Here is a 243,793-nt window from a genome sequence, read left to right on the forward strand (position 1 = left end):
GGAGCATAACAGGGACTGCGGGTGGGAGAGGATTGAGCAACAGCTGCCAGCCGAAAATCTGATCTAGGGTAATGTAATCAACTTGGATTTGTGAAGTCCATTTGGTTTACAACAAGGGATAGAACTCACAGAGCCCATTACGCCCTAGTTCAGAAATATGCTCCCTGCCGGATGGGAATCGAGCATTCCAGCGAGAACTGCTTCACCCAGTGTGTACCTGACATGTACCTGATTATTCGGGGAGTTTCTGAGATGAGTCAGAGCAGGCAGCACATCCCCCAAAGTGGATGCTGAGCCCCCATTCCAGCCCCTACTATGCAATCACACTAAGAAAGTATAGGGATGATGCAACGAATTCCAACAGGATGGGGTAGGAGCAGGAAAGGAAAACACTCAAAACCCCCCAAATCTTTTCTAAGTCACTATAACAACTGGAGGGTTTAAACTGAAATTCCTAACTGTGGGAAGATGGCCAAGCCAGGAGACAGCATAATTACAGGAGATAAGATTTAGAGGAGTATAAATGAGAAACAGGGCCCCAAAGCTACAGATTTGACAGGAAATAAAGATGACACATACACAGTGACATTTCTTTGATCAAGAATATATATCAGGACTAAAGTATGTATATTTATAATGAGCTATATTCATATATATTTAAATTTATATAAATATATCAATACGAGCACATGCTCAATAGCTCTAATCCAACATCCTACTATGTGCCAGGCACTGAGTTAGACATTGAGAATAGAATGCATTTCTCAACCTTAGCACTATTGACATCTGGGGCTGGATAATTCTTTGTTGTGGGGGCTGTCATAAGCATTGCAGAATATTTAGCATCATCCCTGGTCTCTACCCACTAAGTGACAATAGTAAGCCATCCCCCACCAGGTAGGACAACCAAAAATGTCTCCAGACATTGCTAAATGCCTCCTGGGGGGAGAATGGAGAAATTGTTCCTGGTTGAGAATCCTGGGAATAGTGCAATAATTAAGACAGAATTATCAAAGTTCAACGTATGTGCTCTTGTATTAAACTATCTGTTTTTTGGATCCTGGCACTGCCATGTTTTGACTGTGTAACCTTGGGAAAGTTATTTAATATATGTCTAACTTCAGTATCTTCATCCATGAATGGAAATAAGAAGAGAGAATTCTCTGCAGAATTACTGTAAGGTTTAATGAGAAGTATGTAAAATATTTGACACTGTACCGGACCCAGACTAGAAATGCAATAAATGATAGCTGCTATTTCCAAGGAGCTCACAGTATAATGCACAGCAATAATACCAAGTACACAATTATTTTGATAGGCTTTCCTAGCATTGTATTCAATATTTCTCCCAGATTGCCAAAATCCCATTCCACATCAGATTCATACAGATGATTTCCCCCACCATGTCCCATATCCACTGTCATGAATTACACTTGAGACTTTGTACCAAGCCTCTAGTCTTAATCATCCTTTTCCAATGCATCCTCCATCTTGCTTTCAGAGTTTATTTCCTGACGGTATGTTTCCTTCACTAAAACCTTCAATGGTTCTGCATTGCTTTCGTGGCATTCAAAGTCTTCCACAATTTGGATTCACCATTCTTTTCCAGTCTGCCTGTCCCTCCAGAGGTAGTTCAACTGCAACCTCCTCCCAAAAGTTTTCCCAGATCTTCCCAGGTAGAATTTACTTCTTCATCAGTCACACTTCCCTTTTGTGCCAGTTTGGATATATTTATTATGTCCCCAGAAAAGCCATATTCTTTAATGCAATCTTGTGGGGGCAGACTGATCAGTCTGTTGATTAGGGTGCAACCTCAGATTGAATTATTTCCATGGAGGTGTGGACCCCACCCATTCAGGGTGGGTCTTAATTAGATCACTGGAGTCCTTTGAAGGGAGCTCACACAGAGAGCAAAGAGGACAAACACCCCAAGAGAAGCTGAGAGAGACATTTTGGAGACAGCTGTTGAAAGCTGATGTTTGGAGACGCTAGGAGATGCAGACAGAAGGATGTCTGGAGATGCTAAGCTATGAGATGAAGCCCAGATTTTTCCCCAGAGAAGCTGAGGACCCCCAGGTGCTTAGAGAGAAATGTCCTGGGAAAAAGAAGCAAGGATGCACAGAAGCTGAGAGAGAAGAGCTAAGACAGATGCCCAGAGACATTTTGGAGAAAGCCATTTTGAAACACAACCCAGGAGCAAAGGACCAGCAGATGCCAGCCATGTGCATTCCCAGCCAAAAGATGTTCCAGATGCCATCGACCTTTCTTCAGTGAAGGTATCCTCTAGTTGATGCCTTGGTTTGCACACTTTTATGGCCTTAGGACTATAAATTTGTAACCAAATAAGTCCTCTTTTTAAAAGCTGATCCATTTCTGCTATTTTGCATAATGGCAGCATTAGCAAATCAGAACACCTTGTATGTCCATGCATCTGTAAATTAACTTCTAACAACCTGCTTTGTTTAAAATTTCTTCATGCATTTATGTCTCCGATAGTGTGAGAGTTCCTAGGGAATAGAGACCAATCTTTAATTTTTAATTTCAATGCCCTGTCTGCCATGGTATAGTAATTACGTACTACACACAAAAGAAAATAAATAGAATTTGAACACAAGGAAAAATGGAATCTAGACAAGACCAGACCAGGATAGACACCATTTTGTAAGCCAGTGGTTCTCAACCTATTAGAATCATAACTTCATCAGCATCTCTTGAGGAAAGAAACTCCAAGCATCAGTAATGTATTTTTTTTAATTCCCTAGGTGGCTTCAATTGCAGAGAACTACAGTTATAAGTACTATCTGAGAATAGTTTCCCCACCTGGGATGGCCAATTTTCATTTGTTGAACCAAATCCAATTAATTGGTAGTGGCTTCCTGGAGCACTGTCTTGAGAAGGATTTTGAGGCCCCCTTGGGTCTTAGCAGAAGAGAGTATGGTGATTGATCGGCACTATCTGCCAAGCACAGGTCATCAGGGAGCCGCAGAAGTCACGCCACTAACTGACCTCTCTGTTATTGATGCCTTAATGAGAAAGAACTGGATGGACCTAATGATTATCATTTAAAGATGGATAGATGGATGACAGCTAGATGACAGATACATAGATGATAGAGACATATATACATAGGCCTAGACATATATGTTATATACAATAATAGCTACCATTTTCAGAGTGTCAGCTAATGTTAAGCACTCTGCTAAAACATTAGCAATATTACTGAACAACACCAAGGTGGGGTCTCGTTTCAGAGTGTGTACAATCTAGGGGGAAGGCAGGTAGTCATAAAACAATCACACAAATAGATAATTTAAAAGCAAGAAAGAAAATTAGAGGTTACTCAATAAACCTCTAAAAGAGGGGGTATTGACCTAGTTTGGAGGCCCAGGGAAGGCTGCCCTGAGGAGGTGACGTTTGAGCTGAGGTCTGGGTGGTGAGTATCATTTAGCCAGGAGAAGAGCTGAGGAAAGGGTTTTTAAGGCTAGAGACCAACATTTGGGAAAGAATTGGAGTTCAGGCTTCCAAACATAAAGCTGTGTGCTCTTGGCAAATTACTTCAATGTTGTTAGACTTGTCCGTAGAAAGTAGACTAGTAAATCACAGTGCATGGGACTGTTTTGAGGCTCTAACCAGATACTTCATGTTACATATGTAGAACTGCGTGTAACGCCATGAAGCAGGGAGGAGTTAGTTGTTCCACAGTGAAAAGTATGAGAACTTTGGAGCCAGAGAGACATGGGTTTAGACTTCAACTCTGTTATTGTATTAGTTAGGGTTTCCTAGGGAAACAGAACCAACAAGAGATATCTGTGAATATAAGATTTTATAAAAGTGTCTTATGCAACTGTGGGGATGCACAAGTCCAAATTCTGCAGGAAGACAGCAAACTGGCAACTCTGATGAAATTGTTGGATGAACTCCTCAGGAGACACTGGTGAGTCAAAAAAAGAGAAGGTTCTCTCTCTTTCTCCCTTAAAAGTCTTCAACTGATTGGATTAAATCCAGCTGATTGAATTCTCTCATTGCGGAAGCCATGTCCTTTGTTGATATAATCAGTCACAGGTGCAGTCAATTGACTAATGATTTAATAAATCAGCCTTCTGGTTTATTAACCAGTCACAAATGTCCTTGCAGTAATGGTTAGGCCAGTGCTTGCTTGACCAGTCACCTGGACACCATCACCTGGCCAAGTTGACACATGAACCTAACCATCACAGCTATTTATTAGCTGTGTAGTCAATCAAATAATGTCTCCTCTCTGAGCCCTGGTTTCCAATCTATAATAAAGACAGTAATTAATTGTAATAAGAAGACCACATGATAAGAGCCTGGGTTCTGGAATCAGACTGACGAGTTCAAATTCTGACTCTACCACTCTCCAGCTGTGGGACTTGAGCAAAGTAACCTCCCCATGTCTCAGTTTCCGCAACTGTAAAACGGGGATAATTATTGGGTCATTTGTGAAGATTAGATGCACACAAAGGGCTTAACACAGAACCTCTCACAAAGAAAGTATTTGGGAAATACTGACTCGCCTGGTAATTTCTGACTGGCGGACTTTACTTTGTATTATGATTCCAATAGAGCGTTATTGACTCATAGGAGTTAACTCTGATTATAGTGAATGAAAGCCACAAAAGGCCTTGAGCTTTCGAGGACTTTCAAGCTAAGAGATCCACAGCAGAGCTGCCCCAGAGGTTTCCACCATGACCAAACAGACCTCGTGTCCCTGGCCCTGGCTGACCACTGGACATCCTGAGATTCACTTTCCACAAAGCCAGGGACCCACACAGCACCTACACACTCAATGAGCTGAAGCCAGCCTCCCTCCCCAGGGCCCTAGCTCTGATTTTGGTGGCCAGGAGGGTGAAGTGAGAGGAGCCCTGGAGTTAGATGTCACTGTTTATTAAAACAGGGCAAGGGGGAAAAAGTTGCAAGAGAGCAAGTTTGCACTTTCCCCAACTCTTCAAGACCTGAGCACAGCTCAGAATAGCAAGAAAATCAAGAAACTCAGAGTATTTCCATCCCAGCAAGAGTTGCATATTTTGGCACTCAATAAATAAGTGCTTATTAAATTCCTGAATAAATGAATGAATGGAGAGGATGAAGGAATAAAAATAACATGACCCTGTGTTAGCATTTTACATAGATTCTCCTATTTGGTCCTCAAAACAATTCTCAAGGTTGTGACTATCAGCCCCATTTTGCAGATGAGAAAACTATGTTTCACAAAGCAAGTGGCAGAGCTCTCTGACTTTAAGGCTTCGCTTTGAAAAACAAGATCAGCATTTCTCACCACATTCCTCAGGGATATAATCAGCTATCAACAAAGGGCTAAGAGTCAAACTCCAGGGTTGTAAATGGCAGCTTCAACTATGGAAGCAGGTTTCTCTCCCACAGAACTGCTCAGTTTTAATATCAAAGTGCACACTGAGAATCTGCAAATAGGGATATTATGTATCATAAGACCTCAGAACCTGTTCTTCATTGAACATCTTACAGGACAAGTCTTAAGTGGGAAATATTTTGGGAAATGTCCTGTATTATACAACCTCTCTGATTTATGAATGAAAGGACGGAAGGAAGGAAGGAAGGAATGAACTGAATGATATCTGGCAAATAAAGCCTGGATTTTAGCTCTGGAATATGGGGCCTGGCCTATTATCACAGTCAGCTGGGGCAGATGGGGAGACACCCAGCATGAGTGCCCAAATGGCCAGGGAGAGCAGAAGCAACAGGTACGAGAGGCAAGAGGGTTAGAGACTGTCCGTGCCTGCAACTGGCAATAGGAGAGGATGGCGAGATGCATGGTGGGGGGGGGGGGGTGCATTCTGACAGAACCCATGGCAATTCTAAGCGGAGGTTTCCTCAAAACAGCAGCAGACAGAAAATGGCAGGGTGGTGGTGTCCGCTGTCCTGGACCCATTCTCCAAAAGTGGCTCTTTTTCAACACTGTTTTAGAAGCTAACTTGTTTTTTTATTATTATTAAAAGACATTAAATCAAGAGGTGTGGCTAGTCAGATGGTGAGACTCGAGAGAAGGTAGTCAACTCACTGCCCTCCAAAGACCCCCAGGCCCACCGCCAGCTCCTCTCCCTGCAACGTTGGATATGGTCTTGCTCCTGAGCAGGGAGCTTCAGAAAAGGAAGAGAGAGGAAGTGTCAAAAGCAAAGTGCTATGAAGGGAATGGGGAGTAAATCGATTATTGGGATGTTGTATTTTACCCGTGAAGATGCTTTCAGTGGCAAATAATAGGAAAAAAGTTCCAAACGGCTTAAACACTAAGGAGGAGTCTGCAGGAGGGGCATTAACTGGGTTGGTTAGTTCAGTGGCTCAACGAGATCATGAAGGACCCACGTTACTTCCAGCCTCCCACGATGCCAAGCTCTCAGCATGTTCCCCTCAAACTTGCATCCTTTATGTTCCCAAAATGGCGGCTGCGATTCTAGGCATGATTAGTGTCCAGCAGTAGTTGCAGCTGGACACCCAGAACTCCCTTCTGAAAATAAGGAAAGTCTTTCCCAGAACCCCCTGAGCAGATGTCCACATGTGTCTCATTGGCCAAAACTGTTACACACACTCATGCCTAAACCAATCACTGTAAAGTGGAAGGGCCCATGATGATCGGCTTAGACCAATCAGGTGCCACTGCCTGAGCCTGAGGCTGGTGCTGCTTAAAGGTTATAGAGTTCTGTTAGCAAGGAAGAGGGTGTGAGGCCACAGGATAATGGCAACCAACAGGGTCTGCTGGAGTTTGGAACAAAGCTGATACCCAGTGATAGGAAAAGGGGCACAAAGCAGGAACTGATACACCGGGGATCAGAAGCCAAGATCAAAGGAGCCCACTGTCATGGTTAAATTAAGGGGACATAAGTGCTAGAAGAGTTATCTAAGAGGACCGTATCAACCATAGTCTACAGACACACCTGCCATGCCTTGGGTAAGAGAGGAGTGGCAGAAGGGGTGCTAGGCTGGTGGCATGGATTGGAAACTTAATCAGCTGCCACCCTGGGTTGTCATCTGGAAGCAAAGGGCAAACCCCACTCTCCACCCCCAGGTGAACACAGAGACCATTTCCCATAATGTCAAAATACTCATGCCCCAGTGCCACCATGTCCACTTACTAGATTGATGGCACTTGGCAAGTTACCTCTGAGTCTTGATCTCTTCATGTGAAAAACAGAAGTGATAAAAATGCCTATCTCCTCAAAGCTTCACAAGAATTATAGGAGATCATGTAGGGCCAGGCACACAGATAAATATGTGGTTATGTGAATAATCATTCCTGTTCTAGAAAAGGCTCTGACTGCCTCGGACTGAGCAAAGGAGACTGAGCATAACAAAATGGAAGACTCCAAACAGGGCAGTCAACAACTCAATTAAAGGAATCGCACAGGGTTCATTTCTAATCAACATGAACATCCTTTGCTTTGGTGAGCTCAGAATCCAAAACAGACCACCCCTTTCTAGCTATCTTCCAGGCTTTCTCTCCACTCATATTATTTTTTTTTCCAGAAACAGAACTACTTGCTATGCTATTCCATGCTAAAGCAGTAATAACTCTCCAGCATGTCAGCTCTTGGGCTAAAAGTTATGGTTTTTCATATCTGCTCCAAAGAAAACGCCATCCAGAAATATGATCACAATATTCCAAAGGGAATGTGTAGTCATTTTTCACATCTCTCGGATGCATGTGATATTGTCTTCCAATTTGTACCACTGAAAATCCAGCTTTTAAAGTAATGATGGCCTTTGGTGGCAGGACCCCTGTGACTACACTCTGACTTTAGTTGCCAGAGCAAAGCGTTTCCCACTTCGCTCTGCTTTTAACGTGCTCTGCAGCTTTGACCAAGTTGCTACCCCTCTCTGGGCTCACTTTCTTCATCCCAGAAACCAGGGATCAGACTAGTCTATTCCTCGGATTCCTTCAAGTAACCACCATTTAGTAAGCACCTATGCTGTGCTAGGGATTTATATCTCTAATTGTCATTACAAACTGAGAGAACTGAGTCTCAGTGAGGGGAAGGGAGAGGTCAAATCCCAGTCTGTGTGACAAAGCACTGCCTCTTAAATATTTTACCATACTGTCTGGAGATGCTTGCTCTTTTTACCATTTCTTTAAGGTTTTTAATAAGCCACTTATTTCTGATCTCTTGTGGATCTGAGACCATGTCACAGGGTTTGGTACCACGTATGAATTCAGGCAGCTCCCCACAAGGGGCCGGGTGGGAGGATGGTTGTCCCGAGAGGGTGGAGAGTAGAGGCTGAACCTGAAGCTGCTGGAGCCCTGCAGCCTCTCTCTTCACCCCACTTTCGTGACAGGCAGTGGTTTTTCAGTTGTGTCCTCTCCCCACCCAGTCATTAGGAGCAACCCAAGCCCCTCTGAGAACGGCGGGTGAGAAGGGCACGGCCCCTCCCCAGGCCCACTTCCTTTCATGGCTCCACAAAGACTCTCTCCGACATAGGTCATTACAGGGGATTAGGCCTCAGAGTTCAGGGGTCCCTGAGGCTGGGTCACCTCCTCAAGGCCCTCCTCTCTGGCCTTTCCCAAGCTTGGGGGACCACCGCATTCTCCCCTCCTGGCCTGACCCTCAACAACAAAGGGTTTGATGAGGGGGGATGGGGAGATGATATGTAAAGGAGGGAAAATGCCCATTCTCAACTCAGACAAAAGATGAGATTAAATAGTTCAGGGGAAGGCCCCTCCAAGGAGCTAAGGGGGCCTCTGTGAAATTAATATACTTCCCATGGCCTGCTGAGAAAGCTGCCCCTTCTCTAAATCCATATTCATGAGAATGTCAGCCCAGGAAATGTGCTTAATATCAGGAAGAGAAAGGGCTCCAGGGAAGAATTGATCTAAGAGCTTTGTATTTCTCAAATCATCCGTGGGGCTTTGCTTGGGGCACAGGTACTCAGCAAAAGACACTGACTGAACCATTTTTAACATCCTTGAGAATGGGTGCAATAATCTGGGAACCTGGATTCTAGCTTTGTGAGTGGTCACCAGAGCAGAAACTCTACCACTTGGTGGCTGTGTGACTTTCAGCAAGTTACTTAACCTCACTGAGGCGCGTGATCTTCGTTTGCATCTCTTGCCCAGTTGTTGGAGTGAATAACAATGAGATAAGGTGTGACTTAACTGGTACCTAAACTGCTTGTTTCTTCCCTCCGTCTCTCCCTCCTTTCTTTCCTCCCTTCCTTCCTTCTTTCTTCCAATAGAACACACATTTCAGTAATTGCTCAGAGCGAGTTATCTAGCCAAATGGAGAGGTTGCAGAAGTATTGCACCACCTCCACATTGTCCAGTGGTGAGACAATTTTAATTGTGTGATAAAAGCACGGGAATTTATGCTCAGGGGAAGGAATCCAAACATACACTTAAGTATTAGTTACCTTCCCCCTAAATGCTTTGGAGGATGCTTCTGGAGCTCTCCTAATTAGTCTCCAAGTCTCCAATTCACTAAGTCATTATTCAAAAGATCCCTGCATGCTACCAGGGTAGAGCTGGGACCAGGACTCAACACCTGGTTCCAGGTCCCAGCTCTTTCAACGTGGGCCTGACAGCCAAGAAGCAGAAGGTCATGGCCATGATTTGAAAGTCTGCTATTTAATTCACACCCAAACAGGAACTGTCCTCCCTTATTATTTTATTTTTCTGTCTCAAAAGAAGAAACAGATAAAGATTTTAAAAGTAAGATCATTTGGGTGATAACACAAGTCTATAGAGCTGCAACATTCAGCTGTCAAAAATAGCTGCATGGAAACATCGACCCAGAGAGAAAATGTCAGTGGGGGAGGGATACATCAGCCCATACCTCACCCTTTTTGAAATTAAACCATACAGAAACCTGAGTGGGCTGCTCAGACTGTAGACCAAAGACAGATGCTTAAAAAAAAAAAAAATTCATGCACAGCTGACTTTGTGTTGGTGATTATGCCTCAAAAGGCAGCATGGAGAGATGCTGGGCATGAAATCAAGAAGAAACCTCTGCAGCTCTCAGCTGAGAGACTGTGTTGTCCTTTGTCTCACCAGGACGTGCATTTCTTCCTGTGTAAGATACGGTGAGGTCCCAGTGCCCTAGTATGGGAGAAGGTGTTTCAAAAAATACAGAGCTGTGCTGTCCAATCTGATAGCCACCAGTTGTGGTGCTGACTAAATTTAAATTTAAATGAATTAAAACTAAACACAACTTAAAATTCAGTTCCTCAGCCGCACTAGCCACATTTAAATGCTCAGTAGCCACGTGTGGCTAGTGCCTACTGGAACAGACAGTGCCGAAAGAGAACATTTCATCACTGCAGAAAGTTCTGTTGGGCAGCACTGATCTATAAGGACAGATATCACAGCAGCTGATCTGGGAGAAGAACGGGTGGCGGGAGAGATTTTACTTTGTGAATTTCTGCATTGTCTGTCTATTTTGCCTCATGCACATATGTCTTATTCATAATTTTGAAAATAAAGAACAGAGGGGAGTGATTGCCATTAAGGACAGGTTAGGGGTTACCTAACCTGGATGATCCCAAAAGGATTCAGCATAGACTTCCGGGGCATTGGCAATGGAATATTTGGGGCAAGGATAAGATTGATTTTCCCATTCTTAATTCCATATCCAAAAGAACGGATATAATTACACGTGTGGTCACTTTAAAATTGTTCATAACAGTGATATTTGTTGAATGCACTGTTTGTGTGTGTGCTTTATTTGGCAATACATTTTAATAAGGCTTTTTTATGAATAAATTATGCAGCTGCCCATCTCAGTAAGGATGTGCTGCCCATAGCATTATTAAATCACCCCAAGTTTGGAACATTAGGAAGGGAGCTCAGCCCTCATTTTCCACCTCCTCTCTTGTAGCTGCCTGAATAACTGCCCACCCAGGTTTGCTTGTCACATCCTCACAGCCTAAATCCAAACAGGGAGGCTCATGAGAAACCAGAAAAAGGGAGCAGGTATGGTGATAGCACTTTTCTAGGGGGCAATATGGTGATATATATCCCCCAATTTTTTAATGTACGTATGCTTTGATAAACCTGTTTTAGTTGAATCTTTACCTTTAAAAATAACTGTACAAAGTTTTACCTAGAAGATTGTCAATCACCTAAATGTCCCAAACTGACAAATGAGTTAAGTTCTGACATATCCTGACAGCCAAATAATTGCAAACAGCTAGTAAAAATCATTTTGTAGGTCAAGAGTGGATGTGAAAATCCAGTCATGCTATAATATTGAGAAGGAAATTATGTAAACCAGAATAGTACATACAGTGTGATTGCTTTATGGTCAATAAAAATTCGTATTAAAAATACCTTTGCTAATATTTGTAGATCCTTCCTCCTCTAGGAGCTGGAGCTTAATTACATTCCCCTGGAATGTGGGCTGGACATGGTGACTCACTTCTAAGGACTAGAGTATGGAGGGGGAGAATCAGTTAACTTTCCAGGGGAGAAACCTGGCAGACACCACCTTGACCAAGTGATCAAGAGGAAGTCGTGTTGACAGCATGTACCCCCTGATGGGAGGTGAGGAGAAGGGCACTTCACCTCTGTGGAATCCTTCCCCAAAACTCTTAACACCAGTCTCATCATAAGAACATTAGGTAAACCCAACCTGAGGCACAGTCTATAAATTACCTGACTACAGCTCCTCAAATCTGTCAAGGTAACGAAAAACAAGAGAAGACTGAGGAGGAGACTAAGGAGACACAACAACTAAATGCAAGGTAGTAACATGGATTAGATCCCGGAACAGAAAAGGACATTAGTGAGAAAACTGTTGCAATCCAAATAAAGACGGTAGTTTAGTTGGTCAATAGTATTGTATTACTCTAAGTTCTTCGTTTGACAAGTATACTATGATTGTGTTAAGATGTTAACATTAGGGAAAGCTGGGTGAAGGGTATATGGGAATTTTCCATACTATCATTGCAACTTTTCTGTAAACCTAAAATTACTGCCATATAAAAAATTCTTTAAACTGCCTTTGCAGTTGTTTCTGGATACTGTATTTTTGTACTGTTAAATTTTTATTCTCTAAACTTTCTAGAATGGATATGCATTATTTTTGTAATCAGATAAGCCAGAAGTGAATTGGGACCTTCTCCCCTTCCACTCTTCAAAGTGCTATGTGGGTGCTGGCAGGTGTCTACAGGACAATTGTACAAAGCGAGTCAATTTGGTTATTTTATGAATTGGACAGCTGACTGCAGATGTTAGAGCCTTTCCCTGGTATTTTACAATTACAGACCTATGAGACAATATCTCAGTGATGTAAAGTGGGATTCCAGAGCTATATTCCTTGACTATGTAGAAGAATCAGACTGAAGTAGGAGCTGATGAGGCTGGCATGCCAAGGAAAGGAGAGAGAACGGATGAGGAGAGCAAGTCCTGGGGATGTGCCACTTATGTCTGACCTGAATACATACTGCCCTCCAGTCAGCGGTGTGAGCCATCCCCAAAACTTCCCTTTTGGCCTAAAATTGTTGGAGCTGGGTTTCTGTCACTTGCAACCCAAAGAGTTGTGTCCTGACTTTTACAAAGGGAAACCCCCCTACCTAATTCAAACACACAGGAAGCCTCCAAAGGCACACTTGCCTCATCTTTAACTGGACCAATTCCAGAGTGAAATCAGGTTAGGTTATCAATAGTGATGAGTTGAATTAAACCAAAATGAATTGGATTGGATTATACTGAACTGAATTGAAAAATTACATATGAGTTCAATACAAGAGGAATTAAATTATTTGATTTTTTTTTCCAACTGTCATGACCTCTCTTTGAATTATTGTGAGGGCCTGAGACTTAAAAGGTCTTGGCTACTATGTTATCCCCAGTGTCTTCCATGGTGCTTGGCACATTATTGGAACTCAATGGTGAGAAAATGAATGCATGTATTTTCTTTTCTCTATCCATCACTTGCTAGAAATATATATTGCATCCAATTGTATGGGATGCAAGAATTCTGCATCCCATGGCTTAGTAAACTTAAGAAACAGAATGCTTGAGAGCTTATTCTGGAACTTTATGGAAACTGTCCATCAGCTGTATATGTGAAGTGGGTGTAGTACACTCCCTGCAACCTCTTCCCCATCTGAGGGAATATTAAAGTCCCAAATGACTCTTTTAATGAAAATTGAATGATGCAATGGCTATTCAACTTTTTCAAAAAGATGCTATCTCCATGTTGCCGATGGCAGCCATTAGGAAAAAACAAAAATGCTCTGGATTCATTCATTGGAATCACTGAGACAGAGAAAAGCAGGAAGAATGAACTACAGATGGTGCAAAGGATCAATTAAATACATGTGAGAAAAACATCAGTTCTTATACCCCAGGGGAATATTTTAGGAAAGATCCTTTCTGAAAAGTGGAGAACCCCTTATCAGAGCCCCTTAGCCTCTGTGTTTTATTCCTTTAGCTTAGCTCTTCATGATTCCCCCTACCACTATGATGGTTAGGTTCACGTGTCACCTTGGCCAGGTGATGGTGCCCAGGTGTCTGATCAAGCAAGCACTGGCCTAACTGTTACTGCAAGGACAGTAACGGTTAATAAACCAGAAGGATGGTCAACTGATTGCATCTGTGACTGATTACATCAACAAAGGGTGTGCCTTCCGCAATGAGAGAATTCAGTCAGCAGGATTTAATCCAATCAGCTGAAGACTTTTAAGGGAGAAGAGAGAGAACTTTCACTTCTTCTTCAGCCAGCCAGCCTTTCCTGGCGAGTTCATCAAAGACCTTCATCGGAGTTGCCAGCTTGCTGCCTGCCCTATGAAACTTGGACTTGTGCATCCTGCCCTACAGAATTTGGACTCGCGCACCCCCACAGTTGCATGAGACACTTTTATAAAATCTCATATTTACAGATATCTCCTGTTGGTTCTGTTTCCCTAGAGAGCCCTAACTAATACAACCACCATGAAAAACACGCACTGGTCACCAACTATGTGCCAAACATCGTTTTCTCAGGCAAATCACCCAACAAGACTTGTTTCTCAGATGTGAAAACTGAGGTAGTGAAGGACTAAACTTGTCTATGCTCAGATTGTCAGGGATGGAGTTGGGATTTGAACTCAGGAACTACAATATACTGACTCTCAATGATAAATTTAAGAAACTCTATAGCAATGACTCTTCATAATCAAAATCTCCCATAAAACTATAAGCTTCTAGAGGACACGGACTATGTTTAATTAACTGCATACTTTCCAACATCTCAATCCGGTGCATAGCATGTATTCAGTGAGTGGCTGAGAGATGAGAGCCACTTATCTGTATACAGCATTTATAGATGATGGAACTCAGAGCTGCAAAAATACTGTTTGCTGCTGAATCTTCAGGTCCCAGAACTGTATCTACAAATTATTTGATAAGTTCCCAAAAGAGAGTGAATGAAGAGGTTCACTGAGTCTTCATGTCCTTGATCGTGAGGGTACTTCAGTTAACACACAAAACCTAGAGTGAAAGACACAGATGGACAGGTGCCTGCTGGATTGGGCCATATATGACTAACCAAAGTAAACCCAAAAGCCAATACCCTATCCCTCACATTTCTTTTTAGCTAAAAAAAATTTAAAAAAAATTTGTGTGCTATCAATAATCACCGTTTTGCTTGTTTTCCCCTCAAGCTACAAGAAAGTTAGAACTTTGCATTATTTTTTTTATTTACTATATATTTCCCACCTACTGAAACAAAAAAAACTAAGGTCTGAGGTATCAGAATAGGTGACATAAGGACAAAGGATCTTTAAAAATAAAATCAGAGAAGACTTGAGATGATATAGAGAAAGGAGGCTGACAATACTGTTGGCCTCTCTGTCAAACCTAAAAATAAACCTGATGTGGTTATACCCCCTCTGTAGATGTTATTTGGCATTTGCATATTTCTTGTGGCTCTTATAACCTTCTACTGTTAAGGTGTAGTCAGGGAACTTCTCCGCTCTCCTCTGCAAGATCAGAAGGCCTGCAGGGATGGGACAGGGTCTTGCTTGTCTCTGCATCCCCTACCATGCAGCCCTTGGCTTTGTCCATATACGGTACCCAAGAATTTGAGGGCCTTTAGACTCCTCTTGTAAATCTCCACATTCCTGCAACCTAGCTTAGAGCCTGGCACACAGGAGGCACTTAGCAAATATCTGTTGGCTTGATGGATTGAATTGAACTGAATTGTCAATATTTTATCTGTACTTCAGACTCCTCCCCACTCTATTCCTTCAAACTACATCATGAAACCCAAGCCCAGTCCACTACACATGCCACTGCCTTGGCTACAAGTCTAATGCCAGTCAGTGTTGGCTTTGAAATTTCCACCACAACCCTGAAAGACAGGTATCACTTTCTCCTTTCGGAATATCAAGATATTGAGGCATAAGGGGTTGAAATTTTTTATTCCAAGGCCATCCAGATACCAAGTGACAGGACCATGGTTAAAATGATGGCCTGTATAGATGCAGAGGCTGCATGGTTCCCATTTTGCCTCACTGCTTTCTCATTTCCAGACATACAAATATACATATGTGCAAAAACATAACACACACAAGCCTACAAGAAAAATGAGCACATAAGACACACATGTCTAGCATCGATACCAGTCACAATGTCCTGTGCTCCTTCATTCATTAAATTCATTCAGCAAATATTTATTGAGCACCACCCTGTGCCCAAACCATCCTCGGTGCTGTGAAATTATGGAGGAAGACAGAGCAGGAGGGACAAGCTTTTTCTGAAAAGGGGCAGGGAGTAAATATTTTAGACTCTGCAGGACACATGATCTCGGTCACAACTACTCAGCTCTGCCCTTGCAGAGCCAAAGCAGCCACTGACAACAGGTAAACTGGTGGGTGTGACTATCTTCCAATAAAACTTTATTTACAAAAACAGGCAGGCTGGGTTTGGCTCACAGTGGTTTGCCAACCTCTAAGGTAGACAATAAATATGGAAATAAATGGAGTGACAGAAGTATTAGAGGTCAAGAAAAGTTCTATGAAGAAAATACAGCAGGACAATACAGTGGACAGTGGCTTGGGAATGAGGGGCAGTTTAAGAGAGGGCAGCAGAGCAGGAGGTGACATCCGAGGTGAGACCAGAATTCTGATGGGCCAACCAGGTCAGGGTTCTGAGAAAGAGCTTTCCAAGTAGCAGGAAGAGCTAGAGGGAAAAGACTAAGACAAGGAATGTTCGAAGAACAGAAAGAAAACCTGCATGTCTGGGAGAAGAAGAGCAGTGGGAGATCAAGTCACAGGGCTGGACAGGACCAGCTCACATCGGGCCCTAAGGGCACATGAGGAAGCGGGTTCTTCTTCCAAGAGTAACAGAAAGCAATCGGGGGATTTTTAGTAGCACTGTGACATGCCTTAATCTACAATGGTGAAAAAAAATTTATTCCAGTCACTGTATGGTGAATGGACACTAGAGATTTCGGAGGAAAATCAGGAGGTGACTTAAACTAGGGTGGTATCAGGGGAGGGAGTAGAGGCAGTTGGATTCAGGATAGATTTTGGAAGTGGTGGAGCCACCGGGGGTTGCTGGAGTAGTGGATAAAGGGATACGGAAAATGGAGGATTCCAGCATGTGTTCATTTTGTTTAATATATTGACACAGAACAATCCCTGGGCAGTGAAGAGAATCTATTCAAGTCACCAGGAGTGGAGAAGACAGAAAGCCCTACTGCTCTGAGAACTCTGAAGGTTGACCTTAGTTGACGTAGCAAGGTGAGTCAGTTCGGGGCAATCTAATAAGTGACCACTGCACAGTCTGCCAGGTAACGCCTATTGTTATCACACAGGTTTTTGAAACATGAAAACCAGGCAAATAGGAAGTATTCTAAGACTGCTCCAATGTCATATCACCAAAATAGCAGAATGTGAGGAAACAAAAATGCATGGCCCAGCTCAGCTGGGGCTGTGACCTAGTGGCAAACGCTCGGACATTCTAGAATGCATTTCTCCACCAAAACTACCTCCCCTGGCTCCAAAGGACAACATGTTCAGAAGATCTTAAAGGTGTTTGTGAGGAATGTGGACATAAGACATTTCCTGGGGGAGGGAGGGGGGAGACAAGGGACATGGGGTGAGAAGACAACCTGGGGCTCTCTGAGGAAATCAGTCGTCGCGCTAACGATCTAACGGCTGAAGCCCAGGCTGATCCCCCTGCAAGAAGCTTCAAGACTGTCATTCAGGCACACATGTACTTTCTATTCACATTATCAGAAATGCTGTCGGGCACACAGTAAGAGTTATGTAATAGGAAGCAATACTTTCCGGCCATTTCTCCATCCCCCTGTTATATAATAATTATGCCAAGATGAAGTGGCCAACGTCTAAGCCACAGAGGAGATGCAACCCTGTCAAGTAAATTGATACTTTACACTTCCTTTTCTTTTTTTTAGTAAGTACTCCCCACGCCTTTCGCTCCCCCTCCCTCGTGCCTGGCCAACATGCCAGTTTCCAGGTTGATTTTTTTTTCTCATTAGGTGGACCTGTTCCATTCATGAAAAAGGAGGAAAGGTTATTTTAATTCATTCATTCATTTACTCATGAAGCCAACAACAATTATATAAGAGCCTACCACATAAGAGATTCTGCAATATGGCAGAACGAGAATAAGCTTCACACATTGGATTTGCATCTAGTAGCTAAGTGATCTGGGACAAGAGGCTTAAATTTTGGACTTCATCTGTGAAATGGGCTAAAAATCCAACCTTGTGAGGATCTTGTGACGATTAGAGATGATGAGGCAAACACTTCTTCATAGCTATTATTCTTCTTAATAATGTTATGCATTTGGTATCAAGATTACCAAAATGAAAAAGAGTCCTGCTTTTAGATAGTACAGATCAAGTGGAGAAGACACATACATTAAAAAGGAAAGCAATAATTGTCATTTGGTGCAAAATATGCATTACTACAAGTAAGAATAGAGGGCCCTGGGAAACTTGAGTAGGAGAATTAACCCAACATGGTCTCCTTCATATCAAGTGGCAGCATTTCATGGCATGTGTGCAATTGTCGGGCCCCCAAAATAAGAAATATGCAGTCTTAGAGCTGAATTAAGACAGGGATGTGACCTCAGTTTAGTGGAGCATTTGGTACAGTATGCACAAATTGTGAATCCCAGGAATGCAAGGCTGCTGTAAAACTTAAAAATTAATCAAGGCAATTCACCATATGAACAGAATAAAGGAGAAAACATATAACCAACACAATTGATGCAGGAAAAGTACTTAAAGCAAAACTTATTCATGATGAAAACAAACTAGGAGTTGTATGGTATGTGAATATATTTCAATAAAATTACATAAAAAACAAACAAAACAAAACAAACTAGGAATAGAGGGGAAATTCCTCAGGAGATAAAGAACAACGGCAAAAAAAAAAACAAAAAACCCTACTCTAACATCATACTTAAAAATGAAAGACTTTACCCCTAAATTTAGGAGTAGGGCAATGATGGCGACTCTCACTATTTCTATCCAACACTGTACTAGAGGTCATCATCAGTGCAAGGCAAGGCAATAAAAGGCAAACATTTTGGATAGGGGGAACTAAAATTGTCTATTTACTGATGATGTGATCATATGTGAAGAAAATTTTAAGGAATCTACCAAAAAAAGCTACTGGAACTAATAAGTGAGTTTAGCAAGGTCACAGGACAAAAGGTCAATATAAAAAGCTTGAATTGTACTTCTATACAACAGCACAAACAACTTCAGGAGAAGTTTTTATAAGTACTGCTTCAATAGTATAATCATAAAATACACAGAGATAAAATACATGCAAGACCTATACACTGAAATCTGTAAAACACTGCTGATAAACATTAAAGAAAAGTTAAATAAATAAAAAGATATCCTATGTTCACGGAAAGTTTCAGTAGTGATAAAATGACCATTCTCCTCAAATTGGATAGCAGATTAGCACAATTCCCATCAAAATCCTAGCAGGTTTTTTTGTTTGTAGAAATTGGCAAGCTAATTCTAAAATTTATATAGAAACACAAGGAACCTAGAAAAGAAAAAGCAATATTGAGAAAGAAGAACACAACTGGAGAATTGCAATACTTGGGGTCAAGAGCTATTAAAAAGTTACAGTAATTAAGACAGTGTGGTCATCAGAATCAGGATAGACTAGCAATCAGTGGAAAAGAATAGGGAGTCAAGAAATGGGCCCCTGTACAACTAACTGCTCAATTGGTTTTTGACCAAGTTTCCATGGTAATCCAATGGTAAAAGGATAGTCTTGTCAATAGACGGTGCTAGAACGACCGGAAAGAAAATGGCCCTTAATATTTATTGCACACTATTCACAAAAATTAACTCAAAATGCATTATAAACCTTAATGTAACAGCTGAAACTATAAAACTTCCAGAAGAACACATAGGAGAAAATCTTTGTAGTATTGGGGTAGGCAAAGATTTCTTAGATAAGACAAAAAAAAAAATGAAACAAAGAAAAATCAATAAATTAGACTCCTCAAAAATGTTAAACTTCTGCTTTTCAAACACACCATTGAAAAAATGAAAAGGTAAAACCAGAAAAAAAAATATTCACAACACATATATTTAACAACGGATTTGTATTCAGAATATATAAAGAACTTTACCACTCAGTAAGAAGAAGAGCCAAATAAATAATAGGCAAAACATTTGAACAGGGACTTCACAGAAAAAATAATAATAATAAGTCAAATGACCAATAAATACATGAAAAAATGCTCAAATATCCTAGCCATCATGGAAATGCAAATTAAAATCACCATGAGGTACAATTATACATCCATTAGACTATCTAGAATTAACAAGACCGACAATACTAAGTGCTGGCAAGAATGTGAATTCTCACTCATTGCTGGTGAGAATGTAAAACTATACAACTATTTGGAGAACTGTTTGGCACTTTCTTAAATATAAACTTACCATATGACCCACTCTTTTCCCAAGAGAAAGGAAACCATGTCCACACAAAAACTTGCACATGAGTGTTCACATCAGCTTTATTTATAAGACACAAAAACTGCAAAAACCCAAATGTCCATCAGTGGGCAAATGAATCAACACACAGCAACATAATGGAATGAACTAAAAATGGAACAATCTCCAAAACTTTATCCTTGGTGAAAAAAGTCAAACACAAAAGAAAAAGTACTCCATGATTTTATTAATATGAAAACACTCACAAAGATAAACCCAACCTATAGTGACAGAAAACAGATCAGTGACTGCCCGGCCAGGATTGACTAGGAAGGGGCACAAGGAAAACTTCTGCAGTGACAAAAGTTTTCTGTTTCTTGATTTTCATGGTGATTACAGGGCACATATATCTTTCAAAACTCTTCAGACTTTACACTTAAAATAGCTGTACTTTTATTGTATGGAAATTGTTCTTCATCAAATGTTATTTAAAAGACTTTTTAAAGAGGTGAAGGGAAGGAACTTTGGCTTGGTGGGGCATTTACCACAGGACACACAAATTTCCAATCCAATGGATTCAGGGAGAATTGAAAGATCATGACAGAAGTCGTAAAGTGGTTGATGTTCTACCACAAAAGAAACCCTCTAAACGGTTCCCATGACTTTGAACCAAGACATTAAATCAAGCCCTGTGATGTCTGCAATGAACCAGAATCCTGGCACACACAGATGACACCCTCAAAAGAGACATGGGAGAGTTTCATGAAGGGACTGTTTACAAAGGTGAGAGGGCTGGAGAAGTAAGATATTACCAAGGTCCTAGTAAGTTGCTGGCATGATCTCCTAGTGCGGGAACAGCAAACTTTTCAGACTAAAATTCACATCTGCTTTCACATCTCTGGGGCACGATCCAGAAGGAAACACTCTCCCTTTCTGCCTTATTTGCAAAACCAAATTATTCCAAGACACAAAAATGTTGGAGAAGGAGCACTCCTTGTCATCTGCAAGAGGGAGCCACTCTTAATTGGGGTCCTCCCAGCCTTTGATACGTGCCTGGGTTCACTCTTGTTGATCACCCTTGGTCTGCATTTCCCTTCAGGCCAAGTATTAATATGATGACGAACGTAAAAGTGTCTTCCCTGGTTACAGTGTAATTGGGCCTTCAGTAAAAATTATGACGGGAGTGTTTGGTACTAATAATGAAGAAGGGAGGAAGAAAATCAAATTTCTCCAGTATACACTATATGTTAGACTCTACTCATCTTTCCAGTCTCAGCTCAAGCTTCACTCAGTATCTTTTCTAAACTTCCTCCTCTCTCATCTGCAGTTACTTCTTCCTTGCATTTGCCCTTGATGTTCTAGGTAAACCCAACAAGACAACTGTGAGATGTGGTTAAACTTACGTGTTGAGAAAAATACAATACATGTGCACAGTATTTCCTCTATTCTAGATGCTATCAAATTTGGGTGTGGGTTGATAAACACTCTAATATTAATAATAATGTTATATTGGTGTATCCTGGTTTCAGAAGCATTAAAATATGCAGGAAATCCATCTGTGATAGAAGAGAGGAAATAAAGCCTCATGATTTCCAGTTTAGAAAAATAATATATTTAAGCATATTAAAAACAAAAGTATAATGAAATACGAGAAAATGTTAATGGTGTTTATCTCTGGATTATTTATATTTTTGATACTTCACAGAATTTTCTCTAAGGAATAGGAACTACCCCTTCCTTCAAGATGCTCAGAGCTTGGTAGAGGAAGACAGACGCATAAACCGATATTAAGAAGTATTGCAATATGTGATAGTGTCTGTAGAATTCAAAGAGTTGTCAGTGGTTAATTCTACTGGAGGTAGGGAGGCTTCAGGAAAGGTTTCATCAAGGAGCAATGCTTGAGTTGAGCCTTAAAAGGTGAGCTAAAAGTAGACAAGCCTCCAAGAGAGGAAAAAGCACCCAAATGGAAGGAGCAGCATAAATAGAACTATGTCTTTCTCTGGGAACCACAAACTCTCTAGAGTTTGTACATTAGCCACATTGAGTACTCATGTGGTATGGTCTTTTTACAGGGTTTGAAAGATCTTCTTCCCCATAACACAAAGATATTTCAGAATTCAGGGCCCATGTGGTCTAAAATTCAAACACATAGAACAGCTCACAGCCTAAAGCAGTACTCAGAAAACCAGTGGAATGAGTGAATGAAAGAAAGGGAGGGAGGGAGGGAGGAAGGAAGACCAAGATCCATGTCTTCTGGCCAACCATTGTCTGTATGCCCTCCCTCTATCTTCTGTTTTTAAGAAAATCTTTCCTGGGAGAGTTGTCATTAACTACTATACTTCAGTGTCCATGCGTTTAGTTGAATGCCTGAGAGACTCTTGAAATTTTAGAGGGGGTAGGAAGCAGAAGAGCTGAACTTTTCTTTCCTCTCTGCTGCTTACTAGCCTTGTGATCTCAGATAAATGGCTTTGAATTCTCAGAATCTTGAGTGTTTTTTCTTCATCTGTAAAATAGAGATAATTGTATCTTCCCTGACCTTACAGAGTTGAGAGAATCACATTAGCTAATGTGTTAAGGTCATTTATTATATCTAAAATTCTATACAGCTACAAGGGATTATCACTTTATAAATCAAGGGGAAGCTACAAAAGATCAATAATTTGCCCAAGGGCACAGGGAATGGCAAATGAGACTCTCCATCCAAGTCCTCAACTCTGCCCAGCATAGTACCTAGGGCTCTCTGTTGGGGTGGAAAAGGGTAAAAGAGGGGTAGGGAAGATGATGAACAGTCAAAAGGTTCAGAATCTCACTGCTCTGCCTTATCTCCCAACTTCTGTCTGATCTGTGCTCCCCTGCAGCTGACTTTAGAGCCATGCCATCCAGATTGACAACCAAGTAGTCACGGAGCACCTCCTCTTCCAGGATAACGAGGCTCATATCTGGGAGAACAGCCAGGCCAGGCTTGAGAGGCCAAAGCCACTGCAGGTTTGCATGGCTCATCCACCCTTCATTCTGGTTACCTGTTCCTTCACATTTCAGGACGTGAGCATTCATCTTTTTGGGTCCTTCAACTCTCAATGCCCTCGGCTCACCCCAGGCCTTATATTATGGCACAGGGACAAGAGGTACAGACAAAAGTTGTCTCTGGTGTTGATGTTGTGTAAAGAGGATGATTAATGAATGTCACACATGGCAGCTCAGCTTCTGACTTACCTAAGTTCACCGAAGATGCTGGCTATGCTATTTTTCATGAGCCACCCTTCCCACCCCTTTCCCCACCAGTGCTTTTAATAATAGCTTCAGCTTTGAAAGTCTGTTTTTGAAAGGAAGGGAGGGAAAACATTTGTAGTCATCAGCCAAATCACCCCAGTGTCTCTGACAAGGCTACATGCTTCATTCTCTGATTACAGCTGCTTTGACTGAATTGAAATCCATTCACTCATTCAACACATAGTTATGTGTATCTTCTCTAGGTGCTTTGGATAACATCAGTAAGTAAAACAGGCAAAAATCTCTGCCCTGGTAGAACTTATATTCTAGAAATGGAAGACAGATACTCATAAGTAAATTATAAAGTATGCTAGAAAGCGATAACTGCTATGGGAAAAAAAAAGTAGAGCAGAGAACAGGGGATAAATACTCGAGTAACAGAGCAGTTGTGATTTTAGTTAGAGCAGTCAAAGCAAACCTTATTGATAAGATGATGCTTGAGCAAAACTTGAAAGAAGTAAGTGGCTTAGCCAATTGGTTTGTTTTACTTCCTTGGCTGCTAAAACAAATGCCACACAATGGGTTGGCTTAACAACAGGTATTTATTGGCTCACAGTTTCAGAGGCTAGAAGAGTTGTTTCCTTCCCAGGGTCCATATCTTCTGGCTGGCCAGCAATTTGGGGGGTTCGTTGGCTTTTCCATCACATGACAACGCACACAGCAGCATCTTCTTTGTCTTCCGGGTTCCTTTGACATCCAGCTTCTTGCTCCTCCCGTGGCTTCTTTTTCTATGACTTTTTCTATAAGGATGAAGACCCATCCTGATTCACCTGGCCACACCTTAACTAAAACTAACCTTATCAAAACTTCCTATTTGCAATGGGTTCATACCCACAGGAATGGGACAAGGTTACGAACATGTTTTTTCTGAGCTATGTAATTCAATCTGCCACCTGGATATCTGAGGGAAGAATGTCCTGGAGATTAGGAATGGCTACAGGCAAAATCCCAGTGACAGAAGCATGTTGGAGAACAGCAAAAGAGCTAGTGCAGCAGGAGAAGACTAAGGGCTAAGAAGAGGTGAAGCAAGTCAGAGAGGAAAGTGGGACTTGGCTTCCATTTGTGTTAACGGACTGGGCAGGGGAGCAGGGACACTATTTCTGAAGCTATTGCTGTCACGCAGGGGAGAAATTATGGTGACTCTGGCCAGAATATTCCCAGTGGAACGCTGAGAAATAGCCAAACTCCTCATACACCATATTTCATAGAATCTAAGATGCCACCAATTGGAAGACACGTTCCTAATTTGGAGATATGAAAAGGTGACATACTCTGTATCTTTAGTATCGAGGTGACTTGGTATTTTGAAGTAGAGTCAAAGGGTTTCCCAGCAGAAGTGGGAATGAAAGAGAGGGAGGAATCAAGATTTGGGGCCTGAGCAGCTGGAGGGATGGAGCTGCCCCTGGCCAGGGTGGGGCTGACCGTAGCAGGAGCAGGGTAGGAGGAATGGGCAGGGCACAGAGCAGAAGTGCAGTCTGGGATATGTTAATTTTGAGATGTCTACCAGAAACACAAGTGAGGATGCCCTGTAGCTAAGTGAACACACAAGTTCAGGAAAGAAATTTAGACTATAGATATGAATCTGAGAGTCATGGGATATAAACACTATCTGAGGCCAAATGACTGAATGGGCTTACCAAGGGTGGGGAGTGTGGAGAGAGACAGAGAAGCTGGGAATAGAGCCCTGGGGCCTTCCAGTACAAGAGGTCTGGGAGGAAAAAAAAGAAACCAGCAAAAGAAACTAAGAAGTAACTCGGGAAGTAAGATGAAATAACAGAAATAATTGAAAATTCCCAAGTGTTCTAGATGGGTTTGGAGCAGCGGGGAAGAAATCTGCTTATTTGCTTCTAAAATAGATACATCAAAAATGGCTCATGTCTATGCTGACGACCAGTGGTGAATAGCCAGAATGAGGTGAAGGCGGAAATGACTATACCAAAGAGATGGTAAGAGCAACGGAATTAGAGTAGAAAAATAAGGGACACCTCGTTAATTATTACACAGTTTACATTTTTAATATATTTCTTCACCAGCCACCTTGTTGTAGGAAAGATTTAAGGTGGTTTGTGGGAAATCAGCTTGTTTGCATAGAATATGTTTAACTTCACGAAGCAATTTCACCTCCAGTTCTAGTATTTTCCCTATCACTTGCTCAGCATTTGTTGGCAACATTCATTAACTGATTCATCCATGTCACACTTACTGACAACACTGTGAGTCAATGTTCCAGTGCTGAGCACGGAGGGTCGACTTCAAGAGATGTGGTCCCAATACCCTTTTCAAGCCTAGGAGCCAGTCCAGACACAAGACTAAGCGTTTGACAAACTAATTTGCCAGGCATTCACAAAGCCACTGAGTTAGCTGTTTTTAAATCCACAAAATAGAGAAAAGAAACCCAAGGCACACCGCCAATAGGTAGCCAGGCCAGCAGGCTCCAAAACCTCAGATGCTAAGTCAAGGCCCACACAGCCCCTGGTCTCATTCGCTCCTTTCTGGAGCAGGCAGAGAAAGTAGGAAACCAGTTTTCATATCTTTTATGGAAACTGAACTACATGGCCATGTTGGGAAGTGAGTACAATTGTCATCCTGGTCATGGATGAGGAAGCAGAGGCTCCAGGGAGGCCACGTGTTCCCCGGGGCACAGCCAGGAAGAGACTCGGCTGGGAGTCAAGCCCAAGTGTCCAGATCGTTTGTGGCCAGCAGTGGGTTGGGTGCTTGGGGGAAGCTCCAGACAGATAAACGGTAAAGGGCTTGACTCAAAAACAAGAGAAACTATCGCCCAAGAAAGGAGGCCATGGAGGGGGCAGGAAACAGCTGGGAGGAGACAAGGCTCCAAACTTGCAAGGGAGCAGGCTTTGGGGACAGATAGGGAGGAGCATGGGAATCCCACAGGGGCAGAGGGGGTCCCCTAGCCACACACACACTGCTGCCAAGAGAGGAGCTGCGGAAAGAACCTACAGTCCTGGCTATTGGGGTGACCAGCCATCCAGGCTGGCCCAGTGATTGCCAGCATGGAGGACTTTCGGTGTCGAGACCTGGAAAGTCCTGGGAAAGTCCAGATGAGTTGGTCACTCTCTTTAGAATCCCAGCCCTGTCACTTTCCAGCCATGTGAACCCTCGGCGAATTACCTCCCTCTCCTGGCCCTCATCACCGCTAAATAGAGTGTGAGAATGTGACTCTGGCAGCTTTATCACGAGATCTGAAGTGAAATAAGTGAAAAGCTCCTAACATACCATCTGGCACTTAGAAGACATCCGACAAATGGCAGCTATTATTATTACTCTGATGTTATGAAAATGAGATTTTCAACTGTATTTTTCTTGCCTTCTTGCAGCTGCATTGCTTCCTTCAGCGTCCTCGCGGGAATGATTTTCCTGGGAGCTGGGTTTGGAGCCAGCTGTTATGGATCTTACTAAATCTTACTACCTACCACCAAGTTTAAGACGGAGGCAACTCTCTACAAGAAGCAAGGGGAAACCCAGCTGTGGGCTCCTCTGTCCTTTGCCTGCTTCTTGAAATTTTCTGTAACTTCCAAGATAAGACAGATCTTGGATAAACTGTTACCCTGGGGATAACGGTGAAGCCAACCAAGTATCCTCCTGGCAGCCCAAATGGCAGGTACTCAGGGTTCCTAACCTGCCCTTGTTTACTCCAGACTGTGCCCCAGCCCCGTGGCTGCATGCCCAGAGCTCACATCACATCCCACCAGAGACTGAAAAGGGTCTTTGGCTAATCTGTTAACATTGCAGTTACCGACCCCCAACATATACACGCTCTCTAGTGTATCCCCTCTCTGAACATCAGTTTTATTTCCAGGACTATTTGATAAAATAAATATTTTTGATCAATATTTGATTTTCTTTCCAGGACTATTAATCCACAGCTCAAATTAACAGAAAACTTAGACCCTATACAGAAAACCACTCTCTCTCCCTCTCTAGGTAAAGTCCTTACTTTTAAGCTCTGCGTTACGCTGCCAGCCATTTGCTCTTTGGACATCGATGGTCATTACGTTTATTACCATGTGCCAGTCTCCCAAACTCAACTGAACTCTTAGAAGGCCGGGGCTTTGTGTCATCCAGAGAGACAGAGGCTAGTACACCAGCCGAATGGGTGTGAGGTTTCTTTTGGGGGTGAGGAATAAATGTTCTAAAATTGATTGTGGTACACTGACATCTCTGTCAATGTACTATAAACCATTGCATTGTACATTTCAAATGGGTGAATTGTATAATGTATAAATTATCTCTCAGTAAAGTTGCTTGCAAAAATGAATACAACTGCCTACATTTGAATCCCAACTTCACCACTTACTGTGTGATCTGGAGCAAGTTACAAAATTTCTCTGTGCCTCAGTTTCTTCATCTGTAAAAGAGAGTTAAAGCCATACCCACCTCAAAGGGATCTTGTAAGGATTCAATTGGTGATTATTTTTAAAGTAATTAGAATAGTTCCTGGAACTGTTGAAGCAGTCGTTAAGGGCAGTTATTTATATTTCATTGCTGCATCCCCAGCACCTGGTTAAGTGCCTGGTGCACAGTGAGTAAACAGTGACAATTTATTTAATATGCAACTCTACAATTACACAGAAATCCAAATGTGGGCCAGTTTAGCTGACTTGCCTGAACAAATAGAAAATTACTGGACTAATGACTTGGGTTTGAGTTCTGCCCACCACCCGATGGCAGGGAGACCCTGAACAAATCACTTTCCCACTTTACCAGCTCCCTCATCTGGCAAATTAGACCGACAATTCCTTGTCTATCAAGCTCAGAGGGTGGTTTCACAGATGAAATGAGCTAATGTACATGCATGCCCTTGAAAAACTATAAAATAATTTGCAAATTTAAGTCCCTTCCAGAAATCAGTTTTGCCCCTTGGGTGGCCCTTGATGTTCTCTCCCTGCAAAGTCCTATTACTCCCTGACTCCTTGACACTTTCATTATTGCAGGAGCATGTGTCAAATATCAGAAATGAGGGAGGGTCTGCCCTAGAGAAAGAGGAAAGACGGAACCGGGCCCTGGGCACCAGCTGGGTCCTGCCGAGCCATGCCCTGGTTGGCTGTGACCTGTGCTGTTCCTTTACGCTTTGCCCCTTTGTCGCTCATAAGTGAGTAAATTCAGGCAGCAGCTGCCAGGCTCAGCACCAGGAGCCTCCAGGGCGGTAGTCCCTGAAATTCCCCGGATGGGAAGATGCAATCCAGTGGGCCCAGCCACCCCGAAGTCCTAATTCAAAAGCCTCTACTGCCATCTACCGACACCCCAAGAATTCCGGTTGGCAAAAAACCAAGAAGGGACTTTAAAAAGCCTTAGTAGATCTCCCCAGGCACAAAAACCTTGGCAATGAAAAAGACCCTAGAGACCAACCAGTCAACCCACTCATCTTCCAGAAAAGGAAACTGAGGCCTCAACAGATAAAGGGGCTGGTCTGAGGTCACACTTTCCTGAAAGCCACCATAGCCACCCTCGCAGCTTTGATCTGGAAAGAGGAACTATCCACAAAGCTGGCTCACAAGAAGGAGCTTCTTCCAGGCACCCCATTCTTTTCTGTTTTCTGTTCTACCGTCTCCCTTTTGCACCAAAAACCAGACAGGATCTGCACTGTTTTCTTCTCCATCTAGAACCCAAATACCTCGTGCTGTCCAACAACCCCTTTCAGGGAGAAAATGCTAAACCATCCATTCAAAGGGAGCTACTTTTTTTAGGAACATGGAGGACAGGGCAGATCCTATTTAGTAGATAGTCTTAACAACCTCGTATGATAGACAAGGAAACTAAGGCTCAGGGTCTTTAGGAATTTGCTTGTGGCAGTGGTTTCAAAAGTGCCTACACACTGGAGTCACCTGGGAATCTTTCAAAACCTCCAAGCCCAGGCCACACCCCAGACCTATTAAATCAGAACCTCTGGGGTGAAACACAGGCATCTCTTGTTTTTAAAGCTCCCTCAGGTGATTCCACTGTACAGCCAGGTTTCAGAGCCACTGATTTATGGTCATCCGTATTCAGCTCTTTGTAGCACTCTCCAAAGGTTTTTGCCATTGTCACTAACTATACTACTAATAACATTTTTAATGACTCCTGCTTTATTTCAGTCAATGCATTTTAAAAAAGAAAACTGTTACTTTCAAAATTGGGGGGAAAAAAAACAATATCACCACTAACAAAATAGGATTCAGCCCTACAAAAGAAATATACTTCAATCCAAAAAATTAAAGACATACATATTGAGGTCCAAAACGAAATTATCTCATTTTCCAATTTCAGAGAACTGTTGCCTACATAGCAAATAAGGTTTCCCCACTGCTCCTGACAAAGCTGGGAGAAATGTGACAAAAATACACTTTGGAGGAGTATTTGTATTCACTTGGTGCCTCTATAGGTGTACACACCACTTTCTCTCCAGCCCCGCTACTGAGCTTGGGGAGAAAACTCCGATCAGGATCCTCTGTGTTGTAAGAGGGACTGAGTCCTGGGCCCAGGGACTGTGGGTTCTCAGTCAAATTTCAACAGCATCCTGCCCGGGGGTTTTACCCAACAGCTGGGCACCCTTACTCTTTAGTAGGAGCAACAGACATTCCTTGGCCTTGTTCTGGCCCTGTCTCCATTGGCTGGCCCACCTGTTGGAGTGGAACCGTCAGCTCCTTTGCCCCTCAGCCTGCAAACCAAATCCAGGGCCCCCGTTTCCTGCAGGTGAGTGTCAGCAGGCGCCTGCTCAGAACACAGCTGCTGGCAAAGGAGAGCAGCAGCTGTGCAGCTGGCTCTGCCCGCGCCCAGCAGCTCCTCCTGGGTCCCGCTGACCCTGTCCTCATTTAACAAAGAGGGGGCTAATTAGCAATTACTCAGGAAGACACACTTTGTATCTCTTTTTTAAATATTTGAGAATCGGCCTATTCAACAGCCAACTGAGTAAGCTGGTTTTCCAAGTTTTTTGATCATCACTTCTATCCCTTTAAAAGAAAAACCTTTAATTACCTAATTAATACATGTTAAGAGCAGAAAAGCAAAACGAAGAAAATGAAAGGCAATCCCATTGTCCCACCACCTACAGAAAACTACTATTAACCCTCATGTGAAAATCCTTCTCTCTTCATTGGATACCTTATTTTGCATTCTATACAGATGAGTTCATACAAAACATGCTACTTTGCATCATTTGTTTCACAGAGTAATATAAAATGACCATCTTAATATCATTAAATGGTCCTGTATATCATTTGGAATGAATGCAGAATATTCCATTTTTTTTCTATTTTAAGCAATACTGCAGCAAATATTCTTGTAACCAAACCTGTGCTCACACCCATGATTATTTCCTTTACAATAATTGTGTAAAAGCAAAAATGATGCTCCAAGATGTCCATTAACAAAGCCTACACAGGCAAGGCTGAAGTCCCAGGGTCTTCATTTGCACCTCGTCACCACAGGTGCCAGTCCTTCTTAGGTTCCAGTACTGGCTGCACCACTCCCTCCGCACACCCCACATCCCCGCACAATTTAGGGGCCTCATCCCACTCCATACATCCCCTTACTCTCCGCCCTCCAGTCATCTGCTCTTCTTTCACTTACTAGAGCCTTCCAGCTTCTTTTTGGCTTCTCCCGTTTTTCACCTCCTGGGTCTATCATCCTTTGGGTTCTAGATTAAACATTGCCTCCTCAGAAAGACCTTCTCATTATCACTTGGTTTCTCAGCACCATATCTGTCGCTTTGTGAGCACTAAGCACAATTTGCAACGAAACTATTTGTTTCTGTATGTTTTTGGCTTCCTCCTCCCCACACCACCCAGGTGTAAACTTTATGAGGGCAGACACCCTGCCTGCCTTTCACATCCATTACCAGCAACCAGTGGAATGCCTGCACTTTATAGAAACTCTCCACATATCTCCGGAACAAATAAATGATAAATAAGTAAATGGAATTTCACTTTCTGAGTATTTTCACAAGGCAATATGGTGAAAGCTGCATTGCACTTAAAATCAAACTATTTGACTTCTGCCACTTAGTTGGAGATTTTGGATAGCTCCTTTTCTATCTGTGAAATGGAGATGATAACACTGTTATAACACATTTCCCAGGACTGTTTGAGTACCAAAACAGTCAAAAGCAGTAATGCAAATACTACAATAGTGTCAAAAATGACCACATCTTGAATGTGGGTAGGAAATTGTAAGCCAATCCCCATTAAAAAAAAAAAAAAAACTTTTCCTTATCTTTCCAGGAAGCAGCCAGCATACATTCTATTTGCTGAAACTGAAGGAATAAATCTCCAGCCAACCCCGAAAGCCCAGGCACAGAGATGTTAAATGGGTGAATGTTTTCTAGACCCTTGCTCCTTCTCTTCACAACCATCCTTTCCAGGGAAAGTCAAACAACATTGTCCAGAAACTTCTCATCAGGATGCTGATTCTTTAATATAAGGGTTAAAACATGCCAAGCTATCCCTTTAAACATCGCTCTTAACACAATAAATATACCATCCTTAAAGAAAAGCGTCTACTCCTGCAGAACTTCTTTTTCCCTTATTAATTCACTCTTAAGGATCTACAAATTTGACCTGAGAAGCCAGGAACAGATTGAGACAAGATGAAGAAAGCAAGAGAACTAGGGGTTGAGTATCCTAAACGCCAACACCCATTTTATAGATGTGAAAACAAAGGCAAATGACAGCCAGTCAATGGTGGAGTAGAGATGCCCACCCAGGGCCGCCTGCTTTCAAACCTAAATCCCTTCTACCATCGCCAAGTGTCCTTTGTGTGCCTGAATATAAGATTCACCTTGGAAGCCAGATTTTTGTGTAGCGTATTTTATGATAAACTGAACTCCAAACAAGAACCACCGAGGAGCCACCTGAAGTCAGAAGAACCAAGCTGAGCAGGATTTTGCCCTGACAGAGACCAGATGTGGTTGAATGTGGCTTATTGCTCTGTCAACAGTCTTACATGTCACGATTGGAAAGAACTCTAGTCTGGATGCCAGGAGATCTGGGTTTTATTCCCGCCATCTCTGTTCACCAGCCAAAAAGTCATGGTCACACCGTGTGATTGTAAAAACCTTGTGACTGACACCCCCCTTATCCAGTGAATGGGCAGATGAGTAATAAAATAAAGACATGCATAAAAAAATAATAAATAGTGAGCTGGGAATATGAGGAAAAATACACCTACATAAACTATAGACAATAGTTAACAGCACTACTTTAATAATCTTTCATCCATTGTAACGAAAGTAACCACTGTTAAAAAATAGTAGAAGTATAAAAATGTGCTATCATCAATTGTAACAAATTCTCCAGACCAATGCAAGGGTTGGTGGTGGAGCAGTGTATGGTAATCCTGTATTTTATGCATGATTGTTCTGTAAACCCACAACTTCTAGAACAACAACAACAAAAAATGTCATGGTCACATCACTCAGTTGATCTGAGCCTCAGTTTCCCAAAGTATGTGCTGGAATAACACAACCTGCCCTGCCAAGTTCAAAAGGTTCGTAACAACAAATGAAACAATGCAACAACAGACAACAGACAAACATTAGAGATCTTATGAGTACTTTTATGGATCTATCAACTGTGAATTGATCTAACACTCCCAGGTACATCAAAGAATTTTAAACAGGGAAAGAAAGTCTGAAGCCAACTTCAGAAATAGAGAAACTGACTTCCAGAGAAGTTAGGAGACTTGCTCAAAGTTTCACAGTGAGTTGGGAGCCTGGGTAGGGCTTGAAGCCAGGGTTGCGATTAAGAGTGCAATATTCCTTTTATAAAACCACCTTTCAAGTAAAGAACATCCTAAATGTGTTCACAAAAACCTGTGGAGTGCAATTCACTTCAGTTCACTTTATTTCAGTTCAATAAAAACAAGCTGAACATTTGCAACTTACAAAGGCTTCTTCAATCATCGAGTTCCTGCTCTGATTTTTGTCTTAAGTGAGACATCTTTCAACTTTGAGGATTTCTTTATTTTATTTCCTTACCTAATAAGAGCTGGCTGAAATGAGTAGGGAAAAACATAAAGAAACTTGGAGCTGGAATCTTTCACATCCTGTGCACACTTCACACCAGATTCCAGGTAAAATATTCTCCTGAATCTGACCTGAAGTGGTTTGGTCAACTGATCACATCCTAGGAATCTGGAGATGTGCCAGCACCGGGTGAATGAGTTACAGAGTCACAGAGCAGTGCCTCTCCGTCACATGAAAGTCACTTCCAGCTTGGAACGGATTGCAAATTCCTGCCTCCTGAGTGGTGTTTCAGATGTCTGGGAGCTGGTCTGTCCGTGGGCGATCACCAAAGCGGCCAAAGGAAGTCGGGAGGAGGGGGGACGGGGGTGGGGGCAGGGACATTCCAGCAGTCCTGCTGGAGACCCACAATCACAGAAAACGAGAAACTTCTGGGGTGCCATCAAGCCTCAACTTAATGCTTTTGATCAAAAATATCAAGTTTCAATTTGCCCTTGTTTTGAGGCACTCAAAGCAATGTCATGCAACAGCACAGGGACTCTCCCGCCACCACCTGGAGATTTTCCAAACTGTTCACGCTGCACAAACGAGGATGACAGGGTTTCGTGTATATATGTCGGAACCTCTGATGCTTGCTGCAGGACAAGCACAATGCTGAGTGTTTTGCACACTTAGATGCCCGGACACATGTAATCCTCACAAACTCAGGAGGGCAGTACTATTCCACTGTCTTGCAGGCAAGGAACCGGGGCTCAGGATGGTTCAGTAATTTGTACAAGGTCAACAACTAGTAAATGACAGTGAGGGGACTTAGACCAGGTCTGTTGGACTCCAGAGCTCAAGCACTAAGCAAGCCAATACCTATGAGTCTTCCCATCCTGCCTCGGGGCAGAGCAGCCTCCAAACCAACAGGGTGCACTTATGGAGCTGATCTCCCTTTGGTTGTTTCCAGAGCCGGTGTATATTCCCCACTCACCCACTCTGAGGTTCAACAGCCTCAACATACAGGAGAATCGTCCTTGTGTCAAAATGTTGCATCACCCTAAATCCCTCCCCTCTGCACCCACCCCCAGTCCTCCCTACTTCCCAAACCCTCCTCTGAGAAGTCGCTCGCAGACCCCCATCCCCAGGGAAAAGGTGCCCTCAGATCGCAAAGGGATTTTTGTCTAACTTCCATCCTCCTAACTGAGGTTTAAGCAAACTGTCGCTTGCTGTATACCAAGTAAAAGTGGACGGTTGTCCTCTATTTCATGTTGCCCTTGTGGTTACAATAAGTGCCTACATCTGGCAGTGTAAAATATGACTAATATTTTTCCTAAAATCTTAGGGCTGGAGGGGGCTTGGAAGTTTTATTTTTTCCTTTCTCCTGTCTTCAGACAGGTCCCTCTAAATTGAAATAGGCAGAAGCTTACTGTGAGATCCGTAGGAAGAGTAATATTAGCCCCACTTCACATATAAGGACAGTGAGGCAGAGTGACTGACCAGAGGCCCGTCGGGCAGACTGGGGCTAAGACAGTAAGTGAGGCGGGAACTGGGGAGCTCCGTCTCCCCATGCAGCCCTTTTCCACAGCATCTACGCAGCATCACCAAGCATAAGCTACAGACTTTACAAAGGCACACGGCATTTGAGGACATGATCTTCCTCTAGGCACCCGGTTTCATTTGCCTGCCCTTTTCTGCACTGTGCTAGGGAGGTGGAGGCAGAATGATGTGTTCACCGACTCCAGGACCTCGGCCAAGGCTTCGGGAACTGATGGCCGGCTCCGTGGCAGACGGGCGTCGGGCACCCTCTAGGGGCAGGCCGCAGCCTTGCAGCTAGATCTCTAAAGACCGTCCTAGCTCTGCCTGGTCCCCACTTTCTCTGGGGTCCCCACAACACTCTGTAGCAGAAGGAGTAAGAGGCGGACCACCAGTTGTGTGACCATGGGCAAATTACCTCAGTGGGGTGAGCCCATGTTTCCCCATCTCTATAGTGGGGTAATAATAACTTTGTCCCGGGTTCAATGGTGGCCCCCCAAAAGACACATGCACCTCCTGACCCCAGGAGACGTGAGTGCGATCTTATTTGGAACAAAAGATTTTTTCAATGTGTAATTAAATTAAGGATCTTGAGGTGAGAACATCTTGAATTATTCAAGTGGGTCCTAAATTCAATGACAACTGTCCTTAAATAAGAGACACGGGCAGAAGAGAAGGCCGTACGAAGTGAAAACAAAGACGTCAGTGATTCAGCCGCAGCCAAGGAACACCCAGAACCCCCAGAAGCTGGGACAGGCGGGAAAGGATTCTCCTCTAGAGCCTTCAGACACCTGGATTTCAGACTCCGGCTTCCAGAACTGTGAGAGAATAAACTTCTGTTGTTTTCAGACACCAGGTTTGCAGCACCTTGTGCCAGCAGCCCCATGAAACTATTTCACGGAATGTGAAGCATGAATCATAATATTGTTGACACTTTTCTTGCCCATGCTGTGGTCAAAATAAACTTAAGTCCCTCCTCATTTGGCCCGTTCCTCCTGGAGACACCAACACCGCCAAAGAGTCAGAATAAAGTTTTTGTTTTATGCTTGGCTTTGAGGTTGTCTGCTTATTTGTTGGGGGACTGGGTATATGCCTAGTTTGGGTGCATATTTTTCAAAATAATGGCCCCAAATTTGAGTCAAGTAAATCTGGATGGCGCCTAAGGAGAGTGTTTTGAAAACATTTTCAGGATGATTCCTAAACACAAACAGGACTGATATTCAACCAGTACATACTCACCAGTGTCCTTTCTGATTGGCTTGGGATTGGGTCACTAGGGTTAACTATTCTGACCATTACCCCGAACACAAACACTGGCCTCCCATTTCCACTGACCCTAAAAGACTCACTGCAACACCCTTATAGACCTAGAACAGGCACCTGAGAGAAGCTAGTCCACTGGGGGCTCCACCGTGTTTGGGGAAGCCAGGTTTTCATGCCCTTGCCTCAGAGATCACACATGGTAGCCAGGAATGACAGGAAATAGCTAATAACATCGGACCCTGGTAGTCCAACCTTCTTCACATTGAGCTGCTCTTTTTGATCTGCTTTATAAACTGGAAATGTGTTCTGACTGATTTCATAAAATAGATTTTAATTTTAATTTCATTTAATTAAAAATTAATTTTTAATTTTAATTTTACTGATATGACACACTTATCTTCTCGGCAGGAAATCAAGGTCCAAAGAGGTTAAATGATGAGCCCAGGTCCCCACAGTGAGGGTCTGGCAGCCAAGACCAGAACCTGGGGCTCCGGACCACCCACCAGGGCCCATGTGCTCCACCAGCAGAGCCTGCGTCCTCGCCCCCGGCCGAGGCTTCTGGGAGCACTGACACCTGCTCAGCGCCTCTCTGCAGGTGCCGCAGCCTCTGCCCCGCTCAGGGTCTGTACCTGGGATGGAGAAGGTGCCAGACAGCGCCATCAGCCTCTCCCTGGGGTGGACACGGTCATTATCTACACCAAGGCAGCCCAGTTCCCAGACCACTGCTGTGGGAGACCCTCCCTGCTAATCCGATCTTCCTCTCCACCATCCCTTTTCCTTTCCTGAGTGCCGACGCCCAGCCTTTATCTCAGATGAGGAAATGTCCAGCGCAGAGGCCGTTATGGTATTTCTTGGAACACAACTGGAAAAAAAAAAAACAACAACAACAACATTTTCACAGAGAAGAAAACCAGGAGGAGAAGGCACTGAGAACCACCGCACTGGTTCTCAGAGCAAGCCCTCATCTGCTGCGACCCAGCGCTGGACCCAGAGGCTGGTGTCAGCCTCGCAGCTGGTCAGCAAGGCAGCCGGGAAACGACCCGAGCCAGGAGGGACTGGACACTCGCGAGGGCCTGTGCTGCAGCCAGAAGACAATGACGTCGGAAAACACAAGCACCACACAGAGCCGACATCGAGGGATTGACCAATACGCTTGGCTCAGATTAGAAATGTTGGTGCACGGTCTCCCCTCGAGGAAACCCCAGTGCAGAGAGGAGTACAATATGTATGTTTAAAAAACCAGGCAGAAAATAAGAAAGGTATTCAAAGATCTACATGGTCAATAAATGCCAGATAAATAGTAGGATCAATAATTACAAGAGGAGTTCAAAGGGGATGTTGAAACAGGAAGGGTTAGCAAGACTTGGCTTAATAACACCTACCATTTCTTTATCGTTTACCTACCATATGCCAGAATTTGAGCATTTTACTTTCAACACACAAGGTCTGTATAAGTATCTCCACCTCACAGAAGGGAAACTGGAACCTGAGAGAGCAGGTGACCTCCCAGGTAACTTAGAGTGCGACCCGAGGTTCTGTCTAACTCCTTCCCGGGCCATTCCCTGAGCTTCCAGCGCCATGGAGGATGGGCAGGATGTAGATAAAGGCAAAAGGCAGGGGACATCACTCCAGGCAGGAGAAAGAAGCATAAGAACAATGGTGGCAGGAAAATCAAAAGCATAGCCAAGGCCATTAAGAGAGAGATTTAGCTATGACGGAAGTTTCTGGAATGGATAATACTTCCTGAGTACTTACTGTACTAGGTGAAGTTCTAAGAGCTTTAGATATGTCTTCTCATTCAACTCTCAAAACAAAGCTTTGAGGAGTGTGGTGTTATCACCTCCAATGTAGGAATGAGTAACTCAAGGCACAGACAGGGTAAGTAACTTGTCCAAGATCACACAGCTGAGAAGAGGCAGAGGTAGAAGTTGAACACTGCCTACAATGAAAGCCCATGTTCTTAATCACCACATTATACTTAAAGGAGTTCGTCATGGACAAGCTGGAAAAGCTCAATCCAGGGTAGGCTGTGCCTTGAATGTCAGGTGTTTGTGCTTGATCTTTCTGCAGAAAAACAAATGGAATTGTAATGAAATAACGGTCCTTGGGAAAACAAAGCCAGGCTCAGCAGCTCCTTAGCCCTTGCATCCTCTGCCTCTTGCCATCACCTGCTTCCACCGCAATCAGGTGATCAAGGCAGAGATCCTCATGGCTGGAGGGGGGGGAGACGATGGACTGGAAAGAGGTGAGGGAACAGAGCAGTTGCTATATTGGAGACAAAATCTGAAATTAAAAAGGCAGAACATCAGGGGGGATTTCCGGGAGACTGGAAAGTAGGGGTGGACACGAGAACAGTGGTGAAGAAAGAAGAAAAAGGGTCTGATGCATGATTAGAGAAAGGTAGTTACTATTAAGGGTCGTGGCTGAGTTTAACCTACAGCATACGCATGTTCTGAACCCAGGAATGGGCTAACGGTCCTTGTAAGGAGAATCGGGCAGAAAGCCTGAAGCTGATTGTTTCAATGATCACTACCCCAGAAAGTGAAGGACAGTCTGTGTATGCCTTTTGCCTCCTTTGTGACTTTAGGAGAGAAGCTGGAGCCTGTTACAGGCACGTGCACCAAGGAGAAAGTCAGCAAGCCTTAAGTCTCCAGACTCATACGCAGAAATCTACATGCGTTTGTCCTGCCTATGACAGGGATATTTCGTGAATACATTAACTTTGATTCCACCCAGCTCCCCAAAATTAAAAAAAATAAAACAGAGTTAGGAGGGTATAAGAGCAAAGAACAAACATCTGCTTAAGGTTGACTCTTTTTCCCAAGTAGCACACCGAGGGCTCTCCCTGGGCTGTTCTCTGGAATCCTTGCACTCTCGCTGGGACACGGTTTTTACTCCTCCAAATTACAGAAGAGGAAATGAGCGCCACACAACTGAAGAGGAGTAAGTTTGAAATTGGACACAAAGGTGTAACAAGGCCGTGCCCTCTCCTTGTCGCCGGGACGGGAGGACAGGTACATCCCTCCATTCCACAGGTGAGGAAATCCAGGTCCCGAGGTGCCCTGAGGGTCCGTGGCAGAGCCAGGTCCAAATCCCAGGCTCACTGGCTCTGGTTCTTTTGTGTTTTGCCTTTTGTGATGTCCTTTGAGTACTCTTGGATTTCCCTCGTTAGATGGCAAATTCCTTAAGGAACAGGACTGGGTCTTTCCATCTTTATATCCCCCCGGTGCCCCCTGAGGACATGGGAAGCAGCATCCGTGGTTTGCCGAATGCACTGACTGTGATAACTGGTCTCTTTGCTGCCAGCATCTCACTCCATCTGTCACGATGCCCCCAAAGGTTGTGCTACAGCAACCATCCTCTTTCTCATTCAGTGCAGTCCCTTTCCTCCTCTAAGGCCCAGCTCAAATGCCATCTGCTCGAAGCCTTCTGCCTTCTCGCCGTGGTGGTCCCCCATCTCTACCCACCCCCTGCTTCCGTGCAAGGACCTCTGCACTCGTGTGTCTCCTTAGTGGCATTAGCCAGTCCTTGAGGACCAGCAGCAGTTATCCTGGTAAACACCGATGAGCAAGCAAATACAGGAACGCCAGAATGGGTGGATGCATTAGTCAATAAGTAAATAAATGCACAGATACATGAAAGGATGGAGAGATGAAATATGTGGATCCAAGGGTGGTGCAGTGGAAAACGCTGTTATCTACCTGTCAGAGCATTACTCCTGACTTGCTGTGTGACCTAGGAAAAGCCACTTCTCCTCTCTGGGCCTCTTTTACACTCATGTTTAAAAAGAATCAGTTAGGCTAGAATTGCCGCAATTCCCCACTCTCCAATTCTGTGAATGAAACGCTCACCCTTGGACAAACCCCGATAACAGATGCTTTGTGTCTCCTCCCCTAGAAGCAAGAATCCTCACCCATCATCTTATCTAAAGCGAACCTTCTCTGCCTCCTCTCCCGCAGGGGCTTTGCTATCATGCCAGGGACCTCCTCAGGCTGCCTGGGAACAAAAGGGAGGATCTGTCTTATCCTGGCCCCAGCAGCGTGGTCACTCTCTCGTGTGCCATCCGCCCTTTGGAAACCTGAATGGACTTGGCCTCTGATAGTCCTCCCATCTGAGGAGGGCCCAGAAAGCAGCTGCAGCTTTCTTAGAAAGATCGTGCTATCACCACTGACACCGAGGCAACTCCCGGCCTGGGACCCTTCCGCTAAGTTCAACTTTGGGTCAAGCCAGGGGCCCCTTGCAGCTCAGGGGCACGGGAGCCACAAGGAAGAAATTCAGGGATGTTGCCAGACACTGACAACAGTTCCCAGCTGTTCCCGGCCGCCTCCTGCCATTGAAGTAGCTTGGAGTGGGGGGGTCTTCAGGCCGGCGCAGCAGAAGGCGGGTCAAACCAGGGGCTGGGCCTCCGGAGCAGAGTGGAGGACAGGAGGCTCTTTGTTCCCACCCATGGACCTGAGACCCCTGGAGGAGCCCGCCCCTCCCTGGACCACCCTCAGGGACCTCGACAGCAGATGACTCAATGCTGCTAGCCTCGTGTAGTGACTTCAGAACCTGCGAGTCCAGCCTGCCTGCAGCGTGAGGCCTTGCTCTGCCATTCCTCGTGGAGGTCATGCTGTGAAACTCTCTTATCCAAAAGTGGTTCCAGAACAGATCTCCCTGCAGTGGCATCAAAACAAGACCTCCCTTAGAAAGAATTTGGCTCAAGATGCTCCCCTCCCCTCCTGCACTCTGTGGCCAGCTCCTACTCATCCCCCAAGTCTCCACTTCCATGTCCCACTGCAGCGGCACCTGCCCTCCACAATCTAGACTATGTCCCCCGAGCACTTCCATCCATTTTCCCCACTCTTTTGCCTTCTTGGAACTCACCACAACTTGTATTTAGCACGTGTGCGTGACTGTGTAGTAATGTCTGCCCCGCAGTGCTTCAATCTCATGATGGTGAGGCCGTGTCTTTTTTCACAATCATCTACCAAGAACCCACACATCAGCTGGTACACAGTAGGCAATCAACAGTTGTTGAAGAGATGACTGGTTTCATGTGTGAATGAATGATATAATATAACAGAGTATTATCACCAGAAACCTAAAAGAGAAAACCTTACATTTATTAAGAGCTGGGAACCCCATCATTTACAGAATCTTAATTGTTTCTCTATGTTCACATAAAAGAAATACAGAGACAAAAAAGACACAATGCTTTGCCCTCAAGGAGCACACAGGCTACTGGGAAACAGACCTACATAATCTGCATGTCATGAACACTGGACTCGGAGATGTACCACTCTTTGCCCCCATCACAGAGCCTGTGAGCGGCAGAGCTGGGATCCAGGTCTCCAGAACCCTCGTACACAGGGTTTTCCCCTCGTTCTCCCTCCCACCCCTCTGGGCTTGGCCTGCCTGGGTGATTCTTGCATCTGAAAGTAGACGGGTCCAGGGGTCTGCAGCCCACACCACCAGCCAGGTGAGACCCCAGTGAGCCCGGCAGGTCATCTTGCTCCTGACCCTGTTTCCCTGCTCCCCATTCCAAGCCGCGTGTCGGATCACGCTGAGAAGGAGGTTCGGGCGCCACTGGGCCTCTAAGCTGGCGCTCCCCATCTTTCCTGGCTCAAGGGCTCATACAGGGCTGTGCTGAGAAGCCACCCGGCTGACTTAGGAACTGCTCCCTCCAGGCCAAGCCAGTGTGAGGACGGCGCCTGCCCTGGGGGGCACGGGCTTCGGATCACAGAGCCCACTCTGTCGCCGGCTGGGTTATTTGGGGCAAGTTGCTCTACCCTTTGAACCTTACTTTTCAGATCTAAAAAAAATAGATTGTTATGATTGTTGCAACGACTAAATGAGATAAATCACGCAATGCATCTGGCACCGGAGAGGCGTTCCTTGTGTAGGTTCCCACCGCCATCCCCTCTGGTTTTCCAACTTCGCTTCCCTCTCTCATCCTGAATTCTTCCCTCATTCTGTTATCTTCTGACCAGTCCTCCCAGCACTGAGGTCATTTGGATTCTGAGCATCTCTTCCAGGGAGCAAGTGTCTCCCCACAGTGATCAGCACACAGGAGACCCTGAAAAAGGTGCAATTAACTTTCTGAGAGAGGAAGTTAATGATCTCTGGACCGTAGAGGAGATAATGTTGGACCAATCCTTGGGAAGCAGTGGAGGAATGTGGGAAGGCCTCGGAGGCAGGCAGGAGGGAGCAGGGAGTGTCTGGGGCATCCCCACCCAGCAGGGAAGCAGAGGCACCCGTGTCTCGTGGGGCCTCCCTGCAGGGCTGAGGGGCGTCCTGAGCCCATGCGGGAGGGCGGGGGGAGGTGAGCATGGGAGTGAAGTGAACAGATTGCTGTTTCAGCCACATCCCATTCTGGCAACGGAGAGAGTGGAGAGGAGAGAGGAGGAAATAGAGACCAGGAGGCTCATGGGATTTTTGAGGCAACCCCAGGCATGATCTGATAAGGGCCCAGGCTAGGGCAAAAGACAGTGAGGATGGAGAGGAGGGACTGGGTCAGGACCCACCTAAAACCTAACATGGGATTTGGCCACGGATCAACCCATCTGGCCACTGACGTCTGTGGGAGATGACAGGAAGAGAGCGTACAAAAGCCTCTGAGGTTTGGAGGCCGGTTTTCCAGTGCCACCAGTAACTGAGATTTGGAACGTGAGACAGACACACAATGGGGAGAGACGATGGGCTGGGTTTCTGGCCTGCAGCGCTGTGGTCCCCGTGAGCATCCAGGTGACACACAGAAGGGACGCAAGCGAGGGCTTGGGGTGGATGGGGACGTCTGGACTGGATGTATGGTTTGGGGAGGGATTCGGCACATAGCGGGTGGGCAGAATTTATGGGAATGGATGACAGCACCATGGGGACAGGGTCTCCATAATAAAAAAGAGCTGAAACACCAGCATTTCGGAGGCGCTTAGAGACAGAGAAGACAGCTGAGGAGGGAGGAGGGCCCGGGGGAGTGGAGAACCAGAGAAAAGTGGGAGGGCCTGGCTGGGGGGAAAAGGGGAGAGAGAACCAAAAAGAAAGCAGCTACCTGTGGTGGTTACACAAACCCAGACACCTGCTACAACTCAGAGAACCATCCACCATGAAAAGCCAATTTTACCATGAGAGAATTTAAAAAGTAAAACTAATAAAATGCAAAAAGAAGTCGTCGCTTGTGATCCTACCCACCAACAGAGGAAATCAGTGTTAGTGATTTGACTTATTTTCTTCTAATCTTTGTCCCCCTATGCATTTTTTCGATGGAATTGTACGTACAAGTAACGAGCACAAATGGAATCCTCCTGATTTACACTACATTGTTTTGAAATACCATGTTTTGAAATTAATCAAATGATGCCAACACTGGAAGGGAAGGAGGGAGGGAGGAAAGAGGGAGGAAGGCATGGATACTGTTGAAACCAACAGAGGGGAAAGATGGTACGAGCCTGAGAAGAGGAGACGGTTTCCTTCAAATTCAGTTTAATTATTACCTAAAACTTAGAAGCACACAATTGTTTAGAAGGCTCTTTCCCTGTTTTTTCAAAGAAGGAAAAAGAAAAATCCAGCTTGCTTTTTTCCTTTTTTTTTCCCCCTGGGAAGTGGGGAGATGGCCTGTCAAGTCACAGTCCAAAGTCCTCTTACATGTGGCAACAGCGCCATCTGCTGGGCATTGAGGATATCGCCGTGGAGGGCAAGCTTCTAAGGGGAGGTTGCTAGGGCTGTCAAACCCACAAACCCAGCAGGTACAGGTATGTGGAGCCCCTCAGCCCAGACTCGTGTAGCAACCTGCCCCAGGCGTACCTTCACCCCTTCCCTCCCCATTAAGAACCCCACCACCTGCATGGTCACAAAGAACTAAGCATCCAGCATCTTTCCAGGGAATGTAAGAGTCCAACCACTGAGAACAAAGGGGCTCAGTGTCATTGAAGACGCCTTGTGCACAAAAGGCCGATTGGTATGTAACAAGCACTGGCAGGGAAATAGGGGGTCCCAAGTGTCAGACTCAGCCCCACCACTAACATGGTGAGACTGAGGGACCTCCAAACAAGATCATGGGCTTTGCCACTGGGTATCTGAGGATCACCCACAGCCGTGTTTCCCTATCCAGTCTTGAGAATTAAGTTGAATTTTTTTTTTTTAATCCTTAGACTGCCTGGCTCCTCTGCCAATTTCTTAATGCGTTCTAGACGCTGAGTAATAAAAGATGTGTGAATAATTATCCTCAACCCTTTTCTTTGCCCAGAGAGTATCTCATGGTAAAGGAAGTGTTACCAGGCTAAGCCCATCATGGAAGATGATGGATATCTTCATCTCAGAGCCCCCTGAGGGTTCTCTGGAGTGAGAGACTCTTCCTCACCCCTCAGATCCTACCACCCCTGAGACCACCACATGCTCACACACAAGATGGAGCCAGGGAGCACTGCCACATGTAGGCCTCTGGCTTTAGCTCCAAGATGGGGCATGCTGTGTTCTCTCTCTTCACATCCATTGCCCGCTGAGGGTCTGGCTGATGTACGAGGCTGCCACACCCTTAAACAAGAATGAGTTTAAATCCCCAAACCCCCAGGATTGGTGTCATATATGCACCAAGAGTACTATGGTTCTTGGGGCAAAACCGCAGCCAAGTAAACAGGTGTGTGCTAACAGCTGCCTCCAGTGAGGCAGGACAGGGCAGGAGCAACTTCGCCAAACAAGCCGCTGACAAACACAAAGGCAAGGCTGGGAGAAGAGGGAGACAAGGAGCCTCCACTACCCATCGATCTAAAGGCAGGTCCCAGCCCAGACTGCCCATGTGTGGGTCATGAACATGATTTCATACTCCTTTACCAGAATGTTCACATGGTAGAGATTTCTAGAAAAGGGAAAAAGTTAGTTAAATTTCCTACTTAATGGAGAGGTAAGCAAAAATGCTAGTTAGTATAATTCTCGGCATGAAAGCTCACTCTCTCTAAGAAGCCCAGTTCTCTGGCTTTATGACTCCACTCAGGAAAACCGAGTCAGTTTTTTGATGTTTTATGCTTCCTCCTCACTATACAAAAGGTTACTTACTGCCTACCCTGGCCAGGCAGGACCATACAGTCAGTAAGAATAGACTCGGGTTCTGTCCTCCTGGAGCTCACACCCATGGGAGGTGGCCACGTTGGGAAAAGCACAGGCTCTGGTATCAGAGAGCTGGGGGTCCTGTCTGCCACTTCCTGCCCAGAGAGCTGGGCAGCTTAGCAAGCCTCCCTGCACCACATTTTCCTCACCTGTGAAACAGGGCGGATAATAGGACTGACCTCAGAAGGCACAGGAAAGAGCTTAAAGCCGCGCCAGATAGCACTTAGGAAATTTATTATCTGGCAAGCCCTAATGGTCTTTATTGCAAAGTAAGAACTATGCCAAACAGTGCAGAATATAGATTTTTAAAGGGTAGGAGATTGCCCTGATACTGCACTGTTCCAGTTTGCTAATGCTGCCAGAATGCAAAACACCAGAAATGGATTGACTTTTACAAAGGAGGTATATTTGGTTACAAAGTTACAATCTTAAGACCATTAAGTGTCCAAGGTAAGGTATTAACAAGAGGGCACCTTCACTGAAGGATGGCCGATGGCATCCGAAAAACTCTGTTAGCTCAGAAGGCATATGACTGGCATCTCCTTGCTCCCAGGTTGCATTTCAACATGGCATTCTCCAAAATGTCAGTGTCAGCGTCCAACGGCCATCTTCAAAACGTATCTCTCAGCTGCAGCTAGCTGTGAGCTCCTTCTAGCTGAGCTTTTACAGGGCTCCAGTGAACTAATCAAGGCCCACACTGAATGTGTGTGGCCACACCTCCATGGAAATTTCTAATCAGTTTATTACCTACAGTCGGGTGGGTCACATCTCCATGGAAACAACCTAATCCAAAGGTTCCTAATCAACACTAATAAGTCTGCCTCCACAAGACTGCATCAAAGATAATGGTGTTTAGGGGCCATAATACATCCAAACTGGCACATGCACTTACTCAAGATATCACCTGGTTATTGCAGTTGACTAAATAATGGCCCACGCAGGCCATCCATGTCATAATCCCGGAACCTGCAGGTATGGTTCAGTTAGAGGTCTCGGGATGGGGAGATGATCCTGGACCATCCAGGTGGGCCCAAAGTAGTCACAAGAGGGAGGACTAGAGGGAGGCAGAAGATCAGAATCAGTAGTAGAAGAGGCAATGAAGGTAGCAAGAGATTGGAAGGATGCAGCTGGGAGCCAAGAAATGCAGGTGGCCTAGAAGCTGGAAGGGGCAAGGGACCGAATCCCGTGGAGCCTCCAAAAGGAACCAGCCCTGCCGTCACCTTTATTATAGCCCCTTAAGACTCATTTTGGACTTCTGACCTCCAGAACTATAAAAGGATGTCTGTCTTATTATAAGCCACTCTGTTTATGGTAATTTCTTACAGCAGCAATAGAAATCTAATACAGATTTGAATAGGAACATAAGCCTATTTCCTTATAAAGTCTCTTTTGAAAGGCAACATGATAGAATGGAATAGCACTGGGCCTGGAGTTCGCATTTGTCTCTACAAATTACTCTGTGCCTATGGGTAAGTTACTTAACCTCTCTGAACCTCATTGTTCAACCTCTAAAATGAAGATTAACATATTTATTGCAAACGTTGGATGTAAAAGTACAAAGTAGACACTCAACAGTTGTATTACTCTTTCCTTCAAAAACACATTGAGAATCCTCCCATCTCCCCCAAAGTACTGATGAAAAGTTCCAGATTTTCTGAACTTTGGTTAGCAGTGCTCACTTGTACACAGGCTGCCATCTGTAAGTTACGTGACTTTTCCTTGCTGTTAGATCAAGCGACCTGGACTTTTCCTTGCTGTTAGATACCATATATTTGTCAGAGATAATATTGCAGATTCTGTTACCACATTCTACAGACACCTGAGCTCCATCCAACTACGCAAGTCCCCGGCCCCACCCCACAACCACTCGTGGAACTCAAAGACTGAGTCTACCTTCTGTCCTAGACCACCTTATCATCACCACCACCCCACCCTATTCTGGAATAAGGCCAGAGGCTCCCTGCCCATGGGAAACAGCCTTGATTCTCTTATCACCACCAATAATCATGGTGGCTGCATATGGTGACTGGAGGACACTGCTCTAGAAACCCCACACAAAAGGATGGGGCTTTCGTCCCTCTCGATCTTTCCCTGGGAGGCTGCTCTGGTAAGAAGAAGTCAAGTTCAAGCTCTGTTAACATACTGGAATTATGCAGTATGGTCAGTACTAGCAACAGCAACAAAAAAGGTTTCATTCTTGGATGACATGTTTAAGATGTTTTAGATGTTTCATTCTTAGACAAGAGAAAGTCTTATTTTCATCACACCCCTCCTGCTCCATCTCTGCTCCCACTCTACCTACTGTTTTCTCTTTATTAGAGAATTTGTGGGTTTACAAAACAGACATGCATAAAATAAGGGATTCCCATACATCACCCCACCAACTACAACTTGCGTTGGTGTGGAACATTTGCTACAATTTATGATAGTACATTTTTCATAGCAATGTTACAAATTACTCAGTTAACACAAGATAATAACTATAATAACAATAAATCCGCTGTAGTCAGCTGTTACAATCCTCCCTTATCTTTGTTCATTCCTCAAGCTTGAGGGATTTTCTACCTACTATTTTAATATGAGTGTCCTCAGTGTAAATTTTTGACACATCAGAAGCATGCAGGAGATTAAATTGTGACTATTAGGATAATACCTGGCTTTAAACCTTTCAACAATGTCCCTCTGCCCTCTGAATAAATAAAAATCCAAAACTCCTGCCATGGCCTGCAGAGGCTCTGCACAATCTGATCCCTTCCTAGTTCTCCAATCTCATTTCATGCCACTCTCCCCCAGTGGTGACCCTCCAATCTTGCTAGCCTTTTTCCAAAAGGCCTCCTAAAAAAAAATGCCCATCTCTTTCCCACAACAGTGCTTTTTGTACGCTGTTCCCTCTGTTTAGAATGCCCTTTCCCCATTTTTGGCATGGCCAGCTCCTTCTCATATTTGAGATCTTGGCTTATCTGATAGCTCCTCAGGAAATTTTCTTTAATCTCCTAATCTAGGGCAGTCTCCCAGGTTTCCACAATGGTAAAAATTGTCTTCATTGTCCATCTCCGGGACCAGCATATAGCTTAGCACATGACACACAGTTGGCAATAAGTATTTGTTGAATGAAAGAATGAATGAATAAGTGAACCAGATCTTATCTTTTTCTTCTCCCCTACACATGTAGTTCTTCTCTGGTTGTTTTGCAAATGCCAATCTTCTCTCCCACTAAAACCCAGGCCGGGTAAGCACAGTAGGTTTCTTCTGTCTCCTGCCCAGGATGCAGAGCGGTGCTTGTATGTAACACTCAAAAAAATGATGAACAGATGAATCATTAAGTGAATGTGCAAATGGGCACTTACTCAAAATTCGCTGGAGAGACCTGAATTAGGCTGACTGCGTGTATAAAGAAAGCGCCACATCCTCACAACAGCCAACATGTGTTCTGCGTTTGTCAGTGTCACTTTTCTCTGTTCGGCTCCCTCATGCCGTCGTCACCCAGCGGCCTGCTAATGGGATCATAAAGGAAGGGAGTCGGGGTCCTGGGCTTTCTCAGCGTCATCAGCTCAAAGCCCTTTTAATACAAGTTCCTCATGAGATTAGGGGTGGAGAGAGGAGAAAGGGTGATGAATGGGCCAAAGGCAAGGAAACGCAGCTACCTGGCTTTGTTCTTATCTTAGGAAGAGCCGGCAGTGGACACACTGGGTCATGACAAACTATGAAACTCAAGAATGTCTCTTGATAAACGTTTGCTGGATAAATGAATGAACACTTCTGTTGCTCATTAGCTTCTAAGTGAACAAGGTCAAAGGTTGGCATTAACCCTAGGCTTGTGGGGTAAGATTTTCTTCATGACCTGGAAGGAATTATTACCAAGGGCCATCAGGTCAGTGAGTTCACAGAGCTAACGAAGACAGGGTCACGGGTCTGAAGTCCCCCGGAGACTAATCTACAGGCAAAGGAAAAATCTGCTTCCCAGCCACACTCAGTGCTGTAACGTTGGGCAAATATCTCACAGATTCATGCCATTTGTCCAGGAATGGAAGGTGGAATGCGGATGTTTGAGCACAAACCCCTCATCAGAGGCATCGAATTTTTTACAGATTATCCTGATGTCGATGATAGCTAGCATCTATGGAGTAGTTGCTCTGTGCCAGGCAGTGTGCTCAGATCTTTACACAGATTTTCTCGCTTAATCTTTTTGTGCAGGTATAATCATCAATTTACAAAAAAGATCAGCACTGTGCCTTCACATCCACACTCACTAGTGCCATCTAATCGCATCCACTGCAGGTCTGCGAGGTAGATTTATTCTGTTTCTTTTACAGATGAGAAAGGAGAGGCTGTCAGAGACTCACTGGGTCATCCAGGATCCCCCAGCTGGGGAGTAACAAAGCCTGATCTCACATCCAGATGTTCCAAAAGCCAGCCCCATTCTCTTAACCGCGGCACCAGGAACACTGCTTTTTCTTGAGAAGCAGATGAATAGTAGGGTATTTACAGCTAATGGGCAATGAGTTCAAAATCAGTGAAAGCAGGGCATTTGATTCTTGCAAAAAATTGCCACCAAAGAGGTGCCCAGGCCCAGCCCCAGAAAGGCAGTAGCAACCTGCAGAGGAAGAGGCAGGCCACTGAGCCACATGAGGGCATTTTTACAGGTCCCAGCTTCACCGTTGACTAATCATGGATGGCTGAGCCAGCTACCTGTTGACATATCTAAGCCTAGTTAGGCGCTAAGTGCTTTGAATGCATCTACTGATTTAATCCTAATGACTGTTGGAAGCAGGCATTAGCCGACCCATTCCATGGATGAGAAAACTGAAACACAAAGAGGCTCTGCAGCTTGTCCAAGGGACCCAGCTAGAAAGTGGTGGAGTTGGGACTTCAATCTGGGTAATCCAGCTACAGTGCTTGTGCTCTTAAGAGTCATAGCATGCTGCCGGGGATAGCAATAAAAACAATATTAATAGTAATAAAAATAATAATAATACCTACCTCACAGGCTTCGGGAGATCTAATGAATGTAAAGAACAAGGCAAAGTGTCTGGCCAGTAGTACTTATTCGATACATGGTGTATTTTATCATTACATAAATTTCCCACCCTGGGAGATTCATTCTCATTTTTCTTTAGGAATATCCTGATTTAGCTGCAGCTGGATGACACAGACTGATGTTCCAGGATGGCCCACAGACATGTCACAACAAGCCCTACGAAGGTTCCAGTCCACGAGGCTGAGCACAGGACAGGTCGGACTCACTAGCGATGGGGGCTAGTTCAGATTCTCATCAGCCACCGGAAGACAAAGCACAGCCACTAGAAATCGAGAGCAAGTTGCACTCTGAAATACAAGTCTACAGCTAGGTGCCATCAGCTAGCAAGACCTGACTTACTGGACTGGTCCCAGGGCCAAGGTTGTCAGTTCTAGAGAGGAAGATCCTACCAGGGCCAAGGCAGGCCTGAAAAATAGATATATTATGAAAATAAGGACTTGAGCAGAGAGGATGGTGGCTCAGGTTGGGATGATGTTTCATCAAAGTTACCAGATAACTGGACAAATGATGGGGACCAGAGGGGCAGCCCAAGTGGGACCCAAAGTTCCGATTCACTCAGCTCAAGGGTTTCTTAAAACTCTCCTGCCTTGGGTAGAGCAGGGGTCCCAGGAGCTGGGCATGGGGCTAGGCAGAGATGAGAAGGAGATGTTCTGCTGGCACTAGAAGATGTTCACTAAGGCTGGGAACCAGGCAGGGCGTGGCCCATTCAGACTGAGCCCGCGTCAGGGATGTCATGGTGGAGATTCTTACATCTGGTGAAAGGTTGGACCAAACGACCTTTCGTGTATCTTCCAACTCTGCAACTCCATGATTGCGATGTCCTCATTCCCTCGTGCCCCCACCCATCCTTCCCCATCTCCAGGATCATCCTGGGTTTTCAATAGGCTAAACAGCAGCATCTTGGTACTACTTACATGCTAGCATTTTCATTGCAAATATGGACACAGCACAATTCTCCGAAATCTGAACCTGGCAGAGATGCCTCCGAGAACAATCTCCCTGTAAAGGCAAAGCTGATCCTGAAATCTGTGATTCCACAGTCATGCGGCTGTTTTGGGAGGTGATGTGATGGGCTGAGGGGAGGTGGGGAGCCCCGAGACTGGCGCCAAGTCTCTCAAGGAGCAGGGATGGGATGGCCCCAGCTGTCAATGGAGCTTTGTCGCCCGAGTGGAGCGAGGGGAACGCCCTGTCTCAGGAATGCTACCTCCAGAGCCCTGAAGACAGCCACTCTTAGCCATTATGAAACCCCAAACACTCTGGGTGTGGTGGGGTTTTTTAAAAGTATATTCTGCTGCCTCTGAGGAGCCTTGGAAATGTGGAGAGCGTACCACCCAAGCCATTAAATGCCCAGACAGCTGGGGACAGAGGCAAGAACAAGGAGCCAATGAGCTTGAGGCAGCGCGTCTCGGAGAAATAAACATGTGGTGAAGGTGTTTCCGTGGCCAGTAAATACTGTCTTTCAAGGGGGCTCAGAAGGAGACCAAACAGCCTCCCCTTACCACCCCCCCGATAAAAGAGTGACACTGTGCATGTAAGGAGCTAGCAGCCAGACACAGAAGCCAGATTTCCCAGCCACCCTTAATTTATAGGCCATAAATGATGGAGCCCATGATCTATTGCCCTGACGCAGGGGGGATTTATTCTGACTAACAGCACACACAGAGACCACTGATATAACTAATGGCCTTGGGTGGAGAAAGGTCGGGTTCTCGCTAAATGCTAAGTAAAGACGTTTGGAACAGACAGTTATATTACTAAGAGAGGGTTCCAAACACATCACGGGAAGCAGTGCACGCTGTCCATCCCAGATGAGGTCAGGCTGCCAGGGAGGGAAGCCTGGTGCGCTGCAAGCAGGGAGAGCCAGCCTGCAGCAGCTGGCAAAAGCCCTCGATCACTAACAACCTTTCCAGTCTACATCTTTTCAAAGTGTCCTCTTACCACTTAGCCCAGCTTGTGCCCCATCAGAATCTGCTCTCAGGAAAAGGTTTGTTCCCCTCCTGCACACTGAGCTACTAAACTGAAAGTTCCAAGAGGGCCTAGAAGCTGTCTGAACCAAGATCTCCGTGCCCTGTCACAGAGTAGAGGCTCAACAAATCTTTATTCAGTGAATCAAAGACACAGAAACAGCCCATTTTGATCCATCCATCCAGTGTTTTCCAATGGTTGAGACTTAGTACAAAAAGAGAACATATTTCATGTTCAGCACCTGGCAGGCAACAGAGAATTTAAAAATGTTTTATTTCCACTGTATATATATTTTATTGTTGTCATCTACATACAGTGATCAATACTGATTTTCCACTGGTGGCAGTAGTGATATAAAATTTTGTTTTTGACCATTTTTCTTCATACAAAACAAAAGAGTCAATTTAAATTAAAAATATTAAGTAAATAATAGTGCAGGTTTATAAAAGTATGGCAAAAATCTTAAAGGTGGTTCAAGAATGACTACAGCTGGGGAAATAATGCATTACATAAGCATTTATTGATTAGAGACAGTTCTAGGTTAGTAAGGCCCAAGGCAAAAGGCATCCATAAGGTAAATTATATTTTTCCAAAATTCTTCTTTGTTCACTTATTGAAATTTTCTGTCTTTATTCTCACTTATATTGATTATCATGACTATAATCTTATTATTTGTTATGTTTTCAATTAGCACTATACTTGTGCCTTTTATTTATATTATTCATAATGTGCTATGTAAACAAGTTTGAGTGTGAGTGCTGTGAGCTGGTAGAAACCAATGACTGTAAATATGTGAAAAGGGAGACGCTCAGCTCTAAATGGTTAATTTTACCTGTGAGTTCACTGATCAAAAAAGTCAGTCTCTTAATACATTCACAGGAGTTGTAGCTTTGAAATAGCAGCTCTTCCTAAAAAGTTAAGTTTTTATCTGTTTCAGTGGATTCTGTAGATAAAACCCAAAAACTTTCTCCCTAAAAATGTCTGAAAATCCATGCATCTTGTGTTAAATCATACACACAAACTGCATGGGTGTTCACACACAGCAGTAAAGTGTTCTCCATCCTCTTTAAAGCAGCTATTAAAACCACAATCCATGAAGTAAATGTGAACACTCTTGAAATGAATGGATAGGTAGAAGCTCTAAGCAGAGAAACAGAATCTATAGAAAAACAACCAAATAGAAATTTTAGGACTAAATAACGTATCTGAAATTAAAAAGCCACTGAATGGAATTAGTAACAGAATAAAGATGACAGAGGAGAGTCAGTAATCTCAAAGACAGATAGATAGAAATTAGACCGCTATTGAAAAATAGTCACATAGCCCAAAATAAAGCAGGAAAAGGGGAAAGAAAAGTAAAAATAGAGGGGAAGTTAAGAAAATAAATAAAATATTGGACCTAAATTCAACCATATCAATATTACATTAAATGTAAATGATCTAAACACATCAATTTAAAGAAAGAGATTCAACCTCCACTTCTGACTAAGATAGGGTAACAGGGGCTGAACTTTCATTCCCACATGAAACAACAACAACAAAAACCCAAAGAAAATATACAATATAAAGGTTTTCAAAAAACTGGACTTCAGGAAAAGAAAGACATTGAACCCAGAGAGATATGGAACAAATTATGTGAGCTGGGTAATTACTGAGCGTGTTGCCTTGAGAGAGTTTGCAGGCCACAACACAGGAAGGAGAAACCAAGACAGAGCTCAGTGTGTTCCCTGAGTTGAGGAATTAGAGCTAAAAGGAATTGGAGACAAAGGCAACTAGAGTTTGCAGAACAAAATACCAGATAGGAGAAAGCTGAACAAAGAGAAAATTCCAGAGATTTTCCTTGAGTATTGAGCTAATCAGTTCTTGCATATGAGGAGTCTACCCAAGCTTGGGGCAGGGGAAAATATCCAAAAAGTTTACAGGTAATTGGAATCCCTAAAGTAAAGGTAGAGGGTACAGAAAAAATATTTGATGAAATAATGGTCCAAAAATTTCCAAATTTCTTGAAATATATAAACCCACAGATCCAAGAATCTCAACACCCCAAGTTCAAGTACTGAAAGAAAACCGTCAACCTAGAATTCTAAACCCAGGTAAAGCAACTTTCAAAACCTAAGACAAAATAGACTCTTTTTCAGACATAAGAAAGCTGAATGAGTTCATCACCAGCAGAACATCACTAAAAGAAATGGGAAAAGAAACATTCTGGCAGAGGAATATGGTACCAGAAGGAGATATGGATCTTTACAGTTAATGAAGAGTCCCAGAAAATGGTAACTACATGTGTGCTGTTTGAAACTGTTACGGACCCCAGAGAAGCCATGATCTTTTGATCCAATCTTGCTGGGTGGAACCTTTGATTGAATGTTTCCATGGAGATGTTACTCACCCAACTGTGGGTGAGACCTTTGAGTGAATTATTTCCATGGAAATGTGGATCCGCCCATTCGGGGTGGGTCTTAATTTGACCACTGTGGTCCTTTAAAAGAGCTCATGGAAACAAGGAGCTCAGAGAAGTTGAGAGACACATTTTGGAGAGAAGCAAAGATATGTAATCCAGAGTTTGCCCAGGAGAAGCTAAGAGCTGACATAGATGCAGACACTTGGAGACACTAAGAGATACAGACACATGGATGTTTGGGGATGCTAAGCTAGGAGATGAAGCCCAACACTTGCCCGTGAGAAGATAAGAGAGGACTCCCAGATACTTACAGAGAAACACCCCAGGAGAATTAAGCATAGAGCTGAGAGAAGCTAAGACAGACAGACACCTAGAGACATTTTGGAGAAAGCCATTTTAGAAATGCAACACAGGAGCAAAGGACCAGCAGACACCAGCCATGAACCTTCTCAGCTGACACAGGTGTTCCAGACGCCATTGGCCTTTCTTCAGTGAAGATATCCTCTTGTTGATGCCTTAGTTTGGACACTTTTATGGCCTTAGAACTGTAAATTTGTAACCTAAAAAATCCCCTTTATAAAAGCCAATCCATTTCTGGTATTTTGCGTAACGGCAGCTTTAGCAAACTGGAACAAGATGAATAAATACATATCTTTCTACTTATCATTTAAATCTCTTTAAACACACTCTAAGTCTGTTTAAATGAAAACAATAACAATGTAATGTTGGTTTCACAACATATGTATAAGAAAAATGTATGACTAAAATAGCGTAAGGCTAGATGAAGAGATAGTAAATATACTATGATATACTATATATAAGAATTTTAATATACTATATATAAGAGTCTTATACTTTACATGAAGTGACATATCACTTGAATCCTAAAGCAACCTCTAAAATAACAAAATAAAGAGTTATAGCAAATAATCCAGCAAAGGAGATATAATGGAATCATAAAAATACTCAATGCAGAAAAAGGAAGGAAAAACAACAAATGAGACAATTGGAAAACTGATAGCAAGATGCGAGACTTAAAGATAACCATACTGATAATCACATTAAGTGTAAATGATCTAAATATCAAAATTAAAAGGCAGAGGTTGTTAAAATGAAGAAAAAAGCAAGGACCAAATATGTGCTGCCTGCAAAATATATACTTTGAATATAAAGCAAAAAAATGGGTTAAAAATAAAAGGGTGGGAAAAGATTTAGCATGATAATACATTAATCAAACAAAGTTCAACCTCTTATTTGCTCAGATGTGGCCTCTTTCTCTCAGCCAACTCTGCAAATAAACTCACTACCTTCCCCCCTACATGGGACATGAGTCTCAGGGGTGTAAGTCTCCCTGACAATGTGGGACATGACTCCCAAGGATGAGCCTGATCCTGGCATCATGAGATTGACAATGCCGTCTTGATCAAAAGAGGAAAAAGAAATTAAACAAAATAAAGTTTCAGTGGCTGAGAGATTTGAAATAGAATTGAGAGGTCATTCTGGAGGTTATTCTTTTGCATTATATAGATACTCCTTTTTAGTTTCTAGTGTATTAGAATAGCTAGAAGGAATTACCTGAATCTGTTGAACTGTAATCCAGTAGATTTGATTCTTGATGATAATCATATTAACTACTCAACTTTCATTGTGTCACCATGTGATAGTGAAAACTGGGTGAACAGCACTCCCTCTAACCAGTGTATGGGCAGATGAGTAATAAAATAATAACAAAAAATATATAAATAATAGGAGGGATAAGAGGTATGGGATAATTTTTGTGTTCCTTTTTATTTCTTTTTTATTTTTTAATATTTTATATATTTTTTCTTTCTTTGGGAGTAATGCAAATGTTGGAAAATTGATGGTGGTGATGAATGCACAACTATACGATGATACTGTGTGCCATTGATTGTATACTTTGAATGGATTCCATGGTGTGGGAGTATATCTCAATAAAATTGCATTAAAAAATACCTGCAGAGAGAGAACCTAAGATGGTGGCTAGGTGAGACAGGGCAAAAAAACACCTCCGTGAAAAAGACTAGGATAAAAATCAGAAAGTGACCCAGAACACCGGTTCCAGCAATGCATCAGCCAGACAAGGTCTGCTAAATCCACAGGGACCGTGCATTTGGTGAAACCAGGAGTCTACATTCTGAAACGAGTGAGTGAGCCAGCTGAAAGTCCAGCGACTGCGCTGCAGTGCGGGAAAATGATGGGTTGGCATTTGGAGACGGATTGGTTCTCTTAAAAAAAAAAAATACCCGGGATCAGCCGCAGATACGACAGGGAGAACCGCACAGAGAAGCACAGCAGGAGCAGGCTGGGCCAACACCTCAGTGTCTAGCATGGAGGATAGCCCTTCCCACACCCACTGCTGATCGTCTCGGGGCCAGGGAAGCAGAGGGGAGCCAAAAGGAGAAAGAAACTGTGCCCCTTGCAGCCATCTCCCCAGCGGGCTGGGGACACTCCTGCCCGGGGCCGGACCCACAGCCCAGAGCTGCGCCAAGAAACCCAGTGCAACAGGGAGTCTTTCCCGCAGCACCGTGCACATGCCACAGTATCAGCCATGGACAGTGCCTTTAGTGCACCCACAGCTAATCGTCCCAGAGCTGGGAAGGCAGAGCTGTGCAAAAAGGGGGAAGTTAACATGTCCCATTCAGCCATCTTTACCACAGGCTGGGAAAGCCCCTGCATGGCCTGGCGGCCCAGGGCTTCCCTGGCAGGCCGGCGCACACTTGTGATGTGGCACAACATTCCCTCAGCAGAGGTCCTGGAAGAGCACAGCTGAGAAGGGCAACCCGCTCGGAAATACCAGGGACCCTGCGCCAATACCAAGGACTCCTGTGTCAGCGGCAGAGACAACCTGTGGCAAGACTGAAATGAAGGCTTAGGCTCTTGCAACAGCCTTAAATCTCTGGGAACACCTGGGGGGTTTGATTATTAAAGCTGCCCTGCCTCCCTAACCACTCAGACACATGCACACATTCAGGGCAGACAGCACCAACAACACACCCAAATTTAGTGCACCAATTGAACCCCACAAGAATCAGATCCCCACACACCACAAAGACAAAGCTGGGGAGAACTGACTTGAGGGGAATAGGTGACTCACAGACTCCATCTGCTGGTTAGTTAGAGAAAGTGTACACCACCAAGCTGTAGTTCTGACAAATTAGAGATCAAGTAAAGCAAATGCAAAGAGGCCAAAAACAACAGAAAATCTTAAAGCATATGATAAAACCAGACGATATGGAGAACCTGAATCCAAACACCCAAATCAAAGGATCAGAAGAGACAAAGTACTTGGCGCAATTAATCAAAGAACTAAAGTCAAATAACAAGAGCATGGCACAGGATATAAAGGACATGAAAAAGAGCATGGCACAGGATATAAAGGACATAAAGAAGACCCTAGAAGAGCAAAAAGAAGAAATTGCAAGAGTAAATAAAAAAACAGAAGATCTTATGGAAATAAAAGAAACTGTTGGCCAAATTAAAAAGACTCTGGATACTCATTATACAAGATAAGAGGAAGCTGAACAATGACTCAGTGTCCTCGAGGACCACAGAATGGAAAATGAAAGAACAAAAGAAAGAATGGGGAAAAAAATTGAAAAAGTTGAAATTGATCTCAGGGATATGATAGATAAAATGAAACGTCCAAACTTAAGACTCATTGGTGTCCCAGAAGGGGAAGAGAAGGGTAAAGGTCTAGAAAGAGTATTCAAAGAAATTCTTGGGGAAAACATCCCAAACCTTCTACACAATATAAATACACAAAGCATAAATGCCCAGCCAACTCCAAATAGAATAAATCCAAATAAAGCCACTCCAGGACATATTCTGATCAGACTCTCAAATACTAAAGAGAAGGAGCAAGTTCTGAAAGCAGCAAGAGAAAAGCAATTCACCACATACAAAGGAAACAACATAAGACTAAGTAGTGACTACTCAGCGGCCACTATGGAGGCGAGAAGGCAGTGGCATGACATATTTAAAATCCTGAGAGAAAAAAATTTCCAACCAAGGATACTTTATCCAGCAAAACTCTCCTTCAAATTTGAGGAAGAGCTTAAATTTTTCACAAACAAATGCTGAGAGATTTTGCTAATAAAAGACCTGCCCTACTTTAGATACTAAAGGGAGCCCTACCAATAGAGAAACAAAGAAAGGAGAGAGAGATATAGAGATTTTAACAGACATATATAGAACATTACATCCCAGGTCACCGGGACACACATTCTTCTCTAGTGATCACAGATCTTTCTCCAGAATGGACCGTATGCTATGCTGCGACATAAAACAAGACTCAATAAATTTAAAAACAAAAAATTGAATTTGTTCAAAGCACATTCACTGACCACAATGGAATACAAATAGAAGTCAATAACCGTCAGAGACTTGGAGAATTCACAAACACCTGGAGGGTAAAAATGAGGGGGAGATGAAAACATTCCTGGATAATCAAAAGCTGAGGGACTTCATCACCAGTAGATCAGTCCTATAAGAAATGCTAAAGGGAGTTGAGCAGGCTGAAAGGAAGGGACACTAAACAACTGACTGAAACTACATGAAGAAATAAAGATTTCCAGTAAAGATCACATGGTAAATATAAATACCAATACTACTGTATTTTTAATTTGTAACTCCACTATTTACTTCCTACAGGATCTAAAATACATAAACTGTAATGATAAATCAGTGGTTTTAGACTCAATGTAAAATACGTAATTTTTGACAAGAACTATATAAAGGTGGGGGAATGATGGAGTATAGGAACATAGTTTATGTGTCCCATTGAAGTTAAGTTGGTATCAAAGAAAAACAAGATTGTTATAGATTTAAGAGGTTAAATTTAAGCCCCACGGTAAACACAAAGAAAGTATCAGAGAATATGACAAAGCGATGAATAGTAGAGTATGGGTTAAAAGAAGTGGGGGAAGGGGCAACGAGGAGTCAAGAAATCAGTGTAGAGTTTCTGTTTGGGGTGAAGGGAAATTTCTAGCAATGGATGGTAGGAAGGTGACAGCATTGCAACATTCTAAATGTAATTAATCCCATTAATGGAATGCTAGGGAGGGGGTGGAATGGGAAGATTTAGGCTATATATATGTTTCCACAATTAAAAAAAAAAGTCTAAATGGATGACAATTAAATGCCAAGGACAATCCTGGATGGGATCTGAGGATGGAGGAGAGGAGGCTCAAGGGGACACAGATGGGACACATACACACACACAAAAAGGAAATATAGAATGTAAGCTTTGTATCAATGTTGAATTTCTTGAACTTCTTAGCTGAGCTTAATGGGATGACATAAAAGAGTGTTCTTGTTCATGGGAAATGTATATGTGAATTATATTGTTTGTTCAAAGATGTGTGCAGCTTGCTCTCATATGTTCAGAGGACAGAGCAATAGATGATAGAAGATAGATAGGAAGGGAGGGAGGAAGGGAGAGAGGGAGGGAAAGAAAGAAATGGTGGTGTGACAGGATGTTAAAGGTGGTGGATTGGGGTATCGGGGGAGGGGGTCGGGGTATGCTGGAGTTCTGTGTATGGGGTTTGTATTGTTTTTTCAACTGTTCCTGTAAGTTTGAATTTATTTCAAAATAAAATTAAAAAAAAAAAATACCTGCAGAGATTTAAAAGTTCTTTCCTGAAAATAGAAAAAAAAAAACAAAAAACAGGAAGGTCTGAAATCAATGATGTCAGCTTCCATCTTAAGAAATTAAATAAAGGAAACAGCAACTCAAACCTATTATAAACAGAAGAAAGGAAAAAATAAACGTAAGACAAAAAAAAACAATGAAACAGATAACAAAAAACAATAGAGAAAAGCAATGAGGCCAAAGCTGGTTCTTTGAGAAGATCAATAAAATTAAACCTCCAGCAAGACTGATGAAGGAAAAGAGAGAAAACAGGAATATCCAGTATCAGGAATGAGGCAGATGACATCACTACAGATTCTATGGATATTAAGGAAAATAAGACAATATGAAAAAGAACTTCATGGAATAAATTCAACAATGTAGATAAGGAATCAGCAAATTGGTTTTTTTAATTCAGTTTTATTGAAATACATTCACATATCATACAATCATCCATGGTGTACAATCAACTGTTCACCGTACCATCATATAGTTGCGCATTCATCACCCCGATCTATTTTTTGAACATTTTCTTTATACCAGAAACAGTAAAAATAAGAATAAAAAATAAAAGTAAAAAAAGAACACCCAAATCATCCCCCCACTCTATTTTTCATTTAGTTTTTGTTCCCATTTTTCTGCTCATCCATCCATACACTGGATAAAGGGAGTGTGATCCACAAGGCTTTAACAATCACACTGTCACCCCTTGTAAGCTACACCATTATACAGTCTTCAAGAGTAAAGTCTACCAGGTTGCAGTTTGATAGTTTCAAGTATTTACTTCTAGCTATTCCAGTACATTAAAACCTAAAAAGGGTTATCTCTATAGTGTGTAAGAATGTCCACCAGAGTGACCTCTTGACTCCATTTGGAATCTCTCAGCCACTGAAACTTTGTTTCATTTCACATCCCCCTTTTGGTCAAGAAGGTGTTCTCAATCCCAGGATGTCAGGTGCAGATTCATCCCTGGGAGTCATATCCCACGTTGCCAGGGAGACTTACACCCCTGTGAGTAAGGACCCATGTTGGGGGAATGGGGGGGTGGTGCAGTGACTTCACCTGCCAAGTTGGGTTAGCTAGAGAGAGAGGGCCACATCTGAGCAACAGAGAGGCACTCAGGGGGAGACTCTTAGGCACAATTATAAGCAGGTTTAGCCTCTCCTTTGCAGTGACAAGCTCTATTAGGGCAAGCCCCAAGAAAGAGGGCTCAGTATACTAAACCTCTAGTTCTCAATCCTCAATGTTTGTGAGAACATCAGCAACAATCCAGGTGAGGAAGTCCAACACTTCTGTATTTTCCCCCAGCAGCAAATTGTTTTTTAAAGGATGAGATGGGAAATATTTCAGGCTTTTGCAGGCCATACACTCTCTGTCTTAACTCTTCCAATGTGGCACAAAAGTAGCCATGGACTTTATGTAAACAAAGGGGTGTGACTCTATTCCAATCAAACTTTATTTACAAAAACAGGTCAACTCCTAACTTAGATGGCATGGATGAATTCCTTGAAAGATAGAAACTATTAAGGAATCGACTCTGTAGATAAAAACCTTCCCACAAAGAAAACTCCAGGCCCACACGGTTTCACTGGCATACTCACAAAACATATAAGGAAGGAGTAATATCAATTCTATGAACTGTCTTCCAGAAAGTAGAAAAGTAAAGAATACTTGCAAACTAATTTATTGAGGCCAGCACTGAACTGATACCAAATCCAGAAAAAGACATTACAAAAAAAGAAATCTATACACCAGTATCTCTCATGAACAAAGATGCACAAAATGCTCAACAAAATATTAGCAAAATGAATCAAGCAATAAATAAAAAGGATAATATATCACAACCAAGTGGGTTTTATCCCCAATATGTAAAACTGGCTCAACCTTTGAAAAAATTAATCCACGTAAGTCACCATATTAGGAGAAATAGAAGGAAAATCAGTGATAATCTCAGTAAGTGCAGAAAACGCATTTGGCAAAATTTGACTTCCATTCATGATTCAAACTCTCAGCAAACTGGCAATAGAAGGGAACATCCTTAACCTGAAAAAAGGCATCTACCAAAAACACACAGCTAATATCACTTTCATTTAATGGTGAAAGATTGAATGCTTTCCCCCTAAATCAGAAACAAGGCAAGGATGCCCACTCTTATCCTCCCATTTGAAATCATAATGGAAAAGTTCGACCGTTTCTTATAAAGTTAAACATATACTTACCATCTGACCCATTAATCCCACTCCAAGGTAGTTACCCATAAGAAATGAAAACCCATATTCACACAAAAAACCTGTATGCAAATGTTTATAGAAGCTTTATTTATATTTACCCAAAACTGGAAACAACCCTTGTGCCCTACAAGTGGTGAATAGATAAACAAGCTGTGGTACATCCTTATAATGGAATATTCAGAAAAATGAAGTGAACTGTTGATACTTGCAGAAATAAGGGTGAACCTCAATGCACTGCATCATGTTCAGTGAAAGAAGCCAAACACAAATGACTATATACCATAGGGTTCCATCTATATTACATTCTGGAAAAGGCAAAACTAGAGGGACAGAGAACAGATCAGTGGATTCCAAGAATTAGAGGTGTTGGGAAAGTCTGCCTACAAAGGGAAAGCACAGGTGAAGGAGCTGGTCTGAAGCTTAACCGTGATGGTAGTTACACAGCTCTATGCACTTGTCAAAACTCAAAGAACTGTACACCAGAAAGAGCCATTTTTACTGTACGTAAGTTTAAAAATCAATTTTAAAAAACAAACAGAAAAAAAGTGTATTAGTGACAAAAGTCTAGGTTATACGGCAGAAACAAACCCTCAAATTGCTCATGTTGCAGCTGAACTCTGAGTCAGGTGGCCTGAATCTAAGGTCTCTCTAGCAGGGGAAAGAGACGAGAAAAGGATTACATGGGGTGGTTTTAAGGACGGGTCTGGACGTGACTCGCATCATTTCTTCCCACTCGCCTTGTTCGGAACATCCTGACACGGTCCCAAACAAGCTGCAAGGGAGCCGGGGAACCCTAGAGGAACACGGACATCTGTCACCACCACCAGTCTCGGCCACAGCAGGCAACTGCCATTCAGCGTGACGAAGACCGTGAGACGGGAGCAAAAAGTGTGGGGCATTCTGGGAACGTGCAGAAGGGGCACTTAAGCAGTCTGAGAAAGTATTTAGAGTATCAGCTATATTTCTGGTCCCCCAAAACCACAAAATGTGGGCCAGGATCAGACCCACTTGTTTCACCTGCACACGGAGGAGTCAGAACAGAAAGGGAGGGGCTAGAGAAGCAGGCAACCCCAGCACAAGGCCATCTATGTCTAACAGGGGCCGAAAGCATCCATGAAAGAGCATTTTAGAACAACACTGGCAATACAGAATGAATACAGTGTGATGGGAAAGCACCAAAGTCATAGTGTCAGTGGCTCAGGTTCTAGTCCCAGCTGTGACACTTACAGTTTATGAATCTCTGGGAAGTTCATGTATCCTCTGGGAAGGCAGTTTTCTCCCCTGTAAAAGACAGATCCTTTACTCAGCCCTTTCATGTTCAAGTCTTTTTACGTATTATTTTATCTGCTCTTCACAGCAACCCTCTAAAGCATAGATCTTATTGTTTCCATTTACAGTTGAAAACACTCTGTCTCAGAGAAGTTATAGAATGTGCTTGAGACAGCAGACCTAGAAAGTGGGAACCGGCCAGCATGGAAAACCGGGTCAGCCAAACACCAAAGCCTATGATTTTCCTAACAGATAAACCTGACACTGTCAGAGGGCTGCGGTGAAAACAAATAAGATTGTGCTGGTGGCTGTGCTTTATAGGCAAAAAACACAAATCACATGTAAAGATCAATCACTATTATTGTTATCAACACCCAAGATTATGGTGTGGGTATTTACAGTGCTCTATACCAGAACATGACACACAAGTTTCTTTTGTGCCTAAATTCTTGTTCAATAGAGTACATTTTAAAGACCAATAACTTGATTGTTTCCTGAGAACTGAAATAAATAACCACACTTCCATACCCATACATAGATCATGTATGAATTCCCTTATAAGAATTCCACACAACAAAACATTAACGCTAGTCTGTATTTATGCAGACATATGCCTCACTACACATTACTGCACACATGTACAGATGTTATATACATTTGCAACAGTGCTGCCGGAAACGCACACAAACACACAAGGACAATCACAGACTTCTAATAGTAACGCCAGCTTAGATTCACTTATTACTTTACAGTTTTCAAAGCAATTTCATATCCATCATCTCATTGGAGGGTCTCAATTGTCCTACCCTGCAGGCAGGCTAGAAATCATCATGACAAAGCAGAGCAGGAAGTGTGGGTTCTAGAGTAAGAAAGATTTGGTCTTGCATCCTAGGCCCATCTGCTGCAGAAGCAGACTCGCAGGCATAATGGCGACCAAATGCGGTGAGGGAGTGGGAAACTGAAATCGGTGCTGAGAAGTCCAGCCTCGGCGCCCAGGCAAGGAATATTGTCCGAAGAGGTGAGGTGTGGACTGTCTCTAAAAGTGACCGACATACGATTTGTTCAAACACCACAATTGCATGGAAATTTGAATAGGAGGTGAGATACAGTAGGTTAGTATGGGCTGGAGTGAAATAGTGACACATCCCAGAGTAATTTGGGCAGATAATAAAAAATATATTTACAGCCTCCCCCTCCCCAGCCCCAAGGATCTGGGGGAAGGTGCGGATGTGTTGGACATCCTCACCTGACTGGTGTTGATGTTGTCACAAACATTGGGACTGGCGGTTTGATGTGCTGAGCCCTCGAGCATGGGACTTGCCCTTATGAAGCTCATTACTGCAAAGGAGAGGCTAAACTTGCATATAATTGTGTCTAAGAGTCTCCCCCTGAGTATCTCTTTGTTGCCCAGATGTGGCCCTCTCTCTCTCTCTAACTGAGCCACCTCGGCAGTGAACTCACTGCCCTCCCCTCTACATGGGACCTGACTCCCAGGGGTGTAAATCTCCCTGGCAATGCAGGATATGACTCCCCGGGAAGAATTTGGACCTGGTATCGTGGGATTGAGAATATCTTCTTGACCAAAAGGGGGATGCAAAATGAAACGAAATCAAGTTTCAGTGGCTGAGAGATTTCAAATGGAGTCGAGAGGTCACTGGTGGACATTTTTATGCACTATACAGATAACACCTCTTAGGTTTTTATGTATTGGAATAGCTAGAAGTAAATACCTGAAACTATCAAACTCCAACCCAGTAGTCTGGACTCCTGAAGACGATGTATAACAATGTAGCTTACAAGTGGTGACAGTGTGACTGTGAAAACCTTATGGATCACACTCTCTTTCTGTAGTGTATGGATGGATGAGTAGAAAAATGGGGACAAAAACTAAATGAAAAATAGAGTGGGATGGGGGGGATGATTTGGATGTTCTTTTTTATTTTTATTTTTTATTCTTATTTTGATTCTTTCTGATGTAAGGAAAATGTTCAGAGATAGATTGTCGTGATGAACACATAACTATGTTATCATACTGTGGACAGTGGATTGTATACCATGGATGACTGTATGGTGTGTGAATGTATTTCAATAAAACTGAATTTAATGAAAAGGAAAAAAAGAGTGACCAACATAAAGAGCAGTGGATCCCAGGCCATCAGGGCCACTCTCCTTGGTTCCTCTTCCTCCTCTTGGGTCCTAAGCCTGGATCCCTTCCTTGGTTCTACCCATTTTTCTTACCCACCCCAACCCCCAAGCTCTCCTTTGGTGATTTCACTCACTACATTTTTTTTTTCATTATTGAGTTCCATTTTGGAAATGGCCTCTCTCCTTTGCATCAGTCCCAGATTTCCAACCACGTGCCTCAATGCCCACCATCACTGGCAATTCAACATGCAGACAACGGGTTTCACTCTCTCCCCTTGGCATCACTCCAGATCATTTTCCTGATTTCCTTAGTTCAGTTAAAGAGTCCACCATCTCCCCATCATCAGGCTCAAGCTGCTAAGTCTATTGACTCATTCCTCTGTCCTCCATACACCACATTCTTTTGTAGTTCTTCTCAAACGCATCCCTAATTTCAGTTATTTTACCACTGTCTATGTTAAAGCCTCAATATTTCTCACCTGTATTAAGTATCCCACTGTATCGGCTGGGCTCTTTTTCTGGAAGTGGCAGAAATTCCAATTTAACTACCTTTAATACAGAAGATAATTTGCTGACAACGTGTAAACTGAAAAGCAAGTTTCGGGCAAGACTGCATCCAGGGCTTACTGTTACCAAATAATGCTCTCCATGTCTCTGCTCTAATTCTCTGGGTTGATCTCACTCTCAGTCAAGCTCTCCTCATGTAATGGCAAACACAGCTTTGGGCTTACACTTTACCAACTCACAATCCCCCTGGTAAGAGGATGCCTCACCAATGGTTCCAGCAAACATTCTGCGAAGACTGAACAATGTGCCGTATGTACCCCCATTGCCAGACCTAGTCCACAGAACCCACCCCCCAAGGCAGGGGTTAGATCAGCCCCACCCAAATCACACAGACTAAGAATGGGAGGGGAGGTTCCCCGAAGCCAAAGGGAGGAACTATTACCCCAAAATGGAAACAGCTGCTAATCAGCAAAAAAAGTAAAACAAATGGCAGCTGCCCAGCACTCCACTTCAATTCACTCTATTCGCTGTCAGCAAATTAATCTTTTTTTTTTTTTGGTTAAGAATGTGTTTTATTTTATTTTTTTAAATAATTCAATTTTATTGAGATATATTCATATACCACGCAGTCATACAAAGCATACAATCTTTACAGTACCACCATATAGTTGTGAGTCCATCAGCAAAATTAATTTTTGAACATTTTCATTACCACACACACAAAAGTAATAAGAATAAAATTTAAAGTGAAAACGAATAATTAAAATAAAAAAAGAACACTGGGTGTTTTTTCCTTTTTTGTCCCCGTTTTTCTACTCATCCATCCATACACTGGACAAAAGGGAGTGTGATCCATGTGGCTTTCCCAATCACATTGTCACCCCTCATAAGCTACATTTTTATACAATCGCCTTCAAGATTCAAGGGTTCTGGGTTGTAGTTGGATAGTTTCAGGTATTTACTGCTAGCCATTCCAATTCATTAAAACCTGAAAGGGTTACCTACATTGTGCGTAAGAGTGCCCACCAGAGTGACCTCTCGGCTCCTTTTGGAATCTCTCAGCCACTGAAGCTTATTTAATTTCCTTTCACATCCCCCTTTTGGTAGGGAATTAATCTTTTTTTTTTAATCTTCATTTTATTGAGATATATTCACATACCAAGCAGTCATACAAAACAAATCGTACATTCGATTGTTCACAGTACCATTACATAGTTGTACATTCATCACCTAAATCAATCCCTGACATCTTCATTAGCACACACACAAAAATAGCAAGAATAATAATTAAAGTGAAAAAGAGCAATTGAAGTAAAAAAGAACACTGCGTACCTTTGTCTGTTTGTTTGTTTCTTTCTTTCCCCCATTTTTCTACTCATCCATCCATAAACTAGACAAAGTGGAGTGTGGTCCTTATGGCTTTCCCAATCCCATTGTCACCCCTCATAAGCTACATTTTTATACAATTGTCTTCGAGATTCATGGGTTCTGGGTTGTAGTTTGATAGTTTCAGGTATCCACCACCAGCTACCCCAATTCTTTAGAACCTAAAAAGGGTTTTCTAAATTGTAGGTAAGAGTGCCCTCCAGAGTGACCTCTTGGCTCCTTTTGGAATCTCTCTGCCACTGAAGCTTATTTCATTTCCTTTCACATCCCCCTTTTGGTCAGGAAGATGTTCTCCGTCCCACGATGCCAGGTCTACATTCCTCCCCAGGAGTCATATTCCACGTTGCCAGGGAGATTCACTCCCCTGGGTGTCTGATCCCACGTAGGGGGGAGGGCAGTGATTTCACCTTTCAAGTTGGCTTAGCTAGAGAGAGAGGGCCATATCTGAGCAACAAAGAGGCATTCGGGAGGAGGCTCTTAGGCACAATTATAGGGAGGCCTAGCCTCTCCTTTGCAGCAACCATCCTCCCAAGGGTAAAACCTATGGTAGAGGGCTCAACCCTTCAAACCACTAGTCCCCTATGTCTGTGGTCATGTTAGCAACCATCGAATTCTCCACAGGCTCCTCAAGGGGGCTCTACATATTTTTTTCCTTGTTGTTTTTTTTTTTTTAAATCAACTGTATGAAAAAAAAATTAAAAAAAAAAAAAACATACAATAAAAGAACATTTCAAAGAGACCATAACAAGGGAGTAAGAAAAAGACAACTAACCTAAGATAACTGCTTTACTTCCAACATGTTCCTACTTTACTGCAAGAAAGCTACCTAATATAGCAACATTTCTGTGAACTTGTTCCTACTATATCCATTGGAAATTAACAGACCATAGTCATTCCTGGGCATCCCCAGAACGTTAAACAGCTTATCTGTTCTTCTTGGATTATTGTTCCCCCTTCCTTAATTGCTCTCTATTGCTAGTTCCCCTACATTCTACATTATAAACCATTTGTTTTACATTTTTCAAAGTTCACATTAGTGGTAGCATATAATATTTCTCTTTTTGTGCCTGGCTTATTTCGCTCAGCATTATGTCTTCAAGGTTCATTCATGTTGTCATATGTTTCACGAGATCGTTCCTTCTTACTGCCGTGTAGTATTCCATCGTGTGTATATACCACATTTTATTTATCCACTCATCTGTTGAAGGCCTTTTGGGTTGTTTCCATCTCTTGGCAATTGTGAATAATGCTGCTATGAACATTGGCGTGCAGATATCTGTTCATGTCACTGCTTTCCGACCTTCCGGGTATATACCGAGAAGTGCAATCGCTGGATCGAATGGTAACTCTATATCTAGTTTTCTAAGGAACTGCCAGACTGACTTCCAGAGTGGCTGAACCATTATACAGTCCCACCAACAATGAATAAGAGTTCCAATTCTCCACATCCCCTCCAGCATTTGTAGTTTCCTGTTTGTTTAATAGCAGCCATTCTAATCGGTGTGAGATGGTATCTCATTGTGGTCTTAATTTGCATCTCTCTAATAGCTAGTGAAGCTGAACATTTTTTCATGTGTTTCTTGGCCACTTGTATTTCCTCTTCAGAGAACTGCCTTTTCATATCTTTTGCCCATTTTATAATTGGGCTGTCTGTACTATTGTCATTGAGTTGTAGGATTTCTTTATAGATGCAAGATATCAGTCTTTTGTCAGATACATGGTTTCCAAAAATTTTTTCCCATTGAGTTGGCTGCTTCTTTACCTTTTTGAGAAATTCCTTTGAGGTGCAGAAACTTCTAAGCTTGAGGAGCTCCCATTTATCTATTTTTTCTTTTGTTGCTTGTGCTTTGGGTGTAAAGTTTAGGAAGTGGCCGCCTAATACAAGGTCTTGAAGATGTTTTCCTACATTATCTTCTAGGAGTTTTATGGTACTTTCTTTTATATTGAGATCTTTGGTCCATTTTGAGTTAATTTTTGTGTAGGGTGTGAGGTACGGGTCCTCTTTCATTCTTTTGGATATGGATATCCAACTCTCCAAGCCCCACTTGTTGAAAAGACCATTATGACTCAGTTCAGTGACTTTGGGGGCCTTATCAAAGATCAGTCGGCCATAGATCTGGGGGTCTATCTCCAAATTCTCAATTCGATTCCATTGATCTATATGTCTATCTTTGTGCCAGTACCATGCTGTTTTGACAACTGTGGCTTTATAATAAGCTTCAAAGTCAGGGAGTGTAAGTCCTCCCACTTCGTTTTTCTTTTTTAGCAATTCGAGGCATCTTCCTTTCCAAATAAATTTGATAACTAGCTTTCCCAAGTCTGCAAAGTAGGTTGTTGGAATTTTGATTGGGATTGCATTGAATCTGTAGATGAGTTTGGGTAGAATTGACATCTTAGTGACATTTAGCCTTCCTATCCATGAACATGGAATATTTTTCCATCTTTTAAGGTCCCCTTCTATTTCTTTTAGTAGACTTATGTAGTTTTCTTTGTATAGGTCTTTTACATCTTTGGTTAAGTTAATTCCTAGGTACTTGATTTTTTTAGTTGCTATTGAAAATGGTATCTTTTTCTTGAGTGTCTCTTCAGTTTGTTCATTTCTAGCATATAGAAACATTACTGACTTATGTGCATTAATCTTGTATCCCGCTACTTTGCTAAATTTGTTTATTAGCTCTAGTAGCTGTATCGTCGATTTCTCAGGGTTTTCTAGATATAAGATCATATCATCTGCAAACAATGACAGTTTTACTTCTTCTTTTCCAATTTGGATGCCTTTTATTTCTTTGTCTTGCCGGATTGCCCTGGCTATCACTTCCAGCACAATGTTGAATAACAGTGGTGACAGCGGGCATCCTTGTCTTGTTCCTGATCTTAGAGGGAAGGCTTTTAGTCTCTCACCATTGAGTACTATGCTGGCTGTGGGTTTTTCATATATGCTCTTTATCATATTGAGGAAGTTTCCTTCAATTCCTACCTTTTGAAGTGTTTTTATCAAAAACGGATGTTGGATTTTGTCAAATGCTTTTTCAGCATCTATTGAAATGATCATTTGATTTTTCCGTTTCGAATTTTTAATGTGTTGTAATACATTGATTGATTTTCTTATGTTGAACCATCCTTGCATGCCTGGAATGAACCCCACTTGGTCATGGTGTATGATCTTTTAATGTGTCTTTGGATTTGATTTGCAAGTCTTTTGTTGAGGATTTTTGCATCTATATTCATTAGGGAGGTTGGCCACTAGTTTTCCTTTTTTGTAGCATCTTTGCCTGGTTTTGGTATTAGATTGATGTTAGCTTCATAAAATGAGTTAGGTAGTGTTCCATTTTCTTCAATGTTTTGAAAGAGTTTGAGTAAGATTGGTGTCAGTTCTTTCTGGAAAGTTTGGTAGAATTCCCCTGTGAAGCCATCTGGCCCTGGGCATTTATTTGTGGGAAGATTTTTGATGACTGATTGGATCTCTTTGCTTGTGATGGGTTGATTGAGGTCTTCTATTTCTTCTCTGGTCAGTCTAGGTTGTTCATATGTTTCCAGGAAATTGTCCACTTCCTCTACATTATCCAGTTTGTTGCCATACAGTTGTTCATAGTATCCTCTTATAATTTTTTTAATTTCTTCAGGATCTGCAGTTATGTCACCTTTTTCATTCATTATTTTGTTTATATGGGTCTTCTCTCTTTTTGATTTTGTCAGTCTAGCTAGGGGCTTGTCAATCTTGTTGATCTTCTCAAAGAACAAACTTTTGGTGATATTTATCCTTTCTATTGTTTTTTTGTTCTCTATGTCATTTATTTCTGCTTTAATCCTTATTTCTTTTCTTCTACTTGGTTTAGGATTGGTTTGCTTTTCATTTTCTAGCTTCTTCAGTTGATCCATTAGTTCTTTGATTTTGGCTCTTTCTTCCTTTTTAATACATGCGTTTAGTGCTATAAATTTCCCCCTCAGTACTGCTTTTGCTGCATCCCATAGGTTTTGGTATGTTGTGTTCTCATTTTCATTCATCTCTATATATTTAGCAATTTCTCTTGCTATTTCTTTTTTAACCCACCGATTGTTTAGGAGTGTGTTGTTTAACCTCCAGGTATTCTAAGTCTCTGATGGTTATTGACTTCTAATTGTATTCCATTGTGGTCAGAGACTGTGCTTTGAATAATTTCAATCTTTTTGAATTTATTGAGGCTTGTTTTATGTCCCAGCATATGATCTATTCTGGAGAAAGTTCCGTGAGCACTAGAAAAGTATGTGTATCCTGGTGATTTGGGATGTAATGTTCTGTGTATGTCTGTTAAATCTAATTCATTTATCAGATTTTCAATTTCCTTATTGGTCTTCTGTCTGGTTGATCGATCTATAGGAGAGAGTGATGTGTTGATGTCTCCCACAATTATTGTGGAAACATCAATTGCTTCCTTTAGTTTTGCCAGTGTTTCTCTCATGTATTTTGTGGCACCTTGATTGGGTGCATAGACATTTATGATTGTTATTTCTCCTTGTTGAATTGCCCCTTTTATTAGTATGTAGTGACCTTCTTTGTCTCTCAAAATATCTCTGCATTTAAAGTCTATTTTATCTGAGATTAATATTGCTACACCTGCTTTCTTTTGGCTGTAGCTTGCATGAAATATTTTTTTCCATCCTTTCACTTCCAATTTCTTTGTGTCCCTGTGTCTAAGATGAGTCTCTTCTATGCAACATATTGATGGTTCATTTTTTTTTATCCATTCAGCGAATCTATATCTTTTAATTGGGGAGTTTAATCCATTTACATTCAACGTTATAACCATGAAGGCATTTGTTGAATCAGCCATCTTCCTTTAGTTCATGTTTGTCATATATATTTTTCCCCTATCTCTATTAATATCTTTTATTGTACCCATACCGAATCTCTTTAGTACTGAACCTTTCTCCAAGTCTCTCTGTTCTTTGTTTGTTTCTCTGTCTGTAGGGCTCCCTTTAGTATCTCCAGTAGGGCAGGTCTCTTGTTAGCAAATTCTCTCAGCATTTCTTTGTCTGTGAAAAATTTAAGCTCTCCCTCAAATTTGAAGGAGAGCTTTGCTGGATAAAGTATTCTTGGCTGGAAATTTTTCTCACTCAGAATTTTAAATATATCGTGCCACTGCCTTCTCGCCTCCATGGTGGCAGCTGAGTAGTCACTACTTAGTCTTATGCTGTTTCCTTTGTATGTGGTGAATTGCTTTTCTCTTGCTGCTTTCAGAACTTGTTCCTTCTCTTCCGTGTTTGACAGTGTGATCAGAATATGTCTCGGAGTGGGTTTATTTGGATTTATTCTATTTGGAGTTCGCTGAGCATTTATGATCTGTGTATTTATGTTGTTTAGAAGATTTGGGAAGTTTTCCCCAACAATTTCTTTGAATACTCTTCCTAGACCTTTACCCTTTTCTTCCCCTTCTGGAACACCAATGAGTCTTATATTCGGACATTTTATAATATCTATCATATCCCTGAGGTTTGTTTCAATTTTTTCAATTTTTTTCCCCATTCTTTCTTTTATGCTTTCATTTTCCATTCTGTCATCTTCCAGGTCCCTGATCCGTTGTTCAACTTCCTCTAGTCTTGTACTATGAGTGTCCAGAATCTTTTTAATTTGGTCAACACTTTCTTTAATTTCCATAAGATCATCTATTTTTTTATTTAGTCTTGCAATGTCTTCTTTATGCTCTTCTAGGGTCTTCTTGATATCCTTTGTATCCCGTACTATGGTCTCATTGGGAATTAATCTTAAAGACACCTTTGGTCATTTCTTTCCACTGTTCACAGGCTTTCAGGGAGGCCCTGCACTGCTGAGGCCCTCTTGGGAATGGCAATTACGAAACACATGTGAGAAATTCCAGAGCCTCCTTGAATGAGAGGGAGAGACTTGGAAAGAGGTGAAGCTTTAATGACACAATCCACGTGGATGAGTAGGGAAGTTACAGCTTTACCTGCTGTAGCCCAGTTGGATACCTCTGGCTGGGGAGGCTACACAAGACCCTACTCAAGATGGGCGGGTTCACAGCCAGAAATGTGGATTTTGGCAGCTCTGGGCTTCCCTGGGGAGTTGTTAAAATCCCCATTCACCTCCCACTGGAGTCTCTTCTCCCTTATTCTCCCCCTGGAGAGATACACGTCTCTTCCCCATTGCATCTTTAACTCCATTAGAATGGAGCACTATCAGGACAGGGAATAGGTCAATTTTACTTATGTCTGAGTTCCCAGTGACCAGCAGAGCACCTGACAAATGGTGATTTCAATAAATAATCATTGGATGAATGAATGACGGGGCCAAACAACATTATTATTATTTTCATTTCCACAGCACTTAAACCAGAGTCTTGCATATAACCTGTGCTCAAGAGCTGTATATTGGATATAATTTATTTGAAAACATAAAAATGATTGGGCCAGTGCAAACTTTGGGAAATGGGCTGATTTGAGTCAACCATGTGCCAGTGTCCCTGACATACATGGTTTCCAATCCTGCAATTGTGGCGAGTTCACAAATGTGAGGGGCTTACTCGCAGACAAGCCATGTCCTACTTTTCTGTCATTCCTAGTCCAGGATAAGCACTGCTGAGGCAAGTGTCAAGAACATCTTAAAACAGATGCTCTCCAGTCTTCATTGTGAACCACGTCATCTCTACCCTTCCAGCCCCACGGGCACTTCCCTCCCCCAACCAGGCACACCCACTCCCCTGAAGGCCCTCCCACCCTCATGCCTGCCGCTGCACCACAGGGGCCATCAGGGACCAGCATCTAGCAGCTTTTCAGCGGCTCAAGAAACACATTGAATTTTAATGCTATTGAGCAACTCCAATCAAACACTCCCGGTGTGAACTCAGCAAAGCTCCAGTTGCTAGGTAACCACTACAAAACCAGAAGGATTTCCAAAATATAAAGAGAACACACTTGGATCAAGTACCATCACACTGTGAATCTGCAGTTGGTTGGACAGCACCCTTACCTTCGTTAGATGATCTATTTCTTGATTACTCTAAAAAATATTACTACTCCAGTCTCGCTAATTTTTAACTAAGCTGGAAGTGTTTTTGTCACCCTTTCCAGAGTCGCAATGAAGAAACAAAGAAGATGTTTCAATTCTGGGACTCCTGGCAAATAGTAGGTGCTCAGTAAAGATTTGAATGAATGAATGAATAAAAATAAATACATGGTGGTTTTAAAAAAATTCATCTCCCTTTAAGAGACAAAGCCTGTGGGTGTGGTCTGGGGTTGGTGACTCACTTCTAACAAATTGACTATGGCAAAATTGACAGTGTGTGACTAGATCATAAAAGCCATTGCAGCTTTTTCCTTGCTCTTGCTCTCTTGTCTCTCTGTCTCTTTCTCTCCGTTTCCCCCCTCCCTCCTTTTGTCTGTCTGTCTGTCTCTCTCTATCTCTCTCTTTCTCCCTCTCTCTCTTAACTGGCTCTGGGAGAAGCCAGTGGCCATGTTGTGGGGACACTCAAGCAGCCCTCTGGAAAGGACCACATGGCGAGGAACTGAGGCCTCCTGCCAACGGCCGTGAGAGATCCATCCTCAAAACAGATTCTCCAGCCTCGGTGAAGCCTGCAGACGGCTACAGCCTCTGCCAACACCCATTGGCATTTACACCTAAGACCCAAGCAAGGACCACCCAGTGATCCACGGAAACAGGGAATTACAAAGTTCCTTTTTTTAAGCCACTAAATTTGGGGGTGATTTGTTACACATAAATGGATAACTCAGTCTTCGTTCACCATATTTGAGATAGGTGTAAAATCCTTGAGGGCAGGGACTCTGTCTTGTTCAGTCTTGCACCGCAGCACCCACCTGGCATCAGGTATGCCTTCAACAAACATCGCATAACAAGTAACTTAATGACATGCTTGCCCCCAATCTTTGATGGAAATACATGCACACATATTCACATGCCAAAATAGAAGCATAATTCATCAATTAAAAAGGAGAGATTTTTACAAATAACCATAAAACAACACAATTATCAAAAGGAAACCATTAGAAATTACCAAAAAAAATTAAAAATGCCTATGACACCTTGCACAATCCTCCTCTCTTACCGTTGGGGAGTGGGGAGAGCAATATCTAGAAAGGACACGAGGTCTTGACTTATCCCAGGTAAGCACAATCCACAAAGGGCACAGCCTGATAAATCCAAGCTTCTCCTAAGAAGGGAAAGTCATTACAAGGTGATATGGGGGGAAAGAGGGGAAGTTAGGTCTCTGACCCCACTTGGGGATCTTCTTGACTCTCTCCTAAAATAATGTCATAAAAGGAACCTAATTATGAGGGCTGGTTGGACAAGATGCCGCTTAAGCACATTTCCAACTTGAGCTGCTGTGAGTCTGAGACCTCTGTCCTGCCTCTGCTCCCTGCTCACCTGGCAGGCAGGTGGGGTGCACACCACCCACCCTGCTGGCCCAAAGAACACTAAAGAGGAGCACGCGGTGCCTCGGTTTCCCACGTTCAAGTCCACACACTCCCTATCTCCATCAAATCATATTGGACTATCCATCTGAAGACAGGCTGAAGACCTCCCCAGAAATAAGAAACAATGAATAACGACAGCAAATCGCTGTCTTGCTTTCTCTGCGACAATTAAGGCCAACCTCAGACAGTCAAGGTCTGCACTCAAAATAAAAACCCACTGATGGGCTTTCTTTTCAACCATTCAATTTTCAGAGATTATATTGTGCGCGCCACTACTTGCTATGAGATATATAAGAAAAGTGGCTACAATGTAGCCTCTGTATCCCAGTCATTTTTATCTCCCCATCCCAGAGGGAGGAGACACGTTTAAATGCTCTCAGTTGCCCAAGAATACCTAAAAATTGAAAAAGAGTAACTGAAATGTCCCAGACCAGAGAATCACATTCTTCTCATCTTTCCAGCCACGGCTTTTCCGTCTGACATGCAGCAGGCCTCAGAACTCAGTGTCAACATCTCTGTTAGTTCAATTCATTCAACATAAGCTTAACCTGCACCAACGAAGTGCCAGGTATTGTGCTAGGTTGTTTACATACATTATTTAATTCGACCCAACAGCAACCCGATCGAAGAGAGAAGATGAGTAAAAAGGAGCTCAAAGAATTTGAATTAACTATCAGAGGCCCCAAAGCTGGAGGCCCCCCCGACTTCCCAGCCAGGCCCTTTCAGCAGTCCCCACTCGCCACACAACAGCCTGCTCAATGCTTAAAGACATTCTTTATGTTGCCATCAAAATAGCGAATCCCAAGACTTTCCCCATGCCTGCTTTCCTATGCTTTGCTTAAGTTTCCAATATTTTGAAAGACTCTAATTGCCTGCCTGAATTCATTTAGAAAAATATCTCCCTGCTTATTCAAAGACATTTAAAACTCCCTGCCTGAGCTTTTGCTCAGCGTGAGACAACCAGATTTATCACAGAATCCATAATAATCCCAGCGTAAGCACTTGACATTTTACCAAGTCATAGCTTTTCTAAAACATTGAAAACAACTCTAAGTTCCCCCATAATTCAGGTCTCAGCTCCCAGAGATTTTTAAGGGAGTGTTTAATATAATCAGTGTAGTGTTTAAGAGGGAGATACCGTTCTGAGGAAACAAAAGGAGACCTGTGTTCATCAGCCTTCTCTGCCCTTGCCCCCATCTCCCCAGCCCATTTCAGGTCAATGTGGTGGCCAGCAAGGAAGCTCAAGGGGACTGGGAGGAGGAAGAGGGGGAGGGGAGCGTGCCTTTAATTCAAAGGAGCCCCAAAGCAAATAAAGGAAAAGGTGACCGGCATTGCTTGTCTTCTGCTGTTTGCCAATGCTGCCACCTCCTGGTATAAACTGGAAATTCAGTAGAACACGTTGCCAATTCACTCCCTCATTTAGTAGATGACCACAAAGACGTTATCCTCTATATCAAGGAGGTTTAAAAAAATATCTCCAGGATTCCTAAGTTTTCTTTAAACTTGAATTCGGTATTTTCAATTTTCAAGCTCCACTTTTTAAATATATCATCTAGTAGGTGGACAATTAGAGAAACTTCCTCAATATTCTCTCGACTTCCATCACAGGCCCCTTCCAACCTATTCCTCACCCAGCAGCCAGAGTCCCCAATGACTTTTTTTTTATATATATATTCTCAAGGCCTTATTTTATTGTACTTATTAATTTTGTAAATAAGGGACCAATGGAGAATCAGTATTTAAATAACTGAAGCTGAGAAATTGCTATTTGGAGTATTATAAGCAAATTCTTTCATTCTGTGGTAAAAACTAGAATTTGTCTTCAGGAAAGGCCACTCTCTGTAGGTTTTATTGCACAGGAGCATTGGTCATTATCATAGTTTGGCTTCAACAGGAAGATATAAACCCTATCAAACCTGACTCGGTTTCTAGCCTTCAGGATTTCCGTATTTTCTCCTTACCATTTTGACTGTAAGAAATACTACTAATTCTAGATTCTAGTTATAACTAGAGTGGTTCAGTCCAAGGTAAGGAACCCAGGAGGCAACCCTTAGGATCAGGAATTTAGCTCTACAGAACTGCCTCAAACCCATCAAAACTGTCTCAATCCCCAAGGAACAGATGAGGGTACATTCTCCCACCCACTGTAAATAATGCAAACAGGTATTATTCTAAAATTTTATCAAGAGGTATCATTCTCATTTTATAAATGAAAGTAAGGTTCAAGTTTGCTAATTAGCTAAGGCTCCACATTTCTTCTTAGAACCTGGTTAAGGTGGGTTCCTGATGCTGACTATGCTCAGTCTACACTCAGATCAAAGAGTCTACACTCAAACCACAAGAGAAAAGCATTTGTTAGCATTTAATGAACCTCCCTCCACATGGCTTCAAGCCACGAGGACACAGGCTCCCCCCACACCCTTGATCTTCTCCTCAGCTCTTCTGCTGAAGAATTTGGCCTTCACGATGACAGGCTGCTTTGGGAGCTTTCGCTTCCCCAGAACTTTGTAGTAGCCCAATCGTACCACATCAATGATATGGGAGCAACTCCAGTCTTGTTTTTAGCAGCATTTACCCGTGTCTGCTCACTGACTAAGGTCCACAATTTATCAAGGTTGACAGCTGGACAGAAGCTCTGGTTCCTCTTCTAGTGATAATGTCTCATACCAACCTTCCCAAAGTAACCTGGGTGATATTTGTCAAAGTTGATCCTGTGGGGTGATGCAGGCCACCAGCACTACCGCGGCCTCTCGGATGCTTCCGATGTTTGCCGATACAGTCGTGGCCATGGCTCACGTGGCCCCGGAGTTTCCGGGTCTTTCTCAATCTGGAAGGCATGTCAGCGGCCGAGACGAAAGAGCCCCAATGACTTTCAATTGTACTTGGAATAAATCCCAATTTTTTGCCTTGTTTCATAAGGAATCCTAAAGCGGTAGCCTGCAATCCCAATTTGCAGCAGTTCTGGAGGTGTGTGTGTGTTTTACTTTCCTTTAGGTCAGGCACCCCTATTTCCTCAGGCTGCTGCTCGTCTCCCCCAGCTGGCATCAGCAAGCATCAGCAAGCACCTGGCTCCAACAGGGCAGTGATGGACCAGCAGCTTCAACCTCACCTGGGAAATGCACATGTTCAGGCCCCACCCAGACCTACTGAGTCAGAACCTCTTAAGCTGGTTACTAGAACTCTGGGTTTTAACAAGCCCTCCTGGTGACTGTGAGAACCACTGAAGCAGACAGAGAAGGCCCCTGACTTTGGGCAGGCAACAGGCAGCTCTCTTTACACGGCCCATACTTTTCAACAACAAAAATATCGGGGTGCTGGATACACAAAGGGCAGAAGGCAGGGTAGGGGACAGAGAGCAGGTGTGAAAGCACTGGAATTTCTGGACCTTTCAAAGGTTCCTAAACAGTCCAGAACAGAAGATTTCAAATCAGAGGTGTCCCCCCCCCCAAAAAAATGGGGCATCCATTGCTGGAATTACGACACACAGAATCACAAACAACTATTATATAAGACAAGAAATGAAGGCTTTATAAAACAAATTCAGAAAGTGTCCACAGAGAGTCACTTGAATCTGGACTGACCAGTGGAGACTTGGGTCTCCTTTCTGTCCTCATATTATTTGGTATTTCAACAGCTTTTGACTCTCCTTGTTCTTTAGGGGGAAGAAGGATAGTCAGATTAAGAGTATATGATTTAGATCTGTGCTATCCTATTCAGTAGCAACTAATCACACATAGCTGTTGAGCACCTGAAATATGGCTGGTCCAAACTGCGAGGTGCTGTAGGAGTGAAATACACACTGGATTTTGAAGATACAGTATGAAAAAAAGAATGTAAGATATCTCATTAACATTTTTATATCAATGATGTGTTGAAATAGCACCATCTTAAATATATTGGATTAACTAAAAATATTATTAAAATCAACTTCATCTTTCTTACTTTTTTAATATGGCTACTAGAAAATTTAACAGTACATATATGTGCCAGTTTGAATGTATTGTCCCCCAAACACCATTATCATTGATGTAATCTTGTGTGGGCAGACCTATCAGTGTTAATTAGATTGAAATTCTTTGAGTATTCCATGGAGATGCACCCCACCCAACTGTGGGTGATGACTCTGATTGGATAATTTCATTGGAGGTGTTGGCCCGCCCATTGGGTGGGTCTGAATTAAATTACTGGCACACTATATAAGATCAGACAGAAAGAGCAAGCTGCTACAGCCGAGACTGACACTTTGAAGAAAGCACAGGAGCTGCAGATGAGAGACAGTTTGAAGACAGCCATTGAAAGCACAGTCTTGCTCCGGAGAAGCTAAGAGAGGACAAATACCCCAAGTGCAACTAAGAGTGACATTTTTGAAGAACTGCAGCCTAGAGAGGAACGTCCTGAGAGAAAGTCCTTTTGAAACCAGAACCTTGGAGCAGACACCAGCCACATGCCTTCCCAGCTAACAGAGGTTTTCCGGACACCATTGGCCACCCTCCAGTGAAGGTACCCAATTGCTGATGTGTTACCTTGGACACTTTATGGCCTTAAGACTGTAACTGTGTAACCAAACAAACCCCCTTTTATAAAAGCCAATCCATCTCTGGTGTTTTGCATTCTGGCAGCATTAGCAAACTAGAACAACATGTGATACACATTGTATTTCTATTGGATAGAACTGATTTAGAGTCAAAGAAAACAAAACAATTCACCCCCTAGCAGCGCTGTGTGATCTTTCCAGACTCTCAACCTCTTTGTTCCTTGATAAAATGGGGATAATCATAACATTTCACTCATTTCCTTTAGTAAGGGGGTGGTTATGATGTCGAAATGTGATTGTGGATGTGAAAAGCATTGCAAAGCATAAGCTGTGATTGAAACCTCCATTATTCTCAGTAACAAGCGATGTGTTTATCTCCTTTACCACCACTCCACCACCACCTCCCCATCCAACTACACATGACAGTTTCCAATTAATGATGTTCTGGAGCTTTCTCTCCTTGCCTCTTTCTTCTCCCATGGAATAACAAGTTAGGCACATGATGATAAAACGGACCTTGGCAATGAGGCTCAGTTGAAGATATTTTGCATATATATCCCCATGTCCACTGTCTTACCTGGGTCTTGGACCTTTGGGCAAAAAAATTCTGGAAGCTTCTCTGGCTCCCTGGGTTCTCTTCCCTGATCCGTTCTTCCAACAATGAGCAGACGTGTCTCTCTGCCTACATGGGGGATAAGAAAAGGGGTAACTACTGGGAAATGAAATGTTAACACCTCAATATTACTGTTTTCATTTCCCAGAAAAATAACTGCAAGGATATATACCAAAGGGTGTTGAGAGTTGTTGTCTCTGGAGAGTAGGATTTGGGGGCTGGAGGTGACTTTCTCCTACATACAATTCTGTATTATTTGAATTCTTAATAAGTACTGCTGTAATATCAAAAAGCACTTTAATTCTGTTTCACTTAAAAACATAAATATAAGCTTATGGTAAAAGATGGCAGATTAAACCAACTAAAAGACCCACAAAGCTGATCAAAGGACTCTTCTAAAGGCACAGGGACAGAAGATACAAAAGTGACAAACTGCAATCTGGAAGGCAGATGGATGAGTGTCAAATGATTTGGCAGAGCCAAGTAGCTGAACACAAGCAGGTAAAGGGAAAGGCAAGATGGAAGCCAATTTACACTGCAGGCTCCCCAGAAGGCTGTGGTACCTCTGGATTTGGAGATGAAATGGGGAAGGGTGGCTAAAATAATAATTGATAAAAGTCTCTTTCGGAAAACAGATTTTCAGATCCCTGCCCTTGCTGCACACAGATGGCACCCGCCTTCCCTCACTCCTGCAGGACACGGGTTATTCTCGGAAGGACAAAATAGAGGGTCTCTAGCTGGGGATTACTAGGCACAATTGAGGGCAAAGGTGTCTGAAATTCTTAAAGAGCTTGCCTCCATCCCCTTCCACTACCGGGCTCCCAAAGTGCTGGCGGCCAAGATTTCACCTTCAGGCAGGAGCCTGGCAGAGTCTTCCCTGGACACCCAGCCTAAGAGAAAGAGCTACTGACACTGGCATCTGACCTCCCCCAGGAAATAGCACTGAGGCTCACATTTTGCAGACATCCTCAGCCTTGGATGCACTCAGGAATCACCTGATGCCTGGGTCCCACCCCCACAGATTCTTATTTAATTGTTCCTCGAGGACACTGGGAACTTTAAAAGCTCCCCAGGTGATTCTAATATGCAGCCAAGTTAAGAAAGTCTGCCCCCTCGTGGAGCTCACAGTCAATAAGCACCACCTGCTGGCTCAGAGCCTCCCATCAGCTTTTTAAAGCCCCTCTCTCAAATGTGAGCTGACAAGGATTAGCAGACATCTGGGAAGCAGAGGAAAACTTAGAGGAATCAGAGACCATGCAGAGAGAAGAAAGTATATAGACTGTATTTTTAAAAAGACATCAACATTCTCAGAGAAATAGGAGAAAAAAAAATTGCAGTAATACGCAGGATGATAGTTTTAAAAGGAACATTGAGGGAACAAAAAAGAGCTCTTAGAAACTAAAATTATGATAGCAGAAAAGAATAACTCAACCAAAGGGTTAAAAGATAAAGCTATATGGTTAAGGAAATTTTCCAAAAAGTAGAGCAAAAATTCAAGAGACAAAAAATATGGGAGAAAAGATAAGAGATTTAGATGAGCGGTTCAGGAAGCCCAGCATCTGAATAAGATAAATTCAAAAAAATAAAAACAGAATAAACACACACACAAATGGAGGCGAGGCGCTCATCAATGAAATAACTCAAGAAAACATCCCATAAGTAGGATATGCATTTCCAGATTTAAGGAGCCCATCACAAATAACTATTATATAAAGAAGTGATAGACTTTATAAAAGAAATTCAGATAGTGGCATAAGTGGCTGAGGATAAGTCCATGCCAAAACACATTTTCATGACATTTCAGAATATCAGGGACAAAGTGAAAATCCAGGGAATAAACAAGGTCACTTGCAAAAGCTCAGATGTGAGAATGACTTTGACCCACAACCACACAGGAAACCTGAGGCAATGAAAAGCAGTGCCTTCCTACAATCTGAAGGAAAATTGTTTCCAACCTGAATTCTCTGTCAAATTTGAGAGTAGAATAAGGACATTTTCAGAAAAAGTCTCAAAAACATTAACTCCCATATTTCTTTTTCCAGGAAACTTTAAGAGGATATGAAACACCAAAATGAAAGAGAACAAGAAAGCGGAAGACACTGGGTACCAGGGAAAGGGGATCTAGTTGGGGACAGGGGGATGCCAGGATGGCACCCAGTCCAGGGCGAGTGCTGTCAGTCCCAGTGGGAGCAAGTGGGAAGGTTCGGGAGAGATTCCTCCAGGAAGATGAAACTGCTAGGACGCCTTTAGTCTGAGTGTGTTAGGAGGAGATCTAAACAATTGGCAGAGTTTGGACTTAATAGAACGACCTGGAAAGCAGTAAGTAAATACATAGGAAAAAATAAGAAAAGGACATTGAAAAAGAAAACAAAATCCCACAGGAAAGGAAACTAATTATGATTTATAAATAATAGCCTACCTCTGAATGGTATTTACATAGCCATTGTGATACTATTGAACTAATGGCAGCATGATACAATTCTTTTGGGAAGTGGAGAAGGGGGTGCAGGGCTGGAAGGAGACAGAAAGCCTCATCTTCCGTGGTTTAAGTCGCTGGATAACGCCTAAAACTGATGAACCAAGAGCAGCAAGGCCAGCTTGTCGTTTAAGGGGTAACAGAGGCAATTACCAGCAGCAGCAACAAAAACCGCTGCAAGTGACCTCCGGGAGGGGGACTGCAGGCGCAGTAGGCTGGGATCTGTGGTTTAAGGAAAAAAATGTGCACAACAATTTGATCCTTTAAACAAAGTGGAAGCACAGCTTTGATTAGACAAAGACACACAAACAAACGCATAAATATCAGTGGACGCATAAATGATAGCGTCTAAAGCTGGGGACCCTCGGCCCGTGACGTGCAGGGCAGGGCTCAGGCTGGAGGGAAGCTGCGGGAGGAGCTGGGAGACCGACCCCTCCCGGGGGTCACGACCCCTGGCAGGGGGCAGAGCCGGAAACCCCGTGCCCGGGGCGGGGTCCGGAGAGCCCCGAGCGCCACCCGCCATCGTTGTGGGCGGCCGGACCCGACCCTCAGGTAGGGGCTTGGGGCGGCCGGGGCCTGGTCCCGGAGGGGTGGGAATCGACCCCACGGCTGCCCGGGGAGAGGGCGCCCCCCTTCGGCCCCTCCAAGGTGGGGGTCTCCGGGGACAGGCGTGGGCCGGACTTGGGCTGGGAGCCCCGCCTGCCGCCGGGGTCCCGAGCCCACCCCTCTCCCAGCCCCCGCCCTGCTCCAGCCCTTTCCGAAGCTGAATTCCCAACGCTGGGCCGGCGCCTCCCCCAGGGTGTCCTCCAGGCTCGTCTCACTCAGCGCGTCCCAAGCGACGATTCCCCCGTCTCCACCCGCGGTGGGGTCTGGAGGCCGGCGCCACCCCCAGGCCCAGCGCGCGGGAACGTCTTTGTCTTCTCTGCTCCGCCGCAGCTTGCCCCGGGCGCTGTGACCCGGGGCGGGGAGGTGGGCGCCGGGGTAGGCTTCCTCCGTAACAAATATTTTAAATTATAATTTACTACTGTTGGTATAAACACGAATATATTAATATTATGTATTCAGACCTTCTTTTTGACCTAAAAGTTTATTTTTCCTAATGATTTCAAAATAAATTAAAGCGTTTTGCTGGGCTCTAAAAGTCCGGTGGGTCTTGGGCACTGTCCTGGTGGAGACGTGGCCGAGCCCCTCACCCTCCCCCGGACTGTGGTCAGCCTGTCCCCTCAGGCCACACTTGGCCGGTCCGGCTCAGTTGCCTGCCTTGGACTTGGGGTCTGCGCTCCCCAGGTCTCCCCCTTCTTCTCTGCCTGCTGGTGCCCGCCCCAGTGCTGTGCTGCTGCCCCCGCTCCCAAACCTTCCGTGGCTCCCCACAGCCCACCAAGGCCAGGAGCTCGGTTAACATGGTAGTGTGTCGAGTGCTAGCAAAGACACAGGAGCGAAATGCTGCTGGAGCCAAGAGGCGAGAAAATTAGAGGAGCAGCTAGGTGCACCTTCCCAGAAAATTCAATTATATGTCGAGGAAGAGTCAGCAGAGAGAAATCCCTGTTCCCTTCCAGCCCGCCCCAGCGCCCCTCACCCCTCTGCCCCCCAGGTCCCAGCCTGGGCCCCGCCGCCTGTGGGGAGGGAGAGCACTGGGTGGAGCTAGAGCCAGCGCTGTGCTAAATGCTGACAGTCTAGGGGGAGGGATTGTTATTTATTATAACCTCTCGTACAGGTGAGGAGCCCCAGGTGCAGTGGGATTCACAGCTACCCTAAAAGTCACAGAAGGGGCTCCTGAGGCCTTGAGCTTCACTGCCCTGCTGGCAGTTGGAGGGTGACTGAGGGATGTTTCCAGGGAAGTGTGATTTGCTCCCTACAGGCTGACCTACGGAGCTAATCCTGAGCCAGATGGGATTCCCTGAAATCTGCCCGGGCCCCATCTCACACACTCCAGGGACCGGGTCTGTCCAGGGGCATGGCCTGGCTGGCAGCCTTCTCTGGGCGGGGGCGCCCGCGGCCCTGGTGACAGCCCCCTCTGTGCCCCTCCAGGAACATGGCCTCCCTGTTTGTGCGGGACACCAGGAGCTTGGTCAGGGAGCTGGGCCAGAGGGGCGAGCTGGTGCCCGCGGACAGCCTGCTCAGCTGCCCTTGCCTCCGGCCCTTCTGTCTGCTGAGGAGGAAGCCCAGGCGCGTCCCCTGGCTTTGGGACAGGCCCCTCGTCCCCACGGACTTCTCACTCATGGACGTGCTGGAGCCCGGCGCCCCAACCCCAGGTACCTCGGTGGGCTGGTGGGCACCAGGGTGGTGGGGCCTCAAGGCAGCCCACAAAGAGGGCAGATGTGGCTGGGAAAGCGGACCCCTCTACCCAGTGCGGAGACCTCGTATCATTTGTGTGATAAATAGTCATAAACGTAATTTTGCCACAATAATGTCTCACACTGACCAAGTGTTTGCTATGTGCCAGGGGCCGGGACAATTTCTCATTTAATCCTCACAACCTCTCTTTGAGGAAGACCCGGTAGCTTTCCCCTGTTACACATGGGGAAACTGAGGCCCCAAGAGGTTAAGTGACTTGCCCAGGGTCACTGCTGTGGTAGAGCGCAGGCTGAGGCCAGGCCTGTGCCTTCCCCATCCCAGGCGACCTGCCTGCCTCACCCTCGGGCTCCAGCCTGCACTTCTCTCCCCAGAGGTGAGCCAGAGCCCCCCGTCCACATCTGGGAGACGATGGCCAGAGCCGTCTCTGGGGCCATGAGCGCCAGTGCCGGGCTGCAGGGGAAGGTGGCGGGGAGCGGCGCGGTGACCCACAGTTCCGCCCTGGCTGTGCAGACCCTCAGGGTCGCCCCTCACACCTGGGAGGAGCTGGTGGAGAAGAGGTGAGAGTCAGGAGGAGGCAGGGAGGGTCCCCACATGGTGTGAGGAGTGGGACCAGGAGGGGACGGCGTGAGGTTCCTGCCAGCTTGAGAACGCGAGGGATGAGGGCTTCCACGGTTAGCAGTGAACCCGGGGTTCGGGAAGAGGAGTGGGCAGCGAAAAGGGATGTGTAGTCAGAGATCTCAACCCACATGCTTTCAGGGCCAGGCAGGAAACAGAAACGTGGGAAACTGCTAGGTATGAAGCAACAGGGAGTAGTGGGGACTGTGGCAAATGGCACACACAGACCTGCCCAAAGCTGGTGACTGTGATTCAGCTGCTGCTGGTGGTTGCCATGAAGAAATGTGGGCCCAGTGGGGCCAGATTTCCCATCCTCCTAGAGAGCAAAAATAAGGTTTTCTCTGAAACCTATGAATTTCTAATATTGTTTCAACAATTTTAAATCCCATATGGGCCATATATCATATGCATTTGACCAAGTATGGTTTTTGGCTCTGATCAGGGCATTTTAAACCAAGAAGAAGAGGGGGTGCCTCAGACTTCCCTCACTTTCTCCCCTTTTCCAACCACCACAAGTGACCTGAAAGAAGGCAACCCTGACTCACCTAGGCCAGCACAGGCCATGTCATCTCGCTGACCTCAACCAGCACAGATTTCACGCTGCCCACCTTGTGTCTGAGGCCTGGAAAGTCCTGGAAGCCTTGACCGAGGCCCCTCCCTTGACTCTTTTCCTATCACCCTTCCCCCTGCATTCCCAGGAAACTGAGGACACCAAGACCCCCGTTCCTCAGGGAGCTGCAGCGCCGGAAGGAGAGGGAGAGCCTCTACGTGGTGACGGAGGCGGTGGAGACCCTACAGGACACCACCCTCCAGAGCCTTTGCAAAGTGGAGGGAGCGGGGCAGCTGTCCTTCCTGGGGCCAGGCCACTTCACGGTGCAGAGGGTGCCCCGGGTGGAGGGGTCATACGTGGGGGTGGGGAACCTGAATGCCGCCCACGAGCCCCACCCCCAGCCTGACTCCTGCCAGATGCTGCCCCCTGTGAAATCGCCCCATCTTCTGGGAAAGTAGTCCTGGCCGGGTTGTGCTGTAATTTTCAACTCTGGCTACTCATTAGAGTCCTCGGGAGTGGGTCTGATTTTTTCAACACAATGATGCCCGAATGCCACCTCCTCTTCCTCTAAATTCTGTTTGAATTGGCCTGAATTGGGCCCATGCATTGGCATTTTTTGTATCTCCCAAGTAGTTCTTGTGTGCTGCCCCGGTTGATATCATGGTGCAGGGGGTTTGCATCAGATTTGGGCCAGGGGTGCCTGGGGACCAACTGGGCTCTGCCTCTCGTGTGCCACGTGATCCTGTCTGGGCCCGACGTCCCCATCTGTGAAGACATCCAGAGCGTCACTATGAGGACTGAGCAGCCACATAGACCCTCACTTTCCTTCCACCAGTCACAACCCAGTTTCACCCTGCCGCAGCCCTATTCTTAGGACACTGCACCTCGGTGGGCCCTCAGGTCCCTCATCTGAAATGCAGGGAGGGGAACCCAGCACATCTGAGGACCCTGCACCCCATGTTCCCCCACAGCAAGCTGCCATTTCCGGCTACCCGACTGGGCCCACTCTCACCATCGTGTGGCTGCTGTTACCGAATCGTTCCCAGGAGCAGGCCTGTGCAAAGCGTTCTCTCGATTTTGCCTCATTTACTCTCCTGATGATTCCGTAAGGGTAGGACTGTTAGTTACATCAGGTGTGTAGTTGAGGAAACTGAGGCTCACAGAGGCTATGCTCCTTGCTCAGGAGCTCCCAGCTGGTGCGTCCTGGTTCCAAAGTCCATGGTCAAGTCAGGTAACCGGCGGCCAGGCCCTGCACAGAGCAGATGGCTGGCCTCCAGCCACGTGTTTTATTGGCCGACGTTAAAATATGCAGGCTTTTCCCGCTTGTCAGTGGTGGGAAAGAGGCAGGGGACCAGGTAAGGGGAAGGCAGGGGAGCAGCTGGGGAGCAGGGAACTTGTCTTATGATTAGATATTTCCTGTTGATATCATACTAAGTGGATAACCCATGGGAGTGGGTGCCTGTAGGGGGACCAGCCTTCACAGTGTTCCTGAGACTTAGGCTTTTCTAGGACATAGGGCTTTCACTGCTGAGATGGGGAGAGTCCAGGCAAACCAAGACAGTCAGTCACCAAGCAGTGAGTGATTGAAACCCAAGATAAGAGCACCTCAAAACAGGAAAAGTATTCCTCTCTTATGTGAAAATCTACATAGGCCCTTGGACTGCAGTGGTGGACAGTGGGTCATCAGGTCCCTGGTCTTCTATTTTGTCCCTCCGCCACCCTCATGGCTTCCACCTCGTGGTCTAAGATGGCTGCTCTTGCTCCAGGTATCACGTCCACATTCCAGCCAGCTGGAGGGATAAAAAGGAAGGACACCTCCCAGAACTCACGTACACCATTTCTGTGTCTTGTTGGCCAGAACTTGTTTATGTGGCCACATCCAGCAGCTGGGGAGCTGGGGATCAGGGTCTTTATCCAGGACAGCCATTTGCCAGGTGAAAAACAGTAGTTCTATTACTGTTGCTTTAACTAGCACTTTCCCTATGGGAGCTGAGTGAAAATGGTAACATGATTAGCCCCAAGGCTGGAGTCCCAGCTTCCAGGGGTGACCTCTCCCTTCCATAGCCTCCTGTCTGTGGGCCTCGGTTTCCCCTGTAAAATGAGAGAGATGGACTTAGTAACCATTTGGGGTTTATCCAGCTGCAATGCATCATGTCTCCAGCTCAGCATTTCCAAAGTGTACACTACAAACTCTGAAAGATGCTTCTTTAGACAAAATGGAACTGTTTCTTTCTTGTAGGACTTCTCAGAGCCTTTGTTATGCCAAGGGGGATTGCTAATCTCCAAAAGAGGAGTCAGGAGGCAATAATCCCCAAATCTTTTTGACCTCAGAATTTCTTATCTTTTTGGAAACATTTCTTGTGCAGCATATTTTGCAAAATGCTGCTCTTGCTCCATCTGGATGTCACCCCAGTCTTGACTCTGCCTGTCCCCTCCAGTTTCTGTAGCCCCCACCCTGGTCAATAAATCTCTGCTTGATTCCCTTGCAGTCCCACCCTCTGCTGCCTCTCACACCCCTTCCTGCAGGTCGTAGAGTATTGTGCCGAGGTGACTTTCTGCTCTCTCTAGGGCCGGGGCCAGGCCCACATGACCAAAGAGAAGACAGTGACCGTCCCGCGGGGCAGTGTCTTGGCCTACAGGGTCCTGCAGCTGGTGATCGAGGAGGACCACTGGGGTGAGCAGAGGCTGCAGGAGCAGGGGAGGCGCGCCCAGCCCCACGCTGACCCACGGTCTGGGAGAACTGGGAGAAATGGGCAAGGTGCTATGCTCTTCAGGCAGGAAGAGCACGTGTTTCCGTGTTGGCCTGGGCAGTGGCCAGCTGTGGTCAGGAGCCCAGGCCCCCACTGTGGCTGCACCTGAAGGGATGTGACTTTTGGAGAGGGGTGCTGAGGTTGGCTACACCCCAGCCTGCACCCCACCACCCAGGTGGGGGCAGCCTTTAGCTGCCATCATTTTTTATGGCCCCCTGGGTCCCTGCCCCTGGGTGGCCGGTGGTTGGGGTGGGTTTCCTCTCTCCACCTCCGACCCAGAGCTCCTGTAGGCCAGAGGGGTGTCTGGGCAGTGCACCTGGGGCTCCCGCTCTGGAGGCTCAGATCCACCCACGGAATCGGCAGGGCCAGCCTCTGGGTGGGGAGCATGAGCCCTGATGGAAAAAGCATGTACTTAAGGGTCCAGTGGCTGAGGTTTGGATCCCGGATGGCCGTTTTCCGTCTGTGTGGCCTTTACCACGTCAACCAGTCATGCCCCGGGCGTCAGCAGCCTTGCCCGTGAAGGGCTCATGCTGCCTGCCCACCGCGATGCTCTGAGCCCTCCGTGAGGAGACCCCACATGGGGCCCAGGCCGGGCATACACAGGAGCCCAGTAATCCCCGAGTCTCCACGTCTCCTCAGGGACCCTTCCTTTTCCCTGCCTTCGTCCCCTGCAGCTGTCCTTCACCTCCCGGAAGAAATGTGCTGCAGAGTCGCCAGCGGAGGTGAGTGACCCTGCCCAGGGCCGTGAAGCGGCCAGAAATCACCAGGCTGGGCAGCAGCCGGCTGAGAGGATGCCCACCCCGTTCTCGAGGCCCCTTCCCTCGGCCACGCCAGGGGGTGGGAGGCCGTGTGGAGGCGAGCCAGAAGAACCAGGAAGAGGCCGTGTGATACAAGAATTCTGCGCACGGGGGTCACCCCCGGGCCCAGTGTCCAGCTGGACCCCTTTAGCAGCCCGAGGGGCCTCGCTGGGCCGGGGTCTCCTCACCCATCCAGGGCTGTGATCCTCGTCTCTCCAAGTTAGGGGAGCACAGGTGATGTGCGGAGAGGGTTTAGTACCTGGGGGCTTCTCCAGAGGCAGCTTTTGTGGTTAACAAGGTGGGTGACAGGAGGTCGGGGTGGCTTGGACTTGGCTCCAGTTCCTGCAGCTCTTTCTGTGGTGACTGTCAGGACCCCCCGACACGTCCCAGCATTTGCCTCATAAATGCAGGAGGGGTCCTGTCCCGTCCCGGCAGGGCCAGTGGCCGGAGGGGGCAGCGGCTGGAGGCCAGGCCCTCAGGCAGAAACAAGTAAACTTGGCTGTGCTCCTCCCGGATGGAGCTGTGGTCACTGGCAAGTGTGAGTGGTGGGGGCGGGAGGAGGGGGAAACAGGGAAAGGCAAGGACAGGAGCTGTGACTTGTCCCTGGTATGCGGTAGGTACTCAATATAAAAGTTTATCAAATAAGCGGATGAGTGAGACGTGACACAGAAAGCAGGGCTCTGTGTCTGGCGCGAGTTTCGTCAGGCTGGGGTGTGCCAGGGGCCAGAAGCCCTTGAGTATTGAGCCCCCTGTCTCCAGGCGGGGAGCCAGACTTTGGGGCCCTGCAGAGGCAAGCAGGTGCCCAGGTGCAGGGCCTAACCACGCTGCCCCTGGAACTACAGACCACGCTGCACGGCGCCCTCCAGGAGCTGCTCAGGGACCCTCAGGCCCTGCAGGCGCTCAAGGACACGGTGAGGGGCCTGATCCAGGATAGAGGGGAGATGGGGGAGGGGACGGAGAGGTGGGGATGGCCAGTCAGGTGGTCCCTGGGGCAGTGGGCAGGCCCAGTGTGCCCAGCCCCATGCCAGGAACCATGTGAGACACGCCCCAGGCCTTTGCCTGCTGAGGCCCCAAACCCTGCCCTGAGCTGGAAGTGCACAGAGGCCCCTGGGCTCAGCAGAGCTGGCTTCAAACCCAGGCTCTCTGACCAGAAAGCATGAACTGGTGGGACTGGGTGCAAGGCAGGCAGGATGGAGCTTAGGTGAGGCCGGGCGTGGCAGAGGGTGAAATCCCCGGCGTGCCTCTCTGTGTTCTCCTGCCCCTCCCCTGCAGCTGGAAGAGGCCCTGGACACTGGTCTGCCGGGCCAGCTGGAGGGCCCAGGCGGGGTCATCCTGAGCACCCTGTGGGACCCCGCAGGCAGCCCGGCACCCTCAAGAGGCAGGGCCTTTCTCTATGTTCTTGGAGCCCTTGTGGGTAAGAGGGATGGGCTTGGGATTGGGAGGAAGAGAGCTCAGAGGGAAAGCTCCCAGGCGCCGTGCTCCTCATCCATGCTGACTCCCCAGAAGCCTCTTGCATTTTCTCCTGAGCCCTTTCAGTGTCCTTCTTGGGACTTCTCATGTCTGTTCTGAGCTTGAGTGTTCAGAGCCATTCTCACTCACTTTGGACCCTCGGTAGGCCAGAGTGGGCAAGGAAGGGCACCCCCTCAGTCTCCTCACATTCCCCTGCCATGACAGGAGGCTCAGTGGCACGTGCCTGCAGGGTCTTCATTCTTCCCTAAGTCTTTATTGAGCACCACTGTGTGCCAGCAGGCACAAGGACTTGGGATGAGGAGATAGATGCAGCCTCTTTCCCAGTCTGGTCATGGAGACAGACATGATGCAAATAGGGAGATCATTGCAAATTGAGGGGGGATGAACAGGCATAGCCCAACACCTGAGCACAGGTGTGCAGGATGCGCAGATGCTGACAGACAGAGATGCACAGAGGAGTCCAGGGGATGCATGTGCAGAAGCCCTGGGTGGGCGGGAGGCCCAGGGGTCTTCTGTCTGTGTTGGATGATTCTCTTGTCGACGTGGTGAAGTGCAAACTTCATTTCCCAGAGTCCCCTTCCCTGAATGGCTCTGGGTGGGCTTCAGCCAAAGGAGGCCCTGGCCTGCGGTTTTGGGCGCAGAAGGGAAGCAGCAGTCAGGTGTCCCTGACGGGCCTGTGGCAGTCGGATTTGGAGACGGGCAGACGCAGAGGCACCCGGCAGGTTCTTCGTGTCCTTTCTGTTCCACTCCGTGTCCAGCAGTGGCCTTGGTCCTCTCTCAGACACTCGATCACAGAGGCAGGAACCACACAGAAGCAGCAGCTTCCAGAGGCCTTGCCGCGACCTCCCCTTTGGGGTCCCCTTGCTGCCATCTCTACAGCTCTCCTCCTTGCTCACTCACTTTTACCTCATGCTCTCCTTGCTGTTTTCAAGCAAGCCAGACCCACTCTTGCCCCAGGGCCTTTGTGCTGGCTGTTTGCTCTGCATAGACTCCTCCCCAGACACCCACAAGGCTGATTATGTTTATTGTTTAGTATTCTATTCCCCAGCCAGAAACAAGTTCCAAGAAAGGGAGAGGTTTTGTCTGTGTGGCACACACGCTTGCTCTGCTGATGGCTCACCTGGCACATGGGCACAAACAAGCGAATGGGTGGCTGGAGTGCACAGAGTGGGGCATGCATGGTGCCTGCACACAGTAGGTGCTCAGCATCCATTAGTTCCCTCCCCTTGGGTGAAAAGGAGATTGTGACACAGAGATGTCAAAGTGACTGGCTCCAGGCCTTTTGGGGCTGGCTCTGCCCTGGGAGGCTGGCAAGCTGCTGCTGTGGCCCATGAGGGAGAGACATGGGGTGCCCCATCTCTCCCCAGTGCTGAGTGATGCTCAGCAGTGCCTGCTGGCCCAGGCCTTGGAGAGACGGGTCCTGCTGGAGCTGGAGAGAGCCTTCGGGAGGGGATGGAGGGTGGGGGGTGTCCTGGAAATAGCTGGAAGTGGTTTGTTGCAGGTGTCCCTCGTCTCTCTTTGCACACAGCCATCACCACAGAGGGAGTGGGCCCCGAGCCCCGACCTCACACACCCAGGTCCCTGCCACTAGATCTGTTCAGCCTTATCCACTGATTGGACTGAATCCCCACCATGGGCCAGGCCCTCTGCTGGGGGCCTGGGAATACAAAGGTGAAAAGGCAGTCCCACCCTTCCCAGTCCAGGCAAGGAGATAAGTAAGTAAACGGGATTACACAACAGGGTTTGCAGGGGGCTGTGGGAGCACCAAAGAGTAGGGTTTCTCTAAAGAGGGGACCCTTCTAAGGGGCGTATCCAGGCAGAGTTGGAAACTCCACTGACTCCACCTGCTGCAGAGAAGGGCAGCGTTGAGGGAGGTGAGGAGGGGCATTACCTGGTTCCCTGGTTCTGCAGGAAGCAACATCCCAGGACCGCGTCTTGTTGTGGTGGGGAGTGGAGACCCCAGGCTCTTGCCCCAGGGTGGGTTGCACCTACCCCTGGCCCTGGCCTGGGAGGCCTGTTTAGTCTGGATGGTTCCTTGCAGGTGGCGAGCATCTTAGAGCCCAACTTGAACCAGATGGCAGAAATGACCTTCTCCCTCCCGCCGGAAGTCCTCTCCTCCCTGCAGAGCGAGGACGTGGCCCTGGCGCTGAGCCTGTTGGAGAGCTGTGGGCTGGAGCTACAGGGGCCCGGGGGCCAGCTCACCTGGGACCCAGACATGGGGCCGCAGCTTGCTGCACTCTACGGCTCCCTCGCAGGGCTGCAGCTGCTGGCCGATCCCAGCCTGGGGGCCCGCTAGGCCACTCCTGCCCCTGGGGTCAACTGTCCTGGCTCCAGGTCGCTGCTGCCCAGAGCCTCGAGCAAGACCAGGTCGCTGCTGACCCCCCGGGAACCACCTGCTCAGCCAGAACCAGGGGGTGGCTCCGCTAGGTTAGGGACCTGCCTCGGACTAGGACTGTTGCCTGAGGCAGCAGAGGCTGGTTCCAGAACAGCCCGGGCTCCTTTCCGCCAAATTACCCCTTGTGAAATAGGGGAGGTGAGAGCCCCTCTCCCAGAGGGCTGTAGGGAAGAGATTCAAAGTTCTTAAACATAAAGTGCTTACAACTGTGCTCAGCTGTTAGCTACTGTTGTGTGATGATGTTATTGTTAATATTACCATTTCTGAAGGAAGCTGCAGACTCTTTCTCCAGGTTAACAAAGGGCTTGGACCACCTCCCCTTAATTTCAGCTTCCTATAGCTGGCTCCCTTTTGGCCTGTTTTCCCATCTGTAAAATGAGAGAGGGACCCCACTGCTCAGCTCTCACGGAGCCGCACCACTCGGCGGTCCCACGGGCTGTCAGGACTGGGGGTGCGGAGCAGAGGTGGGGGCCAGGGCAAGAGCCCCCAGCCAGGGAGCAGCAGCCGCCCGTGCCCTGCAGACCAGGCTCTTTTCATCATCTTGTTTCTGATTTTGAAACCCACTGGGTCACTCCCAGCATCTCCCTAGGGCGCAGCAACTGGAATTGCTCTGGGATAGGCAGTTTTGATGGTAAAACTGGGTAGGTAGCAGGAGATTGTGTGTGTGTGTGAGAAAAGGTGAGTGTGCACGTTGGATGTGCATGTTACGTCTGAGTGTGTGAGAAAGTATGTGTGTGGGGTTGGGTGTGAGAGTCTGTGTGGGTGTGAGAATGTGTGTGAATGTGTGTCTATATGTCTAGGGGTTTAGGCAGGGAGTGAGGGAAGAGCCAAATCCAAGAGGCAGTGGGCTTCCTGGGCCCTGAGACGCTGGCCTCATCCCCGCAGGACCTTGGCTGTCAGCTCATCGGTTGTCCTGGGTCCGTGGAGAGCCTGAGGCCTCGGCCCAGCCCCCTGGCCGGGACCAGCTCGCCTGATGTCCACTTAGCACCCTCCCCATGCAGTGCACCCCAGCCCGTCTAAACCCCATTTAGACAGCACTTATACGGCAGAAGAGCTCCTGGGTCTGCCCATTTGGAGGAGGAGCCTGTGATAGACTCTTCTAATAATAAAAATTATCTAATAATCAAGACAATGGTGGTTGTAAGAAAAAAAAGTTTCAGAAACATACGAAGAACATTTCATTACCAGAATCCCACTGTCCAGAGAGAACCATTGTTGATATTTTAGTTTATCCTTTCAGTTTTTTTTTCTATGTATGCATGCATAGAAATGATCTGGCAGAATAATTTGGTAACACTGTATCTTTAAAAATATACATACATATTTTGTAAATTTGCTTTTTAAAATGTAATATATTGAATAGTCTCTAACACAAGAAGTGAGGTTTTGGGCAGGGATCTTTGCAGACCCCTGGAAGGCCCTATCCTGGAAATAGAGTGCCATGTTGCACTTTCTCCAAATTTAAGCATCTTTGGAGTGCCATCTGATTGGAAAGTGCTGGTACTGGCTTCCCTTTGTGGAGAAACAAGAACAGATATTTTTCCACTTTTTTTTTTTTTTGCCAAATTTGTCCAATTCATTGTATACCTCTCTTTTTGCACATTATGGGCTCAGAGACTTCCATGCTTTCATCTCAGAATTTTAGTCAAGAAGTACAGTTAAACAGCCACAAGTAACTTAAAAGGAATTCATTGTGTATTCATGCCTTAAAGGCATTAAAGTCCATATACATGGTCTATATTAAAATCCTCTTTCCTTTCCCATCACCCTTGCTCTCCTCCTGCACATGCCCCCCACTACCCTAACTGCTCCTCATCCCTTGGTCACCCACCTCTCTATTGAAGAATGAGGCTGTGTTTCATTATATACATTGATCCGGCTTCTCTTTCAGCAAGAACTTTTCCTCTTTGCAGGGGAGGGATGGACATTCAGTGGCAATTAAAGGATTCTCTTGTGGTCTAGTAAACATGCTAGTAAATTTTGTACCATACAGTTTTGAAAATTTTCCCCAGATATTAGCGGTGATCATAATTGGAATCAACAATATACTAATTAATTATATCACACTAATTCTAGAAAGTAAAGGTTCAATCATCATTATCCAAGATGGAAAAAAATAATGTTAACACAGGGCAAATGCTCTGAAACCTATAGATTTGGGCTGAATCCTGGCTCTATCAATAGCTTTGTGACCTTAGGCAAGTTTCTTAACCTCTCTGAACTTCTGTTTTCGTATCTGTAAAACAGGGTAATAATATCTCTGTGTTTGTGCCACTTGAAGAACAGGCTTACATATAGTGACCCCTCAATAAAGATGGGTGTCCTCCCTTCTGTAGGACCCCCTGGAGAGTTCACCCCAGCGGTGCTCATAGTGGCCCTTGTCTAAAACTGGCTTTCAGCAGCTAAGTTAGTAACTCCAGGAGTTGTTAATTTGGGGTCAGTAGAGGTGATGGCATGGGTGACCTGCTTTATGGCTGCTGGGGATTTAGGTGAAGCAGCTGCCTCTCAGCACACAGACCCATCATCTTCCTTTGGCCACCCATGTGCAGATCTCCCCTTCTTGGGGTCCCCCAAAGCAGATAGGACACAACCAGGAAGCCACTGTTGCCTTAACAGCTTTTCCAGGTTTGAGGAGGAACCACAGAGCTTGACTCTTACAGAGAGGGGAAAATGAGGCCCACTGTTAAGGGCAGAACAGGGACTCGATCTGGAACAGTGGGTCTTTCCCTAACAGTGGCCTACCCTGTTGTCCCCCCTCCAAGCCCCTCACTGCTCAATTCTCTTTGGGGAAATACTCCCCCACCAGGTCAAGCGATGCTTGACTCAAAGAGCAGAAGACCACAGTAGGTGGAAGACATTGAGCTTACTGATCCTGGATAATCAACCCAGCCCAGCAAAATCGGCTCCACCCACTGCCTTCCCATCACCATTCAGGGTGACTCCATTCATTCTTCCAGGAGCTCAGACCAAACGCTAGGATCTTTTCTTGCCTCCTCACTCACACTCCCACATCAAATCTTCAGGGAATTCTGTTGGCTTTGGGGGAGGTGGGGGGGGATTGGCCCACAGACCATAGTTTCTAACCCCTGGGCTAGAGTTAAAGATTTTTCCCTTTATTCTTCAACATGCCAAGCATTAACTATAACTGCACAGGCCTTAGCAGTATTACTGCATCTATTCTAGTGGTATCACTATTTTTCATTTTTAGTCATTCTTTCCATTCGAGCATTCACTTGACACCTACTGAAATGCAGGCACTGTGTTAGATTCCTTGGGACACTGAGGAAAATCAGACAAGGCCCTTTTCTCAAGTTCCTAGTGAGATCATGGCCTTCAATCTTCATCTAGAAGTCCCTCTTATATTCACTCTCCTCTCAATATGAAGGGCTGCTCTTCTGTCGACACTCAGAAGCACACTTTGCGGGCTCTTGCTATCTTCTCACTCTTAGAATTGAGAGTCAAGCAAGAACGAGGTTTTCTTTCTATTACTACATCCATACAGTAGCAAATCAAGATTAAAATTCAAGTTAATCACAAGATTACTGGTCTTACTGTACTTAGCAAGATTTTAAAAGTAATTAAACCATACAGATTTTAAAAATAAACTAAATCATATGTCTATAACCATGTAGACAATGATGAAGAAAAATACTATGCAAAGACCCAGCTCTACCCTAAAAGGGAAAATTATGTAATGTATATACGCATTCTCTGAAAATATACACGGGGAAAATGTTTCAGAAGCCTAAAAACAAAACATCAGTAAACCAAGCCACACTTAGAAAAATGAAAGCTGATTTTTATTTTATCAACAGCCATTCTTTAAACATGAACATGCATACGTAATATTCTACGCACACATCACAGTTTTTAACGTTAGTTAATAAAGGTTAAACACACAACATACATCCTTACAAAAAAGGTCAAAATGCAAACTTAAAACTTTAAACAAAAGTCTTACTAATTTAAAAAAAGTTTGTGTTGGGTACCATTTTGTACAACACAGTTAATTTAAACATTTTCATTTTGGCTGCACATGAAAAAAGCGGCAGTAGAAAATAAAGTCAGTGAGGGTTTTTAAATAGCAGAAAAGGCAGTTTTGCCATGCAGGAGAAGCAATATTAAATATTAGTTTTCAAAAAAAATCCACATTTAAAAATATTTAGTTCAAGTCACAAAATTTCTCTCAGTAGAGACCCCAATGCAATGCATAATTAGCTGCCTTAGATGGCCTGTTTGAAAGGACAATATCCCTTCAGGGTATAACTTTTTGATTTGGCACAGAAAAGAAGTCTTAAGAACAAGAAGAACATGATTAAAAAAGGGGAGAGGAATAGAGGAAAGAAATAAAAAGCAAGAATAAATGAGATAGTAATTGCAATCACTAAAAAACTGTGCATTCTCAGTCATTGCAGAATACTGTCTTCTTTCTACAGCAGGTGCTTATTCCAGAACTGTTATTGCAGCATGGATTTAATTTGCTTGGAGGTAGTCTCATCATTCAAATGTTTTGTTGTGTACCTAAAAGTAAAAGGAATGATTAATTTTAGGGAATTTTTTAAAACCCACTATCTGCATGCAGTTCTATAACTGACAAGACCAGCAATTGGTCACATAAATCTTCTCTCACAAAAATATGCCTTTTTGTTCCAGCTGTAAATCCTAGGTTCTGAATAGCTTATGCTCCCCACCGCTTTTGAAAAGATTACCCAACAGCTGTTTTAACTTATTAAAAAATACATTTTCAGTGCAGAAGAAGCAAGACACCAAAAATCAAATTTATCTTCGAGTTAGAACTAACTTGTTGAAATGATCTGGTTAAATTCTAAAAGTAAACAATTAGCTGTAAATTCCCACTCACTCAGAAGAAAATAACTGTTCTATGTCAAGAGTCAGCAAACTACAGCCTATGCACCAAATTGGGGTTTTTAAATTAATTTTTTAAATGTAGTCCTTTTGAGGTAAATAATACTATAACTTCCCAGCCTTCAATTACTTCTTAATTTTTAAAAATATTTCCAGTCACTTGCTAGCTTTGGAGAGTCTAATCAGAAAAGAAAGGGCTTGTACAAAAAAATCAGGCTGACTGGGACACGGGGAGTATTCAGAAAGGAACTGAGTAGGAAAAATTCACAATACCATAAATACTGGTAAAAGACCAATGAGGTTTGCTTTGTAATAGGATAACTATTACACAGAGCTATGCTTGTCTATACATGTTAAGAAAAAAATCTGGAATGATATATAGCAAAATGGAAATAGGGGTTTATCTCAAAATGAGGAGAGAGATGATTTTTTTGTCTTTAAATGTTCCTGTATTTTCTGAATTGTATTTATAATTACCATGCAATACTTTAATTAAAAAACAAACAATAAAACCCCTGCTTTAAGAGGGGCAAAAAGTGAAAGCCAAAATCTTCAGCAAAGAAATGAACCTGCCACTCTCATTGCTTTATTTCTCCCTTACACACATGCATATAATTCTTCATTATAAAAACATCAGTCAAAAACTGGAAGCAAGATTACCAATAAGCAAAATGAAATGTTCACATTTCTAATCTGAACATTTATATTCATATTCTTTGTCTTCTTCACATTTTGAAGCAGTTTCCTTACATGTTTTTCTATACATATACAAATAAGTGCATATTCATATACAGCTATGTATATCTACATACCTGAGAGCATTTAGAAGACCTTCTACACTATTAGGAGGTTGTTCCTTAAGAACTTTGATACAACCTTTCATCTAAGGAGAAAAGAGTACAAAAAAGATAGAACATTTGTTTTATCACACAACATTTATTTTCAAAATAGTAATACTTAAAATAAGTCAGGACCAAAATGGGAAGTTTTAGGTTGTATATATATTAGCAGAATAAAAATTTAAAACACACCACCCATGTAACCAACAACACAGAGTGAACTGTAATGTAACCTATACAGTTAATTACTATATATACTGTTTTTACCAACTGCAACAAAGGTACCACACTAATCAAAGTGTTAAAAAATAGGGGAAAACTTGCCTGGTGGTGGTGTGGTGAGTGTTGGCGGGTGGGTATATGGGGACTCTAATTTCTGCATGATTTTTCTGTAAACCTACAACTTGCTCTAACCAAACAAAACAAAAACAAAAAAAGGGGGTTTTTTAATCTAATAGACGTAGAATAAAAAATTGCGAGTGTAATATATAATCCCTAGTGAAAACACAACAAAAAAACTAAAGCAAAACAAAATAAACTTAGGACCACAACTATGGAACTAGTGAGAGATTACATATTAGGTCAAAATAATTATTCTTAGGGGAAAATCTACTGAATGTGTCAGTACTTTGTCAAATAAAAACTTTTTGATAACATCTGTTGTCCACAGTATTTTTAAAAAAGGAGAAAAGATCCTATACTTAAAAGAAATTTGAAGAACATCAGCAACAAATGCAGTCTTAAATCACCCACACTAATGAGAAAACAAAGGGTTGGTGTGGTAATTTGAAGCTGTTACGTACCCTAGAAAATGCCATGTTCTTTTAATCCATATCTGTGGGTACAGATCTATTGTAGGTGGACCTTTTGATTAAGTTATTTCAACTGAGATGTGACCCACAGAAGAGAGGAAATTCAGAGAGGCACCAGAGAAGCTGAGCGACAGAGCAGCCAGAAGCTGAAGCAAACAAAACCCGGGAGAGAAGGACGAGCAGACGTCGCTGTGTGCCCTGCTATCCGCCAGAGGAGCCCAAGCTCATGGGTAACTGGTCTTCAGAGAAGGTACTGTCCTGTCAATGCCCTAATTGTGGCATTTTCACTGTCCTCAGAAGTGTAAATTTGTAAACTAATAAATCCCCATTGTTAAAAGCCAGTCCATTTCTGATATATTACATTTTGTCAGCGTTAGCAAACCAAACAGTTGGCTAAGGAAAGTCTCCCTGGCAAAGATGGATTTTAAGTCGAATTTTAAAGGGCAGAATGGACTTGGATTGACAAGGAAAAGGAAAAGCTTTCCAAGACAGAAGAACTCCAAGACAAAAATCATGCGCAGAAGGTAGATAGGACTTTTGCAGGGTTGGAATGATTCACAAAGGGGGTTCACAGAGGGCCCTGAGGGCCATGATGACTCATCTGGTGCTCAGAGGCCAGGCAGCAGAGACTTGTTATAGATTATTAAAAAAGGGGAAAACTCAACAAGATGGTGTTTAAGAAAGACTAAACTGGTTATTGTAAAAAATGCATAGCACAGTAGAAATAACAGGCTTTGGAAGCCAGAGAAATGTGAGTTCAAAACCCTACTCTACCTACCATTCACTATAATTAAATTACTTAATTTCCCTTAACTTTAGTTTCTTTGAAGGGAAAATATCACAACCTACCCTTCCTAGGAGAATTTTCAGAGTTAACTGGAAGAACAAATGTTAAATTCCTGGGACACAGTAATCAGTAAATGTTAACTGATTTCTCTTCAAATGTGATTAAGGTGAGCGAAGGCATGAAAGAATGGCTAGATCATGAACTAGCTGTGACAGGGAAATACAGAAGACACTTCTCACAAAAGATTAGTCAGAATGCTGATGAACTGGAGGTGAAATGGTGAGCAGAGAAATGACAAATAAGAGAAACCATTAAAATGCTTTAATTCTAATAGATACTTTTATAGAGACAAGAAAAATAGAAACCCAGGCTACAGTCACAAATGATTATAATTGGGGGTTGGAGAGGTAAGTAAAGTCCTCAACTTTTGTTCGCTGGAGCACCCTATAACTTTTTATATATGTTTGAAAATAAATCTTTTCATTGAAATAGCTTTTGGCCAAAGGCATTAAAGGGCACAATGGTATCTAGTTATCTGTATTTATGGCCAAATATGCAATAGGCCCACTTATGATAAGAGGTTTCTTTGCAATCAAAGATAATACGTTTACCCTTCAACTGTTCTACTTCACCTGTTTATAAACTACAAGAAATAGGGCAAGAGACCAAAATCCACCATTATAACAAAGTATTAATCTGAGCTCTGTGACAGAATCTATTTTGCTAGCTCTTTATATGAAATAAAAGTCTATGATTTTCCTTTAAGGAAATTCTTTGGAATTTTATGAAATATAAATACAGCTTACATCAATTTTTGAAGTTTTGGCAAATGCTCCCACTGGATGTACATGGTCATAGAGTATTATGACGCCCACCATGACCCGCAAGCAGAAGGACACTGTCTCTTCATTTGTAAATCTGCTTCTGTATTCCCTGGAATGAAGGATGAAGCACATCACGAAATTCTGTAATGAGTTGATTCAACTGACAGTTGATGTTGAAAGACTTACCAACCCATCAGTCTTCAAAAGGAGATACTAACATTACGGCCCCGTCTCCACAATAAGAGCCCAGAGAAATGACAAGTTAAGCAGAACAGTTATCACTCCCATTCTAGTCTCTATTTTTAGTACAGCTAACTCCTGCTTGGCAGAGATTCATTTTAGAGAAATCAAATGTAGCTCCTAAGTAAAAGTTTGGGGATGGGTGTCCTGTATAAAGGTTGCTATCACCAATATGATGAAAAACGTCATTTGAGCTTAACAGAGCAAGTATGTTTGCTATCTAGGGGCTAACTTCACCTAAACACACTATTATATTACTGGATTTGAGTTTTACTATAACTGAATCATATTTATCTAACACTAAGATTATCTCCTTAGAGTTTTAATTCATTCGGGAAAAAGGAAATAGAATTTTGGTCTAGAGAAGGCAGCATGACCCAGCAGAAAGAGCCCAGAACCAGGCTGGAGACACATCCAGGCACATGCACACATGTGGAGATGACCACTGTGCGTTAGGTGTGTTAGTCCCTTCATTTGCCGGGATCTCACTCCCCTCAATCAGAATAATAATAATAATAATTACTGCTACAGCTACTGTAATATACATAAACTTATTATGATAGTTGCCCTCTTCATAAAGGTTTTCAATAAGATGATGTACATGGAAGTTCTCTGAAAAAATAAAAAACAAAAAATGTCTAGCACAAACATATGTTATTCGGGAAACTAGGAGGGATTCTTTCTGCCTGCTGATATGCTTTAAAGAAGAGAACCTCACAAGGGAATTCAGGCCTATATTAAAAAATAAAAATTGAGAACTAACATTGAGAGAGAAAAGGAATATGCAGGAGAATAACTCTAGCCCTCTAGCTAAAAGGCAAAGTTCTTTCTGAAAGGGATAGAGAATGTTTCAGAAGCAAACAGAAGGAGCTGTAATGCTCTCACCCTTGCAACTGATAAAATCTCCATTCTGAACAATCTACGTTAGTCTCCCTAGTCTGAGGCACCTAAAAACCAACTGAACTTTCTGCCTCACCAGAAGTTACATCAAGCTGCCAAATTATTTTAATTTTGTTCATATATTAATATTCAATACTTGGGTATACTTAATTTCCACCTTCTAAATATGAAATGATCAGTACACTTTGGGAATACCAATCATCTCGGCATTATTACTTAGAAGTGAAAAAGACCAGGGAATACTCACGGTGTACTCAAGCATGACTCTGCATACACTAGCCATGGGTGCTTAAACAATCTGTGGTATTTTCTATTGGTAAGTTTTTATTCTGTAAAAGCATATGGGGAACAAAAGAATTAAGTGATAAATAGTTACTACTTCTAAGTAACTTAATTTAAAACCAGCATAACATGAAAAATAGCCACTTAAAAAAATTTGGTTCCCAAGCTCAATTTCTAAAAATGCACGACACTAGGCACTGTTCTAAACTCTGGGGATCCAGTTATGAGCAAGAGAGCAAGCCCCTCCTTTTCTGAGAGGCACTGACATTCTGGCTGGCTGGAGAACCAAAACCAGGCAGACAGGGCTCATATGATGTAGAGCCTTGTAGACCACGGGGTATTTGGATTTTATCCTAAGGGTATTGGGAAGTCACTGGAAATGTTTTAAGTAGAGGAGGAAAAGAACATGATGTATGTTTTAAGATGCTCACTTGACTGCTCTAAGAAAGGATATAAAGTGGGGCAAGAGTGGAGGAAATAAGAATAATGAAAACACGAATGCAGTAGGTCCAGGTCTGAGGGTGATGGGCTGAACTGGAGAGGGAGCAAGACAGGAGTTGAGGTTTCGGACTCAGCATGTATTTTGGAGGGAGACCCAGTAAAACCACCTGATGGAGTGGATGTAGGGGGTAAGATGAAAGGAATTTAGGATGATAATCCATAAATCTGTTGCTTACACAGTGAAACTATTAACTCAGATAGGAAAGACCAGAGAAAGGGGAGGGTTAGAAAAGAAAATTCAGAGGTTGGCTTGGCCATGTTGCTGAGGTGTTGACTACACATCCAAAGGGAGATGGCAAATAAGTGGGTGACTGTGCACATGTGGGCCTCAGGGAAGGGCCAGCACTCAACAATACATTTGGTAGTCTATCAGCTTTGAAATGGTAATATTTAAAGTCATGTGACTTGTTGAGATCATCAGATTTAGTCATACTGGTTCAAAATAAGCTAGGTCTTTCAATCGTTACCAGAAAGGAGTAAAAAATTTACATGATGAAAAATCAAGTAGCAAAATTAGATCAGTAAAACTATTTCATATAAACTCTACCATTAAAAAGTATTTTAACCCAGAAAAAGCACTGCTTGCAGACAGCTAGAACAACAACAATGCAAGAATAACTTCCTTACAGAAGGCTTACCTCTGATACAAATTTTGTTGTGGCATCACTTAACGTTTTTAGCATTGGAGTTGCCTCAGCATAAAACAAAGACATTCGATTTGCCAATTCATTATTTACTTCATTTTCTCCTTCTGCCTGTATGGAAAGTGAGAGCACTTGATATCAGTTCATAAATTATTAAACATGAAAACATTTATAAAAGGACCTAGGGTGCCTGACTCATTAATGCTTGTTAACTTAACCTAATGAATACTCTTAACAAATTATATTTTTAGACCTTCAAGTGAATATAACACTTAAATGTCCCTTAAAATAAAAGATTAAAAATTATATTAAGCAATTTTTAAAACACTAATCACTTAAAATATTTAAAATGATATTAAGCAACTAAAAATTTGATAAAGCTGCCTACTAAATGCAAAGAGATTGATTGCTCTGAAGGATAAAAAATGATTATGACATTGTACCCTGCTCTTCTGCATTATGAACACGCAAGTGTCCACACAACAGCCACAAGAAAATGCTGGAAAAGGGTTGTAAGTAGACTAAGTTAGACTGGAAGAAACTAAGAAGGATTCATGGAAGAGAGAGGCTTGTCTGGGTGATGAGGAGCAGGTAAATGAGTTATTCTAACCAGGCAGGGGGAAGAGCATGTTTTCAAATCACTCAGTAGAGTGCAGTGTAGTAAGGGGTGGTAAATGGTGAACAATAAGCTGGGAAGGAAGTTTGGGGTCCGACTGCGAAGTGCCCTGTATCGTAGCTTAAGTTCTTATTTTTCTTCTGTATATAATGGGGAGCCATTTAGAGTGTTACAGGAAAGACAAGTCAATTCTAGAGAAAGTTAACTGATGATAGAGGGCAGAGTGTACCAAAAAGGAAAAAGAATTATGTCGTTAATGCCAAAAAGAGAATGAGAATGAGAATGAGGCTCTCAACTGAGGTAGAACTAGTAGGAGATGAGGAAGAGATCTGAGAGGTATTTCACTTGACAAATGACAGAATTTACCTCTAATTAAAGAGGGTAAAAAGATGGTGCAAAGGTGACTTTAATGATTTCGGTCTTGAGTGAAGGCAGCATGGTAATCTTAGAGAGCTGTGTGTTTTGCTTTTATTTTATTTTACAGGGTAGGTATGAAAATGACAGAGAGTAAGATCAATTTCACACTAGGCACTGGTCTACGCAAAACCAAACTGATGAAAGTAACATGTTTAAAGGAAGAGAAATCTTTTCCTCTGACCCAGTGACTGTTTTAGAGTTACCACTTAATATTTTTTAAAAGGAAAAAAGATGGCCCCCCCTTTTTTTAAACTTCTTATGTCACTTATTGCTCCTCCATAGTTACAGTATTTCTCAATTAAACTGCTATCTACTTGAGGTTAGAGCTGATCTTCAAAATTTGTTTCTTTAGTTAGCACAGTGTAGGTCCTCAAAATACCTAGAGAAAAAGACAATTTTTTTTTATTTTTTTTTATTTAAGGCTTTACTTAATGGTATTTAACTCCTTGGAAATAAAAAAAGGATATTAAATACTTTGAGAAGAGGAAGCAAGAGGTTAAGAGGCCTAAAGATCCCTGAAAAGACGCTATACCAGCCATGGAGTATGCATGAGGCCGCATCAGGTTCAGATGTGCAGGAAGCCCGTGACCTCTCACCCACCTCTCACCAACACTAGGACTTCCCTTATCCCAGGTCAGTTTCCCTCCAGGACTATTTGTTCTAGGAACATAGGGACAAAACACCCATAATCACTAATTCACAAAATTTTTGTACAATTAAAATGAGAATACATAGAGAAATTTTGTAATTTATTGAAGTACTCCGAGGAATTTAAAGAACTGAGAGGAAAAATAGGTAAACACCATATGGTTTGCTACATTTTGTTCTCTCCTCCTCCATCTATGGTGGCTCTTAATTACTAACTTTTTTATTAATAACTTTATATTTATCTGAGTGAATGTATGACTAAAAAAGAAACTGAAAAATCAAGAGCTGAGTTAATCCACCACCCTCTAATGCAGAGCATTAACTTACTGGAACATTATTAATCCTCATACGACTCAATGTTCTTCTATAATAGCTGAAATCATTCTGTATGGCAGGATTCGTCATCTAAAGAAGACATTTATGAGAGAAAAGTGTATTAAGTAACAAATGCTAATGTAAAAAGTAATGAAAAAAATCTAAATACAGTTTGAATTAGTTCTGTAACATTCCCAAATTCAAAATGACATTTTAAGAACTAAAACTGGTATCATACAAGATGACGTTTTGCACTTTAATTATGTAACACTGTACAGTCCTTACTGAACATATAAGACTACACAGACTATTTCAGTCAGGGTCAGTACACTTTCATTCTTGTTTTCAATAACTTCAAATAATACACTAATAAGATTGCTCACCAAAAAATATTACCAAATAAACAAAATGAAAACAAGAAGAAATATGTATTTGTTTTGGAATATGACAATAAAACTATGTATATCTGTACAACAGGGCAATCCTCAAAAGAACCAAAATTTTATCTACAAATTATTTGTCCTTAAAGTATTAACAAAAGAGAACCAACAGTTTTCTATGACACAAAAATGTCAGAGTTAGTAATCCAATGCTTCTATTTTCTAGAGGAGTTAACTGAGGCGCTGAAAAGTCAAAAGACCTGCCATGGTCACAAAATTGGTTACTGACAGAGCCGAAACTTGAACTCAGGTCTCCTGATACAAAAGCTAATATTTATTCCATTGTACTCATGCCTTCTAACAGGATATTTACAGTTCTACTCCAGCTTAAACAAATAAATAAAACATTTTAACATTTTTATACATTTCCCTGGAAAAAACTAGGGATCAGAAGAAAAGAAAAAAACATATTAGAAAATACGGTTAATATTATTGTTTCAGAGAATTTTAAAAATGTAGTTCAATGAAGACTGAATATTAGGTAGTCTGCTATTTGCCATATAAGATATCAAAAGATCTGCCATAATTTTTAAATACAGTTTTCCATTTTTTCTAAGGTCCAACAGACATTATTTGAACACATTTTAACAGGCTTTTCCTCCTAGTGTTCACTGAAGACTCATAACTTTCATAACAATCTGCGCCAACAGAATTCTACCTTGAGTTCATCAAATCGGAGTGTGAAGTGAAGAATTTCTGCAAACTGTTTAGCAAGAGCCTGCTCTCGCTCTAGATGCTGGGTGGGGGAATATGGGGTACTTGTTAAGGCTCCCAAAAGACCTCTTAATGCTGCTTCTAAAGAAAAAAAAAGATTTAAAATGTTAATTTTTTGTGTTTTTCTGTTATTTGTTTATTAAAACATGAACAATCCAAAATGTTACGATTTCTATTCCCATAAAAGCTCTTGTCAGAAGTCAGATTACCTATATATACAATGTATATGTAATAGGATAAAATTAAAGTTCAAAGTTTTGCCATTGTTAATGAACTGCATACACCCAACTGAATACTGTTAAAAAGGGGGAACAAAAACTTAAAGGAACAAATTCAATTTTATAATTCTGTAAACTGAAATTCAAAATAATGAATGTGATTTTAAATTAAATATCAGGATCAAAGGGTAAATTCTGTTTTACTCACATCATTCTCACACAGTGAGGAATTTTGTTTTATGAAATGGTAATTGTTACCTACAACTGAATAACTTCAATGGCAATTGTGTCCATATAGTCAAATCCGTACATGGATATGAATGAATTATCAACTTCTATATACTGAGAATATACTGCTTATTGATTAACACAAACTGCTTTCTTTCAGCTACTAAGGAGAACAGAATATTTGGTTTAATATTTAAATATTATATTTAATATTTAAGTGTCTCAGATTTGGCATCTCAGGACTGTAATATAAATAGTCAATTCATTACATAAGCAAAACAGTTCTTTTGAACTAAGTGCTACTTTTAGAATGCCAGACTAATATATACTGGGTTTAAAAATGGAAATACTGATATTTCTGTAACTAAATTAGTAACAGATTACAGAAACAAACAATCAACTCTAGATTCTGTTCAGAGGAAACAAAACTTAAAGAGTTAGAAGATAGTTTATCAATGCTAAATTAATTAAAACTATGCATTCATGATAAATTAATAAATGTCAAATCATCAACCCCTAACTTTAAAAAAATACTTGTTCTATTATTTATGAAGAGCTCATTATGAGCCAACCTCCGCAGTGGGCTTAATGTCATCTCCCATTGAATTTTCACCATCAACTACAATATGGGCATCACTAACCCCATTTCACAGATGAATATACTGAGTGTTAGAGAGGTTATAGCTCTAGGTCATAGCTGGTCCTATTCCTTCTACTAGAAGAAACTGTCTCATAAACAAAGCAACGTTTTACCTAACCTTCCATAAACTTTTAGAATATTAATCTACTGATTAGTACCAACAGTAGGTACTTCTTAATATGTGTCTATTTTGTGCCGGGCACTGAGCTAGACACTTGGCAGACTTTATTTCTCACCCACACAATAATTCCAAATGATAGCTGTCATCCCTTTTTTATAGTAAATAAGAAAACTATTAACTGCCTACTATGTGCCAGAGAAGAGGGAAATAGAGATGAAGTAGACATGCTCCCTATGCCCACATGAAGCTTTATAATACAGAGAGAAGAAAAATAAAAACCTAGAATTGTGATGTGTGGTGAAAAGAAGTACATGGTACAATAAACAGGTATAAAAATGGAACCTCACCTAGTTGAAGGCTCAGGAAAAGACTTCCCTGAATAAGTGACATCTGGGCTGAGACTGGACTCTGCACTAAGGATGAGCAGGAGTTTGCAAACAGACAGGACAGGGAGCCAGATCCTGAGCTGAGACGAGCATGACATAGTCAAGGTACTGCAAGAAGACCAATATAGGTGGAATAGAGAGGGTAAGGAGGAGGGCAAGGAGAGTAACTGCAATGTTAAGTTCATATGTCAACTTGGCTGGGTTATGGTGTCCAGTTGTTGGGTCAGGCAAACACTGGCCTGACTGTTACTATGAAGGTATTTTGTGGATTTAAATCATTAGTCAGTAGTAGCATCAACAGATGAGTGCATCTAGAATTAACAAAGGAGATTGCCTTCAGCAATAACGGAAATCTCACGCAATCAATTGAAGGTCTTAAAGGGAGAACACAGGATATCAGCAGTCAGAAAGGACTGAGGATTTCACCAATCAGAGAGAAGAATTTCTATCTCTACTTCACTCAGCCAGCTTCTCCTGGGGAAGCCAAGAAAACCTTCACTGGAGTTCCCAATTTGTGGCCTGCCCTACAGAATTTGGACTTGCCAATACCCATGGTTGCATGAGCCAATTCCTATAATAAATCTCATAATATTTACACACATATTATCCTATCACTTCTGTTTCATTGGAGAACTCTAATAGAGTAAACCAAGGCTAAAACAGTATACATATAATTTCTGTGTCACATTAAGAACTCTGGCTTTATCATCCTAATATTCTTGGAGAAACCATTTAAGCAGAGTAGTGACTTCATCAGACTAGCAGCATTTAAAAACTCCACTTCATCTGCAGTGTGGAGAACGGATTGCAGGGGCATTAATGGACTACAGAGGTAGAAGAGTAGGTATGAAGAAGCTCAATTACAAGGAACAACATTTTTGGTTCTTTCGGAAAAACAGTTTCCTTTTCCAAAGATTCAATCCATGTGTTGATGTTAATGTAAGAGAAAGCAAAGTCTGAGAGATATGGAAACGGGAAACCATTTTAAAGAAATGAGAATTAAAGAATTCTCTTTTAAAGAAAGAGAACTTTGATTGCATTTGTCTAGATTTTATCAAGTCTTGGGGGCCAATTTCAGCATTTAAAATGTTTTATCAGTTTGAGGTCAGGTCACTTGACTGAGTTGAGATGGCCAGTGAAGGGCAGTTCCAAGACTCTGTCCATGAATGGTTGATGCCCTCAATGGTAGATCTGCCATAAAAGGTAAACTCAAGATGATAAGGCTGCTTATTTGTCTTTGAAGCAGCTAGATCAGCCTCTTACCCTGGGAGGCGGTATTGGTAGCAGAGATTCCTACCTAATAATGATCTGTCACAAGAGAAGAAATGGAGATGAGGGATCCCAGAAGGTGGTCCGGCTCCCTGGCTGAGAAGACAGGGAGATAAAAGTATCACTGATCTATGGACCGGACTCTCCATTGAAGCTCTCTAAAACAAAATCATGTGGCTATGAGTCTTAGAAAAGGAGGATGACAAGAAGGAAATTAAGGACAACTGGAAGGACGATGCAGAAGTCAATGCTATATAAGAGGATTGCCAGTAAAAATAAAGAAGACAGACTATGTCCACAAACTAGAGCCATTTATTCTCACCAACCACCATCTATCTACTGTCAAAAACCCCAAAGAAGAAGATTTTCTCAGAAGAAAATCCAAAGGATATGGATTATGGGGGATTTTAAGACAAGTGCAAATTCTTTGCCATGTTTCCCATTGACAGATGGAGTCTCTGACTCTTCCCCTTGAATTTGGGCTTCTCCATGATTGCTAAACCAACAGAAGGTGGCCAAAGTGATAATTCTGTGCTAGTTCCAAGTTTAGCCTTTACTAAAAGGCTTCTACTTCCTCCTCTTGGGACACTTTCTCTTAAAACTCAGCCCCGAGGGGCAGGGCAAGATGGCAGAGTGATGAGGTGTGGATTTTAGTCTTTCCTCTAGGGCAGCTGGTAATTACCCAGGAACTGTATGAAACAGAGTTTTCAGGGTCTCCAGTGACCAGTCACACATAGTACACAAGTTTGGAACCAGTGGAAAAGCTGAGATCACAGCAAAATTTGTAAGTTCCTCTGACCAGGGGTCTGGCACCCCTCCCCACCCGGACCTTACAGACTGTCTTGCAGCTGGTTCCTTGAAAGGAGAAAAAAAAAAACACAACAATCTGCTGGGAGGAAGAAGGGGGGCTCAACTCAGTGTCAACAGCAGAATTAAGTAACTAATTAATTAATTAACTTTTTGGAGCTGGGGGTGCTAGAGAAGAGCAGAATTAAAGCTGTTGGAGAGTAACTATCAAGATAATAGCCCAAAGCACATTTTTAAATACTCTATTCTGACACTGAGAAAACTTCCAGGCTGGGGAAAGGCTTTAAAAAGGGACTTTTTTCTTTTTTCTCTTTTCTTTTTTTTTTTTTTAATTTAAAAGTAACATATGTGGTTTGAAAATTTAAAGTAACATGTGGTTATCAGACAGCCCAAGTTGAAGGTCTAGGCTAATCTTGGGGGGAGATGGAGTACCCAGAACTTCTCTGAATTCCAGATTCACTTCTGAAGAAAGTCTCCACACCAGTCTTTAATTGGCAAATTGACTAAGGAATTAAGCTGGAGTTGCCCCAAAGAGGAGAGGGGAGAAAGGAATAGTGTGCCTGGGAGACAGCTGGAGTTCCTAGGATTAGAAGAGTGGAGGGAGGTCCAGTTCATTTGGCAGCCCTCCTTCTCGGAATTCAGACCCCAGGGGCTGGAATTCAGAAACCAGTTTCAGTCAGCCACACCCCCGACAGGATCAGTGTAACAAGAACTAAAGACTCCATAGCTCCTTACATTGGTGGGGGAGCTGCGGGCTGGCATGTGCCACCTGCTGGACAGGACAGGAAAAGCATGGAGTCTAGAGGCTTCACAGGAGGGTCTCATTCTCAGAGAAACTCCATATCTTCCTCTGAGACCTAGGCCTCTCCAGACTGAGAAAACCTGACTGAAGTTGACCATATCTGAGGAGACCTTCTCACAAAAAGGCTACTTAGGGGCAGGGGAAGAAACAGAAAAACAAGAGGTGAAAAATTCTGATCAACTAAATAGAACATAAGTTAGAGGTCTAGAATAAATTGAACTGAACAGCAAAGGTTAGAGAACAAAGCCAAACAACAAGGAAACCCCAGGTAAAAGAGTGAAAATAAGCCCCAGAATAAACTAATCAAGAAAATTAGATGCCCAGACAATTTAAGATAACAAGCCATACTAGGAAACAGGAAAATATGGACCAGCCAAGGAACAAACTGAGATACAGGAGTCGAGGCAATTAATGCTAAATCAAGTCAATGAACTGAGGAAAGAACTAATTAAAGATGTTCAAACAAATCTCCTGAATCAATTCAATGAGATGAAGGAAGTTATGGCAAAAGAGATGAAGGATATAAAGAAGACACTGGATGACCATAAAGAAGAATTCATAAACTTGAAAAAACAAATGGCAGAACTTATGGGAATGAAGGGCACAATGGAGAAGATGAAAAACACAATGGAGGGATACAACAGTAGATTTGAACAGGCAAAAGAAAGGATCAGTGAACTGGAAACAAGACATTTGAATTCATACACACAAAAGAACACATGGTGAAAAGAATGGAAAAATAAGAGCAGGGTCTTAGGGAGCTGAGTGACAACATGAAGCACACAAATATACATGTTATGGGTGTCCCAGAGGGAGAAGAGAGGGGAAAAGGGGCAGAAAGAATAATAGAAGAAATACTCACTGAAAATTTCCTAACTCTTATGAAAGACAGAAAATTACAGATTCAAGAAGTACAGCATACCCCAAACAGAATAGACCCCAATAGACCTACTCCAAGACACTTACTGATCAGATTGTCCAATGTCAAAAGGAAAGAGAGAATTCTGAAAGCAGAAGGAGAAAAGCAATCCATCACATACAACAAGCTCAACAAGACTATGTACAGATTTCTCCGCAGAAACCATGGAGGTGAGAAAACAGTGGCATAATATATTTAAGATACAGAAAGAGAAGAACTGCCAAACAAGAATTCTATATCTGGCAAAACTGTCCTTCAAAAATAAAGGAGAGATTAAAATATTTTCAGATAAACAGACAATGAGAGAGTTTGTGAATAAGAGACCAACGCTACAAGAAATACTAAACAGAGCACTACAAGTAGATAGGAAAGACAGGAGAGAGAAGTTTGGAGAAGAGTGTAGAAATGAAGATTATCAGGAGGGGTAAAAGGAGAGAGAGGGAAATATAAGATATGACATATAAAATCCAAAAGACAAAATGGTAGCAGCTGTAAGACAGAACAAAGACATGGAACATATAATAACATGGATGAACCTTGAGGACATTATGTCGAGCGAAGTTAGCCAGGAACAAAAGGACAAATACTATATGGCCTCACTAATATGAACTAACATTAATGTGCAAACTGAGAGTTAAAAGTGGGTAACACAGGCTGTCAGGAGATAGAGTGCAGAGACTGGGCATTTGATGCTGAAGGACTACAGAATGTTCAGCAGGACTGACTGTACAGATCCAGAAATAGATAGCAGAATACTGTGTGATGGTAGCACAATATTTTAAAGTACACTGAAGAAAGATGTCTGTGAGTAAAGCTGAAAGAGGTGGGATAGGGGAATGTATGACACCAGAGGTAAAGACAGATGATAAAGACTGGGACTGTATAGCTTAGCAAAAACTGGAGTGGCCAATGACTGTTACTAAATATACATATATAAAAATGTTTTTACTTGTGGGAGAACAAATGAATGTCAACCATGCAGAGTGTTGAAAAAGGGATGGTATTGGGGGAAAAAACATAATCAAAGCAAACTGGAATCTATGGTCAACAGTAACATCGTAATATGCTTCCATTAAATGTAACAAAGGCAATATACCAAAGCTAAATGTGTATGAGAGGGGGATATAAGAGAGGGATATGGGATTCTTGGTAGTGGTGTTGCTGTCTGTCTTTACTACTATATTGCAGTGTGAGACATTTTAGTTTTCTTTTATCTTTTTTATTATTCGCTAAAAAACAACAACAAAAAGAAACAACTTTTTTTCGTAATCAGTATGTTCAAGTGCTGACTGTGGTGATATATGTATAACTATATGATGATACCATGAACAACTTATTGTACACTATGGATAATTGTATAGTATGTGACTATATCTCTATAAAATTGTAGGAAAAATATAAATAGGGATAAAAGTGCTGAAGCAAACATAGAGAGATGGATGTACCTATTTACTGTTGATGAGGAGGCAGAACGGTGTAGCATTCTGGAGGTCAGTGTGGTGGTTCCACAAGAAGCAATGTGTGGGGGCCATGCAAATTCATTACGTGGTATGTACTTGGAAGATTTGAGAGCAAAGACACGAATGGACATTTGCATACTGGTGTTTATGGAGGCAGTATTCATGATTTGCAATGGGAGGTGGCCTAAGGGTACAATGACTGAGGAACAGAATGGTGCACTGTGGTGTATGCATGCAGTGGAATACTGAGCAACTACAAGGAGGAGTGAAGCTGTGAGACACACAAGATGAATGGATCCTGTAGACAGTATTTAGAATGAAGTATGCCAGAAACAAAGGCAAATAGTGTAATGCCTCACCAATATGGACTAAGGACAATGTGTAAACTCAGAATTGAATCTCAGAGCACAGCCTAACAGGGAAACAATCACGTAACGGTCCCTAGATTGTAAGCTCTTACAGCAGTCAAATCTATTCCTGAATTATAATGGCTATCTCCAAACTCTGAGATGCTGATCCCTTTGTGTACAACCTGATCGGTCTCTGGAATGTAGGGTATCTGTGTGACACCTGAAACTCAGAACTAGAGCTTGGCAGATATGAATGTCAGTATTAGCGCATACAGCAACTGTCCCCCCCCCCCAAAAAAAAAAACAAAAGCTGAAAAAGAGCCCAGAGGTCAATGAGAGATATGAATGAAGCAGATCTGGTTAAGACTAGGGCAAATTGGGCCAAAGGGTAAAGGTCGAAACTGTGTTTTAGAACTTCAACTTCCATGTGTGACCAAGGGGAGGAGATGTTTATTTGGTGCAGGATCTGTATTTTCTAAACAATATAACTTTCACAGTCAGTTTGTTCAAATACCACAATTACATGGAACTTTGAATAGGAAGTGAAATATGGTACATTTGTATAGGTTAGAGTGGAATAGTGACACATCCCAAAGTAATCTGGGCAAGAATAAAAATATATATGCAGGGCCACCCTGAGGATCCAGGGGAAAATGCAGAAGTGCTGGGCTTCCTTACCTGGACTGTTGCTGATATTCTCACAAACATGAGGACAGACTGCTTTGTACACCGAGCCCTCTATCTTGGGGCTTGCCCTTATGAAGCTCATTACTGCAAAGGAGAGACTAAACCTCTTTATAACTGTGCCTAAGGCTCTCCTCCTGAGTGCCTCTTTGTTGCTCAGATGTGACCCCCTCTCTCTCTAACTGAGCCACCTTGGCAGGTGATCTCACTGCCCTCCCCCCTACATGGGACCTGACTCCCAGGGGTGTAAATCTCCCTGGCAACACAGGAGATGACTCCCAGGGATGAATCTGGACCGAGCATCACGGGATTGAGAACATCTTCTTGACCAAAAGGGGGATGCAAAACGAAACAAAATACAGTTTCAGTGGCTGAGAGACTCCAAATGGAGTTGAGAGGTCACTCTGGTGGACACTCTTAGGCACTATATAGTAAACCTTTTTTAGGTTTTAATGTATTGGAATAGCTAGAAGTAAACACCCGAAACTACCAAACTCCATCCCAGTAGCCTTGATTCTTGAACACGATTGTATAATAATGTAGCTTACAACGGGTGACAGTGTGATTGTGAAAACCTTGCGGATCGCACTGCCTCTATCCAGTGTATGAATGGAGTAGAAAAATGGGGCAAAAACTACATGAAAAATAGGGTGGCATGGGGGGGGGATCATTTTGGTGTTCTTTTTTACTTTTATTTCTTATCCTTAATCTTATTCTTTGTCGTGTAATGAAAATGTTCAAAAATAGATTTGGGTGATGAATGCATAACTATATGATGGTAATATGAACAGCTGAGTGTACACCATGGATGACTGTATGGTATGTGAATATATCTCAATAAAACTGAATTCAAAACAAAACAAAACAAAACAAAACTCAGCCCATACCCTATGAGAAGCCCAAGCCACACCTAGAGGTCATGTGTAGACACTCTGGCCAACAGCCCCAGCTGAACTGCCAGCTGGATAGAACCTCTGGATGACTACTGCACCACCAAGTCACATAAAGCAGAATTACGTGGCTAAGCCAAGTCAATCAAGAAAATAGTGAGATAGTAAATTAGCTGTTGTTTTAAGCTACTAAATTTTGGGGTGGTATGATATACATCAAGAAGTTTTAGCAGAAGTGAAATAGGACTGAAAAGAAATCATGTAGTCCTAGCATGCTGTGTGAGCTGATCCTAAGGGATACTAAATCCTGACTTGCTCTTGTGTGGCTAGAGCCTAGTGCCTTGCCCTCTCTCTCTGCCCCACTGGGGACCAAATGCTTTGTGCGGAGGTGAAGTGTGGAGGTGGGAGAGAGGATGGGGATAATCACAAATAGTTTTCAGCATATAGACATGGGAGACCTAGTAAATGTTATCCCTGGAACCAGTAATGACTCTGGTAAGAAAACATAAATTCCATTTTGGGATTTAGTACTGGTAAATTTACAAGCAAGAGACTTGATCACAATTATTGTAGACACTTTGGGTTCTTTTGAATAGATTTTATGAACTTAGCCCAGTGAAAAGGAACCAACAAGTTGGATGGTCTTACTCATTATGACCCCTGGAAATGGTCTCTATAATAAGCCCTAGGGGCTGGAGGAAGACTGAGGAGGGACAAAACAGTTTGTCTGCTGTGTGTCCACAAACGACTTTTCCCCAGGCCAGCAAGATTAAACTCTTCTCATCAAACCTTCATATCTTCCAAACTAGTGAGGTAATGCCTACACAGTCCCTCGATGAATGTGCAAAACTGGCAGGAGATCAGGGTCCCTCTTATGGAAAACTACCCATGGTTTATCTGTAACACTCAGCCCAAGCAACCCTCTCCTTGGGATTACAAGATTCTGAAGGACCACGTACCCTTGTACCTTGATAGTTGTATGGTGCTCCATGTGCTGTGTGTGCTGTTTATCTTGTCTCTGGCTCAACAGTAGAAGAGGAGGACAAGCAACGAGAGAGATTCAATAGATATAAAGTAGAGGGCTCAATAGATTGGATGGAAGTACAGTTTGGATACTAAAGCTAAATGTGATCAAGACCACACAACTAGTTAAGTGGTATCAGGCCTAAAACACAGGCCTGTATGTCTTCAGAGCCTAAATGCCTTATTACTGCTTCTCCTAAATACCCAACACATATTTGATACATCAGATATGTGTATTCATTAATCCTTCACTCTTTCGTTCATTTGAGAAACATGAAGTGAGTCCCTATCTATGCAAGCAGCCCTCACCTGTCAGCAAGGAAACCGAAAACATTATTAACCAAGGTATTAGACAAGAGATCAGGGGTAATCCACCAGATTTTAATTGTAAAATCTGCTCATAATCTCACAGAAGTCCTAGAACAATTATGAAGGGTCAAGGTCCCAATGAAAGCAAGGAAATCAACAGCTTTTGCTATTACTTCTTTTGGTATATCTCTCTACTAAAATCGAGCGTAGCACCCTTAATGGGTCACACACCACTGGTGTGATAATCTCAATGGTTAAACTATAAGAAAACATTTAAGCCCAACTGGTTTGGCCTATTTTACAATTATTCTTTTTTTCCATGCCAAATGCTAAGGGATCAGGATGAGCTTGAGTGGTACCTGGGCACCTCAAATGCAGCTAGGAACTAGCAGCACAAACAAGAAAAATTCTCTACTCAAGATAAACAAGATTAAAAGACCTAGGCAGATTGAGGTTATAAAGGTTTACAAAGCTGGACTATACATATATTTGTTTGAAAGGCAAATGGGTAAACGAAGTGATTTTCATGCTTGGAAAAAAAAAATTCCCATTTTTATTTCTATTAAGCAAAGGATAATTTATGCAAACACTTCTATCCTAACTATTAGTTGTCTTAACATTACACATAACAATCTGTACTGCAGTTTAAAGGAAAAATAGCAATTTGCTTACTATTCTGAAACAGGCATTTTTAAAAATGGAACCTCAAACTGTAAATTTCAACCTTAAAGCAGACATTGCAAACACAAATGGCTAAGAAGCTAATATAAAGGAATAAGAAGAGCAAGATACAAGGAAGTAGGAAGCAGGGGGATCTATAGCAAACTACAGAGCACATGTTCTAAATGAGACAGAGATGGAGCTGCCACAGGCTCCAACCAATTGACATACACCTCAACTGTTGCCTAAGCTATTGATTTTTCTAAAGCGACTAGTATATACATATATAACTACCAATGCTTAAACCTGGCAACTAATAAGAAAATTTTTTTAAATTATGTGGGCCAAATGAATCTCATCTCAGGTCTCAATTTAGCTCACAGGCAGGCCAGCCCCCAGTTGGACTTCTATCTTACGGTATCTTTTTCTTAAGTTTTTATGTATTTATTTAGAATACGTAACATATTTATATGATTCAAAAACCAAAACTATATAAAAAGCGTATGTTAAGAACTTAACTAAATTTAAATGTTTCAAATTTCTGGCACACATCTATACGGCTCTTCTCTGTACCTTCAAATTCACAAAGACCTTCAAATTTGCATCTTTCAAATTACACAAGCAGCTGGTGTCTAAATCCTACCTGCTCTGCTTCCTCCACTTCCAAGAAAGGAATTCCAATTTTCCTTCCTCATGGTATCCAAGACCACAATTCTGACCTCTGAATAATTTTTCCCATGCATGGGAAAAATTTTTTCCAAATAGTTTTTGTTTTAATAACTCCATAGATTACTTGGGTATATGGTTAGCTTCCTATTTCTTCTCTTCTATAGTTTTAGATACATAAACAGATCATACTCAGCAATGATTTTAAGAACACAAAAATCTAAATAACCCAAAGTCCTGAGGATTAGCTCCTCTACATGGGAAAGGCTCTGCTGTAGAGCTTGAAAGACATTCTACTGAGTAGGTCTCATACCATGACCTTTCAGCATGCAAAAAAAAAAAAAAAAACAAAGAGATTTTTCTTGTGGAAAGTCTAATTTGCAAAGGAAAATGGTCTGCATAACTCTATGGCTTAGCTTGACAGGAATGATAAGAATGTCATGCTGTATTTATAGTCTAACAAGCTTACTTTACCTATGTAACATGGATATTCAGCAAAATTTAGCAATGTGAATACTCTTAACATCTGGCATTGCCTTTTTCACTACTGAAGTCATAGTCACAAAACTTTCAACTTACCTAACCTCTGAGAAAATTCATAAAATTTCTTTAATTTGCCTACTAGTGGAACAACTGCACCCCATGCCTTCTCTTGCAACTTCTCATCTGCTGGATGCTGGATTGCCTTTAAAATCCCAAGAATAAAAATAGTTAGATTTTGTAAAATCACTACAGTATCACTTTTTACATTAAAATATAGGTTTCAGCAAAATAGGAATCTCTACTATAAATCTCTAAAATATAGTCATGGACCAAAATGCTGGAAAAGCAGGTATTCTCAACTCCATGGATACATTAAACATATTATAATACATCATTTGCTATCCTTGCAATGGATATGAGTATAATGGGAAAGAAAATAAGGACATAATATATATGTTAAATATATTATGCCTTAGTACCTTTTAGATTCACAAAAAGAAAACATATTATATTGCTACTTCCCATATATCAGAAAAGCTGTCTTAGTATTTCTTTCTCACAGAATTATTTTGGTAAAATAAAAGGAAACCAAAAAAAGTATGGCAATAAGTGAAGTAAGAAGCCAACTCTGGGAACAGACCGAGAAACTTCCAACAATTCAAATTTCAGAGTCCAAACTAGCTCTAAAAAACCAAGCAAACTGCAAAGGAGAGGCTAAGCCTCCCTATAATTGTACCTAGGAGCCTCCCCCCAAATGCCTCTCTGTTGCTCATATGTGGCCCTCTCTCTCTAGCTAAGCCAACTTGAAAGGTGAAATCACTGCCCTCCCCGCTACGTGGGATCAGACACCCAGGGGAGTGAATCTCCCTGGCAGTGTGGAATATGACTCCCGGGGAGGAATCTAGACCCGGCATCGTGGGATGGAGAACATCTTCTTGACGAAAAGGGGACGTGAAAGGAAATGAAATACGCTTCAGTGGCAGAGAGATTCCAGAAGGAGCCGAGAGGTCACTCTGGTGGGCACTCTTATGCACAATATAGACAACCCTTTTTAGGTTCTAATGAATTGGGGTAGCTGGTGATAGATACCTGAAGCTATCAAACTACAACCCAGAACCCATAAATCTTGAAGATAATCGTATAAAAATGTGGCTTATGAGGGGGGACAGTGGGATTGGGGGGGGCCATTGGGATCACACTCCCCTTTGTCTAGTTTGTGGATAGATAAGTGGAAAGGCGGGGGAAGGAAACAAACAAACAAACAGACAAGGGTGCCCAGTGTTCTTTTTTACTTTAGTTGCTCTTTTTCACTTTAATTATTATTCTGGTTATTTTTGTGTGTGGTAATGTGCGGGATACTGATTACGTGCTTCAACTTGGCGGGCCTGGGCCAGGGGACCGGATCCGCCCCTGGGGAGGGTGGTGGGCACGGGCGACAGCGCCCTCCACAGCCCCCCAGGCCTGGGAAAGTGAGGCCGGAGGCAGGCCCCATTTCCTCACCCAAAATACCACCGTTAGGGGAGGCTTGCCGGAGGGAACCGCCTTTTCCCCACTCCCTTATCTTGCCCGCACACCCCCCGTTGCCAGAGCAACTCCCGCCACCACCAGTGCGCATACACTGTTGCCAGACACCGTTGCCAGAGCAACTCCCGCCCCTTTTCAAACTACCTCCGCGCCCTCTTAGAACCAATCCTAACCTCCGCACCCTCTCAGAACCAATCCTAGCCTTTATCCCCTCAGCATTGGCTTGTAACAACCCCCGCCCTCTATGCCAGCCTATATAACCTGTGCTCACCCCTAATAAACGCTCTTGGCTTTACCCCCCTGAATAAACCCCCACTCCTTTTGTTCTACCCCTACTGGAGGAAGAGTGTCTTGTCTTTCCCTTCTCGCCGCCCTCCACACCTTGCACGCCACCGCCGGGGACCTGGCCAAGTCCCCCGCCTCGCCTTCGCCTCCGGGAAAGAGCCCCCGCCGCCAGTACCCTCCAAGCAACGCCGAGAGCCGAGGGTTCAGCAACCGGCCGCCATCCCCCCAGACGATTTAACTGCGACCGCAGTAATGAGGGTGTTGGGGATTGATTTTGGTGATGAATGTACAACTATGTAATGGTACTGTGAACAATCGAATGTATGATTTGTTTTGTATGACTGTGTGGTATATGACTATATCTCAATAAAATGATTAAAAAAAAAAGCAAAAACAAAACCAAAAACAAAACCAAGCAAATACTTCAGCATTTAAGTCAACCTGAAAAACGAGATTTAGAAATTGGCTAACCACTGCACAGATACTTATTCTCTATAACTAAAATCCCATTCTGGAGTCCAAGTTTTCTCAGGCATTCCTGAATAGCAAGATGAAAAACTAGTTTCAAATCTGAAACGGGAGAAAATAAAACATCATCCAGAGATCCTTAACTAAAAACATGAATATGCCTTTAGGCAATATTTTCTGATTATAGAGGGTTGGTTATTCTCAAAGAAATAGGTTTTCTTGCTTTTATCTCCTTTCTGCCTATAGATGCTTTTCTTTATCCTTTTTAAATTAATGGTTTTTCAACAAATTGGTTTGCTTTCTAACGTGTTCAAACAAACTAAATACCTCATCTGAAAGCTGAAACTCATAACCAAGATAGAGCTTGCTTATAAATTGTCAGGTTCTGCGCAGATTTTCCCAAGGCACTAGTACTCTCCATCCACACACAAAAAACAAGAAAACAAAATAACACTGAACCCTGATATATTTAAAGCATGTTCTGAATAAATTAGTTACAAACTAAATGGTCCCTATACTATTCAAAGCAATGCGATTTTTAAAAGTTAAAAAAAAACTTTTTTGATATTTCAATACATGCTTAGAGAATATGAATTTCACAGAAGTGGTTACATGCTTTCATTTACTGAAATCTTAAGGTTTTACTTAAGTAACGATATTACCAAGATTAGTCTAAAGCTCTTGTAGTTATCCCTTCAACAGACACTGACTGTTTACTAAGCACTGTGATAGGTACTGATAAAACAAAAATAAGTAACCAGATTTAACCCTCCTCAAGCTGAAGGTACAGTAGTGGAGAGAAAAAAAAAAAAAAAGATGGCTTTTAAGAAATGTGCAAAGCGCTAGGGCAAAAGAGTAAGGGGAAGTAGATTATTGGGATTTGAAGAAAAAAACAGAAATTCAGCAGGAAGGAAAAAAGGCAAGGCATTCTAAACAAAAACAAAGGCAAGGAAGTGGGCATGTGCAAGACACCCAGGGAACAAGCAGTTAGTGCAGGAGAGGTCAGAAATGATTCACAATAACTAGAATTTCCCTCAGTTAATGATATCACCATCTGGCTAATCTAAACTAAAGACTATGGAATCACTGAACTTCCCCTTCTCTCCTTACTTAAACACCCTGTTAATCATCGATCACAGTTTGGGCTGTGGCTCTTTGGTCTAAAACATCTCTTCAATTGTTGTCTTCTGGTGCCTCCACTTTATTCCGCTTTCACCAAACCTCCAAATGTCAACTGAGAAATCAAACTGGACACAGACCAGCCTTTGATAACCTCTGCACTATAAGTTACAGAAAAGAAGAAAGGAGGAGTAAGGTGGAAAAAAAATGAAGACAGAACGTGAGTCCTATGCCTTCTACGAAATCTGGTAATGAGAATAAGAAATAAGGTCCAGGGAGGCTTGGGAGAATCTTTGGGTAGTACAGGACACCTGAGTATACATATGCTGAGGGGACAAAGTCAATGAAAGAAAAGAGGTTCTCGGATAAGATATAATTAAGAGAAGGAATAATTGAAAGAATAAAGGTCTGGAGCAGGAAAGAGAACAAAAGGTAGAGAAGTTAGTTACTCTTGGAAAGAAACAGCGTCTCCAGAAAATTAAAAAAAAAAAAAAAAAGGAGATGGGGATGGGGATGGGGATGGATGGAAAGCAGGATAAGTTCAGAAGACTGGGAGAACAAAGTTGAGGGAGACCACACCAAACATTTTCTCTGTGGTGTAAAGTCACTGGAAAGAGTTGAGGATGGGGTCCAGATGGCAAGGATGATTTTAACTTTCTCCAAGGAAATTTAGGGGGAGTGCAAAAAAGAAAGGCAGAACAAAGCCACAGAGTTATGTTCCCTCAAAAGAATAAATAATTATAAATAATCCCCTGATTCACAAATATTTTAAATTCTAGGTGTGAGAGGAACCAAAAATAGATAAATAAATGGAATTGTCTTTGATATAAATAATTTACATTGTTAGGGAACACTGTTTTCTTTTTACCTTTACATCACTGCAACCATTTCTGAAATGTAAGCGATCTTCCTTTAAATATAATACTTAATACACAATTGAGAATTTTACAGTACAAAAAACAAGACAGAGTAAGGAAGGAAGGACACAGTAAATTGTAGTCTTCTGAAAAATATATAAACACGCTTTACCTCTCGTATTTCATGGCCAGCTCCTCTATATGACTGCAGATCCTCCAAGATGCCTTCTGCATCTTTTAATACTACGTTCACCTGATTATAAATTTCCTTCTCAGATTCGGTAGGCTGGGCATCTACACAGCAGGAAAGCAGAAGAAAATTTAAAGTGATATGAATTTTTTTAGGTATATGTAAAACAAACCCAAATTTCCATAGATGAATTACATTTTAGTCAATGTGTTAACTTTGCCCTTCTTAGAAGAGAGCAATAACTTTTCCACAGTTCTACATTTGAATAACTAGCCTCAAAGTTTGCAAACATCACAGAGAAGCAAGGGGACAACACATGACTATTTAGTCTAAGTTACAAACCATAACTAGGTATACTAAGCCACCTTGAGAATTATAATTAAAAAGTTAAACAGTGATAGTTTTAATAATCACTTTTTCAACTTTATCACTGCCAGTAAGTGAAACTCTATCAGTAATAATCTATTTTAATGTGACAGAAGTGAAAAGCCTATTCATATCTTGCTCAACTATAGTTTAAGACTGAAATTATTTTTCTATAAAAGCAATTTTACTTTCAACCAATTGAGTTTTGATATAAAAAATAAAAACTGTTTTAAAACAATAGTTTTTAGATGCTCCCATTTTCTGGGGATCACTTTAAATCTGGCTCAATTTATATGATAATGTAAGTTAAGGAAGGGAGGAAATATGCAAAGACCAAACCCAGGGCAATATCAGTGAATTTCTCACTGCTGAACACAAAGTCCAGATTCCTGTGCAGGAGTTCTAATTATGAAACTGCTCCAGAATTACTGAGCTGCTGAAAATATTATACTTTAAGCCACAATAAGTATCAATGAAATTTTTAAACACTAAAGCAAAATCTGAGTTTCTATTCAGTTGGGATTGAGGGAGAAAAAACAGATGGGAGAATTATTGTATAAATAGTAAAATCAGGAACACAAACATGTAGGCATTTTCACCACCTGTGGTGTCAGCCACAAAACATGATGTCAATGAATGGCTGAGTATGGACTTAACTCGGCTAGATTTGAGGCAATAGAAATCCTGTAAACATTTTAAATAACTTGGTCATTTGTTTCTCTAAAGACAAATCTTGCTTATTTAATACAGTTGGTTCTGTTTTAGAGAAAAATGGGAATCCACTAAGAAACTGAGTTGTTTCCAAGTGGACCACATTCAACACTACAAATAAGGGAGAAACCACTTAATATGATAAACATTATGATCACCATAATGTTTTAGAAAAATCTTATGCTGGCAAAATTCTCCCATTCTAAAATTTCCTCTATGGGGTTGGGGGTGGGGGAATCCAAATTTATAATATGAATTAAGAAAGTTTCTGGTAAACCTCTCTACCAATCATATAAAACTAGTACCTAGACTTTTCTGCACCCCCTTCACTTCACAAATACACAATGATCTATTTATTCCTTTACCTTGAAAATTTAAAAAGAAACTTAGTTTATACATGAAACGAGGAATAAAGATAACTAAAAACTAAAATTTCATTTTGTGCTTGGGATAAATCATAATTCAATTTCATCTATCAAACCTGCTAACTAGTCAAAAACATACCACATATTTTAAAAAAGTCTTGCAGTACCAAATTTTAAATTCAACATACTTAAACAGAACTACGGCAACAATAATAAAGTAACATTCTATGTAAAGCAAATTTAAGAATTTGTGTTCACATATTTGTTCACTTATTTTTCAAATTTCTTTTCAGAAATCACTTATTTTTTTGGAATGAAAACACTATGACAAAATAATTATGCAACAGGAGCCAAATTAAAAATTGAAAAGACTGTGTCCATAGCTATAAATGAATTGCTAGGAACAAATACTGATACTATAACTAAATAACTAATTTTTTAGAAAATTAAGATTTGTAATTTAGCAGCAATATTTTTCACATTTAGCCAGACCATATTCTCCAAAGCAACAGATACACACTAAAAAAAAAGTACACCTCATAATTTTTATACTTACACCAGATGCGGTAAAATAAATATTTTTTACATGCAAAAACGGCAGTTTTATGCTTTTCATATGGAGTTGTGGAACTACAGACATAAATAACATCAATAATAGAAAATTATAGTTTGAATTCATGAAGTGGGAATTCATGACAAAGGACAATATTTCAACTATCCTTAAATATTAAAAGGTATTTGTGAAGTTTGAAAAGACTAAACTATGCATTTTTTGGTGTGGTGACTAGCTGTTAACATAAAAATGTGACACAGACTTACATACAAACGAAACATTATCAAGTAGCCTTAAATAGACCTTGTAAGTGGTTAATAGTTATTAAATTAAAAGTTCATAAGTACCAAGAAATTTAAAAATAAAGGAGAAGATTCACATTTCCCCTTAGGGTGGGAAAAACACCCAGCACCACACTGATTATAAACATTTTTAGACTGTCACAGGAAAGTCACATTTATAATTTTGAAAGCTGCTGAAGACTGCTGTAGAAATGAAGACAAACAGAAAATAGCAGACAAGTAAGCACTACTTTGATATGATAGCAAGTCATGCAAAAGGGTGAAATACTAGGCAGGGAAAAAGACTATAAAATAAAGCATTTTTAAAATGGTTATTATATAATGCAACCAAGACTTGTCACTTTGATTTTTCATGGCAATGAATGGCTTTACTATCTGAAGAAAACATACTACTTAGCCAGCTTACAAAAGGACATTCATATGATAGCAAATAATGTATCTACTACTGAGAATAGACATAGTTATAGTTATGATTCATCACGCTTAGTTTTAAAGACTCTTCAAAGGAAATTAAAGCATGTTTCAATGACTATTATCGTCTGAAGTTAAAATTAAATATTTTAATAATTTCACACCAGTTTCCTTCAGGGTAGAGGGAAGAGGAAAAGTCACTAAAAATAATTGTGAAAACTGAAGAAGTTGTTACTAAACAAGGCAAAGTTTGAAAGGAACAATTAAAAGCAAGTCAACATAAAAATTATAATTGTGGTAAGGAAACTCTCTGCTTCAACTGTGCTTTCATTTATTCAATAAATATTTACTATCTCCATAAGCTTCAACAAATGTACAGTATGTACCTCCACAGAGTATGTAAACTCAGTACCTAGATTTTCTATAATAAATACCTGTTGAATGAATACATAAAAGAATGAATAAAAAGTTACAAAGACATAAATAGCTCCAGTATTAAAGGAGGCTTTTACACATTTTCATCTCTGAGCAAAAGTAATCCTACAATAATTTAGGAAAGTAAGTATAAGAAAGAAGTCACTAGGATAAAAATATTTCAAAGTACAAGGTAAAGCAACTGAAGATATGCAAGAGAAGTAAAAGGGAAAACTAAATTTTGACTAAAAGAGTGGGTGTCAATATATTTTAAAGATAGGGGAAACAAGTAACACAAAAGACACAAAAACTAGAGGAAAAGTATGACTAAATGGGAAGACATTAAAGCAAAGAATCAGAGAAAATAGATTCTATTTCCCACTTACAAATCACCACCCTATTTACTCTCCTATTTTGGTCTATCTGGAGATAAAAAAATTAGTCAAGTTTAATGAACAAATATTGGGCTTCTACCATTACAAAGCACAATGCTAAGACTGGGAAGGGACACAAAAATAAATAAAAGTTCCTCTTCTCCCAAGAACCACAATTTAATGAACAAGTAGACATAAGTAAATTCAGGTTAAAGACTTATCGTTAGAATGGCTATATATTTATAATATCATAAAATATTAGGAAATGACAAGATTTAGAAGAGGCTATAAAGGCCCACATTCAGTCCTTTCTAAATGCTGTCAATAGTACAATTGCTGCCAAATTTCACAGGGCAATTCTGGGTTTATATCTTAATTGAACCATTATTCTTGAAAGAAAATCTTATCATATAAGTATAATTTGTTTTAAAGAGAAAAAAAAAATCCCTCTATTTAGTACCTTAAGAGACCTTTTACATGCTGTTCCTTCTGTCTACAATGACCTTCATTAAATTAGCCTGAAGTCTTCTAATTCACTCTCCAAAACCCAACTCAAATATCACAAAGTCTTCCATGACTTCCATTCTACTCCTCACTGCTATATAAAATTAATCCCTTCCTTACCTATACCTTGAATGTAAATTATGTAAATGAAATGCTTAGTTTGCATTTTTATCTCTCCTACTTCAGAGCTCTCTGAAGACAGGGGTTGTATCTTGGTTACCTCAACACCTCCTTCCTGGCACCCAGGAGACACGCCATAAAAGCATGCTGAACTCAACTGAAAATCGGTACTGGAGGGGTGGGGGTATGAATTAAGGGAGTAATTATTTACTTTAAAGACATTGTTTTCATTTTGTAAACTACAGGATTCCATTAAAAGAGGTTAAAAATATACTGGAATAGTTAATTTATATACAATCTGACACAAAAAGCCAGATACATCTGCCTGGAATTATTTCTATAGCTGCCCAGCCATGAAGACATACTGGGCTAGATTTAATCAATTAGAATAATGGAAACAGTAAAACTCAAATTACTGTGCTACTTTGCAACTAGAAATAAACATGTAATACTACTAACTACCCTGTTTTGTAAATACAATGTAAATATAATGTGGCTTTATTCCACATAATCATCAAGAAAGTGGAAAATCAATTGTGCTGGCAATTTTGAGTCTGGTATTAAACAATACTAGGAAGGACCTCTCTGATGGCCAGGGTCACTATAATAGCTTAACGATAAGGTAAACTTTTTCAAGGTCACATTTCCAACAAGAAGAAGAATATGCAAATGGATGAGAGATAAAATTGAATAAGAGAATTACAATGTTAGAATAAAAAGAAAACATACTTACAAGTCTAAATAAGAAATAATAATGGACAAACCCTGGCCTGGTACATAGTGTCTTCACTAATATTCTTTTACAGTATACCAGTAAGTGTCAAAAAAAAAAAATCGACATTGGCTGCTACAGACAACAAGTATCATATTCTAATGTATATCCGCCTTTAAGAAGTTAATACTTTACATGTAGTTCTACATTATTGGTAATTATTGTTGTTAGCAATTTTAACTTTTTCCTATCATTAAACGAGCTATTTAAAATTCAAGAATAAGCAACTAAATCCCCAGACTGGTACACCAAGATTAAATAATCTTTTAAATATACTACATAAAATTCCTGCTTCTCACTTGACCACAACATAATGCTAGGTTTATAAAAAAGATCAAGTGCCAAGTCTTGAACAAGATCTTGACTGTTTCAAAGCCAAGATTCTGCAAATGTAAGGAATTTGAGACAAAGGAAAAAAGGGAACAGAACAGCAGGAAAGATATACAAGACCAAGGTTGAAACAGATACAAATAAACTAGAATACAGCTCCAATGTAAGCTGCCTCGCCTAAAAGAATCATCTTTAAGTCAGCAATATACTCAACATCCCCAAGCTGATTAAAATTCATGCTAGACATGCACTTAAAATAGCACTGTTAAATTGTTGAGAAGGGTCAAGAAAAATAATATTCACCTAATATATTTTTTGCCCGTAAAACCCAACAATTTAATATGGTTCTGATACAAACATTACTACTCTTTGCTAGCCTGTACATAGCATCCAAACTGTAACAGAAGTTCTATAGAAATGTACTAAAAATAGAAAAATATCAGAGGCCACAGATTATTCTGTTAAATGGAGATAAGCTACAAATTTGTGTGCTCAAATGAACTGTCCTAGCTTAAAGAAAAAACTTATAAATGATGTATAAAATAGAATGAATGATATTGTTTAACATCATAAAAACTAATTGAAGTTGAAAGAAAATGCAATGACTCTCTGTGGGGTTATTTTAAAGGATTTGTTTCTTTTGCTTTTAAAACCAGAATAGGTTTAAATTTTAAGTATTTAGAAATTTGGACAAATGTTTTATCTCAGATAAAAATGTAAGGGATCACATAAAAACCTAAAGGCTATCTTATCTCTTCACCCTTTCCTAACAATTTGCTTAAGATCAGTTAAAATAGCAACATTCACACTAAAACATCAATTTAATATCATTTTTCTCAATTTGACATACAGACAAGCTAAAGCAATACTGACAGCCAAAAACAAAAAGCAAAAGCTATTCAACATGCACCAGGGTCAATGACACTTACCTGCCACTCTTAGACCATATTACAATAGGTCATGCAACATAAAACAAACAGAAGGCAAATTACTTAAAGGTCTGTGAACCCATTATTTTTCTTTTATTCAGTTAGAAAAAATGAATTCCTGAAATAAATACATACAATTTTCAACTTTTCAAATTAATTATCTGCAAAGATTAAATAATTTAGGTTCACACTTACCTTTTAATATTATGCCCAAAATACTGAGCTCTGAATGGCCTTCATGAACAGATTTGTATTTAAAACACTTCAACATGTACACAGTCACTGAAACCTAGTTAATTTTTCTCAATTGTAATAAATCCCCCCCCCCCACAATATAGGCTCTGTTAATAAATCTGGAGATAGTATTTGCCCTTTCCACCAAAATTTTTCATATAAATGTTTTCATTAGAGAACAGATCTCGAATTGTTAAAAAAATGTCCAAGAGATATAAAATCTCTTACAAAAAGTCAAAAAGACATTTTTATCAGCACAATTTAATCTGTAAAATATGACTTCCAGTTCTAGAAGGCACCAGAAATTTTACTCAAACAATTCATAGCTCAGTCATGCAAAGCAGTTAAAAAAGATGGCAACGTGGAAACATTCATTTAGTGCAAGACAAACGCAGTCTACTGCAGGCAAAGAAAAATAGATATAAAATCATCTTCTCACTTTCAAAATCAAGGAAAAAATTTGGCCCCTGCTCAAGGTCTGTGCATGTCAAAACTTTAAGAAGATTCCCCATGTTAAGGTACCTGTCAAGACAAGAATGAGAAAAGAGAAAATATCCCTTTATAAAAAGAACATCTGACATTTATATTTAAAAAATAGTAACGGGGAAAATGCTCATTAGGTCATGAATTTGTCCTTTTGGTTACCCAGACTGTGCTCTGGCAGACAGCAAACCTGGTTCTCAACAAGTTGATTTGTAGGACCTAGAGGTGAAATGTGGTTTTCCTGTACACAACGGCACAACTGTTGCTCTAATTCTTGTCAACATTCTCCCAAGACAGTTTCATTAATGGCCTTATAATGAAAAATTCTTTAAGTATTCCAATAGTGCTAGTATTCTGAAAAATAAATCTCCGATCAAGAATTATTTACATGCCATCTTGTTTAATATTGCACTGAAACAACAATTTATTTCAAAGCCAAATATTAAGAGTTTTGGCTAAAACTCACCTTTGCATTTCATATTAAAATAGCAGAATGTAAAACTTAACTTCCTATATACCATTAAATACAGCATACATTCCTAACCAAATTTGGATGATTAGTAATTTGGAGGTCATGTAAAGTACTGATTCTGGACATGCAGCACAATTCTGATTTTTAAAAAAATTGACAGGATTATTAGCGAACAAACTTCAACATAGTCACTAAAGCATACTATTAGAATGTTCATCATAAGGCTACTTGCTTCATGGACTAATGAAAGGACAGCACTGGCTACAGACTCAACATGATTTTAGCAAATGAAAAACTAAAGAATTATACATGATGGTGATGTTTGCCTACGATTAAGAAAAAAAAAATCATGCAACCTTTTTGTGATTCCCATGTTTTAGCAACAGATATTCTGACTGGCCTTCACTGTGGTGTGAGTATAATTAATCTTGCATCTTTACCATTATGCACCAGCTGTGAAGGGCTAAAGAGACTTACTTTCAAAGTCCAAGAAAAAATGTGCTGCATTGTGGTCTATGTCCCTGGTTAGCACCTTAATGAGATTACCCATGCCAGCAAACCTAAAAATAAAAATGGCAACATCATTTAGTTCCAGTAAAAAAAATTTAAGCAGAGGCCTGGGATTTGGCAAAGGCTGGCTTGCTCTTAATTACCAACAGGTGCAGGTTTATATGCTTCTGGCATTGAAAATTTGGAACAAAAGCACTTTTTTGGCTCTGAGTTTATAACTTCTGTCCCTCTTTTCCACATATCAAAAAAGTTACATAAATCAAGGGAGAAAAGATTAGATTTTTACATATAACTTGTAAATATTTACATTTGATTAATAGTTATGCTAATATTACTCCTTTAATATTTTTGAAATATAAATTCTTAAATTAACATAAAAATAGATTTCTCAGAATAAACACTGAGACCATTATTTTTAAATAGATATTTTCCTTTTTGCAGAATCAAATGCTATTTGAGAATACGTGGATGATAATATGCAAACCACATTTAACCATTAAAGAATGAAGTTATCAATTAATGACCCATTTTAAAAATTTTACCACATAAACCAGTATTTCTTATATCTTCTATACTTGTGAGAGTGATCAAACTTTATATTATTGAACTCAGACTGAATATTCAACTCTCTTATGTCACTTAAAAGTTAATGTATATTAAATGCCACAGAATTGTTCACTGTAAATAAATAAATTTTTGACAAAGGAAAAAAAAAGTTAACACAACAAATAAAACACAGGGATCCAACAATTATAACTTAGATTTTCAGAAAAAAAAGTAAAAACAAGGCATTGGCATAAATCTTGTCCAAAAATTTGCTGTAACTCAGTAAGGATGGAGGTGGGAGAAGGTGTTAGGAACATCTAGAAAACTAGGTCCAAACCTCAAAGTTGCAGTAGTTAGAAAGGAGGGAAATTACAGTATCACAGCTACCACACCCACACCCCTGCTCCAATCTCTGTCTCAATACTTTCTCTCCAAATACCAAACCTCTGGTAATGTAAAGAAAACAACACAAAAAAGTAACAATATTTTCATCAGTCAAAGAAAATACCTTATCACTAAACTGATTACAAGTATGAAAATAGTTAGTACTTCTGGCTACCTGTGTGGTCCCCCCTTCCTCACTTTAAGCTTCAAGCTTCCCAGAGGAAATAATGGAACAGTTATTTGCTTTAGAGGATAAAGTCTGAAAGACCAAAACACACATTTCTTATAAAATGTTAAAACATGCCAATTTATCCCCAAATATGGCAAATACTGAATGGTCCCTCACTTTTGAAAACAGTATTCCCCCAATGGGAGAGGTAGGAATCTTACTAGCATTGACAGTAAAAATTCATATTACATTGATAGACCGACAGGAATAGATGAAGTCAAAAGCAGAGGTTATCAGGAGATAGAAGGAGGGCAGAGATTGGGCAATCGAAGCTTAAGGCGTACAGAATGTTCAGTAAGGTTGACTGTAAAGGTTTGGAAATGGATAGCACAATATGGATAGCAAGTAACAAAGCTGTGTATGACTATGGTTGAAGGAGGAAGGCTAGAGTCGAGCATGGCACCAGACAGAAAGCTAGAGGATAAAAACTGGGGCCGTATAACTTAGTGAAACAGAGTGGAAAATGATGGTGGTTCATTGCATAAATATTAGAAAACTAGAACAGATGTACATCACTATTACGAGGTGTTAATAATAAAGCAATATATGGGAAAAAATACAATTAATGTAAACTAAGGGCTATAGTTAACAGTAACATTATAATATTCTTGTATTAATAGTAACTAAAGCACTATACCAAAGCTAAATGTCAGTAACAGGGGGATATAATGGGCATGGGATTTTTTTCTTTGGAAAAAATGAGAGTGTTCTCATATTAACTGTAGTGGTGAATGCAAAACTATGTGATTATACCAAGAGCCACTGATTGTACACTTCAGAAGCATTGTATGATGTGTGAATAAAACTGTTAAAAAAAATAGGGAAGGATGAAGAGGTATGAGATATTTTAGGTTTTCTTTTTTCTTTTTCTTTCTTTTTTTTGGAGTAATGAAAATGTTCTAAAATTGATTGTGGTGATGAATGTACAACTATGTGATGATACTGTGAGTCAATATATACTTTGGATGGATTATATGGTGTGTGACTATATCTCAATAAAATTTCATTTAAAAAAAGAAATAGATGGAAAGAGAGAATGTTACTACAAATGTGGCAAAATATTACAATTGGATCTGGGTATCTGGAGGGGGAGGGGTTTGTTGGAGTTCTCTGTTTGGGTCTTGTATTATTTTTACAACTGTACTTGTGAGTTTGAAACTATTTCTAAATAAAAAGTTTAAGGGAAAAAATTACACCAAATTTCAACAGTCTGATTTTTTACAATATTTTACATGATGGATTGATTAGTTGGGATTAAAGGTAAGGGGGAAATTATTTAATATTTGATCTACACTATCTTATACATTATAAAAAGTTTAATACCAAGCTTTAAATTTAAGAAAAAGATAAACATTTCTAGATCATCATATCCAAAAAATTACCTCAAATAATTTATTAAATTTATTCAATAGTTGTTTTAGGAACCATTTGGAAGTAGAACACTGAACAACTTAATTTTTTAAAAAGCTTTCAAATATATGTGGACTAGATTCTCTCACTAACAACTAAGACTAAATATACAAAGAATTACCTAGTGGTATCAATACACTGTAACATAACTATAGATTGAAAAAATGTCATGAGAAAGGGCGTAACTGGTTTTAGCAGGAAAAAGGCAACACACCATTTGGTGTTTCGAGTTTGGTCTCTGGAATCAAACCAGAATTCCAAACTCGAGCTTACTAGCTATTTGACTTTGAAGATGGTAGTTAACCTCTCTGGGACTCATTTTCTCCCTTCATAAAATATAGATAATTACAGTAACTCTCTCAAAGGGTTATTGTGAGGGTTCACTGGGATCAAGCACTGTTCTGGCACACAGAAAGCATTCAATAAATATTAGCTCTTGTTATAATTATAACCCAAAATAACTAAAAACAATAATGACTATTTCTTTTAACACAAACCAGAGTCTTCATTTATCGATGAATGTCAATGTTATAAATCAGAGTACATAACAAAGCCCATTTTTCTCAAACAAGAATCTTGCTGATTCTCGCACAGGAGGAAGGAAGAAGGGAAAGGTAAGGTTTCCTCACTTTTTTACCTGTTGCACCCACAGTCGATCAACTCTCAGAAAAATGTTGAAACAAGCCAAGCATGCCTGCTGCATTTTCTTACAGCCCCTGCTACAAACTCCTTCTACTATTTAGTCCTTCTTTCCAGGCATGCTGGTCTAATATGATCCTATACCATTCACCACTGGTTTATATTTGGGCCTGATGTTTGCACTCTCCAAAGTACAGAAAGACCGTAAATGCTCCTACAACTTCATCCCATACACAGATACTTGGCTTGAAAATAGTTCGGTTTATTTAGTTCAGGGTTTCTCAACCTCAGCATTACTGACATTTTGGGCTGTGTAATTCTTTGTTGTGGGATGGTCTGTCCAACATGGAAAATATCAATATTTAGCAGCATCTTAGGCCTCTACCCACTAGAGGCCAGGAGCACTTCCTCTCTTTGCCCTTCCCATGTTATAACCAAAAATGTCTCCAGACACTGCCAAATGTCCCCTGGGGACAAAATCGCCCCTAGCTGAGAACCAATCAGGTACAACTGCCCAAATAATGTAGAAATTTCCCCTCCTGTATAACACACAGGACAAAATGCTGTGCATGCAACCCACATCAGGTATGTGTCTGAACAAATCTCATGAAAATTTTCAAAGATCTGTAAACAGGTCCTTTATAACATTACTAGCTTTTGTATTTTTGAATAAGGATAAATGAAAACCAAACACCTCTCTTGCCATTTTAAATTCCTCATAAAAAATTTTACTGTAAGCTTAGGTTAAAAACAGACAGAAACAAACAAAAACCTTCTATCCCCAGTGTGACTCATTTGATAACATGGTTAAATGTCAACTCTGGTATCAGACTGCTAGTTTCAAACCCCAGCTAGCACAAACTCCAGCTAGCACACCTTCCAAGCAATGTGGCTTTAGCCAAGTTTCCTAACTTCTCACTGCCTCAGTTTCCTCATCTGTAAAATGGGCATAATTACAGTATTTACCTTAGCGCATTCCTAAAAATCATTAAATGAGTTAACAGCTATTTAAAATATTAGTACAATTAGTACAATGCCTTACTGCTTCCGCTGTCATTGTAAGAAATGAACTTAAAAAAGAATCTGTTCCCAGTAGCAGAACCTGTGTGTGAGGCTTGGGAGAGTGTGGCAATCATTCCCCACCATAAAGGCAGGCAGTCTGTCAGAAGAGAATGAATCCAACATGCAGGCGAGAAATCACGGAAGCACTGTCCTGGTGCCATTAGTTTCTTATTCTATTTGTCCCCAACTTCCAGCTGCCATTTCCCCAGTTTAGTTACTTGATTTTTAACTCTGGTTTTAAGCTACCTTAATTTCTTTTAATCAATTCCCTTTTTATCTGTTTAGTTGAGTTGGATTCCTGCAAGATGCATCTAAGAGTTCTGACTATTAAGTTTTTTAAGTTTCAAGTGAATAAATAAATCCCCATAAACTCAAAAGACTTTCTAAATAGGTTATATTTAACTTTATAAAAAATACTACTAAGGAATTTCACAGGCACTGTTTCAAAGTAAATAATACATATTATCATTTAAAGTAATAATTAACTATAAGTCTTATTTGAATTTAGAAGAAAAAAGCTAAAGAATATTCTTCCAAATTATTTTCATTGTATTCCTTGGATTTAAACAAAATATGATTAAAAAGTACTAAAATAAAATAAGAAGAAATTTAACACAAATTTAATACACAGAAACCAAACATACTTTAATAGTTTGTAATATTTCTGGTGGAATTTTGTGATTATGAGCTCTTATGTTACATGTTTGTTCCAAAATTGGTAACTTATCTGTAAAGAACACTCTCTTCCTGGCCGGTAGTCTGTGTAATGTATTCTTAAGGTCACAAAAGGCACTTGATAAATACATTAGATCATTCTCCCATAAAACATTTGAAAAGAAGTTTCTTCAATTAAAATAGACGCCAACAGAAACAAAACTACAAGCTACACTTACTATACCATTTCCTCTTTCTAGGAACTGCCTGAGAGAGTTCCTTCATTTACTCTTTTTTTTTTAATGCAATTTTATTGAGATATATTCAACATACCATACAATCATCCAAAGTATAAAATCAATTGTTCACAGTATCATCATGTAGTTGTGCACTCATGACCACAATTAATTTTTTGAACATTTTCATTACACCAAAAAATAAAAATAATAATAATAAAAAAAGTAAAAAAGAACACCCAAAACATCTCATATTCCCTCTCCCTTCATTTACTTTCAAGCTCCCGGGCCTTTCCCAGGCTGTCTCCTCTGCCCTAGAAGAATGCTAATCCCAAGGATCTCCCCCAGCTGATTTCTTTTTTTGTTGGGATGGTTGGTTCCGTTGCTTTTTTGTTTTAGTTTTTATTTTTTTTATGGATGCCTTCTTTTAACCCTTCAGGCCTCATCTCAGATGCCCCCTCTTCAGAGTAGCTTTTCCCTGACAACCTTTTCTAAACTAGTTGTACCCCCTGCCCCAATTAGCCTCAATCACATCACCTGCTTTATTCCCCCAGGGTGTGTACTTATCACAACCTAAATTACTGTTGGTTTAGTGTTAGTTTTCCTCACCTGTGCACTGTAGGATGTTTCCCAGCATTCTACCCTGGTCTCATCCCACTAGATGACAGGAGCACCACCCCCTAGTTGTGATAACCAAAAACATACCCAGATATTGCCAAATGTCTCCTGAGAAGCCAAACCACCCTGGCTGAGAGCTGCTGCTCTAAATCTGTGACCACAATTATGAAGTACATCCTCGGTTTTGCCTAGCAACCTTCTTACCTATTCCCTACTTTCAACCTATTCTCCCACTTTACAAGGTGACTATCCACACGTAAAAAAAATCTCCTTCAATCCTCCAGCAATCCATCATCTATCCTCAGATGATGATCTCACTACATTTTTCATGGGGAAAAAAAAAATAGAAACAACTATGATCCTTTCTATCCCCCTTTCTTCATTGGTAATTACACACTCCACCCTCCTCTCATTACGATACATATATATATATATATATATACATACACACACACACACACACACACACCTTTCATATGGGGCACCGTCCAGCTCTCCCATTCACCTTCATCTACCCAATGTCCCCTCTATTACCACACCACCTTACCTTTTCTCTTGATAACAAGACTTGTCAAATGAGTAGTCACTTGCCTGTACTTTTTCACCTTCCATTCTTTCAAATCATTCCGATCTGGATTTTACACTTTTACACCTACTACTACAATGAAGCTGTCTCCCTCAAAGTCACCAAACCTGCATCTGGCTAAATCCAAAGGTCAATTCTCAGACTCCAATTTGCTGGACTTCTCAAAAGCTTTTGACCCAGTTTATCACTAGTTCTTCCTAAAACTCTTTCTTCATTTGGCATTTAAGACAACACATTCTCCTGGGTTGCCTTCCTACTTTATGGCTATTCTTTTTCAGTATCACTCCCTTTGGCATAAATGCAGTTATTTCTCTCATCTTTAAACAAAAACTTATCTTGATTCTATTTCCCCCACTAGCACCCATCCTATTCCTTTCCTTCTCTTTGCAGCAAAATTCCTTAAAAAGAGCAGTCTCCATTTTATCATCTCTCATTCCTCCTCTTCCATTCTCTGTTAAACCTATTCCTCCAACCTGGCTTTGTCCCAACTCCACACCACACTCCATATTGCTAATTCATATGGCCATTTCTTAGTCTTCTCCTTATTCCACCTGTCGGCAGCAACTGACACACCCTCCTCCTCAACGCACGTTTCTCAGTAGCTTAAAGGATACCATGTTTCACCTCCCTCCACTGCTACCACCCTGGATCCTTGCCACCATCACTTCTTGCCAGGATTACCTCAAGAGCCTCCTAACTAGTCTCCTTGATCCTACCTTTGGCTCCTCCTATAATCTCTTCTTATCGTAAGAGCCAGAATAATCTTTTAAAAACATGGCTTTTCTCTGATTAAAGCCATGCAATGGCTTATGTTAGCACTCAGAAAATCCAAACTCCTTACCAGGTCCTACAAATCCCAACATGATCTGTCCCTGTTTCACTCTGGTCTCATCTCCCATCACTCTCTACGGTATTCACATCCATCTAACAGCAATGGCTACTTGCAGTTTCTCAAATACAGCAAGATTTCTCTCTCCTTGGAGCCTTTGAACCTGCTTTATTTAGGCTGCTGCTTAGTAAGACATCCCCAGAGATCAACCCGTCTCCTGTCCCCTCTTTATCTCCTTCCCAAATTGATGATTTCACCATCTAACACACGTACCTTTGATTAGCTATTCTGTCTTCCACTAGTGAAAGGTAAACTTTAAAGAATGCAGGGGTTTCATCTGCACACTGCTGCCTCCCCAATACCTAGAACAATACCTGGAATGTGGCAGTGACTCGTAAATATTTGTTGAATAAATGCATGATTAAAAATACATATAGAAAACAAAAATTTGTCTTTAAATTATAGGAGTGTTCTAAAGAGGGAGAAGAAAGACCAAAATAAATGCTGACAACTGAAAACTTCTCTGAGTTGGAAAAAAAAGGCCTAAGCATTTAGATGGAAAGGGTTCACTGCCTTCCCAGTAAAATCAGTGAAGAAAGTCTTCTTCTCTTTCTTAGCAAAAACGATTCATTTTATGTACAACTACAAATAACTTTTGAAATGTTAAAGACAGATAATATGAATATCAAGAAAGCCTGTAGTTTGCCAAAATAATATTATATTCTTTTAGAGTCATAAATGTGGCTACAAAAGAATATAAAGACAGAGACTAGCCTATCTCATAATTCTGATCTTTGTAAAATTGCACAGCATTCAGAATATTAAACAGAACAAGCTCTAAAATGTGGGCTTAAATTTTATTTCAGTCCCCTTAGATCATAAGTCCTCCCCCAAAAGTCCTGTTTGGGAATTCTTCACATCTTGTGAGGAAGAACTAAAAGCAGAGTGTCAATCATGAGCCTGCAAAATTTTATAAGGGCAAACTCCAAAATCAAGCACAAAATTCATTATCATTTTCAACCCAGATGAAGAATGAAAAGAATTATGAAGACGTGTTAAGAAAAAAAGGAGATATCCAAAACATACTTTGTCGTGTCTAAAAGTCAAAACAACAGACTTCACAAGAATGTTTTAATAGAATTCTGTACAGCTTTAAATCTAAGGTGGCTAAAAAGGTGTGAATGCAGAAAGCTTGCAAAATGATCACTAAAAACATTTTTAGTGTTGAAGACAAAGAATTTCTGATATTTATCAAAGCTTTGAATCCTAGGCAAAAAGGTTTTCTAGAAAACATTACCATCATATGTTCTTGAACCAAATTATGTTGTGCATATAAAGATTAGACAATATTAAATATGCAATTTCTGTATCTTGTACAGACATTAAAACACATGGAAGCAATCAGAAGTTTTAAATTTGACAACATGGTAGATTAGTGTGGAATTCAGCTATGCCTCTGTTCTACTTGTCAGTCAAGGAATTTCTGGGTCTCATATAACATGTATAATGAATCTCAAGAAATGTAAACAAAATGCAAAATCAGTAATGAAAGTATGATGCAATTGTCACTGACAATAGGATACACATGATCAAGGCTAGCAGTGACTGAAGAATTACAAGCTTACAATGTTTTGTTCACACCCTTCAGCTGTGTGTTCAGAAGTAATTATAACAAAATGTAAAAAAATGTAGTATTTTGCATAAGCAAAAATATAGTGAATCACTTTCATAATTCTTCATCCACAAACTACAGAACATACAAGAGATTTTGGAACTGCTTTCTCAGATACGATCAGCAGTTATTACTTAAATACTAAAAAGGCTGCTTTAAGACCAAAAAAAGAATATTGTATTCTAAACAAAATAACAATGCTAACAGAGAACTTAATAATAAGCATAGTTGCTCTCAGAGACAGTAATTCACCTGTTGGAACCTGTTGAAGAAATAACCAAACTGATGCGCTTTTAGAGAACAATTATAGAAATTGTATATATAGTATATGACACATACTAACACGATCTGCTTTTGAAAACATCCAAGCACTGTCTTCTTTAAACACTGCACGAGGTCCATTTTGTAGAACTGCTTCTATGAAACTATACAATCACCATTGGAAAGCAGATGTCGACTAGTGTTGCAAATGAACACTAGTGACTCCAGCAGTAATCTAGCAGCTGATAATAGTGCAAGAACAAAAAATTTTCAATGTCAAATTTTAAAAATTTGACTCTTAAATTTAATAACACTGTAATAATTAAATTTTGAAAAAATTTCCAATGTATTCAGGTAGCCCAGAAGATTCTAGAATGATTTGCAGTTTCAGCCTTGGCTGAATATTGACTTTATTGGCCACTATGTATCTGGTGCACACAAATTTCAACAGAGTACAGATAGAGATAATGTTCAATAAATACCTATTGAATTAACTTAACCTTAAATAGGCGGGATCCACTGGCATTTCTTTTATTTGAAAGTTCAGTTAGGTACACGTTAATTTAAAGGAGCGGAAGAATCACAATTCTTTATGTTTCTGATATGGCTATAATTCATAATAGAAATCTAGCACCTGATGGTACTGAAAACACTAGAATAACATTACATAAGCAGAAAGCCCCAAAAGTTGAGTGCCAATTTAGTGGAGTCTTACAACAAAGCATCTGTAATAATTATCCTGACATTATGCTTTAATCCTCAACCTTTTTTTTCAAGCTTAATTCTTTCTTTCCAAGAAGAGAAGCGTTAATATCTTTTGTTCTAACACAATGATAACGGCTAGGCAACAAATATTTATTCATTAAATGGGATATACCAAGATGTCTCTTTCTCTCTTGTCCTTCCTGTTTTCTATGTGGTAAACAACTTTAAGCAAAATCTGAAGACTTTTCTCCTTGCTCCTGGTTCTACTGAACTTGATAAATAAGTCAACCTAGCATCCCTTCTGGGACCCTATATTCATGGATTTTTTTTTCTCCCACCCATCCTTCATCAATCTAAGAGTATGAGCTACCCAGAACTAGAATTCTGAGAAGAAGTCTGAAAATTTTATTACTATTGTACTTAAGGGTAAATGATAGGGGCTTGTATGATATGTCTAAGGTATGACACTAGCACAGAGAGTTGACAACAGAACAGTATATGGGAAAAATCTACATATTGCATACTAGGGACTATAATTAATAGGAATACCATGCTAGCACTACACACTAGAGACACATAATTAAGGGCTGACAAGAGCTACGAAATGTTTTGGGTCATGAGAATTGTTTAAAATGGAGAGTAATGAGGATTGTGCAACTAAGTGATGATAATGCGAGATATGGATGGATTATCCTGGACATAATATTTACTGTGTGACCTTAGGAACCCCCTACTTTATAGTCAAGCCCTTGATCTTGAGGCTTGCTCAGGTAACTTGTGGTTGTATGGGGGAGGCTGAGCCCACCTATAATTGTGCCTGGGAGTCCTCCAAAGAACCTGTTTTGTTGCTCAAATGTGGACTTTCTTTCTCTAAGCCTAACTGTGCAAATAAATTCATCACCCCCCACCCCGACATGGGACAGAACCCCAAGATGAATGAGCCTGACCCTGGTATCGAGGGTATGAAGGTGCCTTTTGACCAGAATGGGGAAAGGAAAGGCAACAAGGTAGGGTTTTGGTGGCTAAAAGAGTTCAAGTAGAGTCAAGAGGCTGTCCTGGAGGTTACTCCTATGCAAGCTTCACCTAGATATGCCAACACAGTATGATAAGCCCAAGACAACAGTAGTTCCAAAAACCTTAAGAAATGCCCGGATCCCTATCTGATACTCTCTGGAGGTTTTGCTCATGGGCTTATTCTTCAGAAACTTATTCTTCAGAGAACTCCTGCGCTGGCTAGGTCCCAAAGCCCAGAGGCAACAGCCTCTTCAGGAACATCAACTAGATGCATCCCCTTTTCTCATGGAGTTGACACCCCTTTTTAACATGAACAACTTGGGGTGGTCACTGCCTAGACATCCCCGAAGATCTGAAAAGCGGTTAAACTAGAGGAAGGGGTAGCAACAGACAAGATGCAATTTAACAGAGGATTATGAATACTGAATCTTTATATAATTTTCTTTTTCTTAGCTGCTGGGATATTAGAATAGATAGAAGGAAAGAATTGAAATGGTGGCACTGTAACACATAGCACCCTTTGGAATTTGCTCTATAGCTACTTGTTAAATTGTAATTTGAAAGCTATTATTATGTATTATTGTGAAATATATATATTTATATATATATACACATAATAATACATAATACATAATAATAATAATAATATAATATATATTATTGTGAAATAATAAGGAAATAATTGAAACTGGAACTGTAACCTATAATATTCTTTGAAATTTGTTCTCTACTTGTTAAATTTCACTTGGAAAGATATCACTTCTTTGTATATAAGTTATATTCTACAATTTTAAAAAATGATTTAAAAAAAAAAAAAAAAGGTAAATGAATGCTGAATAGCCAAAGAGGTGGACTGCACTGGCTATTTACTTATTATCTCCCAGACCCAAGCTTATCCTTCTATAATCTCGTATGTGATAGTGGAACTAAGAATCTGCAAAGTATGTTTCCCAGACTCCTTTGTCAGCTGATTTCCAGTTAGGTTCCATCACTGGGAGGCATTAAAAGGAAACTGGAAGGTGGGAATAAAGAAGGGCCCCTTTCTGTTTTTCAAGTCCTGTCAGTATTTCTACCAGGAGCAAAAGATAGCTATGGCTCCAGGCTCCAGCTTCTTGTGGAACTCCTAGTACATGCCTGGCCACCTTCAGAGATCTGAGCACCCAAACCTATGGGTTCCCCTCCTCTGAGCTCCTAAATTCTGCCAAACACATCTCTTTCCTTTTGTTCCCCAGCTCTAGAAGAAAAGGTTGCTTCCTGAAGTCACCATCAATATCTGAGTTATCCCAGCATACTCTTTTTGCTCATTCAGGCTTCCAATACATGTGTAAATAATGCATGTATTAAATCCCATTTTAAAATACTTAGCATGGTTTCCGATTTCCTGATTGGAAGTCTGACCGATACAGGGGTTATAGAGTAGCTTAACCCTCAAATTTACTGACACTTTCTAATTCATCTGTTACCACAGAACTCTGTATTGAAGTTATTGGTTACTTGCTTAGCTATTAATAAAGTGGTTCTTTGATTCTCCTTTTAGGAAATGTAAAGGGAGAGAAGGAGTTATTAACAACGAATGGCAAGGTGAAGGTATTACTGGGTCCCTCTCTATAATACCATCACAACAGCACCTAAAACCTCACTGTGAATCCCCAGCACATGCTGAGATCAATCTAGTTTAATTTCAGTCTAGTAAATTACATGCAGCTAAGTAACTTGACTTCAATAAATGTGATATAAACAAACAATGAAAGGGAAACTGGGAGATCTGATTTCTAATCCAGACTCTTAAAAATATGTGACTTCAATCCACTTTTTCTGTTAGCATGAATCTCTCACCTTGCTTCTGGCTATGATTCTACCTATACTGTATTGCATCATTCCTAATGCTGACATCTAGTGGATACAGTTAGGTTTGGTATTTTAAAATGAAAAAATTTTACTTCAGCTATTTTAAAGAAAAGACTAACACTAGGACATCTGGTTATATGCAATAAATATAATAAATTAGGAGACCAATACTGCTCTCCTTGCATAAAGGAGAAATAAAATATTATATCAGACTGTCATAGCACCTTGAGTTTGATTCAAAGATCACTGGTACTCTTCCATGCTTCCAACGATTGAAAATTAAGCCAGCAATGCAAATTACTGCTTGAGTTGCAAATCTAGAACATGGAAGCAGATAACACTAGAAACTGAGACCCAGAGTCACTGATCTGTAAATGCTTCATGCCATGGTGGCTTACATGAGAGAGATACGGTATGAGATGGGCCATTACAAGGTCCATAGGTAAGGAAAAATTTAGCAGTATCTACAACCGTGTGTGATGGAACTATGAAAAAAAAACCAAAACCCTAAATTACCTATTTTATAAGGATTAATATATGAAGGTTTCTCTTGGAAAATTTTAATCAATAGACAAAAAAGAGTATTCAGAATTCACTCTCATAAAATCATGTTATTTTGAAATTCACTGAGTACTAAATAATAAATGTTATTTCATGGCAGCAAATCCAAAGAAAAGCCTGGCCACAAGTCCATTGTCATACATAATCATCAAAGTTGTTACCTTTTTTTTTTTTTTGGAGTAGCATTCTGCTTTTAAATATGGCTTTCTTAATCTATCACACAGGAAAATAAAATCATGCCAATAGTTTTAACAGTAATTAATTCTGGAAATAAATTATTTTAAAGTAATTTTATTCTATATATATTTTGAAAATATACAAGAGGCAAAAGCAATGGGAACCCAGTGCTGGTGGGAATAAATGGGTACAACCACTTCGGGAAAACAATTTGGTATTACCTTGTAAAGCTCAACAGCCACATTTCCTATACTGGGATTACACTCCTAGGTATGAATGAAACTTACACATTCTTTATAAGTCTCCCAACACAAATGTACAATAGCATTGTTTATTAAAGCAAAACAAATTACAAATTACCCATGTAATATTCATTCAATGAACTATAATATAGTGCATATAAATTAACTCCAGAACATGCAACACAGACAGTAGAAACAATGTTGAAAAAGAAAATTAAGTCACCGAAAACTATATAAAATACAACGCCAATAAATTAAACATTTTATATAATACACACATAAATGGTAGAAAAAGTTTAAATGCGAGGGAATGATAAACACAAAATTTAAGACACTAGTTATCTTTGGGGGGAGGCAGAGGACTGAGTAACTTCAAGGGTTTGGGCAACATTCTACTTCCTCAACTGGTGGTGGTCTCATGGAGTCTTATTTTAAGGCTTTAGAGTTTACAAATAAGCTATATACATTCTTTTGTAGGTCTCAAACATTACAAAATTTTAGAAACGTAAAATCACTGATGTTCAGAGAGCCCATGTGACTCATTCAAAGATGCCCAATACTGGGGTTGGATGAGAATTCAGGTGTCTGAACACTTACCAATATATATGCTACAATGCATAAATCTTTTTTCTTTTTTCCTTACCCTTATTTAAATCTAGTGTTTAGAGGGTATGTTGGTGGTGGTGTGGTTGTAAATCAACCAATCTCTATTCTGCCTTCATCTGCCTTCCCTGTAATAGATACTGAATATCTAGCATTGAGGAATATGAAGGGAAGAGAGCAGACAAGATAATGTGCATCCTTTCATACAGAAACAAGCAAAACATTATGAACATAAAGAAAAAGCATCACCTAACCAAGCCTTGGTAAGGTTAGTAAAGACTTCCCAGAGGGGCTGAATCTTAATTCTTTTCTTGTTTTCTAGTTTGTCAAATTAGGAAATATGTCAAACATAGAAAAAAAGAACAAAACAAAGCAAAATCATAGTCACATACTGTATCACCAGATTAAAGTGATACCCTTTTGCCATATTTGATTCAGAAGGTCCTTCCATTTCCCCAACACCCCATCCCATTTTCCTTCCCTCCTCCTCCTAAGAAAATCATAATCTTAAAAGTAGGCTTCATTTCCAAACATACCTTTTTAACTTTTATCACAAAGGTATGCATCCATAAATGACATAGTATTATTCAGCTTTTCAATTAGCATTAATAATATACTATACATATGCTTTTAACACTTGTGTTTCTCCCTCAACAATTTTTTTAGAATTATCTACGTAGCTTTCATTTGTTTTAGTTGTTTCATACTTCTCCACTTCAAAGAAACCAATTTATCCATTTTCCTACTGATACAGAAAAATTGTTTTCACTTTTTCTCTATTAACAGATTATGCTTTACACTTCCATACACACTACATATACTCATGTCCATATACAAATTTCCACAAGACAGATATCTAGAAATGAAAAGGCAGCCGTAATGTTACTAGATTGCGCCAAATTGCTCTTCAATCTATCAATTCACCGTAATATTGGCAGTGTGAGAAATTTCCTCTTTTCCCATCCTCCAAAACCTCAGGCCTTTAATTTTGAGACTGCAAAATAACTCACTAATGTTTTAATTTGTATTTTTTTTATTACCAGTAAAAATGAGCATCTTTTTGTATGTTTATGGATCATCTGGGTTTCTTTCTCTGGGAAATGTCCATTCATATCCTTTGTCACCAGTGCTACTTAATTTCCTACTATCACTCTACCTTTCTATATGCTAGTCTGTACCGCAGGGAATGAGAATTTGTAAATGACAGTTCCTAAACATTCCAGCTAGCTGGGTTCCTGTTAGGCTATGTCAGCAACAGGCACTGGAGGGTGAGGAGAAACCAGGAGGAAGAGAGAAGCTTCCTGTTTCTGACCAGGATAAGCCAAAAACTGCTGAAGGAGCCGTGGGGATGGAGTGATTCCTGTAACCAATGCCCCAATTACAGGCAGAAGCAGGTGCAGCTGGTGAGTTCCATCAGTGGTGGCAGCAGCTTCTCTCAGTATACCATCTCTTTCTTTCTGCAACTCTAATTCTCCCCTCTTCCCTTTTGCTCTTCCAGCCCATCTAATTAATATCTTTGTAACCAATTCTCTATATTAGATTCCCTCTGTTTGAAATACCCAGGGTGGTTTGTTTTCCGAACTAGGCTCTGACTGACATACCACCCATTTTTTTTCCTACTAGGTTTCAGGAATTTTTATGTATTCTGAATACCAATCTTTTGATGCTTACATAAGGGTAAACACATTCTCCTAGTTTGTAACATGTCTTAGCTTTGTTTAGGGTGTCACTTATTACATGTAGTCCAAATTTTAATCTTTGAGGGCTCTGCTTATTAAGTAATAGTAATTCTTCAAAATTGCCTTATCTATTTTTGGCCTTTTATTCATCATGTGATTGTCAATTTCTATGAAAAACTCCAATGGAATTTTAATTCAATTCTGCATTAAGTTTATAGATCATCCTGAGGCAGAATTGCCATCTTTATAATATCAATTTTTTTGTTAAATTACATACTTTCACACATAATCTGAGTTAAAAGAGAAGGTACTTTCTGAAGTATCCCTTAATTTTTTGGTGGACTGGGGACTCTTACCAGTTCCTTTTGAGGACTAGAAAACATCAAGCAAGAATGGCTATTATATCCAATAATAATTGAATCAGAGAATCTCAGGAAGTGACCATGCATGCTAAAATAGAAGATTCAAGCTTGAGCATTTAACCTTAGTATGAATTTATTCTACAACATCCATGCCCACATGCCATCTAACCTCTGCTTAAATACTTTTATCTTTATCTATATGACTAGGAGGGAGATAAGTCATTTTATTTCAAACAACTTTAATTTTTAGAAACTTCAATGCATTTTTAGAAGGTTTTATAGAAACTTCAGCCAATATTTACGAAGCACAGGTTTGTTTACCACTATACAGAAAGAAGGCTGTGCTATACAATACACATGACATGCATCCTGTTGTTAAGAATCACACATTCATACATATGATGGAATATTGTGCATCTACAGGAAGGAATGAAGTCGTGATGCACGCAATGAAATGAATGAACGTTGAGGACATTATGTTGAGCAAAATAAGCCAGAAACAAAAGGACAAATATTGTACAGTCTCACTAATATGAATTAACTATAACAAGCAAACTTTGGGAGTTAAATTTGTGAGCATAGGTTATCAGGAAGTAGAAAGAGGGCAGAGATTGGGCAACTGATGCGTAAGGAGTACAGAATGTTTAATAAGGTTGATTGCAAAGGTTCAGAAATGGATAGCAGAATACTGTGTGTGAGTATGGCTGAAAGAGGAAGAATAGGGTTGTGTATGTCACCAAAAGCAAAGATAGAGGATAACAACTGGGACTGTGTAACTTAGCAAAACCTAGAGTGGACAATGACGGTGGTTAATTGTACAAATACAAAAAAATTTTTATGTGAACTAGAACAAATGTATGTCATTATTACAAGGAGTTAATCATGGGGTGGTATATGGGAAAAAATACAACTAATGCAAACTAAGATATATAGTTAACAGTAATATTGCAATATTCTTTCATTAATTGTAACAAAGGCACTATACCAAAGCTAAATGTCAATAATAGGGAGATATAAGGGAGGGGTATGGGATGCTTCCCCCACCCCCGCCCCAGAAGAAATGGGAATGTTCTCATAGTGATTATGGTGGTGAATGCATACTGATGTGATTATAGCAGGAGCCACTGATTGAACACGTAGGATGGATTGTATGGTATGTGAATAAAATTGTTAAAAAAAAAACAAACAATCACACAGTCCTTGTATTACAGTGAAATGTGCCCATCTATAATTTCTCCTCATTGGTCTCAGTTCTCATTGGCTTTCTGGGACCAAAGTAAACAGATAATCCTTGTACGCTTGACAACCACTAAATATTTGACATTTTCTTAAAACAATTAAAGTGAGGTCCAAAGAAAAGTTATTCATCAGGCTATATATATACATTTATGTATAAATAAAATTATAAAAAATATTAATAGTATACAAAGATTTAGCTCTTAAAAGAGAATAAAGCTTATAAGTGGATATTTTGAAAATACTTATCACAAAGACCTTAAACATTATGGACTAAAAAAACCATTTTTCCCTCAGTGTGACTGTATCTTGATAATCTTTGTATCCAAATCACTGGCACAGGCTCCTGTATGCTCTAAGTACTAAACAAATAAATAAATTGATAAGTGAGAGCTTACTGTGTGCCATGTACTATGCTCAGTACCTATACTACAGCATTATTTTATAAAATCCACAACTATTTTATGAGGCACTATGATCACCGTTTTACTTGAGAAGCCTAAAGATCAGAAGGATTAAGTAACTTGTCCAAGGTCAACAATTAGTAAACAGTGAAGCAGGAATCCAACCACAATTTTCTTAGCCATTTTATGATACTGCTTCTTATTCATAAACACATCCATGAACAGTCCACCCAAAAAGAGAGATTTTTTCAAGTGTTCCAGAAATTAATTCAATACCAGCACTCAAATTTCTTAATTAGGGGGGAAATTCTCACAGAAAAAAACTTTTTAAGGAAACAAGTACGAGGACTAAGAAAATAAGAAAGACGCTGACTCAGAAATGTCTTTAAATATTTCTCTACATTTGTCAAGTCTTTGTTTGAGGCTAATATATAAAAGAATTTACCACCACAGTGAAATTACAAGAGGGCACAGTCAAGAGTTTCCCTTTGTTCTTGAACTTAAATTAAAATCATTCTGTTAAATACAATTCCTCCAGACTCATCATAATCAAACAGAAATACAAAAGCAAAATCTAAATCTATTTTTTCTCTTCTTGGTAATCATATAATTAGATTTTAAGATGAGTACTTGAATAGTTTTTCTACATTTATAAATCAGTACCTCTTGTAATGCTAAATAGACTCCAGCAGAGGTCATTCATTACATTTTGATCTTGTAGAGGATGGTGGTAATTATAATAGGATATATATGTTTTCATCACACCATTTTAAAAAATACTATTTGACATCAAGCGGAGAATAGAAACAGATTACCTGGGTGGATTTATAAAGCAAACTCCATGATTATTTTCAAATGAAATGCCCTGATACCTTTGACTAAGTAACATTATAAAATCTGATTTACAAAAAAAAGGAAGTAACCTATTGTTTCTTTAGTATCACGGAGCATACTAATCTGAAATGACTTTTTGAAACCATTAAGTAAGACCAAAGTGCTAGTATATCATATAAACTTTTGAACTAAGTGTGTCATCTAATTAGCATAGCTTTTAAAGTTTCACATAGTATGTAAAGGGACTGTATATATACTAAAGTTCAAATCAGGAAACGTCTTTGAATACTTTTACCATAAATGTAAAGTTGTTGGGAGGGAGATAGGAGAAGAGAAAAGAAGGAAATGAAGGGAAACAGAAAGCACAGAAAACCTGAGCCCAGAATAAAGTGCTCACAAAATGACCTGAAACCATGTAGCTCCACTTCCTAATTTTAGGCAAAGAAGGGAATTGAGGGCCAGAGAAACATGGTGGTGACCTGGGCAAAAACAGCAAATCTGAAAAGAGCTGAGCTTAACCCAAGGACCCTGAGAGCTTTTAGAACATCATTAAACTACAGCATCTGGACCAGATCACCCTGCTAGAAAGAATCAAATATGGTAACAACAAAAAAGTCACCTACCCCACCATGTCCCCTTTAAAAGGAATCCTAATGCTGTTTTTTGCCAACAACCCCAAACTTCAATACCTACCATTCTCTTTATTTATAGTTCCCTTTAATCATGCTGGACAGATGCCTGAATTTAGTGACACCCTTCCATACTTTTCCTACTTAGGCTGGTCTATTATCCTTGTATTGTTCATTCTTCTGAAATAACCATGAAAAACTTAGTGGCTTTTTACAAGCCTTTACCTATGTTTGTACTTCCAGAACTGGAGCATCAGAGTACTATTTGTATCCCTCCTATGGCAATTAATTATGACAGTGCTCTTGTTAAACTTTTGGCATCTCATACTGATATTTTATTTTGTACATGTTTATTTTATGCTCCTTCATCTAAAATGTTGAGTTACTAGAAGGCAGGCACTCTCCAAGACTCAACACTTATTTTTTAATCTCCTTCTCCACAAAATATGCTGTTGTTTCTGTTATTACTTATCAAAAAACAGAAACTTCTTCAAAGCTATTTCAAGAACTTCTAGTCTATACCATTGGAAGATTTCTTAAGGAGTGGATGGGTGATTCTACATCTTTAAGATTAGTTATACAGAACATTAAAAAAAAAAACCACACAACTATGATAGAGAAAGAAAGTTCTAACTGATTTTTCACTAACAAGTATTCTTAATCTGGAATCTACAGACCCCAAATAGAATTCAGGGGTCTGTGAGTTTAGATGGGAATCTGTTCACTAACCTCTATGTGAAGTTTAGCAGTTCCTCAATCAACACTGTAGGCAGCAAAACACAGTAGTATTACAATTATCTATGACTGTGTCATTAATAGAAATCACAGGTATTTTTACATTACTTTGCAACTGTCGCAGACTCATCACTAGGTGAATTTATGGTATTTATTAGCAGATTTGGCACTAAACGTTATTCTGTAATGTGAACACATATATTACTCTATGACAAATTTGTATTTTTAACATTTGCTAACTGCATTTCAATATAACTAGCTACCTTTTTAATTTTTTTGTAATTTACTTGTTTAGAATCTTTATTCTGAGGTGAGAATCATAGGCTTCACCAAAGAGGTCCATGGCACAAAAAATGGTTGAGAACCCCTGTACTGTAACATACAGAAAAGGTGAAGTGATTATAATTCCTACAGACCATCATAACCGTCATTCAGCTCTACTAAAATGATAGGTTAGTTTTGAAATATTTATGACTAGGAAGATGAGCATAGAAAGCAATTTTAAGCTGACCATTTTCACTTTAAGAATGGAAATCATACCTATACAAAAACTGCATTTTCAAGTATCTTTAACTTGTTATAATTAAAATAGTTACAATATTATAAATTTAAGTACTCAAGACCCATTTACAGTCCACTTTTTTAAAGTGCTCTTTAATTCTAAGATTAAAAATTAAAAAAGACCAAAGCCATTAATAGGTAGAATTATTTTTATTTATTTCTATTTATATACTAGTTGCCAAAGAAAACAATTTATAATTTTATATTTTAAGATAATATATGTAGTTTTTATGCTACTAGAATTATAAAAACTACAATGATAGTTAAAATGACTTAAAAAGGAATTCAAAGAAGAACACATACCTCTCCTACTGAAAGAAGCTGCAAAAAAAGTTCTAATTAATTTACATTATACACCCTACTTTCTATTCTAACCACAAAACTAAAGAATACAGAGTATTTCCTAAAGATATTTTTAGCAGTTCAATATTAGGTATACAATAGTTTCCTTAAATTATATTTGGCTAACACAGTTTTCTTTTAGCCATACAATTTCATTTGTATTTGAATAATAATTTCCCCCCAAAGACATACTTACCTTCAGCCAGTGCTGGTGTTTGTGTCCTTGTCCAGCTATCTGTTCAAAGAAAAAAGAGAGAGTCTAAAACATTATAATACTTAGCCTTTTAATGCTAACTTTAAAAATAAAGCTCATAAATGCTATCACATGATATTTATTATATATATGTAATACATATTTTCATAGACACATTATAGTTCTTGAATTCACTCAACTATTTATGGAGGACACACTAAGAACAAAGCATTATGTTAAGTCCTGTGGGAATCACCAATAGAAGATAAGACTCCAGCGGTCACCCTTAGGTGTGCAAATAAAAGTATACAAATGATAGATAACAAGGGAAGGAAAATGAGTAATTCCTCTTTATTCTAGGAACAAGGGGACTAATATTATTAAAGAAGGCATATTTATATATTCTTATTACAGTTTAAGCTCATCCAGTTTCAATGTACTAAAAATCAATTTTACTACAGATACTAAAATCCTTATTCCATGACAATAACCTATTATTTGCTAGAGGCACATTTGGCAAAACTCTAGTACAACACAAAATCTTCTCTATGATTGGTTTTACAATTTCAAAGCCTAAAACAGTTTTAGGTAGAATGAAATCTTCAGAATGAACTTATTCTAACTTCGCACTAAGAGCAACTACAGCCACTATTAAAAAACACTTGTAAGAGCATATATGCTGTTTTGACCAATGTAACTAGTCACCTTTATGTAAAAATTTCTTTCCCTCATCATTTATTCTATAACCCAAGAGTCCTAGATTTATTTAAGTACTCAAGACCCTGTAACAGTAACCACTGTTAAATTTTTACATATAGAGGTGCTTGAGGGACTGGGACCCAGACTTCCAGGATGTTAAGTGTTTGGACACTTTCTTTTGGAAGACAGTAAAAGTATCCAAACACTTAATGAAATGTGGGTGCTTTGTCCCTGTCAGATTAAAAACATGAGTAAAGGAATCAAGGGATAGAAGGACTGGCAATCTTAGGCTCTACTGGACTCGAAATTCTGACTCGGGGAGGTGGGGGGAGAGAGGAGCTTCTGACAGACACAGGAAGGTTCTGCTGTGAATTCTGAAGCAACAACTAGTGCCTGGTCATTTTGGCCCTCTTATGCTAAAGGACCAGCATACTAAGAAAGGAGCTGTCATACTGTGTGGGGAGGAGTGTGCGAGACAGATCTTGAAACTAGGAGGACCTATGATTGCTACTATACAGTGTAGACAGAACCTAGGGGATTCAACTAGTGCTGATGCCCAGTGTTAACTCTAAATGGGCAGCTGCAGCAACCAGGGCCCAACAAGGATAAAGCATATTTTCACTCCAGCTGAGGCTACATTATCTATGATTCCCTGATCCCTTGGGGAAGGTCTGGGTCACTCTACCAGGAAACAGTCTCAACTTGCTGAAACCTAGTGAAGGTGAGCAAAATCTAGAATACGACTGAAATGATGAGCTTCAATTATCACCTCAAGAAAAGACACCTGGACTCCACACTTCCTTGGTTTTCATCCTACCTCACTGGATGCTCCTTGTTAATATCCTTTGCTAAACTTCTCTTCTCTCAAACTCCTTAATGCTAATACCCAGAACTCAGTCCTGGGTTCTCTGCTCCCTTGGTGAATTCATTCTGTTTCACAGCTTTATACATCACCTGTGTATCTCAAGTTTATACATCCACTCTAGACATTTCTCTCCTACGCCAAACTCACAGGGTCACTGCCTACTCAATATCTCCACTGGGATGTTCTAATAGGCACCTCAAAGTTAACGTGTCCTCCTCACCTTCCCTCCCCAAATCTGTTCTACCTGCAGTCTCCTTCATTTCAGTTAATAGCAACTTTATCCTTCGTTTTGCCCAGGTAAAAACCTTGGATTCCTCTTCAACTACTCTTTCTCTCACACCCCACATTCCAGCCAAACCCTCACTACCTATCTTCAAGTCATAGTTTCAGTTGTCTTAGCAGTATTAGATCTGTTAGTCCTTCTGCATTCAAGAGGCTCTAGAATAGGAGCTGCAAACTCAAATGCCTACGGGGTTGGCTAGGGCCACCATGGATAAAAGTGTTCCATGGCAAACAAATATGTGTATACTTTATCTAAAGGGTGCCATTGCTGTTCACATGCCATGCTAAAACTGCAGGTGATTTAGTGCTGGATCTACATGTGAAACAACTTTCAGATGTTAGCAGCTAATGAAGTTAGTTTTAGAAACACTCACTGGGCCAAACAAAATATGTCCAGGGCCAATATGTGGTTGTGAACCACTAGCTTGCAACTTTCATTCTAAAACTTATATTGTCTATAATTTATTATACAAGTAATCCTTGTATCTTTCACTGTATCAGTAAGGAGATGAATAGGAGTTGTTTGTATTCAAAGTCTAACCATTCTGGTTTTCCTCAAAATCTCCTTTTGAATCAATGTTACTACAAATGGAATGAATAAACACTTCTTTGCTTTCTCTGACAAAGAGGAAACTTCGTCCCTAAGGCCCACTGTAGCCACCTAGAAATAAAACAAGTGGCCTGGCTGACCACTTTTCATAAACCACTGAAGAAAAAAAACTAGTGCCACATGCATAAAACCATGGGGGGGGGGGGGATTCTGTGTATCCTAATTCTTAATAAATCAGGAAAAAATTTAAAAAAACTGATAATTGTTTCACTCTGTAGAAATCAAATGTCAGGTCATAAACAGTGAATACTAGATAATACTTAAGTTAGATAACCCAGCCATCTAAAGTCTGCAAACTAGAGGCTTTTCAGTTAGTGTTAAAAAGCACCTTCGCCTCCAAAACATAAAATCTAAGAGTTATGACTGCAGAGCATTCAGTCAATCACATTTGAGCTTTGCAGTATTTCAAATGATGATACATAAATCTAACTGGTAACACAATCTAGACTGCATACCTCTTTCATTTGAGTGTATGATAAAATCTAATTGAATTGAATTTGCTTAAGCTCCACTTCATACACAAAGCAATCTCAAAACCCATCTTAGGAAACAGAAAAGAATATCTGAATTAATGGGTCTACTGACCATGTTTCCAGATCAGTAAATAAATATTACAAAAGTGTCATATTATTTAAATTTAAGAACTTGAAAAATTACTTTATATTCGTTTGAAAAAAAACAAATTTTTGAAAAACAGAAGAACAGATGAGAAGGAGCAGTCCAGCTCATTAATGATTAAAATGGTGTGGAAGTGGTATACATAGTTAGGGGAAGAGATCAGAGAACTCAGAATAAGTCCAATTACATACAAATGTAAAAAGAAGTAAAAAAAAAAAAAAAAAAATCACCAAATATTTATCAAAGAGTCTATGTATACAGTACCAAGACAGAACTCCAGGAGATAAACAGAAAAAAGACTGAACTCTCTAGAAGCATCCAGTCTTATTACGACAATTAAAATGTTCAAGGTAAAAACAAAGTGTCATGAAAAACATCTAAACACAGTCCTGGGCAATTAAGAGAGAGATTATTTCCACCTAGCATAGGGCATGGAAATTAGATATTAGAAAAAAATTATGAAATTTTGGTATCTGAGATAGACTTTGAAGAATGGACAGGATTTTGACAAGCAGGACTAAGGAGGCAGAAGGTTCTAAGAGAATATCCCAGGTTAGTAACTGTACAAAGTAAGCATCACAGGGCAATGAAGAAAGAGAAGTTTAATAAATGGTGTTGAAATAACTCCATGGAAAATTGAGATAAATTCTTCCTGGCCTGTAAATTCCAGATCTTAGAAAATCTTAGAAAATACAAAATATCTTTCTTATCTTTGGAGGAATAACAAACAAAAATCTGAAGCACTATAAGAAATTTAAAATGGAAAGATAAAATCATATAAAAATTAAAAATAAAGGTTACCCAAAATGTTTCAACTGTGTGTGTGTGTGTGTGTGTGTACCAACAAAATGAAGAGGGAAATATTATCATGTTAATTTATAAGATGAAAACAAACACACATATGAAAAAAAAACGTTCTCTCTAGCAAAAAAGAAATATTATATAGCAAAGTGGACCTAAAAAGTTAAATACAGAATTACCATATAATCTGGCAATTGCACTTCTAGGTATGTACTCAAAAGAACTGAAAGCAAGAACTCAGATACTTGTACATCAATGTTCATAGCAGCAACATTCACAATAGCTAAAACAAATGAATGGATAAATAAAAAGTGGTTTATCCATACAATGGAATATTATTTGGTCATAAAGAAGAATGAAGTTCTGATACACGCTATAATATGGATGAACCCTGAAATAATTATGCTGAGTGAAATAAGCCAGACAACGAAAGACAAACGCTGTTACGATTCTACCTACAATAAAAGACCTAGAATAAGCAAATTCAGAGACAGACTATAAATCAGAGGTTACCAGGGGCCGGGTGGAGGGGGGAATGGGAAATTATTGCTTTATAAGTACCGAGTTTCTGTTTGGATAAAGAAAAGGTCTTGGTAACAGATGGTGGTAACAGTAGCACAACATTGTGAACGTAATTAATACCACTGAAATATACACCTGGCTAAAATGGGAAATTTTGTATTATATATACATTCCCACAATAAAACATAAATATATGAAAGTGGTTTAGAGCACTGGTTCTGGAATAAGAGACCTGAGTTGGGTTTCCACTTACGTAAATTATGTAAGTTCTTTAAGCATCTGTTTCATTATTTGTAAAATGAAAATAATATATTTAAGTTACTATTAATTTATCTGAGCATCAGTTTCCTCTATTTGTAAAATAACAACAATCTCAAAGTTATGTGAAAATTAATGGAAATAATGTCAGTTTTGTTAAACATGGCCACCACCTTTTTTACTCAATGTTTAAATTACATAATAAATGCATAAATCTCTGTTCTGATACTGTATCTCAGTATAGCACTCTTGAGAATATCCATTTCTAAAACACACTAAAGCTAAATATATGAATAAAAATCCCAGGCTTCTGTGTCATTTTACACCATGTTTACCATCATAAACTTGTTTTATCAGAAGGAACTGCAAAGTTCTTTGCTATACCCAGAACTACATTTTCTATATTGATACAAATATCAAAGTATATATAACATATATACCTTGGTATTATGTAATTAGTAATATCTTAGGTAACTATATAATACCTTGATATTATATAGCTTAAGTATCAAACATATTTTAGCATTTTAAAATTGGCATTACAAGGAAAGTCTCCATTTCCATGCTACAGAAGATTTGAAATATCAACATTTGTCATCTCCACAAATTTAATCATCTCCACAAGGAAGCAAATGGCAAAATATAAGTTGGATAGGAAACTCCAAGCCCTCAGAACATGACCTTATTTTTTCATGTTCTCAAATTTCTTATAATTTTAATTTTCCCTTTTATTATAAGGGCAAAACATGCTCACTGAACAACCTTTAATAAAGAAAGTCAAAATAAAACAATAAATACCACTACCTGTTATACCACAACCAAAACTAACCACTAACAATTTATTTTCCTCTAACTTTTCTTCTATATATATTTTTCCAGACTTGAACACCATTTTCTTTATATTTGTCCTTTTTATCGTTCATGTCGTAGCAATATTTTCGTAGCATTAAATTAAATTTTAATTATGTACCATTCTACCCTACAAATAAACCACATTTTTTCAAACACCTTTCTACTGCTGGATATTCAGAACTGTTGTAATTTTTTCCTATTGTAAACAATGCTGTGTCAAAGGCTTCCAAAATCACACAAAGATTTGGTGCACATTACAGTAAGTTATTCCGTTCTCAAATTTAAAGAATTTTATGACCTAGTATTTTATTGTACAACCCGAACAATTATACAAGGTAGCACTGCATGGGTAAGGGTTCAAGAACCCCAGCAAGCAGCATCCCTGGCTGCGCACACGTTCCCCAGAACACGTGGGTCACACTCCGGCCCGCTCACACATACACCCCTAGACATCAAGGTACAAACATAATCAAGCCAGTGCCAGGCAGCCTTCTCCAATTTTTTCAGGTGAGATGTATCACATCCTGTCAGATTTGTTGGCAGGAGGGTCAATGGGATGGGAAGCAGGTATCTAAGAGGGAAGGTGACAGAAATGACCTCAGAGGATGACTGGAGCTCAGTCTGGACAATACACTGCTGTACACACCTGTATGTTCAGGGAGCACACTCATATAAGCTCTCCTGAGTGTGGCCATGCTACAGGTGCTGGCATGGGTTTACGGACTCTCGAGAGAATTGCTTCTCCAAGACTTGGCCACAAGACTCAGGATGTTTCCAGAGAAATTACAAGTCTAAATTACGCCTGAAACACCCATAAGATGTGGCATCCATGTGCAAAGGACAACCTGAACACCTTGCATAATTATCCTAGCTATGACCAACTTAAATCTTTGTTAAAATAACATCATTTTTCAGTAGGTCTTGATACCTAATGTCAAATTGCTCTCCAAAGAGAATGTTCCAATTTACACTGCCATCAGGACTGTGTGCATGGGCCAATCTCACAACATCCTTGACACACACTTCATTGTTTAAAAAGTGTGTATGCACACACACATGCACACAGGCATGTACACCTTCCTTCAGATTGCTTTTATTTAATTACTAATGAGGCTGACCATTTTTTTCCTCTACATTTGTATAACTAGCTCTTTCCCATTTATCTATTAAGGCCTTTGTAAGAGAATCACTATTATGTTTGAATTTTCTGGATCAGATACTCAATATAAATGTGTATGATAAAGTTAGGTATGGTCTCTTTGAATTACCCCCTCTGTTGACTTAGTTACCATTTATTAAGCAATTACTATATTGGAGACACTGCACCAATAATATGTACTTTGCATGATTTATTTCACTGAACCTTAAAAATCTGATGACATAAAATTATTAGCCCCATTACACTGATGAGAAAGTAGACATTAAACTGTTAATTTAGTAGCTTGCCCCAGGGTCATAATTAGACAAAAGAGGAAAGATAATCAGCTTTATTTTTCAAGAAACAGATCTGTTTAAGCAATAATGGTTTCTGTAAATGTGACTTTTCTATAAAATAAATACTGCTTTCCCACTAACTTCTACTGTAAAATTAAAAATAATCCCTTAAAAAAAAAAGCAAAATATGCATTTTAATATGTGTAATAAGAGCAAGTGGGGTCCTCCAAAAGTAAGAGTTCATGGAGCCTATGCACTATCCAAACAACCTCATCTACATGCTCAATTATGGTCCACATCAAGCTGATGACCTAGCACTGCCCATTATCTCTGCACCTCATGGATGAATTCTGAATAGTAGGTAATAGGAAATGGCTCCAAGTGCACTGGTTTCTAAAGACCTGAGTCTGAACCCTCAATGAGAATTTGACACAAAATACTGTATTACTTATACATTTTTTTTCAAAGTTTATGTGTGTTAGTAAAAATACAAAAAGAAATCTGAAGAACATTTTTCAATTAAAACAAAATCCATTAACAAATAGTCACATATACATGTTCTTAATAATTGACATTATTAACACTAGAGGATGAGCTAATTTTATCTGCAGGTGATTATGAAATGCACCTTTTACTTTTTACCCCACTGAGAATGGGGAAGCTGGTTTTGGATGCAAAGGATTGCAAGTACACCTAGCATGAACTCAGTCACTGAATATCAGAAGGATCCACTACAATCAATAACTAACAACATTAGCCACTTAGTTCTACTATCTTGCAGTGTAACATCCATAAATTGCTAACTCCTGTGCTGTTTTACTAAGCCTACTCTTAGGAATTCTGTCTTTAACAACGTAAAGAACTAACTTACAGAGGACTGATCTTGTTCAAGGATAATTGATTTCTCACTACGGCAGTGCCATGCATAGGTGAGTTAGTAACAAAAGCAATATTATCTCACTGGTGAAGGCCTAGATTCCACCTGCAGTACACTAGAGAACATGAGTGTTACACTAGATATGACTGTTTCACTGGAGAACACCAAAAGTGACTTGCACATAATTCCACCATAGTGGGCCAACACATCTGTAGTAACGAAGGCCACATAAGGAAATGATTCCTCAGATGCCATTCTGTAGATCAGTAAATCCTCTTTAAGCAACTGTACCTGAAAGACTGAGTAAACTCAAGTTTAATTCAGAAGAAAAGAAGATGACCTTTGCTGTTATCCCTGACAAACTGCCTTGGAGCAGATTCAGTGGGGTTTGATTTTGGAAACTAACTTGGGAATCTGAACCATTTAATGCTGGTTTTCTCTGTTGAGTCAATTGAACCAAGTTAATTCTAGACATTAAATCACTGGAAAAAAAAAATAATAACCCACAACAGCATAACTGGAAAATTTGAGGCAAGGGCTAGATTAGGATGATCATCAGGCTTTGGGAACATTATGCAGAACCGTCTTACTTCTGGACCTTCTGGTTACCGTCAACACCTTCCCCTGACTACTGGACTTTCTGCAATGGGACTTTCTGACACCTGTAAAATTAAAAGCTTGTTTTTAAAAAATAGACATCAGTAGAGTTTCTACATGTTCATCTCCTCTATACGTTCAAAATCTCTTATAGAAATTAAATGCATGAAGTAATTTTAAAGAAACAGATAAGAAGAGATGTATGAACTAACATAGGGAAAACAATACTTTACAATTCTGCACATAAGGAAATTATTTTCCCCAGGGTCAATTTTAGAAAAGATCAATAAATATCTACTTGAATGTATACATCCTGCTAAAAGTATATATGCTCCAAATTTATTCTAAGTGATTGCACTACTACTGAAATGACTATCCTTTCCACTTTCTTACCTGCTTCATCACCCCAACCATCACCACCCTCTCCAGCCATAATGCCTACAATGCTGTCTCAAAATAAAAAGTTAAAAAAAATCATGACCAAGTACAGTTTATCTCAGAAATGCAGGGCAGTTCAGAAAATCTATAAACTGTTTTGAAACGCATTAAAAGATTAAAGAGGGGGAAAAATATATAGTCAGCTCCAAAAATGCCTACAGAGCATTTCATGAAATCTACACTTAACTGTGAATTAAGAAGAATAGAAAGGAACTTCCTTAACCTCATAAAAGATTATTTACCTCTACGGAAAACCTAGAATAAACATAATCCTTAATGAAGAAATGCTAGAAACTTTCCCTGAACTGAGACAAGGATGCCCACTATCAACTTCGAATCAACACAGTATTGTAGGTACTAGCCAGAGCCAAAAGCCTAGAGAAAAAGACAAAAGGTTAAAAACAGTAATTAATTATTAAAAAAAATAAAGCCTCCATTTTCCCACAAATATGAGAGTTTTCACATCCTCCCCCCTCCCCACACATCCCATTTCAGAATTCATGAGTAAGGCAAAGTAACAGAATATATTATCAACACACAAATACCAATTGCATTTCTATTCTCAAATTAAAAGCAGAAAGGATAGATTTTGTAGCGGCGCTGGAGGCTGCGTTCGGCTGGAGCTGCGGAGACGGATAGAGGAGCGCGCTCCCCCGGGCGCTGCCGCCCCTGGTCCCGTTGGACACCCCGCTTCTCCACGCCTTGGGCGCCGGGCTTACGCGCAGACCGGCCCTCACAGCTCCCGGTACCCGGGACCCTCGCCCGGCTGCTCGTCCACAGCCCGCCGGCCGCACACGTCCCCGGAGCCTGGCCTAGGGCGGGCGGCGACGGCTCGGCGGCGTCCCCATGGCCGCGACGGGCTGGCGGGACGGCTCCGGCCAGGAGAAGTACCGGCTCGTGGTGGGCAAGTCGGCGCTCACGATCCAGTTCATCCAGTCCTATTTTGTAACGGATTATGATCCAACCATTGAAGATTCCTATACAAAGCAGTGTGTGACAGATGACAGAGCAGCCCGGCTATTCTGGATACTGCAGGACAAGAAGAGTTTGGAGCTATGAGAGAACAGTATATGAGGACTGGCGAGGGTTTCCTGTTGGTCTTTTCAGTCACAGATAGAGGCAGCTTTGAAGAAATCTTTTAAGTTTCAAAGACAGATTCTCAGAGTAAAGGACCGTGATGAATTTCCGATGATTTTAATTGGTAATAAAGCAGATCTAGATCATCAAAGACAGGTAACACAGGAAGAAGGACAGCAGTTAGCACGTTAACTTAAGGTAACATACACGGAGGCCTCAGCAAAGATTAGGATGAATGTAGATCAAGCTTTCCATGAACTTGTCCGGGTTATAAGGAAATTTCAAGAGCAGGAATGTCCTCCTTCACAGAACCAACGCGGAAAGAAAAAGATAAGAAGGCTGCCATTGTGTAATTTTCTAAGAATACCATGAATTTTAGCTGCCAACTGCCAGGAAAAGTCCTCATCTTCTATTTCTCTCCTTACAGTTTACATCTTGTCGGTACCTTCTTAGCCTTAGACAAGCAAGTCTGACAAATGATCACCATATTAGCCTTAGACCAAGAAGCTGGCTAATCTTTTCCATGAAGATACTATGGTCATTTCAAGACAGATTCAAAGGAAACACTAAGGCTGCTTCTAAGGTTATCTGATTTCTTTAAAATGTATATCTATATACACAGACACATTTTTAAGGACTTACATTTTAATAGGGACGAATCAGTTTTGGAACCCAAGCTGTTTGCCAAGCTGAAGTCTGAGGTGTGAAATGATTTTTAACTTCTGGAGTCATATTGCTTACTGTTACTCTAAATAGAAACTTAGTTTTTTTTTTTTAATGTGAATTTCTGCCCACCTTTAACAAATTTGATGTCAGCTTTAGTTAACCTTAGATACTCTGAATTGAATCTGCAAAAGTGAGACATCTCAGACCTTAACTGATGCTATAACTTTGTTTTCCCATGGCCAAAATACCAAAATGCCTATTTCCTTTATGGATTCGAAACCACTTTTCAACCCTTTATTATTACTCCTACTCTCGAAGGTGGTAACAGTCTACGTGGCCAGATATTTGGTTCATTTTGGACTTAAGCATTTCATTGTTCTTAGTTTTTTAATTTAACTCTTTTTACAGCCAGGTTGAGGGTAGAAATAAACAATTTCTGTCTGTCTTCTTTTTTAAGTGTTTCTGGATAAGGGATTCAAAAAAAACTAAAACTTTTTTGTTTAATGTAATGTAAAATATGGAATTGATCTTTCCAGGGTCAGAGATGATCAATGTTTTTGCTATATACTTTTATACATTATTTTCTAATCAAACTAGTTAACAAGTATTTTTATATGTTTGTAAGCAAATATGCTTTCACAGCATACCTTGTGTATATGTAAAGATAAGTATTTAATTCTCACTGTTCACTTTTAACTGACAAAAGGAAAAATAAGTAGAGGCTATGGAAACTGTGGTAGAACTTTACCTGCTGTTCTGGTCCTGGTTGTACCCACCTTTGGCCAGTCACATACCTACTCAATAAAGCTTCCCAGTAGAGTACAACTTACAGGATGAGAATCTGAAATCACTTTAAATATCCCTTACTACATATTGACTGTTATATCAAGTATTAAATGTAAAACTTTTGACAATTATTAAAAAAAAAAAAAAAAAAAAAAAAAACAGAAGGGATAATGTTCCCCCAGAAATACAATTTATAATAGCAAAAAGCAACATACAATAACTAGATACAAATATAACAAAAGTTGTGCAATATCTGTATGGAAAAATTCACAAAACTTTAGAGAAAGCCGTAAGTAAGTGAAAAGACATCATATTCATAAATAGGAAGACTCAATAAAGACGTCAATTCTCCCCAAATTCATTTATATATTAAATGTATTTCCAACCAAATCCCAAAAGGATTCTTTTGTGAAACTTAATAAGCTGATTCTAAAAGTTACATGAGAAAGCAAAAACTCAAGCACAGTCAAAATGCTCCTGAAGGGATCAAGTGGGACAACTTGCCCAATCAGATATGAAGACACAAAATAAAACTGGAGTAATTACAAGACAGAATGTTATTGTCAACAACAAATAGGCAAATAGAACACACAGTCCCAAAACAGACACACACATGTACAAAAGTAAGTAAAGTTCAAGAGACCCCACTGCAGATCACTGGGGAAAGCAGCAGAGTGTCACATAAATGGGTCTGGGATAACTGACTATTCGTATAGAAAAAATAAAATCCCTTTCCTACACCATAATAAAAGTCAATTTCCAAGAGATTAAAAGGCTTAAATTTGAAAGGCAAAACTCAAACTTTTAGAAAGAAATATAGGAATGTTTCTTCATGATACTCAGGTAGGGAAGGAGTGCTTAATTTAAACAAGTTACAAAAAGTCATTAATCATAAATGAAAAATGGTGTCACATTAATAAAGAAGTTCTGTTCAAGACACTTTAAAGAAACTGTGTATTTAAAAAACACTAATAACAAGAAAATATCGGCAAGAGAAAGGATTAGTATACAATATACAAAGAACTGCTAAACTTGGTAAGAACTTGACAGAAAAATGGACCACAGTTATAAACAAGCATTTCACAAAAAAGAAACATAAATGACAAATAAACACATGGAAAAAAATGTTCAACTTTGTTACTCATCAGCTAAAACCATATGAAATATCATTTTACACCCAACAGATTATACTCTTAGATACTAACATGTGAGATTACAAACTGTTTCAATCACTGCAGAAAACATTCTGCATTTTCTTGTCAAGTTGACAATTATGTCCTCCATAATCTAACAATTCCACTCTCAGGTATATAACCCAGAGAAACTCCTGACACGAATGGCAGGAGAAATGTACAAGAATGTTCAAAGCAACATTGTTTGTTAAGGGTGGAGGGGACGCTGGAAACAACTCAAATGTTTATTGAATGCAGAATGGCTAAATTGTGGCTTATTCACACAACAATTTACAGAGCAGTGAAGATGTGCTACAGCTACCTGCAACAGTAGGATGAAGCTTAGAAACAATGACGAATTCATGCAAAGTCTCAGAAGAGACAAACACCAGCAAAACTAAAAATTATTTTAGGGATAAGTAATTTTTTAAAGCTTTAAACTTAATGAACACAAAATTCAGGACAGAATTGTCCTCTGAGGGGAAGCAGGAGGATTGTATAGGAAAGGAACAAAGTAGCTTCAAAGATACCGGTAAAGTCCTAGTTCTTAAATTAGTGCTGGGTTCATGGACATTAACTTTATGCTCATTAATGCTTCATAACTTACATGTGTTTCATGTTTTTTTAATGGATCAAATATTAGATACGAAAATTTCTTAATGCAAAATGAGCAAGCATTCAAAGGCTAGCAGGAAAGGTTAGACCACACTCCAGGTCAAGATAGGGGACTGAGAATGAGGACTGGCAAAGAGAAAGTGTATTCAAATGAAAGCAAAGGCCTTTTTTGTTTGTTTTGTTTTTTGTTTGTTTGGTTTTTTTTGGTTCCCCAAGTCTTTCTCTTCTTCTTCTCTTTTTTTAAACAATTTTATATGATGATCAACAGGAAGAACTTATGAAGCATTTTAAATAAGTACTTAAAAGAGTAGTTCAAGTAAAATAGTCAGTCAACTCAATCCATGCGCCATGTTACTGATGACAGGAAACAAACATGCTTTCTCACAACACATTTCAAGAAACTGATCAGTCTACATGCAAAGCACAAAGACGAATCCTACAATTCAATACCTTAACTTTCAGGGATCTGTTGTAGTTTCAAAATGATGCCTAAATACAGTAGACATTTTTTGAGATATACCTTGCCTTTTCCCAAAATGTTTAACAGTAAAAGCCCTCTTATCCATCATCAGAACCAGAATTTTTTCAATTAATCAAATTCTTGATGGAAACAATAATATATATATATACGCATTCATTAGATAATCTTTTTATGTAAGACCAAGGCTTTTCTTTGAGAATACAGGTCACTGCTAGAGTACTGAAGAGTACATCCTCCATAGGCTACTGCTTCTTCAAATTATCTGTGGTGAAGGACAGTTGTTCTGTTTTGTTTTAAATTTCTGATCTGCCATAGTACAATACTTTTGTGAAAATTACTAGAAAAAGAAAATTGCAATACTAGAAAAAGTGAAATTTTTAAAAGACTTAAAGTCCTGATTCTTTGCTGACTGGTAATGAACTTAAGAACTAGTGCTGGTCTGTGAAGCGTGCTTTGAGTAGCACTACTATAAATAAAGCGTGGGCCCTGGAGCCAGACTGCCTGGCTTTGCCTTGAACAAGTTACTGTCTCTCTGCCTTTGTTCATCTGTACAGCAAGAATAATAGTAATACCTACCTCATTAGGCCATTGTGAGGATTAATTAAATGAATATATTTTTAACATTTAACACAGTCCCTGACAAACAATACGTACTCTATAAACATATAATTATTATTATATAAACCATATCCATAAATATATATTTTCTAAAATGTTTTTGCTCTTAAAAAACGGAATGAGAAATAAAAATATACTGAAAATCCAATCTTTTACATCATTATCACTGACCAATCATACCACTTCTCTCAAAGTGTGATGGTTGGGTTCATGTGTCAACATGGCTAGGCGACCCAGCTGTCTGGTCAAGCAGGCACTGGCCTGAGGATTGCTGTGAGGATATTTGAGGCTGGTTAATAAACCAACAGGCTGGTTTGTTGGCTCATCAGTCAATTGACTGCAGCTGACTAATGACTCATCAAGGGGCGTGCCTTCCACCATGAGAGAATGCAATTGGCTGGATTTGGTCCGGGTGATCGGCTGGTTTGTTGGATCATCAGTCAACTGACTGCAGCTGACTAATGACTCATCAAGGGGGCGTGCCTTCCACAATGAGAGAATGCAATTGGCTGGATTTGGTCCGGGTGATCAGTTGAAGGCTTATAAGCTGGACGGTTAGAGAACCTTCACTACTTCTTCAGCTGCCCAGTGAAGCATTTCCTGGGGAGCTTGTCCAAGTTGCCGGTTTGTTTCCTGAGGAGTTCATCGAGCACATTCGTCGAAAATCCCAGTTCATTTCCTGAGGAGTTCGTCGAAGTTGCTGGTTCGTTTCCTGAGGAGTTCGTCGAAGTTGTCGGTTCGTTTCCCAAGGAGTTCATCGGACATCTTCCTTGGAGTTGACAGTTTGTTACATCTGTCATTGATTCTGTCTCCCTAGAGAACCCTAACTAATACACAAAGCTTATCAGGGATTGGCCACTGAGCATATATTATTTGGTTCACACACAGAATGCAAAGGGTTTAGTTATATTGCCTCCTTGTCTCCCAGTGACAAACCCACATGACATTTTTTTTTTGAATTTTTAAATTATTTTTTAATTCTTTTTAATAATTCAATTTTATTGAGATATATTCACATACCATGCAGTCAAACTAAACCCACATGACATTTTACAAAACTAGATAAACAAAAAAGGAAATTGGTTAACAAAGTGCAGCAAAGAAAAAAAAAAAGATAATTCTGGAAGTGGATATTAAAATGGAGTTATAGAAGAAACAGCTGACTAGGAATGCTGACACTGCCACTGTTAGGAAGACTAGATATGGACGCAGAGAAACTCAGTGAAGGTGAATATTAACAACGTAAGTAAGAAAAGTGGCTATGATGTAAAGGATGAACATGTCCCACAGGAAGTGATGCCAGAAAATGACTTATTAAAGGAATTCTCAGATATATTTTAAGACATTGAAAGGGCAAAGGATAAAATGGTGGAAGCTAATCCAAACTTAAAAAGAAGTATGACAATTCAGCCAAGACACAGAAATGATGCTTGCCATGTATTTAAAGGCATATGATGGGAAGAAAGCAAGTGCTGCTCAAACTACTCTCAAAGATTTTTTACAACAACAAAAAACAAAAAACAAACAAACAAAAAAACACAACCAAACATTTAATTCCCAATGTTTTAAAAAATTAATGTACTAAAACCCATTCCATTTCTGGAATCTGTTTCCTCTCCCTAAAAGGGCATTCCTTTCTACCTTGCAAATGCCTTACCCACTGAAGTTCAAATTAAAGTTAATTCTGCTTTCAAAAGAGCCTTTCCTGCCCACAGAAATCCCTGCAATCCTAAAGCATTTTCACCCAATAGTGCAGAGCTACTCGTGTATTCCATATGTTAATAGTATTCCTGAAAGAAGATAAATTCCTGAAAGGCATGAAACTTGTTCTTCAATTCTTTAGTACCCTAGTTAACACTTAGTACTTAAGTATGTTACAAAAACAAAGTGAGACAGCATAGCATAGAGGTGGAAAGGGTTTAAACTAGAGGCCGTGAAATCATTCAGATCCCAGATTGAATTCCAGTTCTGACATGTGCTACAGTGATTCAGGGTCACAAATTAGTAAGCATTAGTTTCTCATCTATAAAATGGAGTTAATAGTTTACCTTCTCTGTTTTAAGGATTAAATGAGAATGCAAGTCTAGAATTAAGCAATAATTAAGCAAAAAGCACAAAGTAAACATGCAATGAAATGTGGCTATTATTAACAACATTGATTAAACATCTACCACACAGCAGATTTAGTGCTAGGTTCTAGAAATATGAGGATGCCTAAAGTATGTTTGAGTTCTAATACTGAAGAACTTCATGTATACTTGAATACCATTCATCCACCTAGGTTAGAAAATAGAAATTACCTGCTTTCTAAGACCTAATGGATCACTGCATCTGCTAAAGATTTTCTCTCATGTATTTCCTTTTCTACCAGCCCCACATCACCACCACTTACTAGTTCGAGTTAGCACTTCTGCAGTTGCCTATCTCCCCTTGGGTCTCACTGCTTTAAGCACAACCTCCTTTCAACTCATTCTCCATAATATTATCAGAAAAGAGTCCTCTAAGTCAGAAATGAACCACATATCTACCCATCATAAATGAATTAGTATCTTTCAAGTTAGTATATTTCAGTAATGGTAGTGCCATGGGACATGACAATGAGAGATCATCTTAGGTCACAAAACAAGACTCAATAATTTCCAAAATACTGAAACCACAAAGGAATGAAGTTAAAAACCAGTAACAGTGAAATGCAAAATTCACAAATATGCGGAAATTAAATAACACAATCTTAAATAACCAATGTGTCAAAGAAGAAATCGCAAGGTAAATTAGAACTATCTTGAGGCAAGTGAAAATGAAAACACAATATATCAAAACTTATGGGATGCAGCAAAGATAGCACTGAGAGGGAAATTAAAGGCTGTAAATGCTTCCATCAAAAAGAGAGAATGATCTCAAATAAGAAACCTAACCTCACGAGTGGATGATCTACAAAACACAGAGCAAGCAAAACAGGATCTAAAAAAACGGAAGAACATACCATGTTCATGGATTGGAAGACTAAATATAGTTAAGATGTCAATTCTTAAACCTAAACTGATTTATAGATTCAATGCAATACCAATTAAAATCACAACAACTTAATGTGCAGAAATACAAAAACCAATAACCAAATTTATTTAGAAAGGCAGCTGTAGATTTTTCTGGATTTTCTACATACAGCTAAAAATATCTTGAGAAAGAGGAACGAAGTGGTAGGTCTCACACAACCTTTGAAGCATACTACAAAGCTACAGTGGTCAAAACAGCATGGTACTGATATAAAGAGATATACCAACCAGTGGAATAGAATTGAGTGTTCAGAAATATACTCTCTCATCTACGGAAAATTGATCTTTGATAAGGCAATCCAGCCAAAGCAACTGGGACAGAGCAGCCTCTTCTATTACACTTCTATGTAAATATTTATATTCCACAACTTAAAAACAAAAGAAAAAACTAGAAAAAAGAAGGAAATTTCTTGAAAGGCTGAAAGCCTTAGTAACATCAGGAACAAGGCAAGCATTTCCACTGGCATCGCTATTATTCAACACTGCACTAGAAGTTCTAGCCACAGCAATTAGGCAAGCAAAAGAAATATAAGGCATTTAAATTGTAAAGGAAGAAGTAAAACTTTCCCTATTTGTAAATGACACAATTCTATATAGAGAAAATCCTGAAAAATTCACACACACACACACACACAAATGCTACTAGAGCTAATACATGATTCAGCAAAGTACAGGATACAAAATCAACATGCAAAAATCAGTAGGGTTTCTGTACACTAGTAATGAACAATTGGGAGAGGAAATCAAGAAAAAAATTTCATTTAAAATAGCAACTACAAGAATCAAATATCTAGGAATACTCTAATCAAGGACGTAATAAGGACTTATACATGGAAAATTACAAAACATTGCTAAAAGATATCAAAGAAAACTTGAATAAATGGAAGGACATTCCATGTTCACGGAATGGAAGACTAAATACAACTAGATGTCAATTCTAGCCAAAGAGACTTATGGACTCAACACAATCTCAAACAAAATTCCAACAGCCTTCTTTGCAGAGATAGAAAAGTCAATTATCAAATTTATATGGGAAGGGCATGGGGACCTGAATAATCAAAACTATCTCAAAAGAGAACAAAGTCAGAACACTACACTTCCCCATTTTAAAACTTGTTACAAAGCATGGTTCTGGCACAAGGATGGACTTATATGCCAATGGAATTGAACAGAGGGTTCAGAAACAAACCCTCACATCTACGTTCTTGAACTGATTTCTGACAAGGGTGCCAAGTCCACTCAATAGAGAAATAGTCTCTTCAACAAAGGGTGCTGAGAAAACTGGATATCCATATGCAAAAGGATGAAATTGGATCTCTACTCCACATCATATATAAAAATTAACTCAAAATGGATCACAGACCTAAATTTAAGAACAAAAAATATAAAACTCCTAGAAGAAAACATAGGGAAGCATCTTCAAGACCGTGTGTTTGACAATCGTTTCTTAGACTTTACACCAAAAGCACAAGCAAGAAAAGAAAAAATAGATAAGTGGACTTCATCAAAATTAAAATGTTTTACGTAGGAAAGGACTTCACCATGAAAGTAAAAAGACAACCTACAGAATGGGAGAAAATATTTGAAAACCACATATCTGATAAGTTATAGTTGTAAGTATACAACTAACTTTGTATACTTAATATCTCAACTATACAAAGCTACCCTACAACTCAACAAAGACAACCCAATTTAAAAACGGGCAAAAGACATGAATAGACATTTCTCCAAAGATATACAAATGGTCAATGAGCATATAAAAAGATGCTCAACATCATCAACCTTAGGGAAAAGCAAATCAATCACACCTAGTAGAATGGCTACATTAAAAAAAAAAAAAAAAAGCAGAAAATAAGAAGTGTTGGGGAGAATGTGGAGAAGTAGGAACAATGGTTCATTGTTTGTCAGAATGTAAAATGGTGAAGCCACTGTGGAAAAGTTTGGTTCCTCAGAAAGCGAAGTATACAATTACCCTATGACCAAGAAATCCCACTTCCAGGTATGTACCCCAAAGTGAAAGAAGAGACTTGAACAGATATTTGCACATTAATGTTCATAGTGGCATTATTCAAAATAGCTAACAGGTGGAAAGAATCCAAATGTCCATCAACAGATGAACAGACAAACAAAATGTGGCATATACACAGAATGGAATGTTATACACCCATAAAAAGGAATGAAGTTATGATACATGCTATAACATGGATGAACCTTAAAGACGTTATGTTGACTTAAATAAGCCAGACACAAAAGGACAAATATAGTATCATCTTACCAATAGAAAATAACTAGAATATGCAAATTCACAGTCAGAAATCGGAACACAGGCTATGAGGGGTGGGGGTGGGGAATGGGGAGTTAATGCTTAATTGGTACAGAGTTTCTTCTTGGATTGATGGAAAAGTTTTGGTAATGGATGGTGGTGATGGTAGCACAACACTGTGAATGCAATTAACACCGCTGAATTATATATTTGAATGTGGCTAAAAGGGGAAATTTTAGGTTGTGTGTATGTTACCAGAATAAAAATCTTAAAAAAAAACATAAAATTGTACAACACAAACTGAACTCTAATGTAAACTATGGACTATAGTTAGTATAATTATAATATTGTTCTATGAATTGTAACAAAGGTACCACAATGATGGAAAGTATTAATAAGAAAAACTGTATGTGTGATAGGAACTCCATACTTTCTGCATTATTCTTCTATATAATTAGAACTTCTCTAATTCAAAAAATTACATAAAAATAAATAAATATGGAGGCAGGGCAAGATGCAGAGTGGTGAGGTGTGGGTTTTCGTTACTCCTCTGGGGCAGATAGGAGATAGCCAGGAACTGTGTGAAACAGACACTGCAGAGAAATATGAGTTTGGACACACATCACACAATACTCATGAACACCTGGAGCAGCTGAGATCAGCGAAATCTGTAAGCTCTCACACCCAGGGAGCCTGTGTCCCTCCCTGCCAGGCACAATCCTGAGGGTGGAGGGGCCATCTGTGCTGGGAACCATGAGGGAGAACTGCAGTTGTGAATCTGATTGACAAACTCAGACTGCTGAACAAAAATTCCAACCACAGATAAAATGAGACCAGACACCGGAGAATCTAGGAACAGTCAGCCCGGCAGAGAGGAGAGAGGGCTAGTAAAAAAGACAAAAATAAAAACAGAGATTATTGGAGTGGGGGGTGAACACAATACAGAGAAGGGCTGGACTCAAACAGAATCAGACACATATACAAACCCAAGGGGCTAAGGCACTTCTCTGAAAAGCCGTTTTTTCTGGTTTCTTGATTGTTCCTTAATTGCTCTCCAACTCCTAGTCTTTTTGTATTTCAACAGCCCATCAGAACTGCAAGGACTAAACTAAAGGGCTTTACTTTAAACAGTCTATACTGGGCTCTTCTTTTTCTTTCTTTTTTTTACTCTTTCCTTTTTTTAAAAAAATAACTATTCTAAGTAGCCCACTACAAAAAGCCTCTAAGACTTGCAATTTGGGCCCAGGCAAGAGCAGAGCTAAGACAGCTATTAGAGACAAAGCAACAAGTCTAGTGGGGGAGAAAATTCACTTATAACTTCCCCAAGAAAAGGGGGCGTGGCCCAGCTCCCGTGGCAGCCCTCCTTTGGGGAACTCAGACCCCAGGGGCTGGAATTCAGAAACCAACTTCAGTTAGCCACGGCCCTGACAGGTCAGGGTCAGCTGGAGAACTAAAGGCTCCATACCTCCTCCACACTGGCAGGGGAACTGCAGACTGGCAAGCGCCACCTGCTGGACAGCACAGGAAAAGCACAGAGTCTAAAGGCCTCACAGGAGGGTCTCATTCTCAAGGAAACTCCATATGCTCCTCCTGAGACCTAGGCCTCTCTGGACTGAGAAAATTTGACTGGCATTGACTGTATCTGTGGAGACCCTCACACAAAAAGGCTACATAGAGGCAGAGCAAGAAACAGAAAAACAAGAGGTGAAAAACTACGATCAACTAAATAGAAGCTAAATTAGAGGCCTAGAATAAGGTGAACAAAACACCAGAGGTTAGAGAACAAAGCCAACCAACAAGAAAACCCTAGGTAAAAGAGAGAGAAATCGAGCTCCAGAATAAACTAATCAGGAAAGTCAGATACCTTGACAGCTCAAGATAATGAGCCGTACTAGGAAACACAAAAACATGGACCAGACAAAGGAAAAAACTAATAGTTCAACCTAGACTAAAGGAGTTGAGGCAACTAATGCTAAATCAGTTCAATGAACTGAATGAAGAACTTATTAAAAATGTTCAAACAAATCTAAATCAATTCAAAAATCAAGTCAATGAACTGAGAGAAGATATAGCAAAAGAGATGAAGGATATATATATAAGGAAGACACTGGAATGACCATAAAGAAGAACTCATAAACTTGAAAAAACAAATGGCAGCACCTATGGGAATGAAGGGCACAACGGAGGAGATGAAAAAGACAATGGAGGGATACAACAGTAGATTTGAACAGGCAGAAGAAAGAATCAGTGAATTGGAAGACCAGATATTTGAATTCATACACAGAGAAGAACACAGAGTGAAATGAATGGAAAAATAAGAGCAGCGTCTTAGGGAGCTGAGTGACAACATGAAGCACACGAATATACATGTTATGGTGTCCCAGAGGGAGAAAAGAGGGGAAAGGGGGTAGAAAGAATAACAGAAGAAATATTCACTGAAAATTTCCTAACTCTTATGAAAGACAGAAAATTACAGATTCAAGAAGTACAGTGTACCCCAAACAGACCCCAACAGACCTACTCCAAGACACTTATGATCAGATTGTCCAATGTCAAAGACAAAGAGAGAATTCTGAAAGCAAGAGAAAAGCAAATCCATCACATACAAGGGAAGCTCGATAAGACTATGTACAGATTTCTACACAGAAACCACAGAGGCAAGAAGACAGCGGTATGATATATTTAAGATACTGAAAGAGAACTGCCAACCAAGAATTCTATATCCAGCAAAACTGTCCTTCAAAAACGAGGGAAAGTCCAAAGAAGATGGCAGCATAGAGAGGAATGGAAGGTACTTAGCCCCCCCGGAACAACTAATAAACAACCAGGAACAACTAGCAAATAATCTGGAATAACTGCTGGGGGACAAACGTGACTGTCCACACATCATACACCAACCTGGATTGGGAGGAATGCCCGAGATCACAGCATACAAACTCTAAGTAAAAACTGTGGACCCAAGGTGAGAGTCCCTCCCCCATGGCAGCACAAACTGCAAAGCCTCACTGTGCTAGAGAACGGCACTCTTTGAGCAAGCGAATATACCTCAGCCCAGCTCAAACTGAGGCTTTAATTAACAAATGTTGACTGCTCAATAGAAGCTATGAATCCCCAAAAAGAATACGGAGGCTTTTGGTGACAACTGACCTTGGAGAGCAAGAGAACCTCTGGGGGAGGAAGGGCGAGCCCAGAGGTCTGGGTGCTATCTCTGGAAGATGGGCGAAACTGAGGGTGGCCATGGACTGACCCTGAAGAGGGGCTTTCTGTCCCCTATTTTTGGCTCAGCGGAAAAAGCCTCAGCCATTTGCAGTTTGCAGTGCTCTGACCCAGACAAGGGTGGAGATAGCAGAGTCAGAGAAACTGTTCGAATGCAAATGGATCTCCACAGTGGGTGTCTCTTCCCTAAGAGGAAAAAGGTGGTGCCAAACTCTACTACCTGCCTTCCATTCAGAACCAGACCCCAGAGCCTGGAGGAAAACAGCCATGGGCCACACCTCCTTACACCAGTCTGGAGCGACAAGCTGACAGATGCCACCTGCTGGGCAGAAAAGCACAGTGCCTTAAGGATTCAGAAGGTTTATCAATCTTCTAAGACACACTCTCAGGGAGACCTGATACTGAATATTGCCCCCTTCTGAGATCTGAGCCCATTCTGGTCAGGGAAAACCTGACTGGGTTATCCAAGGAAACCAGATGCCAAGACAACAGAAAACTACAACCTACACTAAGAAAAACGAAGTTATAGCCCAGTCAGAGGAATAAACTTACACTTCAACTGAGATACAGGAATTGAAACAACTAATGATAAATCAGTTCAAAAAGTTTAGGGAAGATATGGCAAAAGAGATGAAGCGTATAATGAAAACACTGGGCATACATAAGGTAGAAATTGAAAGTTCAAAAAAACAACCGAAGAATCTATGGAAATGAAAGGCACAACACAAAAGATGAAAGACACAATGGAAACATACAACAGCAGATCTCAAGAGGCAGAAGAAAACACTCAGGAACTGGAGAACAAGACACCTGAAAGCCTACACATGAAAGAACAGATAGAGAAAAGAATGGAAAAATATGAGCAACATCTCCAGGAATTGCATGACGACACGAAATGCAGGAAAGTACATGTCGTTGGTGTCCCAGGAGAAGGGAAAAGGGGCAGAAGCAATAAAAGAGGAAATAATCAATGAAAATTTCCCATCTCTTATAAAAGACATAAAATTACAGATCCAAGAGGTGCAGCATACCCCAAACAGAACAGATCTGAATAGGCCGATGCCAAGACACTTAATAAACAGATTATCAAACATCAAAGATAAAGAGAGTATCCTGAAAGCAGCAAGAGAAAAGCTATCCATCACATACAAACAAAGCTTGATAAGACTATGTGCGGATTTCTCAGCAGATACCATGGAGACAAGAAGGAGTAGGTGTGATAAATATTTAAGATATTGAAAGAGAAAAACCGCCAACCAAGAATTCTATATGGGGCAAAACTGTCCTTCAAATATAACGGAGAGTTTAAAATATTCTCTGACAGACAAAGAGAGAGTTTGTGAACAAGATACCTGCTCTATAGGAAATACTAAAGGGAGCATTACAGACTGAAAGGAAAAGACAGGAATGAGAGGTTTGGAACACAATTTTGGGAGATAGCAGCACAGCAATGTAAGTACACTGAACAAAAATGACTGTTAAGTATTGTTCAAAGAGGAAGGTTAGGAGCATGTGGGACACCAGAAGGAAAGAGGAAAGATAAACACGAGGATGGTATAACTCAGTGAAACAGGGTGCTCAACGATTGTGATAAAAGGTACAAATATGTTTCTACATGAGGAAGAACAAACGAATGTCAATATTACAAGGTGTTAAAAATAGTGAGACTGCAGGAAAAATACAATCAATGCAAACTAGAGACTATAATAAACAGAAGTACTGTATTATCCTTCCTTTAATGTAACAAAGGCAATATACCAAAGCTAAATGCATATGCGGCAGGGGTAGGGGAGGGGTATGGGACTCTTGGCATTGGTGATGTCATGGTCTAACTCTTTATTCTACTTTGGTTCAATGCTAGCTTTCCTTCTGTCGCTTCCTAGCTGTCATGCTTTTGTTTTTCTTTTTGTTTTTCCTCTTTTTTTCTTTTGTCTCTCTAGCTTCTTTGATTCTTCCTCCTTCTTTGTGGAAGAAATAGAGACGTCCTTACAGAGATAGTGGTGATAGTGGTGAATACATAAATACGTGACCATACAGGGAACCACTGACTGTTTACTTAGGATGGAATGTATGGTGTGTGAACAAAACTGTCTTAAAAAAGGGGGGTTGATGAAGAAAACCTGAGGGCACTATATTGAGTGAAATCAGACAGACACATAAGGACAAATATTGCAGGTTCTCACTGATATGAACTAGTTATAATATGTAAACTCTTAGACATAAAATATAAGTTACCCCGATATAGAACGGGGCTAAACAATGGGGAGTGGTTGCTTATTATGAGCAGAATGTTCAACTAGGATGACCTTAAACATTTGGAAGTGGACAGAGTTGATGGCAGCACGTTATGAGAATGACTAACAGTGCTGAATGGTCTGTGAAGGTGGTAGAAAGGGTAAGCTCAGAGTCACGCATGTCACCAGAAGAAAAGTTGGAGGTTAAAAGATGAGAATGTATAAAACAGTGAATCTTGCAGTGGGCAATGTCCATGATTAACTGTACAAATAGTAGAAATCTTTCTCATGAACTAGAGCAAATGTATGACACTGTAACTAGGAGTTAATAATAGCAGGGCAAATAGGAAAAAATATATACCTATTGCAAACTATATATTACAGTTAGTAGTATTTTAACATTCTTTCTTCAACAGTAACAAATATACTACACCAATACTATGAATCAATAATGGAGGGGAGTTGGTCAGTAATGGAGGGGAGTTGGTTAGGGGTATGAGAACATTTGAGTTTCCTTTTTTTTTCCTCACTCTCTCTATTTCTTTTCTGGAGTAAGGAAATGTTCTAAAAATTGAAAAAAAAATTAATTGTGGTGATGGATGCACAGCTGTATGATGGTACCGTGGGCAACTGATTGTACCCTTTGGACCTTTGGATAATTGTATGATTTGTGAACAATCTCAATTTACAAAAAAATTAAAAAATTAAAATGAGGGAGAGATTAAAATATTTTCAGACAAACAGACACTGAGAAAGTTTGTGATTAAGAGACCGGTGCTAAAAGAAATTCTAAAGGGAGTGCTACAGACTGACAGGAAAAGACAGGAAAGAAGAGTGTAAAAATGAAGATTATCAGGAAGGGTAAAAGGAGAGAGAGGGAAAAATAAGACATGACATATAAAACCCAAAAGACAAAATGGTAGAAGAAAGCACTGCCCTTACAGTAATAACACTAAATGTTAACAGATTAAACTCCCCAATAAAAAGACACAGACTGGCAGAATGGATTAAAAACCAGGACCTGTCTACATACTGTCTACAAGAAACTCATTCTAGACATGCGGACAAAAATAGGCTATAAGTGAAATGCTGTAAAAAGATATTTCATGCAAACAACAACCAGAAAAATCCGGGAGTAGCTATATTAATATCAGATAAATTAGACTTTAAAAGTAAACAATTAAAAGAGACAAAGAAGGACATTATATATTAATAAAAGGGTCAATTCATCAAGAAAACATAACAATCATAAATATTTGTGAACCAAGCCAGAGTGCCACAAAATTCATGAGCCAAACACTGAGAACACTGAAAGGAGAAGTAGATAACTCTACAATAATAGTTGGACACTTCAATACACCTCCCTCATCAATGGACAGAACATCTAGATAGAGGATCAATAAGGAAAAGGAGATGTTGAATTGCACTATAAATGAACTAGATTTCAAAGACATTTATAGAACACCCACAACAGCAGGATACACATTCTTCTCAAGTGCTCATGAAACATTCTCTAGAATAGACCACATGCTGGGTCACAAAGCAAGTCTCAACGAATTTAAAAATACTGATATTATAAAAAACACTCTCTCAGATCATAACAGAATGAAGTTGGAAATAAGCAACAGGCAGGAGATTGTAAAATTCACAAATAATATGGAGACTAAACAACACACTCTTAGAAACCAGTGGGTAAAGGAAGAAATTACAAGAGAAATTAGTAAATACCTCGAGGCAAATGACAACGAAAACACAACATACCAAAACTTATGGGATTCAGCAAAGGCGGTGCTGAGAGGGAAAGTTATTGCCCTAAATGCCTATATTAAAAGAGAAGAGAGAGCAAAAATTGAGGAATTAACTGTCCACCTGGAGGAACTAGAGAAAGAACAGGAAACTAATCCCAAAGCAAACAGAGGTGAAAGAAATACAACAATTAGAGCAGAAATAAATGAAATTGAGAACAGGAAAACAACAGAGAGAATCAACAAAACCAGAAGTTGGTTGTTTGAGAAAATCAACAAAATTGATGGACCCCTAGCTAGGCTAACAAAAAAAGAAAAAAAGAGAGAGAGAGTGAGAGTGAGAGAGAGAGAGAGAGTGCAGATGCAAATAAATGCAATCAGAAATGGAAAGGAAACCTAATTACTGACCCTGCAGAAATAAAGGAGATAATGAGAAGATACTATGAGCAACTATATGCTAATAAACTAGACAACTTACACAAAATGGATAACTTCCCTTTTATTAAACAACCAACATTAACCCAAGAAGAAACAGATGACCTCAACAAACCAATCATAAGTAAAGAGGTTGTGTCAGTCATCAAAAAGCTCCCAAAAAAGAAATGCCCAGGACCAGATGGCTTCACATGTGAATTCTACCAAGCATTGAAGAAAGAAGTAATACCAATCCTGCTCAAACTCTTCAAAAAAACTGAAGAGGAGGGAAAGCTACCCAACTCATTCTATGAAGCCAACATCACCCTAATACCAAAATGAGACAAAGATACTACAAAAAAAGAAAAGTACAGACCAATCTCTTTAATGAATATAGATGCAAAATCCTCAACAAAAATACTCGCAAATTGAATCCAGCAGCACATTAAAAGAAGTATACACCATGACCAGGTGGGGTTTATTGCAGGTATGCAAGGCTGGTTCAACATAAGAAAATCAATTAATGTAATACATCACATCAATAAATCAAAGCAGAAGAACCACATGATCATCTTGATCGATGCAGAAAAGACATTTGACAAAATTCAACATCCTTTCTTGATGAAAACACTTCAAAGGATAGGAAGAGTAGGGAATTTTCTCAATCAATATGAAAAAAGCAATATATGAAAAACCCACAGCTAACATCATTCTCAATGGGGAGAGACTGAAAGCTTTCCCTCTAAAATCAGGAACAAAACAGGGATGCCCACTGTCACCACTGTTATTCAACATTGTGAAGGAAGTTCTAGCTAGAGCAATTAGGCAATAAAAAAGAAGTAAAAGGCATCCAAATTGGACAGGAAGAAGTAAAACTTTCACTCTTTGCAGATGACATGATTCTATATGTGGAAACTCCAGAAAAACCTACAGCAAAGCTATCAGAACTAATCAATGAGTACAGCAAAGTGGCAGGCTACAAGATCAACAAGCAAAAATCCACAGTGTTTTTATACACAAGGAATGTGCAACAAGAGGAAGAAATCAAGAAAAAAATTCCATTTACAATAGCAACCAAAAGAATCAAGTATTTAGGAATAAACTTAACAAAGGCCACAAAAACTACAAGAAACTGCTAAGAAAAATTGAACAGGATCTTAAAAAATGGAAGAACATACTGTGTTCATGGATTGGAAGACTAAATATAATTAAGATGTCAATCCTACCTAAACTGATTTATAGATTCAATGCAATACCAAGTAAAATCCCAACAACTTACTTTGCAGAAATAGAAAAACCAATAACCAAATTTATTTGGAGGGGCAAGGTGCCCCAAATAGCCAAAAATATCTTGAGAAAGAGGAACGAAGTGGGAGGTCTCACACTACCTGACTTTGAAGCATATTACAAAGCTACAGTGCTCAAAACAGCATGGTACTGGCATAAGGATAGATATACCCACCAATAGAATAGAATTGAGTGTTCAGAAACAGACTCTCACAGTTACGGACAACTGATCTTTGACAGGGCAGTCAAGCCAAAGCAACTGGGACAGAGCAGCCTCTTCAATAAATAGTGTTTGGAGAACTGAATATCCATTTCCAAAAGAATGAAAGAGGACCCCTACCTCACACCTTATACAAAAATTAATTCAAAATGGATCAAAGACCTAAACATTAGTGCTAAAACCATAAGACTCTTAGAAGAAAATGTAGGGCAATTTCTTAAAGATCTTGTGATAAGAGGTGGTTTCCTAGACCTTACACCCAAAGCACGAGCAACCAAAGAACAGACAGACAAATGGGATCTCCTCAGAATTAAATACTTTTGTACATCAAAGGACTTTGTTAGAAAAGTAAAAAGGCAGCCTCCAAATGGGAGACAACATTTGGAAACCAAATATCAGATACGGGTTTAATGTCCCAAATATATAAAGAGATCCTACAACTTAACAACAGAAAGACAAACAACCCAGTCAAAAAATGGACAAAACTCTCTCTCTCTCTCTAATAAAGCCACCTCGGCAGGTGAACTCACTGCCCTCCCCACTATGTGGGATCTGACTCCCAGGGGTACAAATTTCCCCGGCAACATGGGATATGATTCCCAAAGATGAATATGGACCCGACATTGTGGGATTGAGAACATTTTCTTGTGCAAAAGGGGGATGCAAAACAAAACAAAGTTTCAGTGGCTGAGAGATTCCAAATGGAGTCAAGAGGTCACTCTGGTGGGCATTCTTATGCACTATACAGATAACACTTCTTAGCTTTTAATGCACTGAAATAGCTACAAGTAAATACCTGAAACTATCAAACTGCAACCCAGTAGCCTTGATTCTTGAAGATGATTTTATAGCAATGTAGTTTACAAGAGGTGACAGTGTGATTGTGAAAGGCTTTATGGATCACACTCCCTTCATCCAGTGTAAGGATGGATGAATAGAAAAACAGGGACAAAAAACTAAATGAAAAATAGGGTGGGGGGTGTTTTGGGTGTTTTTCTTTACTTTTATTTTTTATTCTTATTTTCACTTTTTCTGGTAAAAGGAAAATGTTCAAAAAGTAGACTGGGGTGATGAACACAACTATATGATGGTACTGTGAACAACTGATTGTACACTTCAGATGACTGTATGGTATGTGAACATACTGCAATAAAATTTAATTAAAAAATAATAAAAAATGGAGGCGGGGCAAGATGGCAGACTGGTGAGCTGTATGTTTTAGTTACTCCTCCAGGAAAGTAGGTAAAAAGCCAGGAACTGCGTGGACTGGACACCACAGAGCAATCTGTCTTTGGGCATACTTCATACAACACCCATGAAAACGTGGAACTGCTGAGATCAGCGAAATCTGTAAGTTTTTGCGGCCAGGGGACCCGCGCCCCTCCCTGCCAGGCTCAGTCCCGGGGGAGGAGGGGCTGTCAGCTCCAGGAAGGAGAAGGGAGAATTGCAGTGGCTGCTCTTATCGGAAACTCATTCTACTGATTCAAACTCCAACCATAGATAGACTGAGACCAGACACCAGAGACTCTGAGAGCAGCCAGCCCAGCACAGAGGAGACAGGCATAGAAAAAAAACAACACGAAAAACTCCAAAATAAAAGCAGAGGATTTTTGGAGTTCTGGTGAACACAGAAAGGGGAAGGGCGGAGATCAGGCCTTGAGGCGCATATGCAAATCCCGAAGCAAGGCTGATCTCTCTGCCCTGTGCACCTTTCCTTAATGGCCCTGGTTGCTTTGTCTATTAGCATTTCAATAACCCATTAGATCTCTGAGGAGGGCCGTTTTTTTTTTTTTTTTTTTTTTTTTTTAAATCCTTTTTGCTTTTTCTAAAACAATTACTCTAAGAAGCTCAATACAGAAAGCTTCAAAGAATTGAAATTTGGGCACGTCAAGTCAAGAGCAGAACTAAGAGAGCTCTGAGACAAAAGGCAATAATCCAGTGGCTGAGAAAATTCACTAAACAACACAACTTCCCAAGAAAAGGGGGGTGTCCGCTCACAGCCACCATCCTGGTGGACAGGAAACACTCCTGCCCATCGCCAGCCCCATAGCCCAGAGCTGCCCCAGACAACCCAGTGTGATGGAAGTGCTTCAAATAACAGGCACACACCACAAAACTGGGCGTGGACATTAGCCTTCCCTGCAACCTCAGCTGAATGTCCCAGAGCTGGGAAGGGGGAGCAGTGTGAATTAACAGAGCCCCATTCAGCCATCATTTGAGCAGACTGGGAGCCTCCCAACACAGCCCAGCAGCCCAGAACTGCCCTGGGGGGACGGCACTCACCTGTGACATAGCACAGTCATCCCTCAACAGAGGACCCGGGGTGCACAGCCTGGAAGAGGGGCTCACTTGCAAGTCTCAGGAGCCATACGCCAATACCAAAGACTTGTGGGTCAGTGGCAGAGACAAACTGTGGCAGGACTGAACTGAAGGATTAGACTATTGCAGTAGCTTTAAAACTCTAGGATCATCAGGGAGATTTGATTGTTAGGGCCACCCCCCCTCCCCGACTGCCCAGAAACACGCCCCACATACAGGGCAGGCAACACCAACTACACACGCAAGCTTGGTACACCAATTGGGCCCCACAAGACTCACTCCCCCACTCACCAAAAAGGCTAAGCAGGGGAGATCTGGCTTGTGGAGAACAGGTGGCTCGTGGACGCCACCTGCTGGTTAGTTAGAGAAAGTCTACTCCACGAAGCTGTAGATCTGATAAATTAGAGATAAGGACTTCAACTAGTCTACAAACCCTAAAAGAACCCTATCAAGTTCAGCAAATGCCACGAGGCCAAAAACAACAGAAAATTATAAAGCATATGAAAAAACCAGACGATATGGATAACCCAAGCCCAAGCACCCAAATCAAAAGACCAGAAGAGACACACCTAGAGCAGCTACTCAAAGAACTAAAGATGAACAATGAGACCCTAGTACGGGATATGAAGGAAATCAAGAAGACCCTAGAAGAGCATAAAGAAGACATTGCAAGACTAAATAAAAAAATGGATGATCTTATGGAAATTAAAGAAACTGTTGACCAAATTAAAAAGATTCTGGACACTCATAGTACAAGACTAGAGGAAGTTGAACAACGAATCAGTGACCTGGAAGATGACAGAATGGAAAATGAAAGCATAAAAGAAAGAATGGGGAAAAAAATTGAAAAAATCGAAATGGACCTCAGGGATATGATAGATAATATGAAACGTCCGAATATAAGACTCATTGGTGTCCCAGAAGGGGAAGAAAAGGGTAAAGGTCTAGGAAGAGTATTCAAAGAAATTGTTGGGGAAAACTTCCCAAATCTTCTAAACAACATAAATACACAAATCATAAATGCTCAGCGAACTCCAAATAGAATAAATCCAAAAAAACCCACTCCGAGACATATACTGATCACACTGTCAAACATAGAAGAGAAGGATCAAGTTCTGAAAGCAGCAAGAGAAAAGCAATTCACCACATACAAAGGAAACAGCATAAGACTAAGTAGTGACTACTCAGCAGCCACCATGGAGGCGAGAAGGCAGTGGCACGATATATTTAAAATTCTGAGTGAGAGGAATTTCCAGCCAAGAATACTTTATCCAGCAAAGCTCTCCTTCAAATTTGAGGGAGAGCTTAAATTTTTCACAGACAAAGAAATGCTGAGAGAATTTGCTAACAAGAGACCTGCCCTACTGGAGATACTAAAGGGAGCCCTACAGACAGAGAAACAAAGACAGGACAGAGAGACTTGGAGAAAGGTTCAGTACTAAAGAGATTCGGTATGGGTACAATAAAGGATATTAATAGAGAGAGGGAAAAATATGGCAAACATAATCCAAAGGATAAGATGGCCGATTCAAGAAATGCCTTCACGGTTTTAACGTTGAATGTAAATGGATTAAACTCCCCAATTAAAAGATATAGATTCGCAGAATGGATCAAAAAAAATGAACCATCAATATGTTGCATACAAGAGACTCATCTTAGACACAGGGACACAAAGAAACTGAAAGTGAAAGGATGGAAAAAAATATTTCATGCAAGCCACAGCCAAAAGAAAGCAGGTGTAGCAATATTAATCTCAGATAAAATAGACTTCAAATGCAGGGATGTTTTGAGAGACAAAGAAGGCCACTACATACTAATAAAAGGGGCAATTCAGCAAGAAGAAATAACAATCGTAAATGTCTATGCACCCAATCAAGGTGCCACAAAATACATAAGAGAAACATTGGCAAAACTAAAGGAAGCAATTGATGTTTCCACAATAATTGTGGGAGACTTCAACACATCACTCTCTCCTATAGATAGATCAACCAGACAGAAGACCAATAAGGAAATTGAAAACCTAAACAATCTGATAAATGAATTAGATTTAACAGACATCTACAGGACATTACATCCCAAATCACCAGGATACACATACTTTTCTAGTGCTCACGGAACTTTCTCCAGAATAGATCATATGCTGGGACATAAAACAAGCCTCAATAAATTTAAAAAGATTGAAATTATTCAAAGCACATTCTCTGACCACAATGGAATACAATTAGAAGTCAATAACCATCAGAGACTTAGAAAATTCACAAATACCTGGAGGTTAAACAACACACTCCTAAACAATCAGTGGGTTAAAGAAGAAATAGAAAGAGAAATTGCTAAATATATAGAGACGAATGAAAATGAGAACACAACATACCAAAACCTATGGGATGCAGCAAAAGCAGTGCTAAGGGGGAAATTTATAGCACTAAACGCATATATTAAAAAGGAAGAAAGAGCCAAAATCAAAGAACTAATGGATCAACTGAAGAAGCTAGAAATGAACAGCAAACCAATCCTAAACCAAGTAGAAGAAAAGAAATAACAAGGATTAAAGCAGAAATAAATGACATAGAGAACAAAAAAACAATAGAAAGGATAAATATCACCAAAAGTTGGTTCTTTGAGAAGATCAACAAGATTGACAAGCCCCTAGCTAGACTGACAAAATCAAAAAGAGAGAAGACCCATATAAACAAAATAATGAATGAAAAAGGTGACATAACTGCAGATCCTGAAGAAATTAAAAAAATTATAAGAGGATATTATGAACAACTGTATGGCAACAAACTGGATAATGTAGAAGAAATGGACAATTTCCTGGAAACATATGAACAACCTAGACTGACCAGAGAAGAAATAGAAGACCTCAACCAACCCATCACAAGCAAAGAGATCCAATCAGTCATCAAAAATCTTCCCACAAATAAATGCCCAGGGCCAGATGGCTTCACAGGGGAATTCTACCAAACTTTCCAGAAAGAACTGACACCAATCTTACTCAAACTCTTTCAAAACATTGAAAAAAATGGAACACTACCTAACTCATTTTATGAAGCTAACATCAATCTAATACCAAAACCAGGCAAAGATGCTACAAAAAAGGAAAACTACCGGCCAATCTCCCTAATGAATATAGATGCAAAAATCCTCAACAAAATACTTGCAAATCGAATCCAAAGACACATTAAAAAAATCATACACCATGACCAAGTGGGGTTCATTCCAGGCATGCAAGGATGGTTCAACATAAGAAAAACAATCAATGTATTACAACACATTAAAAACTCGAAAGGGAAAAATCAATTGATCATCTCAATAGATGCTGAAAAAGCATTTGACAAAATCCAACATCCCTTTTTGATAAAAACACTTCAAAAGGTAGGAATTGAAGGAAACTTCCTCAACATAATAAAGAGCATATATGAAAAACCCACAGCCAGCATAGTACTCAATGGTGAGAGACTGAAAGCCTTCCCTCTAAGATCAGGAACAAGACAAGGATGCCCGCTGTCACCACTGTTATTCAACATTGTGCTGGAAGTGCTAGCCAGGGCAATCCGGCAAGACAAAGAAATAAAAGGCATCCAAATTGGAAAAGAAGAAGTAAAACTGTCATTGTTTGCAGATGATATGATCTTATATCTAGAAAACCCTGAGAAATCAACGATACACCTACTAGAGCTAATAAACAAATTTAGCAAAGTAGCGGGATACAAGATTAATGCACATAAGTCAGTAATGTTTCTATATGCTAGAAATGAACAAACTGAAGAGACACTCAAGAAAAAGATATCATTTTCAATAGCAACTAAAAAAATCAAGTACCTAGGAATAAACTTAACCAAAGATGTAAAAGACCTATACAAAGAAAACTACATAACTCTACTAAAAGAAATAGAAGGGGACCTTAAAAGATGGAAAAATATTCCATGTTCATGGATAGGAAGGCTAAATGTCATTAAGATGTCAATTCTACCCAAACTCATCTACAGATTCAATGCAATCCCAATCAAAATTCCAACAACCTACTTTGCAGACTTGGAAAAGCTAGTTATCAAATTTATTTGGAAAGGGAAGATGCCTCGAATTGCTAAAGACACTCTAAAAAAGAAAAACGAAGTGGGAGGACTTACACTCCCTGACTTTGAAGCCTATTATAAAGCCACAGTTGCCAAAACAGCATGGTACTGGCACAAAGATAGACATATAGATCAATGGAATCGAATTGAGAATTCAGAGATAGACCCTCAGATCTATGGCCGACTGATCTTTGATAAGGCCCCCAAAGTCACCGAACTGAGCCATAATGGTCTTTTCAACAAATGGGGCTGGGAGAGTTGGATATCCATATCCAAAAGAATGAAAGAGGACCCCTACCTCACCCCCTACACAAAAATTAACTCAAAATGGACCAAAGATCTCAATATAAAAGAAAGTACCATAAAACTCCTAGAAGATAATGTAGGAAAACATCTTCAAGACCTTGTATTAGGAGGCCACTTCCTAGACTTTACACCCAAAGCACAAGCAACAAAGAGAAAATAGATAAATGGGAACTCCTCAAGCTTAGAAGTTTCTGCACCTCAAAGGAATTTCTCAAAAGGTAAAGAGGCAGCCAACTCAATGGGAAAAAATTTTTGGAAACCATGTATCTGACAAAAGACTGATATCTTGCATATACAAAGAAATCCTACAACTCAATGACAATAGTACAGACAGCCCAATTATAAAATGGGCAAAAGATATGAAAAGACAGTTCTCTGAAGAGGAAATACAAATGGCCAAGAAACACATGAAAAAATGTTCAGCTTCACTAGCTATTAGAGAGATGCAAATTAAGACCACAATGAGATACCATCTAACACCGGTTAGAATGGCTGCCATTAAACAAACAGGAAACTACAAATGCTGGAGGGGATGTGGAGAAATTGGAACTCTTATTCATTGTTGGTGGGACTGTATAATGGTTCAGCCACTCTGGAAGTCAGTCTGGCAGTTCCTTAGAAAACTAGATATAGAGCTACCATTCGATCCAGCGATTGCACTTCTCGGTATATACCCGGAAGATCAGAAAGCAGTGACACGAACAGATATCTGCACGCCAATGTTCATAGCAGCATTATTCACAATTGCCAAGAGATGGAAACAACCCAAATGTCCTTCAACAGATGAGTGGATAAATAAAATGTGGTATATACACACGATGGAATACTACGCGGCAGTAAGAAGGAACGATCTCGTGAAACATATGACAACATGGATGAACCTTGAAGACATAATGCTGAGCGAAATAAGCCAGGCACAAAAAGAGAAATATTATATGCTACCACTAATGTGAACTTTGAAAAATGTAAAACAAATGGTTTATAATGTAGAATGTAGGGGAACTAGCAGTAGAGAGCAATTAAGGAAGGGGGAACAATAATCCAAGAACAGATAAGCTATTTAACGTTCTGGGGATGCCCAGAAATGACTATGGTCTGTTAATTTCTGATGGATGTAGTAGGAACAAGTTCACTGAAATGTTGCTTTATTATGTAACTTTCTTGGGGTAAAGTAGGAACATGTTGGAAGTTAAGCAGTTATCTTAGGTTAATTGTCTTTTTCTTACTCCCTTGCTATGGTCTCTTTGAAATGTTCTTTTATTGTATGTTTGTTTTCTTTTTAACTTTTTTTTTTGATACAGTTGATTTGAAAAAAGAAGGGAAAGTTAAAAAAAAAAAAAAGAAAGAAAAAAGACAAACAAGGAAAAAAAAAAAAAAAGATGTAGTGCCCCCTTGAGGAGCCTGTGGAGAATGCAGGGGTATTCGCCTACCCCACCTCCATGGTTGCTAACATGACCACAGACATAGGGGACTGGTGGTTTGATGGGTTGAGCCCTCTACCATAAGTTTTACCCTTGGGAAGACGGTTGCTGCAAAGGAGAGGCTAGGCCTCCCTGTATTTGTGCCTAAGAGTCTCCTCCTGAATGCCTCTTTGTTGCTCAGATGTGGCCCTCTCTCTCTGGCTAAGCCAACTTGAAAGGTGAAATCACTGCCCTCCCCCCTACGTGGGATCAGACACCCAGGGAAGTGAATCTCCCTGGCAACGTGGAATATGACTCCCGGGGAGGAATGTAGACCCGGCATCGTGGGATGGAGAACATCTTCTTGACCAAAAGGGGGATGTGAAAGGAAATGAAATAAGCTTCAGTGGCAGAGAGATTCCAAAACGAGCCGAGAGATCACTCTGGTGGGCACTCTTACGCACACTTTAGACAACCTTTTTTAGGTTCTAAAGAATTGGGGTAGCTGGTGGTGGATACCTGAAACTATTAAACTACAACCCAGAACCCATGAATCTCGAAGACAGTTGTATAAAAATGTAGCTTATGAGGGGTGACAGTGGGATTGGGAATGCCATAAGGACCAAACTCCACTTTGTCTAGTTTATGGATGGATGTGTAGAAAAGTAGGGGAAGCAAACAAACAGACAAAGGTACCTAGTGTTCTTTTTTACTTCAATTGCTCTTTTTCACTCTAATTATTATTCTTGTTATTTTTGTGTGTGTGCTAATGAAGGTGTCAGGGATTGATTTAGGTGATGAATGTACAACTATGTAACGGTACTGTAAACAATCGAAAGTACAATTTGTTTTGTATGACTGCGTGGTATGTGAATATATCTCAATAAAATGATGATTAAAAAAAAAAAAAAAACAAAATGTAAGTTTTTATATTGACTGAGTATCTTAATAAATTCACTTACTAACCTTAAAAAAAAAAAAATAATAATAATAAAAAATAATTTTTTGTCTTAATCTATAAAAATGTGATGTAATCACAAGTCAACAAAGATCAGTAGAGGACTTCTAGTAGGTTATATGTCATATGAAAGGCACTGAGAAAAAACGCTGAATAAGAAGACAAAGGCTGTCCTCAAGAAGCTCCTAATCTGTCAGGAGATGACACGTAAACAAATTACTACAATACCATGTAATTAAATAAAATGCTACAATAGCATGCCAGGAATAAACTGCTAAGGGAAAAGAGATGAAGAAATTCCGTGATTATGTTTAGAGGAGAGTGTCCGAGAAAGCTAGAAAAGTAATGATAACTGAGTTTGCCTTGTATATTTAGAAAACAGCCTCACCACTAATAACTTCCAAAGACATTTTTCATATGCTTTAAACTTAATAAAATATATTTTTTAGAATTTGTATTGGTATATCCACTAACCTGGAGAAGCAGAATATTCTTTCCTCCTAAAGAGGCATTTTAAGTGCTATCCGTCTGATTTTAGATTGTTAACAAAGGCAAATATAATTAATTAACACTGAAGTCCTTAAGAAAAAGGCTTTGTTAAATTGAGACTGAGGCAGTGATATCAAGAATCTGACAGAAGAATAGATACGATTTTTTTGGTCCCACTAAATACAAAAAAAAGTGCTCATTTCTTCAACAATTCTTATCCCATTTGCTGTTCAAATTCAAAGTCACTCTTTCTGCCTTTCTTTTATTTCTATATGTTGCAGAGCTTAGGTGATTGTAAATTTTCACTGTTCAAGCCTGAACCTATAGACTAAATGATAAAGGGGAAAACACTTTCAAACAGGACATGTATTATTCTAAAAATTACTCTTTGATGATCAAAGAATATATATTTATGTTAAGAGATTTATCTTTAAAACACACAGTCCAACATGCTAAACCTTATGCAACAAAATGATTTTTTGTGTGTTTATCCTCTCCTCTTTTTAACAACTACCTCACATGTCTTACAGGCTCTTTTTCTAAGAATGAAGTGTCCACTAGTAGCCACATAAAGTCTAATGGGTCCAACAGATAAAATGTCAATACACAACTTCAAAAACATCACATCATATAGAGTCATTTAATTTCTCAGAGCTGGTATTTCTTTAATGGAACTTTTCCAAACTTTTAGAGGTTTTGCAGATAAGTGGAAAACATTCAACATTTCTAGATTTTTGCATACATATGTACGTTGCCTTGCAGCTTTTATGTAGTAAGAAGGGATTCTCAATTCCTGAAATCACTGTCAGTATGCACACGTGTTTTGTGTATCATGCTCAAAACGCTGTATCTGAGGGCTTTTATTCTTGTAACATACACAAGAATAGAAAGCAAAGTAAAACTTCTCCACATTAGGAAGGCACGAAACTAGTATCATGCTATCTTTATTTCCAAACTTAAAATGTCTTAATTTAAGTGGGTTTTAACAGACAAGCACCCTCAAATTGAGTGTGTCACTGCTATATCTTGACTGCCATGTCACACATACTTTATCATCAGTGATTGTTTTCTGGGTATTTGAGAGACTGGAAACAAGTAAACAAGATATGATTTTAAAACAAATTGTGATATCAGTAATCCATAATTACCCACACTATTTCACCTTAATTTTCCCTATCATTCACTAATACCTTACAAAAATCTGCACACCTTTTAATTTCTCCTTTTCCCTTTTCATTTGATTTCCACCAAAATGTAGGAGCACCTACAAATTCTGGATTTCAACTTTTAGCTTACTACTTCAAAGTTGTTAATAATTCATTGTATCTAGAAAGCTGTATTTCTTAAGAGACAAATGTTAAGTTACTTAGCAAGTGGACCCTGCTTCTCTAAATTAAATGAGGGAAAACATTTTAAAGGAGGTGCTACTAAGAATAGAAAAGAGTAATTCTGAAGGTACTGAAACTATGAATGGAGAAAAAAGTGATCTAAGATGATGGACGAAGTGATGATCACCAAAGTTAACAGATCATCAATATTTATTTTAGCAAGTACTTTGGGCCTCCTTCCTAACACACCTTTTTCTCAGACATAGTCATTTGTTTAAAAAAAATAATAAATTGTATATAGCCATCACTTGTTACCTCTGCATTCCAAATTAGGGAGTGATTGTTAATGTTAACTAAATCAATTTCAGTTCAGAATTAATAATAAATCATTTAGTTCTCCTTACTCCAGTGTACCAAAAACCTGAAACTAACACTGGAGTCTTTTATTTGATAGCTTCTTGATGACGACTGATACCTATTAATCAAACATACATTAACAACTACTATGAGAGTGCCTGCCATCTCCTATGCTCAACTACTGGGTGCAAATTTTGGGAAAACCAAATAGCCACATATTCTGAAAGAACTGCCCTACAGATTCTTTACTGATTAAAAGGGGAAGTGGACCTTTACAATGGAGAGATCTGGCAGATACCACCTTAATTGAGGGATCTAACTAAATATCACCAAAAATGGAGTGAACACATTATATAACTCCTGATATGATACAATGGAAGTACCCAATATTATTCTCTGTAATAATATTGTCAAATATGTTTAACCTGAATCTATTTATTGGAAACCATAAAACAGACAAATCCAGATCATGAAACAATCTATAAGAAAACATGCCTGGACAGGAAAAAGCAGGTATGAGGATTAAAAACAGAACAGGAGTTCAGTGTGGGACATGCTAGGTCTGAGATGCCTATGAGCCATCCAATTGGAGATGTTAAGGAAACCAAAGAAACAGGAGTTTGAGGTTCAGGGAAATGCTACACCTACTCTACTAATACTTCGTATCTCGAGAGAATGCTACTAAGACCAGGATTACTTGAGAAATTATTCACAGTGGCAGCAATAAGAGACCAGTGGCCAGTGTCCTAACCAGACTGTTAGTGCAACATTATCTGGGCTGTATTTTCCTGCTGCTCAGCCTCCCTTGAACCTGGTTCTCTGGTCTTTACACCAATTCTGTGAGCTTTACCCACCATAATCATAACAAATTCCTTTTCTGTACAGGTTACCCAGCCAGTTTCTGCTATTTGCAATTAAGGACCCTTGAATGGGTTATAATGAATTCTCTGGTCTCAAACAGAAAGCTAACTATAATCTTCGCCATATAAAGCTATTGATACAAATAAGTAAAACTTAGACTGTATTACAAATAAAACTCTGACGTGCACAGTACACAGTTTAATAATAAAGAAATCAGAAATTAAAGATGGTCAGATCAGCTTTTTGAGACATTTAAAGAGGCACCTAGATCATTAAACAGAAAATTTCTAAGTTTCAAAGGACAAAATTTGAACATTTAATAAAATATTATAAAATAAATATAAAAGAACATCCAGAAAGAAAAGATGACAAAATGTCAAGATCATTTTTAAAATAGTCAACAAAGAACTAAAAATTTTCTGGAAAGACAGAATAATGAAGCATGTTTTCAGAAAATAAGAAACTAGAATGACACTAGTTCTTATAATGTTCTTGCTGTTAAAAGATGCTTTATTTTGTTTTTATGTATTTTAAATTGTTCTAACCAAGAACAGTAATGAAAAGATTCTCCAGAAGGACCTACCTTTTCTTTAGACGCCCCCCCCCATTCACATGCCTCCTCACTAAAACTAACACACAGACACTTAAGTAAAACCACTGTTCATTCTTCCTGAAAATCATTCACATTTCCAATCAAAAGTGAAATTTTTAGCTATTCAAAAAATACTATTCTATTATATATATGTACACACACAGTGAACTTGATAGTGCCCTATATTCATAATAAATCCTTACCTCATTTGGTATTTTTAAGGAATATATTTTGAACGAATAAAATACACATATACAAGGAGAGTAAACACATATATTTAAAACTTTATAGGAAATATTTTACTTTAAGGAGGGAAGATTTGTGAATGCCTATTATGTACCATGCATTTTGCTACAAACTATCATTTTCTCAGAAAACACTGCAAGACAGGCAGTCTTACCTTTTATATAGATAGATACATAGATAGATAGATAGATAGATAGATAGATAGATAGATAGATAGATATAGATAGATAGACAGATATAAAGTAGATAAGGAAACAACCTAAAAAAAACTGGCCCACTTACCTTGTCAGTGCTAACAAGGGCTGATCTGACACAAGTACAGCTCTGGTCCCCAAAGTCCAAGTAATTTTATTCACAACAAAGTGCCTCAATGAGCACATTCTTCTTACAAAAATTCATTTTCATTGACATTTTTATTAAAATAATTGTAACCATTACTTGGAACAAGCAGGACCTGTGGGATGTAACCATAAAGCAACTTTTTGTCCACCACTGCCCCTTTTAAGTTATTCTGTGGAGATAGTTAATGCTCCTGAACTTTTCTTTAGGCAAGCCCACGACTTTCTTCATTTTCAGATCATAAAAACAATCTTAGTTTAGAAACTGATAGATTCAGTTTAGTATAATCATCAAAACTTTTAATTCAAGGTAGCAGATTGTCTCCTTTCCCAGTTCTGCCTGCTGTGGACCGGCCTTATGCAGTATAAGAAGGCTGTGCTGTTACCCTCTCTCCCTTCTACCCTCCTAGATGGCACAAACGTTTAAAGCTGGGTTCTGTCATGGACCGCTTTCAGGGGTTCCTTGGAAGCTCGCACCCACCCTAGCCCTGGGGATCTTTCAGTGCAATCCCCTTAAAGCAGGAGAATGCATCTTCTCTGAGAATCCAGCTGTTTAACTCTCTACCTCTATACCACCATATTTCCTAGGGGCTCTCTCTCACCAGTGGCCTTCATCTGCTCTACAACATGTAACTCCTGCCCCAAGAAATTCTGGGAGGACTGGCACCCACCCACACAGAGTCCTCTCTTTGCTGTGCTGCCGGAGCCTATAGCCCCTCTTTCACCCTTTATATCTTCCAGGCACATTAAACAGACATCAATCTACCATGTCCCTCAAACTATAGGAGTTACATATTTAGGTCCCAGTGGTCATCAGAAAGCCCCTCTATCTTTACTTGAGGGTGGAGCTCTCCCTATCCCTCCCACAAAAGTATATGTGTGGAGAAGGAAGGCTAGGAAAGACTCGGCACACCAGAACTCAGTTCAAAAACTCTTTTCTAATCCCCACGTCCTGACTCTCTTTATACCACCAGATGGGGTAAGTGTTAAAAGTCACAAGATCTGCTTTCTGGCTCTTTCTTTTACAAGACCTGCAAGGTATTCTCGCAATTCACTTTGCATTGTGTATCTATTGACTTAGGGCCAAACTCAGAATAAAGCAGCTCCATTTTAACATCTTATTACATAATATATTTGACATTTACTAAAGCCTCCATAAAAAGCAGGAATTAAAAAACGCATAAACCCACCACTTACAGTTAAGACACTATTAACACTTTGATGTACTACTTTCCTTTCTGTAAAGAGTACATTTGTCATCTGAAAATCCCTTATTTCAAGTTTTAATTTTTAAAACCTAGTTTAAAACACCTTATTTATATAACATAACTAAGCAATCCAGTTTTCCAAGTAGGTCAATTTAACAGATACTTAAGGCAAGCCTTTTCAAGCATCAAGTTTGCACTAAACTAATGTGAGAGTGGTTTCCTGAAACCTGTCTCATTATGTCACTTCCAACCCCAAAACCTTTAATGACTCCCCATTACCAGAAGATTAAACTTCAATCTTTTTAAAAATAAGCATAATCTCTAAACTCTCCTTCAGCTATTATATCTCTAAATGTGATTTTAAACCATTTACTCATCATATAAAATCATAACACAAGACAAATATATTACGTGAGTTCCTGATAATGGAATTTGACCTACATTGGCAGATGAAAAGTGATTCAGACTTCGGTCACAGTTTTCACGATGGCTAATGAAAGTACATCACTCAGGATACCACTTCAGCAAGGGTCACAAGGTTGAATTCACAAAGTGCAAAATAGCAACTGTTATTCCTTTTTTACCATGATAAAAGGAATAAGCTGCAAGCAGGGATCAGTCCTCGTATGCATATAAAACGTTCTGTCACCACACACAAATGTTTACTGGCTCCACTCTATCACAAATGGCCAAAAAGCTATTCTAGACTTAAGAGCAGATATATGAAAACTTCCAATGATTTTATGGGATTTGAGGATTAATTCTGTTAAAGTTTCTAGGACTTGGGGATTAATTCTGCTTAAGTTTCACACATGATTTACCATCCATTCACAGGGGACAATTTAGAAATCTGTTTCAAACTCATCTTTCAGCAAATTAAAGTGAGAAGTAAACTTCATTTAAAGAGGCTACCAAAGAAAAAATGACCACCTATATGAAGCACAAATTCATAATAAGCAAATTCATAGCAGCAGAGAGTAGATGAGAGATTACCAGACGTTGGGGAAGAGGAAATGGGTAGTTGTTGCTTAATGGGTACAGTTTCTGTTTTGGTGATGAGTAAATTTTACAAATGGATGATGAGGCTAGCACAACACTGTTAATGTAATTAATAACTCTGAATTGCACACTTTAAAATGGCTAAAGTGGCAAATTTTATGGTGTGTGTGTGTGTGTGTGTGTATATATATAGCCACAATATTTAAAAGATGCCATCAGGAAAGTGAAAAAATAAACCACGGACTGGGATAAACAATTTTCAAATCATATTATCTGACATAGGATTTGTATCTATAATCTGTAAAGAACTCTTACAACTAAATAGGAAGATGACAAACAACCCGATTAACAATGGACAAAAGACCCGAAAAGAGATTTCGCCCAAGAATATATGGGAATGATTCTAAAAGATACTCAACTTAGTCACAGGGAAAAACAGATTGAAACCATGATGCTATACCACTTTGAACCCAATAGGATGGCTATTATCAAAAAGACAATGACATGTTTTGCAAGAATTTGGAGAAACCTCATACACTGCTTGCAGGAATGCAAAATGATACAGAAACTTTGAAAAACAGTTTGGCAGTTTTTTAAAAAATTAAACATTAATTTACTATATGACCCAGCAAGTCCAGTCCTTGGTATCTACCAAAAAGAAATGAAAACATAAGTCTATAGAAAGATTTGTATACAAATGTTCACAGCAGCCCTATTCGTAATAACCAAAAAGTAGAAACAAACCGAATGTCCCATCAAAAGGTGAATGGATAAACAAAATGTGGTACTATCCATGCAATGGAATACTACTTTGCAATGCATAAGAACAAATTATTGATACCTCAAAACCATTATGCTGAGTAAGAGAAGCCAGACACAAAAGACCACAAACTGAATGACTCCATTTATAAGAAATGTACAGAAAAGGAAAATCTATATAGACAGAAAGTAGATTAGTAGTAGTCTGGGCCTAGGGATGAAGACTAACTGTAATAGGGTATAAGGGATCTTACTGGGTTGATGGAAATGTTCTAAAACTGGATTATTGTGATGAATGCAAAATTGATACCTTTCCCTAAAAATCACTGAATTGCACTTTTAATGGGTGAATTTTATGATATGTACAGTATACCTCAATAAAACTGTTTTTAAAAAGACAGTGAAAAACAGAGATAGCATGTGATTATGTTTCTAGATATCAAAGCCCAAAATCAGTGACATTACAAAACTGTATAAAAATATATATATACACTACAATGGCATATCAAATTGTGGAACTATAACCCATAACATACTTTGAAATTTGCTCTATAACTACTTATTAAACTTTACTTTGAAAGTTATCCTATTTCTGTATATGTTAAATTCCACAATTTAAAAAAGTTTTTTAAAATAGCATATAAAAATAGCACACATAACACTTAACCTCTATTAATCAGGATTACCACTGATTTTTACATTCTACTATTCAGGAGAGTACTCTTAAGTGTCATGAGCACATCTTTTTGACCTGATTAGCTGCTAGCCCCACATCTTTACCAAGAAAGATTTTAAAAAGTCATGTATTTTTTCCTATTATGTCCTTTAGCTACACAAGATTATAATAGGAATACAGCTATATAAAAACAAAAATACACACACATATATCTATGTATATATGTATTTGTATACCAGAGAACAATAACAAAAAAACAGACTATCAAAAGTCTGCTCCACACCTCACTAGGGTAGAAATCCAGCAGACTATATCGAAATAGAAGGAGCCTGAAGGCAAGTAGTGAATGATTCTTGACAGGCTCCTTTCCACTAGTCCCAACTAATCCACAAAAAGTCTACTCGCAGTTCCCCTTTTACAGAGGATGAGGAGAAAAGATGTACTGTAATACGTTCTGCTTCAATTACCCTAAGTCTATTCAATTCTTCTCCCTCCACGTTAAAAAAAAATCTTCACATTAACCACTGTAAACACAGTAGCAAATTTTCTTCCTTATCAGATTGGGACCACAATGGAGAGGGCTTCCTGTGAGGCAAAAAAATGATTTGGTATAGTGAATTAGTTACAAGACTTGATGTGTAAAGTAACCTTACTACAGGGAAAAAAATCCTGCCTGGAATAAATTGTCTCAGAGTACCTGTTTAACCCTACTTTAAAACTTGAGGATGGTTTCATAAAATACTGTAAACCAGTTACACTTCTGAAAAAACTGTTTATTCATCTCTTTCTTGTGAGACCCAAATCAGGTCCTAGAAGGCATGTGATAACTTCACAAAAAGTTTTGCTTATGGACCGCAACAAGGAAGAATTTTGAAGTGCTTAAACTTTTAAAAATTATTTAAATGCACAGACTATCTTATCTGCCTTCCTAAACTAGGCAAAATGAGAATGCTCAAAAAATTCAATATGCATTTTAATAAAACAGCATACACCATACAAAAAAAGTTGCTTAAAAAGAAAGAAAAATGAAAATCAGTGAACAAAGTTCTTAAAAGGAACACATGTAACATGCTAATAACTACTAAGAAGGGGCTCAGTGCCACATACCAAAGACAGAAGACTGGCCAGTTGCCACTATCACACTCAATATAATGGAACTCTGGCACACCCATTTCAAAGGGTTACTAACCTCAGATTATATATTTTGACTACTGGTTCAACATACTGTTCCCTATATAAAAAGGAAAAGCTTTAGTTTACTTTAACTTCATTCATGTTTTAATATCGGAAGTCACAATTATCAAAGACTATTTCCAAAAGTTTTTAGCCCCTGATTCTAAATATCAACTTAAAACTAACTCTACCATAGCTAAAAGATTATTTTACATTTCCAAGTCTCTAAATAAATGTACACTTTAACCCAAATGAATGGAATAAATGAAGGTGACTTCCTGGTACTTTTGAAAACAACTTGGTAAATATATTTATTACTACTACAACACATTATTTAAGTCAAAACAAATTCAAATGTAACATATAATCTTTAACAAGTAAAGTTAGCTTTCAAAATACTATTTTAGAACACATTTTTACACAAAATAACCGAGGCAGGGTGATTTTATAAAACACTTATTGAGAAACTGGAGCCCTAAACATACATATATATATATATATATTCATATATATATATGAATTGCAAGTTTAAACTTCCTCCTCACTAATTATGCTACCCTCTCTTTTACTTCCCCAAATCTATACTGTCACAATATCTAAAGGGAAAAGAAACCTCCCTTAAAAAATGTTCTCTTTCATTAACATTATTTTGTTGATTAGAATTCACCAAAATTTTAAGTAGAGAACTATATTTTGATACAAATAAAATCAAAGTAATGTCATACCCTGCAATGCAAGGTGTCTTTCTCATAATTCAATTTAATTGTCCCTGTAATTTCTTAAAAGACTGTATATGATCTCTATTAAATGGAAAAATATCTGTATACATTAGTGATTACTCTTTTCCCTAATTTTATTGTAGTAAAATATATGTAACATAAAATTTACAACAACCATTTTTAAGAGTGAAATTCAGTGGCACTGAGTACATTCACAATGTTATGCTACAAGCACCACTATCTAGTTTCAAAACTTTTAATCGTCCCAAAGAGAAACTGTATCCATTAAGCAGTAACTCCCCACCCTTCTCTCCCCACAGCACCCTGCCCCTGGTAACCTCTAATCTACCTTCCATTTCTGTGAATTTGCTTTTTATTCTAGATATCTCAGATAGGTGGAATCATACAATATTTGTCCTACCATATCAGGATTCCTTCACTTAGCACAACATTTTCAAGGTTCATACATGCTGTAGCAGGTCAGAATTGCATTCATTTTTACAGCTGAATAAATTTCTAATATGTGTATACCACATTTTATTTATCCATTCATCTGTGATGATGCTTGGGTTGCTTTCACCTTTTAGAGATTGTGAATAATGCTTCTATGAACATTGATGTAGAATATGTATAAGTGAATTTCTGCTTTCAATTCTTTTGGGTATATACTTAGAAGTCAAAATGGCGGATCACATGGTAATTCTATGTTTAACTTTCTAAGGAAGTGTCAAACTACTTTTCACAATGGTTGTACCATTTTACATAGCCACCTACAGTGTAACTAAGGTTCCTATTTCTCTGCATCCTCTCCAGCATTTGGTATTTTCCATTTTTTAATAGCAACTTTGGTGAGTGTAAAATGGTATCTCATTGTGGTTTTGATTTGCATTTTCCTAATGGCTAATGATGTTGAGCATCTCCTTCATGTGCTTATTAGCCACTTTTATATTTTCTATGGAGAAATGTCTATTCAATTCCTTTGCCCATATTTTTGTTGAGCCGTTCCGTCATTTTTCTTGTTAAATTATAGGAATTCTTTATATATTCTGGATAGTAAACCCTTATCACATACATGGTTTCCAAAATTTTCTCCTATTCTGTAGGTTGTCTTTTCACTTTCTTGATGAGGTCCTTTGACACACAAAAGTTTTTGTTTCGATGAGGTCCAATTTACCTATTTTTTCTTTTGTGGCTGGTGCTTTTGATGCCAAGTCAAAGAATCCATTGTCAAATACAAGAGCATGAAGATTTTCCCCTACTTTTTGTTCTAAGAGTTTTACAGTTGTAGCTTTTATATTTAGGTCTTGATCCATTTTGAGTTAATTTTTAAATATGGTTTGAGGTGGGGGTACAATTTCATTCTTTTGTATATGAATATCCAGTTTTTCTAGCATCATTTTTTGAAGCGAGTATTCTTTCCCCATTGAGTTGACTCAGCAAGTCATCACTTCTCGAACAAATGTTGTCAGAGTTACCAACTTACCTTGGAGAAAATTAATCTCAAAATTCCGCTAAGGTCTTTCCATGTGGTTTTGCCCCACAAAACAAGGAAATGACCAGCATCAACAATAATAAGTATTGTGTTCTTACTACATTTCATGTACTTTTTAAAGCCAGATTTATTGAAATATAGTTTACATATGTTGGTAAGCAAGTCTCCATGGATCTCTCTTTTTTTACATGCATTGCATGCAGAGGTACTGGGTACCCTTTGTTCTGTACTATCTTTTCAAGGATGCCTGTATGCAAATAGCCTTGGAAGAGAGAGATAGTGTCTCCCTTGGCGCAATGGGCAGGCACGCTTATTGCCCATTATAAAAGACTGGGGTTCCCTAAACTCAGGGCTCTTCTCCTTTAACAACTTAACCTAGTGTGTGTGCAGCATCACCCTGTGGGACTGAGGCTCAGAAAACCAGCACAAATGCTGATACTCTGGCTACTGCTATTACTATGAGTAATTAACTGTCCATCTTACAATCAGGAGTCTCATGTCTTCTACCAGTATCCATGAAAACAAGGCAGGTTAACTCATCAGCCTGCAAGTAGGACAAAACCTCAGACCTTCACGGTTCTTGACAATTTTGGCAATGAGGATGGGATGCCGACAGGGACATGACTTTCTACAAGAGAAAAGACAGAGGCCCCGCGGGCTGACTTCTGGGATATGGGAAGACATCCTACGATTTGAGAGTTAGTGGGCGAAGGTAAAAGTAAGGATCCCCTCCCTCCTATCTATTAACGAACAGGAGATGAATTAATGTTTAGAGGATGAGCAGTGGGAAATGGAATTTAAAGTAGCCACCCAAATGGAGGCTTGGTTGTTGTTCACTTTCCTCTGGGCTTGTGGAGAGAGAGCAATGAAGCAACAAGCCCCATGGCCTCACGTGAAAGTTAACATGGCTATGAAGTAAGGAGTCCCCAAAACTGAAATAGACTATGTCAGTAATGATGAGCTTGCTGCCCAATACAGAGCTTTGGATAGACTGAAAACATTCGAAATTCTTTTGGTTGATAATATGAGGCAGTAACTTAAAGTGAAAGCAAAGCTTGCATAACTTGTGCAGAGTTGCTCTCTCCCTCTACTTCTACCCCCAAACTCATCTGCTTTAAGGAGAAAGATGATTAGGGATAGGACTGAAGTCTCCCTTACCCCCAAGAGGGACTGAAGGTCATACATACTTGACTGACATTCCCCAGGGAACTTTAGGGAGGAACTCAAAAATTTTTATGGCTCTCTTGAATATAGGCACCTAAGCCACCACTTGGTTCCCACAGGGGACACCTGGAATGAGCTAACAGTCTTTAGGCAGGGTTCACAGTGGGGACAGGAAGTGAAGGTGACCTTGTGGATGGGGTTCTTAGGGCCAATTCAATGTATTGCTGTTGTTGTGCCTCTACTAATGTATAGTAGGAATTGTGTTATATGCTTGTACTTCCCCATCCTTAAGTGCCGGGGTGGGGGGATCCTTCTGATCAAGAAGGGCTGCATTAGAAAAGTGCTAATGCCTTTGGTGCCCCACTCCTCTAATGATCATTTGGGCTATAAGCCTCTGTGATTCACCATCTTGCTGATGGAGCCTCCACCTGGAGAGGTCCTTAGGGTTTTGGAACACAGCTATCGCACCCTTTTGAAAAGCATCTATTAGCTTGCTGCTGGACCCTTGCAGAAAGTGAATTCCTGATTTGTGGAGGCCTTGGTGAGTCTCAAACCTGATATTCCAATTTTAGGGTGGATCAACTCCAACTCAAAGACTATTAATGTGGGAAGTCAATGGAAAAAGCCTATTTGAAAACAGATCTGGCTTAGCCCCAGCCCCAAGTTCCCTTTGGGGGAAACTTCATCCCATATTCTACCACCAGAGCAAAGTCGCTGGCTCAAAGAGGTCCACATTGAGTAAGTCAACAAATCTTACAGAATAAACATCATCTTTACATTGTCACTGATGTACAGATCACTATCAATTCTTTCCTGGACTTGTAGCAACAGCCTCTTAACTTGCCTCCCTGTAGTCAACTTTACTCCACCTCCGATCCATTCTCCCAAAGTTGTCGTAACAATCTTTCAAAAAGGCAAATTTGAGTATTTTTACACATACCCCTTAAAACCCTAAAGTGCCTTCTCCTTTACCTTCAATCCAAACTGAACTGAACTCCTTAACCTGACTCCTACAGCCAGTCTTATACTTTCTCTCTTACCTCATCTTTCTCATTCCTCCTTTACATTCTATATTACTGCCACACAGAAGCAGCAGCAGTTGGTAAAATGCACTTGACCTCTCATCTGCATGCACCTCTGCCTCGTCCTACCCTCATGCCTTCTCCATTTTGCCTGACTGACTACTGGTCCACTCTTCAGGTCTTAGTTTAGAAGGCATCACAACACAGACTTTTGGCCTGACTCCTCAAAATAAGATTAGATTAATAAATGGCAATCCATGTACCACGTATTGTACCAGGTGTCAAAGAGATGCACAGAGATCAAAAGTAGCAAATTATTTTTAATGATCATTCAATTCAAAAATGCATTACTTTAATAGAATTATATCCTATTTTCCCTATTATGTTGCATTGAAATTAGTATAAAAATTTCACAACAGTGTTGAGACATACTGAGCAGACACACTGTTATCCCCGTTCTATAGATAACAATCTGAGGCTCCCATCAGTACTTAAATGCAAAGTGTTTGTTCAAACATACTAAAATTTTACAATGAATTGCAAAAGTCTACCTCAAGACCTAGCAAATCTCAGATTTCACTTAAACTAACACATTCAATTCTCCACTGTCCTCACTAAGAATGGAGAAACGGCACAAATAATCCCCAAATAATTGTATCTGGAAAAAATCATAATTTTTTGGTGGCAAATGTTATCTGAAAACCTGTCTGACCTAAACTAATATTCAATGTATTTTGGATTATCTGAAAACATAACAATTTATAACTAGAAGTGTTATAGACACAATGAGAAGAATCTGTATCAGCCTAGGCTTTAATATACACCAGACATAACACAACAACTTGAGGTTACTTGCATGGCAGAAAATAACTGTACAGTATTCACAGTGTAACATATAACAGTACCTCTATGTCAAACATGAACTTTTTAAAATAAATAGAGGTAAAATTATATCTTTGCATTTGGTCTTTTTAAACAAAATCACTCTATATCTTTGAAAACAGCCATTCTCACCCATGATACCATTATCAAGATGTGGCACAAGAAATGCACATACTTAAAAGAATCAAAATTCCAGGAATGATGTCTTTGTTTAATAAGTTTTATGCATTACCCGACTAAAAATGTCACTCACTCATCTGCATTACTATATACTTGCATGAGTGGGAAACAGTTGAAGCTACAGCTAGTAAGCAGGAAATTGTAACCTTGTATATGCTCACAGGAGAGTACAGAACAAGTGAACATTATCCATTATGTGTGGCAGCCGAAAAAGATTTGAGATTTGCTATTTTAAGTATACCCTCTACAGTCTAAATATGTAATATCAAATGCAAGACCTGAAATTAGTACTTGAAATAGAGTTTTAGTAAAGGATACAAGTTATACATCCCACCTGAAAGTATACAGTACTTGGGCAAGTAACCTAAACTCTCTGAGCCTTAATTTCCTAATGTGAAAACAGCAGCTAATACATACACCTTGCAGGGGTGTCATAAAACTAATCAGATGTATATAGAGATCCTACCATATAGTACGTGCTCAGTATTACAGCATAATAACTAAGATCATGAACTTCAAAGCCAGACTGGCAGGACCCAACTCTATCACTTAGCAGCTGTGTCACTTAAGTTTCCTCATATTCTAATATCTACCAACAGGGTTGTTGTAAACACTATGTAAACATGTAAGTGTTAGTTACTTTTAACATAATTAGTATTAGCATCACCACTGAAATATTAAGTTAGCCATTGTCACATCCTTGGATTAGGCCTATTATTTCTGTTATGAAAAAGAATTCTTCTGTAGACCTGGCATCGTGGGACGGAGAACATCTTCTTGACCAAAAGGGGGATGTGAAAGGAAATGAAATAAGCTTCAGTGGCAGAGAGATTCCAAAAGGAGCCGAGAGGTCACTCTGGTGGGCACTCTTACGCACACTTTAGACAACCCTTTTTAGGTTCTAAAGACTTGGGGTAGCTGGTGGTGGATACCTGAAACTATCAAACTACAACCCAGAACCCATGAATCTCGAAGACAATTGTATAAAAATGTAGCTTATGAGGGGTGACAATGGGATTGGGAAAGCCATAAGGTCCACACTCCACTTTGTCTAGTTTATGGATTGATGAGTAGAAAAATAGGGGAAGGAAACAAACAGACAGACAAAGGTACCCAGTGTTCTTTTTTACTTCAATTGCTCTTTTTCACTTTAATTATTATTCTGGTTATTTTTGTGTGTGTGCTAATGAAGGTGTCAGGGATTGATTTAGGTGATGAATGTACAACTATGTAATGGTACTGTGAACAATCGAATGTACGATTTGTTTTGTATGACTGCGTGGTATGTGACTATATCTCAATAAAATGAAGATTAAAAAGAAAAAAAAAGAAAAAAGAAAAAGAATTCTTCAAAAAATAAAACTAATTTAGCAAACTGACCATAATAAAGGATGAGCTCATGCATCCAAGAATTTTTATGCTGACTTTTAAAAATTTTTAATGCATAAGAAATTACTTAATTGTCTATGGCTCATGAATGCTGACAAGATACATATATCAGATACCCAAGCTAACAAATCCATTCATTGAACTAAAGTGTAACACAAAATGACATGTCTATTGAACTTTCCCCCCAAAGATCTCAAAGCAATTTAAATAACCCAATAAACTGCAACTGAAGCAATTAACATCTTCCTCCAAAACTTTTACCACATAATTACAAAATGCTGTTACAGCTTAAAACCCTTTGACCTTGCCATTCATGCAATTATTAAAAACATATATTGAGTATCCACTATGCACCAAGGAGGCACTGTATCAGTAACTTTAACTTTTATTAATTCTTAAATTACAAAATGTATCTGCTGGCCCATATTTTAATCCAATCCAGTATTTTCCCCAAGGAGGTAGACTAGGAGTAAAATGAAATAAGTAACGCTCTATAGTTCTCCCTCAATTATTATTTACTAAGGTATACACTATTTCAAATATGAGTCAACTAACCTCAAGGGTGGCACTACCTGACAGATAATTCCTTTTACCCACAAATTTTTGGAAAGTTCATAAAAACGAATTTTAAGTTCAGTAAGTTAGATGTCACCTCTACTCTATCAGCAATACACGGCATTCATTTAGCTTTATTCAACATCTGAAATTATATGTTTGCTAAAATGACTAAAATCAATGTATTTTTCACACATCCATTTGAATCTCTCTGGCCAACCACTTTCTTAGGAGAGAAAAATCTAGCCTCTACCCAATTATCATATAATCTAGCTTTCATACTATATATTCCACATTTTACAAAGCAAAAGTTTCTTCGGAGGCAGCTACAGCACTGTTAAAAATTACAAGAAATTTAAAAAATGATTATCTAGCAAAATTGCTTTGCCAAAAACAAAACAAAACAAAAGTTAATCTTGACTGTGAGTTAAGAAACCCTACTGTTGTTATTTAAAACCCAAGGGGGAGGGTGTCATCCTAGGGCCTTTTTAATACCTAATTCCCCAAAAGGAATTTTACAAACAGGTTATCAAATAAACTCCAATTATCAAGTTGTTCTAAACACAAAGCTTCTGTTTCTGTTATTAAACACAATTACGGAATTATAAGGATCAGCATATTTTTCTTGAGGTACTTTAGTCTAACACAATTTGCAATCGTAAATCCCCAAACACCAAAGTGACTGGAATTCCTTTAGCTATATAAAACACTCCTCTGGAATGTCAGTCGGCCACTACAAGACTACAAGAACACAAAACTGATTGATATACATTTTTCCCATAGAGATGAAAGAGTAAAAGGGCGACAAACTCAGTAAACTTACAGGAGGGGGACAAAAAAAAGAATAAACAAATTTCAAATATCTTTGGGATGGCACTTTGAGGTTCTCCAAGTGGTCAGGCATTTCATCAATATTCCACACACAGGGGACACTCCCATAAATGTTATTTTATGTTGACAGGATGAGACAAGAAAAAGTTTCACCAACAAACACTATTAACAATTAATGTTGCAAATTGGTCACGGAACCGAGCAAGGAGGAATCTGGAGAAGAAAAAGAGTAACAATCTTTCGCCAAATTTTACTTTCAGAGAATGTTAATCCATCAAAGACACTTCCAGAAAAAAAAAAAAGATATTTGGTATGGCCTAGAATATCCCGAGTGGTTAAAAAAGAAAAAAAAGAAAAGAAAAGAAAAACCACAGCAATTGCTACTTCCAGAAGAGTTTGACAGCCATACATCTAAGTAATTATAGTAGAAATTGTGTGTTTTGGAAACACTCTTAAGACCACACCCTAGGACTGAGAATCTGGACTTTACACGCTGAGAAGCAAGAAGTCAAAGCATCCTCAAAGCAGGAAGCTCTGGCCGCACAGGTGGAGGACTAAGTGATGTGGGGCCATAAAGGCACCAACTTCAATACTAGTGACCAGCAGGGCTGTGTGTCCAGGCGAGGCGTGGTGGAATCCGGGGGAGAAGGAGGTGTGGATTTGGGGGCAAGGAGGGAGGAAGGGCAGTCGCGAGGAGGGAAGGGAGGTAGGGGCTGGGGGTGCCGGGCGATCCGGGAAAAGAGCCGGGGAGCAAAAAGTCACTAGCTGCAATAGGATTTCGGGGGTTAAGGGTGGGGTGGGAGGGAGCGGCGAGCACGCGCGTGGAGGTACAAGTTGAGCGAAGGGCGGAAGAAAGGAAGGACCGAATGAATGAGCGCCAGGGCGGGGGTGGGGGCAGGCTGGGGAGGAAGCGGAGTCGGGGGCACGGCGGTCTGGGGGCGCACGCCCAGGCGCAGCCGCAGCGCGGGGTGTTAGCGCCAGCGGTCCGGCCCACCGCGCCGGCGCGAGCCCCGCCGCACCAGGCCACTCCGCCAAAATGGGGTCGGGAACCAGGAAAGCGATCCGTGAGAGAACAGAGAAGGAAAATGGTAAAAATATATCACTCACCCTCCGCCCGAGCCTCCGGACACTCAGCACCGCTCCTCCGCCCTCCTCGAGCCGCGTCGGCGGCTCCTCAGCGGCGCTAGGGGGAGCTCCGGGCCCGGAGCGGGAGCCCCTCCGCACCTGCCCCTGTAGCCGAGCCGCGAGAACCAGGCGGCGGAGACCGCGAGAGCCGCAGCAGCAGCGGCAGCGGCGGGTCTGAGAGGGGAGGGCAAGTGACCCGGATGTACAGGGTAACGGCAAGAAGGGGGAGGGGGAAATGCCAGGAAGTGAGGGCGCCGCGGACCTGTCCGGCTGTGCGCATGCGCCGCTCGCCCGCCCCGCAAGGTAAACCCTCAGCCTTCCTTCTCCGCCTTCTCCTGCCCCGCCCCTTCCCAAAGGGGCGGGGCAAGGCCGGAGACAGGTGGTTCGGCGTGCGCCGCGCGGAGAGGAAGGGGGCGCGGCCACCTCCTTCTCGCCCCGCCTTTCTTAAAGGGGCAGCACCTTCGCGGGGACACGGCATCTGGGTGGGTCAGGATCTTCCAGCCTCCTCTTTTAACAAAAGGGAAAACTGAAGTTCCGAGGTGGCCGTGACCTGCCTCAGGAACTGGAACTGAGGACTCAAAAGCCACGACTGTTTCTGCTGAACCCTGCAAAGTTGCCACATTCCACCCCCCCCACCCCCCACGCCTAGAATAGCTGAGCTGGTTGGCACGCCTTTCCCCCTCCGGCCAGGTACTGAGCCGCACTCACGCTCCCTGACACGGCAGATGCGTTTGGCAGGTTCCCCAGAGTGAGATGCACCGTTATCGCCCGCGATGGTATCGTGGAGGCGCTCTTGGGAGGTGTTAAATGATCAGTCTGAGAACAAAAATCAGGTGCCCCTTGAGACTTGTACTCGCACTTCCAGACAAATCAGACCCTTGTTCTAGGGTCTGCTGTGGGTAAAACTGTCTAGTGGGCAAAGAACGTAGATGTGGCAGAAGGCGAACCCTCTTTATTTCTCTAATTCTCCTTTTCACTCTTAGAACATAGATGCTCCCTCACCGTCCCCACCCCTGCATGTACCAAACAGAACATCCCTTCTCGCTAGCTCATCTCCATCCTCTTTATAAAACTCCCAGATTTTTTCATTAACACTAACGTGTAAATGACTACCATGTTACCTCTCCCAGGGGTATTTTCAGTCTGAACGCAGAGCAGATCATTAAGATAGAAGCAAATGGTGCTTAACACTTTGAAGTCAAGGGCCCTACTGAAAATTCCATAAATGTATGGACTTTTCTCCCCAGGAAAACACACACAGACACACAACTTTACATACAATTTCAGGGGCTGTAAGTGCGCAGGAAGCCTATCAAGGAAACTCTGATTATGAACCCCTGCTCTAATCAAATAGGCAAGATCCCAAAGCCCATCTGGGCTTTACAGCACATGGTCAATAAATCATCACTCCTTGCCCCCAGATACAAAAGGGTAGTCCTTATCTTATTTCATCATTTTGTTTTCCTAGAGAGTTAGGTGAGACCAAGTGGTTTTGGCCATATTACATAGAAATGTGTTAACAAGGTCATGGAGACTTTAGGTGGCTTTTCAAGAGCCCTGGCCTCAGCCTTTTAAGCCTAATTATCATACTTCAGGAGGATCTGGGGGTTCCACACTCTGTATTTCATAATTGTCACCAATTTCAATTAAACTGTAGTGAGTTGATATTTTGCAGACGTTCATGCAGGGATGCTCACAATTCAAGAACCTGGGTCTGATCATCTACACACTAGCACCCACACTTAGATAACCACAAGGAACTCTCTGTCCTCAATTTGAACCAGAAGGGTTCACACACCTGCCCAGTCCCTTTTTAAATATGGACTTTTAGTAACTACACACCTCTACTCAATCTCCTACTAAACGCAGAAATTTATTCTGTTATCCCCTTCCAGTATCCTCACCAAATGAACATCCAGTTTAACTCGAATATCTCCAATTATGGCAGTTCATTTGTGCAACTGAGAGTCTTCTCTAATTGTAAAGAATCACTTCTTTTACACTGAGCAGAAATCTGATACCCAACAATTTTCATCCACTGGTCTTAATTTTACTTCTGGGGAGTGACACAGGAATGATGCCAGCAGAGAAAACCTTAGAATCCAGCAACAAAAATAGTACATTAAGGAGTGATAACAGCAAAATGGGATGAGTTCTGTGAGGAGGGTGGAGTGCCACTTTCAGAAGCGCCTCTCTTCTTATCAGCCCTAGACCTATTCTTGGCCTGTGCCAGACAGAACTCATAAGCTTTACCACCACCCCACCATGTGGGATATCCTAAAAGAGGGAAGCTTGCTCAGAAAACAAGACCCTACAAGAAGTGCTGAGTTTATTCTTCTATCATCTTGTCTTCATCATTTGGCACAAATGTAATCACATTTCAACTGAGGTCAAAGCTTTAAAAGCTTTACATTGGAAAAAAAAAAAAAAAAACAAGCAGAAGGAAGCAGTAAAGATGTTTACATAAGAGCACATTATTCTCTCAATGATGACTTAATCATTGTGCCTGGCTGACATTTTTTTCTTGTTTAAGTCCTTATAATGTCCCAGGCACTGTACTTTCATTTCCTTTTTTGCTTCTCACAACTACCCTATATGTAACATTATCATGTCCATTATATAAATGAGGAAACTGAGGCTTAATATGTGACAGATCCATTATTCAAACTCTGTCAACTGTTTCTCCATTCACACTATATTGCCTCTAATGATAAATTTCAAAAGATCTAGTTGCTTTCTTTAAATGCTGTTTTCTGTAAAATTTTTATTTATTATCAAGTCAACTTTAAAACATTACAAAGAATAAACTGTTTCACTCAATCTTTGATTCAATCAATCAATACACATTTTTGCCTCTCTACTTCGTCCAAGGCACCATGTGAAGCGTCTCCGGTGGAGGACAGTAAGACATCTGGTCCCTGTCCTGGAGGGACTCAGAGGTTGGTGAGAGGAAGAGCTGTAACCTCACAATTACAACACAGCTTGATCTGTTGTAAGTTAGGAGGGTGGAGGAACCAACTCTCCCTGGGCTAGCTGTTTAGGCTTTGAGCTTGGGACCTTTGAGCTTGGTCTCGAAGAGAAGGGGGAAGGACCGAGAAGAAACTGCCCAGAGGCCAAGAAGGAGTAGATGCTAAGGACTTTGGACTTGCCTCCTGAGGGCAAGAATAAATTGAGGCTTCTAAGAGTTGTGACATAATCAGGTGTGTTTTACATTAGGATCACTCTGGCCACAGTGGACAATGTGGATGATGGTGGGAGAGAGAACGGGAGCCAGCAGACTAGTTAAGAGGACACGCTGGTAGTGAGAATAAAGAATAGGCACCAGAATTAAAATACTGACAGAATCCATCGGAGTTTGTGTCAGGCTGACTGAGGGGAAGAGGAAGCAGGGGTTTGGGGGCTGGGCCCCGACATTCCTGTCTTAGTGACACCATCCAATCCCAGCACTTTCACCCAGTTTTCACTCCTCTGTGATCCAATCTTTATCCATGTACAGGCACATTGCTGTAATTGGTGTCTTCAGATGTGTGCTGTTTCCCAACATTTTCTCCTATTTCTACTTGGTCACATATATCATTTTAATAGCTGCAGAATATTTCATCATGTTGAAATAGCTTGGCTTCCTTCTGTTGCTAAAGATCCACACCCTCCACGCCTCACTTACCCTAGACTCACTTGGCTCTGGGCATTTTTTGCAAGGGAGGAATTGGGTAAGGAAAGAGAGCCTTTAGGCTACGGGTGTTGGCAAGTGTGGCTTCCAGGGTCAGCAAAGCTGCAACTCTCCTGGGAGAGGCTTGAGCAACTGCACTGCATGTAGAAACTGCAGCCCTGTGGAAAAATACCCTTCATCCATGGGACGCCAGGTGGCCAAGGCTCTATGGAAGCTGGTTCTCATATCCTAACCCCTCCAATCTCATTCATTCATTCATTCATTCATTTACTCGTTCAGCGATGCATTCTTGTGAGGCACAGGGCAATATAACAATATAAGCAAAGCTGAAACCCCCTCAAAGCTCTGGATGTAGCCCAACCAGGGTCTGAAACCTACTTTACAAACTATCCAATCTCTCAGAGCCTAGGAAGGATTAATTCAAATATTCATAAAACATTTGAGACTGTACTAAGCACAGATTAAGTATGACAACTGTTTTCAGTCTGGGTCCCTTCCCTGTGCCTCCTTGATGCCCACCACTGTGCCTTGAGATTCTGACAAAACCCACCAGGCCCAGGAGGCATGAGCCGGACTTCAGAGCTTGACCCTGCCAGTGTGACCCAAGGCCACTCATTGGACCTCCCTGTGAAATGGGGATGAAAACCTACCTCCCAAGAATGTTGTGAAGCTCTCATGAATACTGTAGGGGAAAACACTTTCTTAACTCTACTGTGGCATTTTCCCTTTTTAAAAAAATTATTACCTCAGCATAAGTTCCCCTGGATTGCAATCACTAGGTCAAGGAAATGAACAGTGTTAGGGTTCTTGATTTGTATTGCCCCATTGCCCTTTAGAAAGGACTCTATCAGTTACTCCAGCATGAACTCAAATGCACCTTTCAAGATGTTTAAGCACCTGGAATACAATTTTTGATGCCTCTGTGTCCAGTATTATTCCTCAACCTGATGTTCAAGGACTTCTATCACCTGCTTCCCTCCCTCTTTTCAAAGAATGAATAAATACTGAACCTTGTGGCAAAAGGCACCTTCCGAACATTTCCATCACGGCCAGGGTTTGAAGGCTACTAACTCAGGCTCCAGTGTTGCCTTAAGGCTGAGGACCCACCAGTTTAGTTTAAAGAGTGTAGACAAAGGCAGGGGAAAGGGGCCTGGGAACCCCTCGGACAGGGCTAGAATCCGGTCCAGCGTCGAAAGGTGGCATTAGAGCTGCCATTTAAAATTAACCAAAGTACAAAGCCAGCAAACCAAACCCAAGGCCTTCTTCCTCCTCTTAGTTAGCAACACATTAAACAGTCTATGAAGCCATAAAGTTGCCCTTATCATCTTATTTCCCCAGAGTTATGAGGTCAACCCCAGGCCTCCATCATGTTTCCCACTGTTACACATTTCTCACGAGTGGGGCGGCTCCGGCACTGGCGTTGCTGAGTGGTCTGCAGGAAGGAAGCAGCCGCCCCCAACACGCATTTGCGGTTCCTTCCCTGTGCCTCCAATACGCTGTCCGGCCTCCTCGCGGGCCCAAAGGTCACCAGCTCGGCCTTTCCTTCTGCCTCCAGTCAAAACCCTGCCCCTTCCAGCCATTCCTCAGCCTTGGCTTTTTTCCTTCACAGCAATGATTACAAACTGTAATTATTTTAATGTTGATAAGGTAAAATGTTTGTAACTAAAAAACTGCCCTCACTAAAATGTCACCTCTAGGCAGAGCCCAGGGCTAACATGGCACTTGGGCCCATTATGGTCCCTAGAAAGCACTCAATAAATGTGCTGAATGTCTGGGTAAAAAAGGGCAGCTTCAGCAGTAAACAAGCTTCCCCTATCCCCACATACCTTCAATCCCTATGATTCTATGCATAATACCTATGATTGCAGACAAAGAATGGAAAATACAGATGAGGGGAAAAAAAAACCAACTCATGATCCAACCACCCACATCTTGTGAGGACCCTTCCAGATGTTTTTTCTATGCCTGTATCTATATAAAGATAACACATGTATTTTTATTAAAACGGTTTATATACTGCTTTGTAATCTGCTATATTTCATCTCACAATATATCCTGACCTTTCCTTAATAAAAGTATTAAGGAGATATATATATTATATCTATATAATAAAAGTAATATATTCTACTGACCTTTCCTTAATAAAAGTATTTCAGCTACATAAAAGGGCTATATAATATACCACCATGTAAGCTCTACATAAAGTATTTAACAAATCTCCTTGGCTTTAACTAAAGGAGAGGTTTCTCTCAATGTAAATAAAGGTAAACAGTCTTAATACAGTGTTTCCCTTTGACAAGCTTCCCATTTTTTCCCTCTTCGTTTGTATTGCTTTAGAGCTGTGTTTCTAAAGAACTGTACTCCCCACCGCCCATTTAGCACCTGGAGTTATTAGAGTCCTCGTCAACTAGAGAAGCAAAATTGCTTGCAGCCAGAAAAGCTAGAGTATGACGAAGAGAGGACAGTGCCTCGGAGTTCAATCTGGGAATCTGCTGCTGATACAGGCGACAAAAATAAAGAGCCTGTTTCCTTGCCAAGATTTTAATTGTAAAAAGAGGAAGAGAAAAGCCGGCTTTCTGCAAGCCTTCACATCTCCCTCCCAAGCCCTGCTCCAAGGCAAAGTTTTTCCCAAGAGGTATAAGCAGGGCCACAGGGTTTACTGATGTTGAAAGCTGCTTGCAACCCAAAGCCCACTGCCCCGTTAAGAGATTAGCTGGCTGCAGAAAAATCCAGGCCAGCACGCTCAGGATGTGCCGTCCTTTTCCACAAACAGCTCTTTCAGGCCACTGCGTGGTTCAGCAATACAAAGGGCTACACACTTGGCCTTTTCAGCTCTGACAGTGACACCCCACCCCAAAGAAGGGCCCCCAACGCACACCTTGGGAAGCAGACACAGAGAGCAGACCCCTCCGGCTGGAATGTCCAATGGCCTATGCCCGCTTGCCTGCACTGCTGCCAGGACCATCTCCTCAAGGTGGGAAAGCCCCAACACATGTGCCTGTAAGAATCCCAAACTGTGTCAAGGGTGAGGAATTTATCGATCCCATTTAAAAAGATGTTTTGCATGTTTTACTGAAACGCGATGGCTAGGGAAAGGAGAAGAGGATTTGGTTTGAAAAGCAGTCATGACTGAAGGAACTATGACCGCCGTGACCTCTTATCAATGGCTTGGTTTCTGCTGGTATTAGACAAAAGGCTTTCTGCATTAAAAAATGTAATCCTCACAACACCATGAGAGAGATTTGTTTACTCCCAGTTTTCAGATAAGAAAACTGAGGTCGAGTTCAAGCACCCTGCTGGAAGTCACAAAGCCACCAGGAGGTGGAGCCAGGTTCTTCCCCCTGGCTTTGCTGTCTTCCCTCACATAAAGCACGCCACCTTCCTTGCTTTCCCCCGTTTTTCTTCCTTTCTGCAAATATTAACTAAATCCCCTGGTGGTCCAAGTTCCATGAAAATACACTGCTTATCATGATAATCACCGAATTCGCTGTGTTACTATGAAGACTAATTGGAATAACAGGTTGAACAAATGAAATTACCAATATTTAACTGTTTTTTTAAAACCATAAAAATATCTAATTATATAGTTAAACCTCACATGTACAAGCTCTTGGTAAAGTCTTAAATGTTAAATAAATTTATCTTACTGATCATCTTGGTTTCTGAAATGCGCTCTTGTAATAGTCAAACTCAGAAGGCTGTGTATCACGGTGGCTAAGCTCAGACTCAGGACTGACAGCCACATTTGAATCCCTTCACTTTCTTGTATGTAAAAAGAGGAAAGTAGTGCTACTTAAGGTCAGTATTAAATTACTTCTTGTAAAGCATTGAACACTGTGCCTGGCAAATGTAAGTGCTCAATAAATATTAGCCTTTTTATTATTTATTATGATGATTTGTTATTAATAATAAAATTGCTACTTTCATTAGAATAGCGTTTGTATAAAGGTGCCCATTGACACATTATTTATAATAGTAAATAAGTCAGGAACAAACTAAATAGCCCATAACAGAAAAACAGCATAGATGAGTACTGAAAGAACTGTCTTTAGAATTAATGAAAATTAATTTAATTCAAATGTAAAAGTCCCTGCTTTGCCACTTAGGGACTGTGTGATATTAAGCAAGTCATTTCCTTTTTATGGATCTGTTTCCTTACCTCCAAAAAGAAGGATTTACTCTCAATGACTCCTAAGTCCTCTCCAGATTTACAGTTACATAGTCCTAAATTTCTCAATAAATTTTAGTTTATCAACATCAAGGATCATATACAACCACTAAATACACAGGAAGACAGTAGCAACACAGGAAAGTATTTTTCTTTCTTTAACCTGTTTTTTCCATAATAGTTATCACTCCTAACATATTTTTTTTATGACATTTATTGTTTCTCTCCCTGAACCAGACATAAGCTCCACAACATCAGGGATTTATGTCTGGTTTGTTCATTGATATATACCCAGCCACAATGTCTGGCACATAGGAGCTCAACAAATACATGTTGATTGAAAAAGTAAATATTAAGTGATAAAAGCAAAACTGTATACATAACAGGATTCCATTCATATAAAATATGTGCCCCTGTGGGAACATGGTAGAAGGCAGAGGTAAAACTCAATGATAACAGGGTGAGAGTGGAGATGAAATAATATTCTTCCTTAAATTTCCCCTTAATATTTTTAATAATTTTGTTTGTTCAAAAAGATGGCATCTGAAAAGGGAAGTGTGTGGATGGGGGGAAAATGGAAGATAAAAGAAAACAAGTGGTTGTGGTGGATTGAATCGCATACCCTGGTTTGAATATGTTCTTGGTCTCCCCCCATTGTGAACGGGCTCTCTTGAGGTGTTACCTCAGCTGAGGTGTGGCCCTACTGAATCAGGTGAGGCTTTAATCTAGATTACTGGAGACCTTGACAAGCAGAAGGCAATTTAGACAGAGAAATCTTTGGGAAGAAGCCAGAAGTCAACGGAACCTGGAAGAGAAAGAAGACACTGCCATGTGTGTTGCCAAGTGACAGAAAAGGCAAGGAACAAGGATCACTGGCATCCAGCCCCAAAATGCCACAGTCTTCAGGGAGAAAGCATCACCTGACTGGTGCCTCGATGTTGGACTTCCTGTAGACTCAAAAGTGTAAGCCAATAAACCCCCACCATTTAAGCCAACCCATTGTATGGTATTTGTTTTAGCAGCCAAGAAATTAAAAGAGTGGCCAAGGGAGATGGGAAAGAACAGAAAGGAGAGTGTAAGGAAAAGTTGGAGGGGCAAAGGCAAACTAAAGCCATGTGGCCCATAATTACATGATTACTGGAAATGGAATCACAGGGGGCAGAAAGAAAACCAGGTAACATGATGCAGATAAAGAAAAGCCAAGCCAACATACCTGGAACTTTTAATTGCATGCTAATATCTATTCAAATATTCTCAGGTTGACAGAATTTTCCCCGTTAGTTGCTTCAGTCAACAGAAGCTTTCGTGAATTTGAATCCAAGAGAGGCACTGGGGGCAGTTACAGTCCTGACCTTCTGAGGCCACTCTTGAGCCTTCTCCTGATCTGCTACTGTGGATGGAAGAAGGATGAGTCCCATATACTGACATAGGCTAGTCACTACCCACGTGATCAACCCACCTATCAAGACTCCAGTCTGGTATCTCTACAGATTGTGGATAAGCTTCAACCTCACCCACTTCCTATTTTCACCTGGTAACACACAGCACTGCTTGCAACTAACTATTCTTCCAGGATGTGTCAAAAAGACTAGCAGTGGCATGAGGTTTGTGCCGCCCTGTGCACTCCAATGAGAAAAGTACTAAACAAACACAAGGTGACGGCTTATTAATTTATTTAACCTGATTCATTGAAACACATACAAAGTGGTTTTGACAGATGAATCAACCAACCCATGATTAATAGCCTGGTTTCCCACACTCTTTACCCTTTTCCAAGCCACAAACCAAAATAAACTGGGCCTCAATTTATAAATGCAAAATGAACATCATCTCCAGAATCTGCTACGGTTATTAAAAGGATGGCTGCATCTATCAGGACGGGCCAGATTATGCTGTGGTAACAAAGAACCCCTAAATTTCAGCCCTGGAGTCATTCTGGGGTTACCAAGAAGATCATGGTAATCCCATCTTTCTGGTCTTTACCTGACAATCTGGGTTAGCCAACTCCATGGCTGCCATCAGTTTGAAAGCTATCACTCCCACCTTATCTTCTCCAACCACCTATGGAGCTGTATTGCAGAGATGCAGTGAGAATTACATGTAGTAACATTTTTAAAACACCCAGGATACTGCCTGGCATATAGGTAACAGTCTATGATAATGATGGCTTTTGCCATTGTTACTACCATTTTCCCTCCTCTTCTTCAAATAATAATAATAATGTACTCTTATAATTCTCATAAAGCAGTGTTTCCCAAACTAGTGTGCACATTGGAACCACCTAGAGAGTTTCAAAAATTACTAATGCCTATGTCCCACCCCCAGAGTTTCATTCATTCATTCATCCAGTGGGGCCTGCACTTTGGAGTTTCAAAAGATCCCCAGGTGATATTACTGTGCAGACAAGTTTGGGAACCACTGTCTTAGAGGCAGCAAGATTCATATATATACACATATGTATATGTGCACATTCACACACACACACAGAGAGACATATATATGATGGCTGGCTCCCAGGTTCTCGGAATCTGGCTGCCTCTATGATAATGGTGATTACATCACTTAGGGTTAGCCAGGTTATTCCATGGTAACAGAGAACTCCTAAATCTCCAGTCCTAATGATAACCATAGGGGTTACTTTAGGATCAACAAGATGAGCCCAGCAACCCTGTCTTTCTGGTCTTTTTACCTGACTTGTAAGCATACGCATTTTACCTCAGGCCTATCTCCTAACCTATTTATTATTGGAGTTCCTTAGAAGCAGAATGGAGTTCAGACACAGAGAGAGAGAAAGCCAAGGGAAGCAAGAAGCTGCTGGTCAATGGAACATGGAAGTGAAGGGAGAGGCCAAGAGAGGTCACCATGCACAGTGCCATGTGACAGGTGAGCCCAGGACCAAGAATTGCTGGCAGTCTTCAGGAAGAAGGCATCACCTTGATGACTCCTTGATTTGGACTTTTTCCTAGCCTCAAAACCATGAGCTAAAAGATTCCCATTGTTTAAGCCAACCCATTGCTTGAGCAGCCAAAGAAACTAAAACATGTGGGTAGAGGAATTAATTGCTTATCAACAGTAATGACCTGAAAAGAAAAGAAAAAAAAACCATGAAAAGCAGACTCAGGAACTCAAAATGCACAGCATCCTGATTGAACACTTATTCACCAACTTGTCACCAAACACCACCTGGACATCTCCATTTTTGTTCACCTCTCCCAGGATGAAATTACATCTGAGGGATGGAAGTAATAAAGAGTGGGAGCTGGATATGTAGGAACAAATGAGTCTTCTTTCACCCAGCAGTGAAACATGGGACATGAACACTGGACTCAGGAAGCAGAAGGAGCAGACATTTTGCCACCAGGAGCAAATCTGTGGATTTGTGAATGGAAACTTTAAGCAGCTGAACACAACTTCAAATCATTTCAGAAATGATTTTCACCACATCATCCTCCGGCTCTGTCGGATGTTGCCTCCGCACAGCCTGACGAAAACCAGAAAATCCGGCTTGTTTGCCCTCATTTTGGCAGTTTAATTTAGGAATCATACTGGCTTTATATAAACTCTTAACAAAAAAAACAACAAAAAAAAATGCATTCTGTATTTTCAACACAGAAGTTAACTTGGGCCCAAGGGAAAAAGGCATTGTATAATTACATAATAGTTGCAATATTACTTTAAAATTTCGTGGCAGCCTTGGGCAGAAAGTCAAAAGGAGAGAGCAATCACTTTTGTAAAATTATCTAAATGCAACAATCTTTTCTGGTACACTGTTAGTTGACAATGGTTCTGCTTTTCTTGGAAGCTCATTCAATAATCTGTTGCTTATCTGGAGTTTTCCTCCAATCCACAGTTAGTTTAAGAAAAAAAAGCAGATAGGATGCCTCTAGTAAAAGCTTGAAATGAAAAGCAGTAACTACTCCCCAGGCTCTACTTATTGTCGAGGATTCATTAGATGAACCTTTCTAGGGTCTCTGTTAACAATCCATTTTCACTCCAACCACCCCCAAAAGGAGAGGGAGGCGTGTGGGATCCGCAGCCAGGTTGGGGCAGATCGTCAGTCCTCACTCTCCTCCCAGGTGTGTGACTCCTGGCAAGCAGCCTAACTCCCTCAACTGGTTCCCTTGTCTGTGAAATGGAAATAATTAACTCCTTTACAGAGATATTACCAGAACGAACTAAGAAAACATCTGTAGAGTGCCTAAGCATCCGATAAATGTAAATGCCCTTCCTCTGATCACTGGCAAAATCTCAGAAGGGACAATGCCTTGCTCATCCTTTCTGAGCCAATCCTAGCCCTTAGAGATGGCTGTTGCCTCTTCACCATCCACTCCACTCTTCTCCCAACAAGGAACCGTCTGCCAGTCATTCAGACCTCACCTCCAGTTCCAGGGGTGGGTCCGGAACAGCCCGAGTCAATCATGGCGGCCACTTGCCACCATGATTGGCTCAGAGGTGGGTGAGTGTCAGGAGATGGTCCAATCAGAGAGAAGCTCAGAAAAGTTATTCAGTGGCCATGGGGAGAGATGGTAGCTCTCTCCCTTGGATGTGAACAAGCAAGTGTGGAGTCTGAGTGTTACCGGCAGGCAGGCCACCACAATGGACAGCTCTGTTCCACACCTCCTGGAGAACACTGTATTACTCCATGTGGCAGCTCCTGGAATCGAACACAATGTGGGGGTCCTGATAGAAGTACTCTCACTACTATGAAGGAAGTCAGCCTGGGAACGAAGTCAACAAAGCTAAGTGCAGCACCAGGAGAATCACGAGGAAATGAGGAGCCCTGATCAAAGTACACCTGAAGCCCACTCTATCACTGCACTTTCTTGATATGTGAACCACTCATCTGCCAATATCAATTACCCAATTTGAATGGAGTTTTCTGTACCTGCCACTCAAAGTGATTCAGCCTGGTGCCCAGCTGAATGAATCACTGAATTAAGCATTGTGCAGAAACCTCACCACTCTTCCAATGACTTCACTTAGACTTTAAGTTCCTCTGCACACAGGAGCCCTCATCCATCTTGGTCCCCTCTACATCCCAGGATCTAACAGCATATCTGTCCTCAGGCCCTCATAACCATTTTTTTTTTAATAAACAGAATGAAATTCACCAAACCACTTGGCATTTCAGAACCTTTTAAATCCCCACTCCCCAGAAATGTGGGAATCAGAGAAGGGCAAGAGGAAAACTCCTGGGGCTTGGAGCCATCAGTCAGGCCTGAGCTCAAATCACAGCTCCAACTGAGCTTTGGTTTCCTCTCCTGCAAAATGGGGAACATACTACCCATCTCCTTGAGGAAAGGGAGCCACACAAAAGCACCTGGGGTAAGCCACACTCGGCAATTATTCTTTTCCCTCCCCCTGTTCTGCGAACCCTGCTTCATACCAAGGGTTCTGCTCTGGGGTTCAGGGTAATCCTACTTGCACAGTGGGCACCGTGGGCCACACAGGACACATCCTTCCCTGACCACCCCGCAGCAGAGCCACCCCTGGGAAGGTGAGGACAGGGGACACCCACCTGAGCCTCCCATCCCTCAACACAAGCCCATCCCCTTTAGGGAAGGTGTCTCAGGCAGAGGGCATGGATATAATCAGGCCAGCCAGCATTTTGGCTACTGTGCTTCCTCTCTGCTTTGTTGAATGTCTCCTGGCAGAGGTGTGGGACCATGCAACTGGCAGGAGGGCAGATGTGCACATCCCTAGAGGCTGTCAGTTTAACAACCTCAAAGGCATGGGAACTCAGCTAGTCTGTAAGCACCCGGAGGGCAGGGGCCTTGCCTTGTTCACTGGACTACCCCAACACCTAGCACCCAGCACCCAGAAACACCCAATGAAACATTTCCTGAGTGAGTGCATGGTAATGAATGTGTAGATAAACAAGGAGTGAAATAATCAAGAGTCCCAGAACGGAACTGTAGCAAAATCCCATTATTTACTGCACGGTCTCCTGGTTGCACAGAGGATAAATAACTAAGACCTGAAAATGAAAGAGACCTTCTGAGACAGGTAGACCTGGATTGAATTCTGGCCTGCGATCCCAGGGCAAGTTACTAAACTCTCTGAGCTACACAATTATCAAGATTATCAAGATTATCCAATAAAATTATCAAGAGTAAATAAGAATTTTTAAGACTGCAACTATAAATAGGGAAAAAAAATTAAAATGATACATAGCAAAATATTAATAGCAACTAGCCCTAGGTAATAAGATTGGGGGGAAGAGGGGGCTTTCATTTTCACTTTTTTGTGCATTTTTCAATTTTCTATCATGAACAAAAATTGGTCATTTAGTAAAAACAGAAGAAATAAAAAGGGAAGTTTTAGCAAGGTGATATCAAGTTAATTGTCTAGCCCAGTATCTATGACAGAATAGACATCTAGCAAATGTTCTTTCCCCATGAATGCCCTTCAGACATTTGGAAAAGCTATCATGTATCTTCTATGTCTCCTATTTCTTGTTAAATATTTCAGTTAATTTAATGTCATCCTTATATGACTTGATTTCAAGGCCCATTTTTAACCCTCCCACTGCAAGGATTCCATCTGTTAAAACCCTATTTCGGGTGTTGTATAACCAGCTCACAGAATCTGCAACACCCTCTCCTTTGCTCATTCATCTGCTAATTGATTCATCAAGTAAACATTGATTAAAAACCTACTATATTGGCTATCCTTTGTTCTCGCCTATCTATTCACAGAGGGCTCCCTGATTTCCGTGGAGAACATCCACCTTCCCTCATTCTCAGTCCTTGTGCTTTGGGAAGTACAGGCCCTTCCCTCAGCTTCCTCAATTGAAGATCCCAGAGCCTAAGGCCTATATCTAGGTACCCATGAGCTGTTGAAAAAGCAACATTTTTCCCTCCTGCTAGAACCAGTGATGGCCATCTTGCCATCACAGCTCCCCCCAGATAAGGTAGGTAGCACTGAGAGATGGAAAAAAAAAGTTGCTTAAACTGCATGCTTTGAGTGCTACCCCTGGGCAGAGAGAGGAAGGAGAACCTCTAGGTTCATAAAACGTTTCATCGTGGGTTAGAAATGTGGCTCCTTGCAGAAAATGACAATCACAACAAAAGCACCTCTGGGAACATCTATTTGTTGAGGAAGATCCTCAAGATGGCTATTTTTAAGTGAACAGAAGCTAGTGTCTTAGACCTCTAATGATGCATACTCAACAAGAGAGTTACATAAACCAACAAATGCCCTTTCTGCTGAAACCAGTTTGAGTTGGGGCTCTATCTCGGGGTCCAAAGAATTCTGGTTAAGAAAAGTCCATAAGCGCTGGACATAAGCCTCGTACTGGCTATCCACAGATGAAGCAAGATGATCCATGCATCTTTCCAGGCCCTCGGAGGCTGATGTGAGACAGCTACAAACAACAGCAATTATTTAAAGACAGTAAGATAATTGCTTTAATAAATACTACATGGTGCAATATGAGCACAGGAAGGGGGAGTCAGGTCAGGCCTCCTAGAAGAAAGAACATTAAACCTACTCTCTGCCTCTCTATTCAGGCAGTGAAGATAGAACTACTGTTAGAGGGAGTCAGGTAACACTGTTGACTCACATTCATCTCACGGTAAACCAAAACCAGGAATGTCCCACGATGGGCCAGGCACAATGACACTGAGAATGCTTAGCAGCACTCTTGGAATGAGGCCGAAGAACAGGGTCTCAAGGGACCAGCAGAGAGCCAAGGTCAAACTACCTTCACTCACAAGTATTTCTTCTGAATGTTAACCCACACTTTTGAAAAGTACCCAGGTCAGCTTCTGTGACGTCAATTCTATCAACTTAAGTTTTCACTTCTTTTCTTGTCCATTTGGATGACTGCAGATCAAATCACAACAACATCAAAACAACACCTCTTTCAAGATGAAAATCTACCTACTGAATCTATTTCCAAATCATAAAAAGGGAGAGAGGAAGGAGAACCTCTAGGTCCATAAAACATTTCATCGTGGGTTAGAAACGTGGCTCCTTGCAGAAAATGACAATCACAACAAAAGCACCTCTGGGAACATCTCCTTTGTTAAGGAAAGTCCTCAAGATGGCTATTTTTAAGTGAACAGAAGCTAGTGTCTCTCAGACCTCTGACGATGCATTCTCAACAAGACAGCCATAAAGATAAAATAAATCAGAAAAGGAGGACACTGCAGGAAAAATTCTTCTTGCCTTTATTGTTTCTAAACACATCGTGATTCATTAGAGCCAGAAACGCAACCCCAACATTCCAGAGCAAAGAATCTTAACAGCGGGAAAAACTAATACTGACAATATTTCCATGTCATCTCAAGAAGGTGCAAGCGGTGAGCAGCAGGAGGAAGAAAGGCCAGAGACGCCTTCCAGATAACCTGAATTTCTAGAAGAACCAGCTAGGGCACCTGTTTCCAAAAATAACTTTAAGATGGCCATCGAATTCCACTTCTTCTACTTGCAAGCTGCATGACTTCACACCTCTACTTCACCTCAGTTCTTCTTGAATGTAGGATTATCGTTTATCGCAATTCACTAGGCAGTGACTATGGCCCAGGTAGGGCTAGGTAATGGGGAGTTCTACAGGGAATGGATGGGTGGGGTGTATACCAGAAGACACTGTGCATGTGGTTCCTTCTCCTGCTAAATTCTAAAAATACAGGAAAGGCTTTCATGCCAAAAGCTCCCAAAGCACAGTTGTTTTTTAGTTTTGTTTATCACTTGTTTTTAATTAAGTACTATATGCTTATGTTAAAAAAATTCAAAAACATAAAAAGTTATACAGTAAAAATATCTTCTTTCCATCCACCCCAGATCCACAATCCCATAGGGTTTTCTCCGGAAGTAAACAGTATTCCCCCATCCACCTTTTTTTTTTTTGGTGTCCTTCCAGAAATAGTCCACAAGATCAGGCATGTGTGGGTGGGTGGATGTGTACCCACACTCAAAGACCCGTCTTTTTTTTTCACACATAGGAACATATCACATACATTTCTCTGCGCATTGCTTTTTTCTTTTTTTACTTAAGAATGTATCTTGGAGTGGCCCTCTCTCTCTGGCTAAGCCAACTTGAAAGGTGAAATCACTGCCCTCCCCCCTACGTGGGATCAGACACCCAGGGAAGTGAATCTTCCTGGCAACGTGGAATATGACTCCCAGGGAGGAATGTAGACCTGGCACCGTGGGACGGAGAACATCTTCTTGACCAAAAGGGGGATGTGAAAGGAAATGAAATAAGCTTCAGTGGCAGAGAGATTCCAAAAGGAGCCGAGAGGTCACTCTGGTGGGCACTCTTATGCACACTTTAGACAACCCTTTTTAGGTTCTAAAGAATTGGGGTAGCTGGTGGTGGATACCTGAAACTATCAAACTACAACCCAGAACCCATGAATCTCGAAGACAGTTGTATAAAAATGTAGCTTATGAGGGGTGACAATGGGATTGGGAAAGCCATAAGGACCAAACACCACTTTGTCTAGTTTATGGATGGATGTGTAGAAAAGTAGGGGAAGGAAACAAACAGACAAAGGTACCCAGTGTTCTTTTTTACTTCAATTGCTCTTTTTCACTCTAATTATTATTCTTGTTACTTTTGTGTGTGTGCTAATGAAGGTGTCAGGGATTGATTTAGGTGATGAATGTACAACTATGTAATGGTACTGTAAACAATCGAAAGTACAATTTGTTTTGTATGACTGCGTGGTATGTGAATATATCTCAATAAAATGATGATAAAAAAAAAAAAAAAAAAAAAAAAGAATGTATCTTGGAAATCCTTACTTCTTAGCATGTATGACTTACTCTTTTACAAAGCAGCACACTATTCTACCTAAGGATATACCACAATTCAGTCAATCAGTCCCCCACTGTGTACATTTAAGTTGCTTCCAAACAACATGCAAGATAGATATGATTTATAGGATAAAATCCTTGAAGTGGAATTGTAGTGTCAAAGGGTATATGCAATTAAAATGCTGCTAGATAGTGCTAACTCCCCTCAAGGAGGTTGTACTAATTCTCACTCCCACCAATCATGTAATGAGAATGCTAGTTTTTCCATCTACATTCACCAAAGGTGTTCTGTTTTTCACACAAGGGCAGAATGGAGGGTAGTGCCCCACTCTTGCCCCATGTCTCTTCTTACCCCTTGTGATATTTATTACACACAATGCCACCACTTCCTGCTCATTACACCCCTGAATGCAAAACACAAAGATAAGGGTTTAGAATAGAATGTCACAGCCAGAGGTGAGCTGGAGCCAACTCCACATGGTGTGACACCAAGTTGCTTGAAATTAGCCATGGTGGGAACACTTACACCATAGAAATCAGCAAATGCTACAAATCAGGGCCTTTTTACCTCCCCAGAAAGGCAGCTGTTAAACATTTACCAGCACATCAGTGCATGATACAGTAAAGACTGGGACTCTGCCACCCTTCTCTGGGTATTTCTGTCCTCAATGATGACCGACATGGTCCCAAACTCTTGAAACCTATGACTGGAGGAGATTTGAAAGGACAGCTAATCATTATGTCTTCAAATACAGCCTCTCTCCCAGTCCCTCTATCTGGTCCTAAGTAGTCCCTTCTCGTCCTCTCCTCCAGGTGTTTCTACCACTCTTTCATATTCCCATTTCCTCATCACTTAGTGCAGAATTTTAGGTGATTTCCCATAACGTAGTAACTGAGCTAGACTCTGGGCTAGATTAGACAGCCTGGGATCAATCCCAAGTCTCTCACTTATCAGCTGTGTGACCCTGGACAAGTGATTAATCCCTTATGCCTTCAAAAATATGGATGAATCCTAATAGTGCCTTCCCCCAAATTTTCTTCTGAAGATTAAATGAGCTAATGCAAATAAAGCACATGAACAGTGTCTGGCCTATACTAAACACTTAACAAATGTTAACTGTTATTACTATATTCTAGGTCACTAATTCTCTTTTTAGCTATTTCTACTCTGTCATTTAACTCTTGTTGGATTCTAATTTCAATGATTATTTTTCATTACAAATAGGTTGCTTTTTGAATCTACCTCTTCTTTATTCATTTTTTTTTCCTTACATTTTTATACCATCTTTAGTCCTTAGTCATTTAAAATACACTATTTAAATCTCTTTAAGACTGTTCTGTTACTTTCAACTCAGGTCAGTTTGTTTCTTGCATAGTTTATAGTTTTAATTCTCATCTTAATAGGAAGTAGTTCTTTCTGTGGTAGTTCTATCAAGCTGAGATTGTTGAAATGGTACTACAGAGAAGTTTTGTATTTGTATTAGGAGCGTCAATGGTCCTAGGCCAGGTTTTGTGTTAATTTCTCAACTTAAGGGCTCTCATATTTCATGGGTAATAAAAACGTAGATCCCACAACCACAAATATTACCATATTCGGCCTTTTTCCAAGCAGTGGAGTTTTTTAAGTCTTCAAGGCTACAGGGGACTGAATTCCACCTTGAGCCCATGTCCCATTTCCAGGACCACTGTGGCATAAAAGCCTCAGATCCCAAAGCCTAAGGCCTGTATCTGGGTACAAAAGCCTCATGAGCTGTCATGGCTTCAGCTCACACATTACCATTTGGCCTATATTTTTCACTACATTTATGGCATGTGGAAATTTCCCTTCCTTGTGAGCTCACTTGGATACAATTCTTAAATTTCAGTCAACTCTGTTTACATCAGAAAGAACCCATGCAAAATAGTTTAGTCCACCATGTTGTCAGAAGTGTTCCAGGGCCACCAACCATAATTTAACCACTTTCCCAAGCTTGAGCCTGTGCACATTAAAACTGCATGTTACTCAAGGGTTAAGTTCTAAAGTCAACATATTACTATGAAAACTGAAAGAGTCCAAGCTCCCTTTGAAAATCCCATAATAAGGCCTCACACTGGAGACAGACAAATCATCCCTCATTAAGTCCAACACAGCCAGTTTTTCCTCCAGCATTGGATTAGGTTTCTTGGGTGGAGCACCAGACAAAATAGCTGGCTTGGATTCAGGGCCAGGTTTTATGATAATTAATATCTCCAATGGGAGAAACATGCTCGGTGGCACAAGATGCTCAAACACTAATAAGCCCACGGGAGTTAAGACCAACTGAATGTCTCCCCTTCATACTCATTCCAAGACAGAGCCCAGTGGGTGGAGAGACAGAATTATCCACGCTGTTTAAAGTGCTATTTTTACCTAGATTTCATTCTGTGTTTCTTGAGTGGGTATAGTCGGATCTGACTCTATTATGATAGAAGTCAGAACAGTGGTTACCTCTGGTAGTAGTACTGACTGCAAAGGGGCATGAGGGAGCTTCCTGGGGTGATGGGGATATCAAATATCTTGACCTAGATCATGGTTAGATGGATGTATTAAAATTTCAGTGAGCTGTATAATTAAGATTTGTGCCTTATACGGTATAAACCTTATACTTCAATTAGAGTAAAAGTTAAAAGCTTGCAAGAGGAGAGGCAGCTGCCTAGCTTTCTGCTGAGGGCTCTTTACTCTCTGGCTAAACCTCTCTGGAGGCTGCCAGTCAGAGAGAGGGCAGTGAGGACCCCAGGAGGGCTAGGAAAAGAAGGGGACCCCTGGGAAGTGTCCTGTTAAGGGCAGAGGCTGCCCAGGCTGAAGGAAATGATGGTTTTCCATGGACGGCCTTGCAGGAGAGCCAGAACTGCATGTTAAGAGCCCTAGCTCTTGAGCCAGACTGCCAGAGCAATGGACACTGGCTCTACCCCTATTTAGCAGTGTGCCCTTGAGCAAGTTACTTCTCTTTGAACCTCAGCTCCACAGAGTTGTTGTGACACTTACACAAAATAATTCAAGTAAAGCCCTTAGCACAGGAGCTGCAAAGAGTAAATATAAACATTCACTATTATTCTTCCTGATAACAGGAAGCTCGGACTGTCTTCTGTCCTCCAAAATTACTGTTCTTATTTAAATTAATTACTGTTCTTTTTTAAATTAATTACTTGGCCTGATAACCTTGTAGGTTCTCAATGAACAGTTATGGAATGGATGAAAGAATGTGTGCATGCTGATTTCAACAGAGACAGAAGGTCTTATTTGTAATGAAGGGAATCCTTCTCACTGAGGTTACCATCCAACACTGAGATCTCTTCTCACAGTGACATAGTTTGGCGTATGGGCTCTGGATGGCCACAGTCAAATCCCGGCAGCATTACTTACCAACTTGGTAAATGTGCACAAATTACTCAAGCTCCGGGCCTCAGTTTATTCTCCTGTGAAAAAAAAAAAAAAAGTTAAAGTCAGTATTAAGCAAGCTAAAAGAGTACCTAGCACTATTTCTAGCCACTATTATTTTTTCCCATACCAGACACACAGTCTGGGAATAACAGCTCCAAATAGCATTTGTACAGACTATGACAGTTTACAGAGCATCACGTCTCACCAACATTTTTCTCATTCAATCTTCATAACAGTATGACAAATGAGGAAATGGAAGATCAGAGGAGTTAAGTAACTTATGAAGGTTGCACAGCAAGTAAAGAAGAAAGCCCAGAACCAAACTCTTACAACCAAAGCATACCTTGACTGGACCGCACCGTCCCAGGGACATGCTCCCAGAAAGCCTGGCTCTCCTTTCAGATCCAGAATTCTACGATAAAGGATGCAAGTCTAGGTCCCAGCAAAATGCTCCGCTTAACTTGAGCTTGAGCGAGTCTTAGTCATTCTGCCCCTGAATCACTTCCTGTTCTAAGTTTCTACATTACAGAGAAAGGAAAACAAGTACATTGCACCTACCTTGTCACCCTCAAAATCTCTTACAGTGACAAAAGCTTATGAATCAAAGAGAGTTTTAATGAAGCCATAGTTAAATAACACCCCACCAGCATTTACTGGCATTTAGGGTGAAGATGATCAGCAAAGTCTGCGGTGTCTAGACGCGATTATTGTGCGGAAGAGAAACAGAATGCCTTTTTCCTGGGCTTTATGTGGATTAAAACTTTTGCTGTCTTAGTGTTTTCTCTGTGCTTTTCATAGGCTGCTGAAACCGGATGCCACTTAACCAACATATCCTATTCACAAAAGGCTTGAGGGCCATGCCTAATGGTCGTGGGAGAACACTCTTTGCTGAAAACTTCAACCACTTCAGCTGCTTTTGCCAGCTCCCATTTTATTTGCCGGCTCAGGTTTTCTTTTCTTTGTTATTGCTGCTGCTTGAGCACAGTTTGAAATTCTCTTTTAAATGATATTTACAGAACTGCTCAGTGACCAAAGCAAAAAGGAATTTAATTTAAGACCCTTTTAAGCATATGTGCAAGCTGTGTCCTCAAATGTATGCAACCACCCCACACCTGAATGTGTCCATGCGAATGCACACACAGCACGTGCATATACACGCACTGACACCTAGCCACACGGTTACAGTGCTCCTGACTCCTCTTACTATGTCTTCCAGTTACATAAAGGGTGGTTTTCCTTTCTTTCTGATTCTTTGATGAGATTTACAAAATAGAAAATGGGGACAAGTTGTTAACTTGGGGAAAAAATTGTAGGACTTTCGACAAAAGTCCTAGAAATTCGAATAAGCATGGTAACCCCCTCTCACAAAACTCTTTTTTGTTTGTTTGTTTTGCTTTGCTTTTAGGAACCCCCAGTGTGAGCTGATCATTGCATCAGAGTCAGAGTGGGAAGCTTTGGGGAGAAGGAAAGGGGGCATCCCTAAACAAGGGTGCCTTTCCTTCCCTTCCAAGCTACTGGCAGAGAGAACTTGGATTACAGCCCTGGGGAAGCCAGACTTTGCCTCCTCTTTAGACTCTCACCCTGGGATCCAATCCCTTCCCAGCCTCCCAGAGCTGCCTGACTTTGGGCAAGTCACTTAACCTCTCTGAGCCCCTGCAACCTCCTCTATAAAGCGAGGACACTCACTCACTCAAGAAGTATATACTGAGCACTTATTATGTGTCAAGCATCGTGGCCGTGGAGAGAATTCCATGAATGAAACCATCCTAGGCACCCAGGAGCTCTCATAGCAATTCGAAGAGGACAGGCAATTACAATTGAGTACCATTAAGTTGTTATGACAAGGGTGAATGCAGGTGTGTGGGAGGAAGGACCACAGCATCTAACTCGGCAGGGGATGGGAGCGGCAGCATAGAAAGGCTACCCTAAGGAAGTGAAATCTAAGCTGAGAACTAACAGACAGGTTAGAACATGCCCAGCAGAGACACGAGGGGTTCCAGGCAGAAGAAACAGCATCCGCAAAGGCTCGGAGGTCAGACTGCTTGGTTCACAGGGCTGGATGTTCACCCACGAGAGGAGAGAAGAGAGCGGAAACTGGATATGTAAGCAGGGGGGCCTGCCAGGGTACTAAAGCACACCTCGAGTGACCTCTTGAGGTTCTCCCAGCTGTAAGGGCAAATTCTGTGCTCTTTTGAATGCTCAAGACCGGCTGTTTCCCTAACAGCCCTTTCACCAGCATGCTGAAGTCCCTGAATCATGATACGTGGAGAGTTTGAGCATCACCCGTGCGTGGGCCCGCCTCCTTCCTCATTCTCCAATCAGCCCCTGACCTAGCGGGAGAAACTGCTGGAATTATCTGCGTCCTTGTCTGTCTCCTCCAGGAGACTTTAAGGTACCTGAGGTCAGTCACTGGGTCTGGTCATCCTGGTGTCCCAAGCACCTGGCAATATGCCTGGCACACAGTAGGGCCTCAAGAATGCATGTGGAACTGAAGTGACTCCTCCTCTCTTCCAACTCACCTCCCAGGGCCACCCACGGAGCAGGTCTTGTCCAGGCCAGGATGGGAGACCTGGACCCATGCCACCTCAATACCTCCCCCCCCATTTCCACAAGGAGAATCCATGAGCCTCATCTGAAACAGACAACTATTCTAGCCCAATCTTCTCATTACTCAAATGAGGAAACTCAGGTACCAAAAAACCACAGGACTTGCCCCAGGTATCTCAGCAAATGTGATATAACGTCTTAAAGAGAGCAAAAAAAAATTGCTGAAATGGGAGCCTATCTAATCATCTATATCAGAAACGCAGCTTATTTGAGGGCAAATAAGCTTTCCTTTATCTGACCACCAATGACACCACACTCGTACAACTCCTGGGATTTTCTAGGCAGGACTAAATGTGCCCATTGAAGCAAATCTATTTTATCAAGATGACCAGGAATTTTTCAGAGACTGAATATATCTTTGATTATGGAGCATTTTTTTAAGCTCCTTGTATATTATATAATCAAACATGATGCTTTGTAAAGAAAAGTTGAGCTCCCCCAAACCACTTCTTTCCTGTTTTTTAATGTTTTGACATTAAACAACTTTACAATAACATCAAAGACTGTTTTTAAAGAATCCAGACTCCTCGTACCAAAAGAATTCTTTACAAATTTCAGTATCCTCTATTTTTTTAAATGCAATTTTATTGAGATTTCGGTATCCTCTTAACTCCTACAATATTTGTACTCTGTACATATGTATGCATCTCATTAAAAAGAATCATCTTTAGCGCAGAAGTTCCTTAAATAGGGTCGTTTAAAAATGAAAACAAAATCTTTTATTATGCAAGCCATGGTACGATGTCTCTGATAAATGCTACAAAGCAAAATACAGGATACAAATTAAGTACACCTGGAAGTTCTGGTTTTGAGACATTTAGAGCAACATTTTCTTGTCTGCTTCATTCAGACATTATTGACACTTCCCACAACCCAGGTAGTAGGAGATTGACAAAGGAAAACAGGTATTTTTCTTATCCCACCTGGCTATAGCAATCACTACTCCCAGAGTTAGCAACGGCTGCCCAAAGTTCAAGTCAATATTTTTTCTGAAAGTGAAATGATCTCTCAAATACTCTAGTTCGTGGGGGAGAGAAGAGGGGTAGAAACAAACAAACAAAAAACACTGCTGCCAACTCCCAAGCCAGCACAATTAAAAGTAGACTCTCAGGGGTGAAGCCCCAGTACCATATTTTTCCAAAGCTCCCCAGGTGATTTTATTGTGCAGATGGGACTGCGAAGTATCTGTCTAGAAGAACTCATTATTCAAAGGAAGCCCAAGGGAAATCTTATCTGGGAGTGAAGACCTCTCTTGTAATGAAATAAAACAGCAGATGTAAAAGTACCTAACAGTGCCTGCTACCCAGAAGACACTTAATAAATGTTAATTAAACAAAAAAAAAATTTAATTCAAATAATTACCTCTTCCCCTCAGTGAATTCATCTTGCAATTTTATTGGCTTGTTTATCACTTGTTGATTTTGCCATTTTTAACCAGGATTCATTCTTTCCCTATTAATGAGATGATAAAATGATACCCATAATTCTGTTCATGTGTAAGAGCTCTGTAATGTTTCCAACAACCCTTAATCACTTATTTAATAAAACTCCCCAGAACAGTGGCTAATATATACAAGGCTTCCATAAATGTTAGCTATGAATAATAACTATCATTATTATTCACAATTATTTTAATTCAGAATTCATTCTTCTAATCTAGGGCTGAAATTTATTTTACACTATTAAGAGGATTTAGTAATAACGTAAAAAAATATTAGGGCAATGTTTCACAAACTTATGAATATATACTTCTTAAGCAAATCAATTATTTTTATAACTGCAGGGAAAAACGATTAAATGTGATAATTGCATGTGTAGTTTATCTACCCTTTCAATGGGATCCTGCAAAGCTCTCTGTTAACATGCAGCAGTTTCCATAGATACTTGGAAATACTAAGGCTGCAATTAGTTAAAAATGGTCTCTCATTCAACTTTCCCCCAGAACTGTCTTCCTGAGCCTGAATTAGGAAGGTGTTCCTTGCATATTTTCTTGTATATTTCTTATAAGCCCTCAGTTCTGAGAAACCAAAAATCTGTTTGGAAAAAAAGTACAATTTCTTAATTCAAACGAAGAAGTTGTTATTAAGAACATTTCCAAACACCTTGTTGCCCAACTTGGGTGAATTACTCCAGGTCTCCTTGTCTTCCTTGCAGGCTGGGGTCAGGATGCACACTTGTTAACAGTGGCTCTTTCTACAGCTCACACGTGTGCTTTGCTACACTTAGCTTCCTTACCCCATCTCCAGGATCTGCCATGTCATGTTTTAAGTCAACCAGACTCAAAACACACATCTAAAAGCAATCCTGCCATGCACCTTTCTGTATGTATACTATCCGTCAACAGCAAATGAAGAAATGGTCATGCCTGAAGCTCTGGCTAGTCAATGGCTTGGTTTGATCAACAAGACTGTCAAGGATGACCATCACAGGCCAGCTAAGAGACTACTGCAGCTCTCCTGATCCTACCCTCATCACTTAACCTTGGCACGTGACCACCTACTATTTGTCTCGACCCTGTCAATGAGATCCTAAGAACCTTGAGGGTGGATGCCTTGTATTATTATTCAAATTCATTTGAATAATATCGATTTAAGTGTCTATAGTATGTTGCATAGCTAGCCACTCATATTTCCCATATACTAAAACTTCTTTCTAATTCACATTTTTATTTAATATTCTGGCCAGCCAAGCACTAAATGACTAGCATAAGATGGCTGTGGGGAAGGCCTCACACAAGTGATTCCAATTTGTCTTGGTTGCTTTGGATTCACTGTTGGAAAAACTGCAATGTCTGAAACCCCCACGGTAACATCTACAAAGCATCCCTGGAGACGAGCCTCATGCAATGCTGGGGGCCATCTCCTTGTGCATGTTTCAGGATCCACAAGAAACTAACGATACAGCCAGGAAAATAAAAGCATTTGGAGGAATCCTGCCCTATGGAGTTTGGAGTTTTCTCAAGTGTTCCTTGAGCCACCCAGAACAGGTCCTTTTATATTAACAGGTTCTCTGTGGCTCTGTCCATGTGTATTATTATTATTATTATTATTATTATTATTATTATTATTATTATTATTATTACTATTACTATTACTATTACTATTATTATTAGCTACGTATGCAGTCCAGAAAAGAAGTTAACACCATGTGAAAGTATCCTTTGAAGCACATTTCCAGCTGTTCTTCTCAATCATCACTAGTTACAATTGTCTCTGAAGCTGTTGTTCTTACATGACAACAAGAACTCCTGCCTGCAGCAGTATTACTTTTATTTGCAAAACATTAGGGATATGCCTAATTCCCAAGAATGCATTTTGAAATATTAAGGATTATATATGAAAGTTCTGCATGTACACACATGCATTTAAAAATATATATCAACATTCTACAATTGTAATAAAAGGGAGGTACAAAGTACCATCCAATCCAGTAGCACAAGCCCCATGCGGCTGCTGAGCCCATGAACTCTGGCTAGTGTGAATGAGGAACTGAATATTTTATTTTACTTCATTTTAATTAATTTAAATTAAAATAGTCATGTGTGGCTAGTGGCGGCCTTACTGGACATCCAGCTCTGCATTTATGTGTATGGCATTCTGGTTTTTAGTGGCCACTGCTGTTCACAGGAATGAGCTCTGGAGTCCAAATCACAATAGCCATTTACTAACTATGGCATTTTACTTCTAGGGAAAGCCTGATTCTTCATCTGTAATCTTTACAGATTTCTTATGAGACAATATAAGGAAAATGGTTGGCTCATAGTAGAAAGTTAAGAAATAAGATTTCCTTAGGAGCCACTAAATCAAATGTTTACAAAACTGCTAGAAAAATCTGATTCTGAACCAAAACCCCTGGAACTTTTCTTTTTTTTTTTTAAAGAAAACGCGAACAAGCAGAGCTATTGATTCTAAACTGTCACTGCGGTTCCGCTGGGCTCGCCATGCCTTAGTTCCGTCCCCAGGCCTGAGACCCATGAGAAGGTGCCATGGGGGGAGGCAGGCACTGAGTGGGAAGTCCCTGTGCCAGGTCACCCCGGAGGAAGGGAGCCAGGCCTGTCACAGACGGGGAGGAGGAAACCCCGGCTTCCGTGGTGCTCACGTGCACTAAGGACCACCTGGGAGCATGTTCCCCCAGCAGCGTGGGACCCTGAGCAACTGCACAGAATGCTGCACCCGGCTCCCTCCAGCCCCACACAGCCCCGCAGCACCCCCGCCCCTCGTTCTCCTGGGTGCACCCATCAGCAGGAACCGGCAGTGGGTCCCAAGAGCTGCAGGCTGCGGATCAGAATCACCAGGGAGCTTTTTAACAACACTGCTCTCCAGAATTGAGAATCCGTGTTTGCAAAAGCTCCCAGGTGATTGTGCCGCACAGCTGAGGACTGGTCATTGTAATCTGAACGTTTGAGACGGTGATTCTGATAAGCAGCCAAAATGGGGAACCCAGCGGCAGAGAGCAGCACTATTCAGGGCTGTGGGAAGTCCCGTTGGTGAGATTCTGTCTCTCTGGCTGCAGGGCCAACAGTCAGAGGACTGCAGGGCCCTGAGGCCAGAGCTGGGATGTCAGCTGCTTCTTTTGGTCCTTTCCAACCCCTCCACTGGCAGAGAAGAAATTTTTAGCATAAGCCTGGGGGATGCTGGGTTCCTTCTCTTCCCGCACCAGGTGTAGACGTTCCTCCACTCCTGCTCCCCCAAGGCACATCCTCTCCCTCTTACAGCCAACCGAAGGTGGTGCCAGTCAGGATAAAATCCCATTCAGTATTCCGGGGCTCTAATTTACAGCACCCCACCCATCCTCCTCCAAAAATTCCAGTGGGTCCTACAGGAACTCCCTTTAGGCACTAAAACTCACAGGGTGGTGAATTTTAGCACAAGCTTTCAAGCCTGGCCTACAGTAGCTGGGTGGTCCTGGACAAGTTTCTTAACCTCTCTGGACTCGTTTCCTCAGCTCTAAAATGGGGATGATATTATTTACCAAAAGAGGTTGTGGTGAGGATTGAGATCATTCAAAGGCACAGCAAAGGCACAGCAGCCTCCAGCAGGTAGCAGCAGGTGGCAGGATTACTCAGAAGGCAGGGAACATCCTTCTCGTCGCCTTCTCCGGACTCTAGATTCTGGCCCACGAAAGCCTCCCAAGTGTCACCCTCTTTCCCTGTTCACCCCCTCCTCTTCCCACTGGGTCCCCCGGGTCGGCTGCCCACTGCCCAAGGCCCCTCCTCCTGGCCCCCCTGGAGGAAACGGTGCCAGATGATGGGGCCAGAGGCACCACGTGCCACCCCCCCTTCCAGAAACAGTGAATGAGAAGTAACCTTTTTCTATTCCCCATTCCAGACTTCCTTAATTAAATTCAGATAGTTGCACCCTCTCCAAGGCCCATAAACCTGAATTACTCATGGGGGTTAAAAAAAAAAAAATGCTCAGGAGCCAGGAGAGAAGTGTGGACAAAGGCGGCCCCAATCCAACCTCCCCATACAACCTTGGAGGAAAAGCCCCTCGATCTTCAGCCGCAGAGGGGTGTGGGTGCAGGGGAGGCACAATTTTCAGAGAAGTCGTGCCCCGGTTTCTCAAGTGACCACCACAGATCAGCATCTGAAGGTGTGAGGGTGTGAGAGGTGGGGATGGATGGAGGGGAGAACAGTCTACGCCAGCCCCACCTCCAGCTGACAGAAGTGTCCCGCTGCTTCACATCGGTGCTCCAGAACACCAGTTAAAACACTGAACTTCTCCCCTACAGGCCGGGAGGGGGCGGCCGCCCACCCACAGCCCTCTCCCATGCCCCGGCATGCCCGGACGGCCCCAGGACCCAGCAAGGAGAGCGTGAACGTCCGAACAGTAGGGATCGGTGCCTGGTGTTCAACATGAAGTTCTGGGGGATGCAGAAGAGAGACAAAAGTTCAGTAAACATTTGCTGAAGGGAAGAGTGAGGGACAGAAGGCAAGAGGGGTAGTGGACTGCATTACGTTCCTCAACGAAGACGTGTTCTTAATCTTAATCCGCGTTCCTGCGGGTGTGAACCCGCTGCAACCTGCCTGGGACCTTTAGAAGACGTTATTTTTAGTTAAGGTGTGGCCCAAGGGAATCAGGGTTGGCCTAAATCCATATGCCGGAGTCCTGTATAAGCAGAAGAAATTGAGATGCAGTGAGTCAGAGTCAGGGAGAAGCCGGAAGTCAGCGGAAGCCAGAAGGATGAGCACAAGGAGAGAGAGGGGCCAAGTGACACAGGCGGGGAGCTCCAGGGATGTGCCGGAACACGACCGACTTCAGGGAGAAAGCATGGCCTTGCCCACGCCTTGATCAGGGACGTCTAGCCTCTGAAACCCGGAGCCAACACATGTCTGCTGTTGACCAGCCAGCTGTGAGGTGTGTGTCACAGCAGCCGGGGATCTAGGACAGCGGAGGAGACTGACGGGTGGAGCCACCTGCAGCCCCTGCCCGCTGGGCCCCTCTCTCCCCCCAAGTTCAGATCATCACCACCAGGGAAGCCTCTCCAACCAGACCCCAGGGACACTTCCCAGGGGCTCCCCGCTGAGCGCAGCTGATGCCCCTGCCCACCCAGCATCCAAGCCCTTCTGGAAAAGCCCCAGCTGTCCTGTGGGGGACCCCAGCCCCTCCATGTGCTCCAGGGACAGCCCCTCATCTGGATAAGGGCAGCATCCTCCTGGAACCAGGGGCATGTGACACACACAACAACACAGATGAACCTTGAAAACACCACACCAAGGGAAGTCAGCCAGACAGCAAAGGACAAACACCATCCGATCCCAGTTCTACGAAACATCTAGAACAAGCAAATTCATCGAGGCAGAAAATAGATTAGAGGTTGCTGGTGGGGTGGGGGTGGGGGGGGTAGGTATTGCTTAATTGGCTCAGAGTTTCTGTCTGGGGTGATGAAAACGTTTTGGTAATGGATGATGGTGATGGTAACACAACATTGTACAGGTTATTGATGCCACTGAATTGTACACTGAAAAGCGGTTAAAAGGGCTTTCAATGTGAACAAGTTAGGGTGGTCCCTGCCTAGACACCCCTGAAGATCAAGAAAGAGACTGAGCGAGAGGAAGGGGTAGCAACAGACAAGATAGGATTTAACAAAGGATTATGAATACTGCAACTTTATATAAATATATATATATATTAGATGCTAGGGTATTAGAATAGCTGGAAGGAAATAAATGACATGGTGGAACCATAATCCGTAACATTCTTTGAAATTTGCTCTCTAGGTACTCGTTGAATTGTGCTTTGTAAGTTTTCACCTTTCTGTATATACTGTATATTTCATAATAAGGAAAGGACTGAACTGTGGGACTGTAACCCGTAACAATTTTTGAAATTACCTATATAACTGCTTGTTGAGCTGAACATCAAAAGTTAACACCTTTCTGTATAAATGTTGTATTTTACAATAAGCGAAGTAACTGAAATTGTGGAATTGTAACTCATAACAGTCTTTGAAATTTGCTCTCTACTTGTTAAATCATACTTTGAAAGTTATCCCTGTAATGTACATATGGTAAAGTTCACAATAAAAAAATGCATTAAAAAAAGTGGTTAAAAGGGCAAATTTTATGATATATACATATATATATATATATATATATGTTACCACAGTGAAATTTTTTTTGAACGATCCGGTTTTAAAATGGTAGATACCACTGCTGTGGATATTAAAAAAAAAAAAAAAAAATGTGTAGTTGGCCATTTGTCCATTAGTCACGATCAACGAAGGAAGAAAACCTGAAATGAAATAAGGGGATTTGGGGGCATGGGACCCCAACTGACTAACAAGGACCCTCCCTAGCACTCTGGTTAAACCCTGGGAAAGGGGAGCCTAGTTTCTAGCCTAAGCCAGCTTGAGTTTGCCTTCTGTCACTTTGGACCCAGCGTGCTGACGGATACACTCCTCAGTGGGTTGGGGAGGGGCTGCCGGTCGCCAGCAGCTGCCACTTTCTGCCTCGGCCACTGTTTCAGGACAAACCGCAAGTCTGGCCTAGCGGCTGGCTGCCGTCCCCACGCCCTCCTCTGCAGGCAAAGGGAGCACCCCTCTCTCAGGGTGGACCCCAGACCCCAGTCCCCACCCCACCCCCCCGGTCTCCCATGCACCACCCATTACCCTTCCTAATACCCGAATCTTCAGTGGCTCACCTGCCCACAGATTAGGACGCTCGTCCCTTGAACGCAGCCTCCAAGGCTGCCGTCTTGTGTTCTCTGCGTAAGCCCTCTGGTTCAGCCACAGGGACCTATTGCACGTTCTCCAGCCACAGGGAGATCTTTCCCACTGATGTGAACGCTGTTTCCAAATGGATCAGTTGTTTGCACAATCCCAGCTTACACCATAAACACTTTAAGGTTCTGACCACCTCATGTTCGGCAATCCACATCCGTCCACTCAGGTCAAAGCCCCAGCTCCCCGTATGTGCTGGCAGAGCCTTATAAACACAGCCTCTTCCCCTAAGGACCATCGAGGCCCCCCAGAAAGCTTTCTAACACCCACCTAAGACATAAAGAGGCTCTGACCTAAATGAGCCTTTATTACGTAAATATACATTATTTTTCCTGTTTTGATTGAAAAACAGCCAGCTGTGCAAATTTCATCCAAAGCCTTAAGAAAAAGTCTGTGAATAAAACTCTTGACCCTGAATGTGAACTGACAGCACTTAGAACTGCAATGTACAGAGAGTTAATTTCAAAACAGGCCTTAGAGATCTCTGGTATCACCTTCCCATTTTACAAAAGCAGAAACTGAGAGAAGTGAAACAACTGCCCAAGGTCATGCAGCTAGAAGACAGAGGAGCCAATGCAAACTTTTTTCCCTAACATTTATAGATAACCTTATCACCATTCTAATTTTTTTATACATTTTTTTTTACTAATACATGTTTACTTAAAAATGTAAACCACAGAGAAGTTCTGTATGTGTTTTCTGCTTTTTTTCTTTCACTTCCCTGAGTCTCTGAAAAATGGGGGCTCTGTTTCCACTGGCGGAAGGACTGGAAAGTTCCGGGCCTTTAGACCTCACGTGGTTTCTCACCCTCTCTGCCCAACCCCCCTCACCCCCCAAAAACACATCAACATTGGCAACACAGAAAATAGCAAGTGCTGGTTGTGCAATCAAAGGCAGTCTCTACTTCCTAACGCAGACCCAACAGTGCTGGTTCTCTGCAAAAATGTCTACTCTCTCCTGGACCCAGCTGTCATGAGCCTATTCATACGTTGCTCTGTGTCCCTTTCGTTTGTTTGTTTTTTAATGCCTCTCTGATCTCTAAAGAAAAAGCATGATGCAAAGCAAACAATGCTATTTTCGGGAGAGCCTGGAGTTTTAATTTCTGGCTGCTCCTTCTACTTACCATGTTGCCTGAGACAAATCCCTTGGCTTCTCTGTGCCTCCGTTTCCTCATCTTCTGCCACCCACTGGACAGGGTCTGAGTCCCTCAAGCTCTGCTCTAGAGCTCGCCCACTCTGCTGACCCAGGTAATCACTTCAGCTTTGCCGAGTGTTTTCACTCCCAGCCACCCAACCTACCCTCTGGCTCGACAGTTGCATCCTCAGAGATTCAGCACAGCCATCACTGTCCCCATCCCCAGGGACTGACTGCCTTTGGTCAGGTGCCCCCAGCTCCTTTCACCTCCTGGGTCATGTGTCCCCACCTGGTCATCCATGGATGTAAGAGCCCCATGGTCATGTTTCCCTTCAGAGCCTGAAAACCCCTAAGAGTCATAATAAAATTATTCACTTTTTTCTTCATGGGATCCAATGGAATTTAAAGTAAGTCACTAAAGCCCATATGGCCCTTTCCCAGAAGGTGTATTTTATGTATTGCAATAAACAGAATGGGTTATGTTTGCAAAATTCCTTTTAAAATTTGTCCAACATGACCCCCAGGGGTGTAAATCTCCCTGGCAAAGCAGGACATGACTCCAGGGGATGAACCTGGACCTGGCATCATGGGATTGAAAACATATTCTTGACCAAAAGGGGGATGCAAAATGAAACAAAATAAAGTTTCAGTGGCTGAGAGATTTCAAATGGAGTCAAGAGATCACTCTGGTGGACATTCTTATGCGCTACAGAGATAGCCCTTTTTAGGTTTTAGTGTCTTGGAATAGCTAGAAGAAAACAACCTGAAACTGGAAATGCAACCCAGTAGCCTTGATTCTTGAAGATGATTGTATAACTATGTAGCTTACACAGTGTGACCGTGTGACTGTGAAAACCTTGTGGCTCACACTCCCTT

The 243,793-nt window shown here is 40.9% G+C and overlaps 2 protein-coding genes and 2 pseudogenes across 2 annotated transcripts; 2 read left to right on the forward strand and 2 right to left on the reverse strand.

Moving 5' to 3' along the window:
- Nucleotides 1-78,363: 78,363 nt before the first annotated feature.
- On the reverse strand, nt 78,364-78,848 carry LOC119509292 (annotated as a pseudogene).
- A 5,290-nt stretch (nt 78,849-84,138) lies between these two features.
- On the forward strand, nt 84,139-93,835 carry GSDMC (gasdermin C). The gene is made up of 9 exons (XM_037803314.1): nt 84,139-84,185; nt 85,662-85,893; nt 86,307-86,485; nt 87,242-87,416; nt 89,662-89,767; nt 90,518-90,559; nt 91,379-91,551; nt 91,913-92,054; nt 93,639-93,835. The coding sequence occupies exons 2-9, from the start codon at nt 85,666-85,668 to the stop codon at nt 93,722-93,724; spliced, it is 1,131 nt and encodes a 376-aa protein (XP_037659242.1). The 5' UTR covers nt 84,139-84,185; nt 85,662-85,665; the 3' UTR covers nt 93,725-93,835.
- Nucleotides 93,836-98,278: 4,443 nt separating this feature from the next.
- Nucleotides 98,279-233,993, reverse strand: CYRIB (CYFIP related Rac1 interactor B). Its single transcript, XM_037802864.1, is given in 14 exon segments — nt 98,279-99,026; nt 100,184-100,254; nt 102,616-102,742; nt 104,028-104,056; nt 104,058-104,102; nt 105,195-105,311; nt 107,209-107,286; nt 108,295-108,431; nt 120,362-120,467; nt 124,691-124,812; nt 132,526-132,608; nt 153,813-153,851; nt 230,939-230,991; nt 231,515-233,993. Coding segments are annotated over 11 exon segments (969 nt in total). The 5' UTR covers nt 132,599-132,608; nt 153,813-153,851; nt 230,939-230,991; nt 231,515-233,993; the 3' UTR covers nt 98,279-98,962.
- Nucleotides 163,403-164,100, forward strand: LOC119509050 (annotated as a pseudogene).
- Nucleotides 233,994-243,793: the final 9,800 nt, after the last annotated feature.

The sequence above is a fragment of the Choloepus didactylus genome, chromosome 14, assembly GCF_015220235.1.
Source record: "Choloepus didactylus isolate mChoDid1 chromosome 14, mChoDid1.pri, whole genome shotgun sequence".
NCBI classification, from domain to species: domain Eukaryota; kingdom Metazoa; phylum Chordata; class Mammalia; order Pilosa; family Megalonychidae; genus Choloepus; species Choloepus didactylus.

What these genes read in the sequence shown, in the direction of transcription:
- GSDMC (XM_037803314.1), top strand. Translation starts at nt 85,666, where the DNA reads ATGGCCTCCCTGTTTGTGCGGGACACCAGGAGCTTGGTCAGGGAGCTG. An exon ending in GATCGAGGAGGACCACTGGG is followed by an intron (nt 89,768 to 90,517) that starts GTGAGCAGAGGC and finishes CGTCCCCTGCAG; the next exon opens with CTGTCCTTCACCTCCCGGAA. An exon ending in TGCAGGCGCTCAAGGACACG is followed by an intron (nt 91,552 to 91,912) that starts GTGAGGGGCCTG and finishes CCTCCCCTGCAG; the next exon opens with CTGGAAGAGGCCCTGGACAC.